The sequence below is a fragment of the Sander vitreus genome, chromosome 19 (genome assembly GCF_031162955.1).
Source record: "Sander vitreus isolate 19-12246 chromosome 19, sanVit1, whole genome shotgun sequence".
NCBI lineage: Eukaryota > Metazoa > Chordata > Actinopteri > Perciformes > Percidae > Sander > Sander vitreus.
This window is the reverse complement of record NC_135873.1, coordinates 17,842,549-18,044,831: the sequence shown is the minus strand read 5'-3', so window position 1 is coordinate 18,044,831 and position 202,283 is coordinate 17,842,549. Positions and strand designations below refer to the sequence as shown.

At 41.3% G+C, this 202,283-nt stretch overlaps 10 protein-coding genes across 19 annotated transcripts; 2 read left to right on the top strand and 8 right to left on the bottom strand.

Moving 5' to 3' along the window:
• Positions 1–5,177: 5,177 nt before the first annotated feature.
• slx1b (SLX1 homolog B, structure-specific endonuclease subunit) lies at positions 5,178–11,066 on the bottom strand. Its single transcript, XM_078276381.1, has 5 exons — positions 10,537–11,066; positions 10,393–10,444; positions 7,086–7,445; positions 5,715–5,930; positions 5,178–5,468 (listed from the first exon to the last, which is right to left on the bottom strand). Exons 1-5 carry the CDS (start codon positions 10,707–10,709, stop codon positions 5,439–5,441), a joined length of 831 nt encoding a protein of 276 aa, XP_078132507.1. The 5' UTR covers positions 10,710–11,066; the 3' UTR covers positions 5,178–5,438.
• A 140-nt stretch (positions 11,067–11,206) lies between these two features.
• LOC144534505 (bolA-like protein 2) lies at positions 11,207–15,809 on the top strand. 2 transcript variants are annotated; one of them, XM_078276474.1, is made up of 4 exons: positions 11,207–11,294; positions 11,515–11,579; positions 12,254–12,351; positions 15,518–15,809. In XM_078276474.1, exons 2-4 carry the CDS (start codon positions 11,517–11,519, stop codon positions 15,615–15,617), a joined length of 261 nt encoding a protein of 86 aa, XP_078132600.1. In that variant the 5' UTR covers positions 11,207–11,294; positions 11,515–11,516; the 3' UTR covers positions 15,618–15,809. The 2 variants fall into 2 exon arrangements, with proteins under 2 accessions (XP_078132600.1, XP_078132601.1); XM_078276475.1 differs by lacking the exon at positions 11,207–11,294 and having other exon boundaries at positions 11,308–11,579.
• Positions 15,810–23,686: 7,877 nt separating this feature from the next.
• Positions 23,687–34,248, bottom strand: LOC144534636 (transforming protein p54/c-ets-1-like). The gene is made up of 7 exons (XM_078276645.1): positions 34,242–34,248; positions 33,960–34,079; positions 33,649–33,852; positions 31,752–31,949; positions 29,213–29,437; positions 28,993–29,111; positions 23,687–23,899 (listed from the first exon to the last, which is right to left on the bottom strand). The coding sequence occupies exons 1-7, from the start codon at positions 34,246–34,248 to the stop codon at positions 23,687–23,689; spliced, it is 1,086 nt and encodes a 361-aa protein (XP_078132771.1).
• A 4,601-nt stretch (positions 34,249–38,849) lies between these two features.
• On the bottom strand, positions 38,850–55,362 carry pygmb (phosphorylase, glycogen, muscle b). The gene is made up of 20 exons (XM_078275792.1): positions 54,999–55,362; positions 52,428–52,529; positions 50,595–50,673; positions 50,394–50,497; positions 49,552–49,683; positions 47,902–48,013; positions 47,725–47,807; positions 46,927–47,070; positions 45,525–45,617; positions 44,949–45,095; positions 44,440–44,603; positions 44,035–44,149; positions 43,719–43,820; positions 43,479–43,626; positions 43,346–43,404; positions 42,422–42,563; positions 41,540–41,747; positions 41,260–41,394; positions 40,832–40,898; positions 38,850–40,077 (listed from the first exon to the last, which is right to left on the bottom strand). Exons 1-20 carry the CDS (start codon positions 55,239–55,241, stop codon positions 39,928–39,930), a joined length of 2,529 nt encoding a protein of 842 aa, XP_078131918.1. The 5' UTR covers positions 55,242–55,362; the 3' UTR covers positions 38,850–39,927.
• Positions 55,363–56,890: 1,528 nt separating this feature from the next.
• On the bottom strand, positions 56,891–71,121 carry sf1 (splicing factor 1). 4 transcript variants are annotated; one of them, XM_078275602.1, is made up of 13 exons: positions 70,715–71,121; positions 69,927–70,058; positions 68,044–68,119; positions 65,064–65,216; positions 64,116–64,205; positions 63,807–63,990; positions 62,366–62,481; positions 62,087–62,194; positions 61,801–61,996; positions 61,497–61,722; positions 59,148–59,312; positions 58,608–58,673; positions 56,891–58,239 (listed from the first exon to the last, which is right to left on the bottom strand). In XM_078275602.1, exons 1-13 carry the CDS (start codon positions 70,974–70,976, stop codon positions 57,908–57,910), a joined length of 2,106 nt encoding a protein of 701 aa, XP_078131728.1. In that variant the 5' UTR covers positions 70,977–71,121; the 3' UTR covers positions 56,891–57,907. The 4 variants fall into 4 exon arrangements, with proteins under 4 accessions (XP_078131728.1, XP_078131729.1, XP_078131731.1 ...); XM_078275603.1 differs by having other exon boundaries at positions 61,497–61,719; XM_078275605.1 differs by lacking the exon at positions 58,608–58,673.
• A 1,271-nt stretch (positions 71,122–72,392) lies between these two features.
• On the bottom strand, positions 72,393–77,459 carry rbm4.1 (RNA binding motif protein 4.1). Its single transcript, XM_078275551.1, has 3 exons — positions 77,319–77,459; positions 75,087–75,510; positions 72,393–74,189 (listed from the first exon to the last, which is right to left on the bottom strand). Exons 2-3 carry the CDS (start codon positions 75,490–75,492, stop codon positions 73,333–73,335), a joined length of 1,263 nt encoding a protein of 420 aa, XP_078131677.1. The 5' UTR covers positions 75,493–75,510; positions 77,319–77,459; the 3' UTR covers positions 72,393–73,332.
• A 566-nt stretch (positions 77,460–78,025) lies between these two features.
• LOC144533977 (RNA-binding protein 4.1-like) lies at positions 78,026–83,417 on the bottom strand. Of its 2 annotated transcripts, none has more exons than XM_078275552.1 (4): positions 83,309–83,417; positions 81,003–81,432; positions 79,907–80,646; positions 78,026–79,717 (listed from the first exon to the last, which is right to left on the bottom strand). In XM_078275552.1, the coding sequence occupies exons 2-3, from the start codon at positions 81,412–81,414 to the stop codon at positions 79,922–79,924; spliced, it is 1,137 nt and encodes a 378-aa protein (XP_078131678.1). In that variant the 5' UTR covers positions 81,415–81,432; positions 83,309–83,417; the 3' UTR covers positions 78,026–79,717; positions 79,907–79,921. The 2 variants fall into 2 exon arrangements, with proteins under 2 accessions (XP_078131678.1, XP_078131679.1); XM_078275553.1 differs by having other exon boundaries at positions 83,295–83,386.
• A 3,544-nt stretch (positions 83,418–86,961) lies between these two features.
• On the bottom strand, positions 86,962–148,031 carry map4k2 (mitogen-activated protein kinase kinase kinase kinase 2). Of its 4 annotated transcripts, none has more exons than XM_078276374.1 (32): positions 147,670–148,031; positions 132,265–132,322; positions 130,166–130,256; positions 129,736–129,800; positions 127,953–128,008; positions 126,207–126,254; positions 126,027–126,069; positions 125,808–125,880; positions 124,353–124,484; positions 124,082–124,144; positions 123,872–123,953; positions 122,525–122,641; positions 122,309–122,387; positions 114,554–114,612; positions 114,408–114,457; positions 110,608–110,646; positions 110,115–110,148; positions 105,018–105,174; positions 99,270–99,445; positions 99,057–99,098; positions 98,132–98,216; positions 97,867–97,946; positions 96,810–96,870; positions 96,597–96,720; positions 95,578–95,636; positions 95,079–95,182; positions 92,586–92,763; positions 91,406–91,474; positions 91,220–91,306; positions 91,068–91,138; positions 90,915–90,970; positions 86,962–89,372 (listed from the first exon to the last, which is right to left on the bottom strand). In XM_078276374.1, exons 1-32 carry the CDS (start codon positions 147,760–147,762, stop codon positions 89,285–89,287), a joined length of 2,619 nt encoding a protein of 872 aa, XP_078132500.1. In that variant the 5' UTR covers positions 147,763–148,031; the 3' UTR covers positions 86,962–89,284. The 4 variants fall into 4 exon arrangements, with proteins under 4 accessions (XP_078132500.1, XP_078132499.1, XP_078132501.1 ...); XM_078276373.1 differs by having other exon boundaries at positions 114,408–114,460; positions 147,670–148,030; XM_078276375.1 differs by lacking the exon at positions 110,608–110,646 and having other exon boundaries at positions 114,408–114,460.
• A 2,693-nt stretch (positions 148,032–150,724) lies between these two features.
• Positions 150,725–162,972, bottom strand: men1 (multiple endocrine neoplasia I). The gene is made up of 10 exons (XM_078276203.1): positions 162,786–162,972; positions 160,889–161,369; positions 160,547–160,755; positions 159,777–159,905; positions 158,610–158,650; positions 158,419–158,506; positions 156,208–156,344; positions 154,799–154,943; positions 152,589–152,762; positions 150,725–152,029 (listed from the first exon to the last, which is right to left on the bottom strand). The coding sequence occupies exons 2-10, from the start codon at positions 161,322–161,324 to the stop codon at positions 151,496–151,498; spliced, it is 1,893 nt and encodes a 630-aa protein (XP_078132329.1). The 5' UTR covers positions 161,325–161,369; positions 162,786–162,972; the 3' UTR covers positions 150,725–151,495.
• Positions 162,973–163,730: 758 nt separating this feature from the next.
• rtn3 (reticulon 3) lies at positions 163,731–196,168 on the top strand. 2 transcript variants are annotated; one of them, XM_078276563.1, is made up of 8 exons: positions 163,731–164,018; positions 170,625–170,672; positions 182,920–183,127; positions 185,658–185,796; positions 189,157–189,226; positions 191,989–192,035; positions 195,159–195,217; positions 195,343–196,168. In XM_078276563.1, the coding sequence occupies exons 1-8, from the start codon at positions 163,928–163,930 to the stop codon at positions 195,389–195,391; spliced, it is 711 nt and encodes a 236-aa protein (XP_078132689.1). In that variant the 5' UTR covers positions 163,731–163,927; the 3' UTR covers positions 195,392–196,168. The 2 variants fall into 2 exon arrangements, with proteins under 2 accessions (XP_078132689.1, XP_078132687.1); XM_078276561.1 differs by lacking the exon at positions 170,625–170,672 and having other exon boundaries at positions 163,733–164,018.
• The last annotated feature ends 6,115 nt before the right edge of the window (positions 196,169–202,283 follow it).

The window sequence follows — 202,283 nt, the reverse complement described above, 5'->3', positions numbered from 1 at the left end:
ATAGACACACACACCAACGCACAAGTATAAACTTCCGGCTACTTACATGGGCTACGGCGAAAGCTCTGCGTGGAGCCTCCGCAGAACCATAAATCACGCTTTATCATCAACTCTGCAGTTCCCCCTCAGCTCATTGTTTTGGTTCTCCAGAATGCAATGTTATTCTTAACCTCATTATCAACCACTGTACACGACCTGCTCATTGCCAAACAGCAGACAGACACAGTTAGAGACTAACTGGTGAACACAGTAGCATCTAAAGTGACAGATACCTTTCTCAGGAGGTGGTGGAGACCAAACCAGAGCTGAAAGGAGAGGGAATATTGGACTTCATTCACGTGTACACAAACACGACTGAATGCTAATGTTGCTCTGTGTCTGCTGGCTGTAGAAATATACAAATATTTCCTAACATAAGGAACTTAATAAGGTGATAATATGTCAATACGTTTTGTTAATGGTTTGTTCCAATGCAGCAACGTCGTAAAAAAGAAGAAAGAAAAATCAATGAATGCAGCTAAAGAAAGGACTTCAGTATTTTTTGTATAATTACAATGGTCTTTGCATATTACCATATTTTTTCATTAGATGTGTTTTTATATGTATTCCTTCTCATATGTTTACTTTAATCATAGTCTATTTTGTCAATTAAAATGCTTCAGTAGGCACAAGGGACAAATACCTAAAATATGTACAGAAAGACATTGTCTCTACAGTATGCGACTGTAGTATTAGTTTGGCTAAACTGTGGCCACAAGAGTCAATTACATGGTGATGGAAAATGTAATGTGACAGTAAGTAGAGACAAGTCCTAAAGTCAGTGAACAGGTCAGGGCTGTCAGTTTTAAGTTTGCTAACATTAGCCACTATAAGCTACTGGTCATAACAGACTGTAGCAACAAAGAAAAGTGTTTTGAGTTGATTAAAGGTGCGTTATATTGCTTATGAATTCAACTTTTCTTTCATCAGAGGAAGATAGTGTTATTTCTTCTTTCAAAGGTACATGGTCTTACTTTAACATCCACTTAGAAACATACATAACACAAATAATACAACTGCATAGAGACAACACATACAATTATAATTGATGCACATTAATGCTTTTCTGAAAACATTGTATCCAGATTGTTGATTACTTTATGATGATCACTACCTATATAAGGTTTTCCTGTTGTTTCCTTTGTCACTGCAACTAACAACTACTGTATGGATAATAAAAAGCTAACAAATGTAACCAAGTTTCCCAGTTTCTTTGTTAAAGAGACAGTTGCGTTTAGAGGTGTGGCACCAACATACTGGACTGTAAAGAAAAGACCGTCACACACATATACCTTACAGTACATGCTCAAGGTCCGTGGGCAAAATCTGGCCCCTCGCAAATTCTGATCTGGCCCATGTATCAATTTAGGTTCACAGTAACTTTTGGCCTGCCTAGTTGTGCACCAAACCAAAAAGACAGAAAACTGTTTTCAAACTGTAATTACGTGACACTCAAAGCAGAATTTGACACATTTGCCAACGTTGGGACTCAGAAATTCCCCCAGAAGCAGAGGGTTTTAATATTGAGGCTGTGAAACAGGTTGCTGTGTGGTAGCTGCTTTTAAAAATTGTAATATTTGTTTTGCTTGATTTGCTAAACTTTATGATGGCTAAGGAAGTTTTTTTCCTGACTTTTTAAGGGCTTTATGTCAGACAAACTGTAGAGGGAGAAAGCGATATGAGACATGCAATAATAAAGTCAAAGATATTTGACTTTTTCAAAATAAAAGCATGTCAATAAAGTATAAATGTCTGGTTCTTAATGTGATTCTTATTTTCCAGTGTGGCCCTTTGTGGAATTGAGTTTGACACCCCTGCCTTACAGAGAAACGTCCCTGTTATTATTCAACCTTCTTTACATAAACTGGTCCACTGGCACTGTTTGTACCTGCACTGTGTCTCAAAGGCAGGTCCACAATGTATATCAGGTCTGTAGATACATGTATTATTTACAAGAGGTCCCGTCCTTAGCTTCATTTATCAGACCAGTATATAGATCTATCACTACTGTCCAGTCATTTTATGAAAAAAGGTTGAACAAATTGCAACAGAAGCAAACTCAACTGATTTTGTATCCTCAATATGTCCTGAGTAAGGAAAAAAAATCCCCGACATTAAGTCTTTTACTGTTATATGTCAACAAGATTCAACAAGACATTTCACCTGGCTATACCCAATGTTTAGATCTGTTGTGGTATTTATGCAAATTACCACATACGTAATTAGATTATGTACCCATGTTTGCCCATGTTAACAAACAATTTCAAAAAACTGGTAATATATTTTTTGTTTGTTTTGATGTAAGTAATCAACTCAGTAATTTTCATGGTGATATCTAAAGGTTAAAATCCATCCATCCATCCATCCATCTTCATCCGCTTATCCGTGGTCGGGTCGCGGGGGTAGCAGCTCCAGCAGGGGACCCCAAACTTCCCTTTCCCGGGCCACATTAACCAGCTCCGACTGGGGGATCCCGAGGCGTTCCCAGGCCAGGTTAGAGATATAATCCCTCCACCTAGTCCTGGGTCTCCCCCGAGGCCTCCTCCCAGCTGGACGTGCCTGGAACACCTCCCTAGGGAGGCGCCCAGGGGGCATCCTTACCAGATGCCCGAACCACCTCAACTGGCTCCTTTCGACGCAAAGGAGCAGCGGCTCTACTCCGAGCTCCTCACGGATAACTGAGCTTCTCACCCTATCTCTAAGGGAGACGCCAGCTACCCTCCTGAGGAAACCCATTTCGGCCGCTTGTACCCTGGATCTTGTTCTTTCGGTCATGACCCAGCCTTCATGACCATAGGTGAGGGTAGGAACAAAAACTGACCGATAGATTGAGAGCTTTGCCTTCTGGCTCAGCTCTCTTTTCGTCACAACGGTGCGATAAATTGAATGTAATACCGCACCTGCTGTGCCGATTCTCCGACCAATCTCCCGCTCCATTGTCCCCTCACTCGCGAACAAGACCCCAAGGTACTTGAACTCCTTCACTTGGGGTAAGGACTCATTCCCTACCTGGAGAAGGCACTCCATCGGTTTCCTGCTGAGAACCATGGCCTCCGATTTAGAGGTGCTGATCCTCATCCCAGCCGCTTCACACTCGGCTGCGAACCGATCCAGTGAGTGCTGAAGGTCACAGGCCGATGATGCCATCAGGACCACATCATCTGCAAAAAGCAGCGATGAGATCCCCAGCCCACCGAACTGCAACCCCTCTCCACCCCGACTACGCCTCGATATCCTGTCCATAAATACTACAAACAGGATTGGTGACAAAGCGCAGCTCTGGCGGAGGCCAACTCTCACCTGAAACGAGTCCGACTTACTGCCGAGAACCCGGACACAGCTCTCGCTTTGGTCGTACAGAGATTGGATGGCCCTGAGAAGGGACCCCCTCACCCCGTACTCCCGCAGAACCTCCCACAGTATTTCCCGGGGCACCCGGTCATACGCCTTCTCCAGATCCACAAAACACATGTAGACTGGTTGGGCATACTCCCAGGCTCCCTCCAGGATCCTTGCAAGAGTAAAGATCTGGTCCGTTGTTCCACGACCAGGGACGGAATCCGCATTGTTCCTCTTCAACCTGAGATTCGACTATCGACCGAACCCCTCCTTTCCAGCACCTTGGAGTAGACTTTACCGGGAGGCTGAGAAGTGTGATACCCCTGTAATTGGCACACACCCTCTGGTCCCCCCTTTTTAAAAAAGGGGAACCACCACCCCGGTCTGCCACTCCTTAGGCACCGTCCCAGACTTCCACGCAATGTTGAAGAGGCGTGTCAACCAAGACAACCCCCTCCACACCCAGAGCTTTAAGCATTTCTGGGACGGATCTCATCAATTCCTGGGGCTTTGCCACTGTGGAGTTGTTTAACTACCTCAGCAACCTCCACCAGGGAAATTGATGCCAATCCCCCCTCATCCTCCAGCTCTGCCTCTACCATAGAGGGCGTATTAGTCGGATTTAGGAGTTCCTCAAAGTGCTCCTTCCACCGCCCTATTACCTCCTCAGTTGAGGTCAACAGCGTCCCCATCCTTACTGTACACAGCTTGGATGGTTCCCCGCTCCCCCCTCCTGAGGTGGCGAACGGTTTTCCAGAAGCACCTTGGTGCCGACCGAAAGTCCTTCTCCATGTCTTCTCCGAACTTCTCCCACACACGCTGCTTTGCCTCTTTCACGGCAGAGGCTGCAGCCCTTCGGGCCCCTTCGGTACCTTGCAACTGCCTCCGGAGTCGTCTGGGATAACATATCCCGGAAAGACTCCTTCTTCAGTCGGACGGCTTCCCTGACCACCGGTGTCCACCACGGTGTTCGTGGGTTACCGCCCCTTGAGGCACCTAAGACCCTAAGACCACAGCTCCTCACCGCAGCTTCAGCAATGGAAACTTTGAACATTGTCCACTCGGGTTCAATGCCCCCAGCCTCCACAGGGATGCACGAAAAGCTCTGCCGGAGGTGTGAGTTGAAAGTCTGTCGGACAGGGGCCTCCTCCAGACGTTCCCAATTTACCCGCACTACCCGTTTGGGCTTACCAGGTCTGTCCAGAGTCTTCCCCCACCCCCTGACCCAACTCTCCACCAGATGGTGATCGGTTGACAGCTCCGCCCCTCTCTTCACCCGAGTGTCCAAAACATATGGCCTCAGATCAGATGAAACGATTATAAAATCGATCATTGACCTTTGGCCTAGGGTGCTCTGGTACCAAGTACACTTATGAGCATCCCTATGTTCGAACATGGTGTTCGTTATAGACAATCCATGACTAGCACAGAAGTCCAACAACAAACAACCACTCTGGTTTAGATCAGGGAGGCCGTTCCTCCCAATCACGCCTCTCCATGTGTCTCCATCATTACCCACGTGCGCGTTGAAGGTTAAAATGTTTACCCTATTCATGTGAGAAAAAGAATGAATAGGCTGAATGGGTCTTTTTTTAAACTTTCCCCTAATGGGATTCTTCTGGGCTTTTTTTTTTTCCTTACACAGGACATATTGAGGATACAAAATCAGTTGAGTTTGCTTCTGTTGCAATTTGTTCAACCTTTTTTCATAAAATGACTGGACAGTAGTGATTTGTTCAAGGTTGACCCCCATTTTGGCTTAAAATGACTATTTCTGTGACAGAAAACAATGTTTCACGTACACTACAAAACAATCTTGTTTTATTTGTTACACAATGCACAAATATTAAACATACATGATGATTAATGATTTCGGATTTTATTCCTGGAGAGATGTTGGACCTGTGCACATTTCTGCTGAACAGCTTTAATAAAGTTAATGTACATTCCTGTTCAGTTTGAAAAAGGCATTTCTATCGCACATTATCTACATGACTGTTATGTGGCACCACAGTTAATTAAGAAGGAAATAAAAGTTGAGTTTTGCAGGCTCCACTCCCTCATATCTTCAGCTCATCTGCCCAGTGGCTCTGTGGGAGATCAGAGAACAAATCAGTACAGCACAAACTAAGTTCACTTGTAATACATCAGTTCTTAAAATCAATATTTAGTTATGGTCTTTAGTACAGAAGGAAACTGTGCATGTAATTTCCTTTGAATTCCTAAACAGGCTTTTTAATTTTAAAAAGTAATAAAAGCTTTAGGACACAGACAGAAGACATTCCAATATCCAACGTACAGAGCATTAAAGCAGACATATTTGTACATCTTCTAACCTGTGATGCAGACGGTGTGATCTCCTCCAGGTCTCCGAAGCAACAGTGTTTATGGCGGACGAGACTCCCCCACAGCACAGAGCGACGACAGGCCGGACAATCCCCCTCCACTGGCAGGAGGTGGGATGGCTGTGACTTCAGGAAATGTTTAGCGAGGCAGATCACATGAGAGCTCATTCCACAGGATGGGTGGAAACAGCTCAGCTTTTCTGACACCTGAGGAAAAGACGGCCTGTTAGGTCTCGTTACTGCCTACAACCAGAAAGTCAGTTTACAAGGATTTTTCCAGGTGAAAGATACTGGGAGTACAATGGTTTAACCGTGAGGCAAAAGTCAAATGAAATGTGTAATTATTGGTAATGCTGCATTCATGTGGTGTACATACTCAAAATGTGTCGCAGATTGGGAAAAATCACATGAATGTCGCCTCAAGTTGAAACAAAAACTCAGAAAGTCTGCAAATGTTTGGCTACACATCTTGCCAAGTTGGTGTCACATTACGCAATAAGATGGCCAACAAAAGTAATTTTATTTTAACTAATTTAATTTTTAGGTTAATGGTAAGAAATTTGTTCAACTCGTGAAATAGAAACAAAAGCTGTTAGGGAGCTTCGATGTTGTATTTTGTGCTATTTGACCGCAAACATTGGCATGCTAACATGCTACATTTGATCAACTTTTAGTATTGTTAAAATAACGGCTCTACATGATGGGAAAATCCTTATTTGCTTTCTTTCTGAGATGTTACGTTCAGATGGCTATTAACCTCATTTATGTGTATTAAGTACAGAGCTGGAATCAGAATGGGGTTAGCCTACCTTAGCATAAAGACTGGAAGCAAGGGGAAACAGCTAGCCTGGCTCTGTCCAAAGTGAAAAAGTACACCTAACAACGCCTAACAATCTGATTTATTCACGTCTTATGTAATATGTTTAATATGTAGGCTACACAAACAAATGTATGTAATGTGTAATCATAACAATTTGTGGTTTTAGGTGGAGTTATGTGTTGGAACTATTTATGTAGCAACAGTTAGGTGCAGTGACTGTGTGCAGCTCCCTGGTGTCTTGCTGTCACACTGAGGTTGCCAGGTTTGGTGCCATCATACCAGTATTGAGACCAAAAACAAATCCTGTGCTCACCAACTGTATCTGGCAACCCACATTATAGCCGGACACACTGCACAGAAGTACTGTGTGGATGGATACACTGTTGTTCATAGCTTATTTTACACTAGGAGTTCTCCTTATACTTTTTATTAAGGGAATAGTTCAACATTTTGGGAAATATCCTCAACCTGTACATAAACAGAGTATAACATTTTAAAACAGAACGGAACAAAATCCCCTTTAATATCTAAAGAGTATCTACCTTGACCAGCCCTTTACAGAGAAAACACCTGGATGTCTCCTCCTCCTCATCCTCTTCCTCCTCCTCCTTCTCCTCCTTCTCCTCCTCTCCTTCAGACTGCAGCGGCAGCTTCTTCTTCTTGGCTCGCACACTCCCAAAAGCGATGGGGATGTGCAGCGGAGGCTGCAGATGGGGCTCAAAGTCCATCCTGTACTCCTGTTTGAGCCAGCGGGCCGTCAGCGGAAGTCTGTTCCAAGGCGCCACCCGCAGCATGTTGGAGACGACGCGCCAGTGGAACTGCAGGCTCGACTCTTTCTTGGAGCGCCGAGAGACGTGGGAGAGACGCCTGGAGGAGTGAGGGTGCTGCCACGCCCACTCAAACTGACAAATATAATGATGATGCTTAGATTATTCACAGATGAAAGCATACTGGAAAAATCAGGTCCAATAGGACTATAGGGATATTTAATACTACATGGAACTGTATTAAAGAAAAACAGTATTAAAATAATAAGAATTGCCAGTTAAGTCAAATAAATATTATTGAAACTGATGTTCTTTAAGACAATACAGTACTAGTAATCTGCTTGGAATTAATATTTGTATAGATTTATTGAACATATGTCAGTACTTTTTATGTTTTAAAATAAAAAATGTAATTGTCCACAATTACATTTTTAGCAGCCTGACATCTCCAGGTGAGTTGAAGTCTGGAGAGCAACAAGAAACCCTAATGAGTCACTGAATCATTGTTTGTAGCGTAGACTGCAGAATAACCAATTAAAACCTTGTCTTTTAATTCTCTGTGCCAAAGAGCTAGTGAAACCAAAACTAACTTAATAATGTTGTTTATTTGGTGGTTCTGTAGAATCTGAGTGGGAAGATGCTACAATTGAGGTTATCTGGTCTTGCTATTTTGCATCAGTAACAAATAACCTGCTTCATGTAGAAGCTAAAGTTGGGAATAGTGTCCGGCGGCTGAGGCAGGAGTACAATCCCAATAACAGTAATCAAGCAATGAATTGCCTCTTTTATGATAAATAATTGCTGTACAAATGTATCATTGAGTGGGTGGGTATGGAGGTTTGGACCTAGCCTGGCTCTGCCCTCCTACGTACTTCCGCTCAATTTTCATTTACCTTCAGTACTCCGTCTGGGTTCGCAGTATATTCTTGGTTTTCTCTGGCCACATATTTGGCGGTCCAATCAGCGAACAGAGGGAGTGGCTGAGAACGATGACGGTAGGACGTGCACGAGAAAGATGCGAGCTAAGCCATTCGGTCCGTTGTGGCAACGCTGCAGAATATCCAGAAGTTAAAGCCCGAGCAAGAACAATATTTGATGAGTTGTGTTGGTGGCCATGATGTTGTGGCCCTCCTCCCCACGGGGTTCGGGAAAAGTTAGATTTCCCAGCTCGCTCAGTTAGTGGTGAAGGAGTTGGCTAAGGCTAACGCTAGCGATGCTAATGCTAAATATAAGCCGATAGTTGTCGGTCTCCCTTCTTGTTTCACATGCGCATGACATACGTCACGACCAAACGTTAGTGATTGGTTATGGCAGATCCAGAGTGGCTCTGGGCAGATCCAGTAGTTTTAAACTTCAACAGAGTACCCGCCTTCAAGGAAGTTAACACTTGTCAATGGAGAGAGGCCAGACTCTCTGTACAAATGAAATGTACCAGAGTCTGGTAGGACCAGGCTAGTTTAGAGCGTCAAACTCTGAAAGAATTTCAGAGCGAAGAGATGAGTTAACTCCTTTTTGAGCAAATATTTCCAGGAACCGTCGAGCCACAGATCTAAACTTAAGACCGAACCTTGGAACTAAAGTCCCTTTGTCCATTCCTGTTTGCTCCTGAAGAACCATCAAGATCAGGAAATAAGACAACAACTAACCAAATGGCAGCGTTCGAGGAGGATTTTAACACATGAGAAACCAACAACACAGACCAGTTGTTTGTAATTTAAAGTGAAGTGACTGATGTTTTCAGAGAATGTAATGAATGGATACAAAAGGTGACCAAAAACTCCCCAGTGTCTGTTTCTATGCTAGACAATCTGCTGAGTGTTGCTTCAGAATCAGAACATAATGAAACAATCAGCTAATAAAGTTGTTTCTCACATTCACTTAACGTTAGTCCTCACAACCGCCAATGACTGTCTCTAGTAGTAGACTATTAGGGAAACCAACAACACAACTTTGTTTATACATAAACGTTACAATAACCAGTGGTGGAATGTAACAAAGTAAATTTACTCAAGTACTGTACTTAAGTACAAATTAGAAGTACTTTACTTGAGTCTTTTCACGCCACTTTCTACTTCTACTCCGCTACATGTCAGAAAGAAATATTGTACTTTTTACTCCACTACATTCATCTGTTACAGCTTTAGATACTAGTTATTTTACAAAATTAAGATTTTTGAAAACAAAACACATGTAGTTTATACAATACAATGTTTTGTTATAAATTAAACTACCCAACAATATAACGGCCTACAAGTCCGCAGAAATAATTAGACCATTAAACACTTAGTTGATTGACAGAACTGTTTTGATCATTTCCAGTTTCTAAAATGTGAGTTTTTTTCTGCATTAGGGTTGCACGATTAATTTAGACATTTTTAAACATATGTAAAGTTACAAAAGTTATGGGAAAACGCATCAAAATAGATTCATAACAAATAAAACAAGTTTTCTTACAACACAAGGTTCATTTCAAATGACATATTGGACTGGTACAACATGAATAAATAAATAATGACCATGTCTACAGAACAGGACATGTTTTACTGGTTGGACAGTATAAAATAAATAAATAAATAAAGAATACAGGACATGTTTTACTGGTTGGACAGTATAAAAACAATAAATAAAGAGCATATCTACTGAACAGGACATATTAGAAACAATGAAAAATAAATATATAAAAATATTGCATACTTAGCGACACTTTCAATATAATATTGCACCACGTGATATCGCCATAACGATATTGAGTCGATATATCATGCACCCCTATTCTGCATCGAGTACTTCTAATACTTTAAGTACATTTTCCTGATGATACTTACATACTTTTACTCAAGTAACACTTTCAATGCAGGACAACAATTTTTTTTTTTTTTTTTACAGTGTGGTATTAGTATTTTTACTTAAGTTAAGATCTGAAAACTTCTTCCACCACTGCTGTCCACCCATGTCCTATTATTAATTCTGTAACCAGTTGTGGCAGCTGTTTGGCCAGGAAGCAACATGCAGCACTCTAAACTCTGCCCTGATAGTTCCTGTTTAATTGGCTTTGGAAAATGACCAAATTTAGAGCACTTACCCGAAGGGCAGCAATATCAGAGGGAAAGCCATGTATGATGAGGACCATCTCCCTGAACAAAACAAGGAATATATGCAGAATGTCACTGATTATGTAATTACACAATGTCCATCATGTTGTATTGCACAGTAACGTTGGTCGTACCACGGTCCTCTTCCACTGGTTCTCTTGGCTCCCCCTCTGTGCCGTCCAGCGTTGTGCTGTCCGATCCTGCGCTCAGGGTTCACAGTGAAACCGATGTAAATACGGCCTTTAAATTTAGGATTCGTGCAGTACAGCATGTACACGCCAAAGAAGCTTTCTACCTCAACAACCATTGTAAAAGAAATAAGCAGTGTGTTATCATTTAGCTCCTTGATTAAACAATTCTTTAACGTTAGAGCATGAATGTAATTAGCTAACGTTAAGCAACTACAAGCATGACATTAGCTGAGTTGTGGTAATGCTGCCACTCGAAGGCAGATATCTTAAACATTTTCACGCAAAGTTACCTAGCAAATAGCATCTAAGCGTTAGCATGTAAACCATGTAAACAACTGTCTTAGTAGCCTATAGAAGTGCCCGATAAAATGTGTTTCAAAAGGACTCAATGTTTCACGCCGCGAGGCAAATAAATCGCTCACATCATAAATAACAACTTATTGATATGGCTACATCTCAAACTGAGTCGTTTCGAAACATATATGTTCGTTTATATGAATCACTATTAACATGTAGTTCGTCTTTCTGTAAGGACCCCTAAAAATGTGATTCGCTGCTTTAAAAATGATGTCCCGCCTATAATGTGAATATACGGCAGCTGATTGGCCATAGTTGCATATTAGTGACGCTCACCCCATCACGGACGGTGACTGGAATTAGCAAAAAACGAACACCGTTTAGCGTCTATTACACAGCCTTTGGTAATGATAACATTCTAAATCAAAGCTTCATTTTAAAACTGTGCTGCAACAGTGTTTTTAAGAGATATAGACATTTAAATAAAACCTACGTAAATAAAGCCATAGTACTTCCGGTGTCAGCATGTCTAACCCCTCTGATAGACTCAATTAGATATCTATACAAATTTAGCCCCACTGCAACTGATATACTAACGTTACAGTATATGTTTTGTTCACGCAGACATGGCTATTACAGCTGGTCACATCAGGGATAAACTTATAAAGGAGCTCGCGGCAGTGCACGTGGTAGGTTTCTGGTTATTTGTATTACATGTTCCTAGCTTGTGTGCTGTAACTTAGTGGGCAGAAACACTCGGCAAACTCCATTTAAATACCTTTCAATTATTAACATTACGTTACTTATCTGCAAAATTATAAACCTGGTAGAAAATAACTGAGAGGTTTTAGATATATTTATTATAATTATAACTATTTATAGCACATTCACCAGGCTACAATTTTCCTCATGCGACCGCACTCCACTGTGCAGATTTATGTTAGCCAGAGTGTTTGAAGAGGAGCGACTGACCTATTTATACAGGCTTTATACCTATTTAAATAGACACTGTTTCATTGAGTGCAGGCTGATATTTGATGTGAATGCCACGCAGCTGTACATCAGTTATGGCCAACAAATAAAGCACCACTACATTGAATGATTTTTGATTGGAGTTTGGTTCAGCTGTGCGATGCGTGGTGCTAAGCAGGCCCCCAGCTAATAAAACAACTAAACAAGGTACAATATTAACAGTCCCTGGTCTTGTTGGTTTAGAGGACTCACTCAGACTAGAATAAGGCAGATATAGTATAGAAAACGAGCCTGGTAGCAAGATAAAGCACACCATGATCATACATACAGTAATTCATTATCAGCAGCATGACATGACTGTTGGCTGTAACTTGTATCTTGTCTACTACAGGATGTGGAGGATACATCACCCAACCGATGTGCTGCCAGCTACAAAGTCCTGGTGGTGTCATCCCAGTTTGAGGGCAAACCACTGTTACAGAGACACAGGTATTACACTGTACTACTATCACATATTGCATGTCTGCAGTATGGGTTGTTCTCAGATCTTTGGTAGTGGTTTAGTTCAAAAGACATTCCAAGTCGGGGCAGGCCAGAATATTTTAAGAAATGTTCATTTGCAAATAGAGTGATTTCTGATAGAAAGTCACACAGTAAATTATCAAACTGATAAGGTTTTATTTATGGTTTTATTAACTTAACTAACCACATAATTGTATCAATATAGCTTATTATAAAATAATAATTTATGATATAGCAGCTATGCTACATGATGACATCCCCTAAGATCTGCAAGATCTAAGAACACTGCACATCATACCATGAGATCCTGTAGCTCCAGTACAGCACATTGCATAGTAAATACTATTGTATAACATCTTAATATCACAGGAAAGCGCTGTGTGAGTTGAGCCAATTTGTAAGTTGTCTTGTGAAAATTTTCTGAGAATAACTGTGTATTCTGTGCCATAAAATCAATCTGATCTGTTGCAACTACTAGTTGGATTTTTAACTGCTGCCCCAGCAAGAGGTAACTTTTAATGGCACGTCCCTAAGGGATATTTTGGCATCAGTAATCTCCAGACTTTGTGGAATATGTACGGAATTAAACGACCAAAAAAAGAAGTTTTGGCATTTTAATAATTGCAAATGACAAAAAAAGAAGTTTGCAATTATTAAAATGCCAAAATTTGTTTTATTTATTTAGGGAAATTACAATTTACACTCTGTTGTTATTACACACAGGCCTGAAATACACACACACATCCTTTTACATGCACTAATGGAGAGATGTTAGAGTGGGCGGGCTGTGACTGCAGAACTGAGCAGCTCGGTGCCTTGCTCAACCAGGAGGTGAATTGGCACCTTGGTCCATACGGGGACTTGAATTAGTGACCCTCTGGTTCCCAACCCAAAGCCCTATGGACTGAGCTACTGCCACCCCTAAAGGTGTATTAGGTCCCACATGCTGTGCTTTCTTTAAATGTTGAAGGATGTGTACGTCTATTGGTAGAATGCTTGTATAAATGTGTCTGGGAAAAACTAAATTCATTGAGTGTGCAGAAGATCGGTTCTCATATGGCAGTTACTGCTGATAACACCATGGGACATCGTGGGTCAGGACAGCACCAAAGCCAAAGTTTGATTTAAAGGACAATTCCGGCACAAAATGAACCTAGGGGTTATAACATATGTGTACTGAGTCAACTGTTCTCTGATATGTTTTCATGCTAATCGAATGCGTCTCTAGCTTGAAACAAGCTAGCGCAAACCAGTGGTCAGTGTTGGGGAAGTTACTTTTAAAAAGTAGTGTTTGCTCGTTACTCGTTACTTCTTAAAAAAGTAATCCGTTACTTTACTTAGTTACCCCCTATGGAAAGTAACTTTTTACGTTACTCGTTACTTTTACGTTACTTTTTAAAACTCTGTCAGAGACTGAAGTTAATCATACAAAAACTATCTTTGGGGTGTTTGGATAGCTCAGTTGGTAGAGCGGGCACCCATATATAGAGATTTACTCCACAACGCAGCGGGCAGGGATCGAATCTGACCTGCGGCCCTTTGCTGCATGTAATTCCCCCCTTTCATGACTTCTGCTGTCCTATCCAAATAAAGGCTGAAAATGGCCAAAAAAATGATCTTTAAAAAAAACAAAAACCTATCTTTGACCATGAAGCCAATCTATGGTTTATCAGTGTCTGAACTACACTGCAGACTGGATTCTCTACTCACAGAGTGACGGCTGATTCATTATGAACGAGTCCAACGTGAGTTGAATGCACATCAGCTGGTCATTGGCGTTACACGGTGTTAAGGCCGTTACGGACCAACCAGAAGGCCGACCGTTGGCAGAAAAGGCAGTTGGGCTGACTGAGCATGTCAGGTCGGCCAAAATGAAGGCCGACACTCCTCCAACGGACGACGGCACGGAACACACCGAACAGACTCAAGTCACTGTGACCTCGCCCGACTGTCCAACGACCGATTATCGGTCCGGTGTGTAGCTGCCTTTAGTGTATGTAATGTCTGTATCGACTTGTACCGGTCGCGCAGCCTCAATGGTCGTCAATGTCGTAGACACATGCAGCCTATTTTCTGGAAATCCTTGCATGTCCGTGAGACCGACACAAGTCCACAGCGGTCGGCTGCGTGTAGCCTATGTATGAGCCCATATCCACGGCATCCATCTGTGAGGTTGCCAGCTTTGTGTCTGCATGACATGCTCTGTTTGTAGGATGGCCGATTTAACCGCCAGTCCTCAGCGATGTATTGGCATGTGTCACGTAGCTGTCTGCTCAGAGCGCCGTCCAGTAAAAAGCCATGAAGCTTAAAACACTCTCAAATGTTAGCGTTGGCTGCAGCATTGCTCTGCTACCAGCCTCTGTCACGTACCGTGTGGAGCTTGTGAGCGCGGAGCTTAGAAGGCAATGTCACTGTCAAATCTGTCCCTGGGAAAAGTAACGTTGCCCCGAATTGAAAAAGGAACTATGTTTCGTTACCAAATTTTTTAGTAGTAGTGCTACTAGTAGCTAGCTAGTAGTTACACTACTTTTACCTGAAAAAGTAGTTACCCCTAACCCTGCCGGTGGTTAGCTGCTAACGCTAGCTTTCGGGGCAGAGGGTAAATCGCTATTTCTATACCACTAACGAGGGTCAAAATAGCACCACACTTCAACGGTAGCATAATGAGGGTCCATACATGTAAACCGAAGCATTGAGAACTTTGTAAGTGTACAGACTGTTTAAACAGTCATGACCAGTCGAACGACGAATGTCATGCAACCAGTAACCAGTAACATAGCTAGCTCAAATACAGCATTTGTCGTTCGACTGATCGTGACCCAAAATGGCGCCCGCATGTAAACATGACTGCTACTTTCTTTATAAACTATCTTTTTAATAAACTGTCTGTACACTTATAAAGCTAGAGACGCATTCGTAGCATGAAAACAGATTCCAGAGAACGGTCGACTTGGTACACATATGTTATTAACTCCTAGGTTCATTTTGCGCCGGAATTGTCCTTTAACAAGTAAAGATCTGTCACAAATGCACATTATCAACATGAGAACTACACGGCTCCTGGATGTAAAGGGTTCCTTTGGCTGTTGTACATACAACTGTACAATCCTAACTTGTGGTTGTGTGTTAACAGGATGGTGAATACGTGCCTAGCCGAGGAGCTGAAAGAGATCCACGCTTTTGAACAGAAGACCCTCACACCAGAACAGTGGGAGAAACAGAAATCACAATGACACACACACACACACACACACACACACACACACGTTATATCACACTCACATCAGTTTCAAATTTCTACTATAAAACAGGCCTTATGCTCTGATATATAGAAAGAATACAAGTGCTCTCTGTAAATCAGCAGTATTGATATGAAGCAATGGAATGTTCTGGTGGCAATAAAACACTTTGATGATGTATTTTGTCATTGTTTCCTGTAAGTCATTTTTTTTTTAATCAAGAGAAAGTCAGTGAATATTGGATACATATTTTATATATTTGCCACTTTGAAACAGTATTGTTGCAAATTGCATTCTCCACTCTGATAAATTCATATTTCATAGTGACTTAAGCATCAAAACTAAAAGCCAGAATGACAAGCAATATAGCCAAAAGTTTATTGAGAATTTTTTACAAATTGAGGGCCTAAACCCTTTGGTTTCCTATGCTGTAAAAAGCCCCACATTTGTGATTTTTGATATTGGGCTATATTAAATAAAGATATAAAAATGACTACTAAATGGACCTTGAGGTAAGCTTTATTATTATTATTATTATTATTATTATTATTATTATATTTTTACATATACAACAACTGTAGCCTCTAGAAATCCCTATCAGGGCTATGTGTACAGTCTGGATCAACGAAAACGTTGGTTTGTTCCACCAGATGTCCCTCGCCCTTGTTTCTTTCGGGGAAAAAACAGCAACCCTAGCTACACGCTGAATTTTGCAGTATTTTTATTTTTTTCTAAGATTTTTTGGGGGGGCATTTTTAGGCCTTTATTGACAGGAAAGCTGAAGACATGAAAGGGGAGAGAGAGGGGGAATGACATGCAGCAAAGGGCAGGTCGGAGTCGTATCCGGGTCCGCTGCGTCAACGAGTAAATCTCTATATATAGGTGCCCGCTCTACCAATTGAGCTATCTGGGTGCCCAATATTGCAGGTTTTGAAGAAAATTTGGAAGGTGCAACAAGGCAGGCTTGCTTGGTTCCTTCTGTGAATGATTGAAAAGATTTACAAATAATATTTTTAACGTTACGGCATCTACTATTTAACTGGGACATTTTGGGACCGATTGTGGTAAGATTACTGTGGACAAAGTAACATCCCATGTTACACAGGGCAATACACTAGTAAGGGCAAATTACGTTTAACCATGTATGGGGCAAATTTAAATAGCTCAACTGTATTGTGTGAACAGTTAACTTTTTTTCAAATGTTCCACCAAAACAAGTTCCTTCCCGAGACTATTTTGCAGAGCTACTGTTGCTGCGTCGCCCAAGACAATTGTGAGTGGTCTGGCAATGCAAGACTACTATGTGTATAACAGATGAACAGGTCTGTAATCAAGTGAACATGTAAAGAATGGGCATTGAATAGAAATGAGATGAATACATTTAAAATACAAAACACTGTAGAGCACAATATGTCTATTCCCGAGTGCACATGCATATTTTGTGTGTGTGTGTGTGTGTGTGTGTGTGTGTGTGTGTGTGTGTGTGTGTTGAAGTCTAAATGAAGTCTCACAAAGCTCAAAGGGCTCATGAGGTGTTAATAAGACCAGGCAGACCCCCTGCCTGTTTTTCAGGCTCACACATTACAGCCATGTGCTTTGATCAGTCAATGTGTTGTTTTTGTTAGGGCAAACGCACATTAGCCATGTGTGATGCAGCATGTAGAGCAGAATAGTGGGAAAATATAAATATCAAATGATAACATTTAGTGGAAGTGAAATGTTTTTATACAATTATATAATCCTAAAAATGTCTTTTGTTTAAGAACATTCCATGCATAGCTTTTTACATAACAGTACATAATAACATACAATGTGTGTGTGTGTGTGTGTGTGTGTGTGTGTGTGTGTGTGTGTGTGTGTGTTTCATGACATCTACATTTTACAGAGCATTGGGCATCCATCTAAGCAAGAGTGTGTTTAGAGTGTTGACCAGCTGAAATCCATTTGACTTGTATTTGTGACTAAACCATTAATAAGCATGTATTCCAACTAAAATGGACTATGAAAGTGGAGACGTTTTTCATGGTATGTCATGCTAGGTATTCTTTTGACAAGAAAATATTAATTCAGGGTCCACTGGCAAGCTTTTTCAGGAGTTTTCAACCACAGCTCACAGTCTTCATCAGTTAAAGGAGTTTGCTCAGTAGTATGGAGAGTATGGAACTTTGGTCATCACTAGTGATTTGCCCATAGAAAACATGCCTTTTTGGAATGGCCCAATTGCTTGGTATTGCTGCTTGCAGCTTTCTTGAGAACTGCTCATCCAAACAACTTGAAACTTGACACTGCGCTTTCTTGGGTCCTGAAATAATATACCTGCCATGACATAGTTGGATCCCCTAGCAATGCTAGACAATGTACTTCAATTCCAGCCATTGGTCCCCCCACTTTCCGCCCCTGGCCTGATTTGGCGTATTTGGGACCAGGCTATTAATGGGAACAAAAGCGTTCATTCCGAAAGTTACATTGCTGATTCTTGAAATGGTGGAGTTTGCTACAATGTAACATCTCGGGTCTCTCTTTCTTCATCTGTAGCGAGCAGAGAAAGCTGTACCCAGCATGCTGTTCTGCGGTGAAACAGTAATAGGGTTCCCGCTCAATACACTACACAGTGTGTACACAACGCACTACTAATAAATGTCCCGTAGAGCTCCAGAGCTCTCATTCAGATTCAGATTTTCGAAAGACAGATGCACAGACAGATATTTCTTCCTTTAGAGTTAGATGTGATAAGAGGTGGGTGTTTCTGTGGAGATTATAACCCTGTCTGTCTGTTCAAGAATGGCCTGTCAGGATTTGCAAGGTGTGGACCCAAAAATGCAGAGACGAGGAGGTAATGGAAGATATAGAAGATGTATTAAAGTAACGGCTTACAAACAAAGGGAGTCCTGAGGCAGGCAAAAGGTGTAGACGCATGTAGGCAAAAGAGTTCCAAAAACACTCTGCGAACTGCGAGACATCAGAAGCAACAAACACAATGATCTGATAACAGACAAAGGCAAGAAAAAGCACAGAGACTAAATACATGAGGTAACGAGGATAGTAATGAGGGACAGGTGACATGAGGGCTGAGCAGGTGAGACACATCACAAAGGCAGGAAAATACAAGGCAAGAAGTAAAACAAGACATGACACAGGAGAAACAGACACTACAAAGTAAAACAGGACACTGAAGCATGAAAACACACAAGAATGGAACTAGGAAACCAAAACACAGAACAAACACGGGTAAAACATAACCATGAACAAATAACAGGGAAATAGTAACACACAGGAAATTAATTGACAAAATAAAACAGGGAAAACCACAAACATGACATGGCCTCCCTGATCTGGAGTAAGTAATGGTGGTCTTGGTGGAATTATGTTTTACTGTAGGAGAAAACATGTTTCACTTGTTATACCTTTGAGTGAGTCACGTTGTACATAAAGAAGTACCTTCTTGTGTATGACACGTTCAGGTGTCAACATATCATTTACATCCCCAGATTTATAGCGTGGCTGAATGCTGGTTCAACTGAATGCTAATTTGATTTTATCCTTCGGTGAACCGGAGACAGAAACAGAGTGAAAGCATCAAGTGTGTAAAGATTACTTCCACCACTTACCCTCCACAGGCCCGATAATGGAAGAGCCGACATGGGGGAGAGTGTATGTCTTTGTCTGGGTGTGATGGGAATGAGTTTATTCCCTGATCAGGACAGCTTGTCTCTTTTTTAGGGTAAGAGAATATGACATTAGCCTTGTAATTTATACCATAGCAGTTTCTCCTTGAGAGCTGTGAGTAACAAAAGGAGAAACAAAACAGAATCATGCCCCCAGAAATGAGCTTTTCCAAAATGGCCTCCGGAGTGTGATGACGTTTATAAAATAAAGCTTGTATCACTGTAGCGCATCATCATTTCCATCATTCATTTATTGAACAAATTGAACATTGAATTGAATATAAAAGTTACACTTTAAAGGGTGGTTTTCAGCTGCTATTTTCTTTCAACAAACACAAAAAATGTCTGAGTGTCTTTCGCAATGTCTTTATTGTGCAAGTTGATAAAAAAAATTATAAATTGTGCAGTCCTAGTAGACGTAGTCTATAATGGTCTTCTCCAGGAAGAACTGTTTGCCTCTGTTTTGTTTCTAGGCTTTTTGCCAAGCTAGGCTAAACAAGGGCTAGCCCTTATCCAGAATAGGCCTATTTCATAGAAGTACTAATAGAAGGCACAGACTTTTTCAGTCGCCTCTTCGTCAGGAAATCTTTATAGCAACCTCTGTGGTTGGAGAAAACGACAATAGATGGGTGCAAAGTAGTCTCGCATTGCCAATCCTATCTCCAACCACTTTATAATAATTACATTTCACTATCTTTATCTTTAGTTTTCTGTACTGTTTGATTTTGCCTTACATTTGCATAAATAACTTATCTTTCTTTATCTTATTTGTATATATTTCTTATCTTTTTTTATATTATACTTGTTGTACATGTCCTTATTGCACCGAGGGCAGGAGAGAAACGTATTTTCAATTGTTGTTGTTGTCTGCACATATTGCAGAATTGACAATAAAGTTGACTTGACTTGAACACATACTGTATTTGCACTGAATTGGAAGTGATGATATTTTACACAATACACTGAATTACAAGGCTGTAGAGAACAGTGCGCTATTGCAGACTTATGTATATAAACTAAAACGTTAGTATTAAAGTTAATTAAATTAAATTAAAGTTAAGTTTTAATCTGCTGAAAATGAGTACCACTCTGGCTCTGTCCACTGCACTGCGGAGTAAGGTAGTGGCTACACTACAGATACATTCTGGGATAGGAGAAAAAAACGCTCTGGGTTGTTTGCATTTCTTTAAACCAATCACAATCGTGATCACAATGCTCCGGATGCAGCAATGGTGTATCTGCAAAATAGTCTCTGGAAGGAACTTGTTTTGGTGGAACATTTTCACCCTACAAAAGTAAACTCCACATACAATATAAAATGTAGTTAAAGCTACAGTGCGTAGTTTCTGTCTCCCCCATGAGGAATTCTAAGTAATGCCAACAAAACTGTCGGCGAGTCCACATGATAAAGCCTTCCGTGACCGCGTACAGAAAAAACACTTTGAAAAATGTATTGTTCACTGCAGCTTTCTGAAATTCAGTTATGACATTATTTTTTGTTTATTTATTCTTGTCTTTAAATTTACTGGCTTAATTTAATAATTTTAATGTCTATACTTGATTTTAATATCTATTTTATTATAATGTTTCCAAATTTTAACTATACTTGTCTTTGTTGTGATTGTGCTTTGTTTCTTGAATGTCTTTATATTGTTTATGTTTACCATGTATTTCTATGCCTCTGTAAAGCCCTTTGAGTTGCCTTGTGTATGAATTGTGCTATACAAATCAACTTGCCTTGCCTTAAACATAATTTGCTCTTACCAGTGTATCTCCGTGTATACTTTGTCCAAAGCAATCCCACCAATCAGTCCCAAAACGTCCCAGTTAGAGAGGAAATGCCGTAAACATATTACTTGTAAATCTTTACAATCATTTCCCCAAAAGAACAAAGCAAAAATTGTTAAAATTGATACACTTTTTCTTTTGAGTATTAACGCGCTTGCTGACATCGTTTTGCCCAAATATGGCTAAATCTGCCCCTCCTCAGTGTAATTGTGTGGCTCTGTATTAATTCTTGAATGGCACCACTTAGTCGACTCAAACGCAATGGGATACATTTGGCCTTAAAAAAAAGTCATAATTTAATGAATAGAAAACTTGCCAACATGTTATGCCAGGTTCATTAAGAGGAGGATGACTCTGGACCCAAAGCTGTACCATAAAACCTAATTTTTTTCACAATAACTAGGACTCCTTTATCCAAAAACCAACCATAGTATAAGAAGATTAGTCACACTAAATTCTATCTTGGCATAACCTCAATAAACACATTTCTTAAACACTTGTGTGTACTATTTACGTATTGTAAACCAGCTGTGCTGGGTCAGTTATTCTTAAATCCACCGGAGCAGAAATGATCCCCTGCTGCATTAGGAATTAGAGGGCAATAAATCAATAAACAAGCCTTGTGTGGTCGGAGATGTAAAATTAGACAGCTTGATTTCTCTGCAGGAGCTGACCCAAACACATATGTAGTAAAGTGAAACTCAGAAGGAGTTGACTGAGCAAGCGTGAATACATCAATTAGGTTCCATTAGTCCAAGCACCAGCTGATCTCTGTTAAAACACTTCCTGGCAGGGATTCTTTCAGGCTGGATTTCTGTGTTCATCACCTCAGACTGGTAGACAAATATTTATCCTGTCTGCGTAGTGTCTCCCTGGAAGGAATTATTTGGACGAAGATCAGTGTAGTGCAGAGGCCCAAGAGAGCAAAGCCACTCTCATTGGAAATAATGGCCTTGCTGTGTGCAATGTTGAATTTGTGCTTTTGCTATAAAAGCCCATGACAATGCTTGATGCTTAACATGTTGATGTTTATCAGGTAATGTTTACCATGGACACCTTCTTAAGGCTCTGACACATCAACCCAACGGCCGACCTTCGGCAGAAAAGGCAGTCAGTCTTGACCAACTCCCCGAGTTGGTCAAAAAAGTGCCTCGGAACACATCGAAGCGACGCTGACTTGAGCGTAGGTTCTGCACGTGCGCAAGACGTAATATGTCTCCATAACAGCAGGCAGCACTAATCTGTATTGTCGCCCAAAAAATGAAAACCGGCAGCTGTTTGGACGAATGTGTCACGTGGGTCTGGCTTCTCCCGAATTTCAAAGCCAGACCATAATGGCGGCTCGTTCGGAATACGATCTCATATTTTACGAAAATAGTTCACCAAAATGTGTTTCTGAAAACATTTTAAGCGAGAAATAGGCCATGCAGTTGCTGAATCTGTCTTCATTTCAGATCGACAAAGGTCAGTTTAAAAGATTTTTGTCAGATTTTGAGAGCCGTTAGTCACGCTAATCCCGCTCGTCATTTCCGGGCTAGCACTCCACCAATCAGATTGGTCATTGAGTCCGACTGCCCGCCTTCCAATTCAACATGTAAAACCGGCCCAAATGAAGGCCGACTGCTCCTCCGACTGACGACGGCACAGAACAGAATAGACTTGAGTCACTGACCTCGCCAGACGGCCGATAATCGGGTTGGTGTGTCAGCGCCTTTAGTCAATGATCCCCTCAACTCAAAAATGTGTGTTTCTTATGTTTATGACAGGTTATGTTGTCTTAACACAAACATCTCAAACAACACCAAAAGTGTCATAATTTACCCAATTACACTTAAAGTAACTATGAAGAATTTTGAAATGTTTCTGAAACTTTCTGAAATTTTCCATCTGATGATCTTAAATGACCTGTAACAGCAAACGAGACTAACAGTGAAAAGAACGCTATTTTTATATAGTTTTTATTAATGCCTTTGTCTGGGTCCGATTTTTCACTCAAAGTCACAAAATGATTTACGGCAGGTAGACCGGCTCTACACAACTAGGTTGCTACAACAAACTGTTGCTTTGCGTGATCAGGTGTGGTAAAAACACTACCACTTTTGTCCAAAGGGGCCAGAAACTGAAAAGTTTGTCGTACAACAGTCATAAACATTCATAAGGACTTCTGACAGTGGCATGTCAGTCTTATGCACACCCATCCAAATAAAGCCCAAAAAACTAACACGTCTACATTCAGTTCACAGTAGATGGGCCAAAACATAAAAAGAGCACCCATACATACGTTTATTGTTGAATTCTACGGGTAATCAATGACAACATGGTTGATTTAAAAAATAAATAAAAGATCAACATTATGTGGCATACAGTATGTTAAAACAACAGCAGCATCCACACACACACACACACACACACACACACACACACACACACACACACACACACACACACACTGTGTGTATCACCCTCTGAGCCTCATATGGTCAGTTATCATAAATAACATACTTCATCATCAATCATAAAGTTATAATAATTACTGATAAAAGGTTATAAACTGAAGTATCCCATATAAAAAATTTAACTGCTCCTTGTTGCGAATGTTTGTTGAGGTCATTACTGGTTCTTGTTACTGATGTCCAACATGGCGTGCAGCTCCTCAGGCTCATATCCCAGCAGGCCTTGCAGGTTGCAGACAAAGCGGTAGACGTAGCGTTTGCCAGCTGTCTTGCGGATGATGTTCTTGTCGTAGTAGTATCTTAGGCCTCGACTGAGCTTCTCATAGTTCATCTTGGGTTTGTTCTTCTTCTTACCCCACAGCAGGGCCACCTGGACACAGAACTACAGCTTAACTCCAGACCTCATAGAGTTGCAGAACTGTCATTACTTTGACAGCAATATAATAATGATCAATAGTATTAATGTTGCAAATGTAATGGTTGAGCATTGTTAAGTGGTAACTGCAGTCACTGGAGTCACATAGAATTAGACTGATCTATTGATTTTAACAATCCCTCTCCGGGGACCATCACCTTATCATGGTGGAGAGGTTTGTGTGTCCCTATGAACCTGAGGGCTGTGTTGTCTGGAGCTTTGTGCTCCTGGTAGGGTCTCCCAAGGCAAAGTGGTCTCAGGTGAGGGGCCAGACAAAGAATGGTTCAAAAACCCTATGAGTGACCGAGGTAGAGATGGAGTGACCCTGCCCGGAGGAAGCCCGGGGCCCCCGTCTGGAACCAGGCCCAGATGGAGGGCTCGTCAGCGAGCGTCTGGTGGCCGGGTTTGCCACCTATCTCTCCATCCCATGGGCCCACCACCTGTGGGAGGAACCGCTGGGGTTGGGTGCGCTGCCATATGGGTGGCAGTGAAGGTCAGGGGCCTCGACGGACCAGACCTGGGCAGCAGACGCTGGCTCTGGGGACGTGGAATGTCACCTCTCTGTGGGGGAAGGAGCCGGAACTTGTGTGGGAGGTGGAGCGCTACCGGTTAGATCTGGTGGGGCTTACCTCTACGCACAGTCTCGGTTCTGGAACCATACTCCTGGATAGGGGTTGGACTCTTTTCTTCTCCGGAGTTGCACAGGGTGTGAGGCGCCGGACGGGTGTGGGGATACTCACAAGCCCCCGGCTGAGCGCCGCTACGTTGGAGTTTAACCCGGTGGACGAGAGGGTCGCCTCCCTACGCCTGAGGGTTGTGGGGAGGAAAACTCTGACTGTTGTTTGTGCATATGCACCAAACAAGAGTTCAGAGTATTCGGCCTTCTTGGAGACCTTGAGTGGAGTCTTGCATGGGGCTCCAGTCGGGGACTCCATAGTTCTGCTGGGGGACTTCAACGCGCACTTGGGCAATGATGGAGACACATGGAAAGACATGATTGGGAGGAACGGCCTCCCTGATCTAAACCAGAGTGGTTGTTTGTTGTTGGACTTCTGTGCTAGTCATGGATTGTCTATAACGAACACCATGTTCGAACATAGGGATGCTCATAAGTGTACTTGGTACCAGAGCACCCTAGGCCAAAGGTCAATGATCGATTTTATAATCGTTTCATCTGATCTGAGGCCGTATGTTTTGGACACTCGGGTGAAGAGAGGGGCGGAGCTGTCAACCGATCACCATCTGGTGGTGAGTTGGGTCAAGGGTTGGGGGAAGACTCTGGACAGACCTGGTAAGCCCAAACGGGTAGTGCGGGTAAATTGGGAACGTCTGGAGGAGGCCCCTGTCCGACAGACTTTCAACTCACATCTCCGGCGGAGTTTTTCGTGCATCCCTGTGGAGGCTGGGGGCATTGAACCCGAGTGGACAATGTTCAAAGTTTCCATTGCTGAAGCTGCGGTGAGGAGCTGTGGTCTTAGGGTCTACAGCTGCAGTCTCTACCGTGAAAGAGGCAAAGCAGCGGGTGTGGGAGAAGTTCGGAAAAGACATGGAGAAGGACTTTCGGTCGGCACCAAGGTGCTTCTGGAAAACCGTTCGCCACCTCAGGAGGGGGAAGCGGGGAACCATCCAAGCTGTGTACAGTAAGGATGGGACGCTGTTGACCTCAACTGAGGAGGTAATAGGGCGGTGGAAGGAGCACTTTGAGGAACTCCTAAATCCGACTAATACGCCCTCTATGGTAGAGGCAGAGCTGGAGGATGAGGGGGGATTGTCGTCAATTTCCCTGGTGGAGGTTGCTGAGGTAGTTAAACAACTCCACAGTGGCAAAGCCCCAGGAATTGATGAGATCCGTCCAGAAATGCTTAAGGCTCTGGGTGTGGAGGGGTTGTCTTGGTTGACACGCCTCTTCAACATTGCGTGGAAGTCTGGGACGGTGCCTAAGGAGTGGCAGACCGGGGTGATGGTTCCCCTTTTTAAAAAGGGGGACCAGAGGGCGTGTGCCAATTACAGGGGTATCACACTTCTCAGCCTCCCCGGTAAAGTCTACTCCAAGGTGCTGGAAAGGAGGGTTTGGTCGATAGTCGAACCTCAGGTTGAAGAGGAACAATGCGGATTCCGTCCTGGTCGTGGAACAACGGACCAGATCTTTACTCTCGCAAGGATCCTGGAGGGAGCCTGGGAGTATGCCCAACCGGTCTACATGTGTTTTGTGGATCTGGAGAAGGCATATGACCGGGTGGCCCGGGAGATACTGTGGGAGGTACTGCGGGAGTACGGGGTGAGGGGGTCCCTTCTCAGGGCCATCCAATCTCTGTACGACCAAAGCGAGAGCTGTGTCCGGGTTCTCGGCAGTAAGTCGGACTCGTTTCAGGTGAGAGTTGGCTTCCACCAGGGCTGCGCTTTGTCACCAATCCTGTTGGTAGTATTTATGGGCTGGGGATCTCATCGCTGCTTTTTGCAGATGATGTGGTCCTGATGGCATCATTGGCCTGTGACCTTCAGCACTCGCAGCCGAGTGTGAAGCAGCTGGGATGAGGATCAGCACCTCTAAATCGGAGGCCATGGTTCTCAGCAGGAAACCGATGGAGTGCCTTCTCCAGGTAGGGAATGAGTCCTTACCCCAAGTGAAGGAGTTCAAGCACCTTGGGGTCTTGTTCGCGAGTGAGGGGACAATGGAGCGGGAGATTGGTCGGAGAATCGGCACAGCGGGTGCGGTATTACATTCAATTTATCGCACCGTTGTGACGAAAAGAGAGCTGAGCCAGAAGGCTCAATCTACCGGTTAGTTTTTGTTCCTACCCTCACCTATGGTCATGAAGGCTGGGTCATGACCGAAAGAACAAGATCCAGGGTACAAGCGGCCGAAATGGGTTTCCTCAGGAGGGTAGCTGGCGTCTCCCTTAGAGATAGGGTGAGAAGCTCAGTTATCCGTGAGGAGCTCGGAGTAGAGCCGCTGCTCCTTCGCGTCGAAAGGAGCCAGTTGAGGTGGTTCGGGCATCTGGTAAGGATGCCCCCTGGGCGTCTCCCTAGGGAGGTGTTCCAGGCACGTCCAGCTGGGAGGAGGCCCCGGGGAAGACCCAGGACTAGGTGGAGGGATTATATCTCCAACCTGGCCTGGGAACGCCTCGGGATCCCCCAGTCGGAGCTGGTTAATGTGGCTCGGGAAAGGGAAGTTTGGGGTCTCCTGCTGGAGCTGCTACCCCCGCGACCCGACCCCGGATAAGCGGACGAAGATGGATGGACGGAAAATTAAAAACACAAACTTGTAGAGCTAGACCGTTAAAAGGCCTAAACATTAATTACATTTGATCAAAAATAATTAATAATAATATTAATGATAAATAAAAATTATCATCATTAGCAGTAGTACTGGGTATGGTATGATTAAAATTATTATCATAAGGATATATTCCACTCGATAAATATGTCAGTAAAGGTTTGGAATATTAGTTATTGTGTCAAGCTGTTGGTGAAAAATAGCTAACTACTGCCACAAAACCAGCAGCTTATATTTCCATGTGTTAAATAAACTCAATATAATGTGGGGTGGAGTTGTGACAGAGCTGGGCGAGCAGTTTCCCCCTGCTTCTAGTATCATTGTTAAAGGTCCTTTGTGCTCATGTTCAGGTTCATACTTGTATTTTGGGTTTCTACTAGAACATGTTTACATGCTTTAATGTTCAAAAAACACATTATTTTTCTCATACTGTCTGTCTGAATATACCTGTATTAAATTTTTGGGCATTTTTAGGCCTTTATTCGACAGGACAGCTGAAGACATGAAAGGGAAGAGAGAGAGAGGGGGGAATGACATGCAGCAAAGGGGCGCCCCGTCACTGTCTCTTTAACCCTCCCCTGTTGAATAAGCCCAGTCTGCTCTGATTGGTCAGCATTTCTGGGTCATCTGCATCTGCGCTCTCTGAGTCTCTGCACCGTCTTGCAGCCGGGGAATAACTGTAACGGCACTGTAGCGACACTTTGTAACCACATATAGTATAGTTGTGACATCACAACCGTACAAAGGTCCTGATGGCTCGTTTAAAGGCTTGTTCTAAATACGGGCTTTGTGCATTTCTCTGTGGATTGAGCGTTTTGATACTTTAACAGTATTTATATTGTACAATTGAACTGTCTGTCAATATTTAGGTTAGTTTGGTCAGCAATCATAATACTACTAGTGTAGGCTACAATTACTTGGAGAGAAGCTGAATGTTTCCACTATTTATTCATTACTTTCAGCTACCTGTTTAAACTTCTGTGCTCCCTTGCTAACTCGTTTTACACACTCTTACATAACTGCAACACAAATTGTTCAGGTGTTACAGTTGACTTAATATGTGAATATATTCTTTCATCAAATCCCAATTTCTATTTTTTTCAAATTAGTCAAACAACTCTACAATCTTTCCACGCACCCCCTGGCAACTGAAAAAGTAAGTATCCAAGTATCCCTGGTTGGGACTCACCAGTGGTGGAAGAAGTATTCAGAACCTTTATTGTAGAAATACTTAAAAGTAAATGTCCTGCATTGAAAATGTTACTTAAGTAAAAGTATGTAAGTATCATCAGGAAAATGTACTTAAAGTATTAAAAGTAAAAGTACTCACTGCAGAAAACCCCTCACATTTTAGAAACTGGATCAAAACAGTTCTGTCAATCAACTAAGTGTTTAATCGGCTCAGCTATACTTGTAGGCCTTTATATTGTTGGGTAGTTTAATTTATAATAAAACACTGTATTTTTATAAACTACATGTGTATTCAATCTTAATTTGTAAAGTAGCTAAACTAAATTGTACTTTTTACTCCACTACATTAATCTTAATGTAGTGGAGTAAAAAGTACAGTTTAGTTTTAGTAAAAAGTACAATATTTCTCTTTGAAATATAGCAGAGTAGAAGTAGAAAGTGGCATGAACCTCAAGTACAGTACTTGAGTAAATGTACTTAGTTACATTCCATCACTGGGAATCACTGCTTTAAGCTATAGCTAAACATGGCCTATGGTGTTTTACATCCCATTTTGCTAAAACCTACAGGCATTATGTACCTCATCAGGGTCCGTCAGCTTGAACTCCCACCCATCTCCTGTCCAGCTGATACATGACTGACAGCTGCAGTCTGTGAGAAGCTCCAACAGAAACTGCCACAGCTGGATGGGACCACTTCCTATGGTAGGAAGACTAGATTGAAGAACTGCTGCATAGATTTACAACTGATATGAATCCATATGAGATATAAAAACTGAATCTCCTTCAGCCACCACTCACCAGTGAAACCGGCAAGGATCACTGTGGGTATCACGGCCGTGCCCACATCTGTTTTGTTGACTACATATTCTTTGAAGCTTCTGTGTGAGTGTGGTAAAGTGAAGATATCTTCAGACGTGGTCTGTTCCATCGATGGCTTTATATCCTGGAGAGGAGCAGTCCAAGATAGAGAGCCCACAAAGTCAGTCTCGTCACTGTGAGCAATCTCCACTTCTGAGTCTGTCTCTGCGAGTACACCATAGGAGAAACAGAGAAAAGGCAGGTTAATAAAGATGGAAGGCACTCAAGTGATGATGTATCACTGGTGGCCATATTGGATTACAAACCACAGTGGTTTACAGTCTTCTGGAACTAGCTAACTAAATTATTTTTTTTGAGCTTTTCCACCTTTAATTGATAGGACAGTTTGGGTGGGAAAGGGGAGAGAGAGGGGGAAGACATGCAGGATATAGTCACAGGTTGGACTCAAACCCTGGACCTCTGCATCGCAGCATAAGCCTCTCAGTATATGTGCGACTGCTCTACCCACTCAACCAACCCGGCCACTTCTGGAACAATTTTTTGAAGACTCCCATCATAAACCAAATTTGAGGATTCATACAATATTCAGAAGCTAAAAGAATCAGAGTAGATTTTCTGTTGCTTAATGGACACAGGTCCAGTTAATAATGCTATCCTTTGAACACATCTGAAAAGTGAAAACAAATGCAGCCAATGTCAGTCGTTTTGTTTTTGTTGTTACTTGGACAGAGATACCCTGCAACATCCTAAAATGCAACATCTGACATAAAAATCCCCTTATAAAGCAAACATGCCTATTTACACATCCAGCAGGCACACTGTCATGTTTTTCAATGTAAGTCTAATATTCACTTTTCTTCTCAGTCTCCACCAACTCCTGAGAAAAATTATCTGTCTCCCTAAATGCTCCACTATGTTCAGCAGCTACTCTCTAACTGTGTCTGTCTGCTGTCCCCCCTAAAAAAGCTCCATAGATGTGAGGAGAACTGCATATTTGATGATGATTCTCTGTAGGTTGGTTACCTTCAATTGTTAGATAAAGGTCTAGATGCTTTATGTAACCCTTAGGGTAATGGTGATGTATGAATGTGTTAATCCTAGATATGTTGATTAAACATATATGTACTTGAATGCCATTGATATGGTTAATATAGATGTATGGTGTAAATACATATATGTACTTTGTGCTATCAAATGTTTGTAAGTGCTTGTTAAATGCCTGCTAAACGCCTACTAAATGCTTGTTAAATGTTTGTTAAATGTTTGTTAAATGACTATTAAGTGACTACTAAATGCTTGTTAAATGTTTGTTAAATGTTTGTTAAATGACTATTAAGTGACTACTAAATGCTTGTTAAATGCTGTTAAATGCTTGTTAAATGACTATTAAATGACTACTAAATGATTGGCGAAAATTTGTGAAATATTTGCGAAATATTTCGCAAATATTTCGCAAATTTTCGCAATCATTTAGTACTCATTTAATAGTCATTTAACAAGCATTTAACAGCATTTAACAAACGTTTAGTAGTCATTTAATAGTCATTTAACAAACATTTAACAAGCCACTTCTTCACATTACACATAGACATTTGATCCATTGTTGAAATGATTGATTAATGCAGCTTCACACATTTAAATACAACCAATAACTTGACTCATTTCTAATTTGAAATGTGTTACTGTTAACCCCCATTCCCCGATCCCCCTTAACACACACTCCCAAAGTAAATGTAGGTGACAGGGGAAGAAGCTCTAGCTGTCTGGGAGATGTCAGCCAAATCAAACCAAAACATTTTATTTATTACATTTTATTTATTATATTTTTTTTAAAGTTTATTTGCAAAACAACATCTAAAAGAAAACACACAGCAGTGTTGGGACCATCTAACATTTTTATCTGCACTAAGTAAGGAAGCATAAAGAAAGGTAAGTGCAAGTGACGCCATCGAAGCTAGCTAGCTAAAGTGATCAATCTTCCTCTGTACCAAAACTCTCCAGAAATCTCTTCACCCCTCACCCAAAGGGATTTTATTGCACCGTGGGTTGGAGACAAACATATTTTCAATTGCTCTGTATGTCTGGCACATATGGCAGAATTGATTGTAAAGTTGACTTCACTTGATTTGATTTAGCGAATATTAGCTATAGCCTACATATTAGCTAGTTGTGTATATACTGTATGTTTCAGTTGTTTGGTCTGGTCTTGGTCTTGGTCTCGATACACTCTGGTCTTGGTGATGACGTGGTCTAGGTGGTCTTGACTACAACACTGTAGGAAGTAGTTCCAATAAAAACTGCTGCTGATGAGATACATTCAAACAGGGAGGAACATCTCAAAACTATCTGCATGGCTTAATACCACAGGAGGTAAGTGATTCAGGTGAGCCTTTAAAGAACATTTTTAGAATCTCATCCTGAAGCATGACAAACACTAACTCAGGACCAAAGTAGAATGTAATTGCAAGCAACACAACATCTTATTTGCACCATATATAATGTGTAAGTGTGTTTTCACCTCCAGCCCCTCGTGTTTCATGCAGCAGAGAAACAGCGGTCATGCTCCTGCTGGGATCTTCTGTTTTGATCAGATAGTAGTCTACACGTTGTACAGGGACAGGGTGCAGAGTGTGGAGCTCTGTCCTCTCATTTGGATGGTACTGAACATGATAATTGTGTTTGTCTGAATGCTCCTGAACATAGTCAGAGTAGTTTTCTGAGGAAACACAGACAAGGGAATTGTAAAACAGTATCAACAAGTAACAATGTAGTAATTATGTAATTATAGAGGGGGTAATTATGGTAATAACAACGGTTAAAGGTTGAAGAAGACATTATTACCGTTGTTGATTTGAAGCTGGCAGTAAGATGGTATCGTGCATGTGGGTAATGAAGAACTGCAGTCATATTCATTCTCTGGACAATGAAATTCAAACATTGTGTTATTATTCCATGATCATTGACAATGACTAAGAGGAATATAATAAAGAACATATGTTTACCTGTGTGCATGCATACTTTTTACATATACTGTATATACAATATAAAGCAGAAACTTTAGATGAATGTAAAGCCATTATTACGGAGCCCCTAAAGGACATGTTTTTTTTTCTTGTGCGCACGAGAAACTTTCTTGTAAGCACGAGATACTTTTCTCATGAGTACACGAAAAGTATCTTGTGCTCCAGAGAAACCAATTGGAGTACCAGTCTGAATGGCTGCCGAGAAGGAGGTATTCATCCTTCTGAAAACGCAAAATGTACCTTATAGTGTCATCAACAAACTTAAAGATGATAAGGTAACTGTTTACCGAATTTATGCTCTGAATGTGAAATAGCCACATAACCAGGGGCAGGGCTAGAAGGGGGGCCAGGGGTGGCACCGGCCCCCGCTGAAATATGATTGGGCTTGGGCTAGACTGCTGTCAATCTGACAATTAGGATTTCCATTGGATCAGAGTTCTGTCACTTGGCTGCCTGCACTGGCAATCTTCACAGCCCTTGTCACATGACTAATTAACGTTTCCATGGTGACTATCCAAAATTCTGATACCATGGAACCAGCACTGGAATTGGTTTTTTTAAAAGTGGAAGACTGAGCCTTAGAAAATGTGTATTGTATTCGGATATACAATTTGTTTAAAATGAAAACAAGTGAAATTATTAATGAATGTGGTTTTATGTAGCAGAATTTCATTGTGTTGTTCTCCAATATTCTCTATATTTCTAAGCAGATTTTCTAACCCTAACCCTAACCTTTAGCCACTGAGTGTTAGCAGTACTTTGTTAGCATAAAATTCCCCATGTCCCTTTAGGTCCCAAATATTAGCATAGCCTAGATCATCTGAGTATGACACATACTAAATGTTGGTTGAAAAAAGGTTGTAAAAATGAAATGTCATAAACATCAGCAGAGATATATTGGCCTGCCATAACATTTTATGTTTGTGGAAATTCACAGAAATAGAAATGTGTAAATATTTCAAATGTTTTAAGGTTTTAAAATAAGCCCCAAAATTAGAAAGATGTAAAGTTCAAAAGCATGAAGGGAGCTCCAGATGGATCGCACTGTGTATAGATGACAAATGTATAAAACTTAAACCTAAAAAAAAAACTATGTTAAATCTTCTGACACTTTGTGGGGTCATGACGTCAGGGTTGAGAAAGTTTAAATGCACAGAGTAAACTCTGTTGACTTAAACTGAACTTGAATATGGTTATTTTTAACTAATAGAAATAAAAAGAAGAGAGAAAAGATAACTATGAGCAAAGTTTTTAGTATCCAACTTGGAAAAACAGCATCCTGATGAAAGTCCAGTCGCCAAAAATGTTGATCATGAGCAGCAAGCAGCAAGGCACGTTTCAAGGAAAATGTGAGTTTGTAAGAATCGTTTTTTGTTTGAAAAATCCCGTTACCTCTCCTCATGGTCTCCAGATGCTCCCACAGGATCTCTCCTGCGATGCAGTCAGACATCAGGCCCAGGAAAGCCTCTCGTTCCAGGCCACACAGCTCGCTTCCCTGCAGGCCTCTCAGATCTGACCCTAGGCAATGGAGGCCGAACTCAGCCTGGCACCAGTCCAGCCAGTAGTTCACCTCCCATTCAGACCACAAGGTAGGATCTGGACAAAATAAATAGGAGTAAATCTACATCTCTGAATGTACTGTAATGGGAGCTTTCACTCCTGTATTGATGAATGCAATATCCTGTATGTGGCTCAGGCAGTACCCTGTGGGAAGAGAAGGTTGATTCTCTCCTGGGCAAATCCAGTGAAACTTGCCTTCACCGCCTGGTTGAGGACCTCCTTACTGGTTGGGGTGAGAGGAGGGACCTCCAGGGTGTCCAGCTCTGGGAGACAATATAAAGACCCTCATGTGAAGCTTCATCTCACCATAAGATCATTAGACATTAAATTATAAAATAATATTTTGCATTTGTCAACAACTATAACTCCTCCTTTCAACAAGCGGCAAGGGCGTAGTGGACACGGGGTATGCGGGGGACCCGCACTTTCCATGTCGGTGCCCTCTGTCCCCCACACTTAGAAAACGTCTGAGTTGATTTGAACACACCATAAGTAGGCGAATGTGCACCTTACTCAGGTTGCATCAGTTGATTGATAGACTCATATAGATATATATAGGCAATAATAAAATACTATATATTTAAAATATATACAAAAGAATATAGTGAGGAAAACTCATTAAAATATGCAATAATTAAGACCAGTGTATATGATGAAATAGTGGCATTAGAATGTGCAAGGCCACCAAATTTGGGTTACTACAGCCAGAATTTACACTAAGATACAGCAGTAAAACTGAATGGAAAGGTTTATGGACATTTCAGTTTTTCTATCAATTATAAATGAATGTAGGCTACTTGGAATCCGTGATTTGGAGAGACTAATGGGAGAGGATCTTTTCAATAAAAGTCCTCCTCCTGAAAAGTCTGTCCCCCTCACTTTTGAAATTACAGCTACACTCCTGACAAGCGGTATTCTTTTTAGTTATTAAGGTTTAAAAACAATCCCATAGATATACATTGTATATACAGTACACCATTGATATTTCAAAATACTCAGTACACCTCACTGATTAATTGATCATCATAAGTCCACATTGAATGGCCTGAACAGTTTATGAGTTATGTTATCTTTATACAGTACAAACTCCATTCAAGTATTGAAATGTTCACAATTGCACACTGATCAACTTTGCATACGCTCATTATGATGGGATGATGATACAGTTTATGAGTTATGTACCATAATGCATTAGAGCCTAATGTTGGAATGCTTTAAAGCTCCCACTGCATCTTTAACTCAGCCAATACATTAAGGTCAATGAGTTTAAAACATTTTTATTTTTATTTTTTAGAAAGACTTCTTCACTCTCCAGGACAACTGAGCCAATTACACACAACGATGAAGGCCATGAGATGCGGCTGAAAGGACATTGGGTTAAAAACCTTCCATTTCCGCAGTCAAGAATGATCCAACATGATGAGTTTCAATCTATAAAGAGCTTTTAACTGCCTGTGGATGACCTGTACATGTGTATAGACAGGTAATGATGTGTTTATTCACATATAAATAACATAAATATGATTTAAGCTAAGTATAAATCATTCATTACCTGTTTAAACACCAAATGCTTCAGTGGTGAAGCTATTGTTGACTAATCCATTATTAAACATTTAAAAATGTCTGCTCACAACTACATTATAGTATATCATAAACCATTCATCACAAATAATCAATAGGGTGGTTAAAGTAAGTTGTTGCATAACGTTCAAATTACGTTAAAAATTTACCAGCGAATGATCAGATTGAAACAAACAAGAAATGCGTCAGAATCACTTTGAACTCCTCCGATGTTGACTGAAGAATGGGATGAAAATCCTTGTCTTACCGTAAGTATTGCAGTCCATCCCAGTGTGTATGGAGTTGGGGATCAGTGGGAGGAAACTGAGACCACAAAGGGGGGAATGGGGCTTTAATATGATAGATAGGAGGGGAGGAGGGGACCGGTTGTGATGGACAACTGTCAATCATGTGGATGTGGGAGGGGCAGGAGGAACAGGTTTGAGGCCAAGTGTGGAATCACTTAATCAATGATTTTACACACAGTAGGCACAGAAGAAAAAGAATATGATAGGACATTGGAAGCACTGATTTAAGAAAACATCACCAACTAGTTTTCATCTGGAGCTTTCAGCCACATCTCATGACCTTCATCAGCGGGTTTGTAAATTGTCATTCTGACTGATCTATTCCACGACAGCTGAACAAACGGCATCCAACAATAAAGGCCCCAAGATGAGGCCTAAAGCTCTTGGGGAAATGTAGCAAGTGGCCCTTGAGTTAAGAATTCTTTGTCAAAGCAGTAATGTGGTATATGACCAAACATACAGTGTAAGGTGGTGGTCCATCACGAGCCTCCAGAACAGCATCACTGCTTCTTCTCATTGGTGTTCATTTGACATCTGATGCTTGTGAAGGCCATAGCAAAAGATTTACACTATTTTATACTGATCGAAGCATTTAGTGACCTGCTTGGATAAATGGAGATTAGGCTGCATTGTTTATATCACATTTGGATTTTCAATTTACATTTGAATAATGGCCCCCGTAGAGCAGGTTAAGTCTAATGAAACATTAGGCTGCATTGTTTAAATTACATTTACATTGCATGTTTTCATTTACATTGCATATTGTCCACTTTAGAGTATGTTAAGTCTTTAAAAATGTAATGTAAAATGGAAATTTCATTTAAATTGTTCAATTGTTATAAAATTGCACTATAATATAGCCATAGAATGCCCATACAAGTATGTGAAAATGAAAATGTAAATGGGATTATTGCATTTTTACTCAGAAAACACACATTTGTGGAAAATTAGAATGTATTGTGGAATTTCATTTTTCAATTTTCAAATTGACATACTCATGTGGAGTGACAGAGGCATTTATACTGTAAACCAGTTATTCAATGAGAAAGGTATGTTGAGTTTTGAAGACCTAAGAGCTAATTTTGAGGTCCCCAGGACATCCTTCTTCTTGTATCTGCACTTAAGATCAGCCCTAAAATATTATGGAGTACCATTAGGAAACAGTCTTGAGGTGCACCCAGTCATTAAATGGTTTGTTGATTTTCCTGTGAGAGGATTAGTGTCCAAGATCTATGCTAAACTGTTGCATTAGGAGAACTCCCAATAGCAAGGAAATGGGAGCGAGAGCTGAGCCTTGAGGGGAACACAATTGATTGGGAGACAGTTTGGGACAACATTTTCCACTGCTCCAAGAACCCAAATCACCAGCAGAGCCACTTCAACAAATGTCATAGGACATACTGGACTCCTCAGAAGAGATACGTCTCTAAAGTCAGTCCCACTCCCTATTGCACGTTCTGTCAACCTGAACAAACTGGAACTTTCCTGCATATGGTCTGGGAGTGTGAACAGGTGCACGAGTTCTGGAATAAAACAACATCAATAATATCTGATGTGATAGAATGTCGAATTCCTACTGACCCGATTGTTTTGTTACTTAATGACGACTCTAAATTACATCTGCTTGGGAGACAGAGGAAAGTTTGGCTAGCCGGCTCAACTGCAACCAAGAAAATGATAGCTCAACGCTGGCTCCCCCCTGCCCCCACTCGCTTTGTATAAAACAGTGGTTGGCATATTTTCTGGACATAGTTATACTTGAGCTCTCTACAGCAAGGATTAACAAAGCCAAATCAACGACTATAGACCTATGGAAAAACGCAGCAGCACAAGCATCAGTCCTAATGACCTCAGCATCACAAGAATTAGAGGAAAGCGACTAGGCAAGGTGTGATTTCTGTTTTTGTTTGTTTGTTTTTGTTTTCCTTGAGACCGCAGAGGGTGGGGGGTGGGAGAGGGTTTTTGTTCTTGTTCAATTATATTTGTATGTTCTGTATGTTCTAAATATTAAAATATAATATAAAAAAAGTTGTATACAAAACAATACAAAAAACACAAAAAAGGGCCAAAAAGAGATAAAAGAGAATACAGACAATTACCAATGGAGTTATATAATTTACAATAGTTTTATGTTTTACCAGATTTATCAGCTTCAATGTATTGTCTTTCCCCCAAGTGGCTAAAGCAGACACATACAAGCTTTTTTTGCCATCTCTGTTCTGGCATTTGAGATTAGTGATGTTCAAATGAAGCTTCATGAACCATTAGTTGTATTTGTTGATCCAACTAGATGTGGCTCTAGGTTTAAAGAAAAAGGCTCAAGGAATGGCAATTCAGTGTGCTTTCAACCTTTTGTTGACCAGAGATCACCATCTGTTGGGCTCAAAAAATAAAGAAAATGCTTTACAAGACTTCATTTGGACGTCACTAGTAATGATTGCAAAATGGACTCCTTATGTTTCCATTTTAAAGAAACAATGCAGGACATATAGCACCCTCTGCTGGCAGTCAGTTGAAAGTGTCTGATATCATATTTACTTTAACCTCCTTAAACTGTACAGTTTATGCTTGTTCACTGCTCTCAGGTTTGTAATCCTAGACCTCATCTATCAGCCAACGATGACATTTACCGCAGCATGTGCTTCATGGGCCAGCACCATCATTCTCAGAGTCTCCTTGTCATCTTCCCTGATGGGGAGAGCGTGAAGAAGCTTTGAAAAGTCCAGAGTTGACATTCCATGAAAGTTGAGGCAAAATAATCCGGTTAATTTATCATCCAAAACCACAGTGCAGGCACAGTTTGAAAATAGATCCTAGTGGCCCACATCGTCTCTGATCCGCCTCTTGTCAGATCCTAAATGTTATCATTTAATCACTCAATAAGTCAATAAATGTTGAAAACAAAATGACAAACCTGTAGCGTGACTTTAAATGAGGTGGACCACCAATATACTGTATCTATATCATGCATTTGTGTTATTCATATACCTAAGCAGATATAAGGAAACACAAATGTTAATTAATGTACAGTATTTGGCAACAATTATAACTTACCATTAAACATTTATGGCCTTCATATTCTCTGATCCTTTATTTTTGGATGTTAAACAAACTTGTGTTATGCGTCACTACAGGTGCAAAAAAGTACTGAAACGTCTGAGTTGCTGAGTTTTATCATTTATTGATTAAAAAAGGAAAAGCGCTGGCTGAGAGGGAAATGAAAAGTTCTTTTTGCAGCCTCTGTCATATGCTAGAGCTGAAGCAGAACATGTTGTTACAGTACATCATGGACTCACATATGTTATATATACACACACACACACACACACACACAACTATAACACAGAATACATACGTCTTCCAAAGATTAATTCAGTCACTTAGGTTTTAGGCAGAGAAGGCTTTGTTTTTTTCTAATACAGGTCACTTTTAGGAAGAGAGTACAGCAGAATGAGATGGACACAAACATGCAGGCAAACTGATCACACACATAAATGGATATATTCAACACTGAGCGGGCAGCCAGGGAGTCCTTTAAACATTAATATGAATGTTAATCTGCGGGGAATATGGAGAAAATGGTTCCAGTCACAGTGCTGCTATGAGGCTGTGGTTCACAGTAACCACCGAGTGGCCCTTCCCTCTTCCATGGAAGACATGGGCTGGTTTGGAACCATAACAATGCTGAGGTTTATCGGCATGTTTGCTGGGTTTTGGTAGCCATATTGGCTCAGAAGTAGAAGGGGAATGTTTGGGGTTTCGAATCAGATATAGTCCCTCATTTTGTTATAGCACTCAAAAGGTTTGCCACTCAGCTCCTGGTTGATGTTATGACCTAGAATTTCAAACATCAGTGTGTAAACTTTGAAAAAAATCGGAGAACTATTGGGCACTATTACAAAATAAGGAGGTATATCTTTAATGTTTTTACTCCAACTAAAAAAATCCCATGATTCCAAGTTGAAATCTAGGCTGTTTCCTAACTGCTGAAAGGCCGATGTGGAGATACAAGGTTTTTACTCAACAGTGAGACTATGCGTTGCTGGTGCACAGAGGGAAAATACAGAATGTAGTTTCTGAATAAGCCCACTTCAATACATTTTACTGTGATAGAGGCAGATGTGGGGATCAGTAATGTGTGAAAAGAAATAATGCCACAGTACACGGTGAAAAGCTACAGGGTTCTTCTGCAGTGGTCGGACCACACAGTGAGCTACGGTAAGGTGTAGGAGGCAGATGTGGTTTAGCGAGGATCATCAGGAGCAGGGATCTTCTCCAAACTGGGCTCCATGCCCCAGATCTCCCTGGCATACTGGGAAATGGTGCGATCACTGGAGAATTTACCACAGCCGGCGATGTTATGGATCACCATCTTGGTCCACTCTTTAGGGTCCTGGGGGGGGGGGTAGTAGTATGGTATAGTACAACCCGACTCTTACTTGAATATTTAGATAAACCTAGGCTACAGCATAATACAGTGTAGTATAGTAATATATTGTAGAGTACATTATGTTATAATACAATACAGTGCAGTAGCATATGATAGAGTAAGTAAGGGATAATGTAGAGCGAGCCGGTCGTTATTGTTGCCAATTAGAACCCCGACAAGCTGAAGCAGGACGGACGCTCTCTGGCGGAAGCCAGGTCACCCCAGTGAGTGAGCTAACTAACGCTCTGTTTAAACTGTTGCCATTAAGCTCTGTGAGCGATACCCTCTCTCTCTACCTTTGTGATCCACTGATCAGCGGTAATAACTCCGTATGAGCACATATACGGATTTAAAAACAATTTTATGGACCATTGACTGACCAGAGTCTATGATCAGAACTCCGTCCATGGCAACGGTCTGTTATACTTGGCAACGGTCTGTTTTACAGAAATAACAGACCATATAATTCCTTGATTGGCCAATCAGAATCAAGTATTCAACAAGGCCATCCAATAAAGTAGTGTAATAAACATATAGAATATTGAATCATATAGTAAAGTACAATATACTGCAGTATATCATTGCATATCAAATATAGAATATGGAAGTAAAGCAGAATTCAACCACAGAAACTCATCATGCTATGTTAGAGCATACATACAGGATACATAAATTGAGATTTGAGCTCTTCTTAATTCCCTCCGACTGACATACTGACCTTATAGAGCGCGCTGACTTTCTCTTGACACTGGATGTAGTCTTCATAGTCTGCAAACACCTTGAACCTGCAGCGCAGACGGACAGATCAGATGGATTATTAATCCATTAATACTATATTAATCAATACTAATTCATCTATTATCTTTGTTACTATAATTGCCACTGTTCAGTTAATCATACCAACTGCCAAGCAAACAAGACCATTTTGAATCAGTTTTATATGCATTTACTGAGTGCCACCAGTTTGACTTTAGATGATGATGATGACTTGCTTTACAGTCTCATTTGGAGTAGGTTCATTCACATTCATTTGACAGTGGATGACAGTGGTACACTGATGACACTGCATGACTGTGGACGCAAAGGCAGGCTGTGTGTCAGCACAGACAAAGGGCTGATTCCTGAGCGTCAGCAGTGTGCTCTAACCTGTCGTGGTTCATCAGCATGTTGACGAGGTCTTTGAAAAGGTCGGGCTGGCTGGGGCTGAAGAAGCCTCCAGATATCTGGTCCATCGCCTGCTTCAGCTCGGGGATACGGCGGTAGTACGATGCAGCGTCATAACTGAGGGCGAAAGACATTCAACAAACATTAGAACAGGCATCAGGTAACAACACGGGTGAGTTTGACCCAAACACCTCCATGTACACCTGGCCAAGTGCAGCTTAAATCATTTCTTAATTATATTTTTCTGTTATATAAGGCTTACCCCTTCTTGTCCAGAGCCTCCACATCGGGCACCCTCATACCGAAGATGAAGAGGTTCTCCTCCCCAGCTTCCTCTGCCATTTCCACGTTGGCTCCATCCATGGTGCCGATGGTGAGGGCCCCGTTCAGCATGAACTTCATGTTGCCGGTGCCAGAGGCCTCAGTACCGGCAGTGGAGATCTGCTCCGACAGGTCAGATGCAGGGATAACTGCAGACAGGCGATTCAGAAGTTTTTCTCTCTATCCAAGTTCTAATGCAAGTACGAGTACATGGCTTGTGAAGTCAAAGCCCTTAAAGGTCCCATAAGGTAAAAAGTTTGATTTTTTTTTGTTTTTTTATTATAAAGCAGGTCGAGGTGCAATATAAATACTCTGACTGTATCAAAATACTCAATCCCCAGAGAATTGCACACAGCCTGTATTTAAAAACTGGGCCTTTAAACGAGCCGTCAGGACTTCCGTATGGTTGTTGATGTCACAACTATACTATTTATAGATAGAAAGTGCCGCTATAGTGCCGTTACAGTCATTGCCCGGCTGCAATGATGCTGCAGAGACACCAAGAGAGCAGACGCGGAGGACCCGGAAACACTGACCAATCAGAGCAGACTGGGCGTTTTCGGGAGGGGGGCTTAAAGAGACAGGATCTAAAATGGAGCGTATTAGACAGAGAGTGACTACAGGTATATTTAGACAGACAATGTGCAAACCTTTTTTTTTTTTTTTTTTTAACATTAAAGCATGTAAACTTGTACTAGTAGAAAAGAGAATGAACCTCAAAAAAAGCATGATATGGGATCATTAATGTTAAAAAAAAGCCAACATTTTCAAATGCTAAATGACTCATTATTGAAAAAGGTTATATTTTCACAGTATCTGTTACCCTTTTCAGCCAGAGTGACCCGATAGTTCTCCAGGTAGAGGACTTTGAGGCGATCGCCCACCACAGGGTCATTATTGACGATGTCTCCAATTGATGTGATCAGCTTGATGATCATCTTGGCAGTGTGATAACCTGGAGCCGCCTGAAAACACACAGGACATCATCCTGAGGAAAACTAAAGAAAAACCAGACTAGAGTACAGCCCATGTACAGTACAAACCATGTTTTCAGGATGTGGGAGGAGATATAAAGAGTTATCTGTGTGGAATTACATTTCTGTTGTTTTGTAGTAGGATAAACTCTCATCAGTCCAAAATGATAGCTTACCGTCCAAAACACATTTGACAGGTTGGAGTTTAAATTTGAATTCAAACACCTATCTATAATAATCAGTCCACATAAAACTACCTTTATGATCACAAAACAAACTCATTTTAGGAGGGTGTTTGATGAACGTGCACATTGTAAAATTATTATTATTGATGCAAAATTGGTACAATAACTATCAATATGGAAAGAGGCGATTAAAGGAATATGCACTACAACTTCCTGTTTAAACTATGGGTTACATAAATATGTGCATGTTATAGGTTTTGTGTGAAATTGTTCTGGGTTGAAAGGAGAATATTCAGGGGGGCAATGAGAGAGAAGGGGGGAGAACACATATTTGAGGAATTGCTCTTTATGTATAAATATCTTTCAGTAAAAATGTATTGTAAAACAATGTTGAACGGCATGTTTTTTTCTCTTTTGATGGAGCTATGCTCGCAGTTTCCTCCTGCTTCCAGTTTACTATACTGCTAAACATATACAAAAGTCATCTTTGCTCTGTAATGGACGCACAAAATGTTCTCTAGGAGATACATTCTACAGTGTTCTGTCTCAACATAGAAAAACACGTCCAACACCTTCAATGCCACTCACCTTTCCTCCAATCATGATGGTCCTGGGGGTCCATGACTTGTTGGGTTCCTTCTTGATTCCTGATTAAAAACAAAACAACTCTGAATCCATACTTATTTTCTAAAAAGCTGCCGGTAAAAGACAAAGCACCCACGGTTGTACAGCGTGATGATGTGCAGGCAGTTGAGCAGCTGTCTCTTGTACTCGTGGATCCTCTTCACATGGACATCAAACATGGAGTTGGGGTTGATCTTCATCTTGTATTGCTCTTCAAGGTAGGCAGCAAACTTCATCTTGTTCTCCTAGAAGTTCATACAGAGGAATGTGATTAGAAACAAACAGAAGCAGAGGGAAATAATCACCTTTCTTTTGGCATTTTAATGTAAGCTCTCACTTGTTTGACTTTGGCAACATCCTGAATGAAGGAGTCATCGTCCACAAAGTCCAGAAGCTTCTTCAGCTGGTCCAGGTCACGGATGTAGTCCTCACCAATCCTCTTAAATAAAAAACGAGAACCATGTCACGTAGCATGTATCATGAGCTGAGAAGTGGATCTGCAGTAAGAATCATTTCATTCCGAGCTTTGGATATGCTCCAGCTGTCAGTCAGCTAATACTGTATGTAGAAAATGAACAGGGTTTTGTGACGATACCTGAAATAGCTCCTCTCACTTGTCTGTATTCAGTCTGTATGAACAAGAACAAACACACCTCTGCAATGACCTCAGCCAGGCCAGGGTTGCACATGACCAGCCAGCGCCTGGGCGTAATGCCGTTGGTCTTGTTCTGAAACTTTTCAGGGTCTGTTTCGTAGAAATCCTTGAACCTGAGGAGGAGAGGAGCAACAATTAGAGACAGTTAGAATGATGTTTTAATATGTGATGTTTTGATATTCTTCAACCTTTTCTTTGTTTTTGAGTCATCATGTCACACACACACACACACACACACACACACACACACACACACACACACACACACACACACACACACACACACACACACACACACACACACACACACACACACACACACACACACACACACACACACACACACACACACACACACACACACACACACACGAGAAGAGATGAGGGGAACTGGTTTCATTACACAGTGTCTTTGATGATTTCAGAGTGGATGCGGGCCACTCCGTTGACAGCATGAGATCCCACAATGCACAGGTGAGCCATGTTGATTTTCTTGACGTCCCCTTCCTCAATCAGGGACATTCGGCGCAGACGGTCAAGATCTCCAGGGTAAAGCTTGGTGATGCGCTAGAGGGGTGAAGGAAAGAGACATCTCAGTAGCGGTCTGTGTGTGCATGCAGCCAATTATGATTTCAATTTTAGGACTTTGGCTTTCCTAAAGTGTTTTGTCTATCATGACTCAAGCCTGCGTGCCACTCCATCTAAACCCATCGTACTGTTAATAACAAATTACCTTTTCTGTTGTGTGTTTGGGTCATTGGTTCAGTTGTGCGCATTCAGCCCCGCTATCATCAAGGACAGCACTCTACAATGTCTCTAAATCTTAGAGCACTTAATTAATTATTTGTACAGATAATGGTATCATCTAAATACCAAAAGAGCTCATCGATCTATGTTCAGCTCCCCTCGTACCTCCAGGTGCCTCCTGTTGATCTCGTAGATGATCTCCAGGTGCCGCGGCAGCAGGTTATGGAAAAGGTCGACAGGCCAGCGCTCCAGGGCTTCAGGCAGGACGGTGTGGTTGGTGTAGGCACAGGTACGAACCACGATGTCCCAGGCCTGGACACAGAGAGGACAGGACCAGAGACATGGGACATCATCACACAGACTCACATGTTAAGGCCACAGTTTCAGTGGTTGTGAAATTAGAATATGTGTATTGCCTTTTGACAAATACAGTTAAAACTGTAAATGTGTTGTTTTTAAGAGGATACTTATTAGCAAGATTATTTGCTTACATCCTGTCACAGTGTATGACTTCAGCTGCTGTGTCATTATGCTGCTGTGTCATTGTTACTGCAGTGTTGAAGGATGCAAAGAGACAGAATTGCTACACAAGTGACCACAGGACACATCAGTTAAACTGCAGTAGTTACAGTTTTTGCAGGGTGGGTCTGAGTTCACCGGAGTGTGCGGTCTCTTAGACTCGCTGTTTGAAGCGTTTTGACGCCTGTGTGTTACTGCGCTAAAAAGGTATATGCCATATACCTTCTCCCAGGTGAGTTTCTCGACGTCCACCAGGATCCTCATCAGCTCAGGGATGGCCATAGCAGGATGGGTGTCATTCAGCTGGATGGCCACCTGCAGACCACAGACAGAGATTGTGCACACTTTAAAGAGTGAACCTGCAGACATTCAGCAGAGCACAAACCTCTGCATCCAAGTTGCAATACTGCAGTCTGATTAAAAGTAAATAATATGGGCGCCCGGATAGCTCGGTTGGTGGAGCGGGCGCCCATGTATGTAGGGGCGGTACGGTTCACAAAATCCACGGTTCGGTTCGTATCACGGTTTTAGGGTCACGGTTTTCGGTTCTGTACGGTTCTTGTTATTTTTTCTTTTAATCTTTAACACTCCAGAAATATACTTCAGCATATGATATATAGCTAAAATTAGCATATTTAATGCATGTTGCACAATACATGCACACAGTGGCAGTTCTATCTATTGTTTTATTTCCGCTGTCATCATAGGCAACATGAAATCCAAAATGTTCCCACACACCAGACTATATACGACGCTGGTGCATCCTCCAACTCCGGGCAGTCTTCCTCATCTCTCCCACTTGATGTGACCTGCAGCAGCAGCAGCACTCCACACTCCACCTGAGGAGCGGTCGGCTCGGCGCCTCTCAAAATCTGACGAAAATCTTTTAAATTGACCTTTGTCGATCAAAAAAGCAGACAGATTCAGCAACTGCACGGCCTATTTCTCACTTAAAATGTTTTCAGAAACACTTTTCGGTGAACTATTTTCGTAAAATACGAGATCGTATTCAGAACGAGACGCCATTAGAGTCTGTAAGTGTTTTAACATAGGTGTATAAAGTGATTAGTGCACATTAACAGTGTACTGACGAACCGTGCGACACACGCTCCGAACCGAGTGGTTCGGATGTTTTTTCATGAACCGTCCCACCCCTAATGTATAGAGGTTTGCTCCTCTGCGCAGAGGGCCTGGGTTCGGCTCCGGCCTGCGGCCCTTTGCTGCATGTCATTCCCCCCTCTTATTTCTTCAGCTGTCCTGTCAATAAAGGCCTAGAAATGCACACAAAATAATCATAAAAAAAGAAAGAAAATAATATGAATGTTTGGCAGTGAACATGGAAACCAGTTGACCCATAACACATTCCCAGATTAACAGTTATGGTAAAGAACTTCCCTCATCATCTTTGATATGATAAAGATAGTGGCCGATCCCTGCCACCCCGGACCCAAAACCTTTTGAAACGCTCTCCTCTGGCAGGAGGCTGCAGTCCATCAGGACCAAAACCTCATGCCACAAAAACAGTTTCTTCCTGACTGCAGTCTCATAAAGGCCCAGCACCCCCACTGACAGTCTCTTAAATCGCTTCTAAATCTGATTTCTGATGGCATGATGGAGGCCTCACCTTGTCTGGCAGCGTAGAAAGGTCTAGTCGCACAAACTCTGTGGAGCCAAACTTGGAGGCTTTGAATCGACGGACGATGTCTTGAAGAGTTGCTGCTACAACAAAGTACTCCTGCTTCAGACGCAGCTCCTTCCCTTCAAAGAACTGAAGAACAAAGACTATTACAGCTACCTACTCATCTTTTATAATACCTGTGTTACTGACATTGCTGCACATTTGCAATTTTTATTCTACAAACGCTATGCTGGAGAAATCAATTAACTGATTGGTAGAGTTAAAGCTGAATTCTTTATGGCCACTTTGGGGCAATGGGACTCCACAACAAACCAAAGACACAACATCCAAAATATTTCCATGTTTCCATTCACGTTGCCAGATGTCAGCATTTAAAGTGTTAAAGGTGCAGTAGGTAAGACTTATAAAACTAACTTTCTGTCATATTTTTACTGACCCTATGTTCCAGTAGAAATACATGAAACAGATAATTAAAAAAAAAAAATCTGGCTCCTCTGGCACCACCTACAGCCTGTAGTGAGATTTGCAAAAATCCACCGATCCCTGTTCAGATGCACCAATCAGGGCCGTGGGGTGTCAATCACTGCTCATGCACACACATTCATTCTCTCTTGTGGGGAGAAGGGTTTAGGAGACCGTTTTGGGCTTTAGCAGAAAGGGGGGAGGAACTGAGAAGTTGTTGATGTTCAAATTTTTTGGCTAAGTCCTGGACCTTCCCAATCCTACCTATAGCACCTTTAAGTACAATATTATAATAGCTGATAGTTATAAAAATCCACTCACATTGTCGTTGGGGTAGAGAACCCTCGAGATGTTCTCAGCCAGATTTCTGTCCAGCACGGCTTGAATGTAGCCACCAACATTAACTGTGGGACATCATTTAGATTGGTATTTAGTAGCTGTGATGTATATACAGTATGTCAATGGTGATTATTTACCAGTACAGATGACAATACTCACAGTCTTTGAGGTTAAAGTCACATGGGGCCTTAGCAGACCACAGTCTCATGGTGTTGACGATGTTGTTCCTGTAGCCGGGGACTGGGGTGTCATAGGGAAGAGCCAGAACCACCTGAATTAAAAAATAAATATTAAGTACACTGATTATTGTTCCTTTATTCTCTGTGTGAAGTGTCATCGGTGAGATTAGACCATTACAGTTTGTCCACTGGAGAGCCCTGTAAAATGTCCTGCTCACTACATATCTTGGTCACTATTCATTAACAACCAAATTTAAAAAAGGATTATTTTTTTCTTTTGTTTGTTAAAAAATAAAATATCGGTCAGACTTAAATGAAAACCCAGTAAAACTTCTGATGATAATTATAAAACAATTATCATCATCATTATACTAATTAAAAAGGTCCCATAACATGCTTATTTCCAGGTTCATACTTGTATTTTGGGTTTCTACTAGAACATGTTACGTGCTTTAATGTTCAAAAAACAAAACAAAATTCTCATACTGTCTGTCTGAATATACCTAACAGAGGATGGATACCCAACCCGAGCCCGACGGGCCGGGGCGGGTTCAGACAGATATTTAGAAATGATGTTCGGGTTCAGGTCGGGCTCGGTCACATCATAAAGCATTTGTTGTAAAATGGTGCTGCGGCTCCTTTAAGAGAGCTCAGTGCGTGTAGGTGGGAGAAGAGAGATAGAGAAAGAGGAAGCAAACGTGTAAATGCGACCGGAGCAGAGTTGGTGGAATAAGTTTCAGTTTTGTGTGCGGTGTCTGAAATAAAACTGAAAGTTAATTTGCCCTGGAGGTAACGAGTCTCCCCTGGTTTTCTGACCACGGTTGGAAACAAAGCAATCAGGAAAGGTTAACATTAAAACATTAAACAGCTTATTAACATGCGCTTGTTGCCCCGTGTGCGCTGATGCGCTCATCTGTTGACATTTCCGAATGCCTTCCTACAGTTGCTTAATAAAAGCGGGCTTTCCATACAAACAAACGTACATGTGTAATTAGTATGAGAGAAAAAATTTGATTTTAACTGTGTCGGGCTCGGACATAAATATCTTAATGCCTGTCGGGCTCGGGTCGGGTTCGGTTACTGCTCTGTCGGACGCAGGCCGGGCTCGGACAGAAAAACGCGGCCCGATCCGCACTCTAGTATTCCCCCTCTGTCTGAAACGCTTTGTTTTAGCGCCTGTCTCTTTAAGCCGTCCTCCCAAAAAGCCCAGCCTGCTCCGATTGGTCGGCGTTTCTGAGTCTTCTGCATCTGCCCTCTCTGCGTCTCTGCACAGTCATTGCAGCTGGGGAATGACTGTAACGGCACTGTAGCGGCACTTTCGACCTATATATAGTATAGATGTGACATCACAACCGTACAGAAATCCTGACGGCTCGTTTAAAAGGCACAGTTTCTGAATACAGGCTGGACATGGAAATCTCACTTTTTACAATATGAGACCTTTAATACTTGTATTAAATATGGCTAAACTATCTATATCTATCTATACTATCTCATTAGTATCAATTCCAACAGTGTTGTTTATTCATCAGTTCTAAAGTAAATACGTAATCATTATATGAGAGCTGAATAGCATTGACTGAACACTTTACATACAAAAAACATACTTTTGGTGTCTGTTCCTACTAACCTGTGTGTCGACCCACTTCACTCCGTCAGCTGTGTGTTCAACTCGTCCGTAGAAGTGGACTGGGCGCATGTACTCAGGGCGAGCCTTCTCCCAGGGGTTACCATAACGCAGCCAGTCGTCAGCTTCTTCCACCTGTGGAAACATGACGCCGTGTCATTTGCTATGGTACATTATTACAAAACAATTTCTTAGGGTCCTTCCTTCCAACAAAACGCCTCTGGTGAACAGGATCAAAGACTTGACAATACCCAAACTCTACCATGCACTTTTGGTCACTTGTTCTCACTTTAGTAACTACGTTTTGTTCATTAATAGGCTGATAATCAGACTGAACTGTAAGCTGATTGTATTATGCCCTAACCAATCAGTAGTGACTAATGGCCTGTATCCTTCCTGTCAACATCTATTTCAGCCAATATGGAAGCTGTGGTTGTGGTTATTATCATTCAAAGAAATGTGCTAGGAGTTGTTATTTCTGTATGTCAAGTTACAACAACCTTTTCAGTTTTGTCCATCTCATCCATAAAATAAGGTCTTATTGCTGTTTTTAATAACACAAGTGGCTGACAGCGTACAGGATTCTAGTCCTTTTACAGTCAACATTTTAGCCTTCACTTTAGTTTGAAGGTCTGGAAATGGAAACCACCATCACCAATATGTGTCGGTTTAATTAAATCCAGCCATTTCTTGCAATCAATCCTTGGGTAAAGAGTGTAGCTACATGACTCTATGGTGGGGTCATGTTTGGTTTACCTAACTGTCACTGCAATGACACAGCCAACTCAGATTTCAGGGATGTAACAAGGACTTTAAATGCGCTTGTTTTCATTAAATCAACCTACCTGCCAGCCGTCGACAATTTTCTGATTGAAGATGCCGAACTCGTAGCGGATGCCGTATCCATAAGCTGCCAGACCCAGAGAGGCCATGGAGTCCAGGAAACAAGCTGAGGGAACAGCAGGGAGGGGACTCTGCTTTAGACTGTCCGCTGTACTAAACATCACTGTCTGTCAGCAGCCAATCAGGAGGAAGCAGGAACTCACCAGCCAGACGACCCAGCCCACCGTTGCCTAGACCGGCATCTTCCTCGATGTCCTGCAGCTCCTCCATGTCCAGGCCCAGCTGAAGGACACATCAACTTATTCTTACAATGGAACATTGTTATCTCAGGGACCAAGCTGTAAATACAGGCATGAGTCCTCCACATCACCTGAAGTGAACTGAAGGCCAATCCTTGTCTTTTCTTTATGCGTTATAATGAATCCCACTTAGTTTATTGGCAAGACTCGCCCTACGAAGCAGCCCGATTGGTTGGTTTTAGGCATCGACCTCGAGTAGTTAATGTCCGGATAGCCAATTGATGGGACCTGAATAAATCAGGTTCCGTTACCTCGTGCAAGCATAGATGCCTGGCCAACTGTAGCGCGCAAATGCTATTGAAAGGCAGGTCTTGCCGGGAACTGCAGTGGGTTCCATAATAATGCTTCCTTTATGCATCCAGAAACCATTGCTGCTACTCCTAGCCATTAAAAGGAACAATATCACTCTTACTGATGAAGAGCAGTTCATTTATTTATTTCATTGATGACATCAAGGTTATTTATTTCTGGTTGGGCTTCAACAAATTTATTACAGAGAGTCTGAGTGCAATACTAATTCACCAGAGTACCCTTTAATGCGCTTGACTAGCAGGACTTTGGCTCAGTCCCAATCCAGTCCCTCCACCCTCCCCATGTCCTCTCCACCTCCACAGAGCTCAACAGTGGTAGACAAGTTTTTGAACGGCTCCGGTTCCATCAGTGATTTTCCCCATTCAATATCTTGATTGAATTTTCAGAAAATGCTTATATAAAGAGTTTTAAGCCTGAAACCAAGCCAACCAGCTAGGAAATGAGTACACAAAAGAACATTTTTGAAATGGTTAAAAAGGCAAAGGGACAAGACTGTGTACATAAACTATCATGGACTTAAATGGTAGCAGCTCGCTATATAGCCGTTTGCGGGTCCTGTTAACATTTCCATGGTAACAGCGAGTTCCATGAATCAGAGACGTCGCTGTTACACTTAGGATTGTGGGTAGTGTTGTACTTCTCCATGACATTGCAAATAAAATGCAACGTTTTTCTTAAAACTAGGTTGATTTTATACAGACTTATGGCTTCTACAGAGTCATAAACCTTAGTTTTACATCTCGTGGCTCTCTGTAAGTCTACCCTGGATGGTTCAGACATTATGGCTTATAATCAAAATCCTTATGGAGAAAAGGATTGGATTTTCACTTATGGAACCACACTGTTGATCTTTATTTGCCCTGTTGCATGAAGTTTACCATATTAAGGACTGTTCAAAGTCTGTTCGTGTGGAGTGGAAGATGCATTCAACCCATCCAACAAGTCTACACCAGTGCTGACTTGTCGTTCTGCACTACCCCTAACTGGAAGCACACTGATTTTGATCTTACACATGAACCTTCCATTTCCTAATTCCCTGTTCAAGATGGTTTACAAATGACAGAAAGTAAAGCACAATAAAGGAACCATCACTTTGTCCCTGACTAAATGTAGCTGTCTTATACCCATGGATCAGCCAATATAACGAAAAATCTGTAATCTGATTTTATATCACATGTTGATTGTTTCTGGAATGTTCTGCATTTACATACACTGTATATCCAAAAGTATGTGGACCCCCCCCCCCTGTGCAGATGCTGGTGCTCTTAGTTTCAGTTAAGATAAATAATGCTACAGGATACAATATTGTATAAACCGTGTTCTTCCAACTTTGTGTCAACAGTGTGGAGCTGAGTGTGTGAACTCATACAGAGTGACACTCATAGTCAAGGGCTACTGGTTTGGGTAAAGGCCTGCACTCCTCACCTGGTATGTGGCTTCATCGCAGGCATTCTCCAAGGCAAGGTTAACCATGGTGTTCTGCAAAGTCCGGCCCATGTAAAACTCCAGGGAGAGGTAGTAGACACGCTGGCGAAAAACAGAGAGAAACAACCTGTGAATGCTGGCCTTCATTACATTTTCAATTGATATAAAGCTGACTTTATTTAAATATTCTTTCAATGATCTATATTATTACATCTCCATGCAAATAATTTGCAAAAATCTGACAAATATGTTTCATCTACAATTTGACAGGATGAAAAATTCACAAAATACTGCACTATTTTTTTCTAATATTATTTTTTGGCCATTTTAGGCCTTTATTTGGATAAGACAGCTTAGACTTGAAAGGGGAGAGAGAAGGGGGATGACATCCAGCAAAGGGCCGCAGGTCGGAGTCGAACCCGCGGCCGCTGCGTCAAGGAGTAAATAAAATAAAATTTTCAGGAGGATACTAATAATAAAACATACGTGCCCTATTTGGTGACCCTAATGGCCCTGCAACATTTTCTCTGGTAGAAGGCAACAGCTGCTGTCAGAGCCAACAACAGCCGGGCTATTATTACTGCAGCTCTGCGAGAGTGTGAAAGTTAACAGACTTCAAAAAAATTAACATACATACTGATGACCAAAATAAATAGAGATAAGGCTCCAAACTGTATAAGGACATGTGAAACATGACTGGCAGCCTCTCTGACATTTCTGATCCTGCTGCTAACTGATAGTGGGGGTCGTATAAAGGAAGCAGACATGGAAAAAAAAGGTATGTGCCAAAGTGCCAAAGGCATACAGGGTCAGTATATATATATATATAGCTATAGGAGAGGAGGGTATGTGCATCTTTTCCAAAGCTTACCCTGACAACCTCTTTGTATTTAGCAGTATGCACGTCAGTTCGTCTGGTGTGACTATTAAGCTTTGGATGTCACCGACACAGTATGTACCCGTTAAAGAAAACAGAGAGTCAAACAGTTTACATTCACTGACAGAGAGAAAAATAGATTGTCCAAATTCCAAGTCAGCTTTTTCTTCTGGCTGTGAAACTATGACAGTACTAGCGGAAATGTTTAACCTCTTATAGAATCATGCTGCATTATTCACATTTTTCTCGACAATAACCAGATGACAATAAAGATCTCTCAATGCTTTCTGACTTCCCTACCCTGTCTGTGTCTCTCAGCTTGGTTCCTATTGAAGATGAACATTTATAAAATCAGGTCACAAACATATGGTTTCATTTGTCTCCTTCTCAACTCAGTGATTTCCTAAAACAGCTGGCCACTGTAGTTTTTAGAACACACTGAAGCCACTGAAGCTTTATTATTTCAAACCCAAGAATCAATGTTTTTATAAAAATATGCAAGATGTCTTGTGCATCATTTTTAAACACGTTCCTCCCATATTGGGACTCTTGTCCACTGGAATTTAAAATACAGTTCTGTGCAGCTGAACCAAGCCTGGCTGCACAACCTGAAGTTGGAACAATGGACCAGCCAGAAGGATTCAGTCATCACAAGTAAGAAGTTTCAAGTGGGATGCATTGTGAATTTTAAGCCAGACAGAGGTAGCTTGTAACTTCAGGGGTCACACACACACACACACAAAATGTGTGTCCCGCTCAGACTTTGTGAAACCTCACTGTTGAACATATTCCTCCACAAATTTTAATTACACATGCACAAAATAATTATACAGCTACAAAACTCTTTTTATTTTTTTACATATGTGCAAATTATATCTGTGCAAAAACCTTGTTTACACATGCACAAAATAATTATACAGCTGAGCATCATTTCACAAGCTTAAAATATTAATGACGCGTATTTGATTCCACAGACCCTCCCCTCTGTCAGACCACTGTGCAGCAGACTGGGCGGACAAGGCCTAATGCAGCCTTACATAATTCATGATACAGGTGATGGCCCTTTAAATTCTCCATTCAACCTCCTGTTTCAGTAAAACAAGGAAGCTGAGTGCAGGGCATTTTGTAGATGGTTTGAAACAAGGTAGTTTTTGGAAAATGTATGCTAGCTTCGTGTGCATCTTTTAACATGTGTGTGGCCATTTTGCGATGCGCAGTGTGTGGTGGGGGGTTGTGGTGAGGATGGATGGAGGGAGTTATGCAATACTACATGGTTCAACAACCAGTTGAGTCTCCTAATTTCACACAGTGCCAGTGCAGGATGATACCAGTATGTGCTGTACACATTTGAAGCACCGAGGCCGGGCATCGTCCTGAATTGCGCGCAGTCGATCAGATCAAGGTTACTGAGGTAGATTACGTAACAGACAGCTCTGATACAGAGACATGTCAGTGTGCACAGGACTCTCCACACTCTGCCTTTCAATGAACTATATGCGTCAAGACAAAGCAGCCGGAACATTACTATAAATGGATATAAAAAGCAAAGCAGCAAACCACACACACACACACACACACACACACACACACACACACACACACACACACACTCTGCAGCAGAGAGCATCCCCCTCCCACTGCTCCTCGGTCAGCTGTGTGTACGTGCATGACTGCGGCATCAGATCGCTGCTTACTTTGGGGTCTTTCTCATAATAGTGCTGCTGCGTCCGGATCCAGCGGCCCACTAGGTAGTCCCGGACTGTGTTGGCCAGGGCAAAGTAGTAGTCCCGTTTGGTGGCCACATTTCGGTCTTTAACCAGGGTGAAGTGGAGGTGCCTGTTAAAATTAGTTTTCAGGTCAGTAACGTTTTCCACCCCGGCCAGCCCTCGGACCGAGATCTGCTTCCTCTTGTCCTGGTCTGTCAGCGGCTTGGCCATTCTTACTCCAGTTTATGTTTAGTTTTTTACTGAATGTCAAGTTCAATTTCACCCGGCAGCCTGCCCACTCTTCTTCTGACTCTCCTCTGAACACAGACAGCAGTTGGGATGTGACGGCCCAGCCTATTATATGGCAAACAAGTTTTTCCGGTCAGCAGTTTCAAAATAAAACCCGGATCTTAGGTCCGCTAACAAGGCCATGTACGATTTGTAAGTGCGTCACAAGCCGAATTGTAACATATTTGCCATCATAAACAGCAGCAATATGAGTAACGTGTATTTATGTCCAAGCTGTTTCTATTTTCAGCAACAACAAAATCTAGAAGAGCTGAGGACTGCCGTTTTTCTCGGAAGGTCAAGTCTAGTGTGCAGAGAAAACCGATAATGTTTCTTTTATTTTGACGTCAAAATACATTTAGTTCCGGTCTTAATGTAGTTAATTTCCCGTAATTTAGCATCCTTGAAACATGCACAAAAATACAGCCAACTGTTATGGCGGTAGTTCGGAAGGACTTTTTGTGTCGTCCAATCAAAGGATTTGTAATATAGGAACTGTACCAAAAGTGTTTTTGATAACGTTAGTTCTTGACATACAGAGCTAGAGCTATAAAAGCAAAAGGAGGAAGGAAATACTAGATGGACATGTAATATGTGTTTTAATCTAATGTGACAAGTTAAACAAGTGTAAGTAGAAAAATACCAATTTGAAAAAGAGAACCAAACTAGCTTTCAACCTTATGTCAAAGTTTTGCGAATAGTTTTCTCAGTTGTCATCACATTAAGTATGGAACTAAAAGTCTGACACATAACGTTACACACACAAATGGTAACTCAAGGCCCACTCACTACATTCTGGGGCTTTCAAGTACATCTCACAGACTTATTGGAGGGGTTTCTCGGGTTGTCATCAAGTGCCCTAAATATATAACTGTCCTGCGGCCCTTCGCTGCATGTCGTTCCCCCTCTCATGTCTTCAATGACGGTCTAAAATGCCCAAAAACATAGAAGATCGTATACGTGGAAGATTATAAACCACGAGGTACATCTGAAAGTTTAGTGGGAAAAAGCTAGTAAGTGGACCTGCAGTTAGATTTGCCAAATCCCATGATGTCCCCAAGCTGCTGACATGAATTTTATATCTTAGAATAGAAAATTTTTCCAGTTTTTACTTGTTGCCTCACATGCCTGCAGACTTAAGTATTTAACCATTGAAGACAGCACGACAATAAACTAAGACAGAAATAGTCCATCAAGTGGTATGTTGCCAAAATAAACTATAAAATAACTGTATTTACACTAAACATAAATAGGGAGTTTGTTGCTTCTGTGCTTTAGTGATGAAGAGACTACTGTTCTCTTCACATCTATAATTCCCATATCAAATTGAGCAGTGAATGTTAGTAGTAGGGGCCATTAGCAGAAATCCCATATAACTGTATAGACTTTTTAAATCATGTTTTTAAAAAACCATGTGTCTAAGTGCAGACTTCCTTTAGAATTTGTGAAGCAGTGTACAGCCGGACACCCATGACAAAACCAGGTTATGTAACATTTGAATGAGGCAGCCAACAGGGCCTGGCCTGCACCCGGCAAGCATTCTGACTCTCGCAACAATGAAAGGAGAAAACAGTCTGCACTCAACAAAAAGGTGAAATGGATCAGTTTAATGCTAAACCAAGCAAAATGTCAACAGCTTTTCATTTAGGCTAGCGCCATGACACAACCGACTGATTCCAGAAACAGAGCAAAACTAACATTTTTCTTCTCTAATAACTCAGGGGACAAAACTGATATTTTCGTCCATACAGAAGCAACACAAACACTGCACACAGCGTCTTAGCAGAGCAGAAAGAGATGCAGAAAAACACGGATATATCAGATTCTCAGCATTCACGTAGTGCAAGTGGTCAGAAGCTGGCAGATCGCAGCATCACATCCCCCTTTTTCAAACTCTGTCACAACTGAGACGCAGGCAAGTAACAAAAGAAAAAAAACACTTAAAACCCTGGGAATTTCTGGAAACCAATCTGAGACAGTCCTACAAAAAGGATTTCTGACAGAACTAAGATACAATTCACATCTCATTGTTACAAAAATATTAATCTTATTTAACTCAAAGCAAACATAGGGAACATGACAGGAGTATAAATGTGAGTGAGCGTTTTACAATTGATCATGCAAGTGAAAAATGTGTATATATATATATATATATATATATATATATATATATATATATATATATATATAATTTTCAATATATTGAATCCAATTCTAGTTAGGTCTGGATCGAACATTTGAAGCGATGAGACTGTTGAGCAAAAATTAAACTTACTGGCTATTTGAGTCGTTTATTTGGTATACAAGTAACGTAACAAACTACAAGAGCAATACAGAACGTGCCTGAGAGCAACAGTGTTTGTATGCACACAAGGAGCTTTGAGTTAACACAAATTTTAAAAACAGGAAAAATAACTCATTTACTAAAGTTACGCAACTTTACAAATTTAACTAACACAACCTTTTCATTGTTTCAGAGATGTCTTCACAATATCAAGGATCAATAAAAAATAAAGCACTGGTTATATTTTTTTTTTTCTGTGAGCACACATCCACAATGTGCTGCTGGGTGGAAACTCTTATGGGAGGACGATTCTTCTGTGGTAGGGTTAATTCTGGGGTGGGGGAGGTGGGGGGGCAGGAGGCATGCCGAAGGGGGGCATGCCTGGTACCCCCATCCCCATCATGGTGACAAAGTTGGAAGGGTCCATGGGTGGCGGGGGCGGCGGAGGGGCATACATCATGCCAGTTGAGCCTGGAGGTGGTGGAGGGGGAGGAGGAGGGGCACCTGGGGGCAATGGGGGCTGGACGCCGGGGGGAGGAGGCACCATGGATGGGGTACCCATGGGTGGTGGGGGCTGGGCTCCTGAGGCTGCAGGCTGCTGGGGCTGCTGCCATGGAGGCAGGGTGCCGGTGCCAGGGCTGGAGGTGGTGGTGGTATCTAAAGGAGGGGGGGCAGTTTGAAATTAACTCTTTACGGTCATCTCAAGCTATACACACACACATACATACATACATATTCCTTAACTAATAATCACTATTGTGATATGTGGCTCTAGGGGTTATCAGCTAACATACATATTGATGTCTGCAAACATGGCACATTCAAGTTTCCACAGAAACAGTGATAACATTGTAGGTCAATGTGATTTATTGCAAAATGCTTGTCTCAATATCAAAACATTTGCCTACATAACTGCATTACTGGACAAATGCCGAAAAGACCATGTGAACTCCAACTCCATTTGAGCAGAGGATTGTGGGAGTTTTAATGTATGCAACAACACATAAGTAAGGATTTGTAGTTACCATAACCAGATATAGGAAAGCCATCTGACCTGGCCTGACTTGAATGTAACTTTTGTGATGACCAAGCTGCAGTTTATTAGGAAAGAACAACAAATAACAGCCTATTATTCTCCTGACTGAAAAACCGTTTAGTATTTGAGTCAGGGCCTTAAACTAATAATTATGGGCAGCACTTCATACATACACATGTCTGTACTACATAGTGCAAAGCACAAACCCTATTTCAGGCGTTTCATAGGGTTGTCACAATGTTAGAAAAAAGTATTATTGCCTATATAGTGGATTTGTAAGTAAAAGTTAAAATGACCTGAGTGGTATCTTAATTGTTTCCCCCCCCCCCCCTATCTGACACTCCCTCTCCTCTTCACAGAACTGAAGCCTAAGACTAAGTTCAGATCAAAGATTCGCGACGACACAAGTTGAAACTTGACCCTGCGAGTTTCTACCAACGAGACGAGACGGCGTATCTCCATAGCAACAACTCTCTGTACTGCAACTAGAGACGGAATAATTTCAAATGCAGTTTTTGTGTGGTCTTACTCTGTTGCCAGGGTAGCGGTGTACTGGTTGCCATGCTGCTGGTTGGAGGGGGAGGTGGAGCTTGCTGTTGCCATGGTGGCAGGGGTCCAGAAGGGGGAGGAGGCGGCTGGTTGCTGGGGGGAGGAGGTGGAGGTGGCATCATGCCCATTGGAGGTGGCAGCAGACCTACAGGGAAACCAAACATCAACCACAGTTAAGTTTTGTGGCCACAGTTTATTCTCCTTGGTACACAGCACATTGACATTATTTTGTTGCAGATTTGAATTTGGTTATCATTTATTGTGCTAAACTGATGAGCTTGTAAATGCAACATGGATCTAAAAAAAAAAAAAAGGAGATTGTGCAACAGAGTTCATTACAAGGTTGCTCTTCTCAGTGGAATTTCAACTGGAACCAGAAAACCGCACTCACGCGGGTCCCGTGAAATATGACGGCTACAGTTTATTGAAAAATAGCGTTGGGCACACTGACCTTGATGAATTTACTGTTTATCAGACCCCAGATGAGACAAGAAGCTAACGTTAGCGAATGCTGTGGTCCCTCTGCCTCCGATGCCCCGCTGGCCGCTGTAGGAGACGCTGTATTACCGTTACTGTTTAAAACGCTTTCCAGGTTAGTGGGGATGCATAGCGCTCAAAACCAACATGAAAAACGTAGTAATCTTCCCTCAGCATTTAGCTTTGTTGCTAAACTGTGTGTAAAATGAGCGGTGACGTTAAATCATCCGTTTCAGGTAACGGAACACTAGGGTAGCGTCTATTTGCTGGATTGTTCCGAGGTAACGGCTGGTAGCTAACGTTAGCAGATAAGCCCGTTGACAGCAACGGTAGTGTTCATATTTATGCACAATGACACATAAAGCAAACTTGCTAAAAAAGGAACTACACGCTGTTTTCAGGTAACGTTACTGTTGACATTCAAACAGGCCTGTGTGTGCCTTTTGAGAAATATTTCTTTATACTGCAAGGCTATATTTATTTTATTTGTTATTTATATATTATTTTGTTGCCATTACCTGTTTTCCCTGATTTCATACATAAGTTTAGTTTGCTAAATATATAAAAAAAAAATTGTTGGATATTGGATGTGAAAAGAAGGAAATGGTTCTTCCATAACATTGCACTTTAGATGTGTGAATTTCCCACACCAGGAGTCATTTATATAGTTCTATTATATAGTGATCAATTATCTATTCAAAAACTGTTCTATGCAAACTAACATTTTCTATTAGAGAAGATATAAAATAAATGTGTGTGCTGTAAAGAGGTTCGAAAAAATGAAATCGGAATCGGCTAAAATCCGTATCGGCTGGCCTAACTCAAAGAAAATCGGAAATCGGCCTCAATCAGTGCATCTCTAGTAAAACTCAGTCCTTGAAATCTCTTCCAAGTATCCGTCAGCTCTCTTAAGACTGGACTTACTTCTCTAGAGGAGATGGGGTAATTTTAACATTACCTGTGCTGCTCAGTGATTTGAGTCACATTTGGAGCACACACGGGTAATTTTAACCCCCACCCCAGGAATTAATTACCTGCTGTTCTGTTTACTGGCTGGGCCTCCAGTAATTAAAATCTTGTCAGGAGAAACATCCTTGTATATTAAAAGGGGATCTCTTGAGTTTCCATTTTTTTCTTAAATCAACTCAATGTGAAAATTGAGTGAAAGTGAAAATGGAGCAAGTCAAAAGCGCATTTGCTAATGTGATGAATGGAAACATGCCAACACCAACATATTGGCAGATTTGGAAACCAACATGACCGCAAAAATGAAAAGCTGGCAGGAGAGCAAGACGCCATAAAAGCTAATCCATTGGTCTGTTGTGATGTAATGTCTGGTACAGGTTGGCACCATCAAAAGTCTGCCAAATTTCCTGACTGCAATGTACAGAAATCTAAGACTGGATGACTTTGATACATCAGGAAACTTAAACCTTTTGATTCTCACAAAAGTATTTAAGCATTTTTTTCTTTGATTTATAAGTGAGTTTCTGAACAATTGTTTGCTATGGACATCAGAGACAATGATATCCTCTACAAGTGTGAAGTCACACTGAATATATACCTGTATGTTTCATGTCTGTGAGTTCATATTGGACTGATTTATGACTCAGAAAATACCTGTTTTATTTTAATATTAATTCATATTTTAGCAATGTCTCTCTCTCTCTCTGTGCCTCTCCGTGACCCATGGAGAAGCTTTTGCATTTCATTTTTGGTTCCTGACAATCTTCCTGGCAATATCCATGTCTATTACAGACCAGATCTTAGAACATCCCTGATTTCACCAATTACTGAGGTGCACAGGGATTAGTAAAAACTCCCCAAACCCATGAATGTCAGCCCTTATTACCCATAGGGTGTCCGTGAGGTCCTGGACCCTGGCCAATAGGAGGAGGAGGAGGCTGCATCCAGGGGGGAGGCAGGCCGTTGGGGTTTGGGGGCATAGGGGGGCCTCCCATGTTGGGCATGGGGGGAGGATAGTTGTGGGGTCCTCCATGACCACCATGCCCTCCGTGCATGCCATGGTAGTTCCTGTTCTCAGTCGGACCAGAGCTCATCCAAGGAGGCCGGTTCTGCTGTACACAAACAGTTACCAGTTTAAGACACTTTTCTACACCAACGGGAGGATGGAATCATGTGTGTTGCCAACTAACCTGTGGTGGCTGGTTATTGTTGGGTCCTGAGGACCGATGCCCTCCGCCTTGGGTGTTGGAGTGTCCTCCACCAGATGTGGGGACAGGAGCCTCCCCTAGCTCCGCCATCAGGGACAGATACTCCTTGTCCATACGAGCCTTGTCCTGGGCTGACTGAGGAGGCTCGCCACCTGTTGCTCTGTGGGCGGCGAATGAGCTACACAAAACAAAACAGCAAACATTGTTACAAAAAGACTCATCACTACATAAACAAATACATTTAGTGAATTGATCAACTGTTTGTCACCTGGTGTACTTGCAGTCAGAGGAGATGTGGCCTGCTCCACCACACTTTGTACAGAGGGTGGTGTTGGTGATGCTGCGTGGCTCAGAGTTCTGCCAAGGACGAAGGATCCTACAGAGACAAACCGGAACATTCTGTCGTCAGTGGTGCTCTCTAGCTTAGTCTGAACATAATACTTTCCCCTAAATTTGCCCTTCTCCAGCCCATACATTCATCACCAATGGTCCCCCAACATTGGACTGTGCATTTAGGCTCAACCACTGTCAAACTTGTTACACTGACCTGTTGTCATCTTCCCTCAGGGTGCCATTGAGTCTGGCCAGCTCCCTCAGCTGCATCTTTCGTAGGTCATTCTGATCCTCAGGCGTCTCAATACCTTGCTTCAGAATGTTGCGAATCTGTGGACACACTTTTCAGCATTTATATACTGTGCATGCAAATGTATCAAATAATGCGTTTTTCTTTAACATCAGGAAACACTGACTATCAACTTTGATTAAGTATCACTGGTGTTAACATTTTTCCATTAAACATATAGAGGACACAAGCTATGTGTGTAGTACATCATGTAACGCCCTGCTACGCCATGAACTAGTACGACTACTATTTCTAGTCACTGTTCCATTATCGCCAATGTTCATCACACCCCCAACCGGCACCGTCAGACACCGCCTACCAAGAGCCTGGGTCTGTCCCAGGTTTTTCCTCACCACTGTCACACTAAATGCTTGCTCTTGGGGGATTTACTGGAATTGTTGGGTCTTTGTAAATTATAGAGTGTGGTCTAGACCTACTATATCTGTAAAGTGTCTAGAGATAACTCGTTATGATTTGATACTATAAATAAAATTGAATACACAAGTATTTGGGATTGGAAAGAGAATTTGCTTGGTTTTTATCATATATAATGTATTAGTCCATTATTAACTTCCTTGTGATGTAAACTATCACAGCACAAAATTACTGAGTCAGCAGGGTTACTTACATAAAAAGGTAACTGCTTTTACTGTTGGGGTAGTGATACTTGTAGCTACTCTGTTCAATAGGATGTGTGATTTGGTTGTAGCTCTTAATTATAAAACAGATCTGGTAACTTGAGCTTGCTCTAAAATGTGGATGTTTTGAGCCTTTTTTAATTAATGTAATGCTTAGATATGTTCTACAGAGCAAATGTATTCAGTGTGTTTTCAGTTCATGAAACATCTGGTTGCCTAAAGTGTTTGGTTGTACCAAGACACTCAAGGCATGGTTTCTCAAAGGCCATACATCATCACATCATAGTGTGAAATACAGTTTTACTGCTGCTGTTACGTGAACGGAGCGCAGCAGTGATTCGGTGGTAATGAAATGAGACCACGCCGGCTCTGCAGCTTGTTCAAGTCCCAGTGAGTCAGGGCAATTATCTGCTAATGTAAGCTACCGACCGTTACCTTGAAACCATCCAGAAAACAGACGGTACCGTTGGGTGATTTAAGGAAGAGAGCGGATGACCGTTCGCTTGAGTTCAGTAGAGCAGACGGTGCTACGACTTCATGACTTTTCATAAACAGCTGAAGGAGCGGTGGTGAGCAGTGTACATAGCGGAAACCCTGTTGTGCGTCTGCCCTATTTCTGATACCGTGGCGCTGGAAATTTTACCATGGTAGCCCGCCACTATGCTATCAACATAGAGAAAACACTACAATAGGAGTATGATGCATCAGAACAGCTGAGGTGATCTGACCTGCTCCACAGCTTTCTTGACATTCTCCATTGTGTTGGCAGTGACCAGGGCATGCAGAGGCTCATCTTCCCCCGGCAGCATCTGTCCATCCTTTCGGCCTACCTTCCCCTCCTTCACAGAACCTTTACCCCGGATCATGATTTTGGCACAGCACTCCTTCTCAATATTCTTCAGCGTGTTACCACTGGTGAAACAGAAAAGGGGAAAAGCGAGAAGCCAAGCTCAATTTCAACTGTACTGGCTGTTAACTTACCTGCTTCTGAAAGTATAAGATAATGCAACAAGACAGTAATATTAAGTCCAACTTACCGTGGTCCGATTAGCAGACCAACAAAGTTGATTTCAGGGTACTCATCTTGGGGAATCATAACTTTGTCGTTGACTCTGGTGGCTGGAGGTCTGCAGGAAAGAAACAAGATAAACATTTACAAGGAGCAATGAACAGCTTTCTCCTTATGTTCTACCAGAACAGCTGAGCAACATCCTGGTCCATCTTTTGGTTCGTTTTCGCGGGCTGCAGCTCCCCCTGAATAGCCTGTAGTCCCCGAGTACTAACAAGGACCTGGACATCGTTGTCTAACGTTCTCTGCGGTTCTTCTCTAAGAACTGGTTGTCTTGCTCCATACAGATGCACTAGTAAAATTGTGATTATTGATGTGAGTGTTTGTTGTAGTGGGCAGAGAACAATGGCAACAGAAAGCAGAACTCATAACAATGCCTACACGTCACATTTTGTTAAGTTTCGACTTCTTGTTAAAAATCCCATCCCCGACAAACGTGCAGAATTTGAGGTTATTACTATCATCAGTTTACAGTTGCAGAGTTAACAATATTAGCCTCTGGTCACAAACAATGGGCCTTTATTATCATATATATTAGTTAATTATTAGCTTCCTTGTGATGCAAACTATCGCAGCACAAAAATACTGAGGTGTTTTAGAGAAAGTTTTTCAAGTGTCCCACTGAATCCAGAAAGACTCAATCCAGTCAGCAGGGTTACTTACATAAAAGGTAACCGTTTTTACTGTTGGAGTAGTGATACTTGTAGCTAATCTGTTCAATAGGATGCGTGATTTGCTTGTAGCTCTTAATTATAAAATAGATCTGGTAACTTGAGCTTGCTCTAAAATGTGGATGTTTTGAGCCTTTTCTAATTAATGTAATGCTTAGATATGCTCGAGAGATAATGGTTCTTAACAGACTGTCTATAGCCCTAAAAACAGTGATTTGGTGAAAAATCTAATTTAAAAATCATACTTATAGTCAGCAGGAGGCTTGAAGTCAGGGTTGAGTCCAACCATCTCTGTGATGAGGGAGTGACGCTCCTCCTCAATCTTCTTTCGCGTCCGATACTCTCGGGTGTTTAACCTCTTGCCCTCGCTGTTGTAGATGGGCTCTGGAGAGGGAGACCTGAAAATGGCAGAAAAAAAGACAAGAAAAATATCATCAATACATTTCTAAAAGTGTAGCTCTGCAGTCAACAATCACACATGCTCCCTACAGCTAACTAAGACTTTAAGAATTTCAGATCATTAAGAATTTTGAATCAGTGGGTACTGAAATGTCTTAGAAACAATGTTAAATCTAACAAATAGTTTTGGAAATTTGGATCTACTGAGAGAATTCTCAGATAGACTATATGACTCACGGCCAGTGCAAGAGCAAACTCAAAATGAAAAGAAAATAATGTAGGAACTCTGCACTGACATTTTAAAGGCTAGAGTCCATTCTTTTAAACAATTAAGGGTAAAAGGGGGCAACCAAAGCTGTATAGTGGTAATTAACCCAATACACTGGAGGGGCATCAACCACAAAGCAAAAAAAAAAAAAAAAAAAAACTATTACATGGCCATAACTAAACCTGCATACAGGATTGTTGGCCTACAAGAAAGGAAAGTTGGGAGGTAAGAAAAAGAAACCAAAGCAAAATTCGCAATCCTAAGCAGAAACGCTGGCTTTGAGAGTTGCTTGGTGTTGGCGTGGCGGAAGAGGTCCGTACCTCCCCTTGGATGCTGAAAACCTGTGTTGCTGCGTTAAGGAGGCTCTGTGCTTGAAAAAGGGTTAGGTTGATGTGGGGTAATTTGGGTTAGAGAAAAGGAATTAAGATTAGATATCCACCTTTTCCTATGCTCTCCCATCAGAGAGCCACATGTGTGTCCATGTGATGTGAAGAGTGAGAAAAAAATAATTGGGTTTTTCCTTTTATGCTTCAAACTTCCAACGGTGACAACCTGAAACACCCCCAGTTGGTTCTGTCACGTTAGATTGGGGAGTGATTTATAAGAGTGCTGCAATCAACTTTTTGGTTGCTGTGGAAATGTCCGATTATGAAGAGAAACTATATACAGTGTACAGGCGACAGGGACTCTAGCTAACAAAAGGTCAGCTTCACACACTCTGGGAGCAAGCCACGTCCTGCGGGAACAGATCCTTACTAAGTTACAAGCTGGCCACTGCTTTTCCAGAACACATACAATTCTGGCAATTTTCTTCCAGACCTCAAGAGTCCAGAGGGAAAACTGGAACATGCCCCCCCCCTTCCCTCTGGGTGGAAATGTTTAAAGCCACATTACGGGATAACCAGAGATGACCAGCAACAAATCATTTGTTAAGTCTGGACCAGAACCTATTGATCACTGGTATGCTATCACGTAGGCTACAGGCCATGAGCTCAATCTCCACTGGCAAAAAAAATTATATATTATCCAGTAAAAAAAAAAAAGTCTGACTGGACTTGTGAGAAATCAACTAACTTTTCCAAAAGAGCCAATTCATCTGGACAATTGTAACTTTACGGCTAACAAGATATGAAATAATCAATGCTAAAAAATAATTTATGTAAAGTAAGGTGTTTTGACCCGAACCTGTTTCAGAGGAAAATCTTTATACATTATGAATCATATATGTATTTATATATTCACACAGGACTCTACATCACACACATAAAACAAGCAGTGGGTGAAACCATGATGCAGAAATACTAGAAGGCTAAACGATTTCACTTAACTGTCAAGTAAAATGAGAAATAACCCAATAAAAGAGGTGAAAATATTCTAGAAAAGCTTTGTTCTGGTAGTGGTTTGCTTAGCTCAGCTGAAATACATCTCATCTTACACTGACCTATATACAGTGGCATTCATACTCCCCTGCTCCCTTCCACTTCGGACACTATTTCTTACAAAACGATTTTCAATTGTTTTTTTAATCCAAGATTGAAACACTGCTTTTCATTACATCATAATGAAACTGAGATCCTATAATAGATTGAGATGAATAATGTGTTTGATTAAAAAAGAAAGAGAACACACTTATATCAAGAATGGTTGTTTGGTTCAGAGCAAACTTCCTCCTCTGTGGGCAACCATGAGATTTGAATAAAAGCTCGGGAGGGGAAAAAAACGGTGAGTTAAGGTTTTTAAGTCAAACTACTGTCTTCACAGTCAAGGAATTGGAACATTCAATTGTATACATTTGTTATTTTACTGACAACTATTTTGATTTGTTCAAAATTTCAGTTTATATAAGTTTGCACTTTGGCCGCTTTCATGAAATATTTCTTTAAATTCAATTTCATAAAATGAACAGTATTTCAATCTCAAATTGAAAAAACTAATGTTTTATTTCGATGTAATTGCAAACACTGTCTCATAAGTCTTGGAGAAAAAAATAGGCATATATCCGATTTTTCAAAGTACTACAGATTGTATTAAAAAAAAAAAAAAGCAAAAAAAAAAAAGCAATAGCTTCTTTGTTTTTTTAAATCGATGGAGTGGAATTTTTGCACTCCACTGTACCGTTTTAAATTAATGTGTCCAATTTTTTTTAAGTCATAACTATGTAGGTAGCCATAAATTGTTTTATAGACCTATGTATAAATTTACCATTAACAATTCAAAACAAGCTACACAAATATAAAAAGAGTGCTAAAGCTACCAGTAAATACACAAGAATGTATGCTTACTGGTGGTGGAATTGTGAGCAGTCTGAGAGCATTATAAATATATGAATGTAGCTCAAGTTCCCTCTAGCACTAGATTTTGACACTACGAAAAACTCAAACATTTTGCCCTTTACTTAGGAGATAGCTAACTAAAAGCTACATCTGCCAGCTAACACTACTATGAAATCTGAGATTAAAGCTAGCAACCACATATAAACTGAAAATCAACATTTGTCTTCCAAAAAGTCAAGAAGGTAGAGAAAATGTTACTGTTCATGGGTTTAATCTTTTTCCGACCTGTCCTCAGGGTTAACAGGGATTCCCAGGTCTCCTGTACGCAGTTTACGAGTCTGGTCTTCAATCTGCAGTTGGACTGGAAGAATTCAGGTTAGGAAAGAAAAACAAGGATGGAGAGAAATGTGGTTACCACAACAACATCAGAGAGACAACGCTCTGCACATTAGAGCACCGTCTCATACATTACTGAGGTAAAGACAAATGATGAGTCTGTTAAATAAAAAGTAAAGGGAGATCAAATTAACATGTGGTAAGACTCTAAAGAATGAAACCACTTACTAATATCTTAGGACATCAGAGGAAAACATTACCCAATAGGAATATGTTCTAGAGATCATTACATTAGCATAAACCGGACTAACCTGTACTCAGACAATGAATAAACATGGCAACATATCAGTAAATGTCTAGACCTTGATTCCTAAAAATGCCTGCCAGACCATTAATATTTCAAACCTATGATGTGTTTTTCTTCCCCAAAGAAGACAGGGCTTCACATACTGCAGCATATTGTTTAACGGCTTTGGCATTTTAAGGACACATCGGGTCTAAAAAAAATAAATTGATTGGACGATTTGTTTTGCACGTTTCAATAACAAAAAAAGGTGATCGTAGTCACTCTTTGCACTCCACAGATCTAACACTGAGGGGCAGCTGTGACAGAGACAATTTAGAAGGCAATGAAAAAATAAATCAGTCATCCCATGCACATTATGAAAGCTGTAATGAAATACCCCCCAAACACAGAGATTCACTGGTCACTGAAACAATTAACTCTGGATTAAAGAGATAAATACAGGCCCCGTAAATTGTGGTTTACAGCAATTTCATCTTAAAACACTTCCCTTGGATTGTTTAAGGGGATTTTCTGAATGAGCAAAGGAAACAATAAGTGTGACCAACAGAAGGTGGGCACAAATGGACGTTTACATACCAAGGAAGAACAACCATTACCAATGAGTGAACAGAATCAATAACAATGTCAGTTATTGACAAAAAGGACTTCGCTGCTTCAAAACACCCCGTTGAGGGCCTGTGAAGGCAGTATGTTGGTGCTACACTGCTGCTGGAAGGCATTCATGGTTGAAAATGATTTGTTTCATATATGTTTGTTTTTACAGGTCAAACTAAGAACACAATAACAGTGATCAAGTGTTTCCCAATTTGCAACGGCCACTTAATCAACTGGTAGAGTAATTTAAATATGTTGGATGGATTTGCCATTAAAGCAGCATTGCTCACACTTATCCCAATATAAACAGAAGCACACTTTGGCATGTTAGGACATTATGAGTAACGCCTTCATGCACAGGAACAATACTGATGATGTGTAGGGGATCAAGCAAGACAAGTGAGTAGTGACCTGCAGCTCAGGACAGATATCAGCAAGCAGTGGAGTTTAACCATCTATCTCAAACTCTTCTTGCTAATGGGTGCCCAAAGGTATGCAAACCATAAGACCACAGAAACACTTGCCACAGCAGAACATCTTTACTTCCATTAAAGAGAAATAACCTTAATTAACACTTTACATCAAGTTATAATCTTTGCTCATTAGCAATTATTGCTTTGTCTCAACAGTTGGAGCAAAATTAGACAATTCCCATTTTGTAATGTCACTGTCAAATACATTGAAAATATGATTGAAAGTTTATAGTAAACGCATCATGTGTGGGTGCCTTTTGAGAGCTCTAACTGTTGGGAACTCCGCAAACAGGACATAAATATAACATTAATAATGGTATGCAGCATTTAAGAAACTAGAACCTCAAACAGATGTAATTGATGAGACATATTGAAACAAAATTGCATTTAGAATTACAATAATATAGCAACCTTAATTATTAAGAGATGCGGTTTATTTATTTTAATTAAACATTTACCTATATAGGCTCTCTCTTGATCCCGGGTCAGTCCAGGGGGAATAACAGTGGGCATGCCCGGTATGACTGTCTTCTGATCAGGAGTCTCACTGCTCCAACGACTCCTCTTTCGTGATTTCTTCTGGCTGAAATCTACAGAGAGAAACGGGGGGGGGGTGTCGTTACGGGATGTACATACATTCAAGCGCCACTCAACATGACCTTGCTTATCGAAAGAGGCAACAACAGGAAGAGAAAACGTGAACGACTCACAGGTAACTTAGCCACAAGAAGCCGGACTGAATATAGGAATACCCGATTTAAGATTAGGCAATGGTGCCCTTTTGGTCAACTAAGCCTATGACATGATTTAGCTAACGTTACGTAGTACATCATTAAAGTTAGCGTTGTTTCACGTTAAATGAGTTCGGCATGCCATTGAGCCAGTAACAAGGAACGTTAACATTAACCTTGCACTGGTTGATGTCCAACATTAGCTAACGTTACAGGACCACCTTACCCTAACGTTAGCGTTTACGACGTTCATAATCAGTTCAACACTAAATTAGCCGTTTTACGAGCAAATTCTAACACTGAAAGAGAATAACCCAGGTTGATGCAAATTAGTGAGCTAACGTTACTAACATGTGTTTGCTAACTCATGTTAGCGGGGCTGTCCCCATTTTGCACCAGGCCGGGGCTTGATGTGGGGCCTTTGTACCAATGTTAGCCTAGCCACATTACCTGGCCAGCGTCAACTCATGCCGCAATAAGGGCCTCTAACGTTAGCGGACGTTCGGTTAACATACCTGGTTTGGCCAGTCCGACCCCCGCAGTTGGTTGTTGTGGGACCTGGGGCGAAAAACTTGTCCCAGGAATGAACGGATGTGGCTGCGGAAAAGATGCGCTTGGCATCGCGGGCTGGAAAGCTTGTAGAGAAGGAAAGGATGCGGGCGGCACTGGTGTTGGCATCAACCCGTTCCCTGCACCAGGCCCAGCGTCAAATCCTCGTTTAGCGCCAATACTAGGGTGCAACTTCCCTAAGGGAGTTGCGTTTGCGCCCGTGGCCATTTTCGGTGTACTCAAATGGCTTAATGTCCGTCAAACGTCAGTCGACTCGATTATAAATTTGTTTAAATTGAGAAAATATCTGACAATCTTGCCCACATACCACCCTCACATTACTTTAATCAAAATGGCGCCCAACGGAAAACCATCCCCCATGGACGTGGGATGATCCGCTGTAGTATAAAGCATTCCTATTGGCCCGACCAAGCCCCTCCCCATAGGCCGTATTCTATTGGGCAAAGTTTTTTTTCAATTAACCTGATTCTGAAAACTGTTTGGCTCTTATGGCTATCAATCCGCTTACAGTTCTAACAAGCCCAATAAGCTCACCCATTACTGAAATGTAATGGCACTGAATATGAACTTTAAATTAATAAATATTCCCACTCGTATGAAAAACATTATTTTAATATATTCTCTGCCTTTACAGATTCCATTTCAAAAGTACTTGTATATACCACTGGTACAAATAGAATTCAAACATGAGAATACTTGTATTTATAATGGTGTGGAACTTTCAGTACAGCTTATCGTCAATGATCAAAATCAAAGAATTGGAACTTGGTGTCCTGTGACAAAACATCAACAGCATCACTGACAGAGTATCTTCGCTACAGACTTCTAAAGGTGTCATTCCCACCTAAAATTTTGAATTTGAATATATTGGTCAATATTCATGCTGTAGTGGCTATTCAGATTATTGTGACTAGTGATACCCAAATGAGTAAGACATGTACACTACCGGTCAAAAGTTTGGGGTCACTTAGAAATTTCTATTCCACTCCATTATAGACAGAATAAAATCAGTTGCGTTGTTTTTTTAACCAGGGCAGCAGTTTGCAGATTACATTATGTGCTTACATAAAATGCAAAAGGATTCTCTGTTGTATGTTTTTTCAGTTAGCCTTTTAAATGATATCAGATTAGTAAACAGAATGTGCCTTTGGAACATTGGATGAATGGTTGATGATAATGGGTAATGTAGATATTGCATTAATGATCAGCCACTTCTTTCTACAACAGTCGAGAACCCTTCTGCAATTATGTAAGCACATAATGTAATCTGAAAACTGCTGCCCTGATTAAAAAAACAATGCAACTGATCTCAGCTGGTATTCTGTCTGGAATGGAAATTTCTAAGTGACCCCAAACTTTTGACCGGTAGTGTACATGTCAATGTTATTGTATCTGCACACTAACCCACTGTACTGCATGTGTCACCTTATTTTATCATGTCATGATGTTCTATGTTTCAGAGTGGATATGGTCCAGGACTAATATCAGCAAACAAGTTGCAGTTATGTGGGATTATGCGTTCATCAAGGTGGTTAACTTCCAACTTGACTGACTGTTGCACTTTGCTGTGAATGCCATTTGACAATATAGCAGACGACTCAGCACAAAAAACACAGGTCATAGTTTTCAGACTTTAGACAAACAGATTTTAATTTGAACCGCATTGATAGAAATCAAGACAGACAGCATAGGCAATTAAGGTGATTTTCATTCTGAAACTCCAACATATGTTCAAGATGTGAGGCCATATCTTTATCACAGCAATGAAAATCATTTTAATCTAGGTAATGTGCCTATACTGACAAAAAAAACATGATGCAGCTTGATAAAATGTTCAATTTAACTGCAGGTCCATATTTGGTACAGGTGGGACATCCCACAGGTTAAACAATGTAGGTGATGAAGTATACAGTATTCAAATGTATTTTGTCATTGCCTCACATATGCAGTAAAGTAACAATTAGAATTTACACAAACACAAATACACTAAAATGCACATAGTTTGAGATGCTGCTAAAAAAAAGGATTAAAATCAATTAATGTGACTAAGACTCCCCTTTAATAAAACATGCACCAATTTAATATGTTTCTATTAACTGAGTCTAAATAGTGTATTTAACATATAGCTACTTTCAGGGGAGCAATAATTCAGGTCTTATAGTTTCGTGAATAGACATCAACCACGTTGTAGATAGACCAAGTATCGGCACCTAGGCTAAGCCATCTCAGAACTGCACTTATACCACAACAGGTAAATAGGACAATGAAAGTGGTCGACTGATCATTAGTTGTACTGCATTTTGAAGTACCTGGAATGAGATCATAGCATGTGAGGGTATTCAACCATTCAAATTGAAATCTACTTATTGGCTATTATGGTTGGTAAGCTTTATTGTAACCTTATTCTTACTACCCAAACACCTCAAGCACACTGAGGGCTGACTTTTGCTTTTGATATTACCAATAAGATATGATTGTTTAGTTTTCAGTGATTCCACTGGCACGTAGGCTATCTTATCCACTAAATGTCAGACAACTCTAACCTGGCTGTATGTTACAAGGATTAGTATGCATATCGTGCCCGATCAGCGCCGGGATCCCGCGGATGGTCATAGGTAGAACCTCTTGGGGGGGCGGGCACAGGGGAAATGCGCGAATGCTCATATGCGTATCCATCTGCCTCGACAGGGACTCTCCGAATCGGACTCCGGTCACGTGCGTAGTATGAGGAGACTGGGGCTGGTGGAGGAGGAAGGGGAGGGCACTCGTATGGGTCGTGGCTAGAGGGGGGCAGACGTTCCCTCATTAAAGCTGTGGAGGATGTTGATGGAGCCGGCAAGTGGACAGCGCGACGTTCCTCAAAATAACTGCCTCCGTAAGTATTGGCCCTGTACTTCCCGTAGTAGTCCACGACACCGTACGGATCCCTTTCCTCGTAAGACGACCGTCGCATCGGGTAGGCTGGTACCGCGCCATAGAGTGAGCCGTTGCTCATGTATGCCGCCTCACTGCCATACATCCGAGCCATGCTATGTTCAGCATCAGCGCTAATGCCTTGACCTGGAACCGGCCCGTATCTCATTGCGCTCTCGTAGCCTGAACCCCTTCTGTACCCTGCCATGCCGCTGCTGTGACCAGAACCACGGGAAAAACCATGTACAGGAGCATAGCCGCCACCGTAATCTGGATCGCCACTGAAGTCCGGATGATAACCCCTGTTGCAAGCACGCCCGTCAAATCTCGAGGCATCGTATCCATCAGACTTTGGCTCTGAGCCGTTTCTGTGGTAGCCATTTTGGTCTAGAGGGCATTCTTTGGACCAGTGGCCTTCCTGCCCGCAACGATAACAACCCGATCTGTCTCCCATTCCCGGCGCAGTACGCAGGCGGCTAGTCGAAAGCTTCACGCTCATCAGTTTGCCTTAAAAAGAAAAGACTCAATAAGGACTTATGTCTGCATATTTTCTTAATAACATATTTTACATTTCCTGCCAGGCATACAAAAGTCATCCATCAGTCTGGTAAAACTCTGCGTTATACTCAAATAATAGCAATAAGACATAGCTTATGATTTGAGCATTAAAAAAATAGTTATTAAAGCTGAAATCCGTAACTTTTCACACATTCTTACCCCCCTGCATTGGCAAAGGAGAACTCAAACAATGTTCATACTATAGCAACGTCATGGAAGGTTGCACGCAAGATTGCTATTTAAATTAGTTAGTGCTAAAATAAGTCGGCAAAGGCTGACAGCTCAAATTATTCTTTTCATGTCTGTGTAGCTACGAGGGTCCGCGTGATGAAGATTTCATCATATGCCCATGTTTCAAAGGTTGCATATGTAGACTCACAATCGATGCGCAGGCAAACGTGTGAACACATCTGTGTGCATAAACAAAATTAAGTATAAACAGGACCGTCACTGTTTGGGTGTTTATCCAGCTCTTAATGGGCCTATATGCAGTTGAGTTTGATTTGTAAAAATACAGATATGGTATGTTATTCATTACTTGCAGTATTTAAATGACTGCACTTGCATTGATAACCAGAACAAGTGTGACCTGACAACTCAATCATAAATTGCAGTAGGTGCCTATTTGTGTTTTACAAGAATCCACCATACCAATGACTATTACCAACAACATTACGGATACCAGCTTTAAAATAATAAGGGCTGCTTTACTTTCTTCAGCTTACCATGATCCCTTCAGCTTTCTCGTTTTACTTACCTGCAGTGCGTTCATAACTTACCTATCAATTCACAATAACAGAATTAAATAATAATAATGTAATAATTAATCCCAGCCCGAGAGTTCACCTTTAAAAGCCGTGTTGTCTAACTGATTAATGGCCTCCATGGCATCCTCTATTCGATCCATGTGAACAAAAGCATAGTTTTTTACTATGTCACACTCCAACACAGAGCCAAACTCTTCAAACTTGGCCCTCAGCTCCTGGTTAGTGCAGGCAATGTTGCCAACATGTAGTTTAGTGGATCCTCTTGACTTGCCACGGCTCAATTCTACATTCATAGGCTGGCCGTTTAGCTCATAATGGTGGAGGTTTCTGATGGCTTCTTCCGCCTCCGCTTTGTCATCCATGTGCACAAAGCCAAAGTTCTTGACAATACTGCATTCTCCAATCTTGCCATATTGGGAGAAGAGAGAGCGAAGTTCGTCCGATGTAGTGTCTGGTGACAAGTTCCCGATGAATATTTTCACCATTGTGGAGCTTCCACGTTACTAAGGGAGGATAAGAAATCAAGAATATTACCACGATTTGATTGAGTCCATTGAAACCTTGACCATTTGATTTAACATGAATCCAAATGACCATTATTGTCATTTTGGAAACATGAACCTCGATTTGCATGCATTCACAAGGCTTTCCTGCAACTTCTATTGAGATAATCACACATGATGATGAACTCTGCCAACAATGAATTATCAATGGATAATCACTAAACAGTGACAATATACAGATTAACTGATGATTTTGTGGTACATGCATACTGGCTAAGAATGTTTAGGGAAAATGTGATACATACTTAAAAACAAACAGCACAAAGTCTAACCTTGGGCAGAATGTGATATTCTGTAAAAGTATACATTTATGAAATGTGCAATCAATGTCTGTTTGTTTGTAACTCTCAAATACCAATATTGGTATCTGCCTCAAGTCCAGTATTGTTTGGGCTCTAGTAATGAGGATTGTACCATTTATCAAAGTATGTCACTTTGTAAACGAAAAATCTAAGTGCATACTTGTAGATGCTATAAAATACATTTGGCTCATGCTGCAATAACATTTCCTCTATATTAACACAGTTTTGGGTTCTGTGCCAACTCAGAGAGAACATACAAAATAGATTCAGAGTAGATAGATTTAGGGTCATAACTCTTTCAAGTTCACACTGTGTTTTTACCACACATTAAGTTCTACTAGGGCACTTCAAAGATAAATAACGTCACATTCTTTCCATTTCTCCCACTGCTGAACCTAGATTAGCCTCTAAAAACATGTACCAACTCACCAGACAAAATATGCCAATGGCAAACAATATGTAACGATCAAAGGATTATGTAAATTAAATAGATGACATCCTGCTATTGATTGTGCCTTAAAATCTCCACAATCTTTTCACCAGTCCAAACGAGGAACACATTAAAACATATTTCCCAATAAAAGACATTGGCGGGACAGGGGAATTACAAGTCTCCAAATAATGCTGTAAATTGGGTAACGTAATAAATTATTACAAAATGATGTGGCTGAAAATCTGCGATAGAGCTGACTGTTTGCAGAAAACCAGTGGAATGTTTTACAAACGAGTGTAACCTAAGGTTGTAATGGGTATAAATCGATGAACATTTTTTGTCACCATGCTCTTTTGTCAATTGTGTTAATGTAGTTAAACTAACATTATGACATTCACCAACAGTTGGTGGCGATGGTGCGGAGGTGGGCTCGTAATAGCAGTTAATGAAACAAAAATACGAAGAATATTTTGTGCAAAACACGATACTAATAATTGTTTATGTAACGTAAGTTAGCAAGTATCGTTCGTAAAACACATTGTTCATCTTTGTTAGTAACAAACCAACAAACTATGAAATTAACCTTACGTTACTTCACAAAGAGACAAAAATGTCGCACACCAGTCGCTATTTTTTCTTTTCAAAGCATAACCAGGAGCACATCGTGGCTCTGCAGCTTAGCTATTGTGCGTTAACGTTAGCCCACGTATCAAAATTGTGACATAAAGGTTAACGTTATAACTACATAATTGGACCAGTGTTGGATTAACATCGGTCTCCATGTTTTTAGGCAATTGCCTTAACCAAATATGTTGCGCACGTAATGTTAACATTATAGCTAACGTTAGTCTGCAAATTAGCTTAGCTAAGCAGCTAGCGTATCCATACATTTGACAAAATCCCCATTTGTTATAGGCCTGGGTAGCGTTAATAACTGTAGTGCACTGGCTAATTTTGATAGCAAATATACCTTTTAGTTTATAATTTTTGTGTGGCAACGTTACATTAATTACCTTTTAAAGATGCAATGTGCGTCTAGTCCCTCGGAGGATGAGATGATCACCGTCTACCGACTGGCGTTACCAGCTCGTGACACCATGGCAAAGACATACATCTAAGCTACCCGGTTAGCATCTTTTGGGTGGGACTAACGTTACAGCGCCAAGTGCTAGCTACATCCATGGTGCTATGCAATCATGTTGGGATGAGAGCGAAAAAGGGAAACCACGGAGAGAAAATAAGCAAAATGCTATAGTATCCCATATCAATAATAGTTGGACAAACCATTCAAAAGAATTTAAGAGTATATTTTGTGATACCTGACAAAATACTGTATTAGAACAGCCACTTGTTTTAATAAAAGTAGCTTACGATCATGGCAACTCTTCATAATAAATATGCATTATCTATGTTAACCCGTCTAAAAGTTTACAGAAACGTCTGAAAATGAAACGTGTGTAGAGTAACGTTAGTACATTTTGTATTCTTTCCTGTACGAATATTTTTGTGACCCCTTGAAGGACTCCCAACCCCCAGGCTGACAACCACAGATCCAGACAAATGTTGCATAGACACTACTGTAGAATTAATAAAGATTCAAACTACCCTGCTGAGGTTGGGAAGGAGGCTGAGGAGGAGCTTCTACCTTCAGGCCACTAGAATCCTAAATAAGGACAACCCTTCAGTATTAGCCCAAATGGTTACTTAAAAACACGCCAAATCAATGAGCAGAACTGTTTAATGGCAATATTTAGATTTTTGCATCATCGAGAGCAACTATGTGAATTTTGGTCTCTCAACTGATATATATATATATATATATATATATAAAAAAAGAATAAGGGGAAGAAAAAAAGAAAGAAAAAAAGACTTCTTCGCTATATATATATATAAATAATGCATACACTGACATTATCCATATTGCTCACTTCTAATACACTGTTGTTGGGAAAAATAAATTCAATGCCCTTACAAAGTTCTAAACAATGATTTTTTTTTTTATATATAGTGAATAGTTCCACTGCAACCACAATACACCATCAAATTGGGTTTCAAACAAAGAACTGAAAAATGTCAAATGTCACCAAAGTAAGTTTGGTTTTTATTAAAAATCATATTCATTTTAGATTTTTAACGTATGCTGGTACTTTTACAGCTAGTATGAAAAATACAAACTTCAAATCCACCTTTATGCAAAACGAACAAAGGCACCTTTGAAAGTGCCTCATGACTTATACAGCCCAAGCCCTGAGTCCTGTCTCACGTTTCTTTATCTGCTTATGCTGTGTTGTATAGATACCATGAACATCCATCCCACACTAAAATTCAAGTGATGGGAGGTTATTTTCTGTTGGCAGCTGTGGGCTAAGTGTGCAACATCACCATTGGGAAGAACACAGTCAAGATGTTACTTAAGTTGCACAGTGCATGTCATGTGACATTTTTGTTTTGGTGTCACTTAATGTTACTTTTATTTTAACTATTTCAGACCAGCAGACACCTCATTACGTGTCATAAAATGTATCAATTTTATATTTTGTAGACACACATTCAAATTACAAACAATGAGGCTGGAATGTGAGATTATTTGTTTTACCATAGATACTAACTCAAAGTAGGATTCTGTGCCCCAACTGAAAACTCAGCCAGGTCCGTAGCATGGATATGGATAATTTCTCTATTGTCTTCTTCAGTGTGAATCACTGAGTCCATTCATGTACTTCAGAGGGTGAAGAGTGCAGGTTCTTTCGCACCCACAACTAGACCACTGCCCGAGTCTTTCACCCTTTCAAACTTAAAAAACTTCTGTGAAAATTACTGGTTTAAGCTGTAAGAAAACATATTTCACGGCACAATGATAAACCCCAACGATCATTTTTGAAAAAAAACAAAAACAAAACATTTCTCTTTATCCATATAACTGATTCAGATCAAGACGTTTCTGCACGACACGCAACTGATGCAGCATGGGTTAAACCTCATTCCTTTAAAAAAAAAAAAGAAAAAAAAAAAGGAGGGTACATTTTCATATATTTAAGGACACAAGAACACTTTCTAAATGACAAACCGAAGCCAAACAATTAACATTTGCTTCATTTGAGGAAGTAACAGGTAAGAAAAAAAGACATGGCTAAAAACTGAGCTGAAGACCTGCAGAGCATGGGAGCAAATTATTGTTTTATACATCATAAATGGTAAAACTGTGCAGTTTGCTAATCATCCTTAGTCTTATTGAAAACCGGTTATGTGAATATGATTGAAAGGACGATTCATCTGCAGACAACTGGCATGTCAGGTGTCTGGAAGATGCCGACTTAATTTCCACAACTCAAATGCTTTGCCGCACATCCCGCAGACTGATGGAATCATGTAACTTGAAGAAATGACAGCAAAAGTCCTGCAGTTCACAGACCTAGAAAGAGAGCACATTCCCTTCTCAGAAACGGGGTTTAAACCCTCATTATCAGCAGCAGCTTCAAAGGATTTAGTACCTTATATCAAAGTTGATTAAAAATGGATTACAAGATCCCAGTGCCCAATGACCAGTAACGTTTTACAGTAAAGTGTAATAAACTCATACATTGAGTAGTACGTTGCTCACCTTGGCACCATGGCTTTAGTATGGCGCATAGCGATCCTTGGGTCGTGGAGGAGCGTGGGAGCTCCTGGAGCCTGACAACGGGGACAGCCGTGTTGACTCATAGGCGTAGCCAGCCGAGGAGACTGGTACTCGTCTGATTGGGCTGCGGTCTCGTGCATAGTATGCGGCAGCCGATGAAGATGGAGGAAGTGGCCGACGATCATATGGATCTATACTGGAGAACTTTGAGAGGGAGGAAGGGGGAGGTGGGGGAGGGGGGAGATAGGACATGCGACGATCCTCGAAATAGCTTGAGCCATAAGGGCGAGCTCTGTACTTCTCATAATAGTCAACACTGCTATAGAGACGTTCACGGTCATAGGCTGATGACCTCTCAGCAAAGGAGCCTGGCGCTCTGCTGGCGTACCTATCCCCCAGCTCAGAGCTGTAGCCGCTAAGCCTACGAGGGGGAGGCGGCATCCCACCTCCGTAACTAGACCGACTATACGCAGAGCTACCCATGTAATCAGCTTCTGGAGGTGAGTCCATCCTGTAGTTGCCCCTGCCATAACCTGGGGGACCACGTGGGGGGCCCCGGCCGCTGCGACCTCTTGCGCCGTCACCGTGGCTACCGTTCCGACTGACTCGACAATCTTTCGACCAGTGACCATGTTTCCCGCAGACATAGCAGCCGGTATGATCTCCCATTCCGGGGGCAGTGCGCAGCCGACTGGTGGACAGCTGTACGCTCATCAGCTTGCCTTATAGGGAGAAAGAACACACGCATGAGACGGTGGAGTTTTGACACGAAAAGGTTCTTACCGACTATAAAACACGTTAAATGCATTTGACCGACAATCACTGGGCAAAGCGGAATAACCTGCCGCGCCAGGTGCGGGAAATTGAATACCAGTGCCTGTTCACCAGTTATACTGCCACTGGTTTTACAAGAAACATTGCCAAACTTACAGTGATTACTTTCAGTCCATCTGGTCAATTAATGTGGAAAAAAGCCAGTGGATTTTACTTGTCATGAGGTCGACTGCGACAGAACAAAATCCAAATTTGTATCTATAGACAGCAAAGACAACCAACTCTCCCCTGCCAAAGAGTTCACCTTTGTAGGCGGTGTTGTCCAGCTTATTGATGGCATCCATGGCATCCTCCATTCGCTCCATGTGAATAAAGGCATAGTCCTTCACTATGTCACACTCCACCACAGTGCCAAACTCTTCAAACTTGGCCCGCAGAACATCAGTGGTGACCCCTTCGCCAAGGTTGCTGACATGCAGTTTGGTGGTGGACTTGGGCCTCCCTTTGCTCATCTCCACATTCATGGCCCAGCCATGCAACTCGTACTGGTGAAGGTTTTGAATGGCCTCCTCGGCTTCAGATTTGTTGTTCATGTGTACAAAACCATAGTTTTTGACAATGTCACATTCTGAGACTTCACCATACTTCTCGAAGAGTTCACGCAGCTCCGCAGGTTCGGTATTGCAGGCAAGGTTACCAATAAATATTTTCACCATAATGAAGTTCTGTGTATCCTAGAAGATTCAGAAAAATATGTCAATTACTACTGTTTATCCACAACAAATATTTAATGATGGGGATGTCAGGGTTATCTGCACCGACTGTCAGTGAACAATTGGTGAAATTAATAAATACGTGCAGTTGCCAGTTTATTAGGTACACCTAGCTAAAACTAATGCGCTCCAATACAGCAAACCTGCAATAAATCCTCCCTTCATGAAGGTTATAATGTTTATTCAACTCTATGGTCATTTTGGAGGATGTAGTTTGTGTTACAATTATATGCTTATTGTATACACCAAAGAGAAAGCAAAAGTGAAAACTTATCGATATGGTTTGTGTATTTTTTTTCTTCTTTCCCACACAGGCCGTTGACTCATGATGTGTACACACAGAGACCTGATCTGTGGGCGCCCGGATAGCTCAGTTGGTAGAGCGGGCACCCATATATATAGAGGTTTACTTCTCTACGCAGCGGGCCCAAGTTTGACTCCGACCTGCGGCTCTTTGCTGCATGTCATTCCCCCCTCTCATTTCTTCAGCTGTCCTGTCAAATGCCCAAAAAATAAAAAAAAATAAAAAAAGGAGACCTGATCTGTCCACTATGTGTTTTCAGTTTCTGTCAAATTAACATTGTGTTTTACATTTTTCTGGATTTTCTATTTTCTGGAGTACGGTGACATCTTGTTTTCTTTTTCTTCCCCACTGCTGTTTACTGACCATCAGGTAATAGCGATTTGAATGGATCTGTGCCGCTACAAGATATGCCTGTTTTTCTCTTTCACACTTGCTTAAAGAAGGTCTTGCAGATCGAAACCTTGGCTTGAAAAGAGATAAGTGGAGCACACCTTTCTGCCTTGCACCAAATTTATATCAGTTAGGTCGCATTTCAGTGTGTCAGATACACATTTAATCAACATTTAGGTAAATGAATGTATTCGATCGGACTCTATCGTCAGATACCTAATATTTAATTATTAGGAAACTGGGCCATAAAAACTTGATTGGGACATCATTTAAACCACTGCTGTTTGGTGTGTCATATGGTGGGACTGGTCTGCGTTATTATGTAAACAATCTTAATTTGAAATAGAATGAACTTTATCTGTAAAGTGTCCTGAGATTACTTGGTATGATTTGACACTATAAATAACACTGAATTAAATTATTAATATACCACTCATTGGCAAAGGAACATCATGCAAATGTTTCAAATATGTATGAAAGAGTCAAACGTGGGTTAAAAGTGCGTATAACAGCGTCACGCGCCGTGCTTTTGTATGACGGCGGTGTGAACTGTTTTAACGAGACACACCTCGTTCACTAGCTCTATAATTTCGCAGTTTAACTTATGATACGAATTTAAACACTGTACGTTGGTTTGAATTTCACATAATCTAGTTTTGCTTACGTAGCTAGATGGGTAAACGCAGATATAGCTAACGTTGTACATCTAAACATGTCACATAAGCCTAACGCCAGCTAACAAGTAGTACTTACGTTAGCTAGCTAGCTAGCTCAGACTAACGTTATTAGTCTTTTCTGTGTAGGTTAGCTACATTAAGTTCCTCAAGAGTAACTGGCCTGACGGTACAGTCTAAACGGCTCGCTCGATATTTATAAAATACAGTAGTAATAGTGTTTAGTGCGCAATGCTTCCATGTTCGCGCATATTTCAGTGTAACTGTTAATGGCGTTCTGTTTGGAAAATGAAGGCGTATGAATTCAGAATGCTAATAGCCTGTATTAGCTAACGTTAGCTGTACGCCTGCTAATTCAGCCCATGTCCTTTCAGAGAACCTTTAGAACAACGCTACGGTGATAGTTATGCATCGCCAACTTCCTAAAACGTTTTTCGCCTCACATTTTAACTTACAATCTTTAACTCACCACTTAAACGACGAAGGCCTCGACGCAATGAATGAAGAGTGAAATGGCGCTTGCACCAGTGACGATGCTACCGTTTGTTCTTCTTCTGATTTAATGGCGGATCGTAAACTAACGTTTACAGAATGGCGGATCGTAAACCAACGTTTACAGGTGCATACTGCCACCCACTGTACGGAGTGCGTAACAGGAGGACTTTACATACTATAGGTCAGTGTTTCTCAAATGGGGGTACGTGTACCCCTAGGGGTACTTTGCAGGACTGCAGAGGGTACGTGAGAACATTGTTCCTCTTCATGTAGAATTTTTTTTTTTCCTACCAAAAATGTGACATTTGTGTCGCCTTCTTTAGACCTAATCTTGCCTTCCTTCCCTCTACTTTTTACGAGTTTCTCGCTTTTTTCTTCTTATGTCACGGTTTTTGAAGTTTTTAATACTATTTTGACCTATTCTTGCCTTCCTTCCTACCATCTTTTTACAAGTTTTTGTCTTTTTTACAGTTTTTGTCTCATTTCCCATTAGCATTTAAATGTAAATGTTTTTTCAATTACAAGGCTGTTGTTTAGTAAATCTATTGCTGGCAGCTCTGTACTGTTTCTCTTTATATACACTTTTTTTTTCTACTAAAAATGATTAGCGCTGGTCAGGGGGTACTTGGCTTAAAGAAACAATTCAAAAGGGGTACATTATTGAAAAAACTGCTATAGGTTATATAAAAGTAAAGAGACAAAAGGAAGAAACAATATATATCTTGCAATCTAATCCTGTCTGTATCTTTAAGAAAAGAGAGCCTTCCAGTATTACCTTATTTTCTCACTCATCCCTAAATTCCTTCCAAGTTCCATGCCGGTCCTAGCTCATACATACCGGTAGCCTAGTAGGCCTATCTTATCCCATACGAGTTTCCTCTCTGAATTATAGGCTACTTACTACACCTCATAATGACATGCTTAACATTTTCAGGAACATTATAAACATCAAATTTATCTTATATGCACTTTGCCATTAGCCTAAATCAGGGATCTTCAACAGGTGGTCCGGTACCCCTAGGGGGTCCCCAGAGTCAGTGCTTGGGGGCCTCCAAATTATTGTACATTTTTGAAAGTTTTTTCAAAAATTAAAAAGTCTTATATATAAATATAAAAAAAACTCACTGATGATAGGCTTACTGGCCTATAGGTTAGGTAGTCACTTTTCAGAAGTGGAAAATAAAGTTTATTTGGATTTATTTGATATCACATGTATACTAACTTGTTTAGGGAGCATCAGTGTCAGTTTGAGTTCCCCAGTTAAGGCGACCACAAACATGAACTGCTCTGACAGTATTCTGAAGTCTTAAAGGGGTGATAGAATGATTATATAGGGTATTTTACACAGTTCCTTAAGGTCTCCTAATAGGGTATATAACATTGGTTGGGCTGAAAATTGCCCGAATGCTATTTTATTAGGCCCTTAACTACCCCTGGCTCTATTTGGAACAAGAGCTTTTCTTCCAAATATGGTATGCTCATTCATATTTAGATGAGCTGCGCGCTGATTGGTTTGAGCGAACATAGAAACACATTGGAGATGAGACAGCAGGTCTCATATTTCAGACACTGCAAAGTTATACATTATTTGTTGAGCTATTTCGTTATTAAATTCACTTCTGAGACTTTTTTAAGCAAGAAATCAACAATATAAAGCTAAATATGGGCCGTTTTACGAAAATTGATGGCTAATTGCAAATTTAGTAAGACGTGTTCGGACTTTAGGAGCTCCACACAGTCTGACGAGAAAGCGGAAAACCTCCATACTCAGTTAAAGTCACCGTTTCTCGGTTACTGGACGACCGGGGCTCGGAGCTGCAAGCTAGGCTATGTGTCCCATTTAATCCTATTGGAAAAGATTGTTGCTACACTTTCGGCATACCTTTCGTATATTTACAGTTTGAATTTCGCCATGCCACTTACATAACATGTACCCCAAGGTCTTATAAAGCTAACAATGGTGTTCGATTTGAATTTAATGAATTTTTGTGAACATTAGGGGTTTCGTTAGCTGCGACTGTCCCTCCAATCCTATGTTTATAGATCACGGCTAGTTAGCTTCACTTTCAGCATAATTAAAGCATATTTACTAGGGTTGTCAAAATAACGCGTTAATTTCGATTAATTAATCTGAGAAAAAAATAACGCAGATTAATCCATTCCATATTGACGTTTGCATACAGACGAAAATCTGGTGCCACTGATATGTCTGCACTTCTCTCTGCTACAGGAAACACAAACCCCGCTGCATGTGACGCTAGTTAACACAATACTCAACAGCAGCTAACGTTAGCCTACCGCTAGCTAGTAGCTGGATTAAACACGGTTACAATGCTGACAGCTAACGCTAAACGGTGTAAAGTGTGACTGTGTTTTAACTGTAGAGGATTCAACACCGGGATGTAACAATCTGCAGCTGCCAACGGCAGGTGCATTTGAAGTGCATTTGTGGTGCATTTGAAGTTATTGTAAATATCCTTTTCCTATCTTGTTGTTGTTTTTGTCGTTCAACAGCAATTTACTAGTGAAATAAGTTATTGTTATACATTATTATTAAATCATTTAATTCTGACCATATGGCCTTAGCAATAAACAAGCCGTTCTTTAATGTCACCAACTGTTGTTTAGTACCCTTTTTTTTAACTTTCTTAAAAAGTATCGGTTCAGGCACCGTTAATTATGTATGCGATTAATTTAGATTAATTAATCACAGAGTATGTAATTAATTAGATTACATTTTTTAATCGATTGACAGCCCTAATATTTACAGTTTGAATTTCGTCACACCACTTATATAACATGTACCCCAAGGTCTTATGAAGCTAACTATGGTGTCCAATTTCAATGTAATGCATTTTTGTGAACATTAGGGATTTCGTTAGCTGCTACTGTCCCTTCAATCCTATGAATCGCGGCTAGCTGCAGGCCCTGGAGCTCCATCATGGCCTCGGCATTTTGTAGTCCAGTAACCCAGAACCGGTGACTTTGCGCGGGTATGGAGCGCCGCGGGCTTCCCTTCGTGACGGAGGTCCAGCTAGCTCACAGCGAGCCTATGAAGTAGAACACGCCGGGCGGCGAGGCAGCACCGGCCGCTCTCACGTAGCCTGCTGAGCTCCTGCTGAACTGCGACACACAGTCGGACAAAATTTGCAATTAGCCATCAATTTTTGTAAAACGGCCCATATTTGACCTCTACATAGTTGATTTCTCACATAAAAAAGTCTCAGAAGTGAATTTAGTAATTAAATAGTGGACCTCTGGAGATCTGAATGACCTAGCTAGATTCAGAAGACTAAGCTGACCTCAGGTCAGTGGTGTGGCCTATGCAAATGTTGGGGCGTGCCAAAGACTAGGAGTTGGGACGCTTACGTCAGCTTCCAGCTTTGTTGAGATTCGCCCGTTTTCAGCAGCAGTTTCAAAATGTGAGATTTGCAGAGGATAGGGGTATCAATGGGATTTTGAGCTTCTATGTATGTCCTATTTACCCACCGAACTGTCGTTATTCAACTATGACAAGGTAAAATCGGTTTTGCATTCTGTCACCCCTTTAATGAACCTCTGTGGAGCCGAGGCTACAAGTTAATCTCTGTAATGACAATGAAACATAATAACTATATCTGCTTCAGCTTCAAAGGATATTAAAATCTTTATTGCGCATATTACAACCTCTCCATACCGTAAGAGCATACTGTATCATTATATACTTAAAATGTATACACAATAACAATAAAAACATCTTGAAAAACAAATAGTCATATGCATATTATGTCCTTCAAATATATCAGGGAAATGTGAGTGTTACTTGTACATTTCCTTTTCCATAAATAACAAATATCATGACACACAAAACTCTAATGTAGTGGAATTTTAGTCAAACTAATACACTTTAATTGCGTTCAGTTTCCATGGTCCCCAATCAAATATATTTAGCGTGAATTAATTAATACCAATGCAGAGATCAAAGCAGTGTTGGGCACCAATGGGTAACTGGCTGCAATGACTGCAGGACTCTTTAGAAGGTTGAACAGGAATTCTAAGCTCCGAGGGTCTCTCAACATGGTGACACATAGCCTAATGTAAATGCTGCTACGCTAGCACATTCACAATCTTCAAAATACATTTAAATATGATTTTCAGAATGACATGGTCTTGGGTAAGTAAACATTTGAGAAGTTAACTTGGTTACAGGCACTCTTTTTTTATATTCAAGGCGACAATCTAAATATCACTGACATGTTTTATGGGGGAACAGTTTAGAGTCAAAACCCCGTCCTCTTTTTAAGCTACATCATGTGTTTTCATATTTTCAGATAAATGAGGATTTACTACTGTTCTGGCTGGTACCTTTTTAATACCTCACATATTCCTTTAATCAATACACCAAACTGTGGAAGTAGTCCACACAACAAAAAAAACCCTCATATCTGCTGTTGGAGAGTAAGGAAGAGCCCTCATCTATAATCACTCAGTGCCTCTTTGGCTTGGTTCAGGTCATATGGGATAGATGGAAGCAATCACATCATTGGACAACTTTAGGTTTATGCACCAACATCGGATATATTCCGAGCTTTCAGAAAAATCGGAGTTTCCCCAGTCATAATTATGAAGTGAAAGCGTTAATTATAGTAACTCTGACAAGGCGTGAGCTCAGCATTGTGTGAAGAGACCAGTGTGCATATACCAAAAAAAAGGCAAACCCATGTGGCTGAGTGGTGAAACTAACTGTCTGCAGCTGCAGCTTAAAGTGATCATATTCTGCTCATTTTCAGGTTCATAATTGTATTTAGAGGTTATATCAGAATAGGTTTACATAGTTTAATTTTCAAAAATATTTTTGTCGTACTGCACATTGCTGCACCTCCTCTTTTCACCCTGTGTGTTGAGCTCTCTGTTTTAGCTACAGAGTGAGACATCACACTTCTGTTCCATCTTTGTTGGGAGTCGCACATGCGCAGTAGCTAGGTAAGGACTACTAGCCAGTCAGAAGCAGAGTATGAGGGCGTGCCCTAACAGTACCTAGTTAAGGACTACTAGCCAGTCAGAAGCAGAGTATGAGGGCGTGCCATGCTAGCAGCTAGGCGAGCATTATAACGTGTGTTCCAAAGTGACCACGTTTGTCTCTGAAGTAAAGGCTGGACTACAATAGAGCAGTTTGGAGCAGTTTGTGAACAGTGTTTTCTGTTGGAGATGGTAAGTCCCTTTGGGGGGGGGGCTTTGGGCTTTTTCACTTTGTAAACCTATTACATGCACAAAAAAGATATATAACAAAATAAAGGGAAAAAGCCAAAAAGCATAATATGAGCACTTTAACCAATGGAAACAAGACCTAAAATTCTTCCCTTCCTTAAGAGTGCATCTTTGTGCAATTTATGACAATTCCTTTAACAGGTTGTTAAGGTTTATTCATGTGATTGACTTACAGGAGTCTCAGCCTATCACACTCAGCTGTGGTGTTTGCAACTTGCTCGTCCCTGACTAAATGTTCTGGTTTCAGTAACTGACAAAGACGACAGCAAGCAGTAAACAAATACATGCTTCAGAACATCAGTTCAGAAATGTATGTGTACTGTTACAAATGTTATGTCAATGTTTTATTTGTTTTTTTATTACAGCAGTAGAGCTGAAGCATCAGGAATGGAACTGTCTTCCCTGTTGCAGTCACACTGTGATTTAAGATGGCAAGATCGAAATGTTTTTACATGAAAACACAAGAGTTAGAAACTCACTTAGGATGTTGACAAGTCTCTCCTGTACATGTGTTGCCCAACAACTTAAGTCTGAGTCTGGATGGGCAACTGAATTCCATACTGACATCTGTCACTCACAGCAGAGAGTTGGTGCTGGTGTCTGCTACAGCTTCACAAGGAGGACATCGTTTCCATCACTGGGTTATGAAACAGGTCTGCATTTCTCTTCAGTGTGCGTTTGGAAGAAGTTGAGCCATTTTCTCTCAGTAGCTGCTTTCATGTCCAGTCAGGATGTACAGGTTGCTCAGTGCTGAGGGGTCATCTGTCGGTGTGCTCTGAAGGATGATGTCCCTGTATAGAGTCAAGAAGGAAAAACCTCACAGCTCATTCAGGGTGCCAAAGAAATGTAGAGTTGGCCCAAAGCTTATGATTTACCTGCTATACAGTATCCAAATCTGGGATTTGAGGGCTATACATGAATTAATACATTAAATCTTAAATTGAGAGTATTTTAACTTTTAATTTTAACTTTTAAAGGTCCCATATGATGCTCATTTCCAGGTTCATACTAGTATTTAGAGATGTTCTGGTACTGGTATCGGTATCGGCTCCGATACTGCCTAAAACGCTGGTATCGGTATCGGGAAGTACTGGAGTTTATGCACCGATCCGATACCACGTAATAAAGCCCTAAAGAAAATCTACGTTAAAGTAGTTTATTTATGTTCTTTTTCTGTTATAACTGACTGTCAAACTGGAGAATAAAAGAAAGTTCTGTGGCATTCATGTTTCACAAAGAGTTTAACCTGAGCCAGACCGACAACAAAGATAGAAATAATATCACATCCATACAGGGATAGTAGTATACAGTTGTTAAAACATAATAAAATATATGACACACTGGTATCGGATCGGTACTCGGGATCGGCCGATACGCAAGTTCAGGTATCGGAATTGGTATCAGGAAGCAAAAAATGGTATCGGACCATCGCTACTAGTATTTTGGGTTTCTACAACAACATGTCTGAATATACCTGTATTCACCCTCTGTCTGAAATGCTTAGCACCTGCCCCCCACATTCCTTCTCTTACAAATGAAAAGTTGAATACATAAACAATAAAACACATCCTTGCTTAGTTTAATACAGTAACAACACTACCACAACTAGTTCCTTTAATAATATTAATTCTGCAAACAATGCCATTGCTATTATTACAACAACTAAGACTACTAACATTCCAACTACTACTATGACCACTACTAATTCTACTATGAATAATACTTTCCACACTACTATTGCTACTCCTTCTGCTACCATCACTAAGCATAGCATAGTAAGTAAGTGCATGGAACAAAACTGGGATTGGATGTACCAACATATCCTCCAGCTAACCAAAAATAAACTGAAATAACCAATGAAGCCAACGAAAAAGAAAACAAAAAGGCATACACTAAGACTTACATTTTAGCATTCACATTACAACAATTCTAAAAAAAAAAAAAATGTAAGATTACTTTTTGGGCATTTTAGGCCTTTATTTTTGGTTGAAAAAACACATTATAATTATATAATTGTAGTAACTTCAAACCATTTTTGAATGGAAATGATGTGTAAAAACTCTCCCTTTTGAAAATAAATAATAAATTAAAATTAAATGAATACCATAGATAAACAAATGTACATGGTATGATAACAGTTAATTTAATACCACAGTATATGTCAAACCGGTATACCGCTGCAACCTTAAGCTGCACGGCAGCAATTCAATTTTAGCTTATTTTTATCTTCTTTGTATTTTTACTCTACTGCTACCAGTACTACTGCTATTACTGCTATTGTTTCACCAGTGAATGATAATATTGTCAGATTGGTGTATCGTCAGAAAACGTACCTGTTTGTTCCCAAAACTCTGAATGCTCGACTCTCATCTGTAATTTCTTGTGTCACCTGCAGATGAAGATGAAATTCACCTTTTTATAGACATGGTGCAAATATGACAAACTCATGGCAGTCCCAGCATGACAGAAATGTCGAAGCTAATCACCTCATTTGAATGAAAACTCTTCCCTTTAAGGCCATGCTTCCAGAAAGCCAGCACACTGTCCTGTAAGCAGACTGATAGAACATGTCACGTCACTCAACTGTCAGCAGGGACATCAAGAACACTCACTGTGTTAATTACAGGATTGTGTCTACCTAGAGTTTCAATGGGGAAGTCAAAGACCATTTCAGCAGCCAGCTCTTTGGATGGAAGCCCTCGGAGGTTCACTATCTTAACCGTTTCTGTCCAACGAGCATCAAAATGGAGATACAGTAGATTATTAATCAGTATGAAAGATGGCAGGAGGATTTGGAACATGTGTTAAAATGGATGAGACTTACTTTCTAATGCGATGAGAACAGTGTCTCTGTCCATTTGGGTTACCTGTACTGCCCTGAGTGCTCCACTATCTGCAGACCCACAAAGAGACGGAGGAGAGAGCTGAGTTGGAGCTTTAAGCTGAGCTCTCCAGAGGCGGTAGGAGTACAACAATATTCTACTCAAGTTAAAGTACTATTACTTTGATGAACTTTTACTTAAGTAAAAGTCAAATTACTGGTTTAAAAATCTACTCAAGTAAATGTAAAACGTAGCTCACATAAAATGTACTCATAAAACGTCACTTTTTAACAGCAGGGGGGAAATATCATTTTTGGTGGGGGGGGGGGGGTGCGCGATAACGGAAGGCTTGTATCATGTGGACGCGTCGACAGTTTTGTGTCATTGCTTAGAATTCCTCATGGGGGAGACAGAAACTATGTACTATAGCTTTAATTAAATCAGTCTTTTGCGATTTGATAAGGGCACAAAGCCACACCGCCAGTGGTGTAGTCTACGTGATACACAGGTATACGCAGTATACCCACTAAGAAAGCTCCAGGATTTCCATATACACACTTAAAAATGCCCAATGACACGCAACAACATACTTTCCATTATATTTTTGATATATTTTGAATTTTCATCTGTGTTTTTCTTCTTTACATTGGCTGAATAAAGGGATTTCCACCGTGAAGTGGTGCATAAAAGTGTATCCGAATACAGGAAATGAAGTCTTTGACGGTGAAAATAACCCTGGGGGAGGACACCCAGACCCCCCACTATAATATGCCCCCCCCCCAAAGGCAGATTCTGGCCCATATTTATAGGCCAATATATTTATATACAGTACAGTATACCCACAATACATGAGACTACACCACTGCATACCGTGCTTTTCATTTTAGTTTGTTTGACAGATACTTTGCCACAGCAACGGCGCAAAACATTTTTTATTTACTTTTTTTACTCAGTAATGGATGAGATTTGAAATGTAGCAAAGTACAATACTTCAAACAAAACATACTTGGGTAAAAGTAAAATGGCAAATTTTAAAAACTACTTAAAGTTAAAGTACAGAAAAAAAACAAAAAACTACTTGTGTACAGTAACTGCAAGTTATTGTAATGTGTTACTTTCCACCTTTGGAGCTCTCCCTTACTAAACAGGCAGTGGCGAAACACAGACAGCAGTCCATCCTACCTGGCGCTGAGATAGGCGTGCTGTTCAGCTCTATGATATCAAACTTGAGCTGCTGGCTGACTGGGTGCTTCCCGTTACTACTGTCTCTCACCCCGACACACAGCTGGGGGAACTCATCTGACACCAACACCAGCAGCTCAAATATGGGCAGAGAGTCAGGTAGCCTCATGGCTATGTGCTGCAAGGCAAACACAACACAAAGAGGAAGAGTCAGGTTACATGGTGCTAACAATGGCAGGTAAGTGTGACATGACACACATGTCATGACATGACACACATGACATATTCAGTGTTTCACCAGGAATTGTGTCAGAATCAATTCACACAGATGGCACTATATTGTTGTGAATTAAGGCACCAAATATACTCTGCCCAGGAAACAGATGATGTCTCTTTTTAGCAATAATTCAGATTTCTGGAGATACTGAATAGTCTTTTTACTTGGCTTTCAACTCAGAAATAATAATCCACAATAACCACACATCCTTGTGTTACAAAACGTGTAGCTCTAGTAAAAGCCCACTCTCATAGAGATGAACTCTGAACTCTTCAATTCGCTTACTTTGTCATTGTGCTCTTTTGGAAGCATGTGATTGTGGTTAGATACATGATGGGCTAATATAGAAAGAATTGTATGTTTAGGGATGATAAGCAGACATGCTATTTATGACTGGATGTAACTTTTGATACTTTGCAGTAAAAGTGGCTCTCCTATTGACTATGTCCTATCAGTGTGGCTCTCATGAAAGAAATAGTGAAGACCACTGCTTATATAAGATGTGTAAATATCCTTCAGATTGGCTGTATGACCCTCTTTTATTTTTAATAGACACATTTCTGGGGGACTGTTTCTTGATTTTATTGAAGCAATATTTAAAGAGAGAACAAATGGTTCTCACTATGAAGCAACAGTCATGTGTCAAGGTTGATTCAACTTCATTTTTTTTTTCGGGGGTGACCAGGGTACCAGTGGGCTAGAAGATCAACAATAGTCACTGGTGACTGACTTTGACATTTCCAAGTGTCCAAAACATAGCATCAATAACATCTAAAAAAGCGGCAGAATGAGGACACAGCCACATCTCTTCCATCGTAACACAAATCGTCCCCATCAGCAGCATAGACATCATCATCATCATCATCACCACCACCACCACCACCATCATCATCATCACCACCATCATCATCATCACCGTCCATACAAACCACATTATATCGCTAACTAAACTACACACTTTACCAAGGGCATGGAGGGGTTACTACTTCCTTCCCCGGACTGAGTTTACAAATGAAATGGCTGTGGGGATGAAGGAGTGCTTGTACCTGTTAATTTAGGTGCGTTTAAAATCAGATACATTTAAGTGAGAAAGCTCAGATTGTATGCAGTTACTGAGGCCCATGTCAATTTTCTTTTTTTTCATGTCAAAATTTGATATTCAGATTATTGTTTTGGCATTTCTGCATTTATTTGAAAGGGGACGGTGTAGAAATGGGGGGGAAGGGGGAGAGAAATTAAGGGGGCAGGGTAGGGAGCCACGGGAAGCTTAGCTCCTCTTACCGTAAGACATGACCTCCCCTGAAAATATGATTTCTAAATAATTTGAGTCTCTAAAATATTGACAATGTGCTATTTTTGCCATGCATTTTTCTGTATCTTCATCATCACGGATCATGTGCGAAATTAGGCTATTATTGTGTATGCTCATGCAGGGTGCGATTTGTCGGGGGGGGGAAATGCATGGCTCCGGGACGCCGGCTACCAACAGCAGTTTACAATAGGTGACTGTGAGCCGGTACCAGGCACCGCCAGATGACGGTCCTTTCAGGGGCCGTGGTAGTGGAGTTTAGCCAGAAAAAGTGAGCGTCACGCGGCGCTGACAGTTAAGTTTAGGCACCAAAACAACTAAATGTAGGAAAAAGATTGTGGTTTGGATTAACTGGGTGGCGTTTCCTGGGTGAAAGTATTTTGTTTTCGCCGCGAAGTGAACTCCGTTCTCCGGCTTGAAAGCGCTGTGTTTTATGTTGACACCAAGGTTGTGCTATTTCATTTTGAGATAATTTTCCATTGAATGTTGAAGTTCATAAATAAGTGTTTTGGCATGGCTGGCCAAATGGCATTATATCAACAGGGATTTAATTTGGCCTGTTTTGTTTTGTTGTGCATGATCAAAAAACATCCCCCATCTGCTTTTGAGGGTGATTCATTACTAATTCACTTTAATAAAGACACCGGCATGCATGCTATTCTTGCCATCACCATCGAAGCGATGAAAATTAATATCACCAGGAAGAAGATTCCTGACAAGGTCAGACTTAGTATTTAAACTTCCTTTATGAAACAGAATTTCCTTAAAAAAAGATGCCTAATTTAGTTCAAGCCAGGCTTAAAACACACCACATATTAAATATTACCAGAGCTGATTTTTACTAAAACACCAGTATAGGTTGAAGCCCCATATTTCACCGAAGAACATTTAAAGTGTCTGTACAAACCTTTAGATGCATGAACTTCTGAAGAGGCTCATACCACAGGAGAAGAGCCAGGCCAGATGGAACTGCCCCACATAGAAATGTACTGTCTGTGTATGGGTTTCTTGCTGAGGGAGAGCAGAAAGGCGGGGAGCGTGTTGTAGTTATTACTGAATAAACACAAATCAACTTCACTAAGGGCTACACTGGAAAATGAGAATCGCATCAAGGGCCAGGCATGTATAGTTTATTGACATGCTTTTATTTCGAAAAAGTCAAATCTTTGACTGCATTATTGCATGTCTTATAAAGTATTCTCACTTACAGTTTGTTCGACATAAAACCCTAAAAAAGTCAGCAAAAAAGTTCCTTAGAAAAAAGCCAAGAACAAAAACTAGGTGGCCTGAGATATTGTGAACCTAAATTGATATACGGGCTGGATCAAAATCTGCGAGGGGCCAGATTCGGCCCGCGGGCCTTAAGTTTGACACATGTGATGTAGAGGAAAGTCTGCATTACTTACCTACACTACATCTCCTGCAGCCTTTAGTGTCGGGGATCTTCACAGATATGGCAAACTTTCTGTGGATTGAGAGAGAATACACAGCGCAGTAAGAACACCCTTCACATAGCTGTCACTTACAGCCACCATGTGTAGGTTTAGGAATATCTTACTTTGGTGCCACCCAGTGGTAGTACCAAGCATGCAGTCTTGTATAAAAGTACTTGAAAGCAATATTTGAGTGAAAGTATCTTACCAGAAAATGACTTTGGTCAAAGTTAAAGACACCTTTTATATTTATATATATATATATATATATATATATTACTTGAGTAAAAGTCTTAACGTATCTGATATTTCCTGTACTTTATATTGATATTAAATGTACTTAATTATTAGAAGTAAAAATAACTTTATTGTGGCTTACTTATACATACCCCAATTCCAATGAAGTTGGGACGTTGTGTAAAACGTAAATAAAAACAGAATACAATGATTTGCAAATCCTTTTCATCCCATATTCATTTGAATACACTACAAAGACAAGATATTTTAAGTTCAAACTGATCAACTTTGGGTTTTTTTTTGCAAATATTCACTCATTTTGAATATGACACCTTCTTAAATATCAAATTCAAAGTCTTTTCCAGGACTTTCCAGGTAATATTTAAAGTTAAAGAACCGAACACTGCATATTTTGAGAGAGCTGATCAACAAAGAAAAACCAGAAACAATCTAGGAGCAATGATTCACCGAACCTGCTTTTTTCGCAGTCTAACAAATTTGTTCTGATTTTATTTTGTAGTAACGAGTAACAAAGATGCTTAGGGGAAATGTATCGGAGTAAAAGTATACATTTTATTTAGGAAATGTAGTGGAGGAAAAGTAAAAGTTTCCAGAACTATAAATAACTAAGTAAAATACAGACGTACAAAGTATTTGTACTTTGTTACATTACAACATTGCAAGCACAACACTTTCACTCTGCACCTGCAGCTCTAGCATTACATATTTACAGTGTAGCTAATGTCCGGTCCTACCTGGAGCTGATCCTCTCAGTGAAGCGGCTGGTGCTGAGTGACAGACTGCTGTGTTTCTTCTGCAGGGGTCCTCTCTGTTCAAACAGAGCCGACAGACTGTGGGAATAAAGCTGGGAAGACTTGCCTGCAGGATGGATACTTTGTTAGCGCAGCGGGTAAAACACAACGCTGTTGTGTTTTCTGACAAAACCGACATTTGAAGAGACGTGTTACCTGATACAGACATCAGCACGTTGTTCATAACATACAGCCAGGTGCATCGCTGAGGGAGCAGCTGTGGGAAGAAAGAAAAGACATCCAACAATTCCTTTGAGTCCAGATTGACCATGTGCTTGGATTTAATACACTACACAAATATCTCTGATGATCAGGGCTTTAAATTGACACCCGCCAAATGCGGGTATAAATTAACTTTGGCAGGTAACATTTACTAGCCAATTTGGCCAATGATGAATGAAGCGAAGCGTCTTTTTGAATCGGCAGACTGAAGAAATGTTTCCAGATTGGTCTGTTTTGCGCCAAGAAATTTGGGCAGTTTTGTGTGTCTTTGGCTTGGAAACGTAATCTTTACTGGCATCACTGCTTGTACTTCTAATCCTACATTTCCCATGAACACTTTGTCGTGACGTGTCAGACAACCGTTGGCTACGTGCAATCCTGCGGTCACCAAACTGGACCCTCTCCACTCTTCTGGGTAGATGCTAGTATCCACCGAACAACAACACGAGTGAACACTGCTACAACGCAACATTGTAGTGAATAAATATAAGGTCAAAAGCAGCAATAATCTACTTTATAATTCATTATACATGAAGACATGACTCGCTGTATAAGTAACGAAATGTAACCCTAACCCAAACCCTGTCTTTTACCCTAACTCTTTAAAGCTAACTTTAGGGTTGATTTGGTTTGGTGACTTGTTCGGTGTGCATGTTCTAGCATCTACCACTCATCTGCTGCATTTACATATTCTATCCTTAAAAAAACTAAAATTGTTGACTGGGGAAAACATCCCAACACCCACTTATGGCATGTTTGAATTACTTTTCAGAATGTGAGCATAGCTCTCGTGTTAGTTATACAAGGACCAGATGGCTTGTAGCAACGACACAACATTTCCACAGTACTCCCAATGGACTGATGGACACAATATAAGCCTTCTCCAAGTCTGCAAAGCACATATAGGATAAAAAGATTCTCATAACTCATCCAGCAGTGTATTGTGTTTCAACAAAATAATGGGAAATATATGGATCATTCCTTTTTTTACCTTCTCTAGTGTATCTTCATGAAGTTCATTAAGGTTCAGTGTGTAAATGCCCTCCTCTGCCCCAAGAATAAGGTACTGATCTAAGAAGGAAATGTGTTTGTTAAAGGGAAAAATAGGTTTCCTTGCACCATGACACAAAGACACCATAATATGAATGTGAGGCATTCATCTTGTTAAGTTTACAGTTGATGACATATCTAGCAAAGCTGACTTTATTCTGTTTTGAAGCACATCTTCAGGACATTAAGAGACTTTGTTGTCTTACCTCTTGTCTTGGGTAAAACCCATGTGACAGCACAGTGGATTTTAAGAGGACAACCGTTGAAGACTTTGGAGAAGCAGGCTCCCATCTACAGAAGCAGTACAGTAACTGAATCACCAATGGTCTGACATGGTTACAGTGACCCTCCATTCAATTTTGAAATGATATCCACACTAACAAAAACAGCATGTATGATTATTACAATAATGACTCATGAATTATGTAATGTATTTTAAAGTTGCACTAGGCTACATTGCACATTGGTGGCTGCAAATTCCAGCTGGGTGCTGAGGTTTCCAAAGATACCAAATATATCAGGCTGAATTTTGAGGAAATAAACTGAAGCACAATACTTAAAAAAAAAAATAGTTGATGGAATAGTGCAGCAACAAAAACATCATCTGGATTTTTACATAAAAACTGTTCCTAGTGCAGCTTGTGTCATGCCATGCGAGGAAGCCAGTGGTGTAGTCTACGTGATATGCAGGTATACGCAGTATACCCACTAAGAAAGCTCCAGGATTTCCATATACCCACTTAAAAATGCCCAATGACAGGCAACGACATACTTTCCATTATATTTTTGATATATTTTGAATTGTCATCGGTGTTTTTCTTCTTTACATTGGCTGAATAAAGGGATTTCCCCCGTAAATTGGTGCATAAAAGTGTATCCGAATACAGGAAATGAAGTCGATGCTCAAAACTTCCCTGGGGGAGGACACCCTGACCCCCCACTATGATATGCCCCCCCACCCCTTCCCCAAAATGCAGATTCTGGCCAATATACAGTCCAATATACAGTACAGTATACCCCCTACAATACATTAGACTACACCACTGGAGGAAGCTTATCTTGTTAGTCGTCAGGGCATTGCCATTGGTCAGCTTTTAATGTCGGTCACATGCTGTTAGATTTCACACTTACATGGACTTGAGGGGTAGGAGGAAGTCCATGACAATCAGCCCTCTAGAGATGTCAAAAGGTTACACATAACAAAACATAGGGGATGATAAAAACTGTACATCAGATGCATCACAAATCAACATCTTGTTTGGTTTACATGAGGAAGTTATTAGGTTAGCAAATCACACAAGATTATTGACGTTTCCTACGGAGACGTTTTTGGCTTCAACTCACAGCATCCTCAGTCTTTTTCCTTAGTGTGCTCCATTCAGGTGATAGCGGTGTCTCTCTTTTCGAAGAGGAAACAGTGGCGACCTTCTTCTTCTCTGCTGTTGCAGCGTCCTCCACAGGGAGACATGGATCACTGCAGCGCTGTCTGATGTCCTGTGTGGCTGAGCACCTGGCCAACACTTGTCAAACACAGGAGAGAGGAATAGCGGGAAGGGATTTTTGTCAGTCCAAGTTTTGACTTGGCCCTGAGTTGGTTTGGACTCACAGTTCAGAGCTCAGACTGTGTGTGGGTCTTGGGTGCTCCATAGGGGTGCATGATATATCGACTCAATATCGTTATCGTGATATCACGTTGCGCAATATTATATCGAAAGTGTCGCAATAAGTAGGCAATATTTTGTATATATTGTGGAGCGCTGCGTCCCGTCCGTTGACTGTGTGGCTTAGTTGTGTTCGATTTAGAGCCCGCTTGAAATGCTATAATGATCATGTTTCATTGGCCAGTTACCGTGCCACTTGCACTTGTTAGTACACGTCAGCGCACGGTTCCACTACGTGACAAATTAAACCCTATGGAGCGTACCACGTGTGTGCATATTTCGACAGAGTGACAGTGTGAGTGAAGAAATAGATAGAGACAACAAAACGGGACGAATCAGAGAAGCGAAAGAAAAGTTGTGTCCTGTTCTCTTTATTTATTGTTTTTATACTGTCCAACCAGTGTCCTGTTCTGTAGACATGGTCATTATTTATTTATTCATGTTGTACCAGTCCAATATGACTGTCAGTTGAAATAAACCTTGTGTTGTAAGAAAACTTGTTTTATTTGTTATGAATCTATTTTGATGCGTTTTCCCGTAACTTTTGTAATTTTACATATGTTTAAAATATCGAAATTAATATTGATATCGCAATATTCCTAATCGATATCGCAATATCACATTTTGTCAATATCGTGCAACCCTAGTGCTCCAGTCTACATACACCCTCAGATAAAGTCAGACGACCATGGTCATCCAGCTAACCACAACACTGTTTATCTTAGTTACCGATAAGCCTACATGTTGGAGATACAACATGAGCTCTGATGGCGATGCTGGTGTGATGTGCTTCATGTTCATCCCACACATCAATTAAGTTGTTAAGTCCTGTTTTCTCCATATCAGAACCATCTCCAAAATCAAAAACATATTGTCACACCGGCACTGGGCTCTCCCTCAGCCACGCCCACTACACAGTCTCCTCTCAATCAGTATCATCGTTCACTATCCCCAGCCTATTAGCACTCCTCACCTGTTGCCTGTTGGAACATGTTATCTCATCTACAAGAACCCTCTCCATGGCTCAGTTGTTGTCTGGTCTCATCACTATAGGACTCCACATGTCATTTGGACTCTCCCGTTTTGACTGCTGTGCCAGATCTTCCTGTGTTTATCTTCTGAGAAGTTAAGTTTATCTCCTAGCCTGTGTTTTTGACTGGAAGTTTCCTGAGCTTTTCTGTATTTTTGAATTGAAGTTCCCAGAGTTTTTTCCCTAGATTTTTGGGTGGAAGTTTCCAGAGTTTTTCTGTAATTGTTACTTTAAAGTACCCTGTCCAAGACCTCCATTAAAGATATTCGGATGGTATTCTGTGTCCTGAGTCTGAGTCTGTGACAGAATACCAGACTGCACACATGGACACCACAGACACCGAGGCGGAAGCTGCCAACCCCAATCCCTACAGGGAGTTGATAGCCGAGTTGCGACGAGCCATCAATGCAGCAGCTGCCTCTCCTGCGCTACTTCCAACACACCTTGCCGGTCCTATGGGCACACCCGCTCCATACTCCGGTGTCCCTGAAGACCGTAATGGCTTCCTGCTGCAGTGCTCTCTCGCACTCGAGATGCAGTCTCACCGCTACCCCACAGACCGTGCCCGGATCGCCTACATCATCAGTCTGCTCACTGGGAGAGCCCTTCAGTGGGCCGAAAGTGTTTGGAAGCAAGCTGGCCCGGTCACCAACTCACTCCAGGCATTTACAGAGCACTTCCGTGAAGTTTTTGTCTCCCCTCCGGTGATACCAGTTTGCCGCCCCCCCAAGTCCATCCTCTGAACCAGGAGGTGAGCCCATGCAGTTGGACTATGTACGCCTGACCCCGGCTGAACATAGGCTCTGCCTATACTGTGGGGCTGGAGGACACACCATAGCAGCCTGTCCCATTCGTCCACCACGACCCTTGGTGAGTGCTACTCAAACCCCATCCTTGTGTTCCTCTCCATTGTGTACCTCCATAACCCTGACTGCTCCAAATGGCTCCCTTGCAGCCAGCGCCCTCAGTGACTCGGGCTCCGCCGGCAACTTCATCTCCGGGGCCCTCTGCCACCGCCTCAACCTCCATCGCTTCCGGTGCCAGACCTCGATTACCCTCCAGTCTATAGTAGGCAAGCCCCTGGACCAACATTTGTTCCACCATCTTGCTGGACCTGTTAAGCTGCAAGTTGGTTGGTTAGATACTGAAGAAATCACTTTCCTGGTTCTAGAACACTCCACCACTGATGTCATCCTGGGTTGCCCCTGGCTGTTGCATCACTCGCTCCACCATCCACTGGAGATCGGGTAACATCCTGAAGTGAGGAACAGACTGTTTTCCACATTGTTTCCCTGACCTACCTCTTACTCGTCCACAACCCCTCCCTCCACCCGTGGCACTCTGCACCACTTCGGTGGAAAGTCCAAAAAGCAACAGCCCGGTAGCGATCCCCCCCGGACTACCTCCACTTCAGTGATGTGTTTTGCCCGCAACAAGCTGCCAGGTTGCCTCCTCAACACCCATGGGACTGTGCCATTGATCTCCTACCAGGTGAGCCAGTGCCCAAGGGCAAGATTTACCCTCTTTCTCTGCCCGAACAGAAGGCCATGGAGGAGTACATCAAGGAGGCCCTAAACCAAGGCTACATCAGACCATCTACCTCCCCTGCTGCTTCAAGCTTCTTCTTCATGGCCAAGAAGGATGGCAATCTCAGACCCTGTATTGACTACCGTGCACTCAACAAGATCACCGTCAAATACAGGTACACTCTTCCCCTTGTCCCATCCTCCCTAGAGCTTCTGCGAGGTGCACAGATTTTCTCAAAACTAGACTTGCGTAGTGCTTATAATCTCCTTCGGATAGCTAGTGATACCGCCCAAGCACTCTTTCACGTGGTCTGCCGAAATGTTGGTATCCCAGAGGACATTGTTTCTGATCGTGGCCCCCAGTTCATCTCCAGGTTCTGGCGGGCCTTCTGCTCTCTCCTAGGTGTGACCGTGAGCCTCTCCTTGGGTTACCATCCACAGACGAACAGGCAAACGGAGAGGAAGATCCAGGAGATCGGTCGGTTCCTTCGGACCTTCTGCCAAGGTCAGCAGCACAGTTGGCATCAGTTCCTGCCATGGGCCGAGTACGCACAGAACTCTCTTCTGCAACCAACAACGGGCCTCACCCCGTTCCAGTGCGTACTCGGCTACCAGCCTCCCCTTTTCCCCTGGACGGGGGCACCGTCAGAAGTGCCAGCGGTGGACCATTGGTTCCGTCAGAGTGAAAGGGTCTGGAATGAGGCACACCGCCAGCGGCAGAGAGCCATCCAGCGCCACAAACACCATGCTGACTCCAGGCGGGCATCTGCGCCATCCTACATTGTCAGACAGAAGGTGTGGTTGTCTACCAGGGACATCCGGATGCGCCTTCCCAGCAAGAAGTTAAGTCCTCGTTACATTGGTCCCTTCACCATCACTGAACTCATTAACCCAGTCACTGTTAAGCTACAACTTCCCCCACATTATAAGATCCACTCTACTTTCCATGTCTCCCTGCTCAAACCGTTTGTTCCCTCTCCTATAGAGCCTGGTGCCACGGAGGAACCTCCCCCGCCGCTCCTGCTTGAGGATGGCCCAGTCTACGCCGTCCGAGACATCCTGGACTCCCGACGCTGAAGGGGTCGCCTCGTACCTAGTGGACTGGGAAGGCTACGGTCCAGAAGAGCGATCCTGGGTATGCCGAGGCGACATCCTTGACCCGACCCTGCCAACTGCGTTCCACAAAGGACATCCAGATCGTCCTGCCCCCCGGGGTCAGCCTCGGTGTCGGGGTCCTCGGCCATCAGGAGCGGCCCGTGGAGGGGGGGGGGGTACTGTCACACCGGCACTGGGCTCTCCCTCAGCCACGCCCACTACACAGTCTCCTCTCAATCAGTATCATTGTTCACTATCCCCAGCCTATTAGCACTCTTCACCTGTTGCCTGTTGGAACTCGTTATCTCATCTACAAGAACCCTCTCCATGGCTCAGTTATTGTCTGGTCTCATCACTATAGGACTCCACATGTCATTTGGACTCTCCCATTTTGACTGCTGTGCCAGATCTTCCTGTGTTTATCTTCTGAGAAGTTAAGTTTATCTCCTAGCCTGTGTTTTTGACTGGAAGTTTCCTGAGCTTTTCTGTATTTTTGAATTGAAGTTCCCAGAGTTTTTTCCCTAGATTTTTGGGTGGAAGGTTCCAGAGTTTTTCTGTAATTGTTACTTTTTGTACCGTGTCCAAGACCTCCATTAAAGATATTTGGATAGTATTCTGTGTCCTGAGTCTGACACATATTGTCAAGCACATAAGAAGCTGGGTCCAGACTAGTTTAATGATAGCCAGGCAGATTATTTTAAGGGGATGGAAGAATGAAGGGGTGCCGTCAATCCAGGAGTGGGCTTGTGAGATGGCAAGGGAGGCAGCGTTTGGGAAAAAAATGTCAACCAGTTTGCTAGATTGGAGAGATGTGTATGATGGGCTTATGGTGTTGTCATTTATACATAGGTTTATGGTTTGAGTATTTGTTTTTTTTTTTCCTGGGTGGGTGGTGAAGATGACGAAGTGTTCATGTTGTGAGTTGCATTATTTTTGTACTAAAAAATGAAAGTTAAACATTTTCACAGCCAGATCTTAAAGTAATTCATGCCCTCATATTTTCCCATCTAGACTACTGCAACTCTCTAACAGGCATAGATGATAGAGTAAACCTCTATATATGGGCGCCTGCTCTACCAACTGAGCTATCCGGGCGCCCCACCTGTTATTATAACCAGCACCGGTAGATGTCCGCCCACAAAGAGCCTGGGTCTCTGAGGTTTCTTCCTAAAAGGAAGTTTTTCCTCACCACTGTCGCACTAAATGCTTGCTCTTGGGGGAATTACTGGAATGGTTGGGTCTTTGTAAATTACAGAGTGTGGTCTAGACCTACTCTAGCTGTAAAGTGTCTTGATAACTCTTATGATTTGATACTATAAATAAAATTGAATTCATTATTGTATTTACTCATTTGTCATTTTTCTGTCCCATCTTCTATTTTCACTATTACAATGTGTACAGATAACTACTGTATGTGTATTGGTTTTTTTTGTTGGTTTGTTTGATCAATTTGTATTCAATGTTGTGGAATACAAAAATACACAATTTACAACATGAACACCCCCCACCCCGAACTCCCCAATTGTCATCACCACTTAGACAAAAATCCAGAAAAGGTGACATTCAACATATCATTCAAGACAACACTACAAAATAACAAAGACAGTTTACATGGACTGTAAACCAAATAAACATATGCACAGTATATGTGACAATAAGCACATTATACACTTCACCCCTACCTGTATTGATTTTTTATGTGCTTTTGTTTCTCCTGTCAAAGCACTTTGTAAACTATTTTTAATAGGCGCTATAAAAATAAAGTTATCCTTGTTATTACCTGTAGTGGAGGTGGAGTCCGCAGTGAGGACAGGGTCTGGGCCCAGTGTGCAGCTGGGTCTCACCGTCAGCTCACTGTCCTCCGTGCTGGGAGTTAAAGAGCTAAAGGCTGGCAGAGAGGCTGTAGCCGGACTGAACAAACCACTTTTCCTACCTCCCTGAAAAACACCAGAAAACACATGAATTGCTGTGACGGACTAACAGGCTCATATTTCATCATGTTGTCTCACCCTGTGAGCCAGTTGCATACTGTTTACTCATACTATAAAGCAGTGTTTCTCAAATGGGGGTACGTGTACCCCTAGGGGTACTTTGCAGGACTGCAGGGGGTACGTGAGATATTTAACAAAATGTTTAGGTAGTAGTACAGTGGGTACGGAAAGTATTCAGACCCCTTTACATTTTTCACTCTCTGTTTCATTGCAGCCATTTGCTAAAATCAAAAAAGTTTATTTTATTTCTCATTAATGTAGCCACTCCTTTGTTGTTTTAGCTGTGTGCTTAGGGTCATTGTCTTGTTGGAAGGTGAACCTTCGGCCCAGTCTGAGGTCCTGAGCACTCTGGATGAGGTTTTCTTCCAGGATATCTCTGTACTTGGCTGCATTCATCTTTCCTTCAATTGCAACCAGTCGTCATGTCCCTGCAGCTGAAAAACACCCCCATAGCATGATGCTGCCACCACCATGTTTCACTGTTGGGACTGTATTGGGCAGGTGATGAGCAGTGCCTGGTTTTCTCCACAAATACCGCTTAGAATTAATGCCAAAAAGTTCAATCTTGGTCTCATCAGACCAGAGAATCTTATTTCTCATAGTCTGGGAGTCCTTCATGTGTTTTTTGGCAAACTCTATGCGGGCTTTCATAGGTCTTGCACTAAGGAGAGGCTTCCGTCGGGCCACTCTGCCATAAATCCCCGACTGGTGGAGGGCTGCAGTGATAGTTGACTTTGTGGAACTTTCTCCCATCTCCCTACTGCATCTCTGGAGCTCAGCCACAGTGATCTTTGGGATCTTCTTTACCTCTCGCACCAAGGCTCTTCTCCCACGATTGCTCAGTTTGGCTGGACGGCAAGGTCTAGGAAGAGTTCTGGTCGTCCCAAACTTCTTCCATTTAAGGATTACGGAGGCCACTGTGCTCTTAGGAACCTTGCGTGCTGCAGAAATTCTTTTGTAACCTTGGCCAGATCTGTGCCTTGCCACAATTCTGTCTCTGAGCTCCTTGGGCAGTTCCTTCGACCTCATGATTCTCATTTGCTCTGACATGCACTGTGAGCTGTAAGGTCTTATATAGACAGGTGTGTGCCTTTCCTAATGAAGTCCAATCAGTTTAATTAAACACAGCAGGACTCCAATGAAGGAGTAGAACCATCTCAAGGAGGATCAGAAGAAATGGACAGCATGTGAGTTAAATATGAGTGTCACAGCAAAGGGTCTGAATACTTATGACCATGTGATATTTCAGTTTTTCTTTTTTAATAAATTTGCAAAAATTTCTACATTTGTTTTTTTCTGTCAAGATGGGGTGCTGATTAATGAGAAATAAAATTAACTTTTTTGATTTTAGCAAATGGCTGCAATGAAACAAAGAGTGAAAAATTTAAAGGGGTCTGAATACTTTCCATACCCACTGTATATAGTAATAGTTGCAAGTCTGTTGTCCAGAACATTGTTCCTCTTTATGTAGACTTTTTTTTTTTCCTACCAAAAATTTGTGTTGCCTTCTTTGGACCTAATCTTGCCTTCCTTCCTTCTACTGTCTTTCTACTTTTTACAAGTTTCTCGCTTTTTTCGAAGTTATGTCACTGTTTTTGTAGTTTTTGATACTATTTTCGACCTATTCTTGCCTTACTTCCTTCCTTCTACCATCTTTTTCCAAGTTTTTGAGTTCTTCCAGTTTTTGTCTCCTTTTCTCATCAGCATTTAAATGTTTTTTTCAGTTACATGCTGTTGTTTAGTAAATCTATCGCTGACATCACTGTATTGTTCCTCTTAATATACACTTTTTTTTCTACCAAAAATGATTAGCGCTAGTACTTGGCTTAAAGAAACAATTCAAAAGGGGTACATTATTGAAAAAAGTTTGAGAACCACTGCTATAAAGCGTACATCATGTTGTCATGTTGACAGGCGTGGCTGTAGTGATTGCATCGTCAGTATGTCTGTCCCTCCAACAGTATAGTCCAGCAATAATATCTTTGAAATGAATGACTGGAAACTCATCTTTCATATATGTTGAATTTAATCCTTTTTTGGGTGGAATTTCTGCATCTTTAGCTGACCTGTTCTGTTTAATGCTTTCGTAGTCCCCCCCACCAGTAAATCAATCTTTTTACAAAATGAAGCCAGCAGGAAGATAGACCAACACAACAATCTAATACTGCACCAAACTGTTTTCTGGTGTTGTGGGGGAAGATTCTACTTGTGTAAGATGTAAATTTGTCGGCGCTGATCAAAATACTGCAGAGCAGTGTTATTTAAGTTTGAAATGCAGCTTCATGTTCAGTGCTAAACTCATTTAAAGCTATAGTGCGTAGTTTCTGTCGCCCCCATGAGGAATTCTAAGTAATGACAACAAAACTGTTGCCGCGTCCACATAATACAAGCCTTCCGTGATCGCACACCAACCCCCTCCTCCTCGCAGTTGCTAGTAGCCAAGGAGGACACGGAGGATTAAAAAAACATGATGGACTCTTCAGAAGAGGTCATTATCTTCACTCAAGTTTCTGCGGGTGAAAGTCTACGGACGACACAATCTTCTGAACATAGTCATACTGAGAAATACAGAGAGAGAATTGTGTGGAGCTGATAGTCTTAATTAGCTTTGTAGCAACTCATTTGACAATGGCTTCAATGTAACGGACGTTCAATAATATAAAATAGTTACGCACTAAAGCTTTAAACACTTGTTATTGGCGCCCTGATAGCCTGATGGTTAGGGCACACACCACATGTCGGAGGCCTGATTCCTACTAGGGACCTTTGTTGCATGTCATGTATCCTCTTGCAGGCCCAGGTGTTTTGTTTCGAGTCTGTGACTGAAATCTATATGATATTTTCAATCTGTGACATAACAGTTCACTACTGAGCGTTTGAAGCAGGGAAGAAAGATGTTAAAGTTAAAGGAGCGGCAGGGAATCCTGACCATCTGTTGATGTTATTTTAAGGAGTTGATGGAAACGACACAAACAGTTAAAACCTACAATTACTTTAAATTCACAACTTTGAGTAGCCTATCCCTTTAATGTAAGCCTTCTACTGTTGAATGTATAGGTACAAATAAAATGTGATCTATTCTATGAAGTCTTCCTCCAAGTATAATTCATGTTTTTCAGGTGTGTATATATATATATATATATATACAGTCAGGTCCATAAATATTGGGACATCGACACAATTCTAATCTTTTTGGCTCTATACACCACCACAATGGAGTTGAAATGAAATGAACAAGATGTGCTTTAACTGCAGACTTTCAGCTTTAATTTGAGGGTATTTACATCCAAATCAGGTGAACGGTGTAGGAATTACAACAGTTTGTATATGTGCCTCCCACTTTCTAAGGGACCAAAAGTAATGGGGCAATTGGCTGCTCAGCTGTTCCATGGCCAGGTGTGTGTTATTCCGTCATTATCCCATTTACAAGGAGCAGATAAAAGGTCCAGAGTTCATTTCAAGTGTGCTATTTGCTTTTGGAATCTGTTGCTGTCAACTCTCAATATGAGATCCAAAGAGCTGTCACTATCAGTGAAGCAAGCCATCATTAGGCTGAAAAATCTAAACAAACCCATCAGAGAGATAGCAAAAACATTAGGTGTGGCCAAATCAAGTGTTTGGAACATTCTTAAAAAGAAAGAACGCACCGGTGAGCTCAGCAACACCAAAAAGACCCGGAAGACCACGGAAAACAACTGTGGTGGATGACCGAAGAATACTTTCCCTGGTGAAGAAAACACCCTTCACAACAGTTGGCCAGATCAAGAACACTCTCCAGGAAGTAGGTGTATGTGTGTCAAAGTCAACAATCAAGAGAAGACTTCACCAGAGTGAATACAGAGGGTTCACTACAAGATGTAAACCATTGGTGAGCCTCAAAAAACAGGAAGGCCAGATTAGAGTTTGCCAAACAACATCTAAAAAAAGCCTTTACATTTCTGGAACAACATCCTATGGACAGATGAGACAAATATCAACTTGTACCAGAGTGATGGGAAGAGAAGAGTATGGAGAAGGAAAGGAACTGCTCATGATCCAAAGCATACCACCTCATCAGTGAAGTATGGTGGTGGTAGTGTCATGGCGTGGGCATGTATGGCTGCCAATGGAACTGGTTCTCTTGTATTTATTGATGATGTGACTGCTGACAAAAGCAGCAGGATGAATTCTGAAGTGTTTCGGGCAATATTATCTGCTCATATTCAGCCAAATGCTTCAGAACTCATTGGACGACGCTTCACAGTGCAGATGGACAATGACCCGAAGCATACTGCGAAAGCAACCAAAGAGTTTTTTAAGGGAAAGAAGTGGAATGTTATGCAATGGCCAAGTCAATCACCTGACCTGAATCCGATTGAGCATGCATTTCACTTGCTGAAGACAAAACTGAAGGGGAAATGCCCCAAGAACAAGCAGGAACTGAAGACAGTTGCAGTAGAGGCCTGGCAGAGCATCACCAGGGATGAAACCCAGCGTCTGGTGATGTCTATGCGTTCCAGACTTCAGGCTGTAATTGAATGCAAATGATTTGCAACCAAGTATTAAAAAGTGAAAGTTTGATTTATGATTGTTAATCTGTCCCATTACTTTTGGTCCCTTGAAAAGTGGGAGGCACATATACAAACTGTTGTAATTCCTACACCGTTCACCTGATTTGGATGTAAATACCCTCAAATTAAAGCTGAAAGTCTGCAGTTAAAGCACATCTTGTACATTTCATTTCAACTCCATTGTGGTGGTGTATAGAGCCAAAAAGATTAGAATTGTGTCGATGTCCCAATATTTATGGACCTGACTGTATATATACTCAAACCTAGGATAGAACCAGTACAATAGTATGCAATTGGACCACAGCTTCAGTTTACGGTTGTATAGTTACCACTCACATCAGTAGATGGCGCCCTCCTGATGGTTAAACTCCTGAAAGACAAATAAGCAACAATGTCCTGATCAGGCTCCAAAAATCTCAGAATCAGGTGATCTAATGAGATCCAAAATCAAGCACCATGGCAACAAGTTGGACAACACAGGCAGATGCTGGAGATGCTGAGGGCAGGGTAACAGCAGCACACAAACACAAATATTGAGAAAACACCACAAAAAAAAAAGCAGACAAAAAGCCCCGAAAAGCCAGAACCAGTGGGTTTGTGCTGAATCACGTCCAGTTCATGAAGAAATACAGCGGGACTTTGGGGATGGGATGAGCGGAGAGTGAACACAAACCCACTGATTATGTCAAAGATGTTTGGCGTTAGCTGATATTCAAACCATAAACAAAAAAATAATCACAAGAAGTTTATTTCAGCTGAATTCATGTGGGATTGGGGGGGGGGGGGACACTGTTGTTAGGAGAGGCTGGAGTTGATGGACGTGGCCTACCTCAGCTGCAGAGCTTGCTCCACACATTCCAACAGGCTCCTGCAACAGGAAGACCTGGTGTTTATCTGCCCACGGGCCTGAATGGCCCATAACAATGGGAGGGAAGGAACTAGAGGTCCACTGAAGCCCCATAAACAGTGCTAATATTTGGACTGAGGCTCAGACATTCTGCGCCAAATTAAAGGATAATTCAACTCAGATCTTACTCTCTCAGTTTTGGCCATCATTACTACAGAGTGATAACAGTGTACTCACCAAGGTTATACTAACTGGGGCTGTGGCCAGGGTTTTAAAAATATATGGTTCTGAGTCCTGCATGCTGCCTTTTTGGATAAGAAGTGATTTTCTGGTTAAAAAAAAGGACTATTCATTGGGTTTAGTGTTCTACTAATGTGTCTATTTCCTTACACCTTTCTTAAAAAGCAACTAAAGGTGTTCTATTTTGATGTAAAGGTTCCCGAAAAATGTGTGCATGGAAGCAAAGAAGGCCAGCCTCTAAAAACAAGTTAATAATGAAGTGTATTACACACATTTCAATTTATTCTATGAATTAAAGTGACTATATGTAACTTTTACACGGTTCTGAAACTGTGTAATTTTCCATTTGATGATCATTAATGACCTGTAACAGCAAACGAGACCAACAGTGAAGTAGCTAGTTTTATATAGTTTTTATTAATGCCTCTGATTTTTCCCGCAAAGTCACAGAATGATTTGCGGCAGGTGGACAGCGCTACAGTAACACATTCTGATGGGTCACAGATGGGGACGATGTATCACCTGAAAAGCCTGTGTTATATCCAGCCAGCGGAGCCAGGTAAACGGTGGCAGGAGATGTCTTTATATAGGCCTAATTGTATTTTAATGTTATATTAGAAGTTATCTGCTGTAGTTATGGCTGATACTGGGGCAGGGCCATCACAGGAAAGAAGGAAATTAAATGAAGAACAACTAAAAGCTACAAGGGAAAGTGAAAGACGACGGGCGATAACGTGAGTCACACTCGATCGGGCTTTCAACAGATGGAGACAATTACGGGATTGTAAATGATTCAAAGTCGACCCCGAAATGGCCCTAAGGTATGTAATATATCTATTTCATTCACGAAATAACTTTACAATGCTCGATGTGGTTGTACGTCAATAGCCAACATAAAATTATTATCATTTGTATGAAATAATTGTATACATTGTTTTCCAAATATACCTGCATACTGCTGTCTTGATATTTCAATTTACATTTGTTATTTACATTTGATTGTATTTTTTGATTGAATTTTCATTTTGTACTCAGGCATCACTTGTGAATGAGATCTTGATCTCAATGTGATTTCCTGATTAAATCAAGTATATGTAAATGACGTCCCCCCTCAATTTAGCGCAGACGTTTTATTCCTTTTACTCCGTGTTTGCGTTGGCTTACTATTTTCTTTTCCCTTGTGTACTTGTGTAAATCATCCGTGGGTTTTAAATAATGCGCTATATTAATCTAAGTTATTATTATGTTGGTTGCTACAACAATCTCTTCATGTTTTGTCTCGTGACCCAGCGACAGTGACACCCGGTTTATCTCACGATACATCCAAAGTAGGCTAAGTTACCGTATGTAACACTTGAAATGCAACGATGCATCTGTAACGTTTTCTCTTATTGTAAATGAATGATTTTCTGTCTGAACAAAACATTCATCGCAACTATATGACCTCCCGGTAACACTAACTCAGTAATCTACAGTGGGTAATACAGCACCGTAAAGAAAAGAGCTTTAGGACAGCAGGTGTGGTAAAAACAGCACCGCTTTAGTCCAAAGGGGCCGCTAGAAGCAACACAAACTGAAAGTTACATAATGCCACTTTAAATATGGAAGCTGTGACCATTTTCTTTTACCCAAACCAAGTTGGTGGGAGGCATGTCCTGTGCAGCTTTTCGTAGTTTATTGTTATTGTGCCAGTAAATATACTAAAGATCAGCCCCACAGCAATTTGAAGTCCTATCTGTGTGTTGGTTTTCCTTTTAATGACAAACAATATATTCAATTTCAATTAAATTGTATTTATAGTGTCAAATGACAACAGGAGTTATCTCAGGACACTTTACAGATAGAGTAGGTCTAGCCCACACTCTATAATTTACAAAGACCCAACAATTTCCCACGCGCAATGGACATATTCATTAAATCATTATTTCTATTTTTAATTGAGCTGCTCACTGGGGTATGCGTACCGCTGGTTCAGTGGGCATCAGTGGTTTGGATAATCTGGATAAATGATTGGTCTGTTAACAACCTGCCTGATGGTCTGACTGCTTGTGTTTCACACTCTGTCAAACTTTGTTACCACAATGTCACAGCGTTCCCAGATCTCAGTGAATACTTTGGTGAGTACAATGTTGATATAAGTGATATAAATGATGATGAAAACTACAAAAATAAGACCCAAGTTGTAGTAAACTACGGTTTTCCTTTTGTGCTAAAACTATTACTACCAGTGATAATATTGCTAATGAACTCATACTGCTACTACTACTTTTTTATTTACCCCTATAGTAGGAAATTAGGAATACTAGTATTACTACTACTGCTTTCATTAACATATTACGTAACAATCAACCTATTCAATCAGTCTAACTGAAAAGGGTCCATACAGGTCAGAGAACACTTTAATATCCACATTCTGGCATTAAAGACACACTCTCTGATTGTGTTATAGTGCCCAATAGTGCCACCAAATCCCCAAAAGAAATCTGGCAATTGTTAATGTACCACATTTGGAATTGCAGGTCATATGACACCCACTTTTCCAAGAAGCAATGTAAAATGATGAATACAGTTTTTTCGAACACTTTCGAAAATAATTTTATATATAAATTAATCTCATGATTTGATAAAGATTTTAAGTCTGATAAAACTGAATTTTGGAAGAACTTATTTGGCATATGCAATGGTGAGCTATTTCAATTGAAATGAATGGGGCTCCATACTGGAACACAATATCCAGTTCTCTCACTGATTTTGCATTTCACTTCTATAACACTGGTTTATCCTAATAATAAACAATTTGAACACTGTCAGACTCATAATAAAAGTTTTCCAAAAAAGTATTAACATCGATGCAGCAGAACCAGAAATATCGTCCTTTTTAATCTTGTGCATTCTTCTTCCTTGTCAAAACCTGGCTCCTACATTACCCACAATGCAACTTAACCGCAAACAGTTCAGTCGGAGATTTGAGTATGTTATGCTAGTATTGGCTAACGTAGCCTGGAACCTCTAGCCAGCAGCAGAGATGAGGAGCAACAGAGGACTGGTAAGATTACTTCTTTCTAACTCCACGCCTCCAGATTGATTTTTTTTTTTTTTTTTTTTTAAACTTGTAGTCTTCAGACCCAAACTACACCAACTCAAGTGACACTTGAGGACATTTATCAGACTTTACACAGCTCCATCTGGAGACACTTAAGGCTTTGATCAACTGTTTTCACATATGCAATAGTACTCCCCAACACCTGAAATCAGCAGAGTTTCTGTTCAACAGTTATATGCTCAACTGGGTTTTAATCTAGAAATCAACACATTTCTCTCTCTTTGGATTCAGAGGCACTATTGGACACAGTTAAAAAACATAATCACAGTGTAACGTTGACAAAAGCAGGAAATTTGGGATGTTTTTCCAATGTTGTCCTCAGATTACCTACGGATTGCTTCAAGGGAGGCATCCTGTTCAGCTGTGACATCTCAACAGCCAAAAACCATAATATGCCTAAAACAAAGACAGAACGAAGGTAGAAGAAGAAAAGTCTTACGGCGAGTTGTCTTCATCTCCAGACAGACTCCAGTTGTCATCATAAGAGCCCTGCTGAAGGGGGAAAACGGAGCCCTTGATCATATTCATGTATGGCATCAGTACACAGCACTGTCACAAAAAGACCTTGCAGAAAAAGAGCATTACCATATCAGGATACGGCTCAGTGACTTTCCTCAGTGGAGGCCCAAACTTCATTTGGTCGACTGCAAAGAAAACACAATAAGAATGAAACAAGTGCTGGGCAGTGTTCACACAGAACTGTGGGTTTTATGAGACAATAAAGAGCAGGCCAATGTGCTCCCACCCAACCCAGGCCTGTTCATGCACATCAATGAGCACTCACTCTCAAGTGCATTGATTAGTTGGAGCTAGACACAGTATGCACTCTGCAACCACACATCACCTATCAGGTCAATACTGGCTTCTACAGTCCTGAGCCAATACAACAGCTGAGCACAGCATGACAGTGGTGCAATGACATTTTTTAATGTGACAGTTTAAATTCAATTCAGTGCACTCAGGGGTTGGTTTGAACAGTAGCATATGGTGACTAGCTAATGTTGTTATCCTGTACAAAAGTTACACTGACTTTCTTTAATGTCTACGGTACAATTCACAGAAAACGCCAACATACAGTATAGTATACACTAGGGCTTGAAATCTCGATTCGAAAGAATGTGATTAGCTAATTGTGAAGACCGCGTTAATCGAATGTGCAGATGAATGTTTGGTATAGCATTTGGTTTAACCCTTTTTCTTATTATATTTACAGTTTTTTGATAAGATAAATGCTGGAATATTGTTTCATATCACAGATTGTATCCAGAAATGTCCTATTTTCAGTGGATTTTTTATTATTAGTTTTTTTATTATTATTATTATTATAACTTTAGCTTTTGTGATAAATGTTTTGTGTATGACTGTTCAATGTTCCATGCTTATTAAAAGAAAAACACTTATTGCTTGCAATTCATATCTATGTTCTCATCCTTTCATAAGAATATAGAGCAGTTTTGATGGTGTCTCACGTTATAATGCTCCATGACATGTCTTATCTGTTACACGGTGAATATTGAACTATAGCTAAACTTAAAAAAAAAAATATATATATATATATATATATATATATATATATATATATATATATATATATATATATATATATATATAACAATCTGGCAGAAAAATCGCAATTAGATTTCCCCCCCAAATCGTTCAGCCCTAATATACACGTGACAGAAACCTTCAAGAAAAACTAAAAGCTAGATAAATAGCCCATCTTGCCTTCCTTCCCAAGCTTTTGATGTGCTAGCTAACTTAAAAGATAATTTTTGTCCCCACCGGGGATAAAAATAATTCAGCAAGGGCAGGGATATGTAGACCAGAAAGGGTGAAATCCCACCTATCCCCCCCAGCAAATCACACCCTGAATACAAACATCTACATATAATCATTATGAGTTATTTCATCCGATCCATTTTCACTTTACTTCTGCAGACCAGCTTTTGGAAGTATCACACTTTGGTTTCTCTGATGTGATTAAGAGGAAGAAGCAGATTGATGCGTAATCACAGAGAACCAGAGCAGTCAGCTGACAGTTTGAAGCAGAGGACAAGGAAACTAGTGAAATGCTGCTGTTCAGCTCCTTGGTACACCGCTGAACATCGCTCCATGAAAGCCTCTGGTTGTCGACTGGAGAGACTTTATAGAAGAACTGACCTCACTCTCCACTGGGAGGCCTACAAAGAACATGTGAGCTCCTACAAAGAAGCTCTTTCCAAAGCCAAGACACATTATTACACGACCCTCATCGGCAACCAGCAAAACCACCCCAGAATGCTGTTTTCCACTATTAACCGCCTGCTACGCCCCATTGACACCCATCAACCTCAGGTTGAACCTCCACCCCTCTCTTTCCATTCTCACATCAAATCCATCACCAAATCAGCCTTTTTTCGTCTCAAAACCATATCCAGACTCGGCCCATCACCCTCTGACTCCGTGGCAGAAACCCTCACTCATGCATTCATAACCTCCCGTTTGTCTGGGATCCCCATCAAAACCCTAGACAGGCTCCAGTGTGTCCAAAACTCTGCCGCCAGGGTCCTCACCCACACCAAGACCTGGCAGCACATCACCCCAACCCTCATCCACCTTCACTGGCTCCCAATTAAGTCCTGCATCGCATATCAAATCCTCCTTCTCTCCGACCTCCTCCATCCATACACCTCACCCCGAAACCTGCAGTCCTCAGATGCTGGCCTGCTCTCCATTCCCCACATCAGACTCTGTACCTTCGGAGACAGAGCCTTTAGTGTTGCAGCCCCATCCCTCTGGAACACTCTCCCTGCAGATATCTGAAATGCTACATCCCTGGACATTTTAAAAAAACTCCTGAAACACCACCTGTTCACTACAGCCTAGAACCTCTAATTCTGTAAAGTGTCCTTGGGTTTCTTGAAAGGCGCTATATAAATAAAAGTTATTATTATTATTATTATTATTATTATTATTATTAATAAACCAGAAAGCGGAAGTTGCTGTCTCGTCTCGGCTCAGTAAGCTCTCACTGTGTTGCTGAATGGCTGCATCATTAAATAAAAAATTCTATCATCATTATAAAGTTTAGAACTTGATTTGAGAAGTCTTACATGTTATTTGCTGTTTAGAAAACCGACTGCAACATGAAATTATTCACTAAAGGAATGGAAAATGTGGTTTGAAATGACCAAACAAAAACTATAACTAGAATTTATTTTGCATGTTTTTGCTACAAATGACATACTTTGAATTATCTTCCACCTTCCCAGCAGTCAGTGCTTTCACTTACAGTATGAAAATCATCGTAGATGCTGATGGCTGTTTGGAAAGCTCTGCACTCTTTTACAAAGTAACATATCTGAGCAGCCAGCAGCTTCCCCGACCTCTTCACTAGTGCTTTATGTCATTTACAGCATGACAATGCCTTGTTGTTGTTGCACTACTATTTCTGTGTTTCCTGTTGCCTTCTGCAAACTATTAGCCTCCTTCCCTTCCCTGATATTTAATATGGACACACTGTAAATTATATTCTTTCTTTTTCTTTGTCTCAGTAGGGCTGGGTGTCATTAGAAATTTTTAGCCTTGCTAGCGGCATAACGCTATGTCTATGTCTGTCAGTCGGTCCACCACTTGGTCTAAGATCTTTATATCTATTTGATGGATTTCTATGAAACGTGGTACACATATTCATGGTCCCCAGAGGATGAAACTCAATGGCTTTGGTGATCTTCTGACTTTTCATCTAGCGTCACCACCATCAGGTCAAAAGCTTTCATCTAGCTTGAAATAAATCTTTACATCTGCCCGATGTATTGGCACTAGAGCTATGATCGGGTGATAAAAAAAATCAAGCCAGACCCTACATGAACCCACATAGATTACGTCAAAGCCTGAACCGAGCCCAAACCACCGCCACAGTTTTGGGCCTGAGCCTGGTTAAAACCCTGAATTTCCGTAGCTTTTTTATCCTTGGGTGTAAATTGCATAGATATCCAGAAGATGGCAGTCACACACAGCGGTACACAGCCCATCCATTACTCATGTCATTACACAGACTATAGGGTCTGCATTTAAAAAGAAACAACAAGAAAACCCTGGGAATTTGCGCAAACCTGACCTGATTCAAAGCCGGGGGAATTTGGGGAAATTACAGCCTGACCCAGGGCCCAATCAGGTTCGGGCAGAGAATCAGAGCTCTAATTGGCACAACATTCATGGTTCCCAGAGGATGTATCCTACTGACCCCAGCTTTTCTCTAGCGCCACCAGCAGGTTGACATTTGTAGTTTTGAGTCAAACAACCATTGGATGGATTGGCAAGACACTAGGCATTCATGTTCCCCTCAGGATGAACTGAGCTTTAGTGATGCATTCACTTTTCAACAAGTCATCATCTTGACAAAATTTCACCATTCTTCACAGTTGCTGGCATGGCTGTAGACTCTTAAGGCCATCCACACCAAGAACGATAACTATAACCATAACTATAACTATTAGGGCTGGAACGGTATGGTTTTGTGCCGATTCGATTTGTATTGCGATTTTCATTTATTGCGATTCTGGAAGTATTGTGATTCAATAGTGTTGAGTATTGCGATTTTCTTTTCCTTCTTTTACAAAAAAAGTTGAATAATATACTTCTAGAGACAATATATCACGAGACATTGTTTCAGTCAGTCTGACATTAATTTCATTTGTCACAAGAACATAACATGGATTTTCTGCATTTTCTGCTTTCGGTCTGTTCCTGGAAACACATATGATGTAGTCGCTGTCAGAGGTACCGTATAAACACAAAATATTTAGGTCAATCATTGGAAACCTTAATAAATAAAATAATCGATTTTAAAAATCGTCACAAAAAAAAAAAATCACAATGCATACGTGAATCTATTTTTTTCCCACCCCTAATAACTATAACGATGTGAGCATCCACACTGCTCAACGATAACTGTAAACAGCGGCGTCAAGCACGCGTTGTACACTCCAGCTGATAATAATACATAATACACTAATAAAGCAGACATTGCAACGTAGGATTACAGGAATATCTGTAGGAATATCCTACATATTCGTGAATTCGGGTACATTTTATGAACCAAAAAAGTCTACCGGCGGTCCCTAGGGCGCCGACACCGCTGCCTTCTACAGGAAACAGCAGGCGCACAGAGCTCCAGAGTTCTATCGTTCATCAAATCGCTCTGAAAGTGATCCCAACGATATCATTCTCCACTGTCGTTGTTGTTATAGTTGGTGGTGACCAAAAAACTACATATTTCTAGTTATCGTTATAGTTCTTATTGTGGACGGCCCTTTAGTCTTGTTTCAAACTAAAGAAGATATGGTACGTTGGCACATTACTGATACGTCACTTTTTCAATACTTTATTTCTCCAAAATGTCTAAATTAAAAAACTGAAAGAAAAGAACTTTGCCTAAATTAAATACAAACTGATTTAAGAAGATTACAAATCTGGCCACATCTTTGATGCCAACTCTCCGTAACTCACTGTCTCTGGTACTCAGTGCTGCTGACACATTTGGTCAGTACCAAAATAGTATTTAGACGCAATCTAGTAGTAATATCAGCTTGTAGCAGTATGTGTAGCAGTGTGAGGCTTCAATGCCCATATTGGTTAAACTGAGGTGCAAATGTTTGTGGCTTGTATGTCTATGAATAGCACATTGTATATAAGAGAAGTTGAGGTAAGGTTGATTTATACTGGGCAGAGTGTGAGCGCAGACGATCACACCAAAAAACCAGAGGCCTAGCGGCTGTGCAGCAGTATGAAGTCACTCCAGCCACTGCATACAAGTACCACTGTCTATCACACACCAATGGCATGTTCTCAGTGCCATCCTCTGACGCAGCCTTCATCCCACATGTATGGCTGGGTTACAGGACGAGGGCAGCCATAGGCAGGCTGACTGAGAGGCTTTTGTCCTCATTCATATTATGGAGATTTCAGCACTGAATACTGGTGGTCATAGCAGACAATGAAGCCACTCTTCAGCAAGTACAACCAACATACAGTGGTGTGAAAAAGTGTTTGCCCCCTTCCTCATTTCCTGTTCCTTTGCATGTTTGTCACACTTAAGTGTTTCGGAACATCAAACCAATTTAAACAAAAGTCAAGGACAACACAAGTAAACACAAAATGCAATTTGTAAATGAAGGTGTTTATTATTAAAGGAGAAAAAAAATCCAAACCATCATGGCCCTGTGTGAAAAAGTGATTGCCCCCCTTGTTAAAACATACTATAACTGTGGTTGTCCACACCTGAGTTCAATTTCTCTAGCCACACCCAGGCCTGATTATTGCCACACCTGTTCACAATCAAGGCATCACTTAAATAGGAGCTGCTTGACACAGTAAGGTCCCCCAGAAGATCCTTAAAAGCTACACATCATGCCGAGACCCAAAGAAATTCAGGAACAATTGAGAAAGAAAGTAATTGAGATCTATCAGTCTGGAAAGGGTTATAAAGCCATTTCCAAAGCTTTGGGAATCCAGCGAACCACAGTGAGAGCCATTATCCACAAATGGCGAAGACATGGAACAGTGGTGAACCTTCCCAGGAGTGGCCGTCGCCCAAAATTACCCCCAAGAGCGCAGCGACGACTCATCCAAGAGGTCACAAAAGACCCCACAACAACGTCCCAAAGAACTGCAGGCCTCACTTGCCTCAGTTAAGGTCAGCGCTCATGCCTCCACCATCAGGAAAAGACTGGGCAAAAATGGCCTGCATGGCAGAGTTCCAAGGAGAAAACCACTGCTGAGCAAAAAGAACATCAAAGCTCGTCTCAATTTCTCCAGAACACATCTTGATGATCCCCAAGACTTTTGGGACAACATTCTGTGGACCGATGAGACAAAAGTGGAACTCTTTGGAAGGTGTGTGTCCAAGTATATCTGGCGTAGAAGGAACACTGCATTTCATAAAAAGAACATTATACCAACTGTAAAATATGGTGGTGGCAGTGTGATGGTCTGGGGCTGTTTTGCTGCTTCAGGACCTGGAAGACTTGCCGTGATAAAAGGAACTATGAATTCTGCTGTCTACCAAGAGATCCTGAAGGAGAATGTCCGACCATCTGTTCGTGTACTCAAGCTGAAACGAACTTGGGTTCTGCAGCAGGACAATGATCCTAAACACACCAGCAAGTCCACCACCGAATGGCTGAAGAAAAACTAAATGAAGACTTTGGAGTGGCCTAGCCAAAGTCCTGACCTGAATCCTATTGAGATGTTGTGGTATGACCTTAAAAAGGCCGTTCATGCTCGAAAACCCTCTAATGTAACTGAATTAGGACAATTCTGCAAAGATGAGTGGGCCAAAATTCCTCCAGGACGCTGTAAAAGCCTCATTGCACGTTATCGCAAACGCTTGGTTGCAGTTGTTGCTGCTAAGGGTGGCCCAACCAGTTATTAGGTTTAGGGGGCAATCACTTTTTCACACAGGGCCATGATGGTTTGGATTTTTTTTCACCTTTAATGATAAACACCTTCATTTACAAATTGCATTTTGTGTTGTCCTTGACTATTGTTTAAATTGGTTTGATGTTCCGAAACACTTAAGTGTGACAAACATGCAAAGGAACAGGAAATGAGGAAGGGGGCAAACACTTTTTCACACCACTGTACAGTATATTTAGACATGCGTGCATACAGTTACAAGGATGGCCACCAAGTGTTGTCAGAAACATACTCTATTACTGTGCAATATTTAAGATAGATGAATGATATGTCTATTTACATGCAAATTATATAGAGCTGCATAAAAACTGTCTGCCCATATTATAATTATACTGTATCTATTTGTCATATAGATGTCATGGTGCCTGTCAAACAAAATGCATGAGGAGTAGTTTGAGGTGAATTAAAGGAACAGTTTAAATTTTTTGGAAATATGCATATATTTACTTTCTTTCCTGAAATTGCTTCCAATCTCATGTCTGCGTGTTAAGTACACAGCTGGAGTCAGGAGGACGTTATTAGTTTAGCTTAGCTTAGCATAGCATAGAGACTGGAAGCAGGGGGAGTCTACAGCCATGCTAGCGGCTCTGTGAGGCTGTAGCTAATTAGGCACAGCGCTGCTTTGAGTTAAAAGCTAACATCAGTAGGCTAACATGCTCACAGTGACAATGCCAACGCGCTGGTGTTTAGCAGGTACAATGTTTACCATGTTCGCCGCCATCTTAGTTAAGCATGTTAGCATGCTAACAGTAGCTAACATTAGCGAATTAGCTCAAAGTATAGTGTAGTAAAGGCTGGACCTTACCTGCTGGAACTATTTTGTGACTCCATCTGCCCCAGCAGTCTCTGTGTGTGTGTGTGTGTGTGTGTGTGTGTGCTCACATTGTTCTTCAGACAGGGTCCTCTCTGCAGGCAGGTGTTTCCCTGCTGACTGAATCTTATCAGGAGCCACTTCCCCAATCTGTCAACACATCATTCACATGACACACTGGTACAAACAGCATATCAGCAGCACCACAGGAAAATGACACCATTTTAAGGTCTGCATGGTTGATTAAATATCAACAGTCATCAGTTCTGTCTCCATGTAGTACTGACCTCCAGCTCGTTGTCGTCCATGCTGTGTGTGTGCGTGTTGTGGAGCTCAGGGTTGTTGGCCATGTCCAGAAGCTCAATGACCAGGTTCCGGGTCAGAAGCTGCGTCACAAACGGATGCTGGAGGAACAAATTACAGATCATGTCATTGAACAATAATAGAAGACTATGTTGATCTCAGAAACTCATGCAAAATGGCGTCAAATCTACACAAGTCTATATGGATGACGTTTAACTTCTGGGATTGTTCAGGTGCCGCGGAAATTCCGCTGGATGTCCCTCACCTTCTGCTTTCTTTGTATTGGCATTCTAGACTCCGGTGGATTTATGAGGACTATGGTTAACTGCTCCTCAGATCTCTGCAGGGTAAATCCAGACAGCATAGCTATCTGTCCAATCTGAGTTTTCTCTCGCACGAAAAATCTACTTTTAAACAAGCACATGTTCCACCAAAACAAGTTCCTTCCCGAGGCTATTTTGCAGCGGCACCATTGCTCCATCCGGAGCTTAGCGTCACCCAAGACAATTGTGATTGGTTTAAAGAAATGCCAATAAACCAGAGCACGTTTTTCTCCCGTCCACGAATGTTGTGTGGACGAGCCAGACCCTCCTCCGCAGCGCTGTGGAGGAAGGTCTGGGAGGCTAAATCTACACTAACTGACCCCCTAATTAATTGTTAAAATTTCAGTCTTTTGGAGGACATTGCTAAGCCGATTCCAGACTTCTGAATCACTAACAATCAATCGCTAACATCTTCGATTTGGGGCTGCAACTTTTCATTATTGATTAATCTGACGACAGTGATTACACAGAAAAAAGCAGCAAAGCCTGGAACAAGAACTGATTATAATTGTTGTTGACAAATGTTCAGAGCCCTGAGCAGCTTCCATTGGCCCACAGCCAGAGATACTTCAGGGGTATAGAGAAAAAAAGTACGCACATCCAAAAAAAAAAAAAAAAGAAACTAAGGTGCTGGATTGAGGCCTTGACTGCAAGCTATCCAAAATCATTAAGACTGCCTGATTTTCTGTGTTAAATTGACTTCTTCTCTGTAATTTTAACTTCAAACTGTATTTGAAATTGTGTCAATCGGGTGACAGGAGAAACAGAACATTTTCTGCAAAAATGAAAACGCAGTTCCCATCTGTTCAGAGTGCATTATGTGTTCATATCCACATAATATATTCAGATTTGGTGACATTCCTATTCTCGTAAAAGAGAATCAAAGTTCTCTGGATACGTAAGGGTTTAAAATAGAAAAAATTGCATTTATAAATAGTGCATATATATGAAGACGGATGGCTAGTTAAAGGCCATTCATTAATTACGAGCCATAAAGAGCCAGCTTACCTGCAGCAGTGTCTCAGCTGAGGGTCTTTTACGAGGATTTTTAATGAGAGACATCTTCACAAAGCTCTGGAAACCTGCTGACCTGCAGGGAGCAACAAAGTGTGAATTCATTGCACATCAAAACGATATTGATAAGATTAAAGGAAGATAAACAATTGGTCCCGATACATGCTATGTGATTTTAAAAGGAACACAGACAGTTAAACTCACCATTTGGTTTTATCCTTTAGTCTTGGAGGCTGGAAGCTGCTCTTGGACATCAACATCAGCGCTCTGAAACATTGTTTTAAATGTCACCGGGCTGGAAAATGTCTTAATTGTTTACATGCAGTGACTGTCCATGAATTATACAGAGAAAAATACAAATCATGCAGCCAAAATGTTACATAACACAAGTCTAATCTGTTTATCTCTTTGCTTTGGGATCATATAATCTGTCTGCTTCCATGTGTCTGAGTTCCTGTTGCCTGTGCTGACTCACCTCATTGGGTGGAGGTCAAACATGGGCGGTTGGAGCTCAGCCAGCTCGATGGCGGTGATGCCAACGGCCCAGATATCACATAGATGGTTGTACCCACCCTTCTTCTCAACTGCAGCCACCTCTGGAGCCATCCTGAGAGGAGAGAAACATCAGATATAACACTCTTGTCAAAGGACATGTGCACAGTATGTAGCAGACACTAGCCTTTTATTGATGCTTTAGTATATTTATTTACTAATATTCATTAGGATTAGTCTAAGTAATTTCCTAAAACAGCAGACCACTATTTTTTTAATCAAGTGCAGCAGCAGGACGGAGGCCTGTTACAGTTTTTTTTACATAATCGCGGTTTCTTTGTTTAACCGCAATGAATTGCTAACATTGGCTAAGGTCTTATGGCACGTGACTGGTAGTTGGGGATACAGTTAGAAAAAATGTTTTATGATAATAAAGAGGCATTGTTTACTTCATAGGATGTGTATTTGTGTTATTACATTATCTGGGTCATATAACAGTGATATAAACAAAAATGTATCCTGGAATTCATTCAAAACTTGAATTTGTTTTAAAAAAAAGTAATAAATAAATACATATTTTTAAATTTGACTGAAAGAGACAATTATATTGTTAACTGCAATTGTTTCGGAGACAATTAATTGTACAGCAACATTTGGAATTGTTACAGATGGTGTATGTGTGATTGCGTCGAAATAAACTACAGTGTGTGTGTGTGTGTTCATAGTACTGAAGGAACATGTCACCCAGTGCAATAGTGTGGCTCATTGATGGGTTTTAATATTTTTTAATAATGGAGCTCTATGGCACAGAGGAAGATATATCAGGCTTTGATACACACACTCGTTAGTAGATACATTTATTGTTGGTTTGGGTAGTTTCATTAGATTTATTAACAATAATAAAAATATTGAATATTACCACAATTTTCATTTAAGTGTTAACTGATGTAACTTGCTTAACTGATTTCTTAATGATTTATTGATGGAATACCTCAAGGCTGCATCACAGGGCCACTCCGGTTTTCTTGTATATAAATTTGATATATTTAATATTTTGTATTTAATATTATATCTAATAACCATATATAAAACAGAGTCGTCCTAAAAAAGTGGATCCCTCTGCTTTCATCTATTGCATACATTTTGAAAGTCTTATTTTTTATTGCCTACGAATAAAAAGAGGAAAGTTCATTATTTAATCTGGGAGTAACCCTGAATCAGTTTGGTCATTTTTCTAACAATAGAAAAGGGTCAAATATAAGGACAAAGTATATTGGCAGAAAATATTGGCTAGTTGCAGCCCTCATCCAAAACATACTGACAGCAGTATTGTGTCACTCTTCAAAAAACTCTTATAGGTTGACCCCAACACTGCATGGTTGCTTTAAACAGACAGACGCTGAGTGAGGTGAGGTGGGTGCAGCTTCATTCAGCTTACCAGTAGGGAGTTCCTATAAAAGACTTCCTTTTGGCCACAGAGGCACTGATCTCTGCTGCAACTCCAAAATCAGCTACAACAGAAGAGACAGACAGTCACACTGGCGTTATGTGGCTATAATCCATTATAGAGGGCTATTTAAGCACACTTGATGAGTGTGAGTAGTTAAAGAGGTATTGCAGATGTGCACGAGTGTGTCCAATACAGATCCCCACTGACCCAGTTTCACATCTCCTCTCTCTGTCAAAAGGATGTTGGCTCCCTGCAGAGAGAACACACACACACACACACACACACACACACACACACACACACTTAAGCTTGCTTTCACATGATAACCTACAGTATAATAATATATGACCACAATTAGACAGCAACAACTTGAAAAAACTGCAGTACCTTTATGTCTCTGTGCATTTTGCCAGTTTCGTGCAGGTGATACAAACCCTGGAAAAAGCAAATAATGATAATCAGCTGAGCTTTGTGCAGATATTTTCGTGTAAACATATCCTATTATTATTTATTTTATGGCTGTCAATTATACAGGTCCCCAATTAACCCCTCTACCTCCCAACAACCTGAAACCAACCAGTACCGCTCTGCTGGACTACTACGTGGCCCCAGGTTTCCCTGTGTGTCTGTTTCAGGTAATTTGATTATACACAACGATTGTTAAGATTATGCACCATGGGAGCACAATATTAACAAAAATAAAGTCTAAGGTCTTAAAACTAGATCCCGGGCAGCACAGGCAGCAGCAAAATATATTTTAGCACCTAAAAAAAGGCCCAACTAAAAAAGTCAATATTAGTTTGGTGTACACAATATTTATAATATTTTTACCGCTTTACCTTGCTGTCAGACAGCCCTATCCGACAGGTACTTTAACTAAAGCGGTTATATCCATCAATGCTCTCTTCAAAGCCACCAGACTCCTTTGACAACAACTGTAATATTAGATCGCAGAACACAGGAGTTGCTGTTCTACCGCTGCATTGATCGGTTAGTGTGAGTGTGTAATTGTGTAACTTTTGTGTTTTAAAGGGTTAGTTGGATTCATCAAAGTAAAAAAATAGCACAAACTAACTAACTGATCGATGCAGCGGTAGACCAGCAACTCCTGTGTTCTGCGAGGTAAAATTACAGTTTTTGTCGAAGGAGTCTGGTGGCTTTGAAAAGAGCATTGATGGATAATTGGCTTCAGTTCCCAGTCGCAAAAGGCTGTCCGACAGCAAGGTCAAGCAAAGAAAATATTCTAAGTATAGGTTACATTAATAAACTGATATTGTTTGTTTTTTTAGGTGACTAAATTTCATTTAGCGGCTGCCTCCGTCCACAGCAGTACATGATTTACCTTCTGTGTCGGTACTCCTGCCTGCTTCTTCAAACTGGGGGTGCACCGACCGGCATCTACTGTCAGTAATCTTTTACATTGGTTTTACTGATCGCTATATTTGAGTTTTAATAAACCACGATTGCATATAAATCTGGTTTTAGCATTTTAAACCAAGTGTAACTCAAAAACCCTAATCTTAGTTTAAATGACGTAATGTAATAATGTATATTGATGCACATTGCAAAACAAAATTCTATTTTGAATGAAAAGGAAAAGTGAAAGAGAACAAGGACACATTTCCAAGAAGAGGAAAAGGGAAAGTCAAAACCAAAAGGTACACAAGAATGCTTGTATACCAAGTTAGATTGCCATGACGAATCCAAAGGCAGCAATCTGCTCAGGTCTGTCATCACTCACAATCATCAGTCTGTTTAGATTAGCACTCCTCAAGAGAAATCTTTTTGCCCCGTGGACAGTTGTTAAGTAAGCATAACAAAGTCAGACAAGACATTTTAAACTAAGTTATCGTCTGCGAATTCTTCCTTCTTACTTCAGACTTAATTGTTGTCTACAAACCTGGAAATCTGAGCAGAAGGTCACTCACTAAAAAAATGACAGACAGGCTGGCACATTCTGCTGCAGACTCTGTTGTGCTGCAGCAACATTTACCTCTACAGTATATTTAGTGGTCTGGCGAGGTTAAATACTATTTAGCTCTCGTGTGGCTGGGGAAAAAAACACATGAGTCATCCTGTCAGCAGAGTATCTTCAGAGATTTCATAAGTTGCCTTTGACACAAAGAGCCTTACCTGGAGGGTTTCTCTGCACACGTACGCTATCTGTTTCTCCTTTAATGGGCCCGTCACTGAGAAGAACAGTTTGATTAATAGCACGAAGGGCCTGCAGGCACATTTATAAGTCCAACTGGCCTTTTAAAGCTCATTGTGCAGTGTTGTTGTTACAGTAATTATACTAATGTCTCAAAATGAACGTGGTGATTATGGTCTGACATCCTGGAAGAACTGTCTGCTGTCATACCCAGAGTCAGATGAGAAGATCAATAGTCCAGCACATGTTTAGCCTAGCATAGCATAAAGATTGGAATCAGTGGAAACAATGCTAGCATAGCTTTGTCAAAACAACTCCAAAGCTGTCTTATTTACACACTGAATGTTCTTTACTTAGATTGACAAATAGAAATGTCTAATAACAGATGGAAGGGGTATTTTCTTTTTGAAAATACTAGGGGAGACATGTCCCTCTCTTTGTGCTAAGCTAGGCTAACACATTCTTGTATTGCACAGACCGGAATTGGAGTGTATCTATGTACCCAGGGTTCTATGTTCCTCAGCTCAATTTGCTCGTAATATGACACATTAAGGAGATCTTTCAAATGGTTTTATTTTCTCAGCATTTGTTTTTTCCTAGGTCAAATGTTCAATGTATGTTTCCCTGGGTCAATATGTTGAAATCACACACAGCTTACTGTACAGCCTGCTGATGTTATACTCCTCAGTATGCATTCAAAGTTGTGGGCAAGAGAGTTTTCTTGACTTTTGACATTGGTACAGTATCTCCACAGTGGCTGATCAGAGCTTTACATTTCAAACTGCATTTCAAACATCCATATCACTTCGTTCTTTTGTAATTTGAACTGCAAAGACAGCCCTTACCAATCACTGACAATGTTAGTTTATATCAAGACACACACAAGCCCTGGGAACATAGGGAGGGATCCCACAGGCATTAGTAGCAGCCATGTAGGAAAAACAAAAAGGTTCCGTGGCACAGATAGTGGGAGTTTCTGACAGCTATGAGATTTCCTAATTGGTAAAAAAAAAGAAGCACAGAAGTGCCAACAAACCTGGCTGCAAAGCCTCAATCCCTGACAGTAGCATTTAAAGAAACAGTCTGCCAATTCAGGTCATGAAAAGTTAGCTATATGCTTTTTGTTCATATCTGGTTCAAAAATAAAAATAAATTGATTATTTATGCTTACCAACAATTTCCATTTATATTGTGCAACTACAAGACAAGCAAAAGTGGGTAACTATGTGTGAAAGTTCCCAAGTAGGAATAAAGGAAAGTGTGGCTAGGCTCAGTTGGTAGAGCAGGCGCACATTTACAGAGAGGTTTATGCCTCAATGCAGAGGTCCAGGGTTCGAGTCTGACCTGTGACGATTTCCTGCATGTCTTCCCCCTTTCTCACCTAGCGGTCCTGTCCATTAAAGGTGGAAAAGCCCAAAAAAATTATTAAAAACAAGTAAAAGCAGATACAAAAGAAGCTAAGTAAAGAGAAGCTATACACTGTGTGTTTGTATATGCTTTGCAGGTTAGCAATAGGGCTACCCCAAGACAGAATAACAACAGTTTTCCCATTCTTCCCACTGTGCCAACGTGGCATGAATGCCACATTATCACTGTACCGGACACACAGATGTGAACTCTATATTGATCTTTTCACCTTGCTCTGGGTAAGAAATAAAAGAACATTTCCACTGTTTCTTTAAATAGTAATACAGCATTGTTCTTTAAATGGATGTAAATACAAGGCCTACATTCAGAATCCCTAACACTTTTTTGTATTTATACCGTGGTAAATATCCTGAAGGGAGCCTCCACCACAGTACTCCATGCAGATCCACAGCTTGGTGTTCCTGGAAAGAGACACACAACATTTATCTTGGTGTTTGACATGAGCTGCTGTGCTTTTTCCCCCCAAGTTGTTCAGGGATTGTGAAAGACAACGTTGAAGCATTCAGCATCAAAAAAAGAAACACACAAGTAGACACTCCCTAATAGACTCCCTAATAGTCTGAAACTAAACTATCGCCCACAAATACATACAGTATCATTCACGAGCTGCTGTGCCAACAATCTAACTGAGCACCAGAAAGAGTGGGAGAGGAATCCAGCAGCAGTGTGGGGAAAATAAAAGTCAAATTCCACATATTTCAGTCCACCAACAATCCCAGGAATGATTCCACACATGTGCAGTGGATGGGCTGAAAACACACAGCACCTGTGGTAGCTGCCGAAGTAGGCCACGATGTTTTTGTGCTTGCACTCCGACATCATGGTGATCTCCTGCTGGATGGACGTGATGTCATCACCTGAACAGACAGACAGTTTAGTGTCTTCTCTCACAACAGTCTGGTGTTAGTGCACTGAGCTCCTACAGCTGGAGGGACAATTATAGACCAGTAAACCGTAGGTTTAGACTAATGGGAGAACTAGTATATGAGGCTGAAATATCAATCACTGTATCTGGGAGCGTTTAAACAAGATTTAAACATGTGGTTGTGAAACGGTCGCAGTTTGGTTAGGAATAAGGTAGTCTATATCGAAGAGGTTTCATTTCCGGTATTGTTCAGGTGACGCCAGAAATTCCGCCGGATGTCCGTCGCCTTCCTCTTTCTTTGTGTTGGTGTTCTAAACTCGGTGGATTAATGAGGACTATGGTTAACTGCTCCTCAGAGTTTTCTGTTGCACAACTAAAACAACTTTTGAACGTACACGTTCCACCAAAACAAGTTCCCGAGGCTATTTTGCAGAGGCACCGTTGCTCCGTCCGACGCTTAGCGTTACCGAAGACTATTGTGAATGGTTTAAAGAAATGCCAATAAACCAGAGCACGTTTTTTCTCCCATCCAGGAATGCTGTGTGGACTAGCCAGACCCTCCTCCGCAGTGCTGTGGAGGAAGGTCTGGCAATGCCAGACTAGGATTAAGTCAACAAAACTACTTAGTTATGTTTAGGAAAAGATTGTAAAATACAGAAAGTATGTTTGTTAAGTTACTTACGTAAGTACGGGACATAGAATGTGATGTAACTATAATAGTTACATCACATTCTAGTTAGTTAAAATAAATCAAAATTGACTTTTGGTTTCACACGGGACATAAACAGCGTTCTCCTTGGTGAAAGTCTGTGTTTGTTGACCCATCCATCCACTCACCTCGACATCCTCCTTTTGCTCTTGATACTACGTCACCTGTCTTCCTCCTTCGCTCCCGTCATAATTACTATAGTCACCTGACGCGCCAGATGGTTGGTTAACACAAAACCGTGTGCAATGTGATTCTCACGTGATCTTGTGATATCGCGTGAATCCAGCTGCCGTGCAACGTAAAAAGGTCGCCGCCACTATAAATGTAAATACGGGTCGTAATAAGCTCTTTGTACAAACAACCTATGGGGTCGTTTATTGGGGGAATGACAGCCTCGTTATGATGCACTGCTACTAATGAGTACCAGTACAGATATGATACTTTAGATTTTGAAGTGTGAAAATACAAACAGAGTAAAAGGCAATGCTTTTAGTGCTGGCTTTTCCCATCACACATATATTATTAATTTATTGAAGGATAGGTTCAGATTTTTTCAAATCTGTGTTAAAATAATACACGCATGAGTTGTCTGTAACTTTGGAAAACACTACATGAGCATGTCAGCATTGTTTGAGACTTGAAAAAAAATGAACCTATTCTAATTTTAAAAAGGAGACACTTTAGAAACTTTAAAGGAACATTCCGATTTTTCTGCCCCAGAGTAAGATATAAAATAAATGTAAAAAAAAAAAAAAATCAAGAAATAAATAAATAAATACACTGTGTAGCAACACTGTTACAGGCACATTGTATGTCACACTGTGCAAAATGGGTACAGTAAATGATAATAAAAATATCTAAAATCTAACAAAATCTTGGTTGCAATCCGTCTGACAACGTACAATATCTAGTTGGAGGTATGTCAGATTATGTAATGATTGTCTGGTGAATTGTAGCTCTATATGAACAGAAACAATCTACTGTATATCCAAGCAAAGACATATCATCAACTCACATCTTTATTATAAAGTGGCGCTTACATATAGGCTTAGCTTAGCACAAAGACTGGAAACAAGAGGACATCGCAAACCTTGTCCTGTGCTAAGCCTTCTTATGAAACTGCTATTTATCTTCTCTGCCGGCTGACTAACAAAAGCATAGTTCCCAAAATATCACTGTTGATTTACAATTAAATTTAAATAATTATAAAAAAATTGTAGGAAAAAGAAAATCTATAAATGCTGTTTTGCAAATAAGCAGATGTGAGCATGTTGTGTCATGTGTAACATACCAGGGTCTAGCTTGACAATCTTGATAGCTGCCAGTTCAGACGTCCTGATGTTTCGAGCCTGAAAGAGATAGAACATATACAATAGCCTATGTAATAAATAAATAGAACTATATGCACTATACTATACTCTTTATTGTACACATGGCTGGGTCCAAAGCATATTCAAAAACCAGTAAAGTTAAATAGGGGTTGAAGCCATTTGAGTTCAGAATTCAATCTCCTATACAAACAAGTTCCTTGTATTCTGTTGACAATGACTGAATGAAATAAATTAGCATCTTTTGGATGCCCTTGTGCATCAGAAACAACTAAGAACAAACCTTAGAAAAGAGCTTGTATATAGAGAACATGCATAGGTTGCCAGAATCAAATATCATGGTTTTAAATAACCATAGGCCGATGTCATAGAAATCTGAAATCTGTTAGAGAAAGACACATCAATCCAACCCATTCCATCACATCACTAAGTCATCTCTACACCATGGGCGATTTTAGACCCTTTTTAGGGGGGCTCAAGTAAGGCGACGTGTGTGATCTTGGTCAGTTTGTTTTTGTTAGAAATGGTGAGCATGTTGTAGAAACAGGGGGAACAGTACAGCGGGATGGGTTGGATTATGATAATCAAAGCTCTTAACAGACTAACCCACATTCCCTTTGTTCCTACGTCACATTCCCTTACGCTGATGTTGAGCAAAACGGTCCCCATTTACACCTTGCATTAACATATGATCTGTATATATATGGAATATACTGTACACACACACACACACACACACACACACACCTCTCTAGACCCAAACTGCTTCCTTAACCGCAAGCAGTGAACATCCAAATTATATCAAATTCAAAATGCAACCTGCTCAGCGACCGACAAATACACACGACCCTACCACAGTTAGGTATCACCTTAAGCAAAGTGCTGATTTAGATGGGGGCTTATTGGTACTTATAAATTAAAATGATTTAATATTATTTTGCATTATTTTGCATGCAGTATTATCATGCCTTTCTCACAAGTCAAACTGGAATGTAAGACATTAGCTTCTTGGCTCATGACAACTGTAGTCAGCCCACAGAGCAGATGGGAGGTGAATGTGCATCATATGTGTAGCCCTGCTGTGGTAGAGCACACTGTTGTGGTTTTGAAAGACTGTATGTTGTGCCTTCACACAGCTGGTATCAAGTTGTTCTATTCCTCAGAGAAGGCGTATTGTGTTTTGCACAGCAATGCAAAATGGTTTTGCATTACTTAACATACCCCAACACTCAGAGGACATGCCAGACAACACCCTGCAAAAAACAAAAACAATATGCAGTACTCATTAGATTACATTACAAGACTTTCTGCCAGGCTGGTGGTGAGCACATTTATTGAGTTTAACAGTTCAACATGTTTTTACATCTTATTGGCATCATTTAGTTGGCTGATTGGTTGCCAAAATGTCTGATTTTTCACTGAATAGGGAACACATATTCTGTAATATAAGAACTTAGGATATTTAGGGTAGCTTAAGAAAGCATTTAAGATAGCTGTACAGCTACTAATCTTTTTCCCTTGTGTGTGCTAATAATGAAGCAAAACACAGTCTTATACAACTATTACAAACATACACTTGCTTATGAACGCGCTCTTACTCATGAACTTACACTCATTAAATTCAATTAGATTCAATTTTATTTATAGTGTCAAATCACAACAGGAGTTATCTCAGGACACTTTACACATAGAGTAGGTCTAGACCACACTATTTAATAAATACTGTTGTTCCCGGCAAACTTCACCACCACTTAATCCATTCATTTATTTAGCCGTTTTGTTCGTTCAGTTTGTGTGTTACTTGTTTTGCCTACATGTAAAGCGTCCTTGGGTTCCTTGAAAGGCTCTAATCCAAATCCAAGCTATCATTATTATTACTTATGAACGCAGTCTTACTCATGAATGTGCACTTATGAAGGCACCCTTACTTGTGAATGTACCCTTACTCAGGGCCACCATGTGTCTTGCTCGTGCCCAGGACAAGATGATCTCCAAAAGGTCCCCCCAGCAGATTATTTTAAGGTTAGAGGGCCCTCCCTAGACCCAGGGCCCGGGACAACTGACCCCGTGTTCCCCCCTGTTGGTGGCCCTGCCCTTACTTACGTACACACTCTCTCATGAACGTACTCTTACTTACGAACGCGCTCTTACTAATGAACCTACACTTACTTACGAACCTGCTGTTGGTCATGAACGCCCTTTTACTTAGGAACATGCTTTTACTCATGAATTTGCACTTACAAATAGGATTTGGAATTGTTTGGGTTTTTTCCGATGCCGGTGCTAAAGCGAAACTTTTAAAACGGTGCCGGGGCCTAAACCGATCCTTTCCGAATTTTTAAAACTTTTTTTTTTTTTTTTTTTTTTAAAAGAGCACAAAACGACAGTCGGCCACATTTAAAACATCTTATTTATTGCTAAGGCCATATGGTCAAAATTAAATGATTTATTAATAAAGTAATAACAATAACTCATTTCACTAGTAAATTGCTGTTAAACAACAAAAACAATCACCAGATGGGAAAAGGATATTTTACAATAACTTTGAACGCACCAAGCTACCAGTTTCAGGTGAACGCAACATCTGTGTTGTGGCAGCTGCAGCTGCAGACGGTTACGTCCCTGTGTTGGAATCCTCTACAGTGAAATACAGTCACACTTTACATCGTTAGCTGTCAACTAGCTACCTGTTGTCAAGTGTAACTTTAGTGTTAACAGAGAGCATCAGAGAGAAGCACAGTGGCACCAAAATGAGGCACCGAAATCAGTGTTGCTATTCGGTCCGGTAGATACCGGTTGGTTAAGCACTGGTGCCATATTATCACCAGGTTTCGGTACCCAACCCTACTTACGAATGTGCTCTTAAGAATGTGCAGGTTTTCACAAACACCCTAATGAACACTCACTTACACATAAATGTGCACTTGCCCATTTTCATTGCATTCAAGCAACAAATCTATGCAGATATGAGGGCTTGCAAATCAGATATGGCACACTGCGAGCAAATCTCAAAAAGTAAGAGAGATTTAGGATAAAAACACACAAATAGGGTGCCCAGATAGCTCAGTTGGTAGAGCAGGTGCCCATATATAGAGGTTTACTCGACGCAGTGGGCCAGGGTTTGACTCTGATCTGCGGCCCTTTGCTGCACGTCATTCCCCCCTCTCTCTCCCTTTTCATTTCTTCAGCTGTCCTGTCAATAAAGGCCTAAAAATGCACAAAAAATAATCTTAAAAAAAACAAAAAAATAAATAAAAACACGAATATGCTTCTTCTCCGGGAACCATCACCTTATCGTGGTGGAGAGGTTTGTGTGTCCCTATGAACCTGAGGGCTGTGTTGTCTGGAGCTTTGTGCTCCTGGTAGGGTCTCCCAAGGCAAAGTGGTCTCAGGTGAGGGGCCAGACAAAGAATGGTTCAAAAATCCTATGAAAAATCGAGGAAGGGATGAAGTGACCCTGCCCGGAGGAAGCCCGGGGCCCCCGTCTGGAGCCAGGCCCAGATGGAGGGCTCGTCAGCGAGCGTCTGGTGGCCGGGTTTGCCACGGAGCCCGGTCGGGCACAGCCCGAAAAAGCTACGTGGCGGACATCCCTCCATCCCATGGGCCCACCACCTGTGGGAGGAACCGCTGGGGTCGGGTGCGCTGCCACATGGGTGGCAGTGAAGGTCAGGGGCCTCGACGGACCAGACCCGGGCAGCAGAGGCTGGCTCTGGGGGACGTGGAATGTCACCTCTCTGTGGGGAAGGAGCCGGAACTTGTGCGGGAAGTGGAGCGCTACCGGTTAGATCTGGTGGGGCTTACCTCTACGCACAGTCTTGGTTCTGGGACCATACTCCTGGATAGGGGTTGGACTCTTTTCTTCTCCGGAGTTGCCCAGGGTGTGAGGCGCCGGGCGGGTGTGGGGATACTCACAAGCCCCCGGCTGGCGCCGCTACGTTGGAGTTTAACCCGGTGGACGAGAGGGTCGCCTCCCTACGCCTGCGGGTTGTGGGGGGGAAAACTCTGACTGTTGTTTGTGCATATGCACCAAACAAGAGTTCAGAGTATTCGGCCTTCTTGGAGACCTTGAGTGGAGTACTGCATGGGGCTCCAGTCGGGAACTCCATAGTTCTGCTGGGGGGACTTCAACGCGCACGTGGGTAATGATGGAGACACATGGAGAGGCGTGATTGGGAGGAACGGCCTCCCTGATCTAAACCAGAGTGGTTGTTTGTTGTTGGACTTCTGTGCTAGTCATGGATTGTCTATAACTTGAACACCATGTTCGAACATAGGGATGCTCATAAGTGTACTTGGTACCAGAGCACCCTAGGCCAAGGTCAATGATCGATTTTATAATCGTTTCATCTGATCTGAGGCCATATGTTTTGGACACTCGGGTGAAGAGAGGGGGCGGAGCTGTCAACCGATCACCATCTGGTGGTGAGTTGGGTCAGGGGGTGGGGGAAGACTCTGGACAGACCTGGTAAGCCCAAACGGGTAGTCGCGGGTAAATTGGGAACGTCTGGAGGAGGCCCCTGTCCGACAGACTTTCAACTCACACCTCCGGCGGAGCTTTTCGTGCATCCCTGTGGAGGCTGGGGGGCATTGAACCCGAGTGGACAATGTTCAAAGTTTCCATTGCTGAAGCTGCGGTGAGGAGCTGTGGTCTTAGGGTCTTAGGTGCCTCAAGGGGCGGTAACCCACGAACACCGTGGTGGACACCGGTGGTCAGGGAAGCCGTCCGACTGAAGAAGGAGTCTTTCCGGGATATGTTATCCCAGACGACTCCGGAGGCAGTTGCAAGGTACCGAAGGGCCCTGAAGGGCTGCAGCCTCTGCCGTGAAAGAGGCAAAGCAGCGTGTGTGGGAGAAGTTCGGAGAAGACATGGAGAAGGACTTTCGGTCGGCACCAAGGTACTTTCTGGAAAAACCGTTCGCCACCTCAGGAGGGGGAAGCGGGGGAACCATCCAAGCTGTGTACAGTAAGGATGGGACGCTGTTGACCTCAACTGAGGAGGGTAATAGGGCGGTGGAAGGAGCACTTTGAGGAACTCCTAAATCCGACTAATACGCCCTCTATGGTAGAGGCAGAGCTGGAGGATGAGGGGGGGATTGGCATCAATTTCCCTGGTGGAGGTTGCTGAGGTAGTTAAACAACTCCACAGTGGCAAAGCCCCAGGAATTGATGAGATCCGTCCAGAAATGCTTAAAGCTCTGGGTGTGGAGGGGGTTGTCTTGGTTGACACGCCTCTTCAACATTGCGTGGAAGTCTGGGGACGGTGCCTAAGGAGTGGCAGACCGGGGTGGTGGTTCCCCTTTTTTAAAAAGGGGGACCAGAGGGTGTGTGCCAATTACAGGGGTATCACACTTCTCAGCCTCCCGGTAAAGTCTACTCCAAGGTGCTGGAAAGGAGGGTTCGGTCGATAGTCGAATCTCAGGTTGAAGAGGAACAATGCGGATTCCGTCCTGGTCGTGGAACAACGGACCAGATCTTTACTCTGCAAGGATCCTGGAGGGAGCCTGGGAGTATGCCCAACCAGTCTACATGTGTTTTGTGGATCTGGAGAAGGCGTATGACCGGGTGCCCCGGGAGATACTGTGGGAGGTGCTGCGGGAGTACAGGGTGAGGGGTCCCTTCTCAGGGCCATCCAATCTCTGTACGACCAAAGCGAGAGCTGTGTCCGGGTTCTCGGCAGTAAGTCGGACTCGTTTCAGGTGAGAGTTGGCCTCCGCCAGGGCTGCGCTTTGTCACCAATCCTGTTTGTAGTATTTATGGACAGGATATCGAGGCGTAGTCGAGGGTGGAGAGGGGTTGCAGTTCGGTGGGCTGGGGATCTCATCGCTGCTTTTGCAGATGATGTGGTCCTGATGGCATCATCGGCCTGTGACCTTCAGCACTCACTGGATCGGTTCGCAGCCGAGTGTGAAGCGGCTCGGGAAAGGAAGTTTAGGGGTCCCCTGCTGGAGCTGCTACCCCGCGACCCGACCCGGATAAGCGGATGAAGATGGACAAGATGGACATGGACGAATATGCTTGCATGAAGTCCATTGTTGTTTTATCTATCACATCATGACCAAACTAATTAAAACAAAAAATAGAGTGTGAAGACATTAAGTCATGGTTGGAGCTCCGCCACCTGCCTGCTCCATTAAGATAAGTAAACATGGGCATATATCCAACTGCACAATATGCTATCTCAATGATGAAGACTTAAAAATAGTTCAGCCTGCTGTCCCACCTTGGCTTAACCTTGTATTGATTCTAGAGCACGGAAATCAATACAAATAGTATTGGCACACGGAGCTCTTTCCTACTGGCAGTCCCAGACAAGCCCCAGGTGAGTCAGAGAGTGAGACTGATAGCAGTATCACTTACTACAGACTTATTCTTTGACTGTGTGATGCTTATTGCACAAGTGAAATGTTCAGGAAGTCACCAAACACATTTTAATTCATCATTTTGAATCCCTGAAGATTCACAGCAGATTTACAAGCAATCTGTCTTGTATTCTGTTGATACATATGGGCTGTTGGATGCTGTCCTCCTCTCCTACTCTTTCTTCAATGCCTAACGAATCTATCTATCTATCTATCTATCTCTTTCTCTCCCAGTGTGTCTTTCTGCTTGAGCAGCCCTGGTTGAAGCCTGAAAATATTGTAAACAAATTAATAACATGACTAATTACACTGGTCGGACAGTTGAGCTCTGTTTCAGACTGATACCTCCGGTTCAGGCTGGTCCTCATCCTCAGCACGTGCCTTTTTCAGTTGCGGGAAATACTTTTCAATACTCATCTGGACTGAAGCAGCAAACATTCAGTGTAAGAGTAAAAAAATGACATAACATTATTTATAATAAGTTTATTTGATTCACAGCTGCTACATATAGTGTTTTGACCTCGACAACCCAACTGCATTTTAGTGCTGTGTGTGTGTATGTGTGTGCTGTGTGTCTATAGCACTTTTTAATGTGTGATTGTGTAAAGGTGTTCACGAGATACCAACCTTTCGTGAATTTGGCCAGCCGTCTTCTCCACAGACAGTGTTCTCATGGAGACAGACGCTGAGTGCACGGGGGGGACGATGGAGGGGCTGTGTGTGTATGTGTGTATGTGTGTGTGTGTGTGTGTGTGTGTGTGTGTGTGTGTGTGTGTGAGACGATTGTGATTGGTTTAAAGAAATGCCAATAAACCAGAGCACGTTTTTCTCCCATCCCAGAATGTGAATTGTGCGGACTAGCCAGGTCTGGCAATGCAAGACTATATTATCCATTACAGTTTGGCATAATGACATAGGAACATAGGATTACAACAACAACATAGGAATAAGTAAAACATGAATAGATAATAAATGAAATAGTAAAATAAGATAATATTAAAAAATTATAAAATAATTTAAATAATTTAAAGAAAACGCAAATATACTAACCAATTGGATTAATAACAAATAAAATAACCATACATCCATATAGCTATCTTCTAGGGGTTAGAGGGATAGTTGTGTTAGGTCACAACATTAACCAGCCCAGTCTAGATAATTGGGCTTAACAATGCATCGACCAGCCCATGAGGTGAGTTGATGTAATCACTGCATCAATAAGCTCATTATAGGACTCCATCTCTTTTCAAATGTCTTCTACTTTAACATCTTTTGAATTATTTGGATGGCATCAGTGTTGTTTATCAAAAAATTGAAATTTCCAGTAGGGCCTTTCAAGGCTTTAAAATCAGTGTCCCTGGGTAGGATGCTGTCAGCCACAGTGTCTTTTTTGATACGATCACTAGGAGATGCAAAAGGCAAAGTGTTAAAATCCAACACAGAGGGGCTTTAAGTCATTCTGACATAAATCCCATTGAACTTTTCATTTGCTATCAACGATTCAACAAGCAAGCTATAGTTTCACACTGATAAGCAGCAAGCGAGCTCTTAACAATGAATTATGCATTTAACTGTTTCAGTCAGTTCACTTTAGTTCACTTCCATACCCTGATGTGTAAATGTAATGGACAGTCGGACAGCATCTGAGGAAATGCTTAGGTAGATACATTCATTCATTCATTCATTCAGTACAGCCTGCAGAGCTTTCAATACTGAAGTCAAAACATAACTGTCAAAGTAGTCCAGTAGGTGGCCGGGTTGGCTCAGCGGGTAGAGCAGGCGCACATGTACAAGGAGGTTTATGTCTCGATGCAGAGGTCCAGGGTTCAAGTCCGACCTGTGATGATTTCCTGCATGTCTTCCCCCCCTCTCCCCTTTCTTACCAAGCTGTCCTGTCCATTAAAGACAGAAAAGCCCAAAACAATAATCTTTAAAAAAATAAATAAAAAAAAGCTATATTGTGTTTTCAACTTCCTCTATTCTTCCTGGGAGTATCAGTCATCCCCATTCAGGGACTGCACTGACGTCAGATGGACTGCTTTTCACTCTAAGCATCCGCAACAAATGAAGCAGCCGCCAATAGGATAAGCAGGTCGCCTCAACACAACCTGTGGCTCAGCTGCAGTCACTTCCTGTTTTCTTTCCTGTTCTACTGCAGTGCTTCCTGTGACTACAGTGATAGTAACGTCTCTGAGTAGATTTTTATATAACCAAGCCTGAAATAACAGCAGCTTAGGGTTACATAAGAACTTAGAACAGAAACTTCACTGCACTTTCATCAGGCACCCAAATATCTGAGTTAAAAACGATATGCAGTCCTCTGGCCAACTGTAATTTCTTTATAATGAGACCACCTCAGTATTGAAAGCATATGTAAAGCATGGGGCATGAATGGCTCACGAACATGATGTTGAACTGAACATAGAAACTTAAAACTGATATGAAACTGGCAAGATAACAGGTGTGAAAAGTAGTCTTGTGCTTGTTATATTGCACTCATAAAAGTAACTTTTGAAATAAGAAATTATTTAGCTTACAAAATGAAAAGTTGAATTCACAAGCAATAACACACCCTAAAGCTAATACACTTAGGGGTTTTGTTGCTATGGCCTTACTTGGTCTGGTTTGACCAGTAGCTTATGGTGGCTAATGTTAGCTAATGTTAGCAAACTTTAAAAACATTGCTTCAGGTTGCTGACTTTATGACTCTTTCAACATATAGAGTTGTGTTTGTGTCCACCTGATGAATACAAGTCTAATGTTTACTCTTATTTTAGCTCTTTTCCCCTTTCTTCACTAGCTAGTTGCTAACTGTCTGCTGACACTGAAGTAGAACAGTAAAGATAACCATAACACAACCAACATAACTTTAGCACAAAGATGCTAATAAGCTCTGTAGCGCTAAAAGTTGCTGTAGAGTCGGGTTATACTTTTTTGCATATGTCACTATGAGTGACACCTTTCATGTCACACACAGTCATTTGATCCATTGTTAATATAACAAGACTATGATGAGTGTACAGCCATGCTAGCAGCTTGTGGTGCTACTTAGACACAGCAGTGCTTTGAGCCAAACACTTTAGCATATTAATGATGCGTTCCAGGCAACCCGTAACCCGTGTTTTCACAACCTTCTACCTGTGAAAATGCCCTGGAACGGCAGTTACTTACTACCCGTGAACTCGTACTAGATTGTTGTACTCCTAGTTACAGTTTTTGACGTCACACACACATAAACAACAATGGCGACCCCTGTTGATGCTGTACAGACACCGGTGATTAACGGTGAGAAATAGAAATAAATAGACATAAATAGGCAATGTAAATTGTACATTGTAATCAAAACAATACACATATGATTGTGTACTACTACAGGTTACGTTTATTAAATGAAGCCCAAAATATGTCACCGACTAGAAATTGCTAGTATCAGCTAGCACTAGCTAACATCAACGTTAGGTAGCCGCTAGCTAACGTTAACTTTAGGTAGCCAACCTGAACCCTGCCAACGGCACAATGTTTAGCTAGCCAGCTCGTGTTGTTAGTCGTGACTTGAAGTTGTAACTTACGGGCTAACAATTGTGTCTGGAACGCAGCATAACATACCCACGATAACAATGCTAACATTCTGATGTTTAGCAGGTAATGTTTAGGTAATGTTTCAGATTGGACAGATAGTCTAGCTAGCTGTCTGGATTTACCCTGCAGAGATCTGAGGAGCAGTTAAACATAGTCCTCATAAATCGACCAGAATTTAGAATGCCAACACAAAGAAAGCAAAAGGTGTGACACCCGGCGGAATTTCCGGCGGCACCTGAACAATCCTGGAAGTGGAACGTCTTATAGACTACTTCCTCAGCACAAAAACTGTAACTTTACTGCAGTGTGAATGTGTCTGAACAGAAGTAAGGTTCCACAGTCTTCTAACAAGCTGTTTTCACAGTGCTTTATAATCTGGATTTTGTAATTAACCTCCACAATAAGTGAACTGCTCCCTACGCTCAGCATCAGGGCTGTAGAGTCCAGACTGGAGACGTTTCTCTATTGTTTCAGACTTACAGGTATTTGGACTCGGCCATTGGACTCGCTAAATATTCTAGTTGGTCTCGACCGAGTCCAGCACTATATGCTTTTTTTCCTTCAAAACAAAACCATTGATGAAGCACCCTCATTCAGAAAACAGGTATTAGTTTAATTCAAAATCCATCTAGAACAGGCAGTGACATTGGTTGCCTGGTATATGCTTGGCTGCATCATATACCTCAATCATCAGGCATCAATTATTTTTATTTTGGCCACAGACACAATGTCAGCGAGCGTTTTGTACTATGGATTCTTCAGGACAAGTAATTAGTTTAAGAATGGGAAAATTTCCATTTTCTTTAGTGACACGTGTTGCTTGTTATATGTTACATTTACCATTGGCAGTCCAGAATGGTATTGTTACAACGATGTAATGATGCTTGCGATTGGCTGTTAAACGTCGTAGAGGCATGCAGGAAAAACTCTAAGTTCCGCACAGAGACAGGGCTCACGTGTGCGTTGTTGTATTTTGAGAGGCTTGACTCCATAGGCCAGTGAAAAGGCTACAGTGTCTTCAGTGTTCCTTTAACTGTTCCAGTCAGGGTTGGCTGTCACTTCATCAGAATCACAGAACAAAGGTTTCTATTCTTATTTCCACCAACATTCAACAGCAATCCATGAAGAGATGAATCATAGAGAGGGGCAGAGATGCTGCCTTCCTGATCTTTACAGTAAAACCCATGGCAGAATGCACCAAGTTCATGCCAATCTATGATTGAATGCCTGGTGTTTCCAATTACTTTTCATGCTAAAAAATAATACTTCCATTTGAACTACCCCGACATCACCAGACTGAAGTCAGAGACCAAATGAAGATAGAAACATTCCATCTGGACTGGCTGTGGCTGCTAAGAGCCACAGGAGGACATGGATCAAGATTACTAAATAAAGGGTCACAAACACACATGAGCTCTAAGCTGAGTTTCCTCTGAATAATAGCAGTGTAATGAGAGTCCATTGAAAGCCCACACAGTCACATGTCCAGGGGTTTCACCCTTGACTACTGCAGTTCCAGTTCCACCAAACCCACCAACAGCAGCAGTGGGAGCAGTGATAATGTGCTATTGTCTGTTACTGTAGAGCAGTTCCCATTCACAGCGGGCACACAGGCTGCAATGTGTCCAAATGTTACAGTAATGCAAAGAGGGTTCAGAAAACCACTGTCAAAGTCAGCTGAATATTGCTTATATCAGAATGTTATGGGCTGCGTCCGAAATTCCATACTATCATGCTATTTTGTAGGCTTAAACAGTATGTGAGATTTTTTAGTATGTCTGAAACCTTAGTATGAAACCAATAGTACGCAAATTGCATACTATTTCCGGTAAAATATTACAGTATGCAATACTGGACACTACGCCGGCATAAATATCCCACAATGCAATGCGGTAGTAACGACAACGTTCATAACAGACAAACGGACAGAAACCAATGAGCTCTGTAACGTCGATAATGTTCTAATTTTACATTTCTACATATTTAAACGACTGTTGGTGTAGTTATTCACCTTTTTCAGTCATTTAAGCATTATCTGGCGATGCCGCTAGAGTGGAGGGGGCAGGGGTTACCATGGTTACGCATCTTCAATGGCAAGGAGGCTCTCAGGAAGTGACGTTGAAAATTACAGCTTAGTGATTCCAAAAAGATACACACTACTGTTTATTTATACAAAAGTATGTTGAACTGGGCACCCGGATAGCCCAGTTGGTAGAGCGGCTTAAAAAAAAAAAAAAGAATCAGAATCAGAAAGGGTTTTATTGCCATGTACGTTTTTTAACACATACAAGGAATTGTATTATTGTATTGTATTGATTGTGTTTTGGTGTTGTTGAACTATAGTTTACATATTTGTTTTGGTGTTGCTGAACTATAGTTTACATATGCAGTGTAGAGTATGCGATTTTGGACGCAACCTTAATCTGCAGTTTGTCATCATCTAAGGGGAAAAGAATCACCTGTCTATCAAACAGTGTTGGTGGAACTGTGGGTTTCTCAGTTCTTATGTGGAGTTCTAATCCCCTAAAGAGCTTTTTAGCGTCTTTCTGCACATTGTTTTTGTTTTACAGCCAGCAGCTTTACTGTTTTGGTTCAGTCTTATTGCTCTCATCAAATTCATTTTCATCAGCAGTTGTTTTCAGTTAAAAAGCTCTGTACACTACCTGTTGAGCAGCAAACAGCTGACAGACACAGTTAGAGAGCAGCTGGTAAACATAGAAGCATAGACCAAACCAGAGCTAAAATAGAGCGAATGTAGGACCTATATTTATCAGACAAAACTGAAAATGAATGATATTGCGCTGTGTCTGCTGGATGTGTAATTAAGCAACAGTTTGCTAACATGTTAGCACTTTCATAAGGCGATAATTTTACGTTGTGTTTACAGTTTGATTCACTGACCCAAGAGGCCATAAATACAATCAATGCAGCTTTAAAAGAGTACTCCACTGCTTAAGCATTAAACTCCTATTAAACATTGTCAGACTCATAGTCTGCATCAACAGAAGTACATTTCAAGAATAAAGCATGACATCCAGTGCATGATGTTAGGCTTTACCCCTCATTTTCCGCTCTGTGTGTGTTGCCATCTCAAACAACTACACTCTGAAAATGGCAGGTTTTGAAGAAAACTTGGATTGTGCAACAAGGCAGGCCTGCTTGTTTCTTTCCTTGAATTATTTGTAAAGATTTACTTAATATATATTTACGGCAATTACTCTCTAACTGGGGCATTTTGGGACCAATTGGCGGGATTGCCGTGGACAAAGTACACACAGAGATACACTGATAAGAGCTAATGAGGTTTAACCATGTATCAGCTAATTTAAATAGCTAGTTACTGTATTGTGTCAACAGTTAACTTCATTTAATATTGTATGTGCCGTTTTCTTTTGCATTGTGCAAATGTTCCACCAAAACAAGTTCCTTCCTGAGACTATTTTGCAGAGCCACCGTCGCTGCGTCTGCAGCTTACCACCGCCCAAGACGATTGTGATCGGTTTAAAGAAATGCAAACAACCCAGACCGTTTTTTTCCCTTATCCCAAAATGTATGTGTAGTGTAGCCAGACCTTACCCAACAGTGCTGTGGAGATAGGTCTGGCAATGGGAGACTATCAAAAAGATCAACAACCAAAGACAGGGAGCAAAGTCAAAAATAAAACTCGCCAAATTAAAGCTTCTCTTGAAATAACATCTCATTCTGAAAGCTTGATCATCTCACCCAATAGCTTCACTTACAGACAAATAAGAGGCGTGTGTACAGAGTGGCAAATGTAACAAATAGAGGACACAAGGGCTCACTGCTATGCTAATACTATGGCCTTCACAGTCTGCTGTCCATCCCTCAACAGTTCACACATTTGAAGAATCCGATGAGCGCTGAAGCTGTCCTGGAGGCCTTACTAACACACTGTCCGTTTTTACTCCATCTGTAGGCAGAGCAGTTTCCGAAGCTGCTGTTTGAATGATTAGCCCAGAACATAACATGTACAGTTTGACAAGTCTGTCATGAACAAACCGCTGAATACAAACTGAAACTTGTCATGGAAAAGAAACATTTGCTAAACTATGTTTTTGGTCTGGGGTGTTACAAAAAAAGAAACAATGCAAATTCTTGTGTTGCTTCTGCAGGATGCACAAGGCACCGGGGCGGGTTATCAGCACAGGATGTTTGCATCCTGACGCTCAAATCACTACGTTTGAAAGAGACGACACGAGACCGTTTCCTACTGAATACACAGGTTGGATAGTATGACAGCATATACTGTGATCATCAGAGAGACCATCAGAGATTTTGCCATATTGTTTATATTGTGAAATCTAACCGTTTACCATCAAGTGACACCTTGATTGGCTGCAACTAACGATTATGTTCATTATAAATTAATCTTAATCCTCATATTGTGTATGTAATGTTAAAAAATTGTGAAAATGGCATTTACAGATTCTACAGCCCACAGTGATGCTTTCAATTTGCTTGATTTGTCTGACCTCTGTTAGATATGTTGAAGTAAAACAGCAAATCCTCACAATTTTTTAAGCTGGGCCCATAGAATATTGGACATTTTTGCTTGAAAATTGACATTTTTTGACATTATTTGACATTAAATTATATGATTATCAAAATAGTTGCAGATAGATTGCAATAGTCGATCAACTGATCTGCTAATTATGTATTTCATCTCTGGAATTAGCCAAAAACAGACTCTCCTGTCTGGTTATTTTATCTATAAACTTTGATTTTCCAGATAATTAAACATATGACAATATATATTATTGCAAAATTAAAAACATCGTGATAGGAGATTCTATCCATATTGCCCACCCTTATGAAAACATGAACCTGTGGCACATCTGATGCAACAGGCTGGTGCTGTGCTTTGTAAAATACCTGCCTGTTTATAAGGGTTGAAATGGTTAAATAAAATGTGATTGTAATGATATAATGGCGCGCGCGCGCGCACACACACACACACACACACACACACACACACACACACACACATGTTGGATCCATCTCCTTTATACTGACTATTTCCCAGAGATCATTATTATAGAATATAGAACATTATAGAACATTATTTTGACATTGATATTTAGCTGATTGTGTGGTCTGCAGGAGAAAAAGCCAATGTAACCCTTACAGAGGCAATCATCAGAATATCAGTCTTGATTGTTTTTTGATAACCTTGATATCATCCCTCAGGTCATCAAAAACCTGCCACATGCAGCACTTTATTTAACCAGAGACTTCTCCACACACACAGTTTCACCTTGATGGCAGGAAGTGAAATAACGTTTCCCTGTAGTGTGTGTGCGCAGTGAGACATTTCTGTTCTTGAACTAACACGTCCACTCCTGACTGAGTTTTTTTCTTTTTTTTCCTGTCTGTGCTGCGGTGAAAACACGAGCAAATGTTCTCACTCACCTTGAACACATCTCCATAGGTGCCGCACCCAATCCGGTGTATTAACTCGTAATCATCCAAAGGGTCCAGGAATGACACCCCTACCCTGTCCATGTTTGGAGACACCTCTGGGTGCTGTGGGTGAGCCTGGCGGGCTTCCTACTCACACATCCCAGCTGCTGTTGTCCGGGGAGAAAGCAGCAGCAGATGAACACACTCTGACTGGCTGGCTGACTGGTTAATAGGAACTAATTGGAGCTGACTAATTGCTGGCGTATCGATCCAGCCGGCAGACACACACACACACACACCCACAAACACACACAACTACAGTCCGTATAGGCTGACACACTCCAGGCGTCTGTGTGCAGATAGTCCTGAGTGCCGCTGTTGTCAAATCACGCATGAGCGAAGACACTCTACACTGTAAAAAATGTCCGGTTGTGTCGACCTTCAGTTTTATGCTCTTGTCCGTGCTATTTTTCGGTCAGAAAACAAAAACAAATGTAGGAGTGATACAAAAAGAAAGAAAAATACTAACTGTAATTGAAAACAATGACATATTAAAGTCTATGAGCCAAGGGTTAGGGTTAGAATAAGCATAACACAGATTTCTGTCATAGGCTACAGTTGATGCAAAATTCTGATTTACAAAGTCAAAATATGGCTGTTTTATTTTAAGCCTACATATAATGTTTTAGGCTTAACTTACATCTATGTATCATCTAATATAGACTTAGTATGCCATAATTGAAACTTAAAAATGTCCACTACTTTGGTGTATAACTACATACCTGCAATGACATTCTTATTTGCCTCAGCTGTAGCCTACTTTGCATTTACTTTAGCATGCTAAGCTAAAGTGTTGAAAATTGTAAGATGAAAAGTCAAGACTTTCACTTATTTTCTCATAATATTGACTTGGTAATGGTTTGATGTTCCCTTACAAAGTTTGACACAGATTTATTATTAACTAAATAACGTAACTTTTTGATATTAATGAACGTCCATTACATTCACGCCATTGCCAAATAAGTTGCTACAAAGCTAATTAAGACTATCAGAATACAGCATAGACAATCTGCTTAGAAATATAGGAAATATTGATATATTGGAATACAAAATACAAATACAATACACATTTTCTACAGGCTCAGTCTGCTGCTTAAAAAAAACAAAGGTGCCTCCCTTTTAGCCCTGCCCCTGTTACTATATACTATCTATAGTTGATCGTTGTATCATATCACATCCATGTCCCGTCTTAGTCTTGGTTATTAAGGTTTCCTGTTTTGTGTATATTGTGCTGTGTGCATATTGATTTATGAAGGAAAATAACTGTACTACACACACTCCCATTCAAGTCATTCCCATTAGCCTGCTAATGGAATGGTCACCGGTTAATCACTGCTGCTCAGTCTGCAACTGTAGTTTCATAGACACCACTGCTAAACCATAGATGTGTGACATGAGTAAAGTTTTTGTTTCAGTTTTCTCAGTACGTCCCTTCTTGCTTTTCTTGCTGACCGTTGCTTTCCAGCTAAATGTAGAAAACACATACAGTTGTGTTCAAAATAATAGCAGTCCAACATCACTAACCTCATAAATCAAATTCTTTGGTAGAAGTGATATTTCTACATGGCAAATAATTTACTAGTAAGTGTTGTAGAGTCATAGAAAACCAACAGACCCAACAGTCATGACATGCATGCTGCTCATTCTGTGTATTTGAATCTGTAATTGAAAGGGGCATGTTCAAAATAATAGCAGTGTTGTGTTCGATTAGTGAGGTGATTGATTCTGTGAAGAAACAGGTATCAATTACTGCCTATATTTAAGGAAGGAAGCAAATGTTGTGCATGCTGGTTATTGTGCATTTCACACTGAAATACTCAGCAAAATGGGTCATTCCAGACATTGCTCTAGGGAACAGCAGACTTTGAATGAAAAGTTGATTGGAGAGGGGAAAACATATAAAGAAGTGCAGAAAATTATAGGCTGCTCAGCCAAAATCATTTCAAATGCCTTGAACTGGCATCCAAAGCCTGAATGACGTGGGAAGAAACGGTCAACTACCATTCGAATGGATCGAAGAATAGACAAAATGGCAAAGGCTCAACCAATGATCAGCTCCAAGAAAATCAAAGAAGACTTAAAGTTACCTGTGAGTACTGTTAGGATCAGAAGAAGGCTATGTGAAGCAAAGCTATCAGCTAGAAGCCCCCGCAAAGTCCCATTGCTGAAAAAAAGACATGTACTGAATAGGTTGAAATTTGCCAAAGGACACATTGACTGGCCAAAGGAGAAATGGGGTAACATTCTGTGGACTGATGAGAGCAAAATTGTTTTTTTTGGGTCTAGGGGCCGCAGACAGTTTGTCCGACGACCCCCATGCACTGAATTTAAGCCACAGTACACTGTGAAGACAGTAAAGCATGGTGGTGCAAAAATCATGTTATGGGGATGTCTCTCATACTGTGGTGTTGGGCCTATTTATCGCATACCAGGGATCATGGATCAGTTTCAATACATCAAAATACTTGAAGAGGTCATGTTGCCTTATGCTGAAGAGGAAATGCCTTTGAAATGGGTCTTTCAACAAGAAAATGACCCAAAACAGTTGAAGTTGATCGACTCTATGCAACACACATCAGAAATAATGGGTATGCAACTAAATATTAGTGCAGTGATTCAAAGTAAAGCGAACCCTTGAGACATTGTTCAGTTTATACAGTAAATGTTTGAGTTTGTAAAGAAAAATGCAAATACTAATATTCATTTTTCTTCACTTTCTGTAAAGGTATAACACAAACTTGATAAATTTTAGCCATGTTTTGATTTGAAATTGAATGCGCAGTGTTCCCAATGCATTGATATTATGGAATTAAAAGCTATTCTAAAAGGAGTTTGAGCATTATTCACTTTTTTTTAAACACACTGCTATTATTCTGAACACAACTGTACCTCCCACTGCAGTTCAAGCTGAAACACCCTGTTTTAACAGTGTATAGCCTCTCAGCTCAGTCGCCTGTGAACATGTGCCTTATGTATCTAATACACATCATCAGACCTCACCACATTCTATTTTCATCAGGTCTTTATTACTTGCAGATACAAAAACAAGAACAAAAATCACAACTCATCAAGCAAATAGGATGTAGCGGGGCCACCTAATATGGCTCCGTCTCAACAGTGCATGGTCTTCTTGGTCTTCTCTAATCATTAGAAATAGGCCATACTTAGCTATTCTTAAAACTAAAGGCCACCTACTTTAGAAAAGAACAAAGGCAAAGTAAGGCAACATAGAGCTAGCAAGAAAGAAGCTGTCGATAGAGCAGAAGTGGACAATGTTACACAGTAACTATCCTAAATTAATCACTTCCAAGGCTTCAGTCCTGGACAGATTCCTAATGGTACAAGTTGATATTTACACATCTGTACGTTGTATTCTGGTCGTCCTCGTTACTTTGGCTTCAAACATCCACATGTAAGTCAATGAGAAGTTAATAGTCAGTGTGCAATTGGCTGCCAATTAAAACACAAACTAATGATGAATGAGTGCTTAATCTATTAAACCAGGCAGTTCCCCAGAAAATCTGGCTATAGTTAAATAAAAACAGAATGAAATGTTCACTCCTTCAGTTCAAACTTGATATGTGACGCTTAACTCAAGTGTGCAAGTCAAATATATTGCTAGGAACGATGAGGATACTGACTGAACCAAACCATTGGATGAAAATACTGGTAAAATAGTTTCACAAACAAAAGCGAGGTTAATCGGCTGTCCGTGTTGCTGTTCACAGTATGTCCTAAAGAGTCTCAACAACTCCTCCTACAACAATCAACATGTCTAGAGTGACTTGCGCTGCCGCTTCATGAAGGACATGGAGTAATCCCCGGCCGGCGTGCTCTTCTGCCTCTTCATCTGGACCTGTGACTGGGCGGTGAGCTGCAGCTTGATGGCACTGGAGTTCACCTTGGCAGCACACAGCAGCCCTTTCATCCCCTTCATCTTCTCACTCTGAAAGGCCACCACAGGACCGGCGGGGTAGGGGGACGCCTGTTGCTGGGATGAGGGGGAAGAGTCCGGGCTGGGGGAGTTGGGTTTTCCGTCAGAGTTTTCCCCTCGCAGGCCCTGCGAGGAGCGGCGGCGGCCCCCTCCCTCTCCCACCTTCTTGGGCTGGGCTGCTGCAGCGGCTGCTGCTGCTGCTGCAGGCTGGGTGGATGGGGAGGTGGGAGCAGCAGGAGGAGGAGAGCTCTGCTCATCCGGCTTGGACTCTCTCCTGGGGCCTCGTCTGCGGCCCTCCCGGGGGTCGTCGCTGGACAGGTCATCATCATCCTGGGCCTCTGGCTCTTTGGTGATGATCGACACCTTCTGACGCACCTTTGGAAATCAGACCACAAACCCATTTTTAGCTACAAAGCATCAACACTAGGGCTGCATGACACAAGGAAAATGTGCGAGAACGTTGTTGAAAATCGCAATAACAAAATTAATTGCGATGAACAGCTATATTAGTGTATTCTCAGTTCTGCTGCTTTCAGTATTCTACTAAAATACAACGAATTGCTTGTTGACTGAAAGGAAATCATTTCCAACATTCTTTTATTGAACAAATTGAACATTGAAGTGAATATAAAAGTCACCACTAAAAAAAGAACGAAAGTTACATTTTAAAGTTTTCTGATATTTTCTTTTAACTAACACAAAACATTTTGAGTGTCTTTTGCGATATGTCACAGCCTTTTGCGATATGGTTGTTGCGGAATTTGATATTGCGATGACGATAAAAATATATATATATATATATATATATATATATATATATATATATATATATATATATATATATATATATATATATATATATATAGCTGACAGAGCTTGTATTGGCTGTGGTCATTTTGAATTTCAAAGGGCAGAGCTATTCTGGGTTTCTCACCTGAGCATCAAAGCGGCTCAGAGACTGGACCAGGTAGGTGGCCCAGCCCACGTGAAGGACCGGTGTGGGACTGCCCTCCTCCCATTTGCAGATGCCATCATAGAAACACAGCAGGTGGGCAAAGCATTCTGGGTCCTGGAGTGCGGAGAGGGCTGCTGCCTGCTTGGGGTGCTCCTGAAATCACAGTATTCAGTTTGTTATACAGTAAGTGTACAGTAAGTTATACCCCGTTTTCACCCGGTGTTAACATGTGATCTTAAAGGGTAACTTCGACATGTTTTTGTGTCTAAGTAACGGATGGGAACAACAATGTTTGAAATTGGTCCAGTATTAAGCAAGACGCGGCAGTCAGCGAAACAAGCTACAATGTAACGTTAATGGGCAATTGTGCATCTTCAATTTACATCAAAAGAAATTGACGTTTTTGCCTCAGACAGGCTCAGATTATTATTCTAAGTGTCTGACAACATTATGGAAAGGATCCCTACAGAGATAGACCTTTTTGATAAAGAGTAAGATCCTTTAATTTGACATGAAACATCCCCGAAATCACCGTCACCAAACCCACCAGACTCCATTTAAATAAACAGTCATTTTATTATCGTAAAACCCACTTAATTTAAAGTCGACAGAAACAAAATAAAACTATCAAAAGCCGTCTTGGTTCGTCTGTCCACTGTTCCAACAATCACAACTCTGGTTTGGTTGAAATAAACCCTTCATTCACCCATTTACATGTGGAAATATGATGGCTCTTTACACGCTAAAAAGTATTGTTTAACTAAATGGAGTCTGGTGGGTTTGGCGATAGCAATTTCAGAGCTGTTTCATGTTAAACAAAAAGGATTTTACTCGTTAAAGGGGTGGTTCAGAATTTTGGACATAGGACCTCATTTCCAAGTTAGCCAGTGTGTTATTTATCAGTGGAGACAGTTTAACACTTTTCATGCAGTCCTTCCACTTGCAGTTCAGAGTTCGCTGGTGCTAGGCTAGCGCAAGTCAACAGTATCTGCTAGCCTGCCATTAAAAGCAGTCTTACACACTCCACAGTACACCCGAGGCAAATAAATTATAACGCCAGACTATCGATGTAAATGTCTGTTGATAAAATAATGTTAGAAATAAAACTACCCTTGCATCTCAATGATCGCATTACATTTTGATGGACTAGTTTCTCAGCAGCGGCGGAATTTTACTTAGCTCCGGTTAGTAGTACTACGCCATAAAGTAAACGGGAGGAGACCCTACTCAACTGGCAAATGTGTAGTGATCATTTTAGACCAGACGACTTTGAAAACCCTGCAACCTAAGGACCACAAGTCACTGACAACGAATGCGGTTCCATCCGTCTTTTTAGATGCACAAACAGCTACTGATGAACAGGTAATACCTTTCGGTAGGCTACTCTAGCTAATAAAGCTAGCCCCTTTAATAACGTTAGCCTAGCTGCTACTGATAGATTGAGACTGACAACGTTAGTGGAACGTTACTGTTCAATGCATTGTGGAGAGTGACAACGTTAGCTAACGGTATAGCTACACTCTTGGTAGATACCCGGCTGGGCTAACCGCTAACTTTAGGTAAACGTCATGTAAGCTCGGACAGTTTACATGCAAATTGCTAGCCCTGTGGAGTGTGTAAGACTGCTTTTTAATGGCAGGCTAGCAGATACTGTTGACTTGCGCTAGCCTAGCACCAGCGAACTCTGCAACTGGAAGGACTGGATGCAAAGTGTTGAAAACTGACTCCACTGATAAATAACACACTGGCTAACTTAGAAATGAGGTCCTATGTCCAAAATTCTGAACCACCCCTTTAACTAAAAGGTCTATCTCTGTAGGGATCCTTTCCATAATGTTGTCAGACACTTAGAATAATAATCTGAGCCTGTCAGCGGCAAAAACTGAACTTTTAGTGGACGGAAATTGACGGTGCACATGAGAACTACGTTGTGTGGTGCATTTTAATTCAATGATGCATAAATCTTCACTTAGCAAACTTGCATTATAACCAGGCTGCAGAGAACATGCCCAAATGCAGATCACATGTTAATACCAGGTGATGGGGTCTCATTCTCAGGTTTGTTAATTTCTTGCTATCGACAACGCCCCCTCCCCAAACAGTAAAAACTGTAAACATAATAAACTGACCACCTCTGAAAAAAAATGAATCTGCTGGATTGCAGCCTTTTACTGTCTGGGAATACTTGCCTTGTCAGCTCCTTCTCCTCCCTCCCCTCCCTCCCCAGGACTCTCTGCAGCAGCAGCCGCCTCCTTCAGCAGATTGGGGATAACGTCGTTTGCAATGTCAAAGAACTCCTTGTAGATCTCCTCGTCCTCACGGAAATAGTTATAGCTGCAAGAGTAGGTGAGAGGAGAAGGACTTTTAATCACAGCAGGGGGCATGTCAAAATCTAGATATATGCAAGATCTGACTGAAAATGTATATTCATCTACAGGCTGTCTTTTTCTTTACAAAAGACAACATTACATAGGGTTCAGATGAAGAGAGGGCTCTTTGACCATTTGATGTCTTTCAGAATTTGAATGTTGACTGTAACATGTTGATTATTGAAGGCATTGCAACAGTCCACACACACACACACACACACACACACACACACACACACACACACACACACACACACAAAGAGAGCGAGAGAGAGAAGTTGAAGAACAATGGAGGAGCAGGAAAAGGAAGCTGATAGATGGGAAGAGAATGTGTGGTGGGTCAGAGCTGGTATTTTTAGCTGCGGCTCATGAACAGTGTGTTTAAAGGGGAGGAGATTGTGTGAGGATGCTGGACACTTCCTGGCACACCCTCTCATACTAACTGGGACGGGGCTCTTTGTGGTCGATGTGACAGTGGTGGCAGAAGTCGCAACACAAGTGAGGGCAGATAGCCTTGCATTTACTGCCATCTTGTGTCCGCCCGGTTACGTAACAACTGAGGCTGCTGGATTACTCCAGTTTACCATACACCAGCATGGTCAAGCTCATAATGTCCAGACTGTCTGACAGAATTTAACTTGGATTTTGAAAACAAGATTTCTTCTGGTAATTTTTGCAAATAACAACTGTCAAACATAGGGCTTGATGACCATTCCACAATAAAAGCAAGATAAAAACTACATTTAAAAGTAGGTTTGGTCATTCTACCAAATTTCTCCGAGGCAAATCATCATCATATATTCTGGTCTTGCCCATTCACAATTCCTTTCTGGCAGGAGGTTCATGTAGTATTGGAAACAGTACTCCAGGACATTCTGTTTAAATTAGAGACCCTGTATTTGGGTGCCCTGCCATTAGAAAACGTTACCTCTCATGTTGGATATCTATTTCGAATTCTAAGCGCAGCGGGCAGGAAAGCCATTACTAGAAAGTGGCTAAAACCAGCAATATCTACAATTGATGATTGGATATTGGAATAACTGTATTTTACAGAAGGCTTGGAAAGATGGCTATTAAGTCCTATGAGAAGGACTACATTGTTTGTTTGGACCTTGTTTTAACAGTCGCTCTGTTGCACAGCATCTTGCATTTCCGTATTGTTGTCTGTGTGCGTGGCCGAGATTTTTTACGGTGCTTGCATACTAGTGTGTAAAGCAGTGTGAACTCACTCCTGCATGACCTGAGCGGCCTCAGCCCAGGACTTGAGAGCCTCCCGCACATCCCTGTGTCTGTAATGGAAACCACCCAGGTACATGTAGGGGTAGATGTGCTCGTTGTTGTAGTACTGCTGAGCAGAACTGACAGCCTGAGAGAGAGAGAGAGAGAGCCCAGAAACACAGGAACAATGACTTCTTATTACACATCCTGATCTGTGAAGATATACAACAAGCATTTGTAAACACACATAATTTTCAGTGCAGAAAGTCAATCTGTTATCATATTTGTATCAAGTTAGAAGCAGAAAAGTCCAATGATATCTTGTTGTCTAACTTTAAAGGGTCCATACATGGAACTCGGGTTTTTTCCATTCACGTGTGCTGGCTTGGCGCGTCCAGGGATTTGCATTTCCATAACAACAGGGCCACCCTCTTGAAGGTGTGTCTTCAGTGCCAGTGAGTCGGTCACGGGGCTATCTTAAAAACAGCCTAACTTGCATGTGAACATCGCGGATGTAGTAGCTAATATCTTAGTTACAACAAGATTGAGCTAGCAAGGCAGTTTGTGTTTGTGTGTGTGGTTAATTTATTTATAATTTGAGAAATCCCACGATCTCTAAAATCGCATGATGCGGCCAGCGCCAAGGTCACTAACACTGAAATAAAGCACCCCATCTTGTGTGATATTGCTTAGTAAAATAAAGTGGATATCTGAAAGTATACAAACAGGGACACAGGAGAGAAACTAAACTTCAAACCACAGAGATTCAGTTAGTGTACTGAGTACTGAGAGAACAGAAACGTCTGTACAGTATCTTTGTTCTCCTGCACAGACATGAGTTAGGTCTCGCAACACTTGAGGGGGAGAAAGGGGGGGGATCGCCGCAGGTTCACCGAAGCCTGCTTGGAAGTGGGTGGGGCGAGATTTGAACCTGCTCCGAGGGGTCCATCTCGGGCGCGACTTGGCGCGCTAAAACTAGTAATGGCAATGCATAACAGCACAGCATGGTTTGGCTTGGCGCAGCTAAAAGTGCCAATGGAAAAACCCCATCAGTGGACAACCCACAACCAATACACTAGTTCACTGGTCAGTTTTAGTGACAAGTGGAGCTGACTGTCTGGTTGGTTTTGGTAAGTGCATGTCTGATGCTGTGTTTTATATGACTGTTGCATAACAGTATTAAACATGGAGTTGTCAATAAGGCTGGACAAATCGATATTTTATCGATATACGAGGCTAGATATCGTCTTCATTTTGGATATCGTAATATGACACAAGTGTTTGCTGGTTTTAAAGGCTGCATTCTAGAGGTGCGACGAGATCTCGCAAGATTAAAACGTGACGAAAATGTAAACAAACATTCACTACAGATCGCTCTCTTTCTGTCTTTTGTTTTTTAAATGAGTCTTTAATTTTAATGATATTAAACAAAGAGAAATGTTCTCCCCACGTTCTAAAATGGTCAGAAATCAATACAAGAGCAGCCTACTTCCTTGTTTATTGCTGCAATGAAATGCTTGGTTACGTTGTAACCTTGGTTCTCTAAGTAAAGACTATTTTTCCAGTCATATTTGTTAATTGAAGTGTTCTTTAAAATAGTGTTAAAATCTCGTCTCGTGAACCCAATCTCGTGTCTCGTCTTGTGAGCTGAGTGTCTTGTCACACCCCTACTGCATTCCATTTCAAAAATCTCATTATGTAACTATTTTGTGAAAGCACCAATAGTCGACCCTACAATAGGGGTGCACTGATCCGATATTAAGAATGGATATCGGTCCCGATATTGACAAAATAGCTGGATTGGGGATCGGAAAAATTAACAGATCCACGGGCCGATCCAGTTTTGTTTTTTCCCCTCTGTCACACGGAAGAGTTGAGTGTACAAATAAATAAGAATTTAATGTTTTTTTGTCTTAGTTAGGAAAGTAATGTTTAGTTAGGAAAGTCTGGTGCCTTTAGTCTCTTCCTCATGGTGGAAGGAAGGTATAAGGTGGAAGGTATACAGTGTATTATTAATTCAACAACGGTATCGGGAATAGGGAGTGAAAAAGTCGGATCGGTGCATCCCTACTCTAAAATATCAAAGTTTTAAAATGCATTTTCCATATTGATATTTTCAAAATGAAACATTTTGAGAAATGTTGGAGCTTAAAACAACATTTTCTCACATCCTACCTGTCCTACTGCAGTGTGACCTGGTGGAAACCTCTCTGAAGACTTACCTTGAGGTGGATTTTCAGGGGGCTCTCCTTGCCTGGGATCGGATCCTGATCTTCGAGGTCTGCCAGAGTGCCCATGGCCATAGGATACCTGGTACACAGTACAGGGAAGGAGGAGGTGGTGGAATTTAGCAAGTTTACACATCAACTCTTCGTAGTGGACAGGCAGCGGTATCATCGACACAAACTCTCACCTGTCCAGGTCGCCTCGATCATATAGCAACCACAGGAGTTTCTGTTGAATCAGGGAGAAAGAGAAAATAAAGAGATCAGGAAGAGTAACACGGGCAGCAAAAAAAGATTGGGGGTCTTTAAATGTTAAGAGATGTGCTTTTTCGTGGCTCCGAATGGGCCTTTGGGGGGGCGACTACGCACTACAGTAAGCTTGATTGGTGAATCGCTATTATTTATTCTCAATTGTTATCATTTGGTGTTGGTGATTTTCCTTTGGGGCTGGCTCAAACATATTAGGGGGGTGCCAAAAATTCCTCTATGCAGGAAAAACCCTGAATATACCAATGGTGTTATCAGATATAACATATACTCTATCCCACATGACTTGAGACTTTACTGGTGATGGCCAGATAGTGGCCCTCTATTCTAATGTGAAACAGGCTTTATTAGACACAGGCCTTTGTTTCTAAAGTTCCTGTATTATAACAATATTTTAGCATATTCTAACTTGCTATTAATGCTGTTTGTTAATGAAAATTCAACACATTCTCCGGTTGTGCTGAAAAATTCAGAATGTACATTTCCACAGCATTGATAACACCAGTACAACAGAGTCGTGTCATATTAACCACTCTGCTGAGAACACCTTCCTTACCTTACATTAAATATTGTTTTCAGTTGCTTCTACTTTGCTGTTTTTATTCATTTTTTTTTTCCAACCGCTGTTAAGTTGCTGTCAATGAGTCACTTCCAGCACAGATTTTTCATATTAACAGTCTTGCATTAGCTCAATCCTGGTAGGCTTTTAATGTGAAACAACTGCAGGAAGTGTTGAGTTCATGGCATCTTAGCAGCGGTGATTGGAAACCCTAGTCTGCCCAGATAAATTCTATATGGGAATCACTACCACACATTACAGTACGTCTTGATGAGATTTGAGTAGGATGAAAACTGATAATTATGGAGGGAAAATATATTCTAGGCAACTACTGTCCATGGCAAAAGAGAAAGATATCGGGAACTTTTAGACTACATACTGTATGCAAGAACATCAAATTGCTCAGTTTTAGACTGGCTCTCTGGTAATAAGGTCATCGCTTCCTCCAGGGTACCTGTGAAACTGAAAATTGCGGTGTGTTCCGGTAGATTAAAAAGCAGATATGTAACAGCTAGCTGCACACACTCACCTGTTGTAGCTGCAGGAGCTCAGAGCTATCAGTATGCAGGTCCAGTGAAGGGTTGATGGCACAAACCATGAAGGCCACCTCCATGTTTCTGTCACATTTCATGTAGGAGCCCTTCAGATACAGCCAGCTCTGAGGGGGACACAAGCACAAACAGGACAGTTTTACAGGGAGTAGACATCAAATACTAGTCTGGTTAAAGTTTTCCTTTATAATACGAATCTAAGGAGGGCTATCTTCATGTTTAGAGAGGTTAGAAAAAGAAGCACAAAAACATAACAAATGGGACTTTCACTCATCACTTTATGTGTCGAAGCAGAAATCAAAGAAAAAAAGCCAGGGCTCTGACAAAATCTGATTCATGGTGTTTTCACACCTGCAGTTTGGTTCACTTTACCAGATCAGAGATATCCACTTTAGATCTGGTGTGTTTCATGCTTATTACAACAGAACCAAGAAACATGAGGGCACACGGCCTGACAGGCAACTCCTTCATTGGACAGTTTTGGTGACATAATCCTGCACCATCAGTGCTAAATGGACCCACGAGGGGAAATTAAATTGCAGTTACCGACGGCAGGTAACGCTGCATATTACTGAACTTGATGTGTTTAGTGATCTTTTCTGGTGTCACAACACTCACCAAGAAATAAATGATGCACTGTGCTCTATTATCTGTACCATTTTGTTTTCTGAATTTGAACTATGTGTGGGAGTTTCTTTACGCGTTGTGAGTTTCGTCCTTATTGCAGGTGAGTGGAGGTAGGCCTTACCTTCTCACTGACTCCCGCTGCGACGGTTTGTCCTCGTCGGTCCTCGTTACCCTTCCCGTGCCAGGTGACCTCAGCCGTTTCTTCGCCGTTTTTGCTGAAAATCACCCAGGCGTGGTCCTCAGACAGTGCCAGGTGGACGTCCTTCAGACCCAGAACCTGGCAGGCTGCCACGACTGCGAATGCCACACCAGAGCTGTCCAGTTTGGTACCTGGTTCAAATTTAATAAAAAGGTTATTTTCATCAATTTGACTACACTAATTCCGAGTTGATCAAAGTCTATACTTGCCATAAGAAACAGCCTCATAAAATCTCATTTTATTGTGATACTTGTAATGTCGTACCAGTAATGAGACTGAAGAGGGACTGGATGTGGGCCCGGTCCTTGAAGTAAGAGCGGCTTAGACTGTTCCAGATCACATCTGACACTTTCTTCACCAGCTCCCTGCTGGACCCTGTAGCAGTCCTCCGGTACTGGGATAGGTCCACAGCGCCGCGGATCTGGGCCGTGAAGCGCTCGTACAGTGCAGAAATCATGCCCAGCTCCACTGTGGGGAAGCAGGAGGTGGGGCAGTCCGGCTCCAGCGGTTCAAACCGGACCCCTGGGACGTTTATGGGGACGACCCGGTTCACAGCTAGGAAATGCTCGACAAAACCCAGGACCAAAGAGAGAAGGGATAGGTCTGGCTCAGACTTGCGGAGCTCGGCATCAAACAGCTGAACCACACCGTCGATCCCCCGCAGGGGAAAGTGTTTCTTCTGGGCTGAGTGCAAACCCATGATGTCCACTGTCAGTCAACTCAGATGCTCTCCTCACCTGCAATACTGAATGTTACACTGCAGTCAGTTCAACTCTGCATCAATATCACAAACTGATGCTGTAGAAGTAAATCCATACTGATAAGGGGTAGCTTTCAGCTCCAAGCCTATTGGTTCCTACTAAAGACGTACATCTCTAAAAGCAGCTCATCAGCACTGGCCACTGTAGTTTTTTAGCTAATGTTACTCAAAGTGGAGTAAATAGTGCATTTGGTGGGGGCTATTTTCAACAGCGGATTATTCCACATCTAGTGAGTATTTGGGGCAGCAGGGCGGTGTATATGGGATTGAGTCAAAATAAACTACAGTGTGTGTTCATGGTAATGAAGGAACATGTCACCCAGTGCAACAGTGTGGCTTATTGATGGGTCTGAATATTTTTGGACAACAATGGAGCTCATGTCACAGAGGAAGAAGATGTATCAGGCTAAATAGTAAATATTATATAGAATATTGCCAGATTTAGCCTTTCAATTTGAGATTTAGCCCTTAACATTCCCCATTACAACACAACATTTACTTATTGGTAATAACGTTTTGCTGAAAATGCAGAAGAGGCTGAAGCTTTACTAGAGAATCATTTTAAAAGACATTTTATGAAAACTGTAATAATATATATTAACACTAGTATTATAAATAACGTAGCTACGGAAACGTATCGGCATTAATAAACATTCCGTTAATAATCTCAGCAATAACAATGGTATTATAACTGCCGCACGCTAAACAGATAAAGACAAACTGTTTAGTATAGACTAGAGGATATTTGCATAAACCTAGACAATGACCCACAGCTGAGCAGCTTGAGTCGTTGCATAATGATTACATCAAAGCCACTAACATGGGCTGTATGGCGCTTTGGTGGGCGGGGCACTCCTGCTGCTACAGATGTAGCTACATTCAATTCAAAGCTGCAAATAGAAGCTCTTCTTGGTTCGTGATTTCGAGTAATACGTCGAAATGACTCCGAGAAATCACAAATGCTTGCGGTCTTTTAGTACAGACCGAAATACTCTGTAAAATGAATTTATTTGCGAGCCTGGTTTGCTGATGTAGGCTAACTAGCTAGCTGCATTAACTTTACGAAGTTAAGTAAACGCTACCTATTTAGGCTTGCTATCGGTGTTAGTTTACTGAATGAACACTACGTTGTTTAATGGCTGAGATAAAGTACCGAAATATCCTGAACCAGAAAGTGAGCGACATACTGTGACAAACAGCTTGGGAGCAGATGGCTGAAAGGTGGTTGTCAGAAGCAGCTAACAAGCTAACGAACCGCTAGTTAGCTAAACTCAACACTTTTGGATGACGCTAACCCTCCTAGCCATCTTGCCAAATATATCACCACAATATGCTGCAACACTGACTCACTTTGACCTTCTATCAACGCAAATTTTGACCAATGTGTGAGAGATTACATACCCGTTTTCTCACTGCCTCAGCCACATGTTTTTGTTTGTGTCCCCCTTCTTTTGCCGCGCAGTTCAGTCTGCCCAAAAGTCACTTGCAGTGTGTTACCAGTCTCTACGTTTGCGTCGTGAAGCAGATCTCATAACGATACGTCGCTCGCTGTCAAGCACAGTTGAACGCCGAAAGGCCCATCCCCATGGATAAAGATCTAAAGCACTGCGCACACGGTTTCCTCTCATGTATGCTGGGAAACGTAGTTCATAGTATGTCATTCGTAAACTTCACCAGTAGAGGGCTTCATGATGCCATTATGTGATAGATGGCTACAAAATGGAACAAAGGTAACCATTACATAATGGAAAACAGGCTACAGTTAAATCCACAGAGTTTAGATTTTTTTATAAAATTGTACTGTAGCCGTGAAGTCTTCATCGTCATTCAAAAGAATCAATGTGGCTATGGCTGGCTTTGTTACAAACAGCTACAACACTCACCAGTTTATGCATTCAATACATACTTATTCATATTTATCCCATAATTATTTAGTATAAATACATTGGTATAATTTACTCAAAACTCGTATAATGCAGCATCCCAATGATATACTAGCTAATGGCCGAAATACAGAATCATACTTGGTCTGTGTTCAGGAATATTCCTCTTGTCGCTTTCACTTGCTGTCGAATATTTGTACATCACTTATGAACGTCACAACAAAATTCCGTCTACAACAGTTTGATTTTACTGATACAGAGTTGCTGGGATATATTTTTTTAAAGGCAGGGGATGGAGGACAAGTTAAGGAGGGGTGTCAGTTAAAATAATTCTATGGGTTTATGTTATTGGACCTGAAAGCAGATACAAGTCCATTTTATCAGCTTGGAGTTGGGATATAGGAGCCTAAACTGGGACATTGAACGTATCTCACCCTGACATGTTTTTCCCCTCCTCCATAGTCCGCCTTGTTTCCCTCCGTCTCGCTTATCTGTCAGTGCTCGGACGTTGCGTTAAGGTGCGGAACCGAGTCCTGCTCTTGAGGAAATTTGAGGAAAGTCAGACGAAATATACGTCTTCAAAGGACAGCAAACGACCATTTAAATTGAGACGACAGACATTTTACCGCATTTGTGCAGTTGCTTTGAAACTACAGTAAAATGGATCCAATGACTCAGTCCGCCCAGATATCATCGTCGCAAGGGCTTGCCGATGGACAAAATTCTGCTGTCAAAGAATCAAAGCTATCCGGTAAGAAATAGCCTAACGTTAAGTTAGCTAAGCAAATGTCATTTTAATTTATTGTTTTACCATTAATTACTATGAAACTATAACGTGTTTCGTTTTTATATACAAGCATTAATGTATTCATAGGTTTACATCAATACCATAACGCAATAATTTAACTGGGAACTGTAATGTTAGCCTATGTAAGAAACCCTTCTCTATTAACTTGTCTGTTGTTGGCCTGTGCTTGGTTATTTAAGCCTGTTAATTTTTAATGGGATGGGAAACACCTGTGGTAGTGAACTTAACCGGACACACGGCTACCAAGCATGCCCCATGTTGCCTTGGCCTGCCCCCTGGTAATGTTACACGCCGCTGTCTTTTAACGTTATGGCGATAACGCCACGCAAAACGTCTTTTATGAATCGTCAGTTTTAAGTCGCCTTGCTGATTAGCGATATAGCCTTTTTTTTATTGTTATAGAGCATGAGTCAAGTCATTTTAACTATTCGACCAGCTAAGCAGCGTTATGATAGCCAAAGGAGATTGCGTGATTAGCAGGGCTAACGTTAATTTAAATAAATACAATTAAATAAATAAAACAAAACAAACCAATGGTATTAAATACTAAAATACATGCTTCGTAGTGCATTTGATGTTAGCCGAATTGAAATATGTATGATAATGACTGTTCTTAGAGTCTTGCATCATGTTCTAAGAGGTGGGTATGTTTGTTGATAAGTAAATACTCATTGCATGACACTGTACAATAATATTTGGGGGGGGGACAAAGCCTTTTCGGCGCTAAATGTTGCGATGCGCTGCACTGCAGATTCATTGTTACTGGGCAACTGCCAGTGAAGGGAGGACCTCTTAAAGGCGCATCGCCCCTTTTGTTTCTTGATAATGACAACAGTCCCAGAACAAAACATAATGCCTGAAGAGCTAAAGTACCATCATTCATAACTGTGACCATCTTCAGTTGTGAGTCTTTTAGGTTTTCAGGTTTCACAGTCTAAATAAGCCTAATTAAAACAAAGGAACAGTATTGTCTCCCAGGGCCTTATTGACAGATGACTGTGTTTTGAGGGAGTGGCAGCTTCACAATCAGTGAGTGTGTGTGTATGTCTTCTGCATGTTTTAAGCTTTCTGATTTGAACTCCGTGGCTCAATCAGCCACTACATGTAAGCCATTTGAAAATCCTTTTAAAGCCATGTTCTGTTAATCAAAAGGATTGTAGGCTTTGAAGAATTATAGCACATGTGGTCATTGGCGTCAACTGGATGTGGCAGGGTGTGGCACATGATGCCTCACTGAGTTTCGATTTGGTCTAAAATTGAATCACCAAGCAACAATTAAATAAAAGATTACTAGAAGTCTACTGGGACACAAAAGCACGTCCGTTCACCACCATATGGTTAAAAAGTTATAAACAGTGGCTTTGTCCCAGAAAATTAGCAGCCATGAGAGAGTTTGGAAATTATGGTGCTCGATTATATTTGATGCAGGATAGTTTACTCAATACACCTACGTCCTTATAGTATGTTTAAACTGTAGCATAACCTACACTGGAATAGCTTTTTATGAGCTTCTATTAGAGCTAGATTTGTCTCCCAAGGCAGACTCTAGAAAACATGGCTGTTAAAATGAATAGTTTTCTGGCAGCCACGAATAAACTCAACATTCCATGACAGATAACAGACAGTGCTTTTCACACACCTTAGTCATTACAGCGCTGCTGAGTCACCTAAAAATATGGCCTTCGGGCCCTACTCTGTCTGCATTCATGTCATATGGGAAGACAATGTTTGTAGATGTGATCTTCCTACTCAGAAATACTTTTAATTTTAACACATTTGTTGGGATTTGCAATGGATGTCACTTTTTTCAACTTTTATATATTTAAGAAATATCTGGATTTTAGTGTATGGACTAAAAGTTCATTTGAAATAAAACCAACAAAATTAGGACTTCTTCTTGTGTAATCGTGTACAGCTAATGATTTATTTGTTATGGATTTATCTGTCAATAATTTAGGCACTCGGGTTTGAAAAGGTTCACTTTGTTGCTTTGAACAGTCATTCCCAATGATGTAATCTCAGTCATGTATTGGTAAGTTGGTGCTGGTGACTACTTGTATTGACAAGTAGTCAAGCTTGGTGATATGTTCCTAATGTTCATATAGCTTTAATAACTTAATTTATAGTTATTTACTTCAGCTGCATATAGAACCAGGCCTTCATTGTAAACATGCTCATATCAGAGACGTCATTAAACCTAATTCCCCAGTTTTATAGGTATATTTTAGCATGTTTTAGAAAGAAACCTCCCTCTTCTTTTAATTTGTCGATTAAAAAAAATCCTTTTGTCTTGATAAATTCAGCATAATGTACATTTCTGCAGCACTAATTCCATCAGTATAACAGAAATACAGTCTTCATTCAGTTGCTTCCTGTTGCTTTCATTTTGCTTTTTTTATCACAGCAACACTTATTGAACATATGTTTCACATTACAACCTGCAACTGGCTTTTAATTTAAACCCATCTATAGGAAGTGTGGATTTATGATGATAGCTTAATGTCAGTCAAAAAACAGCCACAATTGGAATTGGAAACGATAAGGCCTAGTCAATAAAAACATTGTTTTCAGCAGAGTCAGTATGGCACTATCATGTGTGATGCGTGCATGTTGAAATATTGCCACACAGGCTAACTGATATGGATGTATTCTGTCAAAGATATCATGACATGTGCTTTTTTCCATATTGCCCAGGCCTCATTGTAGTATTTACCATAGTAATCTACACTAGTATTATCTTTGAATGCGATGTCACTGCTACCAGATGGCCTTTCCAGCTTCTGTCTGTAGCTAAACCCATTTCACGTGACTTACACACTGATGAGTGACACTAGTCACAAAGGAAGTGGCACACTTCAACATGAGGACCTCATTTCTCAAACTACATTGCATCAGATTTTCAGGGGAAGTTAGCCTTAGAATCAGTCTATATATTGTTTGATAACTTGCAGATACCTGTTCAGCTGTCTTTGTGCACATATTTCCTCTTAGGAATGTTCTAATATGAGCAGACTAACCTGTATATTGCTGGAGGAATCCAACCCAACCTTTGCTTTTGGTTCATTCACCAAGATAGGTGTTCACTGTAAACCACTTGACAGTGAAGCACACAAGCAAAGCTTCAAGGAACACAGAGTTCTTTCAGCTTCCCTCTCTCCCTCTGCACTTGTCTTGCCAAGACAGTCCTCCAGCCACTGCTGGAGTTGACCATATCACTGAGATCACAGAGGCAATCGGCTAGCCCTCGGGGCTGGACGGTACAGGGCAGCTAGAGCAGCAGGGCAGGCTTGGCAGTAGACCCACCCTACACCATCACTTCCACTAGGTGATGAGCCTAAGAAGCCGAGGCCACTTTGGCAAAGCTGACTTCCAACTCAAATCTTCCAGAACTGTAGTATTTGGAATGTACACTGACGACATAAAGACAGTCTAACCCTTGTCCCAGAAACCAAAAATAACCAGTATATCCAACATAGCTCAAAGCTATTATACAATAATCTTTTTTTAATTAACAATAGGAATGTCACTACACCAATCCCAATGAATTTCTACATTTCTCAATACCCTATTTGATACCACGGTAGAAAACAAAACGATAACTCCCATGTACTCCTTTTTATAACGTGTATTCCAGGATAAGGATGTTACTAACGAGTGTCACGTCACTCTTTTTTTAATGACTTTTAAATCTTTTTTTTCTGCTGAACATTTCTGTCACTGTATTGGCATGGAGTGTAGTGGTTTGAGGGGAGGGGGAAAGGAGCGAGTGACTTGCATGTAAACCTGGAGAGACTCCAGAGTCTTCTGGACCCTCAGCCTGCTGCCCTGAAGCCTGGCATCACCACACAGCTAGTATACGGTAATGTCTTCCATGAGTTCACATGGAACTCCCAAACGGCAAGTATGTTAAGTCAGTTTTTTTTTTTTTTTCTTTCTCATACTGTTGTTTTTTCACATAGAACCGGGTTGGTTAAAGTTAACTTTTAACTGACGTTCTGCAGAGGAGAAGGATAGCTAATGTCAGCTATCGTTAATGTTAGGCTCTATGTGAAACACAACGGCGACAGAAATGGACTTATTTGCGGTTTGGGAGTTCCAGGTGAACTTGTAAAAGCCGTTGCCGTAGATGTACAGTATAGCTACTGTGGTCAAACATGCTCCATGCTGCGGTCAAGCTGTCGGTGTGCACCATAGTGTGCACGGAGATGAGGCACTACCACGGTTCTTCCGGCTGGTAGGTGTTCTTCTTCTTCACCATTTTGCAGCATACAAGAACACTTGTAGGCTTATATGCTGCCCCCGTCGGGCCCGGAAGGATTGCATTCCCTGGTAAAGTTACCTACGGGAGAAAAACGAGTCGTCACGTTTTCCGAATTTTGGCATCTACTTGGTACTGAAGTATTGGTTCTTGTGACATCCCCTAAGTAACAATGGCTGTGTGTATGAAAGGGGACACTTTTTGACCAATCCACAGAGAAACATCACTAATCCTGCAGTTCCCCTCTGCTAGACACAGATTTTCAACTTCTTTTAGCTCATGGTTTTGGTTGTGGGCTATACTGTATAAACTGACTGTGTAGCACCAATCAGCAGGCCAGCAGAGTTGGTGACTTGCTGCTGAAGAAAGTGGAGCATCTTGCAGCTAAAGTGCCAGATATGTTCCTCAGGAGATGGTAAAAGCCAAACCTTTTTAAAAGGAGAATGAACATTGGAATCACACAACATCAATGGGATGCTGGCATTGTTCCGTGTCTTCTGGGATTGTAAATGGGGAACTGACAGAAAAGCGTAAGGTTTTAAGTCAAATATGTTGATATGTCAGATGTTGTGTTTTCAGCTTGGTCACTGCCCCCGAAACATAACTTAATGTAGCTTTTAGATAAAAATATATTCTGATCTAACAGCTCATTTATGCTCCCCTCTGACATCTATACTCATTTCTAATCTCGTTTTGTCAGTTCTCATTCAGCTTTATTTTTCTCTCTACTGTGTTCAAAACACCATCACATGCAGCCATGTGCTGTCCTCTTAGATCTGTATGTTTATGTGCTTTTGTTTCCACTGTTTTACAACAGTTTAGCATTTTTCGTTAGCAGTGTGGTTTAAAAGTGAAGGTGTGGCACAGCCATATGAATCTAAGGGGAAGGAATGCTGCACTGCAAGGACACACCTACCCCAACCTACCCAACCCGTAGAAATGCCAGTGGAGCTGATATGAAGGGAAACGCCACACCTCCCTTTGTAAACCTGACTCTCTCTCACATCTTCAGTCCTTACCCATGACTCAAGATATTTCTCTCCTGGCATTCCCAACCACTCCGATGACAAAGTGGAATGAGGTGTGAACTCCTAATGACTTCCTGTTTACCTTGAATACCCTTAAACATGAAATAGAAACAGTTGCACTACTTGGCCAGGAGTATGCGGACCCCAACAGGCCAGCCGCCACTCTACTGGTTTCAGGCATCCAGTCTGATGTTGCAACTAGGGTGGGCATCTCCACTGATTTTCCGATTAGGCATATTTCAGGTACAATACCACTTTTGCTTGGATATGAGAAAGATTGTCAGAACTAATGATGTAAATTGTACAAGGAACCGCCTTATCTGGTGCACATTAAGGAATTACATTAGGAATTGACCACAAATCAGTTACGTTGATGTACATTTTATTTAACGTGAACGCACCACAGCAGTCAATGCAAACTCTACACACTACAGTCGGTGAGTATTGAGCAGTCCCTCCAGGATTTTGCTGCCTTTTTTTTGAGATTGTTGCAGCCCAAAATGCCTGATTTTTGCAACTTTTTTGTACTTATTGGACTTTAACTTAGCATTGCACTTACAATAACGAGCGTAGCTGTCCTCAATTTAGGTCATCCTGTACGTCTCATCTCTGGTTTTTCCTGCATCCACCGTGTGTGTGTGTGTGTGTGTGTGTGTGCGCGCGCGCGTCAGTCGTGGGGGGAACTGAGCAGCAGCCCCGGGCCCCGCCCAAACCATTAAAAAAAAAAAAAAAAAAAAAACAACAACAACCGCGGACCAAAAGGACATTCTTGTTTGGACTTTCCACATACTTTTGGCCATATAGTGTAAATGCAATATTTGTGTCCTGCTGGTTTCTGTTGTAGCAACATCAACCATGGGAGAAGTACTAAAGAATAGTAGTCTTTTGGTCTTTTGGTAGTTAATTTGTGGTAAGCTCTTCCGTTTGCTCATAGCAACACTAAAGCACAGTGAGAAGTGCTTTTGTCTGCTTCTTAAACTGTCTTGGTCTTGCCTGCATAGCAAATATAAGTGCATGTGTTAAAGTTATTGTAGGTTGAAGTAAACAATGACAGCATATATGGGACAACTCCGTTAACATTAGTATTTTCTGGTCTTTATTTGAAGTGGATTTTTTGTATAGCATGTAGAGTTGTTAAGGCTGGATAAGTTTACTTGTTTTCTCTTGATTTGACTGTCTTTATTTGAATGGGTTCAGTGGATAGGACTTCTTTTCTTCCTCTTCTAGGATGATCATTCTTCTGTCCTTTTTTTATTTTTTCAGATTCCTTTCTTTCCTCTTCGCCTGTATCTCTCATTCAGTCTCCTCAAGGCAAGTGTATGGTTCTCTTACGCTGCTCGCCTGCTCTCCCCCTCTGTCCTGTAGCCTCTTGTTGCCCTGCTGCTGTACTGCTCTACTTCATCCCTCTTTCTGGTGCCCCTCTCCTGCTCGTAACAGTCCAACAAAAATACAAAATAAAACCTGCAGAGAAACTAACAACATGGTGAACAGTCTTAACCCCAGCTCGACCGGTCTTTATGCGCCCCTCCTCCTACAAACCTTGTTTAGTTATTCCATCTGTTTCCAACACTGCTGATCCTCAGCTGCTGCACTAATTGTAAGTTAGTCAGGCAGCACCTCCTGTTTTCTATGACATATGGTATTGGTAATTTTCTTCAACACCCCCAACCTCTGCTGCAACTTGAGATGAAACCTTTCTAGCTCCATCGTAAATAGACATTGACAGGTTACATTGTTAGTGTATTGTTAGGGCTGCAAGCATAGCCATATTCTGAGCAGCAGAAGTTCAACCAACAGAGCTCATACAGATATTTACACGTGGTACATTTTGAATAATGTGCCTCAGTTGCCTTGGAGGTGATTGATAAGATTGGCATAAATCACCAGCAGTCACTAGCACGCATCAAAACAAGTCTTTGTGCATTTCAGAATTCACTGCAGCTTGTTCTCACCTATCTCCAGAATCTTTACACACACTGAGAATTAGACCTGTGTTAAATCGGATTGCTAGCAGCTGCAGAGGAACTATTTCAGTTTTTTACCGCCTGCTAGCGAGCATTATTTAGGTCACCATCACTCACTGTAGGTTCAAGATAATCCCAAGATTGCCACCTTATTTTAAGAAAGCAGAGAAGTTCAAGTTCACATTATGCGCACAAGAGCAGAAACCTAAAAATGGATGAGGTTGGTGTCCCGGGGGGCACCAGCTTCCTGCTGCCCTAGTATCCAAGCCCAAGCTCCCCTCAGCCCCAGTAGCAACTGGGCCCCAGAGGATGAGTGGCACTGGAGATACAATCCACCACACAGCGGCCTGGGCCTGCCATTTCCTGTGGCTGCTCACTCACCCTCCACCCCACTATCTGCTTATGGCTTTGTAGGCTTCGTGCATGTCTCACATCCTTGCTTAATCATTAAAAAGTAGGTTTTCTTTGATCGATTTTGCTTCTTTATTTTCCGGATTTGTTTCATCAGTGTTGGAAGTCCATACTTGTGGTAAACAAATGGTAGCCAATACTGTCACAGTAGTGTTTTTGTTATATATATATATATATATATATATATATATATATATATATATATATATATATATATATATATATATATATATATATATATATATATATATATATATATATATATATAAAAAAAATTAGGATGGATATAGATTAGGATAGCTAACATAAGCCAAGTATCCTCAGTCACGTTACCATTACACACTTATGTCACTGGCATCCAACCTATTCAATCTGAGCAATGACAGGACGTGACTCCACACTGTGGAAGTTGAACTCTTACTGACTCATCGGGTTCTCCGCAAGGATATCTGACTTTGCTTATGCATAACATATTTTATCAGTAAATCAATGCCTGGGATTTCAATGTAAATACCAATACTTAATTAATAAATAAATATGTATATAATATGTTATTTTTTATTTGACAAAATCAACATAAAAATTAAGAACCACGTTATCAGTTGAGATGATTTTGTCACATACTTATCACAAGGTCAAGAATTAAATGTCATATTCAAGGTAGATGGATTTGTAATTGTAACAAGATTTTAATACCCAGGCCACATTCATAATCGCTCAACTCCAGTTACTGCAGAGAGCAAATTCCATAAATCAGACCTGGAGGGCCACTGAGGACTAATTTGGCGGATGGCACATCACTAGTGGTCTATTGCAAAGCAAAGTTGTTCATAAAGCCACTCCTGAATTATAGTCCCTCTGGAAGTCAAAGTTCTAATCAAGTAGCTCTGTGGCTATGTCTAAAATCTGTGGATTTATTATCGGAGCACGAGCTGTTATGGAATTTGTTTACTAGTACAGAGCCAAAGGACTACAATTCTGTTGGCCAGATGGAAAGTCCATTCATGTGGCCTAGTCTGAACAAGGCATTGTATTGTGGCGCAGGGGAGGTGGGAGTCCAAGACAAAGTGGACCAGTCAGTTATGCATCAGTGGAAATGTCTGTGTCTATACAGTGGTAGGGGAGGGGAGGGGTGGGGTCATGGGATCATGCTGACAACACAGCAAACATTGCAAGTAGGAAAAATCTGGACCTTGCATAAACGAGACAAAAATATTGGATCTCAAAATACCTTTTTATGAGTGCTTGCTGGTTATAAGTTAAATTAGTTGTCTAGAGGTTGAGTGTGGCAGCTGATTTATTCATTTCCTAATATAGCTGCCAATTGCCGGTCTTAATGACTTGATATGGGAGCTCATTGGTGCTGAAATGGATGATGTGATTGTTGGAACAGTTGCTAAGAACAACTTTGGAACTCTGTGGCCTCCAGGATAGCTAGGGGCCACATGGCCTGGGAGGGGTGCTCTGCAATCCTAGTGACTATAAACGCCTCCTCAGCTGTGGCTGAGGAAACGGTGGTGTTTGAATAACTTGATTAACTGCACTGGGGCAGCAGTATTTTGGCATATTTTTCACCTTTTCGGTATCAATACATTATTTTGATGATGTTATAATAGGCCATTAACAAATAGACAGTTATGTAGTAAGTAACCAACCACAACCATGAATGCAACTCTTTGAGTGTTCGTCATTGATTTTGAGATTTATCCTCTTCTTTCCTGTTGTTTTTGTAAACAGTGCGAAAATGAGTTTGAGTTGTTCCTGAAATGGTATTGAGGAACATTGTGCACTTGGCTAATGACCATCCTTTTGCACAATTAAACTGAATCAAGGTTTTCAATCAGTATGTAGCTTGTTGGCTAGGTCGATCCTTGTCGCTGGTGTTTTGTAATTGAAAATGGCAATGGAGACCTGTAGGGAGAGTGGGAGGAAGCAGCATTTCGTAGTCAGCCAGTGGCACTTTTGTCAGCAGTCCACAGTTTTTTAAAACTGACACTCGAAACTGGCCCATATCCACGTCTTTAAGGCCCGACCCAACCCATCTAAACTCGAACGGTACCGCCAAGTTTTTGACCTGATTAATTACTTTGTTTGCTGGGCTTATGCAACACATTGCCTGTGCTCTGCTTCCCTCTTCCTTCTGAACATTGCCAATCTACTTGGCACATGAACATAGACAATTTGCACAGGGAGAGAAAAATACATTTTCTAAATTATGTGAAAATAAACAACTTCAAGTCACCCGAGAGATTTATGCAACAACCGATTCTTTGTTGGACCCTTCAGGTTGGGTAGTGGAACGCTAGTCTGCATGTTGCTGTTAAAGAACATGGATGCACTTTGGGGATGTTGTTTGTCAGTCTATTAACCAATTATGTGTTATTTGATTATTGATATGTTGTCCATATATATATCTGAAACTGGCTGGTTCTGAAGGAGTGTGAAGCTCAGAAAATGTTCTTTATAGTTTGATAGCCATTTGTTTTGTAATGGGATTTGTATTTCTTTGGCAAAACATCATTGCAGGGGAGCGACTGGTAAAGTGTTAAATTAAAATATCTATTTACTTCCACTGGATGAGGTTTTCAACGGTGCAGCCGAGTGGGTCAGCCTCAGTTGTAGATGGCAAGGGAAATGCCTGTAAAAGAACATTCTAATGAGCATGGCAACACTCATTAAAAGGTACATTTATTTTACAAAGATCATTTGAAATGGATTATAATTCAATGTATCCTATAATGTACAGTTTTTTTAGTAGCATTTGTATTTTGTTTTCTTTAAAATTAGCGTGGCCTTTTACATTGAAGGTAGTGCCCTCTGTGAGTTTTCCTAGAAAATTGAAAAATAACACAGCTTTACACACCAACCATAAAATACTTGGGCTTTAAGTTACAACTCAGATCACGTGAGACTAAAAGTAGAATAGTCGATACCAGTTGTTTTTAGTTCTGGGTTTTGGTAAAATCGCACACAATCAACGTATTTATTTTAGCTGCATGTGTGTACAGAAAACAGTTTCCAAATCGAATCCTGTTCAAATGTAATAGTGACCGAATAATTTATTATTGAATAATATAAAACTTATATTATTCACAAACAAGCAGTCAAATAAACACTATCAAAAAGAAACCGCTTTCAAGCCTGCAAGTGTATAGCAAGTCATATACACTTGCTTTACAAATTGCAACTGGCATGCACTTACTACAGCCACACATGGTGAGATCAGTGACTTTTTGATTTCTTTTGCTGCTTCATCTGGTCATTCAGATAATTTAAGTTGCCCTACTGAGTGCTACCTTATGGCAACTGTGTGGAGTAGTTAAGAGCAGCATGCAAAAAGTGAAGATCCCATCCATTAGGCTTTATGAATATGCCTTATACAGTATTTCCATGATGCAATGCATGAATGCTTGGGCTGCAACATTTAAGGCCTTGCTGAATAATAATAGAAGTGCATGGGAGTTTAGTGTATGTGATTTATATAACCTCCCCTCCTTTTTCCTCTTCGCTGTCGTTTTACATGCACGCCAATGCAGACAAAAGAGTGGGCTCTGACAAGCCCTGCGAAGGTGTTGCGACATCCCTTCGCTTTCCTTCTCAACCTGGCTCATTCACCCCTGGTAATTACGGGAGTGAAGCAGGGCCCCCAGATGGACAACCGGATTCACCGATAAAGACATCTCCTGTTTCAGAGCGAATAAAGGCACTGGAAGCTCTTGCTGCCAAAAAGAAGGAACCTGATTTTAGAAGCGATGGAGGTTTCTCTCACTTCAGGGACCGCCACCATGAAAAATCTCCCACTGAGACACCCAAATCTCCCACTGAGACACCCAAATCTCCCACTGAGACACCCAAATCTCCCACTGAAACACCCAAATCTCCGATTAAGACCCCAAAATCTCCCACTGAGAAAATGATGCCAACTGTCCAGAAAAGGGGAGGTTCTGCTGATCAGGAGTCACCGGAATCCCCCTTTGAAGTACTTGGAGATTTAAGACAAGCGAATGAATTTGAAGAAACAGAAGAGTGGATGAAGGCTCATTTACCTCCTGTGCCAGACTTTGATGCTGTAAATTTAATCAAAGGCACCCTGACTTCAGACAATGTAAAATCAAAGGAGGAGAAGGAGACTGGCGTAGTTATACCTGATGTTCCTGCTGCCTTTGCAGGTGTCCCTGATGCTTTCATGGATACTCCTGCTCAAGCTCCAAAACATGAGGATGAGTTGAGTGATGCACAGAAGCAGACAAGTGTTGAGGAGGAGTCAGAGTTTGACCTTAGCTTTTTGCCAACAGCCTATATGTGGGATCAACAGGAAAAAGCAAGTCCCCAAGCTCCTTTAAATCTTGCTATTATGTTTCCAGCTTCACCTGCACCTCCTGCAGGCTTCGACTCCCCATCTCCGCCTGCCTCTCCACCAGTTGGCACGGATGCTAAACATGTTTCGGAAGACAAGAAGACCATGTGGACGGAAGATCTGCAGCCCCCAGAGGCAAGCGAAGCTGACAGCTCAGGAGAGTCAGACGACACTGTAATTGAAGATAGTGTCCCTGTTCCTGCATCTATTCCTCCTTCATCTTCTGATCCAGCAATTTCAAATGATCCTACCCCTGCTTCTGCAGCTCCCAATCTTCCCACCGAGGAAAAGGAGACTCCTCCACCAAAGTCTGAGAGGAAGCTAATGCAGGTTCCAACAATAAATGTTATTGAGACCGATGAGCCAAATTACAGTGATGAGGAGATGGAAATGGAGCTTGAAGTAGAGGAAGATGAGGATTATAAGGCTGTAAAAGACCTAGCCAGAGAGGCTTCAAAAACACCAGAACCAGAGCCAGAGCCTGAGGACAGTAAAAATGAACCACCCATAATACGCCCTTTAGAAACTGAATTCATGGAAGGCTACTCCCCTCCATCCTCACCGGTGGACTCTGATGCCGAATACTCTCCTAAACACAACACACTCAAATCTCTACCTGAAACAGTACATCAGGAATGTGCATCAAAACCTGAGGCCCTACCCATTCAAGCAATGTCTGAAAAATCACAGAACACTTCCAATAAAGTAAATGATGAACCCTCCCCTGTCATAGTAACCAATGAAGAAGTGGACTTCCAAGACAATGATGACGAGTGGTCCGATGAAGCACAACATGTCCTGGTCCAACCTTGCAAAACTGATCTTGCGTTAATGGAAACAACTCCTTACACACAATCCAACATGGATGAAAAGAGCAGCTCAGCTGCAAAAGAGGCTTATATGGAGACTGCTTCCCTTTCTAAAACCAGCTTCATGCAAGATGATATATATGACAGACAATCATTTGATTATGATTATGATGCATCCTCTCCCTTGGATGACATTGACGACAAAGGGTTAAACAATGCTAAGGAGCGGTTTCTTTCTGATCCTTCTCAAATCCTCGTTGAACCACTGAATGCAAGCAGTCAAAATCTGGAGGATTTAACTTCAGTGAATGATGACAAAGCCTTCACCAAGCCAGTTGGTCAGCCAACTATAAGAGAATATCCTCAAGACCCATATTCCTCTTTTCAAAGTGAGACACTAAGCAGCACCATTGAGCAAGATTCTAATAAGACAATGACCACTGACATGGTTACAGATAACATGTCAAATGGCAACTCCCTCCCGGCACAAAAATTTGACTCAAAGATCCAGCAAGACATTAAAGCAGATTACCATGCACCTGACACAACAAGCGACCCTGACAGCTCACTTTCTGAGTCTACAGATAGCTTTGTGGAGTTCATGCGAGAGTGCCTGAAATCAAGGCAGGATGAAGAACCTTATGACACACACCAAGCCGTTCCTTCCAAGAACAAGGTCTGCAAAACTGATTTGCCTCCTTCCCAGTCCCCTCCAACCATGGTGATGGATCTTGAACAAGAACAGCTTACTATCAATGCTCTCAAAGAGCTGGGCAGCAGTCAAGAGGAGGAGGATGAGGAGGCGTATCTCCAGTCAAAGGTTCTTGACCAGGGCAAAACTAATCCCAATGCTACATCTAAACCGCAGTCTTCCTTTACCGCAGTTCCTAATCCTCCATGTTCCCAAAGCAACCGTGTGTTTGACAGCACGTATTCCAAAGAGGTAGAAGCCATCGACGAATGGGTGGCTGAAGCCTATCATCTTGCTGAGCATGTCTTGACAGCAATAATAACCCACTTATCAGGTAACACCTTTTCCTTATGGGCAGTAGGCCTGCTGACCTCATGCAGTCCCCTCAACAGGACCACTTTTCTCACTTGCACCTTGTTTCTGCCTGCTCCTTTTCAAAAATTGTCTGGTGTAGATATTGTATACATGTAGGAACAGGCTTTATGGCAAGAAGAAAACACCCATTTGGTGATTGCAAAAAATACCTCTTTCCAGCTAGTCGTTGTCCCTTATTTCACCTGTCAGCAAGGAGTTATACAAGGAGAGCATAAAGACCTTAGCATTCTACACTTTTATACAATTCACTTTTTTCTTACAGTTTTAACAAAGTTTAGCTCTGTTGAAGAATTCTACTAGTTTGTATGAGCACATTCTTTCATCATATGGCGTGCACTAACACAACCCATAGTCACTGGTACCATTTATTACAGCATGATGGCACATGTGCAGACTAAATGCCAAAAAGGTGTCTGGTAATTGGAGCAGGTGTTCTCATGTCAGAATGTCTAAATACCTGATACAAAAAAGAATACAGACACAGCTCCCTGGGAGAGACACACCTCCCAATGTCCAGGAAACCCACCTTTGGGCTTACATGTAATGCTGAATGGCATTCAAAAGTTATGATAAACTTGTATATTATTGGATATCATATTGCCCACCCCCGATCACATGTCTGAAGAGACTGTGTCAAGTAGTTAGTTACATAATGCATCTATAGAACTACGATATAGAAAAATATGTCTTGAATGTCATACAGGCTTATTTGACAGTATACTAAAGCTGTAGAGAATGCAGTTGTCACAGAGATTATTGTAGCCAAACGATAGCGTAGCGTGCAAAATGGACACAAAGGCGGCATATGGTCTAGTGATCCATGGTCGCGTTTGACCCTCTCCTGCCCTCTGTCCTTTACAGCTCGGCAGTGGTCCATTGACAGAGAGTGGGTGGGGGTTTAAAATATGGCGCCCAGGTGTTGGCTTGCAAGAACCTTGGAAGTCATGGGGTACAGTCAATCCCCAGTGTCAGGTTTCTGTCTTAATGCAACTTTCCACAGAACACTTGGTAAAGACCATGTCATGATGACAAGGCATGGTTGAAAAACTAAGTAATGCCAAAGAAATTGCATATCTCCCAAATGATTTTGTTGTTGTAACTCATACTCAGGTTTTAGGCAAGATGCCAGCTTGGGAAATGGTGCTGTCTGATCTTTTAGTCCTCACTTGTCCAATCCTCTTCTCTTCAAGTCCAGGTGCCCTTTTTACTCTAAAAACAATGTCTAGCCTAGGAGCACAAGCTGATATAAACCAGTCTGTTTCCATGCATCACAGCTTCCTGTGATGTGTTACTCTCCATTAAAAGTTGACCAGAGCAAGGGCAAAGTACTGGTGGGTATTATTACATTGACATTAGCCAGTTCTGCAGTACCCTCCCCTTCTCTGCAAAGATGATCTCCATTCCACACACACATGCACAGAGGCTGGTATGCAGACAGTGATCCTAATGCATTCAGTGGTACGTCTACATGTGTTGAATATTTTAACCTAGAGTTGGCACACCAGAGAATAGAGTGCTGGTGCTCTAGCAACCAAACACTAAGGGAAAGTGTGCAGAAAGGGCCTACAAGTTTGGCTTCATTTTAAAGCTGTTATGTTCATTGCTCTGTGAAGCTTGTTAGCAGTACACATATTGTAATTCTTTCCTTATTGTGATATTAATGACTTAGTGTTGAAGAAGAAGCACTGTTCTGTGTCATGTTCTGTATAGGAGCCTGTGTTGTTGAAGCCGCCCCCTCCAGCTATGAGCTTGAGCTATTTTAGTGCTTCTCTGCAGTGCTGCTCCACAACTCGTGTTATTAGGCGAGTTTGTTTCAGTTGGTGTGCCTGTTGTCAGGTCGGATACAAGTTTTTGGTCAAAGAACTCCCTTGTCAGAAATTAAATCGCAGCCATCTGCCAGTGAAATTCACACAGTGGTAGCAAAAAGTGACTCTCTAAATTTCTTTGCAGGCTCGTTTTAATACCACCCTTGTTGTTCGGGGCCTCAAAGATTAGTTTAAATCAAGTATTCCATTAGTGGTCAGATTTGTGTTAATTCTCTGTGTGAAGATTTGTAAAGTGAAGGAAAGGCACATGTGAATACTTGAATCAAACTGACCCTGTATCAGCGTTTGGTATTTGATTCCCCACCAAGGTTAGTGACATGGACGTGTACTGTCTTGTTTGTTACGGTTATTAGCTTGTTTTTAGTCAGAAGAAATAACTTCCATTAATGGGGTCACCTGAAAAATAGACCAATGTTTATACAGGCCTAATGGCTTGTTACTTAAAATAATCCTATTGCCACATACTCCATTGGAACAGTTAGTAATTACACTGCTCATAATGTATCATGGCTACCCATCATTGTTTTTGGTTTTCCAGCCAAACGACTTTGCTCTCATCAACCTGTTTTCAGTAAAAAAATCTCTGATAACCCCACTATACACTACATGCCCAAACCGAAACAGCAGGCAGACAGTTAGCAACTAGCTACTGGAGCATTTAGCATAGTTGCTACTGGAGTATTTACCAGCTAATGTGACAGATATTTTTCTCAGGAGGTGATTGAGACCAAACCACAGCTAAAAGGAGAGTGACTTGTTAGCCCTGCTGTTATCAACATTATTTTACTGAACCGTTAATGACAGAATCTTGGTCCTGACTGGTTATGTACAGTATTATTGTGCCCAGTTGTCTGTCTGCTTATGTGCCCACTCTGAGACAAAATGGCACATGGCTTAGATTCAGATGCCATGGACGCTGCATGCCTATGGATTTATTCACTGCATCAGTGGTGACAACAATTCCCTGCCCTTACATAGAGTTTAACATTTGCTTTCCATTGTGTGGATTTAAATCATGCTAGAGACCTTAAACATCCTTTCCTGAAGCAGATGGCGCAGAACATATGATGTAATTTAGTTCAAAGCTGGTAAAGTGTGCCAGTGGTCTCAAGTGGTGCAGTGTGCTTACCTGCATGAGCAAAGCCTATGCTTCTGGAGCAGTTCTTAACCTATGAAAAGAAGTTCTGGAATGTGTTAACAAACACCTTTTTATACTTTGAATTGTCACTTATAGTCGCAGTAGAAAGGTGCATAACATTGTTCCTTGGTCCGTCTTGGTTTGTTGGTCCAGCCTGTGTGTGTGTGTGTGTGGCTTTAAGAGCAGCACGCAGCACAGTGAAAGCAGGACACTGCACCTCAGCAGCCACTGGGTCTTCAGCAGAGTAGAGTCAGGGCGAGAGACGATGGAGAGAGATAATGAACAAGGGCCGTCAAGCTCTGGCTGCCTCCCTGTGTGTAATGCCAGCAAAGCATGCTGGGAGGACACACACTACTCTGCAGTGCAGGTTGAGGGAACCCCGCTTATTGCTGCTGTCGGATAGAAACGGCACATCTCCAAGGAAGTTAACTTTATTTCTGGCTTGATCATCGTGCAATTGAATGTTTCAAATCTGTTTTGACAAGGGTTTTTATTAATCTACTTTTCTCCAAATGTTGTCACCCCACTTACGTGCATGCATCATTCAAGCAGCTGATAATTTCATAATTTTCATAGAATTTACAGCGGTACAGTGTGCTAACCTCGACAATCCAGCTGCATTCTTACATTAACTCATAGCTATTTTTATAGCTAGGCTACTTACATGCTTGCTATTAACTTCTTTGAAGAGTTTGGTCTCCGAGCTTGACAGCGTTGTGTGAAGAACAAAGACTAACTTATCAGAGCTAACTTGAATGCATCAGTTTTGGATGATCATGTTTTGATTCAGAATGTGCACGGAGAGGAGGGGCTATTCACAGACTGACCCATTGTCAATGTAGAGAAAGAGAACCAATGCACTGCACGCAGCTCCACAATGAATATTAAGATTATACCCATTTTTAATATTGAAAAAATACAATGTATGCAAAACACTGCATACTGTACATCCCTGACACAGTACTATCCTACTTCTACCTGCTTTAAAATAAGCATGAACATAATATCATCTATAGGAATTAAAATTCCCTGTTGATTCCACACCTAAGTTTAAGCCAAAGTTGGGCTGGTGATGGCGTAATATGTGATATAAGCTCTCTCTTTTGGATTTTGTAATGTAATTGTAAAATGTTTTTTTTTTTAAATGTAATTTATGCTTTATATATTTCTGACTGTATGGCAGTTTGTGTGTGTGTGTGTGGATCATATATAACGTGTGTTCCCATTAAACTAGCTGGAGCACTCAAGCCTGAACCGTCCCTGAGGCATGAGCCCACGTGGTTTCTCCCCCACTTACAGAAGGCTTTTTTAAATGCACCCTTTTCCCAATGCAGAGGGAAGGCGTGGCGGTCTGAGTGCCAACCCATTCCAGCATTACATAACCGCCTTGTATAGAGGCTGTCACTTTTGCATGCACGACTTCTCACAGGACATGCATACCAACACAAAGTGGGCATCTAAGTTGATGTGCCTTCCTCTGTTATGTGTTATTGGGCCAGAGTTGCCATGTAGGAGTTTTCTCCAAGCCTGGCTGATCTCCTGGCCAATGCTAGTATTTTCTCAATAATGCAGCCAGCTGCAAATCAATTTTGCTGCTGTTCAATGTCTTAATAAACTGTAAATTCTCACCTTGTTGCCAGGGCCTTTATTTACCTGCAGCCAGGCTTCTATTTTGAACAGGTTTCTAAAAGAGAACTGCCTTTTTAAACAAACTCAACAAATTTAGACTCCATTGAGCTCCTTTAAAATATTTTAGGTTAATATAATAGTCTAGGTAAATTTGACCAAACAGAGCTATAAATTCATGGGCTTACTGTTTTTTTCATTTAAAAAAAAAAAAAAGTCATTACAGGTTTCTGGACTATTCATACGTAACTGGGTTTAAGGACAAACCATCATATTCCAACTTGATATCATGATATTGTATTGTCGGCCAGTTCTGAAGGTCTGAAGGTCTAACCCCCTCCCCCTAACCACCTCTCTGCAGTTAAGGATCTGATCCATTGGCGAGACCCCAAGAAGTCGGGCTTGGTGTTTGGGCTGTCCATGCTGTTGCTGCTGTCGCTGGCAGCCTTCAGCGTCATCAGCGTGGCCTCCTACCTGCTGCTGGCCCTGCTCTGCGTCACCATCACCTTCCGCATCTACAAGTCTGTCGTCCAGGCCGTGCAGAAGTCCGGCGAGGGACACCCCTTCAAGTGAGACCAAATACTCTACTTAACTTTACATGTCCTTACTTGTGTGGAAGAATTGATTGACCTGGGTTTGATCAGGCCAAAAAATGCTTCTAGTTTGATGCTCAAATTGGCAAAGTATTGAGTGTTTCTGTCGGGACCTTTCGTATGTCTGTGTGAAAAAATCAGAGCATGGGTGACCAAATTAATTTATGAACTAAACTTCATGTCATGTACTTGTAGATGTTGGTCTATATTTGGAGCGCTTCTTCTTTTTTGCATTAGAAAAAAATAGTGTTGTAGTGTTGATATGGCATCACCAAAATTGAGGAAACTGTGACTTGCATTGATTTCTTTTGAAACACTTCTTTCTGAATGTGAAGACATGAGACTTGTGTGTAGGGCGATAGCAGCTGAGGTAACAGTATTACTTAAAGTTTTAGCTAGGTTGCTAAATGCTGCTACCGGATGCATTCAGACACTTTGCAGAACAAAACATTCACCCACAAAAAGATTTAATATCCCACCCGTCTGTATGGAATAATGTAAAGAGCATAAATCGATTGTGATATACAGTAACTCATTCCACTGAGCCATGTTGCTGCCTTGCAAGGCCACGTTTTAAACCACTGTCTCGTCTAAACCATTATTCTACACGCAGCTCTAAAGACATGAATGGCATCGCCTGACATAACCTCTGCGTCTTCACATTATATTTATAGAACAACTTTTATGGTGGAGCCAGAGCCCAGGCTGCAGAGAGTATGCAGCTGCTCTTCAGAGTCCCAACGCAAAATCCTCCTCGTAGCTCATTTTAGCCTTTTAAACCAAATAATTAAATAAAGGAGACCATGGAAATTGATTTGGTAGTAAAATAGCGCAGTTCTACCATTGAGCAGCTGGAATATAGCTATTTACCATTGTAAAGTAATATGGAGTTGAGAGCTGTGTGACTTTTTTTCTTGCTTTACCTGCAGTTCACATTCTCCAGTTAGGGCTGCAACTAGTTGTTATTTTCATTAGAAATTCATCTGTTTGTTTTTTCCGTTAATATTTTAGTTCATAGGATAATAACAATATAACAATAACAAATGCTCATCTTAAAACCCATAGTCCAAGGAGACGTCTTGAAATTGCTTTCTCAACCCAAAGATAATAATTTTACAATAATCTCACATTTGAAAAAGCCGAATCCAGCAAATCGTTTCAGCACCCTCTGCAGTATAATAGAATATATTTACTGTAGATTCTATACTATACTATAGATAATGGCAGTCCCAAATAAGTGCTGTACCCAACACAAACCAATACTAAAAGAAATGTGGAAGGGTTGAATTACCTGGACTGTAATGGCTCTAGGGGTAAGTTTAGTGCAGTATAGGTTTCCACAGCACTAATTCCATCAGCACAGTTTTTTAAAGATTATTTTTTTGGGCATTTTCGACCTTTATTTTGATAGGACAGCTGAAAACGAGAGAGAGATGCAGCAAAGGGCCGCAGGTCGGAGTCAAACCCGGGCCTGCTGCGTTGAGGAGTGAACCTCTATATATGGACGCCTGCTCTACCAACTGAGCTATCCGGGCGCCCCAGAATGCTGTCTTTATCCAGTATTTAATTACACTCACATTCCACTTTGTTTTTTTTTCAATTGCTGTTTAGCTACCATCAGTGAAACCCAACACTGCCTGCATCTATTTTAAGTTAAAGGCCTACCAGAAACTAGATGGATTGTGCCCTTTTTGTTTTGAGTTCATGTTTTTGAGTTTTTAATATGAATCATCTGCACAGGAAGTGTTGAGTGTCATTGACGGTAACTTAACAGCATGTCAGCGACTGAAAAGAGTGGAAAAGCAGAAGGTATTAACGGTACCAACAGCACATTTTAAATGGGAGCAGATCAGAAAACAGCGAGGCCTTTCACTAAATATTTATTTTCTTATAAGCTATACAAAAAGGGGTATTCTAAAAGGTGTGTCTCTAATATAAGCCTATTTCAAATGAAGGCCCTTCCCTCTGTAGTTGAGGAAAACACATTTGAGAATTCCATGGTAGTTCTATCCAAAACGGGAAAGGTAGGAGATGGGTTAAATTCTCTTGAAACCTCTCTTCAGCCATGTCAGTTTCAAAACGTCACGCCTGACTTCCGAAGAGTAAGGACTGGAGTTTTGAAAGTAAGAAATTTCTAGACTGGCGCAAGTAATCATTGAGCCATTGGTCTTGATCAACAATCCTCTAAATCAGCTGCCTTCAACGTTTTTTTTAAGCCAAGGACCCCTTAATTGAAAGAGAGATGGAGCAGGGACCCCGTACTACATATATTGTGTAAAATTAAGTAGCCTATTAAACTGGGCCCACAATAAGGTGTAGGGCTGCCTAAAGCCTTTATACATACCTGTTTTGGTTTTTAAGCTTATTGTTAAAGAGAGCTTCCTATTCATTTCCTCCTCAAAGCTTTTCACCACAGGCTGGTTATGTATGTTTTCCTGCAGCACTTTCAGCCTGGACATTTAGCCTCATTTTGTGCTCACCTACCCCTCCTCCTCCCTCTCTGCAGAACACTGATAGATAAGGATGTCAGCGTCGCCCCGGAGACTTTCCGCAAGCACGTGGACGCCAGTCTGACCTACATCAACCGAGCACTGAAGCAGATGAGCCGCCTCTTCCTGGTCGAGGACCTTGTGGACTCCCTAAAGGTGAGCAGCTCCGCCCTTCAGTCATTGTCCACCGTCATCCTGAGTTTTGACCATTAAACATCCTTATGATGGGAATCTATTCCCACTCTGTTCCATAAAAAGACTCCTCTCCAGGGTGCAGCCTTTTTATAACTCTGATTGGTACTGTAGTAACTCATCACTAGGGGGAAATCAGTCAAATTATAGTCAGAATCTGATCCGTATCGTTAAAATAAACCCCAGTAGTCATAATTATATTGTTGGATGCTAATTATTTAGAGAATATAACCCAAATAGGTGGCTTGGAACTAGGCCTGGGTATCGGTACTGGGTATCAACCGAAATAACCGTGTCGTCGTCACATCACAAAGGACAGTGGTGGAAGAAGTATTCTGATTTATTTCTCTAATCTTAGTCTAAAATAGTGGTTAATTTAACCCCTTAAAAATTAAGTCTAAAATGAAATTTAGAGGGCAAATCTCATTGACAAAATTGTATAAAATTATTACATATTTTTATGTGAAATCTTAATCTGAAAAGTAACTATAGCTGTTAGAAAAAATGTAGTACAGTAAGGTTAGGTTTACTTAAAAAGGTTAAAGCCTGTCCTTTAGAGAGCCTTCACATGTGCTCAACAGGTTTATTCTGAATGAGTCAACCTCTGTTCAGGTTACGCTGGGTTTCCACAGGCAGCTGAAATAACGGCAGAGCGGAGCGATTCATTCCCTATGAGAACAGCCGTACGAGGGAAATACGCCGACGGCAGCGAAAGTCCCCGGATGTTCACCGCTCTCCCAAAGTTGACTGTGAGTCAACTTTTGCAGAGCGGTAGCCAATGAGAGGGCAGACTCGCGAATGTGCCTCCAATATACTCTACCGTATATACACGCATGCTATAGGTGCAAACTAAAAGATTGTGATTTTCATATTCCTTACTTTATGATATATCTCTCTGTATGACTACAGGGATGCTAACAGCTAGCTTGTGAGTAACTCCTGGTGAGTTTTTATATACATTTTGTTTTAGTAGTAGTAGCATTGTAGTAACGTTAGCATTGTTGCAATGACAACTAGCGTGTTGCTAGTAATATAACGTTATTTGAACTAAACACAACTTTATAAGCAGCAAAGTGTGTGTGACTGGAGTAGGAAACGTACCAAACAGTTGTGTTAGGCCAGATATAAACGTATATCAACAGCAACAACTCATTGTCTGCAAATGTGTACACCGTCGGCATCATGTTGTGGTGACACGACTCCACTTGAAATCCGCTGCTCGTGACCGAGACAGCAGAGTTGGAGTTGAAAAACGCTGCCCGTGGAAACCCAGCGTAAAGGTGACGGAGCTGTGCCCTTCCTAAAGGGTGCAACAACACTAACAGGAGAAACGAGGTCAGTCAGTCAGTCAGTCAGCTCAGTCAGTCCACACCCACACAGTCCTGAGCAGAGGTCTGGTGAAACATGAAACACGTGTATGGGTTGGACATGGGCGGTTTGAAAGCTGCTTTTGTTTCACTAACGTAAACTCTTGTATTGCTACATCAACCATTGGATACGGTTTTATCCCAGCAACCACAGGGCCGAGCGCTCCAGAGACCCGGGGATAGGAGCAGGTGTCAGTTCTGTGCAGAGCAAAACAAAAACACCCAAAACACCACCAACAGTTAGGGATGGGCGATATGGCCTAAAATCCATATTGTGATATACATTGCAGCCTCTTGCGATAACGATATATATCGCGATATATAAATTATAATAGAACCATTTCAGACCAGGTTACGTAGACCCTAAGGAAAACCAAACTGCTAAATGTATTTATTTATTTTTTTAAAGGGAAAGAAACGTAGTATGTAGTTTTGAGAACATTTATTGTTCAAAATTGTAATTATACAACATAATGTTGCAGATAAATAAAATTCAAGTACACTAGTTGCAGAGACTTTGACAAAGAAAAAGCTTAAAGTATTGGGTGTCTTCTCTTTAGTGCAAACCGTTCTAAAAGGCACTACACTTAGTTACAGATACTTTAAATAAAAACACATTTCAAACAGAGTTTCTTACCTGCAGCCTAATGTAACGCATTTGAACACACACACACAGACAGGAGAGTCTGGACCTTTCCCGGTGGGCCGGTCTGATAATCATATTGATAGTCATACATTGCAAGTTGCTAGCAACACCATCCGGCGGCCTGGCGCTGCTGCCTGCTGGTCAAACTGTGCAGCCTTTGCTCAACCCGTAAGGCGTGGGCCGTAAACTTCCCGGTAAATGTTTTTGGTCCCACTCCGCCGCTGCACACACACACGCGCATGCACGGCCGTATGTTCAGCGGGAAAGTACGACGTCTGCAAACACCGGCTGCCAAGATTCCAATCATCCGTTATATAGTGAATTGTCAGGCTGGTGAAAGGCTCCGTGGTGCGGCTCGACCACAGGTCCGTTGTAGCTGCTTAAATCCAAACCAAGTCCAAATAATGGATGTTTGAAGCCGGTTGCAGCTCGTGGCTCTAAACTTCACGGGCAGATTGCGTCATCAACATGAATTATCGCGATAGTGCAATATAATTAAAATCTCCATCGTAGGCCAATTTTGTATCGTTTTATATTGCATATCATCTCTATCGCCCATCCCTACCAACAGTATGATAATACCATCTGAAACCCAATATTCACTCTCTGTGGTTTCTGGGCCATGTGAGGAATACATTCAAAATTCTAATGTTTCAAAGTGCAAAAAGGGCCAAAATACCCAGAGCCACGCCTCTGAAGATACACCTTCAAGCAGGTAGTCCTGTTGTCATGGAAATGCGAACCCCTGCCGTGCTGGGCTGACGCGCCAAACCGAGCTGCACCAGCAAATGTATTTGGGAAAACCCTGATACATTGCGCAATTTTTAAAATAGTTTAGTATTAATATAAATGGTATACTTGATTTCCAAAACTACTTCCATCAGTCATGTCGTCACTCAACATTCTGCTATCGGCTTGTCTTTTTAAGCGCCCCAAAGGGCACAAACCCTCCCCCTTTTTGTGATAGGTTTTTAATTTGAAATATATGCAGGCTCTGCAAGTAAGTGGAAATAATTAGGCTAGTGAATAACAGAAAAAAATGTTCTCAGCAGGTAGCTGTTGTAATAATGCTGTGGAAATGGATATATACGTAAACTGAATTTACCAAGTCAGTCATTGTAGTAGAATGAATTCCACCCACCATCAATATGTTTTTCTAGCCTTTATTAGTTTTCTGTTGACTACTATTAAGGCGTGACTTGAGAATTTACAAAATACAGTTAAACTCCGGTGAACTGTTGCATTGTGTCCTGGGAAAGGCTTCACCCCTCTGACTTGCCCTGTGGGTTTCTTTTGTTGTTCACTCTCCAGCTGGCTGTGGTCATGTGGCTGTTCACCTACGTAGGAGCCGTCTTCAATGGAATCACCATTCTCATCCTGGGTAAGCACTGTGGGAACCAAGAGCCATGCCTCATTCACAATCATCATATTTCTGAAAAAGTTTCTGTTTCTATGCTCACATTCAAAATCATTTCTGAAAAAAGTCAGCCAGTTCCTTAAACGTAAACACCCTCAACGTCCCCTAATAATAAGGGACTGTTTTATGAATTCTTAGCAGTACATTTGCACATTCTTACAGCTCACACAGTTTGCTGTTCTTTACTAAGTCTTGGAAGAACCATCATCCTCATCATCTCTAATGGACTGATACCACAGGTCAGGTTAACCAACCTCTTTCTGTCTGTGGTATTGCTTCAATGAGAGCTCCAACTCCTTATTCAAACAACAGTAACATTTGGGTTTGACTCTGTTTTTTTTTTTCAGATTTATTGAATTTAAATTTCAACATAGGGCCTAGTTGATTATTTCTCAGCTTGTTTCCTACCTTTTGTTTGCTGTTTTTAGCTCTAAGCAACAAACCAGGGAGGACAAATTATAGGTCAAAGAAGTGCTTCACTCTATTTATGGAGAGTCATGGAATTTTACATTGGGGCCAAGGTGGGAACTATAACAATATATTGCTAAATTAGCATAAGGACACAAGGCCTTCCAAGTGTGTACAGACTCGGATTATGGTTGCTGACATTTTCTAATAAGAAAAAGAATCTATAATAACAAAGCATGCTGTTAAAGAAGAGCAGTATGAATTAGAGACTAGTTAGAGAATGAGTTATAATGGCCCTCAGGTGTGTTAATGAGGCCACCATGCTCATTTAGTCTGCTGGTCCAAGCGATGGACAGAGGGTTGACAAGATGGCTCAGAGGGTCAGCAGCTATGTCCCCTGATGGTTGCCGCTCACTGGGGCAGGGGGTCAAACTCAACTTCACTAAGCAGTCCTTCCAGAAAAAGATTTTTTTGTGATTGTTGCGGGCAAAAATCCTTGATTTAAAAAATGCAATGGAATATGCGGGATATTTTTGCGATGAAATTGCGGGAACTTGCAAAAATTGCGGTTTCATCGCGGGGTTTGCAGCTTTTTGATGATGTTCACGTCGCGTAATTACGTCACTTCATAACGTTCCCATGGCAACAGGGGGAAGTGGCTGTTCTTGTGTGAAGTAAACGCAACATTTTTCAACTTTCTGCTAAGATATGTGGGACTTTTTGCAACGAAAATGTGGGGATTATGAAATCATTCAAGCCCCGCATATTTTGCGCGTAAATCGGCAATTTATGCGGCAAAAGTGCGGCGTATTTGAAAAAATGCGGCCCCCCCCCCCCCGCATAAATATGCAGACTTTGGCTGATTATGCATTGAATTATGCGATCGCATAATCATGTTTTTCTGGAGGGACTGACTAAGGGCCATTCTGAAAAATGAGAATCGCATCAAGGGCCATTGATGTATAGTTTGTTGACATGCTTTTATTTAAGAGAAAAAGTAATGTGTGTATATATAGCCTATTTGGTTGACCTAAAGCCCTAAAAAGTCAGTAAAAAAAGTTCCATAGTCATCATAGAATTTAGCAACTCAAGCAAAACGGTGCAATCTGAATACATTTTTAAAAATAGGCGACCCGACTAACAACAACCTGTTTCACAGACTGTGTGGTGATTTCTACGTCTTTAAGTAGTCTTGAGTGTCACATAATTACAGTTTGATAAACAGTTGCCCATCTTTTTGGTTTGGCGCACAACTATGTGGGCCAAAATTGATTGTGAAACTAAGTTGATATACGGGCCGGATCAAAATTTTTACAGGGGCTGGATCTGGCCCGCGGCCCTTAAGTTTGACACCTGTTTGCTCTTTTGTGGTCGGTACACAGTATGACTTCAGCTAAATGGCGGCGTTAGCCAGGACCAGTGGGGATCACTTTACTGGCTGTGTCTCAATTGTTTTTGCGAGTAACAAACTCGGGTACTCTAGCTATATAATTCAATGTGAGTACACTAATGTTTAAATTACATAAAATGCATGTCCCTTGTAGCTGTGATAAATTAGCCTGAAGCTAATGCTTACCTGTTCAGGAGTAAATTAGCCAACTCAGCGTCCTTTTGGGCTCAAAGCTGTCTCCATCTTTCAAATACATCTCCAATATTTACCCGGAGTTTGTTACGTCTCTGGTCACGCAACTGTTAGAAACATGCCGGGTTTTTTTTTTTAGGTCTGGTAGAATTTATCTCCGTTGGTCCTCTTCGGTTGTTTGCTGCTTTCGTGGTTGTCCTAACGTTACAGCTGTAGCGCGCTGGGTTTACGTGTTTACGGTTATATCTGGCACTCCGGCCTGGCTGTCAAACTCGGAAGTTGATAACAACACACAGGCCAAAACAGAAATTCTGTCATGGAACTAAATTTCAAAAGGAGAAAATACTGGGATTGGCATTGTTGTCAGAAAACATAGTATTTCAACTTAGCATGTTTCCTTAATATCTGACGCATTGGGGTCATTTTTGGATTTATTACAGTGAATATATTACAAATTGGAAACGTGTAAGTGCATTATTGATTGTCCAAAGAACACACACCACTCACGCAGACATGAGAAAAATGGTCATTTGCATATCTTTTGCATGGTGTATTTCCAAACTGGGCTGCCACAGTACTGTAAATTGACACCAGCACAGTTAACAGAATGAATGCAGGCTGAGCAATGGCTGCATCTGCTTTAACATTCAAAGTACACTGATGTGTGGCCAGAAATGCAACACGCGTTTTGAGTATGTTGTGTTTCTAACATGTCTACTCTCTCTGTGTTCTCCAGCTGACATCCTCCTCTTCGCTGTGCCTCCCGTCTACGAGAAATACAAGGTGAGAGTGCGACCCTCTGTCCCCGGTCATCATGACTATATCCGATGACAAACTGAGTGTCAGAGCCGCTGAGAGCAGCCACGACTTCAATGTTGTTGCGAGCATTCCCAGCAGCAGTGAGCTCACTGGATGACTCCAGTCTTCATCAGACACTGAAGGCTTTCTGCGCCCCACTTGTTGCCGTCCAGTGTCCAGCTGCTGAATATGAAGTCATTCCACTGCTGGCTCTAACAAGTCGATGCACTATTCAAAGTGGGAAAATTATGGGTTTAGGGGATTATACTCGTCAACAGTTTGAAGCTTGAACTGAAGTTTTGTTTGGTCCATTCCAGAGACTGTCTGTGATCCATGCTGAGTTTCAGATATTAACAGTGGATGGAGTGGACATTTTGGGATTCTATGCACGCTAGCGGCAGCAAATGTGATTTGCAGCCAGGGGGTCTAGCAACTCTCCTTTGGCTTGCGAGCTGGAAAAAACAAACTCTAGTCAGGCCAATCACATCGTGTAAAGAGTCGGTGGGCGGGCTTAACATAATGACGGCAGAGTTGCGACGGTGAATTCCCTGCTACTTGAAAACAAAGAAGATGGCTGCTGCTGCTGGTGAACAGCGGTCTTTCGAATCGGCTTTGGCCGCGACTCTGGAGACTTGGAGTTCAGCTTTTCTTTGAGAAAAGAACAAAGAACGGCACTGAAGTCATTCTTAAAAAAGGAAGATGTGTTCAGAGTTTTGCCGACCGGATACAGCAAAAGTTTAATCTATCAACTAGCTCCACTACCTTCTTCGTTGCTCTGCTTGGTTGTAGCGCTATTCTATTGCATGCAGAGGGAATTTTACAGACAACCATTTATCCGCCCCTCGGATTGAGCCCTGCCAATGGTGTGTTCCCAGACCCAACATCTTGATGTGGGTCTGGCTTGTCAGGCTAACATTTAGGTACAACTGCACCAAAAAAAAATGTCATCGTAACAGTAAGTGCAACTCGTCGCTTGCACCACCTCATAGAGGTTCAGATGATCCAGAGCTGGTCAGTTGGTTGGACTGCGTTCAGCCAGTCCTTTTTTGCTGCTCATGCTATCGAGCTAAGCAAAGCAGCCCAGACGCTTACTATCCGCTTACTGCTGACGCTGCTTTGACCTAGCCTGGTCCTACCAGACTCTGGTACATTTCATTTGTACAGAGAGTCTGGCCACTCTCCATTGACAAGTGTTAACTTCCTTGAAGGCGGGTACTCTGTTGAAGTTAAAAACTATTGGATCTGCCCAGAGCCACTCTGGATCTGCCATAACCAATCACTAACGTTTGGTCGGGACATATGCAAGGTTATGATCGTTAACGAAAACAAACGAAATAACAAAAACTAGGTGGGGAAAAAACATTGTCGTTAACTGAAATAAAAATAAAAACGAGGCATTACAAAAAAACGATTACCAAACTAAAACTGTAATGTCTGTTTGCGTCAGATAAAGTGCCTTGCAGTGGAAGGTGGTAAAATATGTGGTCAATTTATTACGGGGCAAAATCCCACGAATTTGAAAGTACATTTGAGAAGCGCACACAAGCTAGGAGGCTAACCTAGCTTACCTTAAGGAGAACACAAAGCCCCCTTTCCCCGAAACAGAAGCTAACCCCGGTAACGTTACGGGCATGGATGTATGGCTACAGGGCCAGGCAGCATGACGGAGACAACAGCAGGACAGAGAACACTACAGGAGGGCTTTCACCGGCACCTGACAGCTGCTGGTTAGTACATACGCAGGAACACCAAAAGTGGGAGGAAGCGTGGGTTTATACTGTGGTTAATATGTGGATTGATACTGGGATGTCTACACAACTGTGTGAGTCGATTGACTTCAAAAAGTTCGCCACTTTACTCGAACCAAAGTTGAAAACACCTGTTCATGTCTTCTTTAGTCTGTTGGCTATTTAGGTTTTTACCTGGAACACGTCACTTACACATTTTGCACTAACTGCAGCGTCTTGTGTAGACTGTTTACATATTTATGACCATATGTAGGCTACATTTTATGTACTGGTATTATTGTTGAATACATATTTCTAAAATTGTATGATGTTTTTGTTGAGTTATTATTACACAATACTTTTTTCTGATCTTTTAAAAACTAAACTAAAACTAAGCATTTTCAAAAAATAAAAACTAAACTAGCAAACCCGCTTTAAAAACTAATTAAAACTAAACTGAATTTGAAAACAAAGTAAAAACGAAATCAAAATAAAAACTAATGAAAAATGCTAAACTATAATAACCTTGGACGTCTGCGCATGTGCAAGAAGAGGGGAGACCGACAACTATCGGCTTATATTTAGCATTAGCATCGCTAGCGTTAGCCTTAGCTAACCTCTTCACCACTAACTGAGCGAGCTGGAAAATCAAACTTTTCCCGAACCCCGTGGGGAGGAGGGCCACAACATCATGGCCACCAACACAACTCAGCAAAGATTGTTCTTGCTCAGGCTTTAACTTCTGGATATTCTGCAGCGTTGCCACAACGTACCAAATGGCTTCGCTCGCATCTAGCACACGACCTCAACGTCATCGTTCTCAGCCACTCCCTCTGTTAGCTGATTGGACCGCCAAATATTTGGCTGGAGAAACCCCAAGAACATACCACGAAGCCAGACGGAGTACTGAAGGTAAATGAAAATTAAGAGGAAGTACGTAGGAGGGCGGAGCCAGGCTAGCTTTGACCTGCACAAGGTCCCAAGTAGTCCTTCAATAGTTTCCAGCAGAGTGCCTTTACCTAAGGTGCTGACTTCTCTTCCAAACCACTTTAAACTCTGGGTCTGGGCTGGTTGGCAGCAGAGATTTGATCCTGATGTCACCAAAGTATTCACTCTCTTTCCCATTTAAAAAAACAAAAACAAAAAACAGAATTGGCTACAAGCAACACTCTTAGCAGAGTCCAACACTCCCCAAGAAAGAAATGCTAACACAACACTTGTTTTGGTTTTGCGTTGACCGAATGGCTTGTACTAGTAGCCTGTAGGTTTCACTAGGTCTCAGAAAATGGGGATTTCACCATGATCCTTTGCTTGTTTAAAGTCATAAGAATTATTTTCTCAGACTGATGCTTACCTAATCTCTCATCTTTTCTCTTTCCAGACCCAGATTGATCAGTACATGGACCTGATTCGTACTCAAGTCAACACTACAATGGCCAAGTAAGTGAATCTAATCATCAGTAATGAGTGTGTTGTAGATGATCAGCTGACCGTGAAGCTTTCATCCACCACTTCAGTTTACACTTACCCACATTTCTGACACCTGTTTTGCTTTTCTCCCCCAGGTTGCAAGAGAAACTTCCCGGAGCTGTGAAGCGCAGCAAAACTGAATGATCAACCCCCCGCCCCCAATTAGAAACCTCCACGTCACCATCATCCTCATCTCCGTTGCCATCTTAGACCCCCTTACCTTCTCCTCCCCCTCTCCAGATAACCCCTGCCCCAAGTCTAACTCCTCCTCCCTACTCCATCAACCATCAACCCCCCCTACTACACTGAGCCTTGCTAGGTAGAAAATCTCTGAGCTACTCAATATTCAATGTAAAACTACTGCGCAGCTTAACTTGCAAGCATTAAAAAGAACTGTGCCTGTGCAGACAGGAAGCAGGTCGCTAGCGAGGAAGTGATGTAGCGCCGCGGCAGGCCCTGACTGTCTGTGGGCGTGCCACAGGGGAATGGAGGCAGGGTCGAGTGAACTAGACTGAATCTATGACCTGGTTTTGTCATGTACAGCGAGCAGGGGGTGGATGATGGCTGTCTATGTCACAAAAAAAGCAAATGTCTGTACTTTTAAACAACACATTTCCCTGACGGTAAATGGATCATTTAAGCTGGAAAAGTTAAGGAAAAAAAAAAAAAAAAGAATAAAACTAACCTTTTGGGTGTTATTGTGGCTAGTCTTATCCTGCTCTCGTGCTCTACAGTTGTTATGTGGATAGATATGAGTTGATTTTAGAGGCTAGTAATGGGTTTGCTGTTACTGATTGGCCTGTTATTGAGTTAGCTTCCATTCACCTTACAGGCACTTCTGTATCTAAGTTTCTGCAATGCACTGAACTTTTATTTTATTAAACCCATGAGCAGGTTGAAATAAAAGGATTGGAACACTGAGCCAGCTGTGATAATTTGGTCTAGTTCACCCTCTTGATCAGATGCATTTTTTGAACAGTTTTCTGTACGTATATATATATATACACCTTAAGACAACTACGGGCTCTCTCTGCTGTATGGAACACGTTAGCCTCGCTTTTTATATCAAAGGAAAGTTCCCTCACTTACAGCAGTACTAACTCCTTTTGTCGCACTTGTTCAAGCTAGTATTGAGGTCTCACATTATACTTGTACATTTTTATTATTCTTATCACTGCTTATTACTATTATTGATATTCATTATAGGACGGCTGCTTTGACTCCCTAGTAGCTTGACAACAGCGTTGTAAGAGTTATGTTAAGTGTCATTGAGCTTCATAATTTTAAACTGGAGGTCTTTCAGAGGCCTCCTGATAAATAATTCCTGATTGTTTGATAAGTTAAGAGATTCCCTCTGTTATCACATCCTTAAATCTCAAAATGGCTTCCCAGCTCTACTGCTGTATGTTGAGTTTCAAATTTCAAATCTATGGAGTATAGAGTGTGCCACCAGAATAAATATAGACTTTTACAGTATTATTGTAGTCATTAAAAGGTCCACTTTAAGGCTTTCTCCGGAGCTCTGAAGACTGACCTACAACTCTGGGGGGGAACTGCTTGCAAAGTGAAATAAAGTTCAAATGTGTTTTTGTCCAAAAAAAATGTTGAAGAATGAACTTTCAGACCCAAATAAATTATAAGTAATTGAACTAATTGATTCTAAAGTAAAAATTCAAATACTTTTCATATTTTGGGATTCAGCTGTTAAGAATTGACAATTAAAATTGAAAATTAAATTCAAAACTGAATTTGCAATAGCTTTTATAAATTGTCATTTATGAATGTTTTATAATTCAACACTGGTTTTGGCACATTTTAGACTCTGTACAAAACCTCCACAGCGACCTGAGAGGAAGTTTAGAGATTAGGGGGCTTGTGTAACATAATGAGGGGGTACTATGTTGAATAAAGAGTGTAGCTGGGGATCTGGAAGTGGTTTTGGTTTGGAGTGGTTATTATAGAGCTTTGTTTGTCACTGTGTTCCTTCTTTTTGACTGCCATGAAGCGCATGTCCTAGTGTAAGCTGGAAACAGATTCTCACCCTTTATATAGGCTGTATCATATTCTTGACCCTGACTTTTGTTTAATATGATTATTACTTGTGAAGGTTTCACTGGTGTTTTTGAACTCAGTAAAAACATAGTCATATGTTAGCACTACTGCTACATCTCCATATTGTTTTGAGGGATGAATATAGAGAAGGAAATGACGAGGATGTTCGTGTTGCTGTCCATTTCCGTGTGCCCCAAATTAAGTAAATGTCCCCTGAATACTGAACAGCCAACAGCCTCAACAATGCCGTGAATACTCAACTACTACTACTACTGCTACGTCTGCCTGTGTACTGAATGTTTTCTATGGAACATTCCTTCCCATGCATGCCCTCCACTGTGTTTCGTCTTGCTGTGCTCGCCTCACAGATGTCTTGGTTAACCACTCGTGCATGCTGTCTCATTCAGACTCTCGATGTTAAAGCCAAAATATGCAACATTTCTGTTGGAGATGCTAGCTGTTAGCCCCCATCCCACCCCCTCAGTCGAATAGGTTACAGCCCCAGTGCTTCGCACTCATGTTGATAAGCTGTCGGCTAGCCCAAGGCTGAGGTAAGCAGCATCTGTAAAGGTGCTAATGAAGCAAGTGTGAGAGGGGTGGGTGGGAGGGGAGGGGAGGGGGGTCAGGCCTGAATACTGAGACTGCTAATGTTATTATGCATCCTGTTTATTTATTTGAATGTGGAGAAGTTGCATATTGTAGCTTTAAGTTGTCGTTTTCATCTAAACGCTTCACGCCAGCTACACATTTGTATGATGATGTTGGTTTACATGAATTCAGCTTATTTCAAGGGTCAGTTCAACCAAATTTAAAAAAAAAAAAACATAACTCTCTGCCTTTCTTTTAAAATTCAAAGAACCAACATTTGGAAGTCGTTTTGTTTTTAATTTCTACCTCCAACCCAATACTGTTGAGATGAATGGGGCGTCATTTGTGGTGCTCACAGCATTGAATTCAGCCCTTTTTTAGGGACTGTTTCTTCTGTAGAACGTAGTTCCGAGGACAACTGTTCACAGTGAGCAGCACAAACTAAACTCCATCAACGTCGTCATTGTGTTGTGGTGGAGGTGGAAATCTCAGAGACAGAATTTCCTGAACCTTACCCTGGAAGTGTGGCGCTATGAAAGCTAATTAGCTTTTAACTTTATGTCAGGAGAGGCCATGTGTGTGTTGGTGTGTTACCTAGGCTGAACCGATCACTCCTTTTCAGAATCCTAGTTGGCTAATTTCTTTAGAGTGTAATATTTAACATGAATAAAACCTGTTCCCTCAAGCATGTTGCTTTTCTCCTTTTCCTTCTTGTCCTTGTGTTTTCATCGGGTATGGGAGTGTGTGGCAGGAGTGTGTTTGACTTTTCTGTCTCTGGAGAGTCTTGTTTTGACTTTTTACTGGTTTCTAGAAGTTCACTAACATCAGCTCTGTTTTGTATTAGCTATGACTTTGGTTCTGATTTTTTAAGCTTTGGGAAAGATGTTGCAGGAAAAAAAAAATAAGAAAACTGTATTAAAAAAAAAAAATAGTATGTGGTCTCTGTACTGATGTCAAAGTGAAATGAATAAAAACACGTCAAAGGACTGTGGCTTGGTGGATCTGTTCTTCTCTCTGGGTAAAGGGCACTCAGGGGCCTTGAGAGAAACAACTATTTTCCCTGCATGCCTGCAGTGTGGGAGGACGCAAGATTAAAAAGAAATGCACTCGGATGAAATATCTAAAATAAGATTTGACTTGCTGTCTTTTATGGTGTTTGGGTGGAGAGAGGATTATAGTTTCTAATTTTAGGCCAAGCCAGCATACTATGGTTTCAGTATTCATGGTAACAGTCACATGCAGACTTGACGTCCGATGAAAGCCTACGTGGTATTCCATCACAGAGTGCCGAATGAAGTGTTACAGATGAACATCCACCACATTCTGGATAGCAGGGTGCTGCAGTGGAGAACAGTTAGCTTGATTTAATTTTTGGTGACTTGACACAAATGTTTTGGCTGTTTGAACCAGCTGACCAATCTTAATTTGTATCCACAAAAGTCTCGGCTTTCCAGTCATACCTAATTTATGCAACTCTACTATACTAATACTGCATGAGAAAAACATGTTTTTTTTTTTTTTTTTGCCTTAAACTGCATGGGATTAGCATGAAGTGATCATGTCTATAAAGGGAAGACTCAAGAGTACCCAGAGATTTATTTTCATTCAGTTATCTTAAGGTGTACAGAAGAGGATGAGGGCCACGTGTGAAACAATGTATTGAGTTCTTAGTGTAAAGTGACTATAAGTAACTTTTTAATGTTTGTAAAGCTCTGTCATTTCTCATACAATGGTCTTAAATGTAATGTAACAGCAAACGAGACTAACGGTGAAAAGAACGCAATTTTTAAGTAGTTTTTATTAGTGCCCGCGAAGTCCCAGAATGATTTGCGGCAGGTAGACGGCGCAACAGTAACACATTCTGACGGGTCACAGATTTCTTTGTAACACCGGAAAAGCCTGTGTTAGGTATCCAGCCAGGTAAGGGGGGTAAGCTTTGCTTCAGAACCCGAACCTCCTATGGCGCCATTTTGATGCTACCAAACGATCGCCCGACGTTAGCATCCCATTGACTGCCATTCATTTTGACGTCACTTTGACAGCGAATGACTTTACATTTGAAGCGTTTAAAGACTTTATTTGTACATTGTTTATTTCTAAAGAAACACGACAATGTATAAAAGGCTCCATTACCTTGTATCTCACGTTATGGCTCCATAGCAGACGTTTTTATAAAAATAGGCTAACGATTGTGTCATAATGGCTCCTTGTGCGTTTTAGAATCGATTTTAAGATTTTATTGTTTGTTTTCAAGGCCTTAAATAGCCTGGCCCCAGAGTATTTGTCCGAGATTTTAACCCTGCGTGAGCACAACCGGTCCTTGCGGTCCTCAAATACGCTGGTTTCATTCATTCTATTGTATATGTTATACGATATTTGTTTTAGTCTTGGTTTCTGATGTGTGTATATTTGTCCATTGTTTATTTCTAAAGAAACACGACAATGTATAAAAGGCTCCATTACCTTGTATCTCACGTTATGGCTCCGTAGCAGACGTTTTTATAAAAATAGGCTAACGATTGTGTCATAACCACGCGACTTCCTGTCTCATAGTAGAGGAATTAACGTATAGTACAGGAGAGGCTCGCAGGCAGTTTAGACTTACATTAGCTGTTTAAGTTTAATTACTAATGTTAACTAGCATTTTAGTTAGCAATAATTAGCCTGTGTCCATGTTATCTCCTTACATATACCTACGCTCTCCGTCTCTGTAAGATTGGGAATGATTGAGATTTCTCTTGGCACAGCTACCAGAAGACTTCCAACTTTCAGACAGGTTGCTCACATCACATTTACGTCGTCTCTCTCAGTTGGAGGCTGCTCAGTAACGCTCAGCCATCACCGGGAAAGAGCTTCTAATATCCTTCACTGGTCTCCGTCCAGAGACACGGGATCTGTTGGTCCATTATATACTGTCTATGGTAAAAGGTAACAGGAGATGTCTTTATATAGGCCTAATTGTATTTTAATGTTATATTAGAAGTTATCTGCTGTAGTTATGGCTGATACTGGGGCAGGGCCATCACAGGAAAGAAGGAAATTAAACCAAGAACAACTAAAAGATAAAAGGTAATGTCAAAGACGACGGGCGATAACGTGAGTCACACTCGATCGGGCTTTCAACAGATGGAGACAATTACGGGATTGTAAATGATTCAAAATCGACCCCGAAATGGCCCTCAGGTAGCCAACATTAAATGACGCCCCCCTTCCATTTAGAGCCTGGTTTTTATTTATTTTACTCCGTGTTTGTGTTGGCCTACTGTCTTCTGTTCCCTTGTCCCCCTGTACTTGTGTAAAGCGTCCGTGGGTTTTAAATAATGCGCTATATTAATCTAAGTTATTATTATGTTGGTTGCTACAACAATCTCTTCATGTTTTGTCTCGTGACCCAGCGACAGTGACACCCGGTTTATCTCACGATACATCCAAAGTAGGCTAAGTTACCGTATGTAACACTTGAAATGCAACGATGCATCTGTAACGTTTTCTCTTATTGTAAATGAATGATTTTCTGTCTGAACAAAACATTCATCGCAACTATATGACCTCCCGGTAACACTAACTCAGTAATCTACAGTGGGTAATACAGCACCGTAAAGAAAAGAGCTTTAGGACAGCAGGTGTGGTAAAAACAGCACCGCTTTAGTCCAAAGGGGCCGCTAGAACCAACACAAACTGAAAGTTACATAATGCCACTTTAAAGTCAGAATTCTGAGAAAAAAGGTCACTGACTTTTGAGAATTCTGACTCTTTCTGTTAAAAAACTTAAAGTATTCTCAGAATTCTGAGAATAAAGTCAGAATTATGAGATTAAAGTCAGAATTCGGACTTTATTCTCAGGCCATGCCATTTTTTTCCCTCGCCAAAATGAAGCCCAACTTTGGAGCATTATTTAGCCCCTTCCCGACAAGCCAGCATGACATACTGGCTTCAAAATTAACTTTTTTTTTCCACCAGCCAAATGGCTAGTGAATGTTCAAATATTACCAGCCACTCAATAAGATTACCATCAGGTTTTTTGGCTGGTGAGTGAAGCAAATCTACCAGCCACTTGCATTTTTCACCAGCATTTGGCTGGTAAACGGTGCTAATGTTGAACCCTGATGACATGGTACAAATGATTGATACCTTAGATCACCTAGTTTCATATGAGACCAACATCTCCCAACCTGAGCCTGCTACAGCCTCTGAAAGACTAAAGGTCGGCCATATGGGCCGTCAGATTGGCGAGGGGACTCGTTAGAAAAGTGGCACCCAATGTATACATATGACGCAACAGTTCATACATTTTAGTGTTCAAAACAAAACATCCTAATTAACAACCATGTTCTGCTTCCATTAATAAGGTAACAATCAGAAAATGTAGTTCAATTCATTTCTGTTGCTTAGTGTC

Excerpts from the sequence above, each read along its gene's own strand:
- slx1b (XM_078276381.1), bottom strand. The coding sequence starts at position 10,709 with ATGGTTGTTGAGGTAGAAAGCTTCTTTGGCGTGTACATGCTGTACTGC. Across the intron at positions 7,446-10,392 it reads CTGATATTGCTGCCCTTCGG|TTTGAGTGGGCGTGGCAGCA; the intron begins GTAAGTGCTCTA and ends TATATTTGTCAG. Across the intron at positions 5,931-7,085 it reads TCTGTAAAGGGCTGGTCAAG|GTGTCAGAAAAGCTGAGCTG; the intron begins GTAGATACTCTT and ends TCTTTTCCTCAG.
- LOC144534505 (XM_078276474.1), top strand. The coding sequence starts at position 11,517 with ATGGCTATTACAGCTGGTCACATCAGGGATAAACTTATAAAGGAGCTC. Across the intron at positions 11,580-12,253 it reads AGCTCGCGGCAGTGCACGTG|GATGTGGAGGATACATCACC; the intron begins GTAGGTTTCTGG and ends TGTCTACTACAG. Across the intron at positions 12,352-15,517 it reads CCACTGTTACAGAGACACAG|GATGGTGAATACGTGCCTAG; the intron begins GTATTACACTGT and ends GTGTGTTAACAG.
- LOC144534636 (XM_078276645.1), bottom strand. Across the intron at positions 31,950-33,648 it reads TCTGGAGACCATGAGGAGAG|AAAACTACTCTGACTATGTT; the intron begins GTAACGGGATTT and ends GTGTTTCCTCAG. Across the intron at positions 29,112-29,212 it reads GATCCTTGCCGGTTTCACTG|GAAGTGGTCCCATCCAGCTG; the intron begins GTGAGTGGTGGC and ends TTCCTACCATAG.
- pygmb (XM_078275792.1), bottom strand. The coding sequence starts at position 55,241 with ATGGCCAAGCCGCTGACAGACCAGGACAAGAGGAAGCAGATCTCGGTC. Across the intron at positions 52,530-54,998 it reads ATTATGAGAAAGACCCCAAA|CGTGTCTACTACCTCTCCCT; the intron begins GTAAGCAGCGAT and ends GTTTTTCGCCAG. Across the intron at positions 44,604-44,948 it reads TCAACAGGAGGCACCTGGAG|CGCATCACCAAGCTTTACCC; the intron begins GTACGAGGGGAG and ends TCACCCCTCTAG.
- sf1 (XM_078275602.1), bottom strand. The coding sequence starts at position 70,976 with ATGGCCACGGGCGCAAACGCAACTCCCTTAGGGAAGTTGCACCCTAGT. Across the intron at positions 65,217-68,043 it reads CCTGTTAACCCTGAGGACAG|GTCTCCCTCTCCAGAGCCCA; the intron begins GTCGGAAAAAGA and ends TGCCATTTTCAG. Across the intron at positions 61,997-62,086 it reads TCTGACTGCAAGTACACCAG|CTCATTCGCCGCCCACAGAG; the intron begins GTGACAAACAGT and ends TGTTTTGTGTAG.
- rbm4.1 (XM_078275551.1), bottom strand. The coding sequence starts at position 75,492 with ATGGTGAAAATATTCATCGGGAACTTGTCACCAGACACTACATCGGAC. Across the intron at positions 74,190-75,086 it reads AGACAACACGGCTTTTAAAG|GCAAACTGATGAGCGTGAAG; the intron begins GTGAACTCTCGG and ends TTTCTTTTTAAG.
- LOC144533977 (XM_078275552.1), bottom strand. The coding sequence starts at position 81,414 with ATGGTGAAAATATTTATTGGTAACCTTGCCTGCAATACCGAACCTGCG. Across the intron at positions 80,647-81,002 it reads GGACAACACCGCCTACAAAG|GCAAGCTGATGAGCGTACAG; the intron begins GTGAACTCTTTG and ends TCTCCCTATAAG.
- map4k2 (XM_078276373.1), bottom strand. The coding sequence starts at position 147,762 with ATGGACAGGGTAGGGGTGTCATTCCTGGACCCTTTGGATGATTACGAG. Across the intron at positions 128,009-129,735 it reads CCTTCAGGATATTTACCACG|TGACGGGCCCATTAAAGGAG; the intron begins GTATAAATACAA and ends TGTTCTTCTCAG. Across the intron at positions 91,139-91,219 it reads CTTCCCCATTGAAACTCTAG|TCTGCTTACAGGACAGTGTG; the intron begins GTAGACACAATC and ends ATGTTCTATCAG.
- men1 (XM_078276203.1), bottom strand. The coding sequence starts at position 161,324 with ATGGGTTTGCACTCAGCCCAGAAGAAACACTTTCCCCTGCGGGGGATC. Across the intron at positions 160,756-160,888 it reads CCTCTTCAGTCTCATTACTG|GTACCAAACTGGACAGCTCT; the intron begins GTACGACATTAC and ends AATTTGAACCAG. Across the intron at positions 159,906-160,546 it reads CAGCGGGAGTCAGTGAGAAG|AGCTGGCTGTATCTGAAGGG; the intron begins GTAAGGCCTACC and ends TGTCCCCCTCAG.
- rtn3 (XM_078276563.1), top strand. The coding sequence starts at position 163,928 with ATGGATCCAATGACTCAGTCCGCCCAGATATCATCGTCGCAAGGGCTT. Across the intron at positions 170,673-182,919 it reads TCTCATTCAGTCTCCTCAAG|TTAAGGATCTGATCCATTGG; the intron begins GCAAGTGTATGG and ends ACCTCTCTGCAG. Across the intron at positions 183,128-185,657 it reads GGCGAGGGACACCCCTTCAA|AACACTGATAGATAAGGATG; the intron begins GTGAGACCAAAT and ends CCCTCTCTGCAG.